This window comes from Meles meles, chromosome 5, assembly GCF_922984935.1.
Source record: "Meles meles chromosome 5, mMelMel3.1 paternal haplotype, whole genome shotgun sequence".
In the NCBI taxonomy this organism is placed as follows: Eukaryota; Metazoa; Chordata; class Mammalia; order Carnivora; family Mustelidae; genus Meles; species Meles meles.
Genome location: NC_060070.1, coordinates 121279810 through 121559056, shown reverse-complemented (window position 1 = coordinate 121559056; position 279247 = coordinate 121279810). Strand labels below are relative to the sequence as shown.

General features: G+C 52.5%; 7 protein-coding genes and 2 long non-coding RNA genes across 21 annotated transcripts; 3 read left to right on the top strand and 6 right to left on the bottom strand.

Moving 5' to 3' along the window:
• Positions 1-32464: 32464 nt before the first annotated feature.
• On the bottom strand, positions 32465-50216 carry LOC123941257. 3 transcript variants are annotated; one of them, XR_006818241.1, is made up of 4 exons: positions 49731-50216; positions 47842-47934; positions 34792-34916; positions 34260-34494 (listed from the first exon to the last, which is right to left on the bottom strand). It is a non-coding gene; the product is annotated as an uncharacterized LOC123941257 (long non-coding RNA). The 3 variants fall into 3 exon arrangements; XR_006818242.1 differs by lacking the exons at positions 34260-34494; positions 34792-34916 and adding an exon at positions 32465-32672; XR_006818243.1 differs by lacking the exons at positions 34260-34494; positions 34792-34916 and adding an exon at positions 38429-38483.
• Positions 50217-74140: 23924 nt separating this feature from the next.
• Positions 74141-80751, bottom strand: BAK1 (BCL2 antagonist/killer 1). Of its 2 annotated transcripts, none has more exons than XM_046005710.1 (6): positions 80557-80751; positions 78409-78509; positions 77330-77465; positions 76818-76961; positions 75570-75750; positions 74141-75477 (listed from the first exon to the last, which is right to left on the bottom strand). In XM_046005710.1, exons 2-6 carry the CDS (start codon positions 78476-78478, stop codon positions 75373-75375), a joined length of 636 nt encoding a protein of 211 aa, XP_045861666.1. In that variant the 5' UTR covers positions 78479-78509; positions 80557-80751; the 3' UTR covers positions 74141-75372. The 2 variants fall into 2 exon arrangements, with proteins under 2 accessions (XP_045861666.1, XP_045861667.1); XM_046005711.1 differs by lacking the exon at positions 80557-80751 and adding an exon at positions 79397-79420.
• LOC123941894 (putative gametogenetin-binding protein 1) lies at positions 78516-86771 on the top strand. Of its 2 annotated transcripts, none has more exons than XM_046005709.1 (6): positions 78516-79119; positions 82871-82989; positions 83431-83525; positions 83767-83911; positions 84782-84921; positions 86513-86771. In XM_046005709.1, the coding sequence occupies exons 1-6, from the start codon at positions 79100-79102 to the stop codon at positions 86561-86563; spliced, it is 570 nt and encodes a 189-aa protein (XP_045861665.1). In that variant the 5' UTR covers positions 78516-79099; the 3' UTR covers positions 86564-86771. The 2 variants fall into 2 exon arrangements, with proteins under 2 accessions (XP_045861665.1, XP_045861664.1); XM_046005708.1 differs by lacking the exon at positions 78516-79119 and adding an exon at positions 80943-82257.
• Positions 86772-105824: 19053 nt separating this feature from the next.
• Positions 105825-171891, top strand: ITPR3 (inositol 1,4,5-trisphosphate receptor type 3). Of its 4 annotated transcripts, none has more exons than XM_046004188.1 (58): positions 105825-106259; positions 121270-121340; positions 131927-132048; positions 134010-134096; positions 134679-134837; positions 135017-135115; positions 135427-135510; positions 137637-137783; positions 137993-138088; positions 138669-138719; positions 138895-139037; positions 140038-140137; positions 140233-140393; positions 140985-141126; positions 143386-143547; positions 144093-144265; positions 144586-144705; positions 145062-145244; positions 145958-146209; positions 146301-146445; positions 146956-147097; positions 147733-147932; positions 149086-149215; positions 149729-149786; positions 150846-151011; positions 151926-152090; positions 152179-152253; positions 152700-152825; positions 153920-154042; positions 154183-154383; positions 155271-155522; positions 155762-155887; positions 156016-156141; positions 157341-157461; positions 158028-158218; positions 158800-158948; positions 159113-159221; positions 159358-159448; positions 159576-159745; positions 161284-161458; positions 161577-161761; positions 161926-162126; positions 162278-162388; positions 162828-162923; positions 163044-163145; positions 163231-163317; positions 163854-163964; positions 164064-164256; positions 164505-164630; positions 165101-165273; positions 165992-166156; positions 166300-166492; positions 166981-167085; positions 167173-167300; positions 168162-168327; positions 168937-169097; positions 170217-170378; positions 171052-171891. In XM_046004188.1, the coding sequence occupies exons 1-58, from the start codon at positions 106171-106173 to the stop codon at positions 171118-171120; spliced, it is 8016 nt and encodes a 2671-aa protein (XP_045860144.1). In that variant the 5' UTR covers positions 105825-106170; the 3' UTR covers positions 171121-171891. The 4 variants fall into 4 exon arrangements, with proteins under 4 accessions (XP_045860144.1, XP_045860146.1, XP_045860145.1 ...); XM_046004190.1 differs by having other exon boundaries at positions 106033-106259; positions 138904-139037; positions 166981-167094; XM_046004189.1 differs by having other exon boundaries at positions 106033-106259; positions 166981-167094.
• A 997-nt stretch (positions 171892-172888) lies between these two features.
• LOC123941250 (ubiquinol-cytochrome-c reductase complex assembly factor 2) lies at positions 172889-186321 on the bottom strand. The gene is made up of 4 exons (XM_046004194.1): positions 186169-186321; positions 176742-176816; positions 175840-175909; positions 172889-173069 (listed from the first exon to the last, which is right to left on the bottom strand). Exons 1-4 carry the CDS (start codon positions 186304-186306, stop codon positions 172942-172944), a joined length of 411 nt encoding a protein of 136 aa, XP_045860150.1. The 5' UTR covers positions 186307-186321; the 3' UTR covers positions 172889-172941.
• A 677-nt stretch (positions 186322-186998) lies between these two features.
• Positions 186999-193671, top strand: LOC123941251. The gene is made up of 3 exons (XR_006818240.1): positions 186999-187118; positions 191569-191717; positions 192338-193671. It is a non-coding gene; the product is annotated as an uncharacterized LOC123941251 (long non-coding RNA).
• Positions 193672-194660: 989 nt separating this feature from the next.
• On the bottom strand, positions 194661-205643 carry IP6K3 (inositol hexakisphosphate kinase 3). The gene is made up of 5 exons (XM_046004193.1): positions 205445-205643; positions 199835-200039; positions 198467-198642; positions 197140-197315; positions 194661-195422 (listed from the first exon to the last, which is right to left on the bottom strand). The coding sequence occupies exons 1-5, from the start codon at positions 205641-205643 to the stop codon at positions 194991-194993; spliced, it is 1188 nt and encodes a 395-aa protein (XP_045860149.1). The 3' UTR covers positions 194661-194990.
• Positions 205644-232687: 27044 nt separating this feature from the next.
• On the bottom strand, positions 232688-250146 carry LEMD2 (LEM domain nuclear envelope protein 2). 4 transcript variants are annotated; one of them, XM_046005123.1, is made up of 10 exons: positions 249869-250146; positions 249292-249832; positions 247632-247672; positions 244540-244615; positions 241442-241518; positions 240500-240579; positions 238673-238818; positions 237514-237615; positions 237330-237432; positions 232688-234336 (listed from the first exon to the last, which is right to left on the bottom strand). In XM_046005123.1, the coding sequence occupies exons 1-10, from the start codon at positions 250061-250063 to the stop codon at positions 234186-234188; spliced, it is 1512 nt and encodes a 503-aa protein (XP_045861079.1). In that variant the 5' UTR covers positions 250064-250146; the 3' UTR covers positions 232688-234185. The 4 variants fall into 4 exon arrangements, with proteins under 4 accessions (XP_045861079.1, XP_045861078.1, XP_045861077.1 ...); XM_046005122.1 differs by having other exon boundaries at positions 249292-249850; positions 249887-250145; XM_046005121.1 differs by having other exon boundaries at positions 249292-250133.
• Positions 250147-255694: 5548 nt separating this feature from the next.
• On the bottom strand, positions 255695-264794 carry MLN (motilin). 3 transcript variants are annotated; one of them, XM_046005745.1, is made up of 5 exons: positions 264699-264794; positions 261988-262111; positions 259945-260061; positions 256695-256803; positions 255695-256108 (listed from the first exon to the last, which is right to left on the bottom strand). In XM_046005745.1, the coding sequence occupies exons 2-5, from the start codon at positions 262102-262104 to the stop codon at positions 256017-256019; spliced, it is 435 nt and encodes a 144-aa protein (XP_045861701.1). In that variant the 5' UTR covers positions 262105-262111; positions 264699-264794; the 3' UTR covers positions 255695-256016. The 3 variants fall into 3 exon arrangements, with proteins under 3 accessions (XP_045861701.1, XP_045861702.1, XP_045861703.1); XM_046005746.1 differs by having other exon boundaries at positions 255695-255873; XM_046005747.1 differs by having other exon boundaries at positions 255695-255870.
• Positions 264795-279247: the final 14453 nt, after the last annotated feature.

Genomic DNA, 279247 nt, shown 5'->3' with positions numbered 1-279247 from the left:
AAATATATATATTTATTTATTTTAGAGGGGAAAAAAGGAGATGAGGGGGAGGGGCAGAGGGAGAAGGAGAGAGAGAAAACCAACCAGACTCCCCCACTGAGAGCGGAGCCTGATTTGGGGCTAGATCTCACAATGCTGAGATCATGACCCGAGCCAAAATCAAGAGTTGGCTGCTTAAGTGATCGAGTCACTCAGGTGCCCCAGAAATTGCACTTTTGAATGCGATTTTTCTACTCTTGTCGTGATCATGATCTCTTATAAGCCACAGTGATCATTCTGTTTCCATGATCTAAAATTTCCTTTAGTGGTGCCTGTCCAGCTCAGCTGGAAGAACATACGACTCTTGACCTCAGGGTTGTGAGTTCAAGCCCCATGCTGGGTGTAGGAATTACTTAATAAATTACTTAAATAAATTTAAACTTCAAAAAACAAAGTTTTCTTTAATGATTTGTTGTCGAGTATTAGTCTGCTAGGGCTGGCATTTCAAAATACCACAGGCTCTGTGGCTTAAATGATAGGTATTTCTTTTCTCACAGTTCTGGAGACTTGAAGTTCAAGATCAAGATGCCGGGAGGTTTGGTTTTTCCTGAGGCCTTTCTCCTCGGCTGGCAGTCTGCCACCATTCTCACTGGTTTCCTCACATGGTCTTTCTTTGTGCGAGGGCGTCAACTTAAGAAGTTGTGGGGCGGGCTCACTTCAGTCCTTAACACTGTTTGTTCTCCAACTTAATTCCTTCTAGCATTATTCCCTCCAGTGCAATGTATTCTTTGGAAGGAGCTTGGTAAAGCTCTCCAGAATGAACAACATTTGAATCATTTGTCTGTATTTTCTCTCACACGAGAAATAGGGTATTCATAGGAAATGGAAGCACGTGCATACATGCATATATCTTTTTATGCTTTCATCTCTTACTATACTTTAGCATTCCCAATATACATGTTTCTCTAGTCCCTTTTTCTTTAAATTTAATTTTTTGAAGATTTTATTTTTTAAGCACTCTCTACATCCAACATGGGGCTCAAACTCACAACCCGAGATCAAGAGTCCCACGATCCCCTGACTGAGACAGCCAGGCACCCCTGTCTAGTCTCTTAAGTTCACCTGCTTTCTTCAGACGTTTTCCACTTGAGTCACTTTCATTTTCTTTTTTTTTTTTTTTTTAAGATTTTACTTATTTATTTATTTGACAGACAGAGATCACAAGTAGAGGCAGGCAAAGAGAGAGAGAGGAGGAAGCAAGCTCCCCGCTGAGCAGGGAGCCCAATGTGGAGCTCGATTCCAGGATCCTGAGATCATGACCTGAGCCGAAGGCAGAGGCTTAACCTACTGAGCCACCCAGGTGCCCCAGAGTCACTTTCATTTTTTAATGTGGGAAATGGTTACAGAAAATGCATAACATTAGACTGTGCATCCTTGCCCCAACTCCACCCTGTCTTCCAGATTATTGTATCGTCACACCGTCTTGATATCTATTGGTGTAGGATCTCCGACTTTGTTATTTTACTTCAAGATTGCATTTGCTATGCTTCGCCCTTTGCAATTCCAGATACATTTTAGAGTCAATTTGACATTTTCTGCAAAATAAACCTGCTGGGGTTTTACCTGCGATTACATTGAATCTATTGATCAACTTAGGAAGAACCGATATCTTTACAATATCGAAACTTCCACTGTGTTAATATTATATAATCTACATTTATTCAGTCTTTACTAGTTTCTATAATAATTTTCATTGTTGTAAAATACACACAATAAAGATGGAGGCTTTGGCAGCAAGGGGCGTTACGGCTGCTGCAGATAAGGACTCGCCTCCTGTGGCTTTTGTCAGGAAAAGTCCCTAGCCTCGAGTGAACGGAGAGAGCATTTTGCGCAGTTTGGCCATGTACAAAAGTGCACTGGATTTCACAGAGGCATGGATTTGACAAAGAGACGGGATTTCACAGGAGTATGGATTGGATTCTATTTTCTTCAGAAGAACTTCAGAATGCACTACAAGAAAATTGTACCACTGATGGAGTAAAGCTCCACATTCGAGCTCAAAGACCAAAAGTTTTATAAGGTGATCAAACATCTGATGAAAGATTTTTGAGGCTATTACTACCTATTAAATAAACGAAATTGAAAAAAATACCCATAATATAATACTTCACATTTTAACTATTTTAAAGCAATGTCATGTTATGAAGTACATCCAAGATGCTGGGGAACCGTCACCATTATCTAGTTTCAGAACTTTTTTTTAAATTGTTTTTTTAAAATTTTTAAAAATTTTTATTTAAATTCAATTAGTCAGCATCATTAGTTTCGGATGTAGAGTTCAGTAACTCATCAGTTGTGTATAACAAACAGCCAGTGCTCATTACATCATGAGCATGCCCTCCTTAATGCCCATCCCCCAGTTACCCCCCCCCACTTCCCCTCCAGCAACCCTCAGTTTGTTTCCTAGAGTTAAGAGTCTCTCATGGTTTGTCTCCCTCTCTGATTTCTTCCCATGTAGTTCCAGAACTTTTTCATCACCCCAAGCAAAAACCCTATACCGATTAAGCAGTTACTCTCCATTCTCTCGTCCACACATCTCCTGCAATCTGCTTTCTATGAATTTGCCTGGTCTAAATATTTCATATAAATGGAATCGTACAACATATAGCCTTTTGTGTCTGGCTTCTCTCACTTGGGATGTTTTCAAGGGTCATCCGTGTTTTAGAATGTATTGGTATTTCATACATTTTTATGGTGGAATAATATTTTGTCATATGAATAGGTTATATATCCATTCATCCATAGATAAACATTTGGGTGGCTTCTACCTTTTGGCTATTGCGAATAATCTTACTAGGAACTCTGGTGACCAAAGATCTGTTTCAATCCTTGTTTTCAGTTCTTTTTTCTTTTGACTGTATACCCAGAAGTGGAATTGCTGGATCCTGTGGTAATTCCATGTTTAACTTCTTGAAGAACAACTCTTCTGTTTCCACAACAACTGTACCATTTTACATTTCCATCAGCACTTTGCCCATTTTTATCTTTTTAATTTTTTTAAATTTTTATTTATTTTTTAAATTTCTTTTCAGTGTTCCAGAATTCATTGTTTATGCACCACACCCAGTGTTCCATGCAACACGTGCCCTCCTTAATATGCACCACCAGGCTCTCACCCATCCTCCCACCCCCTCCCCTCCAAAACCCTCCATTAGTTCCTCAAGTCCACCATCTCTCATGGTTCATCTCCCCCTCCAGTTTCCCCCAACTCCCTTCTCCTCTCCATCTCCCAGTGTCCACCATGTTATTCCTTATGCTCCACAAGTGAAACCATATGATACTTGACTCTCTCTGCTTGACTTATTTCACTCAGCATAATCTCTTCCAGTCCCATCATGTTGATACAAAAGTTGAGTATTCATCCTTTCTGATGGAGGCATAATACTCCATAGTATATATGGAACACATCTTCCTTATCCATTCGTCTGTTGAAGGGCATTTTGGCTCTTTCCACAGTTTGGTGACTGTGGCCATTGCTGCTATGAACATTGGGGTACAGATGGCCCTTCTTTTCACTACATCTGTATCTTTGGGGTAAATACCCAGTAGACTTTGCCCATTTTTAAGTTGGGTTGTTTGTCTTTGGTTGTTGAGTTGTAAGAGTTCTTTACATATTTTGGATAGTAGAGCCTTTACATATATATTTGGCAAATATTTTCTCCCATTCTATGATATATATATTAAAGATTTTATTTATTTATTCATGAGAGACAGAGAGAGAGAGGCAGAGGCAGGGGGAGAAGCAGGCTCCCTGTGGAGCAGGAAGCCCGATGCAGGACTTAATCCCAGGACCTTGGCATCATGACCTGAGCTGAAGGCAGATTCTTAACTGACTGAGCCACCCAGATGCCCCTGATATATATTTTTTTGGCAAGTATTTTCTCCCATTCTATGGGTTGTCCTTTCACTCTCTTGATAGTGTCCTTTGATGCACAAAAGTTTTAAATTTTGATGAGGTCCAATTTTTCTGTTTTTCGTCTTTTTTTGCTTGTGCCTTCAGTATCATATTTCAGAAACCATCGCTAAATGCAAAGTTGTAAAGACTTCTCCCTAAGTTTTTAAAGAGTTTTATAGTTTTAGGTCTTTTTTTCGTTTTGAGTTAATGTTTGTGTACTGTGTGGGCTAAGGTTCCAGATTCAGTACTTTACATATAGATTGTCTAATGTCCTTTCATTTCAGCCTGAAGAGGTCCCATTAGCATTTCTTATAGAGCAGATCTACTAGCAAAGATCTCCATCAACTTTTATCTGGGAATGTCATAATTTCTTCCATATTCTTGAAGGATTCATTTTGCTGGATGTAAAATTTGTGGGTGGCAGGTTTGGTTTTTTTCTCCCCCCCCAGCTCTTTAATTACATCATCCCACTGTCTCTGGCTCCATGGTTTCTGATTAAAAGTCAGCTATTAATAGTTATTGATTATCCCTTGCACATTACGATCTGCTTCTCTCTTGCTGCTTTCAAGATGCTTTCTTTATCTTTGGCTTTCAGCATTTGATTGTGTGCCTCAGTGTGGATCTCTTTGAGTTTATCTACTTGAAGTTTTTTGAGCTTTTTGGATGTGTAGTGTCCTGTCTTTTTTCACATTTGAAGGGTCGGCTATTAATTCTTCAAATATTCTTTCTGCCCCTTTCTCTCCTCTACTTCTTGGGACTCCCATTGGGCTTATGTTAGTATGCTTGATGGTGTCTCACACATCTCTTAGGCTCTGTTCATTTTTCTTCATATTTTTTTTTCTTTCTGCCCTCAGACTGGAGAATTTCATTTGACCTATTCTTGATTCTTTTCTCTGTCTGCTCAAATCAGCTCTTGAAACCTCTAGTGAATTTTTCATTTCAGTTGTTTTACGTTCCAGCTCTGGAATTCTTATTTGGTTCCTTTTTTATCATTTCTGTCTCTTTATTGATGTCCTCCTTTTCTCCCTCTGTGAATGGGCCATACTTTCTTGTTTCCTTGCATGCTTCATACTTTTTTGTTGAAAACTGGATGTCTTAAATATTATTTTTTTTAAAAAAAGGGGAAATGAAAGGAAAATTACTCTTCAGGTCTTTCCAGATTGGCTCTGGGTTGCAATAACTCCTTTAGTGCTTGGGTAAGTCATTTACAACTCTTTGTCTTCCCTTCCTACTTGCGCTGAGCCTGAGGACCAGCCAGTGTGTGTGGATTTTGAGGTTCCCCACTATACCTGAGAGCTTTTCAAGACCCCAGTTTCCCAAATCTCCCTGGCTTTTCCTCCCAGCTTTTTATGGTGTCTACTATTTGCTGCAACAGCTATATTTGCCCCAGGGGGCAGCAGTTTATTCATTTGTCTTTCAGTATTCTCAAAGAATGTTCTCTGCATAAGCTGTTCTGCCCCGATAGAATTTAGAAATAGGGAAACAAAGGTATGACCCTTACACCAGTCCTTCAGAAAAACTCTAATCAGGTCAAAACAGACAAACATAATTCCTTGGGGACAAAGTCCATTTGTGGTTCCCTCTGGAATGAGGTACACATACTGGGAATACAGTATGCCATCTTTGAGACTGTCAGCATGCCAGGGAGTAGGCAAGACTAAATGAAAACATCTCAAAGCTCTCTTGTCTTGTTACAGGGGCCTTTCTCCTAGTTAAGCACTCAGTTGGTTGCTGTAAGCTTTTCACTACCTTCCAGAGTTCTATAAGGTTGATTCTGATCAGGTTTTTTTAATGTTTCTGAGCAGAGCTTGCCCCATTCCCACTCCATTTTTACTTGTATCACTCTTAGTGATGTTTGGAACATTTAATTTTAGAGATCTTGTACATCTTTTGTTATATTTTTCTGGCTATTTTATGCAATTATAAATGTTTTTTTTTTTTTAATCATTTTGGGGGGTGCCTGGGTAACTTGGTTTTGGCTCACATCATGATCTCAGGATCCTGAGATCAAGCCCCCAGGTCCGGTTCTGGGCACAGGAAGGAGTCTGCTAGAGATTCTCTCCTTCTCCCTCTGACCCTCCCCCTGCTCGTGCTTTTTCTCTCTCTCTTTTTTTCTAAGATAATAAATAAATAAATCTGTAAAAAAATTTATCTCATTTTCCGAGTGTTACTTATATAAAAAGTGCAGTTTATTTTTAAATATTTAGGGATCATACTAAATTTACTTATTAATTCTAATAGTTTCTATCTGGATTCTTTTGGATTTCCTATGTCATTTGTGAATAATAACAGGGTTTTCTTCTTTCCAAATCTTTATTTTTTCTTGCCTATTATAAAGGTTAGAACCTCTAATACAATGTTACATTGATGTGGTGGTAGTGAGCATTCTAGTTTCAAATCTGATCCTACGGGGAAAACTTTCAATATTTCACTATTGACTATCATGTCTGCTGAAAATTTTTTTAGACCCTCATTTTTGGGTTCTTATAAGTGCCACTGATGTGCTGAATGAAGAAAATGACAGGGTCATGTTAACTAACCACACACTCAAAGGGTGTGAGAGCCAGAATGTCGCTATGACAGGATTATGAAAGACATACATATCCTGCAACTAGAGGGAGGATTGAGCTGAGAACCAAGCACAGGACTTGATTGCAACAATAGCAGAATTACAGAGAAGACTTAATGCACAGCCCGCTTAAGACTCCTACATCAGGGGCACCTGGGTGGCTCAGTCGGTTAAGAGTCCAACTCTCGATTTCAACTCAGGTCATGATCTTAGGTTGTGAGATCAAGCCCTGCATCAAACCTTGTCTCAGTCTCCATACTGGGTGGGGAGCATGCTTGAGATTCTTCTCTCTCTCCCTGTCCTGCCCTCCCCTCTCGATTACATGTGCTCTCTCTCTCTCAAAAAAAAAAAAGAAGGAAAGAGAAAAAAGAAAAGAAAAGGAAAGGAAACTCTTACATCAGAATCAATGCCCTGATAAGAAGAGAAAGACACTCTTGTACCTGAAATTGGGATATTGAGTCCCAGATTCCCTTGAACTTTCTAGACCTAAAGAAATGTCTCATTTCCTTTTGTGGAGGATAAAAACTTCCACTACTAGAAACTTGAAATATGTGGAGGCAGTTGCCTTGTAAGATGATAGCTGCTATCCTCAAGATTTGCCCCCAACCTCCCATGGTCTCTAGGCCAATAATTTGGATCATTTTTCATCATGGCCCAACTGGGGAAATACTGATTCCACTTTGGGAGAATAGAAATTAGCGGCACCTGAGTGGTTCAGTGGGTTAAGCTTCTGCCTTCGGCTCAGGTTATAGTCTCAGGGTCCTGGGATCGAGACCCGCATTGGACTCTCTGCTCAGCTGGGAGCCTGCTCCCCCCCGCCACATGTCTACTTGTGATCTCTCTGTCAAATAAATAAATAAAATCTTTAAAATAAAAAATAAATTATTCATGGATCTGGATAATATGTACCACGAGTGACTGGGAAAATATAACAGGAGTGACTGGGTGTTGGATGAAGGGGATCGTGATATAAGACTGGATAAGGAAGAGTATGTTACTGTAAGGACTCTCTCTTGTGACTTAGGATTTAATGTCCTGGAAAATACACCCAGAACTGATCCTAGTACATCACTGAGGAAGCTCCTTGATACTTGGAAAAACAATACCCCATAGTAAAGAGAGATGGAGATGCTGGAACTGCCTTGGAAAATTTAGAGTAGACATGCTAGAATGGATTTATCTCAAGATTAAAGATCCCATCAGTTGACTGTGTTCCCTGGAAGGCCCAGAGGACACTCCCCTCACTAAAGTAATAAGAAATGTGCGAGAGACGAACCTTGACATTGCTGGAAATAATCATTAACAGCTGTTCTTTGAAAACTAAGTTTCATCATAAAGGAGATTGATAGGGAACCAGAGTCCCTAGTGTCATTGAGGGTGATAGGATTTTGAGAGTACAGGCCCTGACTTAGTTATTAGAGGCAAGGTAGTTATAATTACCATAATAGGTAGCAAAGCCAGAATGGCATCCAGAGGGAAGAAACCCATGAAGATTTGTGGCAATGGCTTATAGGCCATGGTATTCCCAATACAAGATAGAGAGAAAGCCAGTTAGGCTATTACTCAACCTGTATAACCCAAAAAAGATCAAAAGGGGATGAACCAAAGACTGATATTTGCTATTGAAAAGAAAATCATGATCCCCTCAACTCATTGCTACCCTGGAGCCAATTCTCTGACCCACAGAAGACTGAATTATCTTGAGGAAGGACTCTGTGATGACACAGTAGCAATTCTTCTTGTCCCAAAAGGACCTGTCACAATTTACTAAGGAAACTGTACCCAGAAAAAAAGAAAAAGAACTAGGTCTTTTGAGAGGTGTGGGTTTCATAGTTTGAGGTGACACGTGTTGGATATCCAAAGTGACATCAAGGCCCCACTGTTATGTGAGGTACGGAGCCTGGGTGATACATGGAGTCTTGGCCCAAGTTTTCTCCTAGTGGCTCTGTGGACCCATCCTCTGGTACTACCTCTGATTCCTAAAAGCATGGTAAGAATGGATATATTTAGATTCTGGTACAGCCCTCGCAGTGATTCCCTGACCAATGGAGTAAGAGCCGTAATGGTAGAAAAAGACAAGTAACACTCCCTGAACTGTCTCTCCTCCTCCTGCTAAGCCAAGATAAGTTAGAAGTAGTTTTGCCTTCTACATGGAGTGGCCTAGATTAGTATCATCCTCAAATACTCAGAGAATTCGGTATATAGATGCAGTAGTTGTACATGTATTTCCATTATTTATATATTTATTTATGTATTTATTTCCAAATATAGATATCTATTTCCACTTATTTCACCCCTGTGACATCTGCGAAAACTAGACTGATCATGGTGGATGGTAGTAGACTATGTGGTGGTCCCGCATAGCCTCTGGGTCTTGTGCATGGCTTTTGCTTGGTCATTGTATTCTTTTCTTTTTTTAAGTGGTTTTTAAAGAGTTTATTTGTTTGTGTGTGTGAGAGAGAGAGCACAACCAGGAGGAGAAGCAGAGGGAGAGGGAGAAGCAGGCTCCCTGCTGAGCAGGGAGGCCGATGCAGGGCTTGATCCCAGGACCTGAACTGAAGGCAGACGCTTAACTGATGGAGCCACCAGGCATACCATAATTTTTAAAAAAATTTTTTAAAGATTATTTATTTATTTATTTGAGAGAGAGAGAGAGAGCACAAGTGGGGGTTGGGGGAAGGGGCAATGAGAAAGGGAGAAGAAGATGTGGGGCTTCATCCCAGGACTCCAGGATCACGACCTGAGCCAAAGGCAGATGCTTAACCAACTGAGCCACCCAGATGCCCCTTTATTCTTTTCTCTCTCAGGAAGGAAGGTGAGAAACAATTCACATTCACATGCAATAGATCACAGTGCATAGTCATGGTCCTTCCCAGAGCTACTCTCTTGCTCCCTCTCTTGCTCTCTTGTCCTAATATAGGCTAACATGACCTTGATCATGTGAACATTTCCTATAATATTATACTAATTCCCTATCCTGAAAACACCTTGGACCAGGAAATAAGAAGTAGGAAGTAGTCTGGATACCCCCATAAGATGCAGGTATGCGAGAGGGGAGACAATAAGCCATACACAGATTCAGGGATATCTCAAAGGTGTCCATCCAGGTACCTCTCCAAGGTAAAGGGTAACTTACTGCACCTTACATCTTCTGCTAACAAAAAGATGCACAGTGACTGTTGGTGTTTTTGGATTTTGAACACACCAACATCTATTTGCTGTACATTTTTTTCCTTTCTCTTTGGTTTTCAGCAGGTTTGCTATGATGTGCTTAAGTGTGTGTGTGTGCTTCTTGAATCTGTAGTTTGATGTTTATTAATTAATGATTGGGAAATTTTTCAGCCATGATTCTATCAAATATTGCTTCTGCCACTTTCTATTTTCCTCTTCGAGAACTCCAACTACACACGTTACACTTTTTACCATTTCTTACTTTTATTTTATGCTCTTTTTGGTATTTTTCATCTTTTTGTCTGTCTGTTTCAGTCAGGATATTTTCTACTAACCCATTTTTTCTGCTCACTAATCTCTCTGCAGCTGTGTCCATTTTCTTGTCAAATCTATTGATACAGTAAATGTTATATCATTTACTGCATTTTTGCATTCTAGAATTCCCACTTTATTTTTATAGATTCCAATTCTCCTGAAAACTCTCCATTGCAGGTGCCTGGGTGCCTCAGTCATTAAGTGTCTGCCTTTGGCTCAGGTCACAATCCCAGCATCCTGGGATGGAGCCCTGCACCAAGCCCCGCATTGAGCCCCCCACCGAGCCCTCTACCTTTCCAGCTCCTTGCTCAGTGGAAGCCTGCTTCTCCCTCTGCCACTTCTCCTGCTTGTGTTCCCTCTCTTACTGTCTCTCTCTCTCTCTGTCAAAGAAATAAATAACATCTTAAAAAAAGGAAAAAAAGAAAATTCTCCATTGTGTCGTTTTTGTTTTTTTTTTAACATAAATCAGCTATTTTAAAATCCTTATCTGAACTCCGAATATCTGGATCTCCTAAGGATCTGTTCCTACTGAGTTTTTTTCTTGGTCCCATTTCTGGGTATGCCTGGTATTTTTTGTTTTGTTTTGTTTTATTTATTTAGAGAGAGAGCGCAATCGGGGAAGGGGCCGAGGGAGAAGGAGAGAAAGAATCCCAAGCAGATTATGAGCCCGTACAGAGCCCATTGTGAGGCTCGAGCCCATGACCCCGAGATCTCATGGCCCTAGCCAAAACCAAGTAAGGCACTCAACCGACTGAGCCATCCAAGCACCCCATGCCTAGTACTTTCTTATTCAATGCTGAACATTCTGTATGAAAAATTGTAGAGACTCTGGATAAGGTTATCTTTCTCCAGAGAAGACTTATTTTATTTTTTTAAGGTATTATTTATTTATTTGATACAGAGAAAGAGAGAGAGCAAGCCCAAGCAGGGGGAGTGGATGGCGGAGGGAGAGGGAGAGGCAAGTCCCCCGCTGAGCAGGAGACCCCATGCAGGGCTCAATCCCAGGGACCCAGGATCATGACCTGAGCTGAAGGCAGAGGTTTAACTGACTGAGCCACCCAGGCGCCCCTGGAGAAGACTTATTATAGCTTCTCTAGGCAGGAAGTTAGAGGTATGACAGATTAATTTGATAAAGAATTGGGCTAATTTGTGGCTGGTGTGCTCTGTAGGCTTCTGATTTCTTGTTTTCCATTACTTCTAGGATTTAGCCCTTATTTAACTGGCAACCTGGGGTTTATAGGGAACTCTCTTCCTTAATTGCGTGCACTCCATGTTTTAACGTCCCTAACACCATGAGACAGCCAAGAGCTCTGTTTAGATTCTCCTCCTTTTGGCATATATACACTTTCCTCTCAGCTCCCCAGCCTCCCACTGGGCCGTTTGCAAAGAGGCAAACGTTTCACGAGGAAAGTTCCTTTTGTAGGACTCTCCCCACCAGGATCTCGGCCCCTCAAGCCCTGGTTGTCTCAGGAGCCCCCTTTCTGACAAACTTCTGGGCCTCTCACCCTGTGCCACTTACAGACTGGCCAATACTGTGTGAAGAGTTGAGTAAAATTTGGATTCACCTCAATGATTTTTCATTTTTCATTCTTTCTGGAAACTTGGCCCCTCAAATTCTGGCTGTCTTGGTAGCTGTCTCATGTCTTCAAATAAGTGTTTTGTTTTGCTTTTATTTGTAAGTAGCTGTCTTGTTCTTGGTGACAAACTTAGTCTGCTACTAGCCACGCCATCATAGCTGAAGCGGGGAGGGTGTGTCTCTTCTTCACTTGGCAGTCCTTTCTTGCTTCATTTTGCATATCATTTATGGCCAATTGACATCTTTTTATGTTTGTTTATTTATTGTCTGTCTTCCCTCATTACAATGTGAGCTTTAAGAGAGCAGGCAACTGATCTATCTTCTTCATTACTGTGATGCTAGGACCTAAAACTGCCTCGTACATGGGAGGAGACGAATAAATAGTTTTAAATAAACAAATGTTGCAAGAACCTGACAAAGGAGTTGTAAAAACGTTCTTTCTGTTCTCTCTCTCTCTTTTTTTTCCTGGAACTGCTTGCATGTAAGCACGGGAGCAAAGTGATTGAGAGCATTCTGCCCGTTATCAATTTATTAACTCCCAGCTCCAGTATTCTTCAGTACTCGCTCTGCAGTAATGGACTGGACTGCTTAAGCTTTTCTTCTGTACAGTGAGCATAACGTAGAGGGCCCAGGAGGACGGAGGGAAGAAGGGAGCCTTTCTTTCTAGTTCTGATGTGCTGCATTTTGCTTTTGTTGCCCCTGCTACATGGTCTATTAGCAATGTGTGTGTGTGTGTGTGTGTGTGTATGTGTGTGTTTTGGCTTAGGCAGGGACCATCCAGGAATGTTCTGCTCTAGCCACGTGCCCAGAGAATGCAGCCCTTCAGCTACCACGAAGCCCCAGTGGACGCAGTGACTGCTTTGTGGCTGTCCTCCCAGTGTAGATAAGGTACATTCCAGGCCTCATGGCCATGGCCGTGCCCTGACTCCCTCTGCACGCCCACCCACCAGCCTCAGCTTGCTTCAACCCAATTATTTCCCACTTGTGGCAAACACCACATACTCCACATGCCTCAACTGTCTCGGCATGTCTGCCCACCAGCCTCAGTTCGCTTGTGCCCTGGAGAATTGTTTCCTGCTTGCCTGATGATGGCTGACGAGCTCTGGCCTGGGCAGTCCAGCAAAGTTCTAAGCCATCTAGTGGGTTGCAACCATACCTTCTCCAATAAGGTCTGAACCATAGGCTTTAGGATACTTCTTAACCACTTTGTAGTTACTAACCTATCATTTAATAAATCTTTATATTAAGCTACCCTGTTTAAATTACTGTGTGGTTTCTGTCTTTCGACTGAACACAAAATAATAAAGAATTGGTACCAGGAATGGTCCCAGGAAGTAGACCCATATGGGTGGCATTTGGACATTGGTTTGGCCACACCCTTGGACTTGAGCACAGTGCTGATCTCTTTGTTGATCAGAAATGGGCTGCTGATAACCATAGCATGCAGCGGCATCACAATTAATTGGACGATCATCTGAGGCTGATTGTGATGAAGTGCCAACTGGTTTGGGAGCCCATGTGGGTGTGGCCTTTCACTGTTATGACATTAACAATGACCGTAAGGGGGCGCCTGTCTGGTTCAGTCGGTGGAGCATGCGACTCTTGATCTTGGAGTTGTGACTTCAAGCCCCCTGTTGGGGTAGAGATTACTTAAAAAATAAAATTGGGAGATGGAGAGGAGAAGTGAGTTGGGGGAAACTGGAGGAAGAGATGAACCATGAGAGACTGTGGACTCTGAGAAACAAACTGAGGGTTTGGGAGGGGAGGAGGGTGGGGGTTGAATGAGCCTAGTGGCGGGTATTAAGGAGGGTAGGTATTGCATGGAGCACTGAGTGTGGTGCATAAACATGAATCTTGGAACACTGAAAAAAACTAAAACTACAAAAAAAATTAAAAATAAAATCTTTAAAAAATAATGACTATAATAATAAGAACTATGGTGTGAGGCAGAGGTTTTTTTGGTTTTGGATTTGTTTTTTTTTTTTAAGTATACTTGAGCACTTATAAAGAGAAAATAATAGCTCGAGACTGTTAAGTCTCAGCTCAAGTCATGGAATGAGAACCAGAGAGCTTCCACAATAACTCTAAAAGAATTTCTTATTTCTTACAGTTCTAGGGCTGATATTGCTAAAAAATCAAAACCAAAATTTAATTGTGTAGGCTGCTAAATTATAATGACTGTTGTCAAGTTTGTCATGTAAAAGTTAGGGCACTGATCTAGAAAGAATGGAATTTTTTTTTTTTAATTTGACAGGGAGAGAGAAAGAGATCACAAGTAGGCAGAGAAGCAGGCAGAGAGGGAGAGGGGGAAGCAGGCTCCCCACCAAGCAGAGAGCCCGACTCGGGGCTCAATCCCAGGACCCTGAGATCATGACCTGAACCGAGTCAGAGGCTTAACACACTGAGCCACCCAGGCGCTCCGAGAATGGGATTCTTAACCTTGAGATTGAGACATCCCAAATGAATGGAGACAACCAAATAACACTGATCATCTTGAGCTTTCAGGTCATTCTGGGCCCCAGACTTTGCCTTCTAGTGCCTGAAGATACTAGCTTTCCTCTACTTGAAAACTTGTGACAAACGGACCTGAGACAGATGCCTTGAAAGAGGATGCTCGTTCTCTTCAGGACCCATCACAGCCATTCCTTTTTGCTACTAGGCACATAAATAGTGTAAGCCTTAGCATGCTGCAGAGGTCCGGGAATACAACACAGCCCAGGAGAAAGTAGTTCAGGTATCAGAATAACTGCAGGACTTTTCTAACATATATTGGTAGTAACCTGAGGAATGCATATGGGAATGGGTTCTTAGGTTGGTAAACCAAAGAGGGAAAGAAATAAAACATTACATCAGAAAAAAAATTTTTTAAACCCACTATATCAAATTTTTAATAAATTGTTTATGTAAGTAATCTCTTCACCCGTTGTGGGGCTCGGACTTACCACCCTGACATCAAGAGTCCTGTGGTTTTCCAACTGAGCCAGCCAGACCCTCCCAGTATGTCAAATCTCTTATAGGAATATGCTTACTAGAATTCCAGATGTAGCATGTTAGTTTGTGTAGCTACAGGTGGCTCTAACTTCTTACTCGGTTGGTTGGCTGAAACTTAAACTAATATTCCGGTGTAATGAGGTCTAATTTAATGAGGTAAAGATGCCAGAGCTTTTCTGCTATGACGTGAAGGAGGAAATCCAGATGTGCAGGGAGATTGCCATGTTGGATTGGATTTATCACATGTGACCTATGCTCTAACTATATCCTATGGGAAGGGTCAAGAAGACATCCCCTTTCGTAAGGCATTGTGAAATACGTTAGTCTATCCTTGAAAAGTTCTGTGGTTTTTCTCCCTTGTAGGCCACTTATGACTGTGGGGGATGGTGCACTTCTGATTTCAATGAGGATGATGAGACTATTCCACTGCAGCAGAGGTCAAGTGGAAGCATTTAAACATCAACCACACGCGGGCTCCTCAACCATAAAGGGCATCAGGGATGTTTGAGTGATCAGAATGCCTTGACCTGCAGAGATCTTTAGTGGGAACTAACTGATCATGGTGTCCTTAGGAAAGAAACAGATGATCAGCCTCCTAGAATTGCTAGATCCATGTAACAGGGAAAACTAGGTCTGGTAGCCAAACACCTAACCTGAGTCACCATAATGGAGAATGGTGTTAAGTTTCCAGACTTAAGTCAGTGCACAGACCCAAAGCACTTTCCAAAAGCCAGGTTCCCTTGAGAAAGGACCTTGCTCCACTGCCGCAGATAAACACTTAATCTTCCTGCAAGCATCCCGAAAGGCACCCACAACTGTTTACTAGAAGGACCGTGCACTGGGGAAAAGGAAATACCCAGACCTTTCAGGGATTACCAGACACTGGCTCTGAATCAATGCCAATTCCATGGGATTCAAAATGCCACCGTGGGCCCACCACTCAAAGTAGGGGTATATGATGGACAGGTAATAGACTCTCAACTCAAGTGTGACTCACGGTAGGCCCAGTTGATCCATGAAGCTGCCTTGTGGCTAGTTCGTGGTTTCTGAGAGTATAATTAGAATAGATATATTTGGCAACTGGCAGAATCCCCATATTGGCTCCTCCCTGTGGGATCATTATGGGGTCATTATGGTAGGCAGGGCTAAATGGAAGCTTCTGGAACCTCCACCCCCTGCCAAGATAGTAAACCAGGAGCAGCACTGCTCTCTAAGGGAAATGAAGACACTGACACTCCCGTCAAAGACTTGAAAGAAGCAGGGCTAGTGATTCCTAACCCTTCCCATTTAACTCACCAGTTTGGCCTGTGCAAAAGTCAAGTGTAATCTTAGAAAAATGACTGTGGACTACTGTCAGCTGAATCTGGTGGGACTCCGATGGCAGGTGTCCAGAGGCGAGATGGTTTCTTTTTTTTTTAATATGGTTTTTTAAAAGATTTTATTTATTTATTTGACAGAGAGAAAGAGATCACATGTAGGCAGAGAGGCAGGCAGAGAGAGGGGGAAGCAGGACTCTGCTGAGCAGAGAGTCCGATGTGGGGCTCAATCCCAGGACCCTGAGACCATGACCCGAGCCAAAGGCAGAGGCTTAACCCACTGAGCCACCCAGGTGCCCCGAGATGTAGTTTCTTTAGGGCTTTAGGGTGGTATATTTTATTGGACCTATGACTCATCTAGAAGGGGTGTGTGTGTGTGTGTGTGTGTGTGTGTGTGTGTTTTGAGATTTCATTTATTTATCTATTTATTTGTCGGAGAAAGAGAGAGAGAGAGCAAGTGCACAAGCAGGCAGAGAGGCAGGCAGAGGCGAAGAGAGAAGCAGCCTCCCCACCAAGCAAGGAGCCCTGATGCGGGACTCAGTCCAGGACCCCGGGATCATGACCTGAGCCAAAGGTAGTGGCTTAACCGACTGAGCCACCCAGGTGTCCCTGTGTTGTGTTTTTTTTTTTTTTAAAGTGGGCTCAAACTCATGACCCTGAGATCAAGAACTGAGCTGAAATCAAGAATTAGACACTTAACCAACTGAGCCATCCAAGCACCCCATGTGTGTTTTAAATTTATAAAACTATAGATCTTTAAAAGTATCTCCTTAAAATATTGATTTTTGGGGCGCCTGGGTGGCTCAGTGGGTTAGGCCTCTGCCTTTGGCTCAGGTCATGATCCCAGAGTTCCTGGGATCGAGCCCCGCATTAGGCTCTCTACTCAGCGGGGAGCCTGCTTCCCCCTCTCTCTCTGCCTGCCTCTCTGCCTACTTGTGATCTCTCTCTCTGTGTCAAATAAAAGAAAAAATACTGATTTGGGGGATGCCTGGGTGGCTCAGTCGTTAAGCGTCTGACTTCGGCTTAGATCATGATCCCAGTGCCCTGGGATCAAGCCCTACATCAGGCTCCTTCCTCCTTGGGAAGCCTGCTTTTTCCTCTCCCACTGCCCCTGCATGTGTTTCCTCTCTTGGTGTGTGTCTCTCTCTCTGTTAAATAAATAAATAGAATCTTTTAAAAAATATTGATTTTTAACTTGATTGCATTGTGGTCTAAGCCTATTGCCTTATATGATAATAACTTTTGCAATTTGCTGAGATTTACTTTGTACCCTAGTACACAATTTTTGCCATTTTTGTAAGTGTCCCATATGCACTTGACAGGAATGTGAATTCTCTAGTTGTATGCAAGATTGCTTGTCTATATAATTCTCAATTTACCCACCTAATCTAGATACTTCTGAGATCTCTGTTAAAATCACCCATTGTCATTGGGAATTATAATTTCTCCTTATAATTCTGGTTTTGCTTCTTATATTTATAGACTATATTATTTTGTGCATACAATTAAGAATTTTTAATTCTTCCTTGTAAATTATATCATCTGTGGTTATATAGAGATTCTCTTTGTTTTTTTAAAATCATCAGACATTTTATTTTATTTTATTTTTATGGAGGTATTATTGACACACAATGTTATATTAGTTTCAGCTATATAGTGGTGATTTGACAAACGTATACGTTATGCTACGCTCACTATAAGCATAGTCACCGTCTGTCACCAAACAACACTATTACAATGCCATTGACTCTATTCCCTATGCTGTAGCTTTCATTCTTGTGACTTATTCATTCCATACTGAAAGCCTGTTTCTCCATGCCTCCTCACCCACTTTGCCCAGTGCTCTGCCCTCCTTCCCTCTGGCAACCTTCAGTTTGTTCTCTGTATTTATGGGTCTGTTCCAGGTTTTGTTTGCTTGTTTATTCATTTGTTTTGTTTTGTTTTTTGTTTTTAGATTCCATGTATGAGTGAAATCATATGGTTTTTGTCTCTCTCTGACTTATTTCACTTACTCTCCTACCCTCTAGTTCCAACCATGTTGTTGCAAATGGCAAGATGTCATTCTTTTTTACGGCTGAGTAATAGTCCACTGTGTATATATACCACTTCTTTATCTATTCCTCTCTCAGTGGACACTCAGGCTACTTCTATATCTTGGCTCTTGTAAATTAAGGTGCAATAAACAAAGAGGTCTGTATGTCTTTTCAATTTAGTGTCTTTTCTTTTCTTTTTTTGAAGATTTTATTTGTCTATTTGACAGGCAGAGATCACAAGTAGGCAGAGAGGCAGGCAGAGAGAGAGGGGGAAGCAGGCTCCCCGCTGAGCAGAGAGCCCGATGCGGGGTTCGATCCCAGGACCCTGGGATCATGACCTGAGCGGAAGGCAGAGGCTTTAACCCACTGAGCCACTCAGGAGCCCCTCTTTTTTTTTTTTTAAGATTTATTTATTTATTTGAGAGAGAGGGAAAACACACAAAGGAGAGGGGCCAAGGGAAAGACAGTCTTAAGCAGATTCCAGGCTCAGCATGGAGCCCAATATGGGGCTTGAACCCATGACCCATGAGATCATGACTCCCTAGCCAAAATCAAGAGTCGGACACTTAACCAACTGAGCCACCCAGGCGCCCCTGTGCTACAGTTTAGATAATTTTGTCAGATTTATCTTCCATTGCCAAATCTTTTTCTTTTTTTTTAAAGATTTTATTTATTTTATTTGACAGACAGAGATTACAAGTAGACAGAGAGGCAGGCAGAGAGAGAGGAGGAAGCAGGCTCCCTGCTGAGCAGAGAGCCTGATGCGGGGCTCGATCCCAGGACCCTAGGATCATGACCTGAGCTGCAGGCAGAGGCTTTAACCCACTGAGCCACCCAGGCGCCCCTCTTTTTCTTTTTAAAAATATTTTATTTATTTATTTGACAGAGAGAGAGAATACAAGTAGGGGGAGTAGCAGAGGGAGGGGGAGAAACAGGCTCCCCACCAAGCAGGGAGCCTAACATGGGACTTGATCCTGGGACCCCGGGATTATGACCTGAGCAGAAGGCATGTGCTTAACAGACTGAGCCACCCAGGCGCCCCTTCCAATGCCCAATTCTAACCTCAGCTACTTCTCGTCATCTGTTTAATTCATCCACTGAGTTTATAATAATCAATCATAATCATTGATGTGTAGCATTTTTATAGCATTCTATTACTTCTCCTGCTTTTGATGTTTTGTTTTATAACGTCAACGCTTTTTAACGTACTTGTAGCTTGAGGCTTGTAATTCCATTGTCTGAAGTGATGGAAGGTCTAATCCTGCTCTTTGCTGTGTAGGTAAACTCTCATTCATGGTGGATTATTCCCTCGTGGGTTTTCCAATTTTGGGTCGTGAGCTCATGTTCATGGCCTTGAGGAGCAACCTCCACAGACTATTGTGATCTGATCAACAAACTCATATGAAGATAGGTCTCAAGTCCAAGCGAAAATAAAATCGCACTGAAAGGAATGTATAGACACTTCAGAACAGTACACCAGCAGGTCATGCTATTTGTAAAAATAAACAACACAGGGGCGCCTGGGTGGCTCAGTGGTTTAAGCTGCTGCCTTCGGCTCAGGTCATCATCTCAGGGTCCTGGGATCGAGTCCCACATCGGGCTCTCTGCTCAGCGGTGAGCCTGCTTCCCTCTCACTCTCTCTGTCTGCCTCTCTGCCTACTTATGATCTCTCTCTGTCAAATAAATAAATAAAATCTTAAAAAAAAATAAATAAACAACACAAAAACCCCACGAGACTGACAGGCTTAAACCATCAAACCCTGGCCAGAATCACGCCAGGGATTAATAGTAAACACTCTCTCTCATGTGCCAGGCACTTTACTCATATCTTCAACCTTCGTAACAACCTCAAGGGAGACGATATTCCCATTTGATGGAACAGACACTGCAACAGAGTCATTAATGTACAGCTAATGGGGGACCCCAGTTAAAACCCAGATCTGAATGTAAAGTTCATGCTTTTCACGTTCACCCCATTGTTCCTCAGAACTATTACTGGAAACACCATCGTTTGGACTGCATACATATTTTCTCCTAGTTCCAATTTTAATTCAGGCCAGTTAACCCTGTGGATCATAAAAATGTGTTGAATAATTAATGAAAAAAGGAAAAGAATCCATAAAGCTACAAAAGAATTGCATTTTTAGTAAAGAAATTTTCGTTCTTCATTTGCTTTCCTTTTTGCAATTTGGGATTTTGTTTATGTACAAAGAAGGCAATTAACAAGAAGCTTACTTAGGAGAAACCCGTGGAGCTCCCCAAAGCTAATAAAAATGTATCTGAGCGTTGTGAGTACAACAAAGCAAACCAGCGTAAATTTAATCTCTTAATAAGGAGTTTGCGGATGTAACTTCAACACAATTTTATATCAGTAAACCAGGACATGTTAAAGCCAATCGGTGGCAAAACATTTCAGTCATCAGTCCTTTGTTGCCCATAGCCAGAGAGGACACTGCCATGTGCCCCCTCAGAATATAGGTTCTGGGTGACTCCCCTTGCCTGTCCAGCTCTTCCGGGAACCATCATCCAGGACCAGCTGGGGTGTTTGGGAATTGCCAACCGTCTTACATATTATCAGCATAAATTGCACCTAGTATTTGGAGTTAGGGAGTCTGATTTTAATCAGGTTGATTCAATTCATGACTGACTTAAAATGCTGGTCTGGGTTTCTTGATTTAATCAAATTTCAACAAAAAGTTAGTGCTTGGTATTTGACAGAAATTTTATACACGATCTTCACCCCGCAGGTTTGGCTCCAGGTTACATTTTACTGTAGGGACTTAAAAAAAAAAAGTTAATACTGTTAAATAACCAATTAAAATCAATCATTAACTTTGCAAAGGTATCCAAAGAAATATGGGAAAGATGATTTTGTTAATAAATTTAGCAGAAAATAGAGGATGTGAATAATTGTGGAGTCTCACTGGGACGTGATCTCTGTCCAGCTAATTGGTCAGTTTTGCATTCTGACCATGTGTTTACTTTTGTCAGGCTCTTTGAAGAGACCACCATTCCAAAAAAATACTGACATTATAAAAGTAATTTATTTTCCTAAAAGAGCCACATCATATAATCTGGATGATTTCTCCTATGTGTTTGACTTTAACAACACTGATTAAATGATTTAATACTATGAAGCAATACAAATAAAATTTTGCTAAAATTGAATTTTATAATCATCTCCTTGTGAAAAATCACCTGGCCTTCCTATTTAGATGCTCTCAAAGATAAGCTTTCTTCCTCTTTCAGTTTCCCCAGGCTACACAAAGATTTATTTCCAATGGAAATGTTCTTGTCACATCTGTCTTCAGAAGGCCACTGCTGGGGTGCCTGGGTGGCTCAGCCGGTTGAGCGTCCGACTCTTGGTTTCAGTTCACGTCAGGATCTCAGGGTCATGAGATCGAGTTCCACATCTGGCTCCAAGACCAGCATGGAGTCTGCTTGAGACTCTCTCTCTCTCCCTCTCCCTCTGCCACTCCCCCCACTATGCACTCTTTTGCTCTATCTCCTCTCTCTAAAATAAATAATACAAAAATCGTAAAGTAGAAGAAAGCAAACCACTGCAAACTGCATATGGGTGTTCACCCCAGCTGTGTGCCGTCTTGCACAAGGCTGGACACACTTGTCTCTGCACAGGCCTGGGCAAGGGGTTTCTCTAAGCTCTGAGCCCAGGTGACTGTGGGCATACGTGCCAGTTGCACAAACTGCCTTTCCAGGGGGCCACATTCTCTACGTATCCGCTACTGTTGCCCAAGGATCCCAGCTCCGCAGATCTTGGCCAGTGCTGCATGTTTGCCAGCTTTCTACCTTTGGTCTCTCTAACTGGGATAAAGTGGTTATCTCATGGCCATGAATTTTTAATTTCGAGGTTTTTGTTATTTTTTGACAGATCCGCCTCAGGTTTATCCGTACAAACAGCACAGGAGGCCACCAGCCCCGTGCACACAGAAGCCCACAGGTCCTACTAGTCCTTCCGTCCTCACACTTGGCAAAACAGAGGCCACTGCACTGGAGCCTTTGTGGGGGCCCGGAGCTGGAGTCACAGCTGCAGCCTGGGCCTTGGTTTCAGCCTTGGTCTTGGACTTCGGGCTGCAGAGCCCCGAGATCCCTGGCAATGTGGACACGAGCAGGTTTCCCGAGCTTGGAGCGAGCGATGCAGGCAAGTCGATTGAGCTTGTAGCTGCCCCACTTTGGGGTCTTGGGGCTTAGTGAGGTCCATGATAGCCTTGGCACGTGCACACATGACCTTGGTGATGATGGCCTGCATCTTCTTCTGGCCCTTCTTGTTGTGCTTCCTGGCAAAGCCCATGTTCCTTAGGAACTGGAAGGCTGCCCTCTTAAGACACTCATGTCTTTTTTTTTTTTTTTTTAAGATGTATTTCTTTATCATTTGAGAGAGAAAAAGAGAGAGAAGGGACAGGAGGAAAGAGAGAGAGAGAATCTCAAGCAGACTCGCTGAGCGAGGAGCCCCGCATGGGGCTTGATATCACAACTCTGAGATCATAACCGAAGTGGAAATGAAGAGCAGGACACTTAACCGATTGAGTCACCCAGGTGCCCTGATACCTTTGTGACCGGGGTTTCTTGATGCCTCTTCTGTGTCACTTTTGTGACTGACTGCCGTGGTGTGGTTCTTGGACTTGGCCATGTCTGAAACGAAGCCTGCTCCCCAAAGTGCCTCCCGTTTCATTTACTGCACTTTTTATTTCTAGAAGTCCAATTTGGCTCTTTTTAAGATGTACCATATCACTTTTTCTCTTCCCTGAAGAGATAGTCAACCTATTTCTTTACAACAGTGAATTTAGTTTATCATCTGTATCATATGGTTCCATTATCTCCAGTCCTTATATGGGGCAGCCCCTCAGCCACAGGGCATCTTTATACAAACTAGAAAAAGTGGCCCTTCTTCAACCATGTGTTTTTGGTTTTTGTTTTGTTTTGTTTTAAGATTGTATCTACTTATTTGACAGAGAGAGAACACAAGCAGGGGGAGGGGCAGAGGGAGAGGGAGAAGCAGGTTCCCCGTGGAGGAGGCATCCGGACATGGGCCTCGATCCCAGGACCCTGAGATCATGATCTGAACCGAAGGCAGACGTTCAATGACTGAGCCGCCCAGGCGCCCCCAACCACGTGTTTTTTGAAAAATTATCACAAAACCTGACCAGCTCCACCTGGGAGAACATTCCAGCATGCTGGTGGCACACACGCACACACACGCTGTCACGCACTCACACAACTCGCAGCTGCTGGGGTGCGTGGCTGCTGACAGCCACCCACTCCCTCAGAGCCACCCCGGCCCCCAGGGGTCAGATGTGGTGTCTGGCAGCTGCAGAAATTGGCCTTCTAGGGCAGCAGGCTGGAGGCTGATTTCCTTGTTTCCCGAGTCTATCTCTGATGACGTGCTGGTTGTTATATTATCTGGAGGAATAATTCGGGATGAAGGTAATTTCCTCCACAGAGCCTTGGGGGCATTGCCAGCGCTGAGCTCCTCAAAGTTGAGGCTTGGGATACCCTGGGTCATCCAGGCCAACAGAACCAGGCCGTAATCCCGGCAGGCTGGTCCCTTCTGGTTTACCCTTAACCTGGCTTATTTGGGGGAAATGGGGTCTCCCGTTAGACTTCCCACTCGGGGCTATGGTGGTGACATATTCCTCCCAAGCGGCCTTCAGGAGGAGAGCGCAGCCCTCCGCTAGTGGGCAGAGGTCCTCAGGAAGAGAGCAGCTTCTCCCTGATCCCCGTGCCCTACAGAGTGATGCTGTCCCATCTTGTCGGTTATAGAGGCTCCTTTCAGCATGTTATCCACCTTTTCCAGTTTCAGCAGGAGGGTTGCCAGAGAGAGTTCTGCTATTACCAGAGTCCTGTTGTTTTCATTTGCATTCCTCTGATGAGCAGTGAATCCCAGGCTGGCTGGCAACGGTTCCAATTTCCTCTCCAGCCAAGTGCCCGCTCATCCCCTGTGCCCTCTTTTCTCCAGCTCTCCCGCCTTTCCCTTGTTGATGTGAAGGTGCTCCTAGAACACTCTGGATGTTAATTCTGTGTTAATTGCATATAACATCTTTTCCCTGCTGTGTTATCCAGCCAGTCAGTCCCTTTCCGGCGGCCTTTGCTGAACAGAGATCCTTGATTTTGAGGCGGGCAAATTCAACATACTCACCTCTGGAAGGCTTACAGCGTGTCACTGTGACCCTTCGTCATTCAGAGCCAGGTCTCCCAGCGTCTTTTGACCTGCGTGAAGCAGAGGGGCGCCGACCTCCCTCTATTGTTCACTAAGCTCATGTTTGCACAGGCTAAGTCTGCAGCGTTGACGACCTTGCCACATCGCTGCCTCATTTGTTAGTTTCCAATAAAAACCATAGGTCCCTGTCGTGCGTTGCTGTGAAGCCCCCGCCCCCTCCTCCCGGGCTCTCCAAGCTAAGTCTGAGACCTACGGGCAGAGCACAGATCGCTATCATTTTTCATCTTGAGTCAGCCCACCATTCCAGGCTGCCAAGTTATTTTTGGACCCCGATTCTGTCATCCAGTGCTCTGGCTGTCCCAGTTTTTTGGGGCCACCTGAAACTTTGGTAAATATGTCATCCATGCCTCCACCTGCGTCACCGGTGAGAAGGTGGGCCGCGAGAGGACGAAGGCCTGAACATGTGCCTGGAGTCTTCTTTCAGGCAGATATCGATCAGTTAATGATAACATTCCCCGACAGTTCTTGAGGAGCAACGAAATGCCGGAGCCTGGGCGAAGTGCTGGGGACCCCAGGTGGCCAGGGAAACAAGTCCTCTGCCCTCTCGGGGTTCACACTGCCTCCGAGGGGGCAGAAACAATTCAGTCTACAAATGGTAACTTCCACGTGTTCCGTGCTTCTGTTTTTACAAAGAACTCCCTCACGGATTGTCTCTTTGGAGCCCTCTCTGGGACAGGCAGTCAGCCGGGAAATGAGTGTACTCAGCCACACACCATCCTAAGGTTCCCTGCCGGCTTTCAGGAAATCAGCCAGGGGCTTTGCTGAAATTCCTGCACGCTGCGTCTACACGGCAGGTCAAGCACTGAAAGAGGACACAGGTCTGGCGTGAAGGTTGCCTCACCAATGCACGCCGTACCCCTTTATACCTGTTTACTTGTTCTTTGTTCACAGTTCACTGCCAGTCTCATTCGCGACACTCCCTGCAACGTCTGTGAGGCCCGTTCTCGTGAAGTGCTGGGGTGTCATTCACCAGGACCAGAAGATTCCAGAGGATCTTACAATCTGCTCTGTTTATCCAGGGAGGTATTTGCCCTCCAGCCCAGCAATTCAGGGGGGCGCTGGTAGAGCCCTCTTCTCCTGGGTCCAGTGTGCCTCCTCCACTGGCGGGAGGAGAGGCAAGGGCCGTGGGGTTCTTTGGGGGTCCTGTCCCATTAATAGAGGAGGAAATACATTTACCAGGTCGTGACTAGCACCTCCTTTTAAATAAAACAACGAGTAGACGGTATCAGAGGGCGCTGTAGGTGTTGAGGGTACCCGCTGTTTCACGAAATTCTCCTTTCAGTTACATAGTAGATGTGCGGGCGCCGGGTTCTTATGAAGATCCATCTCGTGCCGTGGGTCTTCGTGGAAAAGGTTCCAAAGCTATGGTCACAGTGATTAAATCCATCCTCTTGAGTCCGCTAGAACTGGATTCGACTCTGCGACTTTGGAGCCAGTTCCCCAACCTAAGAGGATTTCATCGATAACACAGGATTGTGGAACCTATCTCCTCGGGCTTTTATGAGGATTAAATGACATAATAAGGGGAGATCACTTGGTTCAGCACCTGCACTGTAACGTGCTCCGAAGATGGTGCGGTTTTCTCACTTTGGAGCTATGCACACATGGCCTGGTTTCCTTCTCATCCCCAGCGCTGTTAATTTCACTTCCTACTTTCTATTTTCAGCAGTTTAGAGAAGCAAGTCTGTGGCTTTCTAGCAATCCTGGATTTTATGGATATTATCTCTCACATCTCAGAGGGTTTCAAGGCTCATAAACCCGCTTCTCCCGAGGCTCGCGGCTTGATGCCTGTGTTGCCTGCGGGTTTGGGGGCGGCTCTGCACCCCCTACCTCCATCGGAGGCCAGGAGGTAATTTAAAACCAGGCTTTCTCCTTCCGTTTCCTCTGAGGAATGGAAATATTTTCCTGACTTGCCCTCCCAGCGCTGTAAGCCCGTTCCCTGGGCCGGACTTCTTTTCCGGCATCCCTGCACCCCTGCTCCTCGGTCAGGGGGCAGGGGTGAGCTCAGTACCCACCCCGGGCACCCTGGGTGCCCTCACTTTTCCTGACCCAGGGCGCTGGAGCCAGCTGCCCGCCCCCTCCATGAGCCAGGGTCCAAGAGGGATGGGCAGACTGCCAAGCCCAGCTCCCCCCAGGACCAGGCTCCGGGTTGATAGCCACAGGAAAGCCCCCACAGTCCTTCCATTCCTTTGCACCCAGGGCTGGAGGTACCAAGAGGACTAAGGAAAGCTCTCTGTGCTCAGAGGCTCAGGTCTTTAATGACACCTGTCAAAAAGCCTTGTATCAAGCAGTGGATGCAGGCGGCCCAGGCACCTGTAAGAAGTTCCCCCAGAAGGGCACCTCCTAACAGGGGACATTGCCTTTCTTAACAATAAAATTTGAATTCAAAGATGTCACAGTTTGTAGCACAACAGAATCAGGGTCAAAGACATTTGAAAGACCAAGCAGAGTTTGATTTTGAAAAAGCATTTCGGGGATTTTTCTCCTTCATTGTCTACCCAGCAGGAACCATCCTTGTTTTTCTTTTCAGATTACACACTGAGGGCCAGGTGTCAGGAGGGGAACAGGAAGCCAGCGTATCCCTTCTGGGCCTCGCGAACCCTGGGTCGTGAAGTCCACTCCACTCCTGGAGACAGGTCCCCAGGTGACCGTGGGACACTCCCCTCTGTTCACAACTCGCAATTAACCATCATTTGGAAAACACTTTGCCATTAGGACACGAGTGGACAACAAAATGGATACTTCTTAAATATTCCAAGATCATACACCCTTTTAGGCAATCTCATTTAAACTAGGCTTTAAAAAAAAACTCCATATGGTGCCTGGGTGGCTCAGTCAGTTAAGCATCTGCCTTCAGCTTGAGTCATGATTCCAGGGTCCTGGGATCGAGCCCCAAATCGGGCTCCCTGCTCAGCAGGGGAGGCTGCTCTCCCTCTGCCTCTGAATGCTGCTCCCCCTGCTTGTGCTCTCTTTCTCTCTGTGTCAAATAAGTAAAAATCTTATAAAAATAATAAAATAATTTTTTGAAAAGTTAAATAAATAAATAAATAAATAAATAATGCCAATTTGATTGGATAGAAACTACTTTTCTACAACTCTTCTTTAGCCAAAGATGTTATAAATTGTTTTTACTCTGTGCTTTATACACCATGTGGACCTAGTGTGTCAAAATTAAATTTTAAGAGACATAGATACATAGAGAGATCAGCTGAGCCAAGTCCTCATCCTGAAAACATTACTTACAAAAGATACTAGTCACTTGTGGTTAGTAAACCATCACACATGTCTGGTTCGGTATTTTAATTTCTCATTCTGATGACAATACATTAGAGGCTCTCGACTTAGAAAGCAAACTTGTCCAGTAATTCCAGCTCCAACGTCAAACCTCAGAGGCAGGTGTGGGTCTGGCCCACTTTCTCATAGAAAGTAGAACGATGCTTGTGTGTGAACATTCCCAGGAGCCTAGACAGAAGTAGAAGTGTTTGGGGCGCCTGGATGGCTCAGTCAGTTAAGTGTCCCACTCTTGATTTCAGCTCAGGTCGCGATCTCCGGGTTGTGAGATTGAGCCCCAAGCTGGGCTCCACGGTCAGTGGGGTGTCTACTTAAGACTCTCTCTCCCTCTCGAATAAAATAAATAAATCTTAAAAAAAAAGAAAGAAAGAAAGAAATGTTTGCTTCCATCAGATGGTCAGATGGTTTGAAGTACTTCTGCCTGGGGGACAGTGCAAGGGGCGGAGAGCCTTGGGCTGGGGTTGGGGTAGCACACTGCGTCGCCTAGGGCTGGTTGAGTGGGGGCGGGGTGGTGGGCAACTGGGGGGTGGGTGGCTCAAAGGAAACACCTCAGTCTGGAAATAAGGACACACATACCCTCTTTCTCCTGGTGCTAACCCTCCAGGGAGAAACTTCATCCCACCATCACCGTCTATCTACACTTTGCAACATGGCCTATTCCGGCCAAGGCCTCCACCTAAGATCTTCTGTTTAGTTCTCTTTAGTTCAAGGCTGAGATGACCTCAGCTCACACAATTCCCGAAAGCACCCCACTGTTGGTGTCCCTGTTTAAGATTTCCCTAGGCATGGGATGCCTGGGTGGCTCAGTTGGTTAAGCCACTGCCTTGGGCTCAGGTCATGATCCCAGAGACCTCCAATTGAGTCCACATGGAGCTCCTTGCTCGGTGGGGAGCCTGTTTCTCCTTCTGTCCATTCTGCCTGCCACTCCCCCTGCTTGTGCTCGCTCTCTCTCTCTCTCTCTTTGACAGATAAATAAAATCTTTGGGGGAAAAAAAAGATTTCCTAGGCAAAACGTTTGGCTAGGATGAGCTATACTGGAGAAGATCTGAATACCAGCCCAATGACAAGCCCAGCTCCTCCCGTGGGTGCCCCCGCATTCAAGAAGAAAGAAGACTACCTCTTCCTCCTGCAAGCTTGGGATGTGGGTTTAGCGATGTGAGGACAGTTGTCTCGTGGTTGTGCAGAGGTGTGGAGAGTCGCCCCACGACTGCAGGTAAGCAGCTTCTGCCCCCCCCCCCACCGCCCCGCCATCAGGCCTTCTAGAGATGCTCAGGGAAGCAGGGCCATTATGAGTTTCATGTCTTTTACCACCTGCCCACGGACCTTGGCAATGCTATTCCTCACCCCCCACCAAGCTCGTGAGGCCTCTAAAGATCCTGATACAATGTGCGCACTGCAGGATGATTCCAGAAAGGCCATGGCTTGTGGCAGGGGGTGGGGGGTGTACTACATCCAACACAGAGGGTGGATATCAGAGGACCCCGGTTTTCATCAGGCCAGTGTGACTCAGTCTCCCCCCCCAGCTTGAGACTCGCTTGCTGGCCGCACTGCCTGGGCCCCGATCTCTCCAGAACTGGCTCCCTTCATCACGGGCTTTGTTACCATCGGTTCACCTGCAAAACCCAGAGCAGGCTGGAAGGAGCCCCAGCAAGAGTGACGTCCACATCCTGGAACCCTGGAACCTATGAGTGCAAATGGATTTGGAAAAAGGGTGTTTGCCAATGTAATTAAGAATCTTGAGACCAGATCATCCTGGATTACGAGACGAGCCCTAAATCCAAAGACAAGTGTCCTAGGAGCCACAGGAGCGACACGGATGGGACAGCAGGCCTTGAGAAGACACAGGCGGAGAATGGAGTTCCATGGCCACAAACCAGGGAGCGTCAGGAGCCCCCGGAGCTGGCAGAGGCAAAGAATCATCCCCCAGGGCCCGCAGAGGGAGCCCGGTCCCACCCGTACCTTGATTTTAGACCTCTGGCCTCCAGAGCCCTGAGAATTCCTATTGTTCTAAGCCTCTGGCCCGGTGCTGGGTGCTGGGGGAGCCCCAGGGAGCTCAGACAGGGCCCTCGGCAGAGCCAATGTCCCTGCCCAGTCCTGTCCCTGCCCAGTCCTCCCCCCGCCTGCCGGGCAGCAGCACTCAGAGGCGACCGTCCCTCCTCAGACACTTTCTTCCCTGCATTCCTGGCCCCACGAATGGTCTTCCACTTCACAGGCCGCTTTCACAGTCTTTCAGGCTGAGTCCCCCACTTCTCCCTACTGCTAAATGTTGGAGGCCCCAGTGCAATCCTTGTGAGTCCCCTTGGTGAAATCATCCTGTCACACAGCTCTAAGCACCATCTGCACACTGACGCTCCCGACTTCCCTCTGTAGGAACCTGGCGCGGCAGGGGCTCAAACACTGTTTGGAGGAAGAGCAACATCTTTTCACACAGATCAACATTCTAAATGTGTTCACCATAGCAGGGCGCCCGGCTGGCTCCGTCAGTGGAGCATGTGTGCGACTCTTGATCCTGGGATCGTGAGTTCGAGACCCACGTTCAGCGCAGAAATTACTTCAACGTGTGTGTGTGTGTGTGTGTGTGTGTGTGTACCATATTCACTTTGGAAGCACTCTCGGATATACGCTCTTGTTCTTCTCATAAAAGCCCTGTGACTTTTGAGTGACTGCGTGCTGGTCCTTCAGCTATTTTATGGCAAAACCCAGGTTTCTGGATCTTTCATGTCTCTCCCACCACCCCTCTCATGAGACTGGAGCACCCCCCCCCCCCCAGAAGGTTCTGCTCCACGGACCCTGCTGTTCCAAGACCGCTCGCATTAGGAATCCCGTCTAGTGACTCCACCCTCTGATTATCAAGGCTTCTCGAGAGGCTCTCTCTCTAGAACAGGGGTTGGCAAAGTAGGACCTATGCACCAAATCGGGTCAGCTCTCTGTTTTCATAAAGCAAATCACGCTGGAAAGCAGCCACGCGCATTGGCGTACAGACTTCTGGTTGCTTCTCTGCTCCAACAGTAGAGCTGACTTGCGACCACAGAGGTCGGACAGACTCCAAGCCGAACATTTTTACTCTCCAGCCCCTTTACGGAAAGGGCTTAGTGACCCCTGCTCAGAAATTAGCCACAGGGAAGGCTTCCCCCTCCTTGCTGGGTTTGCACCATTGGTCTCCTGCATCCATTCCAGGAGAGAGGAAGGGGTGATCTTTTCCTGCTTTCCCACTGGTCACACTCCCGGCCCTGGAAACGGTTATGAAAACTACTATGTGAATGACGGTCTCTGTGGTTGCTAAACACCGTTGGGCCCTCCTCCCTCCCCGTCAATGCCTCTCCCCGAATGGGGTCTCTGATGAACAGTAAGGCTGGGATTCCTCCTAACGGCCTTCCCACATCTGTAACACTCCCAGGTTTCTGTCCTGTGTGGACTCTTCTTCAATGGGCCCTTCCCTTGGGCTTGGCTGAAGGCTTTTCCAGGCCTCTCGCACTTGTGAGACTTCTCTGGAACAGGAAGAGTCTGATGGGTGAAGACATAGGGCTGCTCCCTGAAGGCCTTCCCCGACTTGCCACAGGTAAAAGGCTTTCCCCCAGAGGCTACTCAGAGGAACCCAGTGTTGGGAGCGTTGGCATTTGTGGGGCTTCTCTACAGGGTGAACTGTGGGGCACAGTAGTGAATATAATACAGAAAAGCCCTCCACTCTTGTACACAGATGGCCCATCTGGGGTGTGAACGCTCTGGTGTGTGATGAAGTGGGGACCGCTCTCTCTGTGGCCTCTGTGGCTTTTTCTCCATTGTGGGCTGTGTGGTCAGCCTCCTGAGAAGAGGCCCCTCCACACACCTTACAGACACACCACACTTCTTCCCATCAGGAAGAAAAGGAGAAAGGGCCTCGTTGTCTTAGAAAGTTCCTCTATATCCATTACACTCACAGAGCTTTGTCGATTATGAAGGATCGAGTAGCCTGAGCTAACTTCTAGAGCTTTCTCTCCACCCTCAGCGCTCAGGACACTTCTTGCCCTGTGTCAGAAGCTGGGAGCAAGAGCTAAAGGTTTTGCCACGTTGCTCACGTTCACCGGCCTTCTGTCTGCGGCCGTGGTCGGTGCCCTGGACACACACATTCCCACACTCGCTGCAGGAGTGGCGCTCTCTGGTGTGAGCACACGGATGCACCAGAACGTGTATGTTTCTCGAGGCTTCCTCATGCTCCTTCCCTCCATCAGACTGCACCGAGAAGTGCAAACTTCTCTCCAGCAGATTTTCCGCTCAGCAGTAGGTCATGACTTCCCAGTGGACCTCTTCCCACACTCGCCATACTTGAAGGATCTTTTCTCCTAAGACTTCTTGTGATTTCTCGGGACTCAGGGGATTCGACAAAATTAGATCTCTGGGGCCCAGCCTCTGGGAGTTCTCCCCACGCCTTCCCTCCACACTTAGCATCCTTGGAAATGCCCTGCTTCCCAGCTGACTCCACTTTCCCAGCTCTGCTTTCACTGCCTGACAAAGAAAAACACCTGCATGACCATGACCAGAGGATAGCCATGGGTAGCCGCTGTGCACCAAAACCAACCTGAGAACAGAACCAGCGAAGAGAGAATGCTGGGGTGCGGCCTTCATCCTCCCAAGCCTCCGTGGGAAGGGAGGGAAGGGGGCTCGGACCGGTCCAAGAGGCCGCAGACGGAGAAGGCCGGAGAAGGCCGAGTGTGCTGGTAACATGCAGAGAGTGGGAGGGAGGAACGAAGGGCCGGGCAAAACACCTAGGGGGTGAACAGGGAAGTTAGCTGATGTGTAGAGACGAAATGAGTCCCCAGAGGGAAGGGAGTAAGTCAACACAGCAGCAGGTACAGGGGAACGGCTGCTGCGAATTTCCTTGGGGTCTTCATAGCCCGCAGACAGACCAGGCAGAGGCAGGGGCATCAGCCGCTGTCCTCTGGGTGCTGATGGCTAACCCAGGGGCGAGGAAAGGCGCACTGGGATGTTCCTATAGAAGTTTCTATACGATTTCCCCCTAGTGGCTGAGAGAACAAGAGAAAATGAGGACTCATCTGAATCAGCCTTCTGCCCTCAGTACGCCAATGTTCCGGAAGGCACACAGGCAGGAGCTGCCTCAGGAGGGACGCTAGTGGACTCCCCTCACTCACTGGGGTGAGCGAAGCCCTCCATCCGCAGCGGCGGATCTGGTAGCCGTCATGCTCCCCCCTTGTTCCAGGACAATGATCGAATGAGGCGGGGGAGAATAAAATTCTATTCATAGCACTGGAAACAGGAAAAGGGAGATAATGGACCCAAAGCAGCCACAGTCCCTCTGCCAATATGAAACAGACACGGCCGGAGATGCCAACAGGCTGGGCTGCTCTCTAAGGGGACAGCCATCTTGGGCCAGAAGTTGAACTCCCATGGTCAAGTTCTTCGAGACAAACACAGGTCACCTGGGGGCTGGAGAGGGTAGACTCAGATCCCAAGAAAGGTGCCCATTACCAGCAAGGGAAGTATCAGAACCCAACTATGGGAAGCAGGGGGACAGGCAGCTAACAAGGATTCAGAATCTAAACCAAGTCAGGTCTCGTTCCCAAAATTCTCCACCATGTCTTTTTTTTTTTTTTTTAAGATTTTATTTATTTATTTGTCAGAGAGAGAAAGAGAGAGAGCACAAGCAGGGGGAGCAGCAGACAGAGTGAGAGGTAAGCAGAAGGAGAAGCAGGCACCCCGTGGAGAGGGAACCTGTTATAGGACTCAATCTCAGGACCCTGGGATCATGACCTGAGCCAAAGGCAGACGCTTAACCGACTGAGCCACCCAGACGTCCCTCTCCATCGTGTCTTAATGAAGATTCCTCTCGGAAGGGTCAGGCAATGCCAGTCCCTGTGAGTGACGAGTATGGCCGGGGCCTCGCACATCCTCAGAGGTCACCCAATCCCCAAACACAGGATTTCTGCTGCCACCAAAAGAATAACCCCTGAGGGATTTTTCAACATGAAAGGGGCAGTTCTGAGTCTGTGTTTATACCTGAGGAGCAGGGACAGCTATGGAACAAGACAAGGGTCTTCCAGCAGGGAAGGGGATGGTTAGGGCTGCCGTGGTCAAGCAAATGCAGTGGCAATGAAGGTGCAAGGGAAAACTGGATTTCCCTCCCCTGCTCTCAATGCTTTTGGTCACCAAATATGTGTGTGTTCGGGGGTGCCCCTACACCAAACAGTTCTCCGACACCAGCTGGGTGGCCTGCAATTTTTTTTAAAAGATTTTATTTCTTTCTTTGAGAGAGAGAGCGAGCACGAGTGCACGCGCGCACAAGTAGGGGGAGGGGCAAAGGAAGAGGGAAAAGGAGAAGCGGACCCCCCACTGAGCAGGGAGCTGGATGGGATGTGGGGGCTCAGTCCCAGGTCCATGAGATCATGACCTGAGCCGAAGGCAGATGCTTGACTGACTGAGCCACCCAGGTGCCCTGCAATTTTTTTAAGATTTTATTTTTAAATTTTTTTAACTTTCTATTATCATTATTATTATTTTTTAAAGTACTCTCGACATCAACATGGGGCTTGAATTCACAATGCCAAGATCAAGAGTCACACGCTCCACTGTGTGAGCCAGCCAGGTGCCCCAAGGGAGTCCCATGATTTAACTCACCTCTGACACTGTCTACGTGGAGAGCGCATCAGATCCTACAGGTTAAGGGCACAGTTCCACTGGCCCACCGACCCTTCGGATGCCAATCGCCAAGTCCAAGTTGTCACCTGCACTTCTGACTGACCAGTTCTAAATCAGAGGTTCCCAGGAGCCCCTCCTCAGGTGCGATTAACTTGCCAGAGCCGCTCTCAGGACTCAGGAAAATGGTTTATTTTACTATTGCCAGTTTAATACAGAGGGTATTGAAAGATGTGACTACACAGCTCTACGTGAAGAGATACATAAGCAGAGCATAGCCGCTTCTGTCCCCGGTGGACTCAGCCTGTGCCAAATCCCGGCAAACGGACGTGTTCTTGTTCATCAAACCAGAAGCACTCATCAAATCTCCCTGCCCGGCAGCTCTTCCTGGGCTCACACCCAGTCCTCTTCCCTTCCCACAGGCTGGCAGGTGGAGCTGAGAATTGCAACCCTCCAATTACTGGGTCTCTCTGGTGACCAGTCCCACCCTGAGCCTAGCCGGGTACCCTGCCTGCCCTAAGTCCCCTCGTCAGCATGAACTCCTGTGTACTTGGAAGGGGACTCCTTAAGAGTAACAAGAGACAATCCTATCACCCAGGAAGTTCCAAGGGTTTTAGGAGCTCAGTGCTAGGAATCAGGGCCAAAGACCAAATATATTTATTATACCACAGGAAGGAATCAATTAGGTGGCCAGGCAAGGTCTCGTGAAGCAGCCGAAGGAAGCAAAGCTTACCAGACCAAGGGCTAGGGCTGTGGCCGCCATGGCCACCATGACAACCACTACGGGGCCTCAGGACTTCCCTCTGCAGAGGCTGGGGACTTCAGGGCCACAATCAGCAGAGGCTGGGAGAAAAGTTTCTGAGGACCAAAAAAAAAGAAAAAAAAAAGAGGCGGTCCTCTGCCTTGTACACCGACCCATTCCTGATGCCTGGGGAGGAACCAAACGCACAAGGCAGGAATATTTCCAGAAGGGGGAGTGCGCACAGCCCTGCAGTTCTGACCCTATATTTAAATATGCTCCAGAAACCAGACTCTGAGGCATCAACGGACAGTAAGTCCCCAGCATCCCTCCTGAGGAAGACAAGTGGGTTTCACTTTAGAATTTAAAAATCTTCCCACATATACCCTAATGATCTGGACTTGGGCCCCTAAGTAAGTAAACAGCTAAGTGTCATAAATAATCAATAATTAGGGAGACATGGCACGTCTCGGCAGTGAAATACTATGAGCTATAGAGAGAATAAAGTAGACCTATACAGAAAAGACCTGGAAGTGTTTCATGACGCAGTATGGTGCTGTAAGTGGAAAACCAAATTTCAGCTTGATGTTTATAAAAAACATACAAGGGCGCCTGGGTGGTTCAGTGGGTTAAAGCCTCTGCCTTCGGGTCAGGTCATGATGCCAGGGTCCTGGGATCGAGCCCCGCATCGGGCTCTCTGCTCTGCAGGGAGCCTGCTTCCTCTTCTCTCTCTGCCTGCCTCTCTGCCTAGTTGTGATTTCTCTCTGTCATAAATAAAAAATATTTTAAAAAAATAAAATAAAAAACATACAAGCTTACAAATTGGAATGAATTTATTCTAAATTCTTGAAGGAAAGGATTAAGAGAGGTATCCATTCACTTTCCACATTTTTTTTTACACAAAGAGTTTAATGAAAAACATTTTCTCTCGAATTTTTTATTATGCTAGGCTATGAACATAAAATGTATTTATTTCTTGAGTTTTTTACAAACAATAGCAAAGACCTCTTTCTCACTCATGTCATAGCCAGGCTGTGGCTGCTCACGGCTTTGCTTTGTGGCACTCAGGCTGAAAAACCAAGCCCAACCAGCAACCACTCTCTTTTCTAAGCACTTATTTATGAGAGAGAGAGACAGAGAGAGTATCAGGGGAGAGGCAGAGGGAGAGAATCTTCAAGCAGACTCCCCACTGAGCGCAGAGCTCACGCAGAGCCTGACATGGGGCTCAATCCCGTGACCCTGAGATCATGACCTGAGCCCAAGAGCCAGAAGCTTAACCAACTGAGCCATCCAGGTGCCCCACAACCACTTTTTTTTTTTAAGTTGTGGTACAATGTATAGAACATAAAATTTATGTAGTCATTCTTAAGCATAAGTAATTATGTAGTAATTTTTAAATTTTAAGTAAAATTTATTAAGTAATTTTAATGGTATTAAAATTACTCTGTTCTGCAACCTTCTCCAGAACTTTTCTCATCTGCCCAAAGGGACACTCCACAGCCATTAAACAATAACCTCCCCCCAGCCCCTGGCAATCACCCCTCTACTTTCCGTCTCTGGGAAGTTGGCTCCTCGAGGTACCTCCTCGTAAGTGGACTCAAACAGTATTTGTCCTCCGTGACTCTCTTACTGCACTAATACAATGTCCTAATACTGTACTAATACAATGTTCATCCACACTATAGCACGGGTCAAAATTTTCTTCGTTTGAGAGGCACCTGGGTGGCTCAGTCAGCTAAGCGTCTGCCTTTGGCCCAGGTCATGATCCCGGGGTCCTGGGATCAAGCCCCGAATCGCATCGGGCTCTCTTCTCAGTAGGGACTCTGCTTCTCCCTCTCCCTCTGGCCACTCTACCAGCTTGTGCTCTCTTGCATTCTCTCTCTCTCTCAAATAAATAAATAAAATCATTTTTTAATATTATCTATTTATTTATTTGACAGAGAGGGAGATCACAAGTAGGCAGAGAGGCAGGCAGAGAGAGGGGGGAAGCAGGCTCCCCGCTGAGCAGAGAGCCAGATGGGGGGCTTGATCCCAGGACCCTGAGACCATGACCTGAGCTGAAGGCAAAGGCTGAACCCACTGAGCCACCCAGCTGCCCCATAAATAAAATCTTAAAAAAAAAAAAAAAAAGAATTTCTTTCCCTGGAAAGGCTGAAAACATTCCATTGTAAGGATACCATGTTGTATTTCTCTAGTCCCCCAGGGGCGAATATCTGGGTCGCTTCCCCCTTCTGTATTATCACTTCTGCTGTTATAGGCGTGGGTGTGCAAATACCAGAGTCCCTGTTTCCAGTTCTTTTGGGAATATGCCAAGAAGCAGAATTGCTGGGTCATATGGTAATTCTATTTGAATTATTTTGAGGAACTGCCAGACCAGTTTTAATAGTGGCCGCACAAGGGTTTATGATTTCTCCACTAGCCTACCCCAGCACTTGTAGTTTCTGTTTTGCTCTAATAGTCATCGTAATGGGTGTCAAGCAGGATCTCGCTGTAGGCTGGATTGCATTTCCCTGATGATTAGTGATGCTGAGCACCTCTTCCGGGAAATGACTATTACTAAAATGGTCCTTGGCCCATTTTTTGATGGAGTTGTTTGTTTTTAATTGCAGGAGTACTTTATTTACTTACTTGAGAGAGTGTGTGGGAGCGAGAGCACAAGGGGGGAGGTGGGAGAAGAGACAGAGGGAGAGGGAGAAGCAGACTCCCTGTTGGGGACTCAGTCCCAGGACCCCGGGATCATGACCTGAGCTGAAGCCAGACGCTTAACCGACTGAGCCACCCAGGCACTCCTAATTGTAGGAGTACTTTATATATTTTGGATCTCTTTCAATTTTTACAGACTTTCCAAAAAACTTTTTGCATGGAACATGCCTACAATTCAAGAATGTCTCAGAAATACCATTTACAGTTGGATTGGGATTTTGGTGATTTTTTTTTAGCTTTTTATTTTGGAATAATGACAGATCTCACAGGATCTTAGATACCTGCGTCTGGAGTTAAAATAGCATCACCAGGCTGAACGTAAAGGCAGAGTAATTATGCAAAGCTGAGCAGGAGAGCTAGTCTCTTAGCCCACCTCTCCCCTCCTCCCAAAGGCCACTTAATTCACAAATCAGAATGGGAAAACTATAGTAAAGGGAATCTGCAAAAGGGAAGAGTGACAAGGGCCATCCCTTCATATGTATTACGAAGTTATTCTGCTTTCACTGAGAACATCCCCAGAAAAAAAAATTCTATCAAGGGTAGGCAGTGGAAATCATACTTTCTTTTTTTTTTTTAAGATTTTATTTATTTATTTGACAGAGAGAGATCTCAAGTAGGCAGAGCAGCAGGCAGAGAGAGAGAGGAGGAAGCAGGCTTCCTGCTGAGCAGAGAGCCCGATGCGGGGCTCGATCCCAGGACCCTGGGATCATCACCTGAGCTGAAGGCAGAGGCTTTAACCCACTGAGCCACCCAGGTGCCCCGAAATCATACTTTCTACCAAAAATGAATTGTGACAAATAAGAGGACAGACTTTTCAGAAAGCTCTTCCACTGTGATCAGAGGCTGCGAGTCACCTACCGACACCACTCACCTTTCCTACGAACAGAAGCACACTCGTCGTATTCAGGGGAACAAAGGGCCCAGCTAAAGAGGCCACATCTTCCAGTCTCTCCCGCAGCCAGGACTGGTTACAGGATACAGTTCTGGCCAATGAAATGAAAGCCAGGAAGTCACTAGACAGGGCTTCCAGAAGGTTTTTTCAAGTCCTCTTATTTAAAAAAGTGTCATGGGGCGTCTGGGTGGATCATTCAGTTAAGCCTCTGCCTTCAGCTCAGATCATGATCTTAGGGTCCTGGGATCGAGCCCCACACGGGGCTGTTTGGTGGGGACCCTGCTTCTCCCTCTGTGATCTCTCTCACTTTCATGACCTCTCAAATAAATAAATAATAAATTTTAAAAATACAGATAAAAAAATAAGAAGTGTGATCCTGTTAGAAATGCAGAATCTTAGGCATTTAGTCCAACCTACAGACTGGGGATCTGCATTTTTACAAGAACCCCTGTTGGTTCACATATGCGTTTCAAGGTTTGAGAAGCGGTGCTTTAAGAGGAGTTTTTAGCTTCCTCTTCCTTCCTGCCTGGAATGTGAATGCCATGGCCGGGCCTCCAGGGGCCCTCTTTTGACCACAATGTGACCTCAAAGAAGCCACATGCTAAGGAGGATAATGAAAAAAACCGGAAGGAGCCTGGGGGCACTGATGACATCATGGACCCCCCACGCTCTCCAGACTGCCTGCCCCAGACTTCTTGAACACAAGAGAACAACCTCTACCACGTGCAGCTATACCGAGAAGGAACCACTCCAGATGTACAGACTAGAAGAAAAAAATCAGAAAGCTCTCAGCAAGAAGCACAGTGAACTGTTACTGGATCATAAATTATACATCATCATCCCATTTTAAGTTAATATAGGTAGGCACATGTAAGTACATAAAAATGCCCAGGGATGGGGCGCTGGGTGGCTCAGTGGGTTAAGCGACTGCCTTTGGCTCAGGTCATGATCCTGGAGTCCTGGGATCGAGTCCCACTTCGGGCTCCCTGCTCTGCAGGTAGTCTGCTTCTCCCACTGCCCTCTCTCCTCTCATGCTCTCTCTCTCTCTCAAATAAGTAAATAAAATCTTAAAAAAAAAAAAATGCCCAGGGGCGACTGGGAGGCTCAGTCCGTTAGGCGTCTGACCCTTGATCTGAGCTCAGGTCTTGATCTCAGGGTCATGAGTTCAAGCCCCCATATGGGGCTGCATGCTGGGCATGGGGCCTACTTAAAAGAAAAAAAAAATGTCCACAGGATAGAAGCATAGACATTAAAATGCTCATAGTGTAGGTGGTGGAATTATGAGTACATTTAATTTTCTTTACACCTTCCTTTTATTGACTGAATTTTTCATATTCTGCATGAATTTCATTTTATAAGAAGAGAGGTGGTTTTTAAAAGGTAGAAAATACATGTGCCCTACATAGAAGTACACCTTAAGGTAATTTTTTTAAAAGGTATAATATTGAACAGAATAAAGAACTGCCGGGTTCAGCCCACCTGGCTCAGCTGGAAGAGCACGTAGCTCTTGATCTCGAAGGTCATGAGTTCAAGCCCCACATTGTGGGTAGAGATTATTTAAATAAATAAATAAACTTTACCTAAAAAAAGAAAAAAGGACTGGGAGTGGGCCGACGGGAAAATAGCGACTAAAGCGAAAGCAACTTCACTAGACTAATGACGACAAGGGGCCTCACATGGAGTGTAAGTTGCACACCCTTGACTCCTGAAGCCCTAAAAACTTCCAGGTCACATCACACACATTTCTGACTAAATGTCTGTTCACTGGCTTGAGTCATTCCTTGGTTTTCAGATTCCACTAAATAACTTCTGGCTACATTTCAAGATAAAATGATCTTCAAGGAGCAAAGACTAGTCACACTTGAGGCCCACGTACATGTAACCACTTCAAAGGCAGCTCAAAATACACTTGAACTGGCACAGCAAGCCTAAACCAAGGAGGGCCTTTCGGGATCCTTCCTTTAAGGGGAAACTGTTCGGACACACACACGTTTAAGGAAATGTTGTGTGTGTTTCCTTCTCTCCTTTTCCTTCTTGCGTGACTCCCCACACTCTGTATATAAGAACATTTCAAGAATTTTTTTTTAAAGATTTTATTTGTTCATTTGACAGACAGAGATCACAAGTTGGCAGAGAGGCAGGCAGAGAGAGAGGGAGAAGCAAGCTCCCCGCTGAGCAGAGAGCCCGATGTGGGGCTCGATCCCAGGACCCTGAGATCATGACCTGAGCCGAAGGCAGAGGCTTTAACCCACTGAGCCACCCAGGCGCCCCTCAAGAATTTTTTTTTTAAGATTTATTTATTTATTTGACAGAGAGAGACAGATGAGAAAGGGAACACAAGCAGGATAAGCGGGAGAGGGAGAAGCAGGCTTCCCGCTGAGCAGGGAGTCTGATGCAGGGCTCAATCCCAGAACCTTGGGATCATGACCTGAGCTGAAGGCAGATGCCTAATGACTAAGCCACCCAGGTGCCCCAGAACATTTTAAGAATTGAAACACACAGAGACACACACACACACTTTAAGCTGTCTTTTGAATACAGCTAAGTTAAAATGTGAATACAACATCCAAACTGGCAAAACTCACCCTGAACTAAAACCGTACCCAGAGACTGGCTCAGCAGATTCTAGCACATGGATGCCACCCCGTGAAATTCAATAATGCCCACACCCGGCTCTCTCGCACATACATTCATGAGGGGAAGAATTTTTATCTTTTTTGTTCATTGATGATCTCAAGCATCTAGAACAGGACCTGGCACATAGGAGGTGTGGGGAAGATTTTTTTTTTTTGAATGACTGCATATAGCAATAAACAAAGTCTTGCTTGAAGCAAAAAATTACCCGCAGACACACATTAAATCAATTTGCAAATGTCTCCAAGAGAAAAGGATATTGAATAGATTCCCACTAATCTCTGCATTCACCTGAATGTATAAAGCGAATACACAGGGGCGCCTGGGTGGCTCAGTCATTAAGCATCTGCCTTGGGCTCAGATCGTGACCTGGAATCGTGGGATCCAGACCCATATCGAGCCCCTCATCGGGGCCCTGCTTGGTGGGGAGTCTGCTTCTCCCTCTCCCCCCACTCTCATGCTCTCTCTCAAATAAATAAAGTCTTTAAAAAAATAAACTAAAATAATAAAGCGAACACACTTTTTATCAAGCAAATACTCAGATATTACAAACCCATGGATTCTCTCCACACAAGGCAATGGGAGGTATTTTACGGGGGACAAAGATGACAAGGTGGTATGGATAGATGATGGATAGCCATGTAAACTGTTGAGGTTCAGACCATGGAGATGAGATGGCAGGTACTTAGGACCCTAAGAGAGGCCGGAGAGACAAGATTAACCAGCTGCAGAACCCACCTCCCTCAGGCTCCTCCTAAAGGTGAGGATCAGAAGGCCGGGACGTGTGTGATTTGGGATTTGTATTCTTTTTTTTTTTAATTTTAATTTTTATTTATTTGACAGAGAGAGAGAGAGATCACAAGTAGGCAGAGAAGCAGGCAGAGAGAAGGAAGCAGACTCCCCACTGAGCAGAGAGCCGGATGCAGGGCTCGATCCCAGGACCCTGAGATCATGACCTGAGCCGGAGGCAGAGGCTTAACCCACTAAGCCACCCAGGCGCCCCTGGGCTTTGTCTTTGATGTAACTTGGAAAGCTGTGACATAGACAATCTTACTCAAACATCTTCAAATGTGTATTAACAGGCTACCACGTAGCTTGCTGAGGTGGGTTATTAAGATCAATGTCCTTTTTTTGAATTCTATGATATACTTTGACTTTCTGTATCCTTTTTATAGGGAATAGATGTGTGCCCAACTTGCAGAAATAGTCTAGTTCCCTTGCCAGATATATTTCTCACTGTAGATTCACATGCTGGCTAATTATAACAGCTTGGAAGTTACATAAACGCCCAACAATAGGGAATCAGTTAAGAATAAGATTCATTATAGTGCGTATGTATAAGACGACGCAGCCATTAAAAAACATGATGTAAAAGTAGATATTGCCACAGGAAAAAGTCCACAAATAGAGGGCATATAAAAAATCAGGTTATAAAACAGAAGTATCAAGTAATCCCAGCTATGTTTAAAAAACTACTCAAGAGGCAAAAAATTCAGGCACAACTTTCCTAAGCATGGGGTTATGTCTCAGGATACAATTAGAGATGACTTGTTTTACTCTGTAGTTTTGTGAATTTAGGTCTTCTTTTTAAAAAAAAATTATTTATTTGACAGAGAGAGACAGTGAGAGAGGGAACACAAGCAGGGGCAGAGGGAGAGGGAGAAGCAGGCTTCCCACTGAGCAGGGAGCCGGATGCAGGGCTTGATCCCAGGACCCTGGGATCATGACCTGAGCCAAAGGCAGACGCTTAACAACAGAGCCACCAGGCGCCCCTAGGTTTTATTTTTCTGTACTTTCCAAATTTTCTATACTGAACAAGAATTACTGTAATCAGAAAATAAGCAGCAATAATTTTTTTTTCCAATTTTCATTCAGATGACCTTAGGCAAGTTAATCAACCTGCCCGTGGCTTCTTTACCTATAAACGGTAGAGGTGAAGAAACCTTTAGGTTACTAGGATGTAAATGCTTAGAACAGGCCCTGGCAGGAGGGAACTGCTCGGTGAAGGCTAGCTATTAGCTCCGAAATTCTTGCGAGAATGGTGGTATGCGCCTGAGGTCGGCCCATCTCACCTGTGGCGACCCCACTTGTGAAGCCAGCCAGAGAAGCCAGTACGCTTCTCCATCCCTTTCCACTGTGAACAGCTAACAAAGGCAGAAAGGAAAATTTAGGGTTGAATTCACAAATTTCCAAGTCTTTAGGCAGCAGGGAAGAAATGGAAATGTGAATGAAGCAGCTGGGAATCTGACAGTTCTGGGAATCTGGAGGGGGTGCCATGGCTCCCTGCACAGGGGGGACTCTCTAGAAGTACCTCAACTCATTTATTTGTTTTATTTATTTATTTTTTTTTTATTTGTTTTATTTTTTTTAAGATTTTATTTATTTGACAGACAGAGATCACAAGTAGGCAGAGAGGCAGGCGGGGAGGGAGGAGGCAGGCTCCCTGCAGAGCAGAGAGCCCGATGCAGGACTCGATCCCAGGACCCCGGGATCATGACCTGAGCCAAAGGCAGAGGCTTTAACCCACTGAGCCACCCAGGTGCCCCACTTATTTGTTTTAAATATAAATTTATACATACATACATATAAATATATGTGTGTGTGTGTGTGTGTGTGTGTATTTTTTAATGTACTTGACAGAGATCACAGGTAGGCAGGGAGAGAGAGAGGGGGAAGCAGGCTCTCCGTGGAGCGGAGAGCCCGATGCGGGGCTCAATCCCAGAACCCCAGGATCATGACCTGATCCGAAGGCAGAGGCTTTAACCCACTGAGCCACCCAGGTGCCCCATATTTTTTTTTAAGATTTGTTTATCCTAGAGAGAGAGCTTGGGTAGGGGAGAGGAGCACAGGGAGAGGGAGACAGTCTTACGCAGATTCTGTACTGAGCACAGAGCTCAATGTGGGTCTCGATCCCACAACCCATGGACCACAACCTGAGCTGAAACCAAGAGCTGGGTTGCTTAACTAACTGTACCACCAAGGTATAAATTTTTTTAAAAGATTTTATTATTATTATTTTTTAGAGTGAGAGAAATGGAGAGCACATGAGTGGAAGGAGGGGCAGAGGGAGAGAGACAATCTCAATCAGGCTCCATGCCCAGCATGGAGTCTAACACAGGGCTCAATCCCAAAACCCTGAGATCATGACCTGAGCCGAAATCAAGAATTGGATGCCTAAGTGGCTGTGCCACCCACACACCCGTAAACATTTTATTTTTAAGTAATCTCTACACCCAGTGTGGGGCTCAGACTCACAACCCAAGATCAAGAGTTGCATGTTCTACTGCCCGGGCTAGCCAGGCACCCCAATTCAGCTTATTTTAAAAGCGGCACTAGGGGCGCCTGGGTGGCTCAGTTGTTAAGCGTCTGCCTTCGACTCAGGTCATGGTTCCAGGGTCCTGGGATGAAGCCCAGCATCGGGCTCTCTGTTCCGCCGGAAGCCTCCTTCTCCCCCTCCAGTTCCTCCTCCTTGTGCTTTCCTCTCTCGCTGTGTCTCCCTCTGTCAAATAAATAAATCAAAGCTTTAAAAATTAAAAAATAATAATAATAAAAGCAGGCACTGGCCTAACAGCTCACATCTACCCTGGAGCTGCCTGGTCCTTGCTATCAAGGAGCCTCGGAAAAAAGCAATTTAAAGTGACTGGAACGTGACAGGTGTTGACAGGCCACCCTCCTCAATGCTTCCTTCTCTTCAGGGTGTTTACAACCGCGTTTCAGGTATCTGTCAGCATCCCCTGGGGTAGGACGTTGCTAAAACACACAGCAATGGCCAGTTCCTCTCCTCACGCATCAGTGGCTGTATCACGGAGGCAGGCAGGCTGGTCTGACTGGTTCCAGTCAGAAGGACTGGGGAGAGAATTCAGAGGGTAGGAACTAATCCTGCAGCATGTGAGCTGTCTGACAATCCCAGGGACTGCACGATTTATTGTCACAATGGGGATACTTTTTACTTCTCAGAGTAGAAAGGAATGCTGTTGATAATCACACCGGGACATTGGGTCTTGACTGGAAATGCCTGAAACACAGCGGGGTATACAGCTACCTGATTAAAATCGAGGGGTTCCCTAAGGCCTCGGGTAAATTCCAGCTCGTCACCTGACAACTATCTACTTGCATGGCAGGAGGAAACCACTCTTTTCAAACCACTGCATACTAGCAAATAACCCAGAAGGCCTATTTCAAGAGCTTACTCCCCACAAAAGTTTGGGATCTTCCTCTCTGGAATCCTTGGGCTGAAAGCAGAGAGCTCTACAGCCAGGATGAGGGGCCCCGGTCCCCAGAGCTGATACAGCAGAAGACTTGCAGAAGGAAAGGCAGTAAAGATCCGTTGATTTCTCAGTCACTGGTCCCTTCCTAGATCCCTGATACCACACCAGCCTTAGGGAGGAGGAAGTAAAAGGGCTGTTCTAGACTCAGTGGGGTCAGGGGCTGTGCCACCAGTGAACCTCTGTTCCCCTTTCCTCACTGGACTCCAGAGGTTACAGGTCAGCCACTGGCTCAGAAGCTACCAGTGCAGTAATGACAGGAGGTCATGATTACGGGCCCAAGGCCACGTCCATGGCTGACGCCAGCTGGGACTGAAATTGATGTGCATTCTACCTAACAAGTGTCTTCCAAATTCTACAGCTGGAAAACAGGACTCCATTACTTTCCCATGGTCCGTTTGATAATTATCCTATTCAGCAATCTTCCTATGTTATGAATTTTTGGCTTCTCCAATTTGCCTCTCTTTTGCCTCCTCCTGCACTAATTAAGAGAATTCCAAGTCTGGCTTTGAAACCACAGAACTCCCCAACTACTGGTGAAAAAAGTCTCAGCAAGATCAGGCGGGAAAAATATTTCTCTGTTCTCCTAACAGCTGCAGAAAAGCAAGCACTATTCAATGTCTCCAAAGTGTTATTGCTAAGGTTATTATTTTTTTAAAGCTTTTATGTATTTGAGAGTGAGAGCACAAGCGAACGAGCTAGAGCAATGGGGAGGGGCAGAGAGAGAAGCAGATTCCTCACTGAGCAGGGAGCCGAAGGGGGAGTGGTGCTCGATCCCAGGACCCTGAGATCGTGATCTGAGCCAAAGGCAGACACTTAACTGATTGAGCCACTCAGGCGCCCCTTAATAAGGTGATTTTTAAGAAGTCTTTCAAGACTCCTGGACTTCAGACATTGTTAATACATCCTGGGAAAGTGATTTTTAAAGACTATAAATTTTAAAGACTTTAAAGTCTGTAATTCTGATTGCTTACTTATAATTGGTAGTCCTGGGAGGGTGTTGGGGGGGGGCAGTTGGTTGAGCATCTCAACTCTTAATTTTGGCTCAGGTCATAATCCCAGGGTCGTGAGATCAAGCCCTGCCTCCAGCTCTGTGCTCAGCTCAGAGTCAGCCTGACAGTCTCTCACCCTCTGCCCCTCCCCCAACTTGCATGCACTCCCTCTCTCTAAATAAATAAGTACAATCTTTAAAATAATGATAGGGTGCCTAGGTGGCTCAGTGGGTTAAAGCCTCTGCCTTTGGCTCAGGTCATGCCGAGCCCCTCATCGGTCTTTATGCTCAGCGGGGAGCCTACTTCCTCCCCTCTCTCTGCCTGCCACTCTGCCTACTTGTGATCTCTCTCTGTGTCAAATAAATAAAATCTTTAATAAAGTAAAATAACGATAATAATCTGTAGTCCTGGTAGCACTATTTAAATAGATACGTTAGGTTTTTTTTGGAAGATGTGATTTTTCATGCTTAAGCCAGGAGAGGATCATTATTAGAAACCTGATCTACTCATTAGAGCATGGAGATAAAAATGAATTAAAAAACACTGGCTTTATTGGATTTTGTTTTCAAACAGAATTTGACGATCAAATGTTTAACTTTATCAGCAATAAAGTGCCAACTGTTTCAATGTCTGGTGGCTGAACTTATTCTATTTGTCTTTCGCAGATCTCTGTAAGGACTGAGCCAAGCTGTCTGGGTCATAGGAAGTATACATGGATCCTGCACTGGGGCCAGGGCCCAACCCGCAGCAACCAGGAGAGAGCAGGGATGGGCTCTTGGCCCTTCGAGCAACCAGGGAAGGTCTTCACCTTCTATAGGCAATACAGCTGGTCGTGTCAAGATCACTTTCCAGTCCTCTTCCTGTTTAGCGGGATGAAAGTCCCAGTGATTTCACTAAGGGGACAGAAGTGAGGAAGGGGGGTTGGAGGTCCCATTGCCATCACCCAGACACCTTTTCTCAGTCCAATATCAGAAGAGAGGCCACTAGATTCAGACTGGTGCTTATCTGAACATGAGGGTTCTGAGAATTTGAGGGGGTCCAGAGCCAAAGTCCCATTCTCTACTCTGCCTCTATTTCAAAAAAAGAAAGAAAGAAAGAAAGAAAGAAAGAAAGAAAGAAAGAAAGAAAGAAAGAAAGAAAATGCAGATTCTAAACAGAACGCGTAAAAACTCTAAGAGCTGGGGCACCTGGCTGGCTCAGTCAGTAGAGTATGTGATTCCTGATCTCTCGGGGTCGTGAGTTTGAGCCCCATGTTAGGCACAGAGATTACTTTTTTTTTTTTTTTTAAGATTTTATTTATTTATTTGACAGAGAGAGAGAGATCACAAGTAGTCAGAGAGGCAGGGAGAGAGAGAGGGAGCAGCAGACTCCCTGCTGAGCAGAGAGTCCGATGCAGGACTCAATCCCAGACCCTGAGATCATGACCTGAACCGAAGGCAGAGGCTTTAACCCACTGAGCGACCCAGGCGCCCCCAGAGATTACTTTTAAAATAAAAATTAATTAATTAATAACATCCGGAGGGGGGGAACCCTATAAATGCTACTAAACTCTACTCACTTTAGAAATCCTAAGTTCACTGGGAACCACGGAGGGTGGGAAGAAATCCATCTGAAGTCTTCCTTTGCAGTAACTCTGAACCACAGTTCGGACCTGAGGGAAAAGGCTTGGATAGTCATTGGTAATAGTGAAACGACCCAAAAATAAATAAATAAAATAAATTAAGCCAGGAGGAGAAAACTAACTAGAATGAACCTATGTTCTTAACAAAAGAATTCACAAATGCTAGAATTCCTACGGTAATGGGTACACGTTGAAGGCAGAGCAGGACAGGGGTCCCAAAGGCCTTCCTGCACTCATCCTGCTATGGTTCTTCGCCCAGCTCAGATACACAGGGCTTCACCACTTTCCAAGTGACTTATCACTTCAGTTTTATAGACTGAAAATCCTATTCATGGGCAAGAAAAAGGATCAGCATGTTGAGGAATCAGGGAATGAGGGCAACTCTGCTAATGAAGGCCCTGATTTCATGACTCCAGGCAGGCTAACTGTCCTCCTCATTCCTGCCCCTTGGCCCCCACCCACTGGCTCTAGATATTCCATTTACTTCATTCTTTCCTCTTTTCCCATGACCAACTGTATACTTCCCAGTTTCCTACTACCTTGCTGTCCACTCTAACCTAAAAAAAAGCTTCTCAGAGAAAGGTTTTTCTGCTGCTCACCACAGAAATACAGAAAATGGGTAGAAAGCCTGGTCTGTGTTGCTGGTTTTCCAGATACCCTGCGAATCTCTTTTCTATTACCCCTTCGTAATCAAGGATGGATTTCAACTCCCGTTCGTACATACTTGCTCCAACACTGGGGGGACTCTTTCTAACTATAAAATACAGGGGCTGGCAAACTCCAGATGGGAATATTCTACCTTAATGTCCCTCCAAATTTGATCTAATTAAATCATTCTGATACAGGATTATAGTGGCAAAAGGAACCCAAGACTCATTTCCTATATTTGAGGGAAGCTGGAGAAATATGCTCTATAGGGCATAGTACACTCTGAGGCCCGGATGGGCCTGGTGGCCCATCTTTTTCATGTGTCTGGAATGAAAAGACCGTGGCAGTGGGCAGCCACTCCAGAAAGCTACCAGTCAGTCCCAGGCCTGGGATCCTGCTGTGGGGAGTGCTTATACAGAACTCTAGCTGTGAGAAAGGCAAGAATTGACAATGCTTAAAAAACTGCCCACGTTTAACGCCTCTTGATCTTGGGGTTGTGAGTTCGAGCCCCACATTGAGGCAGAGTTTATTTAGGAAAGAGAGAGAAGGAGGGAGAATTAATTATCTTGCCTCAGGGTCCAGCAGCACTTCAAGGCTCTCTGTCAAAATACTGAGGACTGGGACCTGTACAGCTCCATCCAGAGCACTTGCACGGAAAGAGGGCTTGCCCTACCAGTAAGGAGCATTTCAAACCAAGAGACATGCAAATTCCAAGCCTTTCCTCTAGCATAAAAATAAACAACATAGGGGCATTTGTGGGTGGCTCAGTCGGTTAAGCAATGGACTCTGGATTCGGCTCAGGCTGTGATCTCATGGCTCAGGGGATGAAGCCCCTCTCCACGTGGGGCTCTTGGCTCAGCGGGAGTTGGCTTAGTCTCTCCCTCTGCCCCTTCCCCCACTCGTGCGCTCTCTCTTCAAATCTATCTTTAAAATAAGTAAATAGAAAAATAATATAAGGAAGAAATAAACATTGAAATAACCCCCCAAAACAGAAGGTTGAGCTCTGTTATTAGGAAAATCTGAAGCTAGGGAAGCTCTCAGACCAGGAAGCGTTCCACAACACATGAGAAGGGAAATGCGAAGACCCCCCCCCCCCCCCAGTTAGTGAGAAGCTGCACTTAAGCCTTCCATTTGGACCGTCCAGTCGGACCGTCTGAGGGTCACAGGAGAGTTCTTACTCGGTGCCATGGCGTTTCCGTAATTCTTTTAATATCACGTTCGTGTAAAGAGCCTTCTTGGGCCAGTCCAGGCGACTGCACTCTTTGTTTCTGAAGCCCACGACCACATCTTCGAAGGTCACCGGCCCCAGCAACAGGAGGTTTTGTGCACTGTGACGCGGGGTCGTTGCAGCACCTGCTCCTCCAAGGATTAGGAGGGCTGGGAAGTTGAGGAGTGGGGGGTGGACGCGACTGAGAAGAGTCGCTCCGAGGGGTGTGGGGGGTACACCGAAGCTGGCACGGCCCTAATCACGAGGCACGAGGAGAGACACTGCTGGCGTCGACCTCCGCCGGGGAACTCGGGACACGCACACACTCCCCTCCGGCGCTGGCGGCACGGCTAGGTGAGGTAAACGGGAGAACAGAGGGCAAAACAGGGAAGTGCGGCCCTCAGCGGCTCACTCGCCATCGACCAGTGAAACCGCAGGGCTGTTCAACAGGCATGGGCCTCGGCCCCGCCCCCAGCCAACTTCCGTGTCCTCTCTAGGCTGCTCGGAGGACCTCGCGTCTCGGCGGGCCGCTCCATAAGGCGCCTGGACCGCGCGGCCCGTGGGTGCTTGGACCGGAAACAGGGCGTCCGGGGCCGTGGGTTAGGGCCTCGGCGATCCTGCTAGGCTGGCCCCGTACGCCTCGCGTTTTATGCCAATCATTAAAAAATACTCCCCCCCCCCCCGTTGTATTTCCCATTGGATAACCAAAGAAAGAGAGAGAAAAGCCAAACGCACCCCAAATATACAGAAATAACTACTGTTAACGTTTTATTTTTTTTGAAAAAATTTTTAACTTGAAGATTCCTTACAAGATTATTACAATAATCAATACAATGTGATATCACAATAAAGACAGACACACAAACGGAACTAAGTAGACTCAAAGCATAGCAATAAGCACCTAACAAAATACTCCATTACCAGATTGATACAACAGATAAATAGAAATTAAAACCGGAATTAGGTACTATCACATACCTACTAACATGACTGAAATTTTAAAATAGTAATGATAATCAAGTAAGGTGAGAATATGGAGCATCTGGAAGTCTCATTTTTACTGATGAGAGTATAAAATGGTATGACCACTTTGGTTGGTTGTGGTTTTGTTTTGTTTTGTCTTGTTTTTACTGTTAACATTTTAGAGAATTCTACTCCGACAATTTTCTACATATAATATGATATTTTTATGTTTTTGTCCTCTCCAATTTTCCCACTTGATTTTGTCATATAAGCGCACCCTCCCCCATACTGTGACACCAATTATAACACTCTGTTAACTGGATTATCATCATGTATTTATTCATCCTATATCAAATCACCCAGTCTGAGCCCAGGAAATCAGCCTTCCACTGAATAGTGCCACTGAATTGGGTTTCAGCCTGTCCTCAAGGAAGTACTATGGAACTTGTCACTGTTTTCTCTCCAAGAAGTACAGTACTTTTTTTTACACAGCTCCTCTCTATAATCACTCAAAAGAAGACATTTTTATGGCCTTGCTATCAAGAAGAGTTTAATAGAGTAACTGGTTAGTTTTGGCCTATGGACCCAGGGAGCTGGCTACTAGAAAGCTAACAAATTAAGGAGTCAATCCCATTTACAATTGCACCCAAAACCATAAGTTGCCTAGGAATAAACCTAACCAAAGAGGCAAAGGATCTGTACTCAGAAAACTATAGAGCATTCATGAAAGAAACTGAGGAAGACACAAATGGAAAAATGTTCTATGTTCATGGATTGGAAGAACAAATATTGTAAAAATGTCTGTGCCACCTAGAGCAATCTATACATTCAATGCAATTCTTATCAAAATATCATCAACTTTTTCACAGAGCTAGAACAAATAATCCTAAAATTTGTATGGAACCAGAAAAGACTCCGAATAGCCAAAGGAATGTTAAAAACAAAAACCAAACTGGTGGCATCACAATCCCAGACTTTGAGCTCTATTAAAAGCTGTGATCATCAAGACAGTGTGGTACTGGCACAAAAACAGACACATAGATCAATGGAACAGAATAGAAAGCCCAGAAACAGACCTTCAACTCTATGGCCAACTAATCTTCGACAAAGCAGGAAAGAATGTCCAATGGAAAAAAGACAGTTTCTTCAATAAATGGTGCTGGGAATGTTGGACAGCCACATGCAGAAGAATGAGACTGGACCATTTCCTTACACCATACACAAAAATAGCCTCAAAATGATGAAAGACCTCAATGTGAAACAGGAATCCATCAAATCCTAGAGGAGAACATAGGCAGCAACCTCTTCAACCTCAGCCGCAGCAACTTCTTGCTAGACACATCTCCAAAGACCAGGAAAACAAAGGAAAAAATGAACTATTGGGACTTCATCATGATAAAAAGTTTTTGCACAGCAAAGGAAACAGTCAACAAAACCAAAACAACCAACACAATGGAAGGAGATATTTGCAAATGACATATCAGATAAAAGGTTAGTATCCAAGACCTATAAAGAATTTGTCAAACTCAACACCCAAAAAAACAAATACTCCAGTCAAGAAATGGGGAGAAGACATAAACAGATATTTCTCCAAAGAAGGCATACAAACGGCCAACAGACACATGAAAAAATGCTCAATATCACTTGGCATCAGGGAAATACAAATCAAATACACAGTGAGATACCACCTCACACCAGTCAGAGTGGCTAAAATTAACAAGGGAAACGACAGATGTTGGCGAGGATGTGGAGAAAGGAGAACCCTCCTACACTGTTGGAGGGAATGTAAGCTGGTGCAGCCACTCTGGGAAACAGTATGGAGGTTCCTCAAAAAATTGAAAATAGAGCTACCCTATGACCTAGCAACTGCACTACTGGGTATTTACCCCAAAGATACAATTGTAGTGATCCAAAGGGCACCTGCACCCCAATGCTTATAGCAGCAATGTCCACAATAGCCAAACCATAGAAAGGGCCCAGATGTCCATCAACAAATGAATGGATAAAGAAGACATGGTATATATATACACACATACAATGGAATACTACTCAGCCATTAAGGAAAATGAAATCTTGCCATTGGCAATGATGTGGATGGGATAGAGAGTGTTATACTAAGTGAAATAAGCCAGTGAGAGGAAGACAATTATCATATGATCTCACTGATACATGGAATTCAAGAGACAAAACAGGATCAGAGGGGAAGAGAGGAAAAAAATAAAACAGGATGAAATCAGAGAGAGAGACAAACCATAAGAGACTCTTAAGCATAGGAAACGAACCGAGGGTTGCTGGAGGGGAGAGGTGTGGGAGCTGGGGTAACTGGGTAATGGACATTAAGAAGGGCACGTGATGTAATGAGCACTGGGTGTCATATAAGACTGATGAATCACTGACCTCTACCTCTGAAATCAATAATACATTATACATTAATTGAATTTTTAAAAATTAAAAAGAAAGAAAGATACCTAACAGCAAATCTTACCTGAGGTCTAAAGGGACTAGTAAGTGCAATTGTAACTTTTTACCCAAATCTGTTTGTTCTCGGAATTCAGCCTGCTGCCATGTTTCTATAGATAACATTCTTGCACAATATGCAAGAATGCAACAATATGAAAATGTTGCTTTAGTTGTTTTGCAGAGACTTGGGTTTCAGTAGAAACACCGGCCAGAACCACTTAGGACCTCCAACCTTCTCTTGGAGCATGTACCAGTGTCTGATGAATAAATATTTGGTATAGAAGGGCCTAAAACCCCACCCCAGACTCATACCAAGGGGGCCACTTTCTGATCATGTGTCATATGAAGAGACATGCAGAAGATCTGTGAAGATGCAGACAATGATCACTTCAACCCTTCAGTTACTTATTAACTCCCTTTATCTGAGTTTGAAATCATGTAACTCCTCTTCCCTACACCAAGATCCTTTTTCATTCACCTTTAAATACCAAGAGTTTCCGCCTTTGAGGAGAGGAATTTGAGGCTTGTCTTCCCTTCTCCTTTGCCTGTCTCTTTTTTCTTTTTTCTGGATAAGCTCTATGCCCAACCTGGGACCCGAACTCATGACCCCAAGATCAAGCGTCACAATCTCCACCAACGGAGCCAGCCAATCTCCGCTCCTTTGGCTACCTCTTGACTAAGTCCTTTTCCTCCTGCGTACTTGGTGTCTCAGTGATTGGCTCTGCTGCACATGGGTCATATGAACCTGGGTTTGGCCACAAATTTGGTGAGCCAGCCAGGAGCTCTTTGACTTTAGTTGGATGGCTCCAGCCATTAAAGGGAGTCTTGTGACAAGTCTAGGCCGCTGCCTAGGCTCTTCATCCTAGGGACCTTCCCTGGGGGTTCCACCCCATTTTGGGTCCACTGACCTTTAGGCGCTTAATTTAACTCTTGTGGAAGAACCCAAATGCTTCCATATGGACAGAGATCTCTTTGGTAAGTAACCTCAGAACCAGTGACTAAATGCTTCTTTCTCCCCCTGCCCCCCTGCCCCCTCCCCCCCCGCCACCCCGCCCCACTTGGTTCTCTCCAAACTGGGCGTTTGGCTTTGGCTCTCTTAGCCTTCTTTTTCTTGCTTAAGAAAAGGTTGACAAGGGGCGCCTGGGTGGCTCAGTGGGCTAAAGCCTCTGCTTTCGGCTCAGGTCATGATCCCACTGGGATCAAGCCCCACATCGAGCCCCACATCGGGCTCTCTGCTCAGCAGGGAGCCTGCTTCCCTTCCTCTCTCTCTGCCTGCCTCTCTGCCTACTTGTGATCTCTGTCTGTCAAATAAATAAATAAAATCTTTAAAAAAGAAAATAAAATGTTGACGAGGAAGCCATTTATTCAGTTGATAAAGTCTTTTGAGTGGAAATAGAGAATCTTGGTTCACAGAGGTGCTCTTGGCTTCATTTGGTTTATTTGTTGCTGTAGCTCGTGTTCTAATTGGAAACTAGGAAATGAAAAATTGATCACGGCATGCAGCCCTTTGGGCTATATTCTCAAAAATTGGACAATGTTTAGTTATAAACCTATGAAAAGGAAAAAAAATGATCTTCTTTTGCAACCCTGCTTGGCCACAATATTCATTATACTCTGGGAAAAAAAAAACAACAAAACAGCCAGTTCATGGATCCTTAGAGTATAATACTATCTTGCCAATTAGATTTGCTTTGTAAAAGGGAAGGTAAATGGAATGAAATACCTTATGTTCAGTCATTTTTTTGCTTTTGTATCAAAATAAGCCAGCTCAGAAAAGATGTAAAATTCTACTCCAATGAACCAGTAACACAAAAAAGCCTGTGCTGTTGATTCTCACCAGGGAGAGGAAGAGGATTTATTGATTACTTGGATTAAACTCCTTTACAGCTCTTCCACTCTATGGGGCCCCAAGACTTACTGCCTGTACTCAGTCCCAACAACCTAAGCCCCCAAAGAGCCCAAAACCAAGACCCTCAGCCTCAGGGGACCAACAGCTAGGAATGATCTCCCTTTCTTATACCCTACTCAACTTAGTCAAGGAGCCACTCGTTCTCAGGGAGGACAGTATCTGCTAAGACAAGTTCCAATCTCAGGCTTAGACTGGTGAGGGGGAGGGTTGGGGGATAATCCATAGGAATGATTTGGGTCCACTCTCTACCGTCCACCTGGAATTTGTTTCACTGGAAAAACAATATACCTACCTACAGAGATGACCCCAAGAGGATGGAAAATTCAATCCCATGTATTTTTGCCACCTACAACCCATTTGGACACATATACAAAATTTGTTAAATATTTTCCTCACTTCTAAGGAATGCCACATTATGCTAGAAAAGGCTAGGGAAGAAATTATCAGGCTGCATGCTAAAACTCCCAATAACTCCCTAAGAGCTAATGCCATGATGCCCATTCCTACTGTGAATCCCATCTGGAACATCAGTGTTAGAGACCCAGGTAAGCTTGAACACTATCAAGGTGGGATTTTAGCTGGATTAAGAAAGGGAGTCCCTCCACTGTGTAAAAGTCTTTTATTTTGGTGTAGTCCCAATAGTTTAATCTTATTTTGTTTCCCTTGCCCGAGGAAAACATATCTAGAAAAATGTTTCTGTGGCTAATGTCAAAGAAAATACAGTCTATGTTTTCTTGGTGTTTTATGGTTTGGGGTCTCACATTTAGGTCTTCAACCCGTTTTGATTTGTTTTTGTGTATAGTGTAAGAAAGTGGGGGTGCCTGGCTGGTTCAGTCAGTGGAGCATGTGACTCTTGATCTCAGGATTATGACTTCGAGCCTCACGTTGGTTGTAGAGACTAGTTAAAAATAAAATCTTTTTTAAATTTTTAATTTATTACTTTATTTTTTTAAAAGATTTTATTTAGTTATGTGACAGAGACAGACACAGCAAGAGAGGGAACACAAGCAGGGGGAGTGGGAGAGGGAGAAGTAGGCTTCCCACTGAGCAGGGGGCCCACTGTAGAACTCCATCTCAGGACCCTGGGATCTGAGCCAAAGGTGGACACTTAATGATTGAGCCACCCAGGTACCTTAAAATCTTTTTTTAAAAAAGGAAAGAAGGTATGGTATATTTATACAATGGAATTAGTCACAAAAAAATGACATCTTGCCATTTGCAACAACATAGACGGACCTAGAAGGTATGATGCTAAGTGAAATAAGTAAATTTGTCAGAGAAGGACAAATACCATATGATTTCACTCATATGTAGAATTTAAAAAACAAACAAAGATAGGCACCTGGGTGGTTCAGTTAGTTAAGCAACTGCCTTCAGCTCAGGTCATGATCCTGGAGTCCCGGGATCCAGTCCCACATCAGGCTCTAGATCCGCAGGGAGTCTGCTTCTCGCTCTGACCTTCTCCCCTCTCATGCTCTCTCTCACTGTCTGTCTCTCAAATAAATAAATAAAATCTTAAAACAAACACACACACACACACACACACACACACACACAAAGAAAAAGGAGACAAACAAACAAACAAAAAAGACTCTTAAATACAGAAAACAAATTGGCGGTTGCCAGAGGGGAGGTGGGGGGGGGGCAGACATTAGTGAAATAGATGGAGGGAATTAAGAGTGCACTTACCTTAGGACACCTGCTTGGTTCAGTTGGTGGAGGATGTGACTCTTGATCTCTGGGTCATGAGTTTAAGCCCTATGTTGGACATAGAGATCACTTAAAATTTGGAAAAAAAAAAAAAGAGTATACTTATCTTGATGAGCCCTAAAAATGTTTAGAATTATTTAATCATTATATCATACACTTGAAACTAAGATAAACTGTATATTAATTATACTTGAATAAAAAAGAAAAGCAATCCCGAAGCAAAGGAGTCTGAATATATTTTAAGAAATAAAGCAAGGGGTGCCTGGGAGGCCCATTCCTTTAAGCGTCCAGCCCTCGATCTTGGGTCCGGTCATCATCTTAGGGGCGTGAGATCATGAGGCTCCACACTGAGCAGGGAGTCTGATTGCGATCCTCTCCCTCTGTCCCTCCCCCTGCTCACTCTCACACTCAAATAAACAAATACAATTTTCAAAAAAAGGAATGTCCCAAGCTCGCCAGGTCTCTTGAAGAGAATGAGCAACAGATAGTCCACCAGACCTCGGATTGGCTGACAGTGACCTGGAATGAAGGGGCCCAGAGTTGCCTTGCAAAGCCTGTTCCCATGTCCCATAAGGAACCCCTAGGAACAGTGAAGGTGGAAAACAAACTTACAGACTTACTCATTGATACTTGGGCCACAGATTCAGGACTGAACTCCTGGCTGTCTCTACTATCAAAGCAAACCTCGGCTGTGACAGGAGTTCCTGGGGCACTGTTGACTGAAACCTTCTTACAACCTAGCCCGCCGGAAAGAACAAATTCACCTCCAACACAGCTTTTTGTCTATGCCTGAATGTCCCGCCCTATTACAGGGATGTGACTACTAACGAAATTGAATGCTGAGGCTACTTTTGCAGCCAGTCACATGAGTATAAAAGTACCACCAGACCCAGCTTGTGCCTTTCAAGCAATGCTACTACACCAAGGTGAAGTCCTATCAGGGCTGCCTAAAGAGGTTATGCAAAAGGCAAGATCAGATGTTTGGGTCAATGGGAAGCTGTGGCAAGCAAAATCGGTGATGCTCATGCATGTTAAACTTTGCGCTGGAGGGGTGCCTTGGTGGCTGAGTTGGTTAAACGTCTGTCTTTGGCTCTAGTCATGATTCCAGGGTCCTGGGATCAAGTCCTGCATCGGGCTCCTTGCTCAGTGGGGAGCCTGCTTCTCCCTCTGCCTCCCATCTGCCACTCCCCCCACTTGTGCTCTCTCTCGCTGACTTATAAATAAATAAATAAAATCTTCAAAAACAAAAACACCTTCGTGCTGGGGTAAAGATTATGAATCCCAGACAGTACTCATCAAAGGAACAAGCAAAAAGAAGCATTTCAGACCATTCTCTCTGCCTTCTTGGAATTTGGCCTCATCTGCCTCCGGTAATCCCCACACAACTCGTCTATTTTGCCTCTATAAAAATCAGGCACCTGAGACTAAAGGGCCACTAACCAGATTGGTTATCTGGTTATATCTCCAGATAACCAGGATATTATCAGGAGTATCTCCACTAGGTGCTTCTCAGTCTATATACTCTCTTAACAAGCTTGTCTGGGGCCTTTAGATGGTTCACTGTTCTGGATCTAAAGGACACTTCTCAGTTCAGATTGCTTTGAATTGTGTGTATTTGAATGGGAAGAGCCCTGAGACTCAGAGTAAGCCACAATATTGCTGGACAGTCCTTCCCCAAGGCTTTAAAAACTCCCTCACCATTTTTGGGCAAGTCCTCGCTAAAGATCCGAGAAACCTCTAATTGCACATCTCTCTCAAATGCTGCTCCTACACACTGTATGGGTCCCTGCCTCTAGTTTCCCATCCCCATTCGTGGATGGTATATTAATTGTTGATTAAAAACAACAGTCTTCACACTTCGGTACTATTTTAACTCCAGACTTTTTAGCTGAGGGAGGTTACAAAGTTTCAAGGAAAAAGGCCCAAATCTCCCAACCCATGATGAAATACCATGGTTTTGGGCTTTCCACAGGACAAAGAAATCTACTTCTTGATAGAAGGGAGACTCTAGCCCGAGTGGCAGTCCCTCCCACCAGGAGACAATTGTTCAGGTTTCCAGGAATGAGTGGGTTTTGTTGAATTTGGATACATAACTGTGTTTGGCCTGGTAGCTAAGCCCCTTTAGGAAGCACTACAAGGGAGAGAGAAGCTTCTTGACTGGACTGGAGAATGTCACAAGGCCTTTTGGATTATCAGAGAAAAGTTGTTAACTGCCTTTGCGTTAGGCCTTCTGGATATTAAGAAACCTTTTGAACTGTTTGTTCACAAATGACAAGGAATTAGCTTCGGAGTCTTAACCCAAAATCTTGTCTGCACCAAAAGATCCATCGCTTATTTCTCAAAACATTTGGACACTGTCACAAAGGGATGGCCTGCCCACCGAAGAGCCATGGCTGCCGCCTGTGATCTGGTACAAGAGGCAGAAGATTTTACTTCGGGCCAACCCATCACTACCTACACTCCCCCCCCCGCCCCCCCCCACACACACTGTGTGCTTTCCTTCCTAGAGCACAAAGGGAAATTTTGGTTAACATCTAGAAGACTGGGCAAATGTCATGTCATTTTACTAGATAACCCCAAAGTTACTTTGAAGGTTGTCTCCGTTTTAAATCCTCCTACTTTGCTACTCGTTAGCATGGAGGAACCCATTTACCATTGTATTCAAATAGCTGAAGAAGCTCATTCCAGCTGTCTGGACCTAACTAATACACCATTGTAGGATCCTGACATGGAAAAATTCACTGATGGAAGCTGCTTCACGGACCAAGGACAACAGAAAACTGGATATGCTGAGATTATCAGCCAAGGAAGTTTGGAGGTGGGAACTCTTCCACCAGAGACCTCCGCTCCAAAGGCAGAACTCATTGCCCTCACAAGGGCCCTTCATTTAGGAAAAGGAAAAAAGGATAACTATATATACTGACTCTAAGTATGTTTATTAACTCCAGGAAATAAGGAAATCAGATACACCCAAGAAGTTCTGAACTTATTAACTGCAGTAATGAAACCGAAAGGAACTGGCAGTAGTTAATTGTCCAGAACATCAGAAGCCTAATTATAGAGCTCAAAGAAACAATCTGGCTGACCAGGCCACCAAGGTGACAGGCTCTATGAAGACTCCAAGATCCTTTATGATGACTTTGGTGCCAGACATAGAGTTAACTAAATACCAACCCAAATGTTTCTTGGAAGATCTAAAAAGAGCTAAAGAATTCAGATCTGGGTACAATGCTGTTATAAAAGTCAACTGCAAATATCATGAATAAGGAATATTCCTTATTCCAGAACATCTTATGGAAGAAATAGTCATATTCACCAAAGCACCGTTATGAACAAGATGTTACCCTTTAGTGGGTTCAAACATATGTTGCAGGACCCAAACTCCAGAGAATTATTTAAAGATTGTCCAGAAATGTGACATTTGTGTTAAGAACAATCCTAGGACTAGGTCCCCACCAGTTCTAAACCAAGTTATAACCAAGTTACAAAACTTGGGAGCACCAGTCAGTAGAGCATCCAATACAATCTTGGGGTTGTGAGTTCAAGGCCCATGTTGGGTGTAAACATTACTTTAAACACATACATACATTCATGCATAGATAATAGATATAAATAAACAACTTAGAAGCACTGAACCTGGAGAGAATAAGCAGATAGTCTTCACCATGACATTGAGAGTAACATAATTTTCAATATTTGCTAGTATTTATAGACCTTTACAAGTTGGGTGTAGGCCTTCCCATGCTGTTCAGAGAAGGCCTCAGAAGTCGTCAAAATACTTTTTTTAAAAAAAATTATTTAAGTAATTTCTACACTCAACATTGGTTTTGAACTCATGACCCTGAGATTAAGAGTCATATGCTCTACCAGTTGAGCCAGCCAGGTGCCCCCTGACAAGGCACTTTAAAAAAAAATTTTTTAAGATTTTTATTTATTTATTTGACACAGAGAGAGATCACAAGTAGGCAGAGAGGCAGGCAGAGAGAGGGGAGGAAGCAGGCTCCCCACCAAGCAGAGAGCCCAACGTGGGGCTTGATCCCAAGACCCCGAGATCATGACCCAAGCTGAAGGCAGAGGCTTTAACCCACTTAGGCACCCAGGCACCCCTGTCAAGACACTTTTAAGCAAAATCATTGCCAGATTTGGATTGCCACTAACAATTCAGAGTGCCAGTGGATTGGCATCAGTGTCCAATGCCTTGGACTTTCAATGGAAACTACACATTTCCCAGAGACCTCAATCAACTGGAAAAACAAGAAAAATGAACCACACACTTTAAAAGACTTTAGCAAAGATCTGCCAAGAGACCAACTTAACTTGGGAAGAAACCTTGTCGCTTGCTCTACTTCAGTTATGAGTGGCCCCTAGAAGTGGGCCAGGTTTGTGTACTCACTCCCATACATTAACAAAGGTGCTATGTGTACCCCCAGGTTATTTTTTCCTTGTAGATATCACCATTTCCCCTGGGGATATGAATATTTGAATGGCTGGAGCATGGGAGGTCTTTTAGGACTTTTGGTCACCTTTTTTCCATATGTAATTCCAGTAAGGTTAGTCACTGGATTAGTTCTTTAAAATTGCTCTATAGGTTTAAAAGGAGAAGCCACAAGATATTCTGATTATCTTCATGGAAATCAGGAAGATGTACTCTGTCTGACATGTTTGGGAGAACATTATTGCCATGGTGGGGGATGGCATCACATGAACATATGATTGGAATCCTTTCAGTAACTTTAGGGATCATGTCAAATGAAACTGATGAAGCCGTAACAGCCCAAGAAAAAGCCTTGGGCCCTCTGGCAGCAGTAATCTTAGATAATAAAATTGCTTTAGGTTATATTTTAACAAAACAAGAAGGTGTTTATGTGCTAGCTAATTCATCATACTTCCTTGGAAGCTGAAGTTCATCTTGACAAAACAAGAAACAAGCTCCTTGGCTAAAACAAATCTCCCTTAAAGCCCCAGACTCAGATTTTGACTGGTTTTCAGGGTTATTTTCTCAGAACCCCCAAGGAAATAGATCAGTTTTACAGGGATTTCTAATTCTCCTTCTTTGCTACTTTATATAAATTATTGTATAGCATGTGATACAAGAGCTAGTAACCAAAGTACAAAATTTTGGTAATGTAGAATGTTGAGTGTCAACCTGAAGCTAAAGACTATCATTATTTTTTTAAAGATTTGATTGATTGATTGATTGATTGATTGATTTAACAGAGTGAGAACTCAGCAGGGGGACTAGGAGAGGGAGAAGCAGGCCTCCTGCCGAGTGGGGAGCTGGATGCAGGGCTCCATCCCAGGACCCTGGAATCACAACCAGAGTCAAAGGCAGATGCTTAACAGCTGAGCCACCCAGGTGCCCCCAGGAATATTATTTTTTTAAGTAGACTCCATGCGCAGCATGGGGTCCAAAGTGGGGGTTAAACTCATGGCCTTGAGATAAAGACTTGAGCTGAGATCAAGTTGGATGCTTAGCTGACTGAGCCATCCAGGTACCCCAGGAATATGTCAAATGAATGCAAAAGGTTCTACTCTTTTAACCCTGACCTCTGTCCCATTTTAGCAAGAAGTAGCTGGAATGTTGTCATCCCAATTCCCTTGAGAAGGAGGCATGATCAAAAGATAGTGGGGGATTGAAACCAGTAACCACAGGGTAATGGGACTAATAAGTTAACTATTTGGCTCTTTTAGATTTTTATTCCTTCCTCTCATTTGGTGGCCTCCAGATAGGGGGTTTTGGTTTGGCTATCTTGGTGGGGGTTTTGGTTGTTTTGGTTTTGGTTTTGGTTTTGGTTTTTTTTTTTTTTTTTGCTTAGGAAAAGGTTGGTTAGGAAGCCATTTTGTTCGGCGATTGGGGCTCTGACTTTTAGGGAGGAGGTCCTCTGGGCTTCACTTAGTTGGTTTGTTGCTTCAGTTTTCGTTTCTTTGAATAAAACCGGCCATGTTCTAACTGCAAGATGGGAAATGACAACCGACACGCAGACCTTTGGGCTGTATTCCCTAAAACTGGTCAATGCTTAGTTATGAACCTATGAAAAGGAAAAAGATGATCTTTTTTTGCAACACTGTTGGACACAATACTCTTCAGACTCTGGAGAAAAATGACCTGAAAACAGATACTTGAATTATAATACCATCTTACAACTAGATTTGTTTTCCAAAAGGGAGGTATTGGGGGATGCCCGGGGTGGCTCATGTTGTTAAGTGTCTGACTCTTGCTTTTGGCTCAGGTCATGATGTCAGGGTTGTGGGATTGAGCCCTGGTTGGGGCTTCGTGCACTGGGAGTGAAGCCTGGTTAAGAACCTCTCTGCTCAGGGCGCTGCTTTGGGCTCAGTCGTTGGGCGTCTACCTTTGACTCGGATCATGGTCTCAGGATCCTAGGATGGAGCCCCACATGGGGCTCCCTGCTCCACAGGAAGCCTACTTCTCCCTCTCCCTCTGCCACTGCTTGTGTGTCCTCTCTTGCTGTGTCTCTCTCTGTCAAATAAATGAATAAAATCTTAAAAAAAAAAAAGACTCCTCTTCTTCTGCCGCCACCCCTCCCATTCTATCTATGCATGTGTACGCATGCTCTCTCTCTTAAAAAACAAAACAAAGCTGTATATATATATATATGTATGTATATATATATGTATATATATATATACAGCTTTGTTTTGTTTTTGTGATATATTTGGAAATTGGGCCTTTAATGTCCTCTCCATAAATATTAATCAAACAAAAGCTCTAAGATTTTGTTCCCATCTTGGTTATCTATCTGTGAGTGTGTTCTTATATGTTGTAAATGTGAGATATTTTCTCTACTTCTGGATGGTATTACAAATTAATTTGTAAAAGAACTTTATTTAGTTGGTTGAAGGCAAGTGCTTGTAAGAACTGGGCATTCTAAAACTCAGAAAGTTAGTAACTAACCCAAATGTTTTTCAAGTTCATGTGATCTGGAAAAATATTTGGTATTAAGGCTAATTTAAGGTTGTTGGTTTAATTAAAGTAGACATATTTTAGAGTTATCAGCATTAAATATAGAACTTTTATTCTGTTGTGTTTACTGAAAGTCAAATGAGTTTGTGTTATCTCCATTGCAAAACTTGTCAGGAAAGAAAGAAAAAACTTAGAATAATCGTTGACTTTTTCTACTGCCTCATAAAGTTTAATGGGTAATCTAAACATAATTGTTGAGAACAAACGAACAGATGTAAATAAGATAAACTGGTTTATAGGTAAACTTTTAAAAAGCTTTAAAAATCTTTGATAACCTGAAACTTTCAGGTTTTGCTCAGTTAAATGGTAAGTAAAGTTAGATTCATTAATATCCACATAATTTTTTTTAAAGATTTTATTTATTCATTTGAGAGAGAGCATGGGGCCGGGGCGGGGGGGTAGTGGGAGAGGGAGAAGCAGACTTCCCGCTGAGCAAAGAGCCCGATGTGGGGCTTGATCCCAGGATCCTGGGATCATGACCTGAGCCAAAGGCAGATGCTTAACTGACTGAGCCACCCAGGTGTCCCAGATCATTTCTAATTTAAGACAAATTAATAAAACATAGGTTTACTGCTTTTGGCTCCCTATTACACAGAAACTAAAGATATATGGGTCTATTAGTAAACACGTTTTTGTGTCATGCTGAGAAATTTACTATGAAAAGGCACATGCTTCTAAAAATTATGAAATGGGGGCACCTGGGTGGCTCAGTGGGTTAAGCCTCTACCTTTGGCTTGGGTGGTGGTCTCAGGGTCATGGGATTGAGCCCTGCATTGGGCTATCTGCTTAGCCTGTCTCTGTCTCTGTCTCTGCCTGTTGCTCTGCTTACTTGTGATCTCTCTCTCTGTGTATGTCAAATAAATATGCAAAATCTTTAAAAAAATATGAAATGTATTCATAAATTAGTCAATCTAAAGAATGCCAGTATATCAGTTCACAACTGCTTCCTTCTTCGCTTTCACTAGAAAATAAGGTTTCTAAGAATTAAGAGTTAAGGATTTTTTTTTTTTTTTTGAGAGAGAGAGAGAGAAAGAAAAAGAGCGTGAGCAAGCGGTGGGGAGAGGCAGAAGGAGGCGGAGGGAGAGAATCTTAAGCAGACTCCACACCAGAGATTTTTCTTTATCTTTAAGCCAGAAAAACAAAGTTTCTGTTTTGTCGTCTATGTTTGGTCTTTGATCACTTAAGAAAGCTGAATCTTCTCGTATTAAAAGAGCTGTTTCGCTAACAACAATGTAACCCTCTGTATTTGCCGTTAGATTCTCTTACGGTCTCCTTGGTTAAACAGATAATTAAGTTTTGTAATGATCTGTAATGCAATTTAGGCATGTGCTTTAAAACCTTCTGACATTTTGGGGGCACCTAGGTGGCCCAGTTAGTTGGCTAAGCATCTGACTCTTGATTTCAGCTCAGGTCATGATCTCGAGTCATGAGACTGAGCCCCACATCGGGCTCCACACTCGGCACAGAGTCTGCTTGATATTCTCTCTCTCCCTCTCCCTCTGCTCCCCACCCCCACCCGAAGCATGATCTCTCTCTAAAATAAAAAAAACAAAAACAAAACTCTTCTGATCCTGAGACATTTGTCAAAATTCAAATTTTAAACAAAGTCTTGACAAATTAGGCTGTTTATTTGGTCTGTTATATTACATGGGAAGCGTTGTCAAACATGATAATAAACCTTCTTAGGTTACACTGTAGGAGGGAATGCTGTAACTATTGTAGAAATTATATAAACTTCCTAAGGTTTTGATATGTCCTGGTATAAAGTCATCACTTGTAATTCTAATTATTGAAGCGTTATGTGTCAGAAGAATAACCAGATTTCCTTGTCACCTGCATTATAATGAACTCTCATCAGATATTTAGCCATGGCCATTTGGAGTCTTTTGTAATTTACAGTTATTGTTTTAATCTGATACTCTTGCACATGTGTTTCAGCTTCAAGGAGATTCATGGAAAGGACTTTTGACGAATACAGGCTTTTGATACCTTCAAGATCATAAAAACTAAGCTGAATAAGAATTTCCAGAACTAATAGAGAAACTGCATGCAAACAGAACAAGAATTAATAACATGAGACTGAATGAATCGAGAAAAGATGATGATTTTTTTATGACTCTTATTTGAAACATTGCTGATTCTCCAATGTTTGCTCTTCTGGATTTAAGGAAATTTTTGCTCTTAAGTTATCTGTGACTTCCAGATATTGGGTGAAATATTCTTTTGTAAACAAATATGGAACATTTTTCTCCTTATCTGATTCCCCCAAAATTTGGAAACTCTTGAGTGAGTATTCTTACTTTCATGGCAATTAGTGGGGTTTTTTTTTTAGGATTTTATTTATTTATTTCATAATTTTTTATTTTTAGATTTTATTTATTATTTGGCAGAGAGAGACACAGTGAGAGAGGGAACCCAAGCAGGGGGAGTGGGAGAGGGAAAAGCAGACTCCCTGCTGAGTAGGGAGTCTGACGCAGGACTTGATCCCAGGACCCTGGGATCATGACCTGAGGTGAAGGCAGATGCTTAATGACTGAGCCACCCAGGTGCCCCTTTCCTGGCGTTTAGTTATCTGTATAAGTTCAATAAGAATTTGTTCTCCTTGTAAGAGGACACCATTGGAAACACTGTTCATAGTACTAAGGGTTTGACTGGAATGTCATATTTGAGGGAGACACACGGACAGGTTTTAGGATCTAAGATTGACTTTATGGAGCCAGTGAAGCCCCCTTGAAAATATCAGTTTGGTACCTTGCTTAGGAGGCCACTCAGGACTCAGACACTGGATTTACAATTTGCCGCAACCACTAAACTGTGTTTTTCTTTTGTTTCCATAGAAATGTTTCTATTTTATTTTATTTATTTGAGAGAGAGTGTGCGCGTGTGTGCGTGCAAGTGAGAAGGGGAGCAGAGGGACAAGCTGACTCCGTGGCAGAGTGCAGAGTCAGAGGCAGTACTTGAACCCAGGACCCCAAGACCAAGACCCAAGCAGAAACCAAGAGTCAGATGCTTAACCAACTGAGCCACCCAGGCGCCCTGGCCATGGGAATGTTTCTTCTTCATTACCTGATTACCTCTACAATATAGGCCTGAAAGCCCACCTGCAGGACTACCTCCTGAGATGAGACAGCTCTTTATTTTTATTTTTAGAAAGATTTTATTTATTCATTTGACAGAGAGAGACACAGCGAGAGAGGAAACACAAGCAGGGGGAGTGGGAGAGGGAGAAGCAGGCTTCCCGCTGAGCAGGGAGCCCAACGTGGGGCTCGACCCCAGGACCCTAGGATCATGACCTGAGCTGAAGGCAGATGCTTAACAACTGAGACACCCAGGCGCCCCAAGACAGCGCTTTAACTGAACTGACCTATTCTCATAGGGAGCCCACTTTGTACCTAAGGTCCAGGGCAGAACACTGAAACTCTGGCTACAAGGGAACAGTGTTGATCTGTGGTGTCCTCATAAGAAAAAAAATCTTGGTTGAAAGGGGGATCTTCCCATGACTTCTAACCAACCCTGGGCTTATCTAGGTCTTGACCATTAGAGAATAGGAGAGGTCTACTTACTAGGGAATTTGGTTACCCCTTTCTCTGTTCCAGGGAACTTTGCAACTTTTTATTGAGCAAAAAGGGAATCGACACTAGATAGGGATTACCCGCCTGGTTATCAGGAGAATGGATCTTGGGAGAACATTTTTAGCTGACCTACAAAACTGCTCTTGGCCACTGTTGCCCAACAAAAAAGAGTAAATTCATTAGCCAAGGTAGTGCTTGATAATCACACCGCTTTGCACTATATTCTTGCAGAACAGGGTAGAATGCCACTGCTAACACAGCCTGCTGTGTTTATATTAACACTTCTACTGCTATAAAAACTAAAATCTTGTTTAGATAAAATCAGAGAGCAAGCCACTTGGCCATAGCAGATCTCCCTAGAGGTGCCTGGAGAAAGTGATTGGTTTACTGGACTCTTTTTTTTTTTTTTCTTTTTTTCTTTTCTGGATTCCCCAAGAGATTTGGTCAATGTTACAAGGACATTTAAGATTTGGGTTATCTATATTTTTCACTTCATTAATTGGATATGTACTAATCAAATGTGCTTTCCAGTGTTGTTCTAAAATGGCCAGAGAAGGAACTAATATCTTGGTCACACAGAAGGTACGTGTGAAGCCAAGGACCAGGGGATATTTCCAAGTACAAAGTTGTTTCATCCCTCAATCCTCAAACTGCACCCTTTCTGGGAGGAAGTAGCCGGAGCAGTCATTGTCCCAATTCCTTCAAGATTGAGGAATGATCATAACTCGGGGGACTGAAAATGTGCCCTGTACAATTAATAAGATTAAGACTAACAGGAAATTAAAAGCTTGTTTTTCAGAGAACTGTCTCTCCCTGATCGGCTATTGTTTCTTTTCAGACCCCACGACAAACCCACTAACTGTTTCCATAGAGGCCTGGACTTGCATAAATGAAGGTCACTGACATGGTTTCACCCTGTGAACAGCAATGCCCTTCCCGGAGATAATGAGCCTAAGATCCCATCCAGCTTATAATGGCTTTCAGAGCATAGCCCCTCTTGTCCTACAGATGACCTCCTGACATGGGGGGGGGGGGGGCTAAATTTTGCCTTATTTCAGTGTTACATCTCCACCCACCAGTGAGCATGGGATGTATGTTACATGTATGTTTGCTTAATGCCAGCCTCCATCTTTCCTCATGAATAGTCATAAGTTTCCCCACCCTTTGCATCAATATGTATGTAATCCCACCCCTAAAATTATAAACATTTGTTCTAATCTCACTTGGGGGAAAGATTTGAAGCCAGCCTTCTGTCTCCACTTTTTGCTGCCTCTCGAATAAATCTTTTCCCTGCTGCATACTCAAGGTCTCAGTGATTGGCTTTGTGACAGGTTGGGCAGACGAACTTGAGTTCATTGACGCTATGTGCAGTTGTTTATGGAAATCAATTTTCAGTTGAAGTTGCAAATTTACAAACAGATTTTCTTAGATTTTAAGTTTAGCTTGCAGAACTTTGATGTTCTATTTAGAAATCTTGTAATTTTCATACAAAAATAAAAGTAATAACTCATTCCTTGATTAATGTTCAATTAGCCCATGGGCTTGACACATTAAATTTTCTTGAACGTTACTCTTGCCATTTACAAAGTTAGCTAATTAAATTCTCTTACATATTTAAACTACATTTACGAATTTAATATACTTGATTTTTTTCAAGCACTTCAAATTCCTCATAGGGCCGATTTACAAGTCAAACAAGAAAAAATCTTAAGCATGTAAATGACTCTCATAAACCTAATATTTCAAGCTTTTTTTTTTTTAAAGATTTTTTATTTTTTTGACAGATAGAGATTACAAGTAGGCAGAGAGGCAGGCAGAGAGAGACAGAGAGGAGGAAGCAGGCTCCCAGCCAAGCAGAAAGCCCGATGCGGGGCTTGATCCCAGGACCCTGGGATCATGACCTGAGCCGAATGCAGAGGCTTTAACCCGCTGAGCCACCCAGGCGCCCTATTTCAAGCTTTTAAATGTGTCAAATCAAGTTATCTTAAGGATTTCAATATTGTTTACAAACATAATCAAATTATCCTATACCTTTCAGCTTCAAGTTACAAGTCAAAAATCAATTACGCAATTCAATCTGAAATCACAAGACTAATCTCTTAGATTCTCTAGTATGCCAACTTCTCTTAAATATTACACATACATTAAAAAAACACACACAGACTATCTCAGTCTTCAGAAATCTTTTCCCTTAAGGGGGCACCTGGGAGGCTCAGTCTGTGGAGCATCTGATTCCTGGTTTCTGCCCAGGTCATGTTCTCTGGGATCAAGCCCCACTTGGGGCTCCTCACTCAGCAGGGAGTCTGCTTATCCCTCTCCCTCTGCTCTTCCCCCTGCTCACCCTCACTCTCTCAAATTAATAAATAAATAAAATCTCAGAAAAAGAACAAAAAGCAAAACACTTTTTCCTAGGGGCACCTTAGTCACTCGGTCAGTTAAGGGTCTGACTCTTGATTTTGGCTCAGGTCAGGATCTCTGGGTCTTCTCTGAGATAAAGCCACCCTTTCAGGTCTGTGCTGACTAGGAAGTCGGTTTAAGATTCTCTCTCTCCCCCTTACCCCACTCACACACACTCTCTCTCTCTAAAACAAAACATCTTTTCCCTAACCTTACGCAATAAATTAACATTATGGACTTCTTTTTATAGAGCATTTTCCTTCCCAAGGTGGTAAAAATGTTTTCTGTTCATAGTTTTCTTGCCACAATTCTACAATCATCTTTTTGATTTGTCCCTACAACGAAAGAAAAGTCTGATAACTATCCTTCTAAATGTAAACCTAGATTTAAACAAACTAATCAGTATATTAATTTATATTATTTATCTATGCAAAGGAACAAAACAACACTTATGATAGAGTGAATGATGTAACCGACTATTATCTTATATCATCCTGTTCTTTCTGCGTATACTTTTTTTTGCTTCATTTGTAAAATGGGCATAGCAATTTCTGTCTTAGAGAGCTGCACAGCCAAACAAGACATCTGTCATAAGCACAATAACTCAACACATGTTCATTTCTTCCTTTCTCCTTTTCTGACACCACAATCTTTCCCCAAAACTCAGATTAAAGTGGAGAAATTCTAGGGTCTCTCCTTCTAAGCGTAAGGGTCAGGCAATTCTGTGAAACAGAAGAAAAATCACATTCTCTGGAAAGGCGCCCCCTCCCTCACTCTGATCCCTCCACTGTCCACAGTGGGGTTTTGAGATAATTTACTGCTTTAAAAATAGAATACTAGGGGTGCCTGTCTGGCTCATTTGGTGGGGCATACAACTCTTGATTTCGGGGTTATGGGTTCAAACCCCATGTTGGGCATAGAGATTATTTTTTTAAATAATGTATATATTTGTATCTCGTATTTAAAGGATATGTTAAGAATTTTAAGGTCATGTGAAGACAATCTGTTCCATTATGCTATACACTACACTATATATCTCCATACACCCAGAAGGATTTCCCCACATCCTTACCAGGACAGCACTTGGCTTTGAGCCTACACACAATCCTGCTCTTACACGGCCCAGTAGCAGCGTTATTCAGGTTCCTGGAAACCTTGTTCTTTCTCAGCAGACATGGGAATCCACATCTCTAAGCCCCACCCAGGGTTTCCCTTGCGCTCTGATTCACAACATCCACAATTCTGAGATGCAGAGCATGCCAAATTCACCCCGCCTTTCCCTGGTGTGGTTCACCTGAGAATTCAGCAAGAAAACGTTCCCATGCTGGAGGAAGCCTTACCATCTGCCAGAAATGAACTGGAGAAGCTGCCCTCAGTAAGGTCAGAGATCAGGGGGTCAGATCAAAACATGAAAAGGTTGGTGAGTGAAGCTCCTGGGGAAGCCCATCATCACAGAAGTCTGAACTTTGCAGAAGGAGTTTCACCCTGGATGCAATGCAGCAGGCAACTTTGAAGAACTGTCTTCGTGCTATGGTCTTAGCCAAAGCTAGGAAAAGTTGAGGCATTAGGCACCAGGAATGATTCCCAGATTGCAGAGCAAGAAACGAGATGAAGGAACTGAGGAACTGAGAGGTATTGTGATTTGTCTGTAGATTTCAACAATTGATGCCCAAATGTTACTCTTCAGATGCCACATCCTCACAGGCATCCATTTGGTTACCAAATCCCATGTGGAGGGAGACTGTGGCTTTAGTCCCTTCAGCCATTAAGTGACTTCTCAGAAAAATCCGGTTTCGGCTCACATTAGTTCATCACCTGATCTGTGTCCTGTGACACTGCCCTTCTACTGGCTTATTCGCGTAATTTGCTGGGGATCTGCTACCAGCCCTGTGCTCAATAGGCTAGATCACTGCTTTTTGTTCCCTTATTATCTGGTGGGCTGAATCCTCTCTCCCTCCCCCACCCCCCGCATTTTTAATATGCCACTAGTCTGGTGTTCACCTTTTTTTTTTTTTTTAAGATTTTATTTTTTTATTTCACAGACAGAGATCACAAGCAGGCAGAGAGAGAAGGGGAAGCAGGCTCCCTGCTGAGCAGAGAGCCCAGAGGCGGGGCTTGATTCTAGGACCCTGAGATCATGACCTGAGCAGAAGGCAGAGGCTTTAACCCACTGAGCCACCCAGGCGCCCCCGGTGTTCACCTTTTTTTTTTTTTTAAGAGTTTATTTATTTGACAGACAGAGATCACAAGTAGGCAGAGAGGCAGGTAGAGAGAGGAGGAAGCAGGCTCCCTGCGGAGCAGAGAGCCCGATGCGGGGCTCGATCCCAGGACCCTGAGATCATGACCTGAGCCGAAGGCAGCGGCTTAATCCACTGAGCCACCCAGGCGCCCCCGGTGTTCACCTTTTTAACATGTCCAGCAATTGGTGAATCTACCCCAGAAGCTGGGTTTGCTGGTTTTCTGGTTCTTTTGGACACTTCCAGAAATCTTTGGTACCTCCATTCCATCTCTCCCTCTCTTCCTCTCTTTCTGTTTCTCTTACACACACATACCCACCCACACACGCAGGATTAGAGTGAATTAAATCCATATTTTAAAGTGTCTTTGATCAGGGGCCTTTACATCTGAGGTGTGTACAACGGAGCAGGATATGGGGGCGGGGTTTTTTATTTTAATTAACCAATGAATTCATTTTAATTTATTTTAATGCGATTCAGATGGTTAGGTCATAAAAACCTACATTCAAGTCACTGAGAGGTTTGGGCAAAGCGAGGATTTTCTTGTTCAGATGGACACCTAGTGACCTAAAATAAAACTTTTTTTCAGAGCAGGTAAAACTGCAGACACAGAAAGGTACACTGTGGGGTGGGGCGGGGAGGCGGGGAGCCTCTGGGTACAGGCAAGGCAGGTTTTATACTCCCCACGCCTTCAGGATAAGAGTTCCAACTCCTTCCTTACAGGGGCAGAGAAAGCCACAGCTCCAGCCACGGCCCACCCGCCTTTCCCCCAGCCATAGAAACACCCGCTCTTCCAAAAAAGGTCCTCAAGCTGTTCTCAAAAACCCCGCGGGAAGACAGTGGGAGGTGCATCCGGAGGCCCCGCCCACCAGACGGCACGCTGGCGTAGTCAGCCCGGCGACGGCCATCTTGGATTCGGGCAGCCCGCCCACCTCTGTGGTCTTCATATTCGTGGGGCGGTGGCGCGCCGGTTGCGCGCTGCGGGCAGAGAGGCGAATTACCCCACCTCCCGGCGTGAGCCTTTGGCTGCCCTGTGCTGGAGACCAACGGCCCCGGGCCCCACCTGGCCGGGTCTCTACTTAAAACCGCGGGCCAGTATCCTGGTGACAAGTGCCAGCTCCCGCCCTTTCTACCTGGTGACTCTGGGCAGGTACCTCAGTTTTCTTTATCTGTGAAGTTGGAGCTTAAGCCCCAGCCCCACCTCCCAACCCGCCAGGTCACCAGGCATAATACCTACCGATCGGGCGTGTATGACAAATTCTCAGCAGGAGGCCTGGCCCGCGGGGTCTGTGTCCCCTGCTGGTTGTCTGGGAGCTTTTCCTGGAGATTGCCTTGTAGCCGCCACCCCGCCAGCCACCACTGTAGGGCGGGGGTGGGGGGAGGGGAGTGGGGGCTTGCCATGACTGCAGTCTGTACCTCGACTCTTTGAAGACTCAAGTCCAAAGGGAGAGGAGATGGGCAAGATGTCCTTAGGGAGTGACAGTGAAGCCCTGCAAGTCCTTTAGGACTTGCATGTGACCATTTTGGAAGGGTGTCAGAAACACAGACCCGGGTGCTCAGGACTGGAAAGACTTGGGAACATTGGAACGCCCCCGTGCTTGTTATTTTTATCACCCCTAGCTGCTTTCCCATAGGGACTCCGATGCAGCACAGAATTCCTGGACTGAAGAGCCCTGTGTGTGAGCTAGGTGTGGGGAACATGGGGAGGAGGGGGCTGAGACACTGTGTCCCGGGCAGAGCCAGGTGTGGGAGAGGACTTTCTGGGCCCCACATGGATGGCAGGCCCCAGGGAGGGGCATTCACATCAGGCCCGAGGTGGCCTCTGGGATTCCCCAGACATACACAACTGTTCCACCAGCTCCACAGCCAGAGCCCGGCAGTTTGGGGTCCCCCCAGCCTCCTAAGGGGTGGGAAACCTGCCTGGGACACAAAGATGAGGGAGGCACCTGGAGAAGGGTCTAGGAGAGGTGGGGAGGGGCCAAGGCCTTCTAGGGAGCTGGGGCCTGGGAGAGCCACAAGCAGCCTTTTACAGGATTGTGAAAGCCTATTAGGAACTCTTATTCAGTAACAAACCCGCTGAACACCAGGCATGCGCAGGTTCCCCCAACCTAGCCTGGTGGAGAGAGAGGTAGCAGAGGATACAAAAATAACCACGTGGGAATCAGATTATACTTTATTTTCAAATATACTCAGAGGGGTGAGGGCTGGCCAGTGGGCTCCATGTGCCTCCCCTTCTTGCATTTTGGTTTAATTAAGAACTTCCCTCTCCCTACCTCCAAACCTTTAGGTTAGACAAGATAGACAAGGCCTTCCCACCCTGACCCACAGGAGGGGATTAGGCAGGTGAGGAGTGTGGAGAGTGGGGGTGGGGTAGGGGAGTAGAGTTCAAGTATTCACAGTTTCCCCATCCACACCCCCTGATTACACTATGCCCAGGCCATGAGGGAGGATCCCAACTCTGGGGTTCCTAGTGACATTAATAGCTCTTTTCTCACTCAGAAACCTCAAGGTGAACTCCTTACCCCCTTTCCCTGACAATAACAAACAAGTCCTAAAGTCTAGTCTGGGCAAGGAGGGGACTTCAGCTCTCCACTTACCCAAGACCCCTCCTTCCTTATCTGGAGTGATGGGGGCAGGGTGGGCTTCACTTGTAGTGAACAGGTTGGGTTGAAGTGGTAATAGGGGAGGAGAAGGGAGAGAACTGAGGATCTCGGGAGGCAGGCTGGGGGGTGCCAATGAAGTTCTCACAGCTCTGGTCGATACCCCCACTCCCTCCCCATCCCACACCCAGGCCCAGAATCCCTGAGAGTCCATTGCAAAGGCAGTATGGGTAGGGGGAGTGGGAGCAGGGGGAGAGCTTAGGAAGGGCCAGGACTGGGCTCCAGGCCCAGCAATCAAACTCTGACCTTCTAGAACAGCTGAGTCCTGGGGCACACAGGGTGACGTACGAACCCCCACATCCCAGGCATCCTGGCTTGGGCAGAGTGGTGGGAATGGGGGGTGGGGAGAGTCCTTCCAAGAGCATTATAAAAAGATAACCATTAAAAATTTGGAGGGAATTTACTCTCAGCCTTTTGCTTCCCCAAGTTGTCAATCTCCCCAGCATCCAGGAGACACAGCTGAGGGAGTCCCAAAGAGCTGAGGAAGAAGGCTACAGCCCCTCTCTGACAGGATGGGCCCCAGAGAGGGGGCTCATGAGCACCATGCAATGTTGGGACACCCTGGCAGCCTGACTAACCCCTGGGCAGGGGCCCTCCTAAAGTTTAAGTGCCCCACTTGCTAAAGCTTCTGTATTCTTGAGTGGGGGGGCCCTGCAGGGGAGGGGATGAGGGGAGAAGGCTTGGCTGAAGTCCAGGCAGGGGTGTCTGGACTCCCCCTGGGAGTCATGATTTGAAGAATCTTCGTACCACAAACTGGCCCAACAGAACCACAGACAGAACTATCAGCACGTTCAGGATGGGGCCATTTCCCAAGTTCAGGGCTGCCACCTGCCAGGAGAGACAGAGTGGTCACTGAGGGGTGGACAGCCAGCACAGCCTCACCAGGGCAGAGGCAGGGCTGGGAGAGCGGCCACACTTACCCAGCCGCCCCTCTGCGCAATCCACCGGGCAATGCAGCGATGCAGCATGAAGTCAGCCACGAAGCGGGTCACCTGGCCCAGGAAGCCGGTCAGGCCGCGCTGGTAGACGTGGAGGGCCAGGCGGTAGCTGAAGCTCAGGAGAGCCACCACGCGGCCCCAGTTAATGCCACTCTCGAACAGGCTGCGGGCAGAGGGGCTGTCAGTGGAGACCCCCAGGAGGCCCCCACGGCCTGCTCACCCCTCCCACCGTCTGGTGGCCACTCGCCCTGCTCCCAGCTGGAAAGCAAAACGGCCGAGCCGTGAACTAAAGTGGCAGAGGCTGCCCCGGCTGGGCCTCAATCTGGGAAAAGTCTGCATCTCTGTGAAAGGAGGAAACTCAGAGGGCCTTTGAGCGGGCTGGTGCTGCTGGGCTGTGGCGGTGAGTGCCAATGGGCGGACAGCAGGGAGGGCAGGGCAAGCAGACAGAGGCAGCAGGGAGATTACCTGTGGCAGATGCTGCTGGCCTGGCAGCCCAAGAGACAGCAGAGAGAGAAGGACAAAGAGGAGGTTAGGACAGGTCCTGGAACCAGAGTGGGGAGGGAGCAGCCTCAAAGGACGGGGCAGGACATTCAGGCTCTGAGCGCTAAGCCCTAAGTCTGTTGTCTACCTTCACCCTGGCATCAGTCCCCTCGAGGCTGACTCCTAACCCAGATTTAACAACAGATGACACTAGTAAGGACGGCGACCGTTCTGAGCCCACTTCCTCTACAGGGCCTAATGGCCAGAGGGTTTCACAAAGCCCATTAAGTGGCAAAGCTGAGATTGCACCCAGGCATGTGGTGTCTTTAACCATGGTCCACTGCCTCTCAGACACAAGACTGTAGCAAAGGGACATGAGCATTTCCGGAACATGAGCAACCTGACCGTCTTTGGCAGGAATATGATTCCGAATTGGAAGGACAGCTGTGTCTCAGCGGGACTGGGGAACTCTGGGGCCAGCCCCATCCTGGGCGCCTCTCTAGTCCTGATCTAGCCGGTCAAGTCCTCAGTACCCCAGCTCACAAGAGCTGTGAGCTTCTACCCCAAAGAGGAGACGTCTGGGGCCCAGAGAGAGAAAGACAGGGGCCTGAGCCCATGCATGAGCTAACAGCAGATACAGGAATGGCACACACATCTCTTGACGCTGAGAGAGAAGCGTGTCTCCCATTCCGAGGGCAGGACAAAGTGTGAGGGCAACAGCACAGCAGGGAGGCAGGGGGCCAGGGCTACCTCGAGGCAATCTTGATGAAATACTCATAGGCGTTCTCCACTGTTGGCTGCAGGTGCTGCAGCATGGCCTGGAACTCGGAGTCGTAACGCTGGTTGATGTCGTCCCCGATGATGGCGAGCTGCCGACCCACCTGCCCCATAGTGCTGGAGGAATGGGAGCCAGGTAGGTGAGGAGGCCCAGCGCAGGCAGGGCTGGGGCCTGGGCTCACAGACAAGGGGTTCCACCCAAGATGCCCCCGGCCTTGTGGACCCCTCCCGGGAGGTTCCTGACAGTGTTCTCAGACATGAGGGCCAAGGCCAGGGTCATGGGACAGGTATGTGCTATAAACAGTGCAAGGCCCCAGTGCGGGGGTGGAAACCCAAAATGAAAAAAAGGGTAATGATGGGAGAAGGACAAGACCACCCCCCCTCTGCACAGCCTCCCCAGCTCCCCGGGCCGGCTGGGCATTGACTCCATATGAACCTCCACTTCCCTGAAGATGTTCCTGTGGGCCCAGGGGCCTCTTGCTCACCTGCTAGGTTCTAGGGACAAGGAGACCATTTCTGGGTCAGCAGGTGCAGCCGCCCCCTCAGCCTCCTGCTCCTGCCGATGGCGGTAAAAAACATAGCTGCGGAAAACCTCCTCGGTGTCCCGGGCTACCTGCTCCTCTGAGAATCAAAGCCAGGAGTCAGGGAGGACGGGCTGGACCGGGCAGCCCCACGCTTTGTGCATGGGTCACTCTTCGAGGCATCAGCTGTCCTCACCCATGGGCAGAAGCATCCCTAACTCTAGTCCTCAGTTAAGACCCAATGCTGCCCATGTCCAGGATCACCCGCACCACAGCCTTGTGGAGCAGGGGAACCCCAGTTTACAGATGGGGAAGCTGAAGCGCAAGGTCACATGGTCAGAGCCAGGACGTAAGCCGGGCGTGTGGGATTTTCAGTGTGTTTGAGTGGGTACAGGTACCGGGCCCTGATGGCCCAGGGAATGTGGGGAAACAGAATTTGAAATTGCAGCTTTGTGCCCGGAAAAGTTGCATAGGGACATAGGGACAGACGGGGCACTGAACCCAAAGCCCCGGAAGCAGTCTGTAATGGGCTGGGAACTCCAGGCATCCCTGATGGTCCCCTCTGGAAAAGGGAAGAAAGGCAGCCATCTTACTTCCTCCCCAAAGTCGTAACAATCACTTTCGCCAGTTAGCAGGCCTGCTGGGGTGATATGTCTAGGAACTTCCTTCTTTCTCCTAGTGGAGGAATCGGATAACCACACCCCACTCTTCTGGCCTCTCCTCACCCCTTCCTGCTCCTCTTCCTTGGGATGGCACTGTGCCCACCTCACACTCTCTCCCAGGCCTCTCCTAGCCTCTACCCCCCCAAACCCAGGCCCAACCTCCTCCCCACTCCCAGGGCTCAACCTGGACTGCACTCCAGCTTCTGAGGCCACCTGTACTGGGTGGGAAGATGCCTTCTTCCTTTATCCGAGGTGAGTGAACGGGTGGGGGGAGGAGAGCCTGCCTGTTAGTCCTGCCTGGCCCTGATCCCTTCTGCTCTCACCACCCTCTCAGACAGCCCTGGTGGTTCTGGGATGGACAAAGGGCAGAGAGACCCTTACCAGAAGTAGAAGACGGGGCCGGCTCTCCACACCCCTGCCTGGGAGGACCTGGGCCTTGCCCGGATGCCATTTCTCAGGTCCCAGTGGAGGACAGGGTTGGCCTGTGGGGATGGGTGAGAGAAAGCAGCGATGGGGATGGGCAGGGGCTGGTTGATGAGAGGGTCCCACAGCCACAGAGAGAGGAGAGGGTTCCCCACTCCCCAAAGACCCCACGGTCCTAGCTCCAGCCGCCTCTCAATTTCACAACCTTGGGTCTCTGTGGCGTCTGTGGGCAGAATCAGAACTTCCTGAGCATTTCACTAGCAATCCTTCCAGAGAGATGGAGGAAGGCAGGGCAGTCTGGATTCATACCTAGGGACCTGGACCCAGGGCCCGGGGGAGGGGAGACGCCAGCAACACCCTTGTGGATCTCAGGTCATAATTCACCTCACTCCTGGGCAAATGAGGCAACTTATAGAGGCTGCGGGTTCTTTCCGCTGCTCCTGGGACCTCCTGCACCCTACCTAGCACACACTTACCACAGGATTGCCACCTTCTAGCTAATGACCCATGAAAGCTGTGCTCAAAGGTTCCACTTCCCCTTGGCTGGTCAGAGCACGCCTGTTTTCCAAGTCAGGCCTCTTGGCCACAGACATTTCCTGAGTGCCTATGCCTTACTTACTTCGATCTCCAGGGGTGTCAGACACTGAAAATGCACATGAACCCAGCAAGGTAAGCATCATCATACCCATTTTACTGGGGGGTGGGGGTGGGGAAAGTGAGGCACCAAGAAGTTAGGGCCTGAGGGCCACTTAGCTAATCAGAGAGTCCGGTTGATTATCTGAATTTCATCACTTCATACCTTAAGTACTCATTTAAGATTTATTTTCCAGTTTGTGGTTATCTGTTAACATCCCACCTGTGCTCTACCCGTTCCTGTCTTGCAGTGAGCTGAGGAAGCTGTCTCCACAGTCCCCGCCTTCATGCCCCCCTCCACCACACAGCATACCTGCTCTCCTGTCCCCAGCCCGTTTTCCTCTTTGCTCGGTCCTGGCCACAGTCCCGATCTGCTCTGTGAACCCTCGACAGAGGGAGTATTTCCTGGACGTGAGCTGTTTCACTTTCAATTTGCACCCCTTCATACCCACCCCTCCCAAAGCTGCCTCCATCAGCCTTTTGGGGAAGTACCCTCCTCCCACCCATGCGGAAGGTACAGTCCTACCAGGGACCAGGGACCAAGCACAGCCACTGCCTCCTCTCAGGGAGGACTTGAGTACCCTCCCCACCGTCCTGCCTCTGGCCTGGGGCCATTTTCGAAAGTGTCCCAGGGCAAGAAGTCTCAAGAAGGGGTGGGGAGAGCACTCCACCCCTCCACTTAACTGGGGGCAGGGAGAAGGGAGAAGGGAGAAGGTAGACCCTCCCCTCCTCCAGCCCTGCCTGCTAGCAAGAAACAGACCTTTGCTTGGCACACCCCCATCCCTGCTGCTCCTTCCGGAAAAAGATGCCCTTCCCTCTTCCGTGGTCCCCCCACCCCGCACCCCCCAGCAAACCCGGCACCCCCGGGACAGTAGGACCGGAGAATGCTGACCGCACCCCCAACTCCATCGACCACTACCCAAGGCGGTCGCAGCTGGGGAGTAGTTGGGGGCGTCAGAAAGGTCCCCAGGGCCAGAGGCCTCTGCCGCCCTGGGCCTACCCCTGCCCTCATCCAAGTGGCCTGACTTCCTGGTAAGGGGAGTTCCCTGCTCTCCACTTGCTGGGCCCAGGATGTTCCCTAGAGGGAGATGCCTGGTTGGACGGCAGACCCAGTCTAGGGCTCCTGGGGCAGCAGGAAGCACCATGGAAGTTCTCTCCCTGCCCTTGACCTTGGCTCTGACCTCCACTCCCAAACCCCCAGACTGCTAAAAGACCTGACTCTTTAGCACCCGATTCTTTGGCGCCCAGGGCCAGGGCAGGGCCAGGAATGGGAGGGGAGGTGGGGAATTGTCTGAGGGGCATCCAGAGGGAGCCCGGACTGGATCAGGTCCCCAGCAGGAGTTGGCGGAGCTGCCCAGATAAGTCTCCAGACCTCCCCTTCCGCACCCGGCTGCCTGCTGGCTCCCTGTATCCCCACCCCAGGGTCTGGGGCTGCCAAAAGCTGGGAGGATGGACAAGACCCTCCCACCTTACCTGCCCGGAACTTAGCCCGGGCCCGGATGGCTCACAAGGCCGAGGCCAGAGATCCTGAGGGCCCCGCAGATGCTCGCGGGGGGATCGGGGGCCCAGGCCCGGCTTCCAGGAACAGGGGTGAGTGCAGTCCTGGCGTTGGATACAGCCAGCGCTTGTCCCGGCGCTGCCCCGGGGACCCGCGAGGCCGCGGTGATCCTAGAGGTGCCGGCGGCTCCCGGCTCCAATCAGCTCCCTCTAGAGGAAGCTGCTGTGAAGCCGCCGGATGCGGATGCGGGATGCCTGGGGGTCGGTCTTGGCTCCTGGGCGGGAGAGACGCTCCACCCCCAACACTCTGCCGCACTCAGCTGGCCTGGCTCCCCTTCTCCTACTGCTGCTCTCTGACCTGCACCCCCTTTCATCAGTCAGTACCAATAAAAAAGCCAGGAGGGCAGAGTTTCTGAAGCGCCACAGTGTGCTTTGCACTTTGGCGACGGGGCCCTTGTCCCGCGGAATTTTCTCAGTAACCCTTGGAAGTGGGTGCTGGCCCCTACGCCTCTTTTACAGATGAACGAACTGGGGCTCAGCGGGATTAAAGAACTCCCAAGGGCACTGAGCTGGGTTTAAGATCAAGTCTCTGGATGCCATGGGGAATAACAGCACTGCATTGAGATTCAGCGTGCAATTAGGATGCACACAGGGCAGCTTGGTGGGGGTTTGACACCCTGGAGGTGATAGGCAGGCCAACAGAGATGAAAACGGGGTGTCTGTGTACCACCTGGGCCCGTGCCAGGGGATGCTGAGAAGGAAGGGAGAAGGAAGACATACACTATCTGGCTGTAGGGAATGGTTCTCAAGGGCAGAGGCAGCCCTGCAGGATCAGGGAAGGACAAGCCAGGTGGAGAGAGGTGTGTGCAGAGGCTCCAAAGAGCCCCTGCCCCATTCTCAGTCCAGGGAGCCCCCCAAAGCTTCCTCTGTCTGCCCCCCACCCCGTGCCCCCTGAAGCCTCACCAGCCATCCCAAATCTGCCTCCCATACCTCCCTCCCCTGCCTCAACCTGCCCTCTCTGTCCCCCCACTAGCCCCCCCATCATGTATTCCTCCCAGCCTCCCCATCACCGCCCCCCCCCACCTGACCTTTGCCTTCTAGAACTCCTGGAAGTTTCCAACTGGAGGTTTTAATTTGAAAACTCCTCCTGTTCTTAAGCAGTTGGTGAGGTGGCAGCTGCAGCCGCTCCCTCTGAGTCAGGGTCTCTCTCAGGATGGAGGCCCCAGGTTCAACCCCTCAGTCCCGAATTTTGGGCCGCTCCTCCATGTTCCGCTTCTTCCGTAGCCTGGTGGGGAGCAGGGACAGCCCCAAGAGCTCGGACAGGGCCCTGATGCGGAGTCGGCCATGCCCCTCCCAGGAGCAAGGCGCCACCCCCCTGATGAGGAACCGCCAGGGAGGAGCGGGGAGGAAGGAGCCAAGGCAGCCAGCCACACTGCCCTATACACTCTCCGTGGCCTTGCCACGGCATGATCCCTCGGGGCTAGGGATGGGGGACACGGGGGCCCAGACCCCCACCCCAAAGGAGGTCCTGAGGGGGGCAGCCCAGGGTGGAGAGGTGAAGCCCATCCTGTCCAGGGGAAGCCAGGAGGTGTTGGGCAACGTGTCCAAGAAGGAAAAAAGAGAAGAGAAGGAGGAGGCAGTAGGGGAGGCCTCCGGGAATACAAGGACCTCAGACAGGTGAGGGGCTGGGCTATGTGGGTGGTGGGCAGGGGCCTGGAGTGGGGGCCCTGGGGCAAGGATATGGGGCAGAGATGGGAGGACCCAAATTGAGGAGGGCCCAGGAATGTGGGTCTTCATATGAATAGAGGACTGGAATAAGGCCCGTAGCTCTGTAGGGAAGGGACAGGTGCATCAAGAGTGGAAAGGAGCCTGGAGGCCAAGGGTGGGCAGGGAGAATGGGAGGAGAGTCTGCGGGGAGGGAACCAGAGATGGGGTGGGTCTTCCCACAAGTCAGAGGTTGTGGGTGGAGGCACCCAAGGTGAGAGAGGACCAGGCTGCCATTTCTTCCCAGCTCCTTCCTGGTCCCCACTCCACCCTGCCTTCCCTCCCCACTCTCTCCCTCCTGGTTCCCACTCCCATTTGGACCTGGCACCACTCCCTGTGAGAAAGGGGGCCCACCCCTTTATGATGAAGACCTCAGAGGACCAAGTAGGGAACTGTTGGAGGCAGGAGGGAGGAACGGGCTGAGTGGAGCTTGTGGGAGGGCCTTGGGGAGTTTGGAGGTTTAGGGAGCCTTTGCCATGTCTCTGGCTCTGCCTGCCACCTCCATCTGACTATGCTTTGGAGTCAGGGGCCACTTTGCCCAAGCCTTGGTGGTGGAACAAGGACGTCCACAGAGGACCATGGGGCCACCGGAGGTCAGCCCCAAGACCTTCACCAGGGAGGAGGAGAAGGAGTGTCGGCTGGACGGTGAGTGTGGTGGCCACAGGCAGTGGGGCAGTGCCAAAAATAGGCCCTCTTCCTTAGACTCCTCAGGGGTGTGGGGCCTGGAAGGACACGGAGTGTTTTGAGGGAGTGCTGGGGGCAGGCTGCCTGGATTTGAGAACATTCCATCGCACTATGTCAAGCTGTAGGACGGGGCCATGTTGCTCAGCCATTCTATGTCTCTGTTTCGTGATCCATAGAGTGAGCATGGAACAGTATCCACGTCGGAGGGCAGTGGCAAGGAGTCCATGAGATGCTCTTTGCACAGTGCCTAGTACTGTGCCTGGCACATAGGAGGTGTTTGCTAAGAAAACAAGGGACCTCACCCTCGCTTCAGCCCACCTAGCGCCCCTGCCCCCTGGGCCTAGCCGGGCCTGGGCTGCCCCTTGTTCCCATCGGCCTGCAGGTGACACTGCCCCTTCACAGGAAACTTCAGGCTGGCCCCCTGGAAGGTGGGGGCAACTCCTTGGAACTGCCTCCTCACCTTGTACAAGCAGCTTCAGAAATCAGCCATGGCCAAGGTCTGTGGGAGCAGGCTGGGGCAGTAGGGGAGGCAAGGGTTTGGGGGGAGTGGGTGGTAAAGCCTGGGTGGGGTTCCTCCCCCATTTGGCTGGGCCCCAGAATTTGTGGCTTGGGCAGATCACTCTTAACTTTTGGGGAGCTGTACCCTCCTGTTTTTTGTTTTATCTTGGGGGTGGGGGTGGGGCTACAGGCTTGGGTCCACGTGGTCCTCCCCTGATCAGCTGCGGGGCATGCCCTTAGTTTCCTCTCAAGGAAGGCTTGCCTGATGAGAAAAGCAAGGAACAGGAAATGGAGGTAGAGGACAGCTCATTCAAGCTCTGTGTCCCAGGCATTGTCACCCTGCAGTCACCGCTGCATAAGACTTTCAGGTCAACAGACACAGTGGGTAAGTGCAGTGGGCAACCAGCCCTCAGGCCCAAGGGTTCCTTTTGGCTGCGGCTCATGGTGTGATACCAGTTCTTACCACCAGGTGGGACCAGAGGACCTAAGACGACCACTTAGGTGGGGGTTGGGGGCGGGGGGGGGGGGGTGGTGGTGGTTGGGACCCGTGGGTGGCTCTACTGGAGAAGTCTAGCTAGTCCTCCTTTCTCCTGGTTTGGGATGCCATGAGGTGGACTTGTGCTCCAGGAGCATCACCCTTTCCCAGTCCAGACTTCTAACTTGTTCAGTGGCCTGAAAAAGGACGGTAATAGCCTAACACAATCCCATAACATGATCACTGTTGACATCTAACCATAGGTCAGACCCTCTTCTGAGCATTTGTCATGAAATGCCATGTCGCAGCTCTGAGACAGGTCCTCCGTTATAATCTCTACCTCACAGTCAGGAAGCAGAGTCACAGAGAGGTTAAGTAACTTATCCAGGGTCACACAGCTAGTACGTGGCAGAACTGCAACTTGAACCTCGGCAGCTGGGGTAGTCCCTGATCCTTGCCCTTGAGTCCATGGCTGGTGACAGGTGGGGGCGGATGTCTGCCCCTCGCATGCTCTCCTCAGGAGGTGAGGAAACCCACACTCAAACATGTAGGAGGGAGCCCACTGGCCAGTAAGTTTCCGGGGGAAGTCGGGGAGGTGGGGAGGTGGTACGTGGCCAGATTCGGGTAATGGAAATGTAGGCACTGGGGCTGGGGGTGACCAGGGACTCCCCAGGGCAGGGATGAGTCCTGGAGAGCCCGAGCCGTCTCTTCTTCCTTCCCTCCCCAGCAGGTTGCTCCACCCTCCCCTGCCTGCCCCATGCCCATCTCTCTGCCTCGCAGGTTTCGTGGAGTCGGAGTTAAAGAAGCTTCTGGCAGTGCAGCGGGACTCCCGCCTCTGGAAGGTGGGCAGCCATGATGGCCAGGAACTGCTGACCCAGCCAGAGATCACCCTGGAGGAGGCGGGCATTGTGGATGGTCAGGTATGCCCCAGCCTGTCCCGGACCACCACCCCCTGCCTGAGGCCACTGGAGAAAGTGAGGCCTCCCCTCCATAGGCCCCTGGCCCTGGCTCCCACCTCCCGGTGGTGGTATTTCTGAGAGTAGGAAGCTGACCCCCCTCACACACACAATTGTTTGTTTGTCTCTCCATCTCTTACTTGACCCCATAATGTTGCTCTTTTTCTCTTTTCTCTCCCATTCTTGCTCATACTGACTCCCACAAACACTCATAGGCTACCCATCCGTGTTGCTGCACAGACCACCCGCTGCCCATCCTCCTTGACACTGGCCTTCAAGCTCAGGCCTGTTCCAGCTTCTCTGAGTGCACACAGATCTGTTGCAGGAAAATGTGTCGATGGCCTTTAAAATTAATTTACATTCATTCATCAACTCATTCTTTCATTCCGTGGACATGTGGCCCTGACAGTCTATATAGTTTCCTTTTGGAGGAAAGTAAAGGAAAGAGCGTAGGGTTCAGAGGCCAGAGGCTTTCGTTGAAGCCCTGCGCTGGCCTGGATTTGCTCTGTGGCTTTGGAGACAGGCCTTGGCTTCTTTACCTGTAAAGGGAGCCTGGTGGGAGGATCAGACAGCACTTGATCTTAGCCAAAAGGCCCAAGTGACTGAAGGATCAAACAGGAAGGAGAGGGGATGCCCACTGGCTCTCAAGGGCACTACAGTGTTAAGGATGTGACTTACTCCTTTCGGGAGTGAATACGTGTATCGCCCAGCCCTGGGGCTCTGAGGGGCAGCTCTCTCATTGTCCTGAGCCCACAGGCCTGAGTCACGGCCCCTCCGTGCTCTAGGGAACGTGGCTGTGCACCTTGTCCTGAACCACACGGTGGCCCAGCTCCGGCAGGGGCCTGCGCTTTTGTCTTTTCACATTAAGAGGATCTCTCATCACCCTTCCCGCCCTCTTCTCTTCCCTCTCCCCTCCAGAACCACCTTTGAGCCAGCCTGCCCCTCTTCCAGGGGTAGGGGGTCACACTCCTGGGGTAGCCTGAGCGGCACTGGGGGTCCCTAGGGAGTTTCTGGGTAGTGGCAGGTCGGGGCCCAGCCCTGGCCTCATGTGGGGGACAGAGCTGCCTCAGGACTATCTTCCTGCTGTGGGTGTTTCGAGGGTCCTATCCTCATCACAACCCCCCACTCTCTCCTTATCTGCCCTCAGAGACAGCAGGTTGAGGGGAAAAGAAGCCACCCCCCCAGCCTTTGGGGAATGCTGGGGACTTAGGGGAGGGGCGCTGAGGCAGCTGAAGCAACACCCTAGGCTGGGGGGAAGGGTGCAGAGCCCCCTTGGTGTGGTGTCCAGGACAGAGATGAGGGAGGGGAGGGCTTGGCTTGGGTGCCTGACTCCTGGGGCTTCCAAGGACCCCACCCCTCACGAAGTTGGAGGGAGAAGGGTCCCTCATTTAGTGGGAGGGAGGTGGCTCAGGGCTGTGGGGCCACAGGAGAGGGTCTGGAATGGCCTCGGGGTGCTTATCTCTGGGGGGTAGGTGGGAAGCTTCTAGGGGTACAGAGCCGGAAGGGGGAGACCGAAGGCGCTGAGTCCTCTTTCTTCACCCATTTCTGCCCCCAGCACTTGCTTCTGGAGGAGATGGATGAGCTGGGGAACTGGCCCCCCGAGTGAAGCTGGTGCCGCCTTGAGTCTGCCCTGCTCCTGGATCCCTGCAGCCAGAATCAGGAGTTAGCCTCCCCCTCTGTGGCAGCACATCCGAGGCGCCCCCAGGGCCAAGGGATCTTGAGATCACTGGTATCCATGTGTCTGCAGGGTGGGCCTGCCCAGCAGATCATCCCCACCCACCAGACTCAGGCCTGGGCTCTTAATAATAAAACCTACTTTGACTTTGGCCTCCTTGACTGTTTCTGGACCCCACCCCTCAGCCTCAAGCTAGAAGCAAATTCAGGTTAGCCAGGGTCTCAGTCTAGCCCCCAGGGCAGCAGCCCACATCGCAGAGCCCCAGGTTCCAGTGGAGGGGCCACAGTGCAGAGCCGGAGAACAAGATGTTTGGTGCACCTGACCCAGGGTTGGGGAAGGACTGGGGGTCAGAGTGCCAGAAAAGCCCGTGCTACCACAGGACTAGACCCTGTTAGGGGGAGCATCCCTGACTTCCCTCCCTTCTGAGTTCCCAGGCCATCTTGGCCTTGGGGGTGGTGCGGGGAGGATCCGGGAATTCTCCAGCAGGAAGTTGCTGCCCAGTTAGACCAGGGACAAAGCCAGGAAAGCGGCCTTGGGGCCGTAAGGACCTGCTGGAGGGCTGAGCTGGGGGCAGGTAAAGAGTCCCCAGCGAGGGGGGTGTTGCAGAATGGTCCCCTGCTATGGAGGTGGGGGCGGGGTCCAATCCGGCTCCCCCTGGTCACAGCCCTTCTATGCCATATTCAGTGCCAGGTACCTCACAGGGATCCAGGTCAGAGGGAGATCCAGATGTCTCGAAGACCCAAAGGCAAGGATAGGCTGGAGTCAGGGGCACATAACACCATGTCCATACTGGCTGCAGAAGGGGGCACCCTCATACCTGACTTTTTGGGGATCAAGTAGGAGGGTGGGCCGGGCCCAGTTTGGACACCAGGAGTTGTTGTTTGCCTGGAATCCTTGACTCAGGCTCTGGGCTAGGGGCTGGTGGAAGGGCCATCTGACTCTCCCCTGAGTCAGCCAGGAAGCAGCCTTGTGACACTATGACTCACCTGTGCCCTAATTATTTCCTCCCAGAGTGTTGGCTGTTGGGAAGGGTGGGGGCCTTAGAGAGTGGTCTGTGGAGGTTCCCTGGTTCCACCTGGACCCTTTGATCTCCCCCAGCACAGATGTAGCACCCCCCATGGGCCCCATGGAGGGGAGGCCTTCTCTCCCTCCCCCATCCTAATAAGCCCATGACCTTGTGCCAGGCAATGTCCGGGCATGAGTGGGGATTCCCAGGGCCCAGAGTGCTGTAGGACAGAGCTTCTGCCCTCCCCCATTGCCCTCTGGGTGGGGCCAGCCAATGGAGTGCCCAAGCAGCCCCACATTGGCTTGGGGCAGGCTGGGCCCCTGCTGGCAGCTCAGGCTCCTTGACTGGCTGTGTGAGCCAAGTGGCCCCTGGGGACCGAGCATCTCATCCTCAGCCCCCATGAGGGTTGGCTTCTGGGGAGCAAGGGGCAGGAACCTTCATTTAGTACTGGAGACTCAGAGGTGATCATTCCCCTCTCTGCTTCTCTCTTTCCCTTTCTGTCAAATAAGGGTCATGTCGCATCCTCGTTCCCCCAAACCCCCTAAACAGAAGGTAGCCTGTGGGAGCAAGAAGAGGGTGCGCACACTGGAGCAGGCATGAGGGCCTTGTCCCAGCCCCTTGGAGTCCTCGGCAGGTTTCTGTGGATGGTCCTGGCTTGATACTCATGAGTGATGAAGGCAGGGGTGACATGGCTCAAGGACCTGTTGTGGGGGAAGGCCCAGTGGATGAGTGCAGAGGCTGGGCTCAGGCTCACGGCCCACATGGAGAGAGCTGGGCATTTCCCAGAAGATTCCAGGGACCACTATAGGCACGTCTATGGGTCAGACCTGAGGACCGGCTGGCTGGCATTGAAAGTGACCCTCCTCCATGCACACACAGTGAGGGAGGGCTGCTATGCACTGCCCTGTGGGTTGGGCCCTGCACCAGTGTGCTTGGCTCAAAGGCCAGAAGGTTCTGGAACCCAGCCAGGGTGCCTCTCTCTAATTCACTCCAAAGGGCCAGTCAGGTTGGCAGTGGCCCTGAGCCATCCTGCAGGTTTGAGGGGAGCCATTACTTCCAGAACTTGCCAGATCTCAGTTCCTTTCTGGGCTTGTCATCTCTCCCATCTTCTGTTTTTCTCTGTTGTCACTGCATGTGTGTTTCTGTTTCGTGCTCCCTCACCCCCCACCGTGCGTCTCTTCCTGTGTCTCTGTCTCTTTCTCACTGTATCTCTGGAGGGATAGAGGTAAGAAAAGCAACCCCCAGATTATTCTCAGGGCATTTTTGGGACCCAGAGGTGGCTGAAAGAAAGGGGGAGGGGAGTAGCTGAGGAGGGGGTACAGATGGTCCCAGGGAAAAGTGGTCAGGGTCAAAGCTGGGCCTGCCTTCCTGGGGAGCGGGTAGGGTCTCTCTCCCTGCAGGCTCGTGGGCAGGACCTTTGAGGAAGATGCTGCCTTCTGCCAGCTCCAGAGTCTCTGGTTGTCAGTCTTGCCTATCCCCAGGAAAGGGAAGAGCAAAACCACCTGTGTTTTTTTCCAGGTGGGCAATGAAATGGAGAACAGAGAGGCAGAGAGGAGAGACTCATCAGGTTGGAGCCCCAGCTCCAACGCGGACAAGTTCATGTGACCACAGTCAGGTCCCACACTTCTGTGAATCTCAAGTTTCTGCATCTGTGAAATGGGCAGCTCATGGGGGTTCTCATGTGGGCTGAACGAAGTGCGATTTGGCATCGAACAAATACTTCTCAAGCATCTACTACATCCTGTTCCTGTTCTAGGCACTGCGGAATAGAGCAGAGAACGAGATGTGCAGAACTTTTTTTTTTTTTTTTAGCATTTTATTATATTGCTAGAAGGATAGACAATAAACAGATAATACATCAGGGAGTGACAAGTACTGTGAAGAAAGATGAAGCTGGGTAATGCGATGCTGTTTTAGACCCGAGTGATGGGGTGGGCAAGGCAGCTCTAAGGGGATGATGTATAAACAGGGATGGGAGGAAGGGAGGGCGTGAGCCATGGGGGTGTTGGGGAAAGGGCATTCCAGCAGAAGGGATATAAGTGCAAGTGCCCTGAGGCACTGGCTCCAATGAGGAACCAGAAGAAGACCCCTGAGGCTCAGAGGGAGAGGAGTGAGTGGAAAGGGGAGGAGTAGCAAGTGAGTTCAGGAGGGAAGGAAGAGGGCGTGTATTTTGCCCAGCTGGGCTTTTTTCTAGGGCTTATTTGATCAGCGCAAGGAGTGACATGATGTGGCTTACGGTTTAAAAGTCTTCCTTGGGGGGCCCCTGAGTGGCTCAGTCATTAAGCATCTGCCTTCCGCTCAGGTCATGATCCCAGGGTCCTGGGATTGAGCCCCACGTCAGGCTTTGTGCTCAGTGAGAAGCCTGCTTCTCCCTCTCCCGCTCCCCCTGCTTGTGTTCCCTCTCTTGCTGTGTCTCTCTCTGTCAAATAAATAAATAAAATCTTTAAATAAAAAAAATAAAAAAATAAATCTTCCTGGCTGCTGAGGGGGGAAGAGACTGTGGGGATCAGGGACTAAAGCAGGGAGGCAGGTGGCCTCACTGGCGGCTGTAATTATTACAAGGGGACTGGGGGTTGCTTGGGGGTTCTCTTTCATCAGGGATCGCCCGCTGTCCTGAGCTTCTGTGCGGTGGTCAGCCAGGGGCTTCCCAGGTAGAACCTCCCAGCCCCGCCCCTGAGGAGAGGGGCGGAGCCTGGACCTGGACAGGGAAAGGCGGGGCCGGGGTAGCCTGTGGGTGACTGCAGCATGAGGGTGGGAGGAGGCGGCTGCTGTCTGCCTGGCTTGTGCCCACCGAGGCGCCTAGCAAGTGCAGCCTGGCCCGACCTCCCTGCCTCCTCCACCCCCACCCCCGCCCTGCCCCGCCTCCGGGGTGTGAGTTAACAGCAGACCCCTGCTTTGAAAGCAGGTGATGATGTTCCCACAGTATTGGTTTGGAGACGCCCACCTGAGAGGGAACCAGTCATTGCAGCAGGGAGGAATCCAGAAGGCTTCAAGGAGGAGGCCCCATTTGTGATTTGGGCTTGCAGGGGAAGCGGGAGGCCATGCCTGCCAGGAGAACCCCGTGGTAATGGGACAGTGTCCAGTCGTCACCACAACCCCAGGGTACCCCCCCCCCCCAACCATCCTGGACTCCTCTCCTGGGCCTCCTGTTCAGTCCATCTGTTCATGTGTAGTCCTTTGCTCCCTGCCCTCCGTCCCTCCTCACGCGTGCTCTCTCTGTTCCTTTCCTGGGGCCCCAAATCACAGCCACAGCTTCTCTGGCTTCTCAGAGCTGCTGTCCCCCCACTGTCAGGTCTTCTGTGGTCCTCCCCTCCCCCGCCCCAGCCCCCGCTGTAATTCCTGCCCCTCCCTTACAGCTCAGCTCCAGCACCTATCCTCCTGGAGCTCCGCATCTGTCTGGCTCTGGGTGACCAGGGTCTGTGAGTGCAGCTGCTCTCCCCTACCCAGGACGGATATGGGGGACTTGGTCTCCTCGCCAGCCGTGTCAACTGAGGTAGCTGGTACATAGTAGGCTCAACACATGCTGGATTGGGGTGGGGGGTAGGTGGAAGGAGGGGCCCAGATATATTGCTGGAGAGACAGGCGGGGGCCAGATTGTGTAGGACCGCTCAGATCATCCTAAATGGCTTCACGTTTATTCCCAGGGCCCCCAGAGCCACACAGTGCTCAAAGCTAGGAGAGTGGCCTGGTCAGATGCACCGTGGAGGGTGAAGTAGAGAGGACGGGGCAGGGGGCTGATTGGCCAATTAGGAGGCTGTCACAACTGTCATAGTGAGAGGTGTGTGGGCCTAAGCTGGGACAGAGGCGGATGGGGTAGACCGGAGGACACTTGGGTAGTCGTTCTCAACTGGGGGTTAGTCTGTCTGCCAGGAGCCATTTGGCAATGGCTGGAGACATTTTTGGTGTCACAGGTTGGGGGAGGGTGCTACTAATGTCTAGTATGTAGAGACCTCTCTAGTCAGTTTCATCATGTTTAATAAAGGTTATTAGAAGGATTAAACGGGTTAATACATGTTTGGTATTTAGAAAAACGGCTGATACATGTTAAAAACTATGTAACATGAGCTACTGTTATTTTAAACATAAATCCTCTGTTCAGAGCCCTGCACTGGCTTCCGCATCACGTAAGTGTGACCCAGAGTGCTTCCAAGGGCTGACAAGGCCCCACCTTATCCAGCTGCCTCTCGTCTTTGCCCCCATCTCCTGCTGCCCACCTTGCTCTGTGTGCTCTGGCCTCACTATCCTCTTTGCTCTTCCCTGCACACTCTCCTCCCACTCCTGCCTCAGGGCCTTTGAGGCTCTGCCTCTAAGAATTTATGTGATTCCCTTCCTGACCTCCTTGAGGCCTTTGCTTAGCTGTCACCTTCTCAGGGGATGTTTCTTAGCCACTGTATATGTTGGGAGAAAAAAATAATCTCTTCCCCTTCATCCTCTGCACTGGCTCTGTCCCTGTGCTCCCGCTCTGTTTTATTTTCTTCAGAGCACTTTCATCATCTAACATAGCACCTATTTCATTTTCTTATGTGCTTACTGTCTCTCAGCTGGAACAGGAGCTTCATGAGGGTAGGCACTCTTGCCTATTTTGCTCACTGCTGTGTCCCCAGGGCCTAGAACCTTACTAGCACATTCCAAGTGTTCCTTCTATATTGCTTCAATGAATGAACGGAGTGAGTGAGCAAAAATCCCCATCAGAAGTCAGAGAGATAGGAGACGAATGGAGAGAAGGTAAAATGGTGGAGGGGAAAGGAGTGCCTGAGTGGACCTCTGAGAGGGACCCAAGGTCCTAGCATGGACCGGGACACAGAGCCTTGCTCATCTGCCCTCCCCAGGCCTTCCATCCCCATCTGCTCACTGGGATCTTCCTGCAGGCAGTGGCCTGCTCTGCCTGCCAGGCCCCGGGCAGGGCACCCTCAGCCCAGGCAGATGGCCAGGCCTGAACAAAGTGTCCTTTCCCCTCTGATAAGCTGTCTCCCTCCAGGGGCACACAGAGCAGGACATGTCCTATGGCTCAGGAAGTGCCTGAGGGCCTGGGTGGGCCTCTGGAGGGGCCACAGGCGGTCAGTAGCCACTCTGCCTGGAGGCTGAGCAGAGAAGCAAGGGCCCAGCCTCAGCCCACCACCCACTCCAGCCTGCAGTCACTCCTCATTCATTCAACAAAGCTCTACTGAGAGCCTGTCCGAATATGGCTGGGACCAAGTCCCTGCCCCTGCAGGGCATGAGGGAGATGGGGCGAAGGCTGCCATGCACTGGGACACTGGCCTGCTTCGCCTGCTTTGCCCTGGCTACTGTGCTATAAGCTCGGGCTGGAGGCCTAGAGCAGCTTCGGGGACAGTTGGGACAGGCAGTATGCTGAAGAGGTGTCTTTTGGCCTCAGGGTGGGGACTAAGGACCTTGCGTTTCTCCAGGCCTCCCTGACCCTTCAAGTCTCCACTGTCACACACCCGCCCCGCCCCCCCCCCCCCCGCAGGTGTTTCCCTGTGCTGCCAGGGAAACTGTCAACGTTTTCTGATGATTAGCTGTTGTTAATTCTGATGAAGTTGTTTCTTAGGAGCCCTAAACCCCAAGACCCCAGGCCCAGGGTCCTAGCCCCTCCAACCCCCATAGGCCTGTTTCTGGCTCAGTACACACTCTTCACTTGGCCCCTATCCTCCCTATGGTCCTGCCTCAACTTTCCCACCACATTGCAAAATCTGTGTCCTACAAGAGGGGACTTTGGTAATGGGGCACAGTGTTTTGCTTGAACACATGCACGAACAAATAGTCCTTGGGCCTATGTATCCCCCCACATACCTCTCCAAGTTGCTGACCGGCCCTGGGCCTCAGAGCCTGAGGACTCCTCAGCCTTCACGTCTCGGACGGGCAGGATGGGGCAGAGGCAGGTGCTGAGAGCCAAGCTCGGCACTCTCGGGGGGGCCCCCCGTCTTCAAATCTGTAGGATGGGTGATGGCTTAAGTTCTCTTGGTTTCCCTCAGGCCTACAACCTGTGAGGTCCCAGTTAGCACGGGGAGAGACCCGTTCCTTGATGCTACCTTCGGTAGTTTAAGAGCCTGGTCCTAATATCCTTTGGCACTCTTTCTAGGGCAGGAGTGGGACCATGTTCTTCTTGCTTTGAATCTGGGAGGGCGGTGGCTGCTTCCATCAGTAAAATACAGTGGAAGTGATGCTATGCGACTATGGAGGCTAAGTTAGAAAAGGCCACATAGCTTCCTCTTGCTTCTTGTAGGACAGTGGCTCTGGGATAAGCCAGCCCCCACGTGAGGAGTCAGACTACCTTAAAATTGCCAAGCTGGAGAGGCCACAAGGAGGTGGTCTCAGCTGAGCTCCCAGCCATGGGAGCTCTAGATGTCTTGGGCATCTAGTCCCTGAAGCCTTTCAGATGCCTCCTGCCCCAGGGGACAGTGGGCAGCATTCCTATGAGACCCCAGGTGACAGCTGCCTAGTGGGTCCTTACCTAATTCCTGACTCCTAAAACTCTGAGCAGAATAAAATGGTGGTTGTTTCACACTACGAAGTTTTGGATGACGTGTTACGCGGCAATAGTAATCCAAACATTACCCACAAACTGTTCCTGATCCTTCTCTTGATCCCCTTCCCACCTTGTCTCCCAGACTGAACCCCTCCTCCACTAGACCCAAAGCCAGGAGGTGGCTCCCTGGGTTCCCAGAATGCCATGGGGGAAGCTGGGACAGGACGCCCACCCTCCCTCTGGCCCCAGGGGTTGAATAGGAACCGCTGGGCTTACCCTGATGCCGATGACCAGCCAAACCCTTGATGGATGAGCTGCTGGGTGGCATCTCCACCCTGGTCCCTGGATGGGGACCTCTGTGCCTGTGTTGGTCCTCAGCCAGTCCCTGCCCTCAGCCCCTGGTGCTCCGTGTCTCCGAGGCTGGCCTCCTGATCCCCAGTCTGTCGACTGAACAAGGCTGGAGCTGGATGAAGATGAGAGAGCCGGTCGCCAGAGCTCAGAGCTGCAGGAAGCTGGGGCCTTGGACAGGAATCAGTGCTAGAACGGCTGACTGGTGTGAGGAGGGTGCATTGGAGATGTCTGTCATCTCACTGAATACTCAGCCCCCCATCCCCTAGGGCTGGTGGCAGATAAGGGAGGTGAGGGTTAGGGAAGTTGTTTATTCAAGGTGAAGCGCTAGGAAGTGTCAGGTTGCCTCGGAGAGTCCGGTGGTGGTCCGTGTGACCAGACTGCCCCGCAGAGAGCACAGGTCCTCAGTGTGCCCTGCTGGAGGGACGGGACCCAGAAGCCGAGCCTTGATGAGCAGACATGGGGAAGATGGAGAGTTCTGGAAAAGGCCGTGGGTCTTGGTTTTCTCACCTTGCAGATGAGGAATAGTTGCGCCGCTGCCATAGGGCCGTTTGAAGTTTCGATGCTTTGATAGAGACCTGGAAGGACTGTAGAAAGGTTCAGGAAATGCTCATTCTTCTCAACTCTGAATGGGAACAGCGTGAGCAGCTGGGTGTGTCCTGGTGGGGGTTCTGAACAGAATCTGGAGGCAGGCTTCCAGCTCCCACTCCCAGCACTCAGGCTCCGAGGGGAGGGAGCTGGAGAAGCCAAAGGACACTAATTAGTTTGGACTCCCCCTAATTTGGATTTTTACTCCTGCGGACCTGGCTTATTCCTCTTTTAAAGAACCCCACAGGGCCTGGATGGCTCAGTGGGTTAAGCCTCTGCCTTCGGCATTGGGCTCTCTGCTCAGCAGGGAGCCTGCTTCCCACTCTCTCTCTGCCTGCCTCTCTGCCTACTTGTGATCTCTCTCTGTCAAATAAACAAATAAGATCTTAAAAAAAAATAATAATAAAGAACCCCACAACCTCTGTCATTCCATCCAGGCATCTTCCAACCCCGACAACCTGGAAGTCCTCCCTGCTGTCTCACTTTTCCTCCTGCTGTGCATTTTGTCTATTGGGAGTAAGGGAGAGCTGACGAATCATGGTGGTTGGCGCTGGTTGGTCTGCCGGGATCAGGGCAGGTGCATCCTGAGTGTGGCCCACAGGCTCTGGTACCCAGAGCAAACCCATCCTGGGCGTGGAGGCCTACCTAGCTCAGGATGGAGGGAGCAAGGCCAGGCCCACGGAAGCTGAAGTCAGAGGAAAGATCTAATGGAGGCTGGAGGCACAGGCCCTGTCCCAATGGTGAGAGTCTCCTCCCAGCCACCCCTGACAGGAGTTCTAGGCAGGGTCTGTGAAGGCAAAGAAACCTCACTCTGGCAGGCATACATAACTCGTGGGTGAGCCCATTCTCCTTCCAGATACCCTGTCTGCGAAACTTCTGCAGAAGGAAGATTAAGCCGGCAGGCTCTGCGGGGTCAGGCAGGCCTGAGTTCGGATCCCAGCTCTGTCATTTATTAGCTGTGTGGCACTGAATAAGTCCATTCACCTCCCTGAGCTTTCTTTATCTGCAAAATGGGGACATGGTACTAGCTGTATGATCTTCACCAGCCTGTTAGATAGCTGAGTTCCACTCCATCTGTAGCATGGGAATGATCCATAAGCCCTTTGATTGCCTTCAAATCCCCTCTGCTGTGCGAGCCTTGGTTTTCTCTTCTGTATAATGGGGCGGGGCTGAGGCCAGACTGAGTGAGCGGATGCAGCCACAGCACCACCTAGGGGTGGGTGGCAGGTATTGGCCGTGATGGGTCATGAATAGTTTTCCCTTCCCCACTCCTGCTCCCGGTGCTTGCAGAGCTTTCCTCTTAGTTCCCCCAGAAAACCCCGGACAGTACTGAGGGCTGGCTTAGGTGCTGGGGGCCGCTCCTGGGTGTGGCTAAATTTAGAAAGAGGGCAGAGAATTACAGCAGCACCGACCAAAGAAGGAGCTGCTAAGGTCCAGCTTGGCCCAACCCGTGTTTGTCAAAGGTCTGCTGTGTGTCAGGGGCTGGGCGGGAGCTGGGTGCCCTAGCCACCAGGAGGCTGAGGCCCTCAGGGAGCTCTCTTCCTGATGCCAAGACAGACTGGCCAGCACACAGCACAGACTCAGTACTATCTGCCAAAGGGCTGAATGGAGCCCTCCTCACCAGACAGCCGTAGATGTCTGAGGCTGGGCTTGTTCACCACAGACCAGGAGCGCCCCTTCCAGAGGAAAGCCTGTCTAGCTTTGACCGCCCAGACCCGGAGGGTTTTATGCCACTGGGGCTTTAGGAAGGCAGCACCTTGCTCAACAACTTGGGGTGTTTCTGAGTACCCTGGGATTGCCTCCAGAGCTTCTGAGGTCGGGGTGGGATGGGGGGCTAGGCTTCACCAGGCCTCAGACAGGCTCCTCTCTTTGTCTTGGGCTGGAGAGGAAGAGAGCCCCAGGAGGAGCTCGGTGGGGGTGTGGGAGGAAGAGGCTGACTGCTCAGCCGGGGAGTCCCTCCTCTCCCCCTGCTGCTCTCCATCTGGCCAGAAGCCTCCCCCGCTGCCCCAGGACAAGGGCTCTAGTGTCTGTCGGCTCTTGGGCTAACAGCAGGCCTTTCTTTCCCTCTCCTCTCCAGAGTGCCTCAGCTGTGACCCTTCTCTGCCCCTTGAAAGGGCATGGCCCACCCCTTGCTGCAAGACCTCTTCCTTCTGAATGATCCAGAAACAGAGGCTGGCAAAGCTGGCAGAGGAGCAGGTCCTGTTTGGTGGACAAACCCCTATATTTCAGCCATTGCCAGCTTTGGCCCGGCAGCCCAGGCAAGGACTGGTTCACAGGACCCAGTCCTGCCAAGGTGGGCGTGGGGCCTGGCTGGAGGCCAGGACGCAGCCCAGGTGGACTTGACGTCATTGTCTTGGTCTCCTGCCAGGCAAGGCTGGCCCTGGCACCGGGGAGATTTTCCATGCTGGTCCCCTTTCCCAAGAGGATCCCTGGGATGATGTCCCCTCTCCTTCCAACCGTCCTCCCTTGTTGGCAGGTGAAGTGCAGAGGCCTGGGCAGCTTCCCCTCATGGTGCAGGGCCCTTTCGCCAAATCTGGAAAGAGGCAGAATTGCCAGAGGCCTGCCCCTGTCTTGGGGGGCTCCACTGTGCCGACCTGGTTAGAAGGATGGGGAGGCCTTGACCTGGTTAGAAGGATGGGGAGGCCTTGCAGAGTGACCGGGGACTGTACTCAGCTTCCACTGTAACCTCCATCATTCCCGACTCTGACTCAGAATGCAGGGGGTTTTGCAGCTCAGTTCAGCCTCCTGTAACACTTCCTCCTCCTGGCCAGTGTGTGTAATGGGCATTCAACCATTGATTGTTCAGCTGGGGAGGGGACTTGGGCTTGACTTGTGGAGAGACTGATAAAACCTTCTGCCTAGGGGCACCTGGGTGGCTCAGTGGGTTAAGCCGTTGCCTTCGGCTCAGGTCATGATCTCAGGGTCCTGGGATCGAGTCCCGAGTCACGCTCTCTGCTCGGCGGTGAGCCTGCTTCTCTCTCTCTCTCTCTCTCTGCCTGCCTCTCTGTCTACTTGTGGTCTCCCTCTGTCAAATTAAAAAAAAACAAAAAACCTTCTGCCTAATCAATGTTCCCTCCTTGGTCATCCCATAAAACAAAATCCACCATTAGATTGTCATTTCTTTGGATCCACAAGCACTTCTCTTTATTCAGACCCCTCAGGACTATGCAAATAAAGACAGTTATTTTGCTGACTGATCTGAGGGCTTTTCAAAGTAGTTCCTGATCCTAGACATTCTCCACTCATCCCCCCCAGGTCCACTGTCTTACTCTTCTGCGTTTGCTCTGGGCTCTGGGAAGCTTATCTCTGTGGCTTGAAGTACTTGGCTCCCTTGGCCTCTGAGCAATGAGAGGCACTAGTAAGACTGGAGGGCAGGAGGAGAGACGGGTGTGGGGGGTTGTTCCATTGGCTACTTTTCAGGCTTGGAGTGGTAACAGCTCTCTGTAGTTGATGGCTCCAGGGCTCTGTACCATCCCTTTTCAGGGCCCTTGACCCTGCCTGCACCTCTGTGGGGGGACCTACTTGTTAACCTCTCTTTAGTCCCTCGTTGGGGATGTGTTGGCAGTTTACTGCCAGGATCTCACTAATACAGTCCTGCATCTTTATTTTCCACCCAAGAACATGGAGGGCCAGAGGGCTGGGCAGCTTCTCCGCACAGCTGGCAAGTGTGCAGAGCTAGGACTCCAGAAGTCCTGCTCTAGGACTTCTGCTTTCCACTTCTGTTTGTGGAGGTGTCTGCAGAGGGGGTCCCACTTTTCCTGCCTGCACACCTCAGGGCACAGGAGGAGGGAAGATCTTGGGGTAGCCCCCCCCATTTCAGGACTCCAGAACCATGGTGCTCCTCTCTCAAGAGGTCAAAATTAGAAGGAATCACCCTTCTCTCTGTGACAAGAGGGAATCCCAGAAGATTCTTTTCTCTCCCTCTTCACCAGACGAGAAGCACGTGTTAAAGTTAGGGGCCACATTCTTACAGTCCGTTTCGTCTTTGGTCCCTTGCATGTGAAGGTGGTCAGCCATGTCTGAAATGAATAGATATGGCATCGATGACTGGGGGTGGGGTGAAGGCAAACAGAACAAGTATTGTTTCCTTTCAGGCTTCCTGAGAGGGTGAGTGTTGTGTGAGGGTGTGGATGAGAGTGTAGGAGTGAGAGTGTGAATGTGTGAGGGAGAGTGTGTCAGTGTGTGAGGGAGAATGTGTGAGAGAGTTGGTATGAGTGTGTGAGAGTGTGAAGTAGAGTATGTGAATGTGTAGGAGAGAGTTGGTATGAGTGCGTGTGTGACAGAGAGTGAGTATGTGAGACAGTGTGAGAGGGAGAGTGTGTGAGAGCGTGTAAGAGAGCATGTGTGAGGGAGCGTACACGAGTAGATGAGGGAGAGAGTTGGGATGGCTGTGTGAGGGAGAGCGTGGGTTTGTGAGGGAGAGTGTGTGACTGTGGCATGTGTGAGTATATGAGGAGAGTGTTGGTGTGAATGCGTGAGGGAGAGTGTGTCCCTGTGAGTGTGTGTGTGAGGTGGGTGTTGGTATGTGTGAGGGAGAGGACATGAGTATATGAGGGAGAGTGTTGGTGTGGGTGTGTGAGGGAGAGTGTGGGTTTGTGAGAGAGAGTGTGTGACTGCGGCATGTGTGAGTACGTGAGGAGAGTGTTGGTGTGAATGCGTGAGGGAGAGTGTGTGACTGTGAGTGCATGTGTGAGGGGAGTAGTGGTGTGTGTGAGGGAGAGTGCAAGTGTGAGTGAAGGTTTCTGGGGCAGCAGCGCTGGTGGCGGCTAAGTGGTTACTGTGGGCTGGGGTGCCCGCCCAGGGCAGCTTATGGCATGGGGAAGGAATTCTCTGGGAACCCCAGAGGGCCTGGGCTGGCACCCCACCCACGGCGGGTGACCCGGCTGGGTGGTTGCTTCACTGAGTCAGCCCTTCTGGCCCGACTCCGTCCCTCCTCTCCGGATCCTGTTGCCCTGTCAGGAGTGAAGGGCTGAGGAAGCCCTTCAGAACTACCTGTTATTTGCTTCAAACCACAGGATGACGCAGCAAGCATGGGGGTGGTATTCCTACCCCTCCCAGCTGCAGTTATGGAGGGCCAGAAAAAGGTTAGAGAGCAGTCAGAGCCAAGAGTGAAATCTGGGAGGGGGATGTGAACTCTGTTTACAAGGGGCACCTGGGTGGCTCGATCGGCTAAGTGTCTGCCTTCAGCTCAGATGGTCTGTACAGCCCAGAGAGGTCTGTACTCTGAGCAAAGTCACACAGCAGAGCTGGGAACGAGTGACCAGGAGGCAGCTGAGGTGTGGGTGGGGGCATCCTGTGAAGGAGGCCTAGGCTTCACAGCTGGTAGTCTCTCCTATGTCCATCTGCCTGCCTGTCCCCCAACTCCTTGGTGCTCCCTCTAGTCCAGGGAGAGGGTCTGGTACCACCACCCTTTCTTCCCTCACCTCTTCAGGCCCAGGTCGGACAGTAAATGGAGGTGGGACTCCTGGAAGTCTTCCTGCTGGATCTTGGAACTTGGGGGTGATGCTTTGAACATCTTCGTTTTTATTTATTTTGGGTTATAGGCTCTATATTCACATAGTCAGAATTAAAAAGTTAAGAAAAGAGATGGCAAAAGGTAATTTCCCCCTAACGAAGCCCATACCCCACACTCCACTCCACCTTCTAGAGGCCCCCGTGATCACTGGCTCCCTGTGAATCCTGAGTCAGAGCTTCCCATCCCCTCTGTTTTCCCTCTAGGAGAGGTTCCCGTGGGAGGTGGGTACAAGGACATGCCCAGCCATTGACGTTCGGGCCTGGACCAGGCACCAATTTGCCTTGGGATGGTGGTGACCTCTTTCCTGGGTCTGAACTTGGCCCCAGCTTAACAGCATTCTGCTTGAGCCACTCAGGAGGGGTGGGGCCCATTGCTTCTCCTTTTCCACTGCCTAGAGCCGTATCCCTGGAAGCTCCCTGCCCTCCACTGAGGGGACCCAGGCACCTGACACCCTGAGCTGGGGCTGCTCCAGTATCCTTTTATCTCCTGATGTAGTTCATATACTTTTGCCAACCTCTTTCTTTCTCCTTGACAGTTCAAATCTCCATGGACTTGGGACACCTGGCTGGCTCAGTTGGCAGTGCAGGCAACTCTTGATCTCGGAGTCATGAGTTCAAGTCCCACCGCTGGGTGCAGAGCTTACTTAACAACAACAAAAAAACCCTCACATGGACCTGTTAAGTACTTATTGTGTGCCTGAGCTGGCCTGGGGACACCAAGTGAAGCGGACATGCCCGCTCCAATGAAGAGCTCACAGTGGCCTGGGGGAGGCCAGAAAGGAGAGCGATCATTCCAGCTCCAGAAAGCCCATGCACCTTGGTGGCAGTTGGGTATTCTAAATCTCACATTAAAGAATCTGACAGAGGCACCTGGGTGGCTCAGCAGGTTAAGCCTCTGCCTTCAGCTCAGGTCATGATCTCAGGGTCCTGGGATCAAGCCCTGCATCAGGCTCTCTGCTCAGCGGGGAACCTGCTTCCCCCCCTTTCTCTGCCTGCCTCTCTGCCTACTTGTGATCTATCTCTCTCTGTGTGTCAAATAAGTAAATAAATAAAAAGAATCTGACAATGCCTGGTGTTGGAGAGCACGTGGTTCAGTGGGCACACTTCTAGTGGCTGGTGCGAGGGTGAGTAGAACAGCCACGTTGGAGAGTAATTCGGCAAGTCTAGGAAGATCTTCTCTGTGATCCAACAATTTCACTCACCTTCTAAGTCCTCACTCTCAAGTAGAATATTTCAAAATTTTTGACAGTATCCTCAGTAAGCATGCACTGCATGCTCACGACTGATACAACTCCCACTCTGATAGTTACCCTGAGGACGTGTGAGGCACATTATTTTCGAATCAGTTCTGAGTTTTAAAAATGCTCACCTTCACCTGTTAAATTGATTTGACCCGCCGCTAGGTCTCAAGCCTGGGAACCATGCTCCCACGTGCATGCACAGGAGACAAGAAAGCTTACTGCAACATTGTTGTTACAGCAAAAACGGAAATGGGGCTTTCGTTATTACCAGCAGAATGGATAAAGAAATTGTGACTTGGTCAGGAAGTGGACTATCACACTGTGATACACACATGGAGACACTGTCTAAATCCATCTTGGACGGAAAGCTCTGCAGAATGGTGGCATATTATGATTATGGTTCTTATACGCCCATATTATTTATGACTACATCCCTAAGTGGTGTAAGTGTAATCCCGCACAAAATGATACCCACATCAGGGTAGGGGTTATCTCTGGAGGGAGAGGGAGGGGAATGGGGCTGGTGGGGGTGTTATATAAGGAACTGCAACTCAAGCTTTAAGGTTCTGTCCTTTTTTAAAAAGATTCTATTTATTTGGGGCGTCTGAGTGGCTCAATCGTTAAAGGGTCTGCCTTCACCTCAGGTCATGATCCCAGAGTCCTGGAATCGATCCCGCACTGGACTCCCTGCTCGGCAGGAAGCCTGTTCCCCTCACCCACTCCCCCCTGCTTGTATTCCCTCTCTCACTGTCTCTCTCTGTCAAATAAATAAGTAACATCTAAAAAAAATTTCTATTTATTTATTTGTGAGAGAGAGTGAGCAAGCACAGGTGGGGGGGGCAGAGGGAGAGGGAGAGGGGGAGGGGCAGAGGGAGCGGACAAAGCAGACTCCCAGCTGAGCAATGTGGCTCTATCCCAGGACCCCGAGATTACCATCTGAGCTGAAGGCAGACACTTAGCTGATCGAGCCACGCAGGTGCCCCTTAGGGTTCAGTTCTTAAAAATATATATATTGGAACTAAATTTTGCAAAATATGAGCATTTGACAAAGCTGGAGGAAAGGTACCTGGCACTCATAATATTTTTAATGTATTATTTTATTTATTTTTTTATTCTTAAACTACTCCATATAATACTTCAGGGACTGATGTTCCAGAACATCAGGGAAGGAGACTTTCTTCTGACTGTGGGAATAGAGATGGGGGAGTGTGGAGGGAAGCCCATGAGCCCAGACACAGGGCTGGGAGTGGGTGAGGTCCTGGGTAATGAGAATGAACACGGAGTCCTTCCTAACTAGGGACACCATGCTGATGGTTTTATCCCACTTCCTTCCCATGTTGGCACCACACCTTCCCTATTTAACAGATGGAAACAGAGGCTGGGACTCGAACCCAGGCCTGTGAATCAGAGCCTGTGTTCTTGAGCACGGTTCCTCCTCAAGGAGCAAGCTTTGTGTCCGCCCAGAGTGCTGGGGTGGGGAGGGGTGGAGACAGACAGGAGCTGCGATGTCTAGACTGGATTCTGTCAATGATGAGGAGGTTCAGGAGGATTTCAAGCAGGGGAACAAGGGAGTCAACTCATTGTAGCTACAGCATCCGAACCTGTCTTTAAACAAACTCTAACTCAACTCAGAATCTAAAGGAGCTCACAGTGCCAGGTGCCTGGGTGGCTCAGTTGGTAGGGCATCTGCCTTCGGTTCAGGTCATGATCTCCGGGTCCTGGGATGGAGCCCTGCACTGGGCTCCCTGCTCAGCGGGGAGTCTGCTTCTCCCTCTCCCTCCACCCCCTCCCCACTTGTGCTCTCTCTCTCTCATTCCCTCTCAAATAAATAAATAAAATCTTAAGAAAAAGCATTTAAAAAATAAAAATAAATAAAAGAGCTTATAGTGGAGTTGATTTGGCAGAAGCAGGTGACAGGGGCCTAGAGCCCAGAGAGGGCTCCTCTGGGAACATGGCATGGATGCCACGTTCCAGAAAAATACCTAGAAGCAGTGTGTGTGGCAGGAGGCTGACAGAGGTGTCCCTCCTCAGTTGGATGAGAGTTGGGCTCTCCTCCCTCTTCCCCCCAGTCCTCCTGGTTGGTGGAGGGACAGAGGTACTGAGCACTCCCAGGCTGGATATGGAGGGAAAACCAGTGGCATGCACATCTGGGGGAGACAGGCCTGACCTCCACTTCCTGGCTGTGAGACCTTGACTAAATTATGGAACCATCTACCTGAATCTCAGGAGGGGAGATACATGGGTTCCTGGATGTAGCTGGGGCAAGGAAGGCACATGTCCCGAGTGTGGCCCCTGGAGAGGGTGCTTCTAGCACATTCCTCTCCATCCTTGCTGTGTGGGATAGGGGGAAAGGCAACTGGGCCATGGCCGCAGCTCCATCAGCGCCTGGTGCTCGCAGAGGGCCCAGATGCGGATGGTTCCCTTCTATCAGGGAGGAGGCCTGACTTTTGGGAGCAAGAGAAGCTGTTCCCATAGGGCTCCAGGGATGGATACGTCCAGCTCCAGTGCCGTGTGGGAGTACTGGGGAGAGTACTGGGCTGCCAGTCCTGGGCTGGGCTTCTGACTCCCGGTGAGGTGAATACACGGTGTGACCTTGAGGTTTGGTGTGCCTTCTCTTGGCTTTTGTCATTTCTTTTTGGCAGAGAAATCTGGATGAAGTTTTTCAGACTGCAGTTAAATGTTTGGCACATTTAAAAAAGCAATCAAATGGGTCACAATCAGTATTGAAAAACCAAACAAAATACAGAAATAGAACAGAAAATATCAGAGTGCATTGCCTGCGGGTCATAAGGGTAAGTATTGTTTTCTGCAACTATTGTAACATGTATTTATTCCTGTGGGTCCTGGTAAGAAACTGTAAAACACGGAACTCAGCTATCCCGGAGGTGGCCCCCCTCCCACTGTCTAGGGGTCTCTGTGAAAGAGCCACACACCCAGGGTCTTTTCATTCCCTTGGGTCAGCAGCTGTCTCTGGGCTCTCAACGGCCTCCACCGGTCCCTGGGTCTCTCTTCTTCCTGCTTCAATCCAATCCCCTCCTCCCTTTCTCCCAGGGACAACCCCCCCACCCCCACCCCCTTCCCAGGAAGTCCGGGTGGGGGTTTCTGAAGACAGTGAACGTGATCCAGTGGGGGTGGCCATGGGCACTCTGTCCCAGGAGTTAAGATAAAAGGACTAAAAAGAAACATCCAAGCACCCGGAGGACAGAACGGAAAGTAGGCGAGCTGGGGACGTGGGTTGGAGGGCAGGACTTCGTGAGCCACAGCTCGGCGGCGACACCGCAGCGGGTCACTCCCAGAGGGCCAGTACCGGCCTTGTCATTGTTGGCACTCGGTTCGCTATTAACTAGCGAAGGTAGCTTTCTCTTTCGCCACCTCCCCACCCCCCCTTTAAAAGAAAGATAGAAGGAGCCAAGAGTTTTGGAGCCAACTCCTGGAGAGGGAGCGGCTGAACTGATTCGGAAGTTGGATCTCTTTGTACACAGGAATGCGGAGAGAAAAAAACAAAACCCACCCCATTGCTTCATTTCCCCTCCAAGCCCCAGCGCTTTCTATTGTGCAATGAAAAGGCTTTTTCACGTTGAGAAAAATGAATCCCGATTTGCGCTGCGAAGGCATGAGCGCGCCTCTGTGCGAGACGGCTCTCAGCTGGGACGCTCTCGGGTCTTCCGCGCGCGGCTGGAGGTAGCGCCTGCTGGGGCGCCAGACCCCGCACCCCGCACCGGCTCTCACCGACCCGAGGGCAGAGGAGTAGATAGCCCAGGGAACCCCGATGGCAGAGAGCCCCCAGCTACGGCTGGGTTTCCCGGGGATGGCGGTTCCGCGAGTCTGTTTGGGAACTCGCTGGAGCTGGAACTCCAAACCCGGGAGCCCGCAGGAGTCCCAGGGCTCCTCGGAGTCGCACGGGTCAGGCGGCCCGTCCGTGCCCGGGAGGCCTGGCCCTGGACGCGCGAGGGGCGCAGGGCACAGGGAGGCGGGCAGGCGCACATGGGTGCCCGCGGGCCCGCTGCGGGGGGGTGCGGGGGGGCCGGGGTGTGGCTTCCCCGCCTCCCGGGCGGGATTTGCATGTGTGTGTGGCGGCCCCAGACTTCCTGCTCCTTCTACGCTGCAGGTACGCGCGGGCCGGGCCGGGCGGGCGGGCGGCGGGCGCGCGGAGACTGGGGCACCTCTTCACCCGGACGCCACCAGCGGCTCCCGGGCCGCCCCACGCCGCCTTCCGCCCCGGTGGCCGCTAGCCCGTCCCGGCCGCGCGGAGCGCTCTGCTCGCGGGTGGGGGCGCGCCCCTCCGGCCTCCGCGGTCATCTCCGTCCTCTGCACCGAGCCTGGCCGCACGCCCCTTGGCGTCCCCACCGCCCCGGGTCCCCGGCGGGCCGCCGTCATGAGCGAGATGTCCAGCTTTCTCCACATCGGGGACATCGTCTCCCTGTACGCCGAGGGCTCCGTCAATGGCTTCATCAGCACTTTGGGGTGAGTGAGCCGGGTTCGGGGGGGGGCGCGGTCAGGGAGGGGGCGCCATGGGTCCTGGTGCCACTTGCGTGCGTCCTGCCGCCGCCCCCCCGATAGAGAACCTGGAAGTCCCCAACTTCAAGGAGCGGGGTAACGGCTCGCCTCCTTTTTTTAGAGAAAGGAAGTTCAGTGTTTGCCCAGGTAGAAGTCGGAGACCCTGCGGGAGTTGGTAGGGGACACCCCTTCTCGAAGCCTCCACCCTCGCGCTCTCGCCCTTCTTCCGAACTGGAGGAGAGGCCGAGACTTCCTCTGCAGGTGGTCCCGGGGCGGGGCAGGTGGGTGGCTGGGGCCTGAGTTGGGGAAAGGCAGCCGGGCCTGGACGTGACGGGCTCTGGGGGTGGGGCGGAGCTGTGGGGGAAGGCAGGCTCACGCCGGAGCCCAGAATCCTCAAGTTACGGTCTGGACCCGTCACACCTTTGAAGGGTCGCACCTTTCCCTTTTAGCTCTTTGCTGCCCTGCCCCCTCTTCAGTAGGAGTGCCTCCTCTAGCCCTCCCCTAGCAGGAGTCCCAGGTCCTGGCCGGCTGCCCCTCTCCCCGCCTCTCCCTGTCAATTTCCTGCGCGGCTCATCTGGCGCCCCTGGGTCCCCGGTCCCAGGATCTAGCGAGTACTTTACAAACATTAATTAATTCTGGCCGTCACCCCCCAGGGTCTGGCTAGCAGGGAATCTATTCAAGTCCCTGGAGAGGGCTAGGCCTGAAGGAGGCCTAGGGCAGGAAAGGAATTAGGCAGAGCGAATAGGTTTATCTTCAAAGGAGCAGTTGGGTGAGTGGCTGGGGGTTGGGGTAGAGTGCTTTCTCTACCTTTCCAGCCAGGCTCCAGGGCACAGCCTGCTGCCTTTGTCCCATTTTCAGTCTGGGCACTTGGGTTAAATTATCTCATACCCACCACACCCAGCTGTCCTTTGGGATAAACCCATCCTTTTCTGTTCCCCCTACTCATCAGGACACCAGCCAGCCACAAGGTGCGTCCTTGGGTGGGGGGGGGGAGGTTTGGAGGACCAAAAGTCTGACTCTGGACCTGGCCTGGCCCTGAGCCTGAGAAGTGGGAGGCACCTGGCTCTCGGTCTCTCCCAGGGTTGTTGGGAGTTTGGTTCTAGTCCGGTTGGAAAGGGAGTCCAGCCGGCCTGTGGGGGTTGGAGGGCTGGCTCTGCCAGCAGGGGATTCTGACTGGGAATTCCTGCGTACCTGATCTCTTTATCTGAGCATTTGTGACTCTCTCATTCCCCTCCCTATTCAGATGTGGAATCCCCAGCTACAGGTCATCCCCAGCACTCCACTAGATTTGACTGATCTAGCTCATTTCCGCAGAGGACGGGGCTGGAACCACATCTGGGCCAGCATCTGTGCAGGCCTCCCACAGAGCGCTGACCAGGGGGTCCTGCGGCCAGGCAGGCACACAGTAGGCACACAATAACCCCCCTGACGATTCCGAGGGAAGCAGGAGAGAGTGGGGGGGGGGCTGTGGGGGAAATGGGGGGGAGATGGTGGAAGCCGCCCTCCCTCTTAGTGTCTGAACGGCACTGGGGGCTTTTGGGAAATGATCAGCTTCTCTGTTGCATAGTGCCTGGGTCAGGGCTGAGCACAAAGTGGGGTGTTTTTAAGTACGCTTGAGATCTGTTAGCATCCGGAGATGCACGGGAGATTCTGTCATCTCTCAATGTAGCTTCTTCCTGCCTTGGCCCTTCCTGCCCCCGGAAGCTGTTTCCTCCAGTCCATTTTGACCCTGGGGCAGGACCTGGTGACCCCTGAGAGGACTTCTTTCCGGGGTGCCTGTTCCCCGTGCAAACACCTCCGACAGCTCCCGACTTTCCATCAACGGATGCCCATCTCCCAGCTTAGCGTTCCAGCACCCTAACTTAATTTTCATTTCCCTCCCCCACCTTCCCTTTCACAGTCTCTGAAGCTCTAGGTGCGTGAGGCTACTCTCATTCCCGGAACCTACCCCACGCTCTAGGTCTCTTTACCTTTGCTCCTGTGTTGCCCCCGCCCTTCAGCCAGCCTCCACCTGGGTAAATCTGACCCACCCTCTAAGACCTAGTACTAAGTGACCTCTTTTGAGAGATCCAGCTCCTCCTCCCACAACCCAGCAGTTAACCCTTCTTCTTCTGTGCTTTGCACAGCTTTGCACAGATTTCTCTCTGGTATTGTGTTGTTTCACGGTTAGTTGCAGATTTCTCTGTAGGGCCGTCCAATGCTGGGCCATTTGCCAGGATTAACAAATTTATTACACCGTTCATCCACTCAGCGTGTCCACAGCCAGTGTACTGGGCACTGGGGACTTGGTGGCGACTGAGAGAGCAGTGTGTCCCACCTTCTTGGAACTTAGAGTCGATGAGAGAATGATTTCTAAGCACTGCTGAGTCTTTGCTACTCAAAGGGTGGTCTGCAGTCCAGCAGCATCACCATCCCCTAGAAGCTTGCTGGATAGACAGGATCTCAGACCTGTGCCCATCCCTCAGAACCTGCACGCCAATCCCTGTGGGATTTGGTGCCTTAAAGTGTGAGCTGCTTTGCTCTACGTCAGACTTTCTGCCCCATCCTTGCCAGCATCTGTCTCCCTTCCCTTCCCTTCCCTTCTCTTCCCTTCCCTTCCCTTCCCTCTCCTCTACCCTCCTCTCCTCTCCTCTCCTCCTCTCCTTTTCTCCTTTCCTTTTCCTCCCTCCCTCCCTTCCTTGATTTTATTTATGAGAGCCAGGGAGCCTTGGCACAAGCAGGGGGAGGGGCAGAGGGAGAGGGAGAAGTAGACTCCTCACCGAGCAGGGAGCCTAATGTGGGGTTCAGTCCCAGGACTCTGGAATCATGACCCGAGCTGAAGTCAGATGCTTAAGTCAGATGCTTAATGGACTGAGCCACCCAGGTGCCCCACTCACCAAAATCTTTTTGCCTCTATCCTTAACTCTGGTCCCCATTGGCCTTCACCCTGGTTCTTGGTGCCCATGTCTGTGAACCCTAGAGGCTGATTTGACTGAGTTCTCAGGCTAGCCCAATACTTGGTGTCCAAGAGGTCCCAATAAGGGCTGGATGAAATGAATGTTTTGAAGACGGGGGTGGGGGGGTGCAGCCTTGGCAGGCAGAGGGGCTGGTCAGCTGGGAGATGGAAAGGGGGATGTTGGTGGAACAGGGAGTCTGAAGCAGCCTTCAGATTCTGGCCAGACTCTACGGGGAGAAGTGGAGGAGGCCAGTTCGACCTGCCTGAATAATTCGAGCTCCTGGTGAAGATTGTACATTAACTCTGGGTTGGAAGGGTGGGAGGGTCTGGGCAGTAGATCCTGGAGCAGGTCGAGACCTCGGCGGGGAAGGGAAAGCAGGCCCACGCCTGTTCTTGGCAGGAGAGTGTGGCCAGGGCCACTGGCTCACACCTCACCCTGGGTGGAAGGCAGTAGAGGCCAGGGCTGGAGTGACTGATCGGGGCCAGGGAAAGGTGGAGGATTCTGTGTGGCTCCTGGCCACATCTGCGTGCAGTATGTGGGCTGGGCCCCTCAGAGTCTGATACCCAGTTCTTTGAAGATTTCTCTTCAAGGCCTCTCTCGCTAAACAGCCAGAGGGGTGGGCCCCAGCCCACAGAGTATTAGTTGGGGAGTGTAGGTGACCTGGGTCTTGAGGCTGAGCTCCCAACATTTGTCAAAGTGCCTCGGAGCACCATCTGGAGGCTCTCGGGGCTTCTGGGCCTGTATTCCCAAGGTTTGGGTGATCACAGAGTGCAAGGTCAGAAGGGTACCCCCCTCCTTGGGCTTCCCTGTCCACCTTCCAGCCTGATTCACTTCACCAGGAGGGTGGGCCCTGGAGACCAGACCCCAAGAAGGGAAATGTGGTAAATGCGGAGGAAGCCTTGGGTCCCCAGGGTCAGGACCCTTGAGTTAGTAGCCCCAGGGCTGCAGCTCTCTGCTGCTTTGTCACTAACTCGCTGGGTGATTTTGGCAAGGCCCTGCCTTCTCAGAGTGTGTTTCCCTCAGCCTGGATGTCCTCTAGAGGTGCTCTGTTTGCACCGAGAACCCCCTGGAATCTTTAAAAAATTTCAGCTTCTGAATCCCAGGTCTGACCAACTGTATCAGTATTTCTAGGGCTGGGGTCTGAGGGTTGGGTTTCTTAAAAACTCCCTGGTGATTTTACCTGGGGTGGGGCTTCCTGATCTAAGGGCCCTCGCTGGCTGACAGGCTGTGAGGAGGCCTCCCTGTTGGATCCACCCGTCCCTTGGTCCAGAGAGCCCATCTCTTAGCCCTCATCAGACTTCAGTAAGTCATTCAGCAAACATTAACTGAGCACCTACTTTGTGCCAGGCACCTTTCTAGTCATGGGGGAATCTGGAGTAACCAAGATAGAGTTCCAGCCCGTTCTAGTTTCTACACAGGGGAGCTGGGTGAGGAGGACTGTAAGGGTCCTTTGAGTCTGAAGTCCCTGAGACACATATAATCCCAGGGCTGTGGGGGTGTGGGGGAGGGCACTGACCCTCCGTGCAGACTGCATTCCTGGGGCAAATTTCAGACTTGTCCTTGGCTTTCTTTTCATTGTGATTTCCCTGGAGAAGCTGGAACTCACGCTGTCCTGTGCCCCAAGGCAGGGTCTTGACCTCAGCTAGGCCTAGTCACACAACTCGGTTTTAAAAAAAAACATATTTGGGGGCACCTGGGTGGCTCAGAGGGTTAAGCCTCTGCCTTCAGCTCAGGTCATGATCTCAGGGTCCTGGGATCGAGCCCCACATCAGGCTCTCTGTTCAGCAGGGAGCCTGCTTCTCCCTCTCTCAGCCCGCCTCTCTGCCTACTTGTGATTTCTGTCAAATAAATAAATAAAATCTTTAAAAATACATATTTTGGGGGGGCGCCTGGGCGGCTCTGTTGGTTGAGTGTCTGACTCTTCATCTCAGCTCAGGTCTTGATCTCAGGGTGGCGAGTTCAAGCCCCAGGACTTGAACACACACAAAAAAAACACAGACTAAAAAAAAAATACATATTTTTTTTGTTCAAAAATAATGTATGTCCCATGAAGAAAACTGGAAAAATGCAAATAAAAAATTGTTTGATACTGCTGTGACTTATATGGACATTCTTTATGTGGATGTTCTGGGGTGGTTTTTTGGGTGTTTTTCGTGTGTTTTTAGTTATATCTACACAAACATTTACAAAACGATGTCAGACGGCAAATACGGCTTTGCATCCTGTCATTTTGGGTAGATACATTAGGCTGTATTTTCCTACACCAAACAGGCTATTGTTATAGCCGCATAGCATCTCATACGGTAGGATGTATCCTCATTTATTCAAGCGACTCTGGTATTGGGCATTCAGGTTGTTTCTGAATTTCTGCATTATAAACAATCTGCCCAGAACACCCGGCTCCATACATGCCCTGACGCTTGTCCAATTATCCTCTCAGGCTAACTCCCAGAAACGGAACCCTGTTTCCGTCACAGGCTTGGACTCTGTTGGTTTCTCTGGTGGTAGAGGTGACCTGCCGAGGTGACCCTGCATCCCAGGGGGCCTGACCCCGCTTCGTATCCTCAGTTTGAGAGCGTTGTCCTAGGGGGTCTGGGGAGAAAGACCAGCCTCAGCCCTTGAAGTTGGGCGCGCTGACTATGATGGAGAGGGGGTGACTCGGGGAGAGGATCTGGGTGGGGGTTGCCTGAGGACACAGTCAGCCCCAGGCTTCCACCGTGGGACCCAGGGACCCAGGCTGCATCCCCTCCCCAGCCCTAAAGAATGTTGCTGTAGTCACCTGCTCCCACTCTGCCCTGCCCTACATTCCTGACCCTACCTCCCCTCCAGGACTTGGCCTGATGGGGCTGTGGGGTGGGTGGGGCAGTGGCTTGGGTTGGGGGTGGGGCGCTGTGCTGGATTTTGGGGTGGGGCCATACCAGCCTTCTGCCTTCTGCTTAAGGGGAGGGGTCTGGGTTTCCATTGTCCCTGAGCGGGGGCCTGAAAGGCCCTGTAGTCTCCCTGGGACCTGTGGTCCATGCTTCCTCGCCCTCTATTTGGAACTGGGGGCTCCTCCCTGGAAGCAGGGGCTGTGAGAGAGGAAGGGCGGAGGTCCGGGAGAGGGGAGGAGGGCAGAGCCCAGATCTATGGTAAGTTCATCACCCGCCTCTGAGAGTGAGCTCTGAGCCGCCGTGAGTGTGTCACGTTGGTCCTGCCGGCGGTGGCCCCTGGCATTGGCACCCACACTTACAGTTCCCTGCAGTGGACACCGCTGGTGTAGCGAGGTTTAAAGGACTTACCCAGGGTCACATAGCAGGGGCTGCAGGGCCCTTCACACCAGCAATGGTGGGCACAGAGATGAGTCTAGGCCTTGACAACACAGAGAGCCCAGGGTGTGGGTGGGGACATTTGGGGAGACAGGCAGGAGGGACTCGGCAAGGAACTAAAATGTTCCTAGTGGTGGCATGTGAACGTAGGTATTTTGGGGGCTGGCAGGTGGGCAGAGCCTGAGGAGGCAGTGAACAGAAATATCAGCCCTGGAGGCCCCCCCACCCCGCCGCCCCGCGGTGCAGGTGCTGGGCAGCTGCAGGTGCTGGGGAGACACCTGTGTGTATTTGGTTCGCAAATCCCTCCCTCCCCTCAGCCAGCCAGCTAGCACCCCTTCCTCCAGCCTGCTCACAGCCTGCAGGACTGCTGTCCTCTCCAAGCTGTGAGCTTAGAAATGGGTGACGGGGGATCTAGGTCATGGTAGGAAGAATTAAGTCTGTGTCTCATAGATGATGCGGCTGCTGCCACAATGGGTAGACGGCACTGGGTGGCTCTTGCCTTTACGTGTCACTCTGGCCCCTCGCCACATATAATCCGAGGAAAGTAGAACTGTTTAGAACACCCATATGCCTACTACTTAGACTTAGTGATTGCCCACATTTTGCCATACGTGATGCATCTATATTTTTGCTGAAGTATTTTATGGTAAATTATATAATTGCACGTTTTTACCTCTCAATACTTCATTACACAGCTGTAAGGAATAAGGATATGTTCCTGGGTAACCGCAGTACCTTTATCCCACCCTTTAATAACTTCCTAATGGCACCTGATGCCCTGTCTGCACTCAGGTGCGCCCCATTGTCCTCAGTCTTTGTTTGTTTGTTTGTTTTTAAGATTTTATTTATTTATTTGACAGCGAGAGAAAGAGAGCATAAGTAGGGGCAATGGCAGACAGAGAGAAAGGGAGAGGGAGAGGAAGACGAAGGCTCCCCACTGAGCAGGGAGTCCGATGCAGGGCTCGATCCTGGGACCCTGGAATCATGACCTGATTCAGGCAGACGCTTAACCCACCGAGCCACCCAGATTCTCCTGTCAGTCTGTCTTCAACCAATGGTTTCTTTAGTTCAGGGTCCAGTCAAGGTCCACATGTTACATTTGCTTCTTAGGCCCCCACCTCTTTCTTTCCCACGATGATACTGAGTTCCTGACAAGACAGGGCTGGTTATGCTACAGACGGTCTCACTTTCTGGATTTGTCAGGGTGGCTTTTGCTGCTGTTTCCCAGAGAGCTCTGCGGCAGTCTGGAGCTGGGTGGGCTGGGCCTCAGGGCCTGCTCTGGGGAGTCCTGAGGCCTGAGTTACTCCGTCTTGTAGGCAGGCTGAGTCCAGTTCCGGGTTATGGAGAGCAGGAGAAAGGCCTAGGCCGGGCAAAGCCTGTGGGTGAGGTGAGGGCCAGCCAGCTGGACGGCCCCTGCTTTCACATTCTTTGTCTCTTCTCAGCTTTCCAGCAGCGTCCTGAAGCCATGCACTATAGCCAGGGATCTTTATTTCTAGTGGGCCCAAAATTCATTCATTTTTGCCACCTCCGTGCCTCAGTGGAAAGATTCTCGAGGTTCTCTGAGTGTGTGGCTTACTGTCCTTTCTAGATGTAAGCTCTCTGAAGAGGAAGCCTACCTGCCTGCCCTTTGGTCCAGAGAGTCTCTCTCTCTTAGCCGTCATGAGACTTTGTGAAGTCATTCAACAAACATTTACTCATCCAGGCTTGTTCTGTATACTGGTCCCTCTGGTGGCTAGTGGTGGATCTTTGGTACAGAAAGATATGTAGAAGTTAAGTAAATGGATGGTTTTCAGGGATGCAGAAGTGAATTTCTTTTCTCTGATGAGCGGGGATCCCTGCCAATGAACCAGGGTTCCTGTCCCAACATCCCTTCCCACCCCCATCTAGTGGGTGTGACTTTGGTATTTGGCAAAAGGGACTCCAAGGCCTATATGAACCATCCGCCAATCCCAGTATTCTAACAGTGCCCACATTGGGAGTGGCCATTCTTGGGTCTGGCCTAGATTTGTGGGGTGGTAGCCAGTGTCCTGGGCTGGGAGTCAGAGACCTGGGGTCTGGAACTGGCTGTTCCTTTAACTTGTGTGATCTGAGCGCATCAGTTCCCCCTCCATGCCTCAGTTTCCAAGCTGGCTTAGGGAGGGAATGTCTATAGAGTCCTTCAGGCATTTCCCAGTCCAGGGTTCCCAGTCTGGTGCCCGCTCTGATGGTGGGTGCAGGCTTTGATTTAGGCTCTTCTGATAGTCCCTTGCCCCACTTCTAGCTCCTTTCTTCCTCTCCCTTATCTAATCTTTTCAGATGGCATCGACCCGCCCCACTGCCTTTGCTATTACTCCTACCTGGATCTCAAAGTCCAGTCAGGGCAGAATGGGGCCACGCAGGTCCCTGGACACATCTGCCTTCTTCTTTTCCCTCTCACCAAGGTCTTGGGGTGCAGACCCTATGGGCATTTCAGGGACAGCACCCTCCTCCACAACTTTGTAGAGCAGAATTGTCAACCATCTCCTCTTCAAAGGGTCCAGGGCAACCCTGCCACAGGCCTCCTGCTAGACCCCTCTCCACTAATCCTCATCCCACTGCCCACTCTGCCCATACCCTGTTGGGCCCTGCAAGTCCAGGCTCAAACTGGCTTTGTGCCTCCCAGCAGATGGAAGGCTCCTAGCAGGAAGTGTTCTCTGCGCGCTGGCCCTGGGGTGGTCTAGGACATGGCTCCTGTCCTTAGGGCACTCAGCATGGTGGGTATGAGCTTCCTGACCCCACCCAAGCACATAATGGCTTCCCTGTAAGGTTTTGTTGAATGGATGGAGACCTAGCTTGTATACGTGTCATCAACTCACCAGCTCTGTGGGCTGAGATGGGGGAGGCGGAGGCAGCCTTTAATTTTACTCAGTGAACCTCACACTGAACTGTGTGAGAATAGAATTAGGTATTGGATGTAAAAACAGCTTATAAATTAAAACACGTTCAGCACTCCGAAAAGTTGGTTTTCCTACTGCGAATGTGTATCGGCTGGTACCTGCTTTTAGATGAGGGGCGGTGTCGTGGTGGGAGCAGGCGGGGAACTCTGCAGGAGCCTAAGCACGGCCCTGAAGATGGCAGGACTTGGCAGGACTTGGGACAGGGTTTCTGGTGTGCAAACTCCTGGAGGTGGGGACGATGAGATCAGCGGGCTGGCAGAGGGTGGGAGTCGGCCCTTCCCGGGACCTGGGGAGGAGCCCGAGGCGCTCCGGAGCGGGGGGGGAGGGGGGGGGGTCCGGGTGGAGTGAAGCGACGCGGCTACTTCCCCCCGCCCGCAGAGCTCGGCTCTGGTTACAGCGCCAGGTGCTTACCCGAAGCACCTGTGACCCGCGTCCGGCTAGTTTTATAAACCCAGATGTCCTCGTGCCGGCGAGTGGGGGGTACAGCCCGGGACGTGGGTGCCAAGTGAGGGGAACAGGTCGAGTCGCGGAAGGGAGGAAAGCGCGAACGCGGCGCACGTCACCTTCCCGCCCCCGCGCGCGCCTGCAGTCGAGACAGGCCGGGGCGAGGCGGCGCGGCGCGGCGCGGCGACGGCTGCACGTGGGGTGGCGAGTTTCGTCGGGCGGCGGGGGCGGGTGCAGGGGCGGGGCCTGGCGGCGGGGCAGGGGCAGAGGTGGGGCCTGGCGGCGGGGGGCGGGGCCGGCCGGGGCCTGGTGGTTGAGAGCGCAGTGCCGACCGGGCGTAGGAGGGCTCCCGGGGGAGCCGGCGCTGGGCGACTACCGTAGCTGCCCCGACTTGGGCTGCCCCCTGAGGCGCTGCCTCCGTCGGAACTTAACCTGTCATCTTGGGCCTCCTTCTGGCCTCAGGTCTCCCTGCAGCCCATCTGATAAGCGTTTCCCTGCTTATCTATTAATGGTTTCTCGAGGCACCCCTCCCGCCCCTCCCTCCCGATAGCACCTTCCTGGGTTGCCTCAGTCCTCCTGAGTACACGCACAGGAATGGAGGGAGGCTCTCGCGGGGGCGCTTGGGGACATTTGGGACTCTGAACACCCTGCCGATGGCTTCTTTGCTTACGGGCTAGGTGGGGAGCTGCCCTAAGCACCAGGTGGGAAATAAAACGATGAGTAGGGCAAGGTGCCACCCCTCAGACGTTTCTGGGAGGATGTACGGAATGTAGCCCAGCGTTCGTGGGCGATGTTGATTCTGCTAGTCTGGGACCCAAACCTGGAGGACGGAGGGTGTGAAATGTTAGAGCCAGGAGAACCTCCGAAAGTCCGATCTACTGACCTTGTTCCCCTGATACCTTTGGGAAACACCCCTGCCTCTTTTCTCCTCCTACCTGGCTTGCTTCTTTGCTCTGGTCCCTCCTACAGACCGTTCCTGTCCCCTCTCAGCCCGCAGGTTGAGAGTGTTTTCCTTCTCAACCTTGTCTGAAGCTCTCTTGGAGGCTGTCTTCCCCTCCCGATCAATCCTTCCCTTTCCCTGTGTTGTCTGTCTCAGCTCACACTCCCAATATATGCCCTGCTTTGCACGCTGGGGCAGTGGGGGGGGGGGGGAGCTGCTGAGTGGGAGACATCAGGGCTTCAGAAGCTGTGTTAGAGTGGGAGGGGACAGATGGACCTCGCATAATGACCAGGCAGATTTGTGCCAGGGGGATTAGGAAAAGCACGCCAGGCATCTGAATTTGTGTGTGTTTTTCCTGCACGTGTGGCCCAGACGAGGAGCTCCCAGGGGAGCCGTGGTGGGGTCAGGGTGAAAATGGGTTTTTCCTCAGAGAGTTTCTGAGGAGGTGGCCTTCCCCAAGGCCTTGAGTGCTGTTGATAGGGGCTGTTGGGGATGGCCCCAGCCTGTCCTCAGGCACACTGACTTCCATGATGCCCTGGCTGTCCACCCCTGGCAGTGCAGGGTCCCAGGCCAGGGCCTGTGCTTCCTTCCTTCCCGCATCAAAATGCAACCATCCCATGTCTCCTCCCTTCAGGGCCTTGCTAAGAGACAAGCAGCTAATCTGATTCACTAATGTCTTACAGGAAATTCTATGAATTATTCAAGGCTCAGTACAGCTCCTGGCTCTTCTTTCACACTTCCTCTGATTGGCCAAGCTCTGACCTGTTCCTTCCCTGGATTTGGACAAAATCCACAGCTGGTACCACCAGTTGGCTTTCATACATATTCTTTATGTCATAAACTCTTCTGAGCGTGTGACTTGTCTTCCCAATGAGATTTGAAACTCCTTGAGGCAGGGGCCTTACCTTTTGCTTTTCATCTACTTTCCTTAGAAGCTGGTAAAGTGAATTAACTCACTCACTGTGTGTTCCATGTGTGTGTGCTGTATGCCAGGCAGTGGTCTAGGTCTGGGGATACCACAGGAAGCAAAACAGACCCATCCCTGTCCTCATGGCTCTTCCATACCAAGTCGGGGCTGGGGGTGTAACCAAAATAAAGAAGTAAAAAATACAGCAGGCCAGGTGGTGAGAGGTACTATGGGAACAGCGAGGTGGGGAGGACCCTAAGGAGTGTGAGAAGGAGCAGTTCCCAGTTTTAAAAAGGAGGGTGTTCAGGGTGGCGGGTCATTTGAGCTGAAGGAAGTGAGGGAGGGAGGGAGGGAGCCAGGAGGGTGACTGGGGGCAGACAAAAGAAGCAGCACCTAGTGTCTTCGAAGGTTTGAGGAGCCTGGAGGAGGAGGGCTGTGGGCTGGAGCAGAGTGGGCAAAGGGGCAGGGGAGGGAGATGAATTCAGAGAGGTGAGGGTTGGATCACGATCATGTCGGTTCAGGCCATCGTGAATTCTTGGCTTTTACTTGGAGATGGGTAGTTCTGGAGGGTTCTGAGCAGAGGACTGCCCTGATCTGACTCACCTTCTAAAGGAAAGGTATGTGTGCTGTGTGGGGAATGGGTCTTATGGAGACAAGGGGACATTTGGAGATCGATGGGGAGGTGGTTACCCACATCCAGGGGACAGCTGGCCAGGTGCTGGTGGCAAAGATGAGAAGGGGTGGGATTCCGCACATACGGTGAAGATAGAGCCCATAGGGTTGCCTCACAGATGGGGTGTGAGAAGCAGATGGAAGAGGAGCCAAAGATTGGCCCAAGGTTTTTGGCCCAAGCAACGAGAAGAATGAAATTGCTGTCAACTGAGATGGGGAGAGCTTCAAGAGGAGCACATTTAAGTGGTAGATCAGGAACTCAGTTTTTGAACCTGCCGAGTCTGAGATGCCCGTGGACGTCCAGGTGGAGGTGTTTAGAGCTGCGGTCTGGAGTCTGTGGGGGAGGTGGATGTGGGAGGCATTGGTCAGTGTCTAAAGCAGTCCTTTGAACCCATGAGTGTGGCTGAGATGCCTAAGGGAGTGCGAGCAGATGGAACGGGGCCGAGGGCCAAGTGCTGATCTGGTACTGGGGGCTGGGAAAAGGGAAAGAGACAAAGTGGCCGGGGCGATCCTCAAAGAGCAAGCTGCCTTTCCCCTCCCCATCATTGTGAAGTCCTGCCCAACATCCGCTCTGACGCTGCTCAGCCTGGCTTCAAAACCCAGCCCTTCTTGCTGACTGTGTGTCCCTGGCCAGACGGTTTACCTCTCTCGACTTGGGCTTCTCTGCCGGAATATGGGGCAGAGAATGGAAATAGTAAGAATGGAAATAATAACAATAATAACAAAATAGATTTAGGGGCGCCTAGGTGGCTCAGTCGTTAAGCATCTGCCTTCGGCTCAGGTCATGATCCCAGGGTCCTGCGATCCAGCCCTGCATCCGGCTCCCTGCTCAGCGGGAAGCCTGCTTCTCCCTCTGCCTGCTGCTCCCCCTGCTTGTGTTCCTTCTTTAGCTGTGTCTCTCTCTGTCGAATAAATAAAATCTTTAAAACAACAGCAACAGCAACAACAAAATAGATTTAGAAAATTAAATAGCAATATATGAAAACATTAGATGCAAAGTCCTGTTTGCTTTTGTTATTCTTATGGATCACGTTGAGCTAAGTGCTGGTGATGCCCAAGGAAAAAACAGTGGCCTGTCCTCAAGGAACCCAGAGTGTAGATATGGCAAATAGTGGCAGTAGGAAGAGACACGGCAGCAGGAGAGGCCAGGACCAAGTGCTGTGGGAACACGGGGGAAGGGAGCCCAGTGGGAGGGAGGGCACTGGCCAGGGGAGGTTTCATAGAGTAGAGAGAGGGGCTGAAGGCTGAAGAAATAAATGAGGTCTGCTAGGCTTGGGTCTTGGTGGGGAGCCAGGGTGGGTTGGGCATGAAGGGCATCACGGACTGCCACTGCAGAGGTAGTCACCTCTGTAGGGATGAAAGCTTCAGGGACCTTGGAATCAATGCGGGCTTTAGCATGGTTTGAGCAGGAAGTTGTGAGGCTAGCTGGGGAGTGGGTAGAGGTCAGATCACAAAAGACCTTGTTAGCCAACCCAAGGAGGGGAGGAGGGGGTTTTGGAATCAGCTCTGTGACTTCAGGCAAATTATCTCACCTTTAAACTCAGTTTCCTCTTCTGTAAAAAATGGTATTAATGACTAGACCCTGTGGGGAAGTTCGTGAGAATTCAGAGGGAATAGCTGTGAAGTGCTGAAATAGACTTAGCCTCTGAAAGGGTGGATGATCATCACAGTATCCTAGTGCCTGGGATGGCATTAAAGACTTAAATGCAGGGATGGACGGATGGATGGATGGGTAGATGGATAGATGAGTGGGTGGATGGATCGATGGATGGGTGGGTGGGTTAGATGGATGGATGGATTGGTGGCTGGATGGATGGTGGGTAGATGGACGAATGGATGGATGGGTAGATGGATAGATGAGTGGGTGGATGGATGATGGATGGATGGGTGGCTAGGTGGGTGGATGGTTGAATGGGTCAGTGGGTGATTGTCCTCCAGAGATTCAGGATTAATTCCAGTTGTGGCTTAAGAGGGGGGATTTGGGGCCCTAGGGTAGTTCAAAAAGGAGGGGCCTGACTGGGGTTGAGAAGGTGTTATATTTGTTGTCTGGTCTTTGAGACCAAAGGATGGTCCCCCTAGTTTGGTGTTTCATAATCTTCTCCCATCTGCCCACCTGTCTCCAGTCTTTCTGTACCTCTGCTTGTATCCTACTTATTTTTCTGTCTATCTTTTCTCTTCTGCTCTCTCCGTGTCTCCCCTCCACTCTCTCTGATTCTCTCTGACTTTGTCTCTGTTTCTCTAAGTCCTTCTTCCCTTTCCTTCCTGCATTGCCCATTGCCCTTTCAGGTCTGGGCAGCAGGGTCTCAGGGCTTTCATGAGACTTATATCCACAGTGCGTGGGAGACCAGACTGGGGGTAGAACCCCTCACAGGACAGCTCTGGCTCCCTCTGTCCAGCAGAGGGCGGGGGTTGGGGGGTGGGTTGGGTGTGTCTCTGGGCTTTTCCTAGGACTCCCCCATCTGTTTTAACAGTGGTGCCAGGAGGGGCGCCTGGGTGGCTCAGTGGGTTAAAGCCTCTGTCTTCGGCTCGGGTCGTGATCTCAGGGTCCTGGGATCGAGCCCCGCATCGGGCTCTCTGCTCTGCGGGGAGCCTGCTTCCTCCTCTCTCTCTGCCTAGTTGTGATTTCTCTCTGTCAAATAAATAAAATATTAAAAAAAAAAAAAAAAAAAAAAAAAAAAAAAAACAAAAAAAAACAGTGGTGCCAGGAAAGGGAAAGACTTGAGGGGTTGGGAGTTGGACAGTGACGGAGAGGGGTTTTTGGGGAGGCCTCCCTGGTGCCCTGAATCCCTGCCCCTAGGGAGGGACACGTGGGGAGATGGTCTTTTCTCTCCCCCTGACTGGGCTACCTTTTCTCCCAGGTTGGTGGATGACCGCTGTGTGGTGGAGCCTGCGGCGGGGGACCTGGACAACCCGCCTAAGAAATTCCGAGGTAAGACCCCCACCTCCACACCACCCTTCCTCCCAGGCTGCGGAGTCCTGGACCAGGGACAGAACCCATTCGACCCCGTCCAGCGCCCACGGGCCGGGTCAGATGAGGCGCTGCCCGGCAGTCCTCACACTGCTGTCGGTGGGAACCCCCCCATTGGCTTCCACTACCATCTTGGCACAGACGGCCTCTGCCTTCGTTTTCTGGGGGCCGCACCCCACTCCTCAGGGGCACACCCACTTTTGGCTGGGAGCCATTCGCCCCCACAACTCCCCACCAGCCACAAGGCCTTCTCTGTCTGCACGATGGGGCATTTTCAGAGGGAGCAGGGGAGGGAGAATTCCCTCAGGCTTTGGGAGGTCCTGGGGGCCGGGGGGAGAGCTCTTCCATGTGCTTCCGTAGGGGTGGTGAGGGGATTGGAACCCGTGATCTCCGTCTCACTGTGTCCCCAGGCCCAGGCCCTGGATGACTCCAGCCCTAGGGGAGTTGTTGGGGCCCTGGCCAGGCTCTGCTGAGGGGCCTTGGGCAAGGGGGGGCCCTCAGCCCCACCCTGCAGGCCCAGGGGCGCCCAGGGAATTAAATGCTCTCCCGCTGTCACCGTGCCCAGCTGGGGCAAGGTGTTATTGTTGTGATGCCCTGCGAGGCTGAGACAGACAATCAGACAGATCCGGGTGTGGTGAGCAGGGTGGGAGCAGGCAGGAACATGCCAGGCAGCTGCCGCCTTGTCTGCCCACGGGGCTGCTCCTCTGGGGAGAGATTAGCTGGGATTGTCCTTGAGGGGGGATGCTGGGAGGGAAGTGGGGTTTAAGATAATCCTGTGGCATCCACGGCCTTCGTCGGTCTGCCGGAGCCTTGGCCATCCATGGGAGGGGGAGGAGATGGAGGGGGGCCCCCCAGCCCGCAGAGGGGCCCCACACCTGTTGTTCTGCTTCTGTCTCGGGCTGTGCTTGGGGGTCTTAGGTCGGGCCTTGCCCCTGGACTTCCCTCCCTTACCACCGTGGACCCCTCAGCCCTGCCATCGGGCCCCGCTGCCTCTCTTACCTCCATTCTGGTTGTTTTGTTCACTGTTTTCTGTGTGGTGTCTGCCACAGAGTGGGGGCCTGCTACACAGCTGAGGAATAAACATGGGCATCGCCCCTCCTCAGGCTTCCCCTTGCCCCTGCCGCCTCTCTCAGGCCTGGCTGCTCTAGTTCCCATTGATGTGACCCGGCCCAGGGTCCCTCAGTCGGACCCAGCCTCCAAGGCATTGATTGGGCCCAGGCTTTAGGTGTTTCAGGGCACTTGTGCGGGCCCCCCGCTTGTTGGCCCAGGTCTGACTGCTCCCCAGGTCCTGAAGGCACAGATGGCGCCTGGACCTCTCCTGGAGCCCAAAGTAGGAGAGTTTTTGAGGCTGCTGAGGGAGGGGCCTCCCTGTGCCCAGCCAACTCAGAGAGCTTCCAGCCTCCTCCCTGCCCTCTCTGCCCCAGGTCCTGGCCTGTGGTGTCTGGGGGAGGCAGGCAGAGGCCCCTCTGAACTCCCTGGGGCCCCATTTGGACCTGAGAAGAGCCGACCTTCTGAGATAGGACGAGGTCTCTGTGCAGCCCAGGGGCTGGTGGGTACAGCCGGAGTTTTAGAATTTGGGACAAAGAGACGTGGCCTCCAACTTCTTCATTTTGAGGCAGAGGAGAAAAGAAAACGGAGCTTGGCCTCCCGCCTGGGAGTCCTGGTTCTCTCCCATAAATACCCTGGCACTGGAAGGAGGTCCCAGCAAGGGCATGGCGGCCATGGGAGACATGTTACAAGTGGGCTAGAAGTTTTCAGGGATGGCTGTGTCCTAAGGCCCCCTGAGTGCTGTTCTGCCTTCCTTGGGTGGGCCCAGCTGTTGCTGGGAACCCTGGTTTCTCCCTCTCTCCCCCTGCAGCTAGGTTGTTCTCACCTGCTGACTCTGGAGACCCCCAGGCTGAGCTGGCAAAGCCCAGGGATGCTCCCAGCCAACCTATAAGCCCCTGGTTATGCTTCTCGTTTGTGGTTTCAGCTCTAGCCATCTTCTAAGGCCATTCCAAGCCCTGACATGTTCTGGGAATTCTTTCCAGAGTGTGCAGGGCCTGGGGAGGTCCAAGCTACTGGTTCCCTAATGTGTGGGGTAACCCAGTCCAGCCCACCATCTCTAACCTCTGCTCATCATAGGAATCTTGGGGTTATGGCTGCTCTGAGTTGTGAGCTGCTGGTCAGACCCTGGGGTCTGGGCATGTTCCCTCCCATGAGTCCTTTTTCTATGTCCTCTTCCATGCGGAGCCTGGGGAAACCCAGTGAAGGGCTTGGACAGCTTTCGCCTCCCAGTCTACCTTAGGGAAGCTCAGAGCCCATACTCCCGGCTACAATGACCCCAGGAATGTACACAGGGGCCAGACTGGTGGCGGGGAGGGGCAGTGCTGGGGGAGGAGGCCAATCAGGTGCCCTCCCTGTATTTATATGGCTGGATGCCCTCACCTCCCCCAAGCCTATCTTTCTGCTCTACCTGTCCCGCCTTCCAAGCCCCGTTTATGTATTTATTATTTTTTTTTGTGATGATTCAGACATACTTCGAAGTAAAGAGAGCTCTGTCAAAATCCTTTTTGCCATGCTCATTTCAGACCTTGTCATTTTTTAAAAAAGATTTTATGTATTTCTCTTAATGAGAGATAGAGAGACCGCAGGTGCAGAGATGGGGAGGAGCAGAAGGGGAGGGAGAGGGAGAGGGAGACCATCTCCAGCTGATGCTGCGCTGAGCCCAGAGCCTGATGTGGGGCTCAGTCCCACATCCCACCACCCTGGGATCACAACCTGAGCCAAAACCAAGAGTCGAATGCTCCACTGACCAAGTCACCCAGGCGCCCCCAGACCCTGTCTTTTTTAAAGCCTCTTATGCCTGTAGCTGAAGCTCTCTGGGTCTTCTCCTTGATCCTTTTCCTCTCCCTCCCTCTCCAGAGGCAAATCCTTATCAGACATTTGTGTATATTTCAGGAGCCTGTTCTTATACTTTTGCTATTAATCCACAGGGCTACATTCACGAATGATACAGAGTACTATTGCCTGTTTTTATAATCCTGTATATTAAAATCTTTCTGCACATTTTTCATTCTGCACCGTTTGTGAGATTTCTGCACATTGACACACGTGGGTCTAGTTCATCTAGTCAACTGCTATGGAATATTCCACCAGGTGAATAAGCAGCAAGCCTTCTATCGGTTCTCCCGCTGATGGCCACTTAGGTCATCTCCAGCTTCTGGCCGTTGCCGGCCATGCTGTGGTGAGCGGTCCCATCCACGTCCTTGGGCTCCGGGCAAGAGTTTCCTGGGTGTGTTCCCAGGGAGGGGGAGTCCTGCTTCGAGGAAGCTCTTCTGAGCCTTCCTATGGGGCTGTGCGTGCTCACCCCCCACAGACTGTGGGTGCGTTCCCCCCTCCCCTCACAGCTTCTACCTGCATTCTTGCCACACTTGGGTCTATCCCACTTAAATTTCTTCCAGCCTGCTGGGTGTGAAATGGCATCTCACTGTGGTTTTAATTTGCATTCCTCTGAGGACTAGTGAGATGGAGCATCTTTTCTGTTTATTGGCCCCTTAAAATTTTGTTCTCATTCCCCCCCTACCCCGTTTTATAAAAGCAATGCAAATACAGACTCCAGGTTCAAGGTGAAAGCCGTGGTGGCCCACCTCACCCTCTCGGACCTTCTGTCTCCCCTTCCTGGGGGCAACCATGTAGAAAAACAGGCTAGGTAATTTATTCATATGATTAAAATATCAAAACATTGTACAGATAGGTGGACAGGGTCTGCTTCCACCTGCCTGGTCCCCCCACTCCCCTCTTCTATGATCATCCCTTCAGGAGACCACTTTCCTGAGTTCCTTATGCATCCCCCAGGGTTTGCAAATACAGACATATATTTGGGGTCCCTCCCCCTTGTCTTACACAACGGTAGCATTCTATATACATTCTTCTGTTTTTTGTTTTGTTTTGTTTTTACTTTATAAATCTTACTACAGATCCTACTGGAGACCTTTTCATATTTGCATATAGAGATCTTGAACTCTGTTTTTTGCTTTTGTTTTTTTCGTTTAGACACTATTTTTGTTCTGTGTCCTGGACAACTGTGTGAAAATAGTGTTTCTACGACTTAGCTGCTTTGAAACATTTAGGAAACATTTATTTATCTTTAAACTGTGGTAAAGATTGCTAACACAAAGTTTCCCATCTTTAACTATTTTTAGGTATATGGTTCGGTGGCATTAAGCACATTGTCGGGGCGCCTGGGTGGCTCAGTGGGTTAAAGCCTCTGCCTTCGGCTCAGGTCATGATCCCAGGGTCCTAGGATGGAGCCCCATGTTGGACTCTCTGTTCAGCAGGGAGCCTGCTTCCTTCCTCTCTCTCTCTCTCTGCCTGCCTCTCTGCCTAATTGTGATCTCTCTCTGTCAAATAAATAAAATCTTAAAAAAAAAAAAAAAGCCTATCGTCACCGATAGGCAGCCACCACGGAACTTTCATCTTCCTGTAACACTGAAACTCTAAACCCGTTAAATAGTTACCACCGCAGCCCCAATCCCCAACCACCATACTACTTTCCACCTCAATCAATTTGACTATTCTGAGTACCCACACAAGTGCAGTCATCCAGTATTTGTCCTTTTGTGACTGGCTTCTCTCACTTAGCATAATGGCCTCGAGGTTTACTCACATGTAGCATGTGTGGGAAATTCTGACCTCTCCCTCTTACGGCTGCAGAACATTCCATTATTTGGATCAGTTGGAATGTATTTAACCAGTCCCCTCTGATGGACACTTGAGCTCTTCCTAATCTCCATCTTTCCAGACAGTGCTGCAGCGAAGACCCTTGTCCCTTGACATTTTGAACGAATGCAGGTGTGCTCCCAGAAGGTTGGACCAGCTGCGAGGTTGCCAGCCGGAGGGAGCCGGTGGGGGCGGGGGGCGAGATCAATGTCATAGGAGAAGGCGGTCCCTTCAAGCTCTTCATTGTTTCTTCTGTTTGCTCCCAGGTCTCGCCCCGTGTTGCTTATTCCAGGAGAATTCAGCTCTCCTGGGTCACTCTTCCGCCTCCTCTGCCCCGTCCTCCCGAGGGCAGCCTGTCTCGGGGGCAGCTTGTCGCGATTCTCCGTTGTCACCTGCTATAAACCCCGGGGAGAGGGGCATGGTTCCACCTTGGTTTCCCCAGCAGGCCAGCAGCCCCTGCACTGCCCCATGCCCCTTCCCTCTGCTGCCAGACGCACATTCAGTTTTACATCGAGACCGAATGACCTTGCCTTCTCTTCTGGAACCACAATGAAGTCTTTTATGTTTTGTTCAGTAGGTAGAGTCTAAATGTTGAAAATAATTAGAAGCAGATGTTTACACGATTTTCACAGAGCTTGGACGTTACCGTGGCTGTAGAATTTTATTCCTGTGCTGTGTTCTTACCTTCAGTCCTTGGCACTGGTGTTTTTCAACCTTGTTGGAGCAGCAGAACTATTTGGGGTTCGGGGTGCCTTTATAGATGCATATCTCCCGCCCCCCCCCCCCACCTCGCCTAGCCTTGCTCCAGCCTGCTGAATTGATGCGGAACCTGGGAGTTTGTATTTTTTTTTTTAAAGATTGAATTAATTTATTTATTTTAAAGAGAAAGAACACAAGGGGTTGGGGAAGGGGATAGGGAGAGGGAGAGAGCATCTCAAGCAGACCCCCCCCCCCGCCAGCTGAGTGTGGAGCCTCACCCCAGGGGCTCGATCTCACGACCCTGAGATCATGACCTGAGCCGATTGAGCCACCCTGGTGCCCCAGGACTTTGTGTTTTTTATAGCTCCCGAGTGGCAGTGGCTTTTTGAACTGTTAGGAACTTGAGTTTCAGGGAAGGTCGCTAGACTTTGTTTATTATGTGAATATCCTCTTGTCTGCTGCCCCACAGGCTCTGGACCTCCTTAGCCATGAGTGCATGTCCCCCAACACACACCGTCCTGACTGTTGGAAACCTCCCTAGACCCAGACTTTTCTCTTGACCTTTGCTGCTGCTGCTCCTGTGTGAACCCGGCGGGTCTCTTGGTCACCCTCTATCCTTCTTCCTCCCATCCTGCCCTCCTGCCCTGGGGTTTGGGGAGAAGAAAGTTTCCAGCCCTTTCTGGGGTTCTGACAGTGCTGCCTTTAGGCTAACAGTCCCGTAAAAGCATGGAGGTGTGTCACAAATATTGGAGAGGACTCAAGTCATTTATTCATTCAACAAGCATTTCCCAACATGCACCATGGACCAGGCTCTAAAGGACGATCTGTGTGAGAGAGAAAAAAAAAAGTTTGACAAGTGCTAGGGAGTCTTTCCAAGACAAAGACAGAAGAGTCAGGAGTAGGGAGAGATCATGTCTGGCTTCCTTCCCCCTCCTGGGACACTCCGGAGCAGTGATTCATTCAGACACAGGCTTTGACCCATTTGTGGCTGTGCAAAGTCCCTTTAGGGGCTCCACCATCCTTTAAAGACCTGGACACAATAGAATCCGAATGCATCATGATAGTAGGGGTTGTTCCTGTTTCATTTATTCTTCCTTCAGCTCCTTCCTTCTTGTTAAATGTGTTCGGTGAGTTTTATTTATTTATTTTTTTAAAAAGATTTTATTTATTTATTTGATAGAGAGAGATCACAAATAGGCAGAGAGGCAGGCAGAGAGAGAGAGGAGGAAGCAGGCTCCCTGCCGAGCAGAGAGCCCAATGCGGGACTTGATCCCAGGACCCTGAGATCATGACCTGAGCCAAAGACAGAGGCTTAACCCCCTGAGCCACCCAGGTGCCCGTTCGATGAGTTTTAAATGTGGTTGTTGAAGCTTTCTTATTTCTAGAGATTCCATTTGGTTCTTTTTCAGTCCGTGATGTTACTCTTTACAGTTTCCTCTTCTCTGTGGGAATCCTCGGGCTTTCGTGGATTTAAGCAGAATAGGCATATCTGTTCTACCAATGTTGTCTCTTCCTGGAGTCTCTTTGCATCTATTTCTACTGTCTGTTTGGTGGGTTGGTTCTCTCTCATGACAGCTAGTTCTCGAGAGTTCCTGGCTGGCTTTGACTGTATGCTGGCCATTGCATTGAAGAATTTGGTACAAGTGGTTGTAGACCAGGAGGGAGGTACCTTCCTCCAGAGGGGGTTTGCATATCCTATTACCAGACTCTGGGGCTCCACCTGTCCAAGGCTGCCTGAGGCCAGGCAGATTTGCGGTTTCCTGAGCCATCCAGGGGATTCCATCAGGGCTCTAGCTCCTGGAAGGAGCTGTTCTGTTTCAGGTTCAGCCTTCACTTGGGGGTGTAGTCCTTTGGGATTCCAGCTTTTTGAGCAGAGTGTCTCCTGTTAGACTCCTACCTTCCATGGGCCTGGGGTTGGATTTCTGCACCCCACCCCCTTCCCCTGATGAAACCATCCACATAAAAAGTCTGTTTTCTGGAATCAGTGACTATTCTCAGGGTGAAAGCTTGGGTGTCTCTATAGCTTTCTAACTTCCCTTTGATCCTCTGCTTGGACCCAATAATTCTTCGCTAGTTTGTCAGCTCTTTCAGAAGTCTTAAAATTATACCCATTTGAAAAATCCGGTTGTGTTAGTTGTTTTCTGGTTGGGTTGGTCCAAAAGATATTATAACCACCGTTCTCAGCCCCATCAGAGCCTGCCCCGCTTACCAGGGACGGAAGCCCCCCATGTTGTTTCATGAAATGGTGATCCAAAAATATCTTTCCTTGGGGAGTCAGTTCAAAAAAGCTTGAGAACCTCTGCTCTAGGGTGACCTGGGGCCATCCCTCTCTTTCCTTCTGTTCTCCTTTATGGATTGGGAGTGGCGGGGTAAGGAGGAGGAGTGGAGGTGTGGGGAGACCAGAGAGTTCATGATTGCCAAGGCCTGTGGGCTCCAGGCTCACTCAGGTTCAGGGTCCTCGCCTGGTCCCCTCCCGTCCCAGCTCGTCAGACCCAAAGTGACTGGCTGCTCTCACTTCACTGTCCCCTCCACGTGGCGCCCTCTTGTCCTTCCCTCCACTTGCAGTACCTCATCCCTTTCCTCCCTTCTCGGCTATAAATTCAGGTCCCATCTCATCCGCATGAAAGAGTCATTTCTAGATTCATGAAATCATCTGGCAGGTATTTGCTGAGCCCTGGGCTAGGCGCTGGCGACAAGGTGATGAGCTCCACGTGGCCCTGCCCACCTGCAGTTGAGCCTGTCAGAACCAGAGCATGCTTTGATACTCTTAAGTGGAATTCAAAAGTAATACAACCGATGCATATCTATATTTATGTCGTATAAAATGGGGGGGCGGGGCCAGGGTCTGAGGGAGCCTGGAGCTGGTGGGGGGCAGGGAATGAGGCAAATATAATGTCCTAAGTGTGAGAAAAAGGAGACGTAAAAGGAAAGCAATTTCTAATGAAGTAATAGGCGCTTTAGAAGTTGATGTCGGGCACAACTAGAAGGCCCGAGGACGCAGTCAGAGCTTGCCTGTGAATCATGACTAGGGCAGCCACCAATGCAAGCATCTGGCATGGCCACGAGTGATGCATTCTCTGAAATAGAAAAAAAAAAAAAAAAGGAAAGAAAAGAAAAAAAACAATTCCTGGTAAATTTTGAACAACACAAAGGGCAACACAGATTCCCTCAACTTATATCTGAGTTGCATTCCTGAAAAATTCACTGATTGCTGAAACCAGGCAAAAAATCCTTTGTGTTTCTGTGTGCCGCTCTGGGCTCAGAGCACCGCCCGCAGCAGTCCACCCACAAGTGTGTGGCAGAATGTTCTCGGCAGGAGTCGTGCTGGGCGATCTTTATGGTGCCGATGTCCAGCGTCCCTGCCCTGCCCTGCCCACTAAATGCCAGCTGTTACCTCTCTCGGGACCATCTCCTCCCCCACTTCGCCAGACAATCCCTGGCTTGGGCCACTGCTCTGACTTTGGTTGGGAACTGGCAGCTTCTAACAAGGCAGTGAGATCGGTGTTGTAAGTGGGGGTCTGAGGAGCCCTGAGAGCTCCAGCCCAGCCTGAAGAAGCAGGAAGACTTCTTGGAGGGGGTGACACCGGAGGTGCTTCTCGAGGCCACGCAGATCCTCGTAAAGACCTACTCTGTCCGACAAACTGAGTGCTTGTTTCTAGAAGCAGCGCCTGCTCCTGCTGGTGGTGTCAAGGTAGGCCAGGCAGGGCAGGCCTTGGTGACTCTATCCACTTACAGAACTGCTGTTTCCCCCTCTCCCTTTAAGGAAGTTCTGTCTTCTCTGAACTTCGATTCGCTCCGTCTCTCTTCCGGATGGCACCAGGGGTCTGCGTGCTCATGGGCTAGATAGAAAATCCAGTTTTGCTTCTTCTTCTTCTTCTTAAAGATTTATTTGAGACAGAGAGAGAGGGCACAAGTGGGGAGGAGGGTCAGAGGGAGAGGGAGAAGCAGACTCCTCGCTGAGCAGAGAGTCCAATGTGGGGCTCGATCCCGGGACCCTGAGATCATGACCTGAGTTGAAGGCAGGCGCTTCACTGACTGAGCCACCCAGGAGCACCCAGTTTTGCTTTTTCTGGGGGCTGGATGACCAGCCTTGACCACAGTGGGCACCTAGCCTTCCTTTGGAGGGCAGAAGAAAAGGACCTGAAGGAGGGGCGTTCCAGCACAGCCATCCTGGCTCCTGGGCGCCATGCTGCTGGAGCCTATGCAGTCATGGAGACCCAGCCTGTAGCATGAGAGCGTCTTAGAGGCCAGCCCCTTGTCCAGGCTGTGATTCCTTCCTGTGACGGGAAACTCACTGCCTCGGAGTGTAGCCCATGCCATTGGCAACGCAGCCCAGCCACTGAGCCATCACTTGACCATGACCCATAATCCTCCATCCCCTCCTGCCACGCTTCAGAATAGGATTTTCCGACTCCTGCTTCTTTCAGATGAGTAGAAACATCGGCTCCCTCTCCGGAGTTTGGGCTTGCAAAAATCACACATGTTTTGCCTGCTTTCCAAAATAAAAATCGGAACAGTGAACCTGTTCATGGAATTTTGAGTGGCTTGGTCTTAGGTCTGCTTCCCTGGAAGCAGAGCCTATGGAGGAGGGGTCTCAGGAGGAGAGAGTGAGGGAGCCTTGCTCATTTAGGGCCGGGGAAGTCCCAGGATGTGGTTTCAGGGTGATGCTGCAGGGAGCTGGGGAATGATCAGCACCACACACAGGTCATCTCCAGAGGCCGGATGATTCTGTGTCAGCAGCTCGGAGTGAGCTGCTCGTGGCGGGGCGGGGGGGGCGGGGATGGGGTGGGTTGTAACTTCCCAGGCATCTGTGGGCAAGATGGCAGTGGGTCAGAGAAGGATGTAGGTATTAGCTGTCAGCCACCAATGTCCACCAAAGTGGGCACAGAAGGGGCATGGGGTGGGAACTCAAGGGCCTCTTGATAAATCCGCCACGGGGAGGAGGGCATGTGTCTGCCTCCCAAGTGAGATCCTGCCCTCGCACCTTCTCCACGTTCTTTGGGGTTCTTCCAACCACTACCTCTCCGCCCTAGTGGGGCAGGAGGGTGGGGAGGGATGAGGAGAGCGGAGGTGGGATTTGGGGGCCGGGTGGCAGGCCGAGCCCTGCACGAAATGATCTCCCCCCGCCCTTGCCTGCCCTCCCACAGACTGCCTCTTCAAGGTGTGTCCCATGAACCGCTACTCTGCCCAGAAGCAGTACTGGAAGGCCAAGCAGACCAAGCAGGACAAGGAGAAGATCGCCGATGTGGTGTTGCTCCAGAAGCTGCAGGTGGGCTTGTGCGCAGTGGAGCACCTGTGTGCGCGCGTCAGGGAGCCAGGCGCACGTGGTGTCGGGGATGGGCGCTGTTCATCAGAGACAAAGGGGCCTGGTGGCTGAGTCCAGAAGCCCAGCATGCAAGAGAGTGGTATGTGTGGGTGCGAATGGGGTGAGAGAGGGGAGGGGAAGTAGCGTGCCTTCCCAGTGATCCTCTCGTCTGTATGACCCTTTGTGCCAATTAGAAGGAGGTGCTCCTTCCTCCAGGCTGGTGTGGCCCTCTGCCCAGGGCACATGGGTCAGTGAGTGAAAGGTGGACTAGATTTCAGCTCCTACCCAGCCCTTCAGCTGGACAGCGTGGTGCAGTGAACAACCTGTACAGCTGTACGGGGAGTTACCATTAGTTTCTGGTGATAGTGGCTCAACGGAACCTGACTTGACAACCACTCTTAACTGCCTCCCTCATTTTATAGATTTTGGATCCTGGGGCCCTTAGAGGGGGCTGGGCTGTCCATGCTCATCCAGAGACTTTGTGTTAGGCCCCGAATGGCCCCCAGGTCTCTGACCCACCTTGGGCTCGTTGGACACACGGACAGTGCACCATGGAAGGGCTTGGTGGTTGCTCACGGGTCTCTTGGGGGCAGTGGCTCAGTGGACATCCTAGGCAGTCCTCTCTGGACAGACACTCAGGGCCCCGAGCCCAGTCCCCATGAAAAAGCGAGTAGGAGGCTTTGGCTGTGGTCAGCAGCTTTGCAACCTATTTCTGAGGTCCTCCCTCAGGCCTGGTGTGCCCCTCACTGTCATGGAGACTTGCTTCCCTGTGGCCCCTTCCCTGAGGAGGTGGGTGTGAAATGGGGAAGGATAGACCTCACCCCATGGCTGTGAACTGGTGGAAAGAGGGGGTTGAGGGGTGGGCTGCCAGAGCTCTGTCATAAATATCCCATCTTTCTTCCTGGGTTGGGGGTTGTCACCAGCATCCTTCCTGCGGCTGAACTGGGGATCTCGCCTGGGTATAGGGCATTTCCATGTGTGCGTGCATGCATGTAAACACACACACACACACACGCACACATGTACGCACACACACGGTCATGTCGTCACACACTGTAGGTTTGTGGGAAGTCACGTGGTACACGGCCAGTTTCCCTCACAGCCACTCTTGCCCCCGCCTCAGTCATGAGGCCTAGAGAGTGGGGCTGAGGAGAAGCAAGGCACAGAGGGGCCAGTGCTTTCAGGGAATGCCAGTCTGATGGAGGAGACAGAGCCCTGTCTCCAGAAACCCCCAATCTGATGGAGGAGATAGAGTCAGTCTATCCTTAGGCAGCTTCCTGGCTAAAGTGAAAGAAGTGCCTAAAAAGGGTCCGTAGTGGGAAGCCAACCAAATCCTGAGGGCCACTGGGGTTGGATCTGTCAGAGCTGGATGTGGCCCAACAGTGGGGGCTCCCTGGAGGCAGTGGCTAGGAGAACATACAGTTTTGGGAGGGAGGGTCACGGAGGAGAGGGTGGAGGAGGAGGAGAAGGAAGAGGAGGAAGGAGCACTGGGCGCATCTGTCAGGGTTTGGGCTGGGGCAGGTGTCCCGTGTTGGGGGCATCGGGACTCTGCTAAGATGGCGGCAGTGAGGTACAGCTTAGGTTGTCCGAGGGCATAGGGAGCTCCCGGACCTGTTGGTCTGTCCCCTCCAGAGGAGGTGGAGGGAGGGGGCAGGGGATCGGGGTTCGGTTCCCCTGGGCCTCCTGCTGTCTGACTTCAGGCTGCCCCTCCACACTCTGAGGATCAGTCCCTTCTCAACAGAGGGAGGGAATGGGCCAGATGGCCTCTGGGGGGTGGGGGGCACTCTGGGTACAGTGCCAGGAGCTGTGCACGTGTGTGTTTGTGTTTATGTGCGTCCGTGCACACGTGCGGGTGCGGGTGCGGATGTGGCCCCGCAGGAGCAGGCTACTGAACCTGCTGTCCACCTCTGCATGTGTCCACGCAGCATGCGGCCCAGATGGAGCAGAAGCAGAACGACACAGAGAACAAGAAGGTGCACGGGGACGTGGTGAAATATGGCAGCGTGATTCAGGTGAGACCGCATTGCCCCCTGGAGACGCTGGGCCGGTGTTGGGGGTGGCTGACGGTTGGCGTGCCCTGGGGCGACGGTGGGGGGCTGTGTCCCCAGCGGGTGGCTCCAGCACTGTCTCTGGGACTGCATACCGTGCCTCCTACCGCATGGCCTGAGGAGCTGTGCCCATGGGTGGCTTCTTGGCTCACCGGTCACCAGCGCGGATGCTGGAAGCTGAGTTCCAGTCTTGGCTCTGGGACCTCGGGGGCAAGTTCCTTAACTTCCAGTGCCTCTGTTTCCCCATCTGTAAAAATCAGGCCAGTGATTGTACTTCCCTTTTGGTCGTTGTAAGATTATATGAACGAACACACAGAGAGTGTTTAGAAATGCTGGCTTCTTTTGTGATCACCCAGGTGCCTGACGGGGGTCGTGTGTTCATGTGTGTGGCTGCATGTGTCTCAGTTTGGGTGTTTATGTCTGTGTACCTGACACCGTATGTGTGTCCAGCTGTGACCAACGTCCATTGGGTCCCAAAGCCCCCCTCCCTGCGGGGCTGGCCTCCCGGGGCCCAGCACCCTCACTTGCACCCCGCCTGCCCCGAAGCTCCTGCATATGAAGAGCAACAAGTACCTGACCGTGAACAAGCGGCTGCCGGCGCTGCTGGAGAAGAACGCCATGCGTGTGACGCTGGATGCGACAGGCAATGAGGGCTCCTGGCTCTTCATCCAGCCCTTCTGGAAGCTGCGGAGCAATGGGGACAACGTAAGGACCGGCCAGGGCTCCGAGGGCCGGGTGGGAGACACAGGCTACAGCTCCAGAGGGGCTTCTATGGGGCCTATGATGGGGGGACTGGGTGAGGTCATGCCCATTTCTTAGAGGGGCAGACTGAGATCAGAGAGACGCCCTTCCCACCTGCCCCGCCGTTCCTCCCATGCCCATAGGTAGTGGTGGGGGACAAGGTGATCCTGAACCCTGTCAACGCCGGGCAGCCTCTGCATGCCAGCAGTTACGAGCTCAGTGACAATGCGGGCTGCAAGGAGGTGAGTGGCTGGGGGGCCCCTGAGGGCGTAGACATCCCCTCCTCACCCTGCTCTCGGCCTCCAGTCCTGCCTGGCCTGCTGCCACTCCTCTGCCCCATTCTCCACCCGCCAGGCCAGCAGCCCCAGGGCAGCTGGGTTGGGACCTCAAGGTGGGGGGTGGACCCTGGATGAGAGATGGCACCTCCTCCTTGTACTCTGACCAGGAGCTGGGCTGGTCCGCCCCTCACCCCCTCACCCTGGGCCTTTCTGCGCCCCAGCCTCCACCCGCTGGGGGTCCACCTGGCGTCAGTGTTCTCTCTGCCCTTCCCCAGGTCAACTCCGTGAACTGCAACACCAGCTGGAAGATCAACCTGTTCATGCAGTTCCGAGACCACCTGGAGGAGGTGTTGAAAGGGGTAAGAACTGCCGCCCCCCATCCTTCCACCCCCACTGCCACCTGCCGGGCTCCCTTCCCCCACCTCCCCCTGCCCAGCTCTGCTCCTCCTCTGACTCTCCGCCTCTATGCGCCCCCTTCTCTGGCTCTGCACCCTCTTCAGCCTCCCTCCACCCCACAGCACCCCAAACCCCCGCTCCCACCACAAGATGGACCACCCCTTCTCTGTCTCTGGACTCAGAGCCTCCCTCTGCATCCTTTCTGGGTCCCTGCTAGCCTCCATTTTTTTCTCTTGTTAAGAGTGTGCCAGAGGACTAGGGGTCCCCATCCCCTCACCCTGGGGCCCAGATCCTTTGAGCACCCTGTCCCCTCCCCCACGCTGGCTCTGTGGAGCCAGGCTAGGTGCCCTGCCCTTTGCCCTGTGCCCTCTTAGGCAAGGGCCTGAGGCTGCTGAGTCAGAGCCTGTGTCCTGGTTCCAGACCCGCTGGCGTGGGTGCTGGGGCATAGGGGTTGGCAGGCGCCGAGGGGCTCAGCTCCTCCCCTTCCCCCTCTACCCATGCTCTGTCCAAATCACTTTTTTCTTTCTTTATTTTTTTTAAAGATTTTTATTTAAAGATTTTTTATTTGAGAGAGAGCGGAGCAAGAGAGGAGGAGGGTCAGAGGGAGAAGCAGACTCCCCCCTGAGCAGAGAGCCCCATGCAGGACTCAATCCCAGGACTCCAGGATCATGACCTGAGCCAAGGCAGTCGCCCAACCACCTGAGCCACCCAAGCGCCCCCAAAGGCCTTTCTCTCCCTCCCTTAAGCCTGCACATCATCCATATATCAACAAGCCTCAGTCTGTGTGCCACCTCTTCCCGGAAGCCTTCTCTGATTACACATTCCCACCCCCAAATCTGTGTGTGGCCTTTAGACAGTGAAGCATCACTGGGCTGAACCCCATGGTTTCGGTGAACCCGTCACGGCTTGGATGTTGGAGGTCAGGCAGCCTAGAAGTGAGATTCGAGTAAACAGAGCCCATCCCGTTTTTGGCTCTCACTCTGTACCGTGTGCATACAGAAGTCCTGAGGTTCTGCCAAAGTAATGGGTTTAATCTGTGTATCTTCACCCGCTCGCTCACTGGCGCATGCACGCGCACAGCTGAGTGCCAGGTAGAGAAGCCAGAGAATGTCATTAGGGACAGCAACAGGGGTGGCAGCCACGCCCTGAGGGCCTGCCGGTTGCAGGCCCGCTGCCAGAGGAAGCATGGTGGAAAGGTGAGGGTTCCGAAGCTGCACCACGGGTTCATGTCCCCTTTGCCACTAGCTGTGTGACCCTCGGCAGGACACTTACCTTCTATGCCTGAGTCTCTCCACCTGTAAAATGGGGATAATGATATAGATACCCAGACAGTTTGGGTGAGGAGGGGTGAGGAAGTCGTAAAGGGCTCATGCGGCGGCCGGCACGTGGGAAATGGGCAGTGTTACTTCATTGTACAAATCATGGCCATCGCAATTTCTGCAAGGAGGTCCTAATATCCCCATTTTGCATGGGAGGAAACTGAGGCTCAGAGATCTTAAGGGATTTATCCAGGGTCACACAACTTGGGAAGCAGAACCAGGGTCCAGACTTGATCTCTGTGTCCAGAGCTCTGGACATGAATAGGCCACAGTCTCTGCACTCCAGCTGTTTCAGGCCCATGGGAGCAGAAGAAATGGGCAAGAATTACCCATATTCACCTAGGGAGGTGCAGCCGTGGGTCTGGGGGCACCCCAGGAGGTGATATCCCTCCAGCCTTCACAGAGAGGGTGACTCGAGATTGGCCCTTAGAGGTCAGGTGGGGTCCCTAGAGATACAAATCAGGGAAGGAGACAGTCAACGGTGGGCTTGACAGAGGAAGCTGGGAAGCTTCTGGATAAGAGCATGCCCCGCCCTAGTCATCTGGAAGGTCTCAGTTTGGGGTCTGGGCAGAGTGCCTGGCTGAGGGTCTGGCCCCTGGTCCTGGCCACCCTCCGCAGGGCTCGGCCCACTTCCCGCCCTCTGCTTGCTGGCTCTGCAAGGAGCACAAGGGGCTGTGCCAGCCGCGCCCACATCTGAGGTGGGGTGGGGAGGGGAGGCTGGCCCCCAGGGAGGTCCTGGTCCATCCTGAGCCCATGGCCCATGGCTGCAGGGAGATGTGGTGCGGCTGTTCCACGCGGAGCAGGAGAAGTTCCTGACGTGTGACGAGTACAAGGGCAAGCTGCAGGTGTTTCTACGTACCACGCTGCGCCAGTCCGCCACCTCGGCCACCAGCTCCAATGCCCTCTGGGAGGTGGAGGTCAGAGCTTGCCTCTTACCCAGGACCCAGCCCTCCTCGCCAGCCGTGGGCCCCGCTCCTTCTCCCCCCATCACCCTGGAGGGTAGGACGTGTAGAGCCCGGGGTGGGGGTCCGGGTGCCACTAACCCAGAGCTCTCCAGGCCTCCCCGGGGTCTGAATACCGTCCCTGGCCTCTCTTCCCTGCCTCACCCCTGCGCCCCCCACCCCAGGTGGTCCACCACGACCCCTGCCGTGGAGGAGCTGGCCACTGGAACGGCCTGTACCGCTTCAAGCACCTGGCCACGGGCAACTACCTGGCTGCCGAGGTGAGCGGGGAGGGAGAGTGTGCCTGGGAGTTCAGGCTGTGTGGGCACGTGGGCGCGTGTGAGCCCGGGAGTCAGGTGCACGTCTGCACGCATGGACACACGTGTCTGTGGACCCTGGCTTAGCTGCACCCTTGCATTTAACAAATGCTATCAAATAAGTGCGTGACTGCAAATAAGTCCGTTGAATATTACTGCGCCTCTGCTCTGTGCCAGGAGCTCCTCTGGGCACTAGGGAGTCACCAGCAAGCCAGGTTCCCACCCCTCATATGACTTACGGTCCACATGTATATCTGTCCATAATATGCAGGCTTGTGTATACTGGGGCGTTTGCATGTGTTTGTGTGTGTGTGTGTTCTCATCTGTGGGTCCATGAAAAGGGCGAGAAGGGCAGGGCCTGGGGGCTTTCATTGGTGGCTTCCTCAGGAGCGACTTGGGCTTTAGCACTGGGGTGGGCACCTCCAGGAGGGTGGGGGACCGTCTGCCCCAACATAGGGCCCTATGTGGACCTTGTTTTGGGGTGGGGGTCGTGTGAGCATAGCTCCATATCCAGTAACTGCGCCCATCCTTTGTGTCCGTTCAGGAGAACCCCAGCTACAAGGGTGAGGCCTGTGATCCCAAGGCAGCAGGAATGGTGAGGACCAGAGCAGGGCTCCAGGGCCTGTGGTGGGGAGGGACCATGGGGGTTGGTCAGGAAACCCTGGGAGGTGAGCTGGAGGGGGAAGGCCTCTCGGGTGGGATCCCAGATAGTTTTGGGGGGGCCTGAGAGCAGGGAGGGGCTTCTGTCTGAGCTGGGGTCCTCATCCCAGGGTGCCCAGAGTCGTGTAGGTCGCCGGAACGCTGGAGAGAAGATCAAGTACCGCCTGGTGGCTGTGCCCCATGGCAATGACATCGCCTCCCTCTTTGAGCTGGACCCCACTACGCTGCAGAAAACTGACTCCTTTGTGCCCCGGTGAGTAGGTGCCGTGTGCCTGGGGGCTGACAGGGGTGCCCAGGCTGTGCCGTCCTGTCCCTGGGCTCCTGGCATCCCACGCTCCTTTGTCCTCCTGAGCTCTGGCCTCAGGACTTGCCTGTCCTGCCCCTCTGGGGACCAAGCTCTCAGAGCAGTAGGCATCTATCCTTTACCTAACGCATGTCGTGTGCCCGGCCCTGGTTCTGGTCACACGGGGTGCTGTCTTGTGCTAGCTGCTTCATCAAAGTGCCTTCTCTCCAGTGTTCTTCATCAGTCACCTGCCCCCCTCGCTCTCTGTACACTCAAGCACAGGCTGCATGAGTTTGTCCACGGGGTGGGAGGCGGGGGGGGGGGGGGGACTGGGATCCCCGATCTTTAAGGCCCCCAACCCTAGATGCTAGAACGTAATGTCAAGTAACTCCCCAGGTGTCAATCAGGCTTTGGCATTTACTAGGTGTCTGACCTCAGTCCCTTTGCCCTGACTGCCTGATCTGACAGTGGGTGTATCAGGTGTACCCATAACAGGGCTGACAGGAGGCATAATGGCATCCCTCACTGTAGGCCCACCAGCCCTCACCTGAAGCTCTTGGGGCCAGGTGCATTTTGAGATTCAGATTGTTTTTCATTTCAGAAAGGTAATTACATTTCGTAATCAGACAAGAATGTTTCTGCTCTGAGACGCACGCATCTTGACGTGAAGTGGGATAAATATCTAAGTAGTCTCATTTGTCTAAATGAATCTTGGTTTCAAGTTTACAAACAAGCTCCGGCTTTTGGAACGCTCTGGGTTTGGGGGTGCAGGCGAGGCACGTGCGGAGGAGCAGCACAGGACCTGGGCGCCATTTGCTGGCCACTCTTCTCTGGCTTAGGCTTCTCCTGGGAGGGGATCGGTTTCCTTTGTGCCATGGCCCTGTGGAGTCGTGTGGAGATGTGGCGCCCTTGTGGGGCGGGGCGGGCTGCTGGGATTCACTCTGAGGCCCGCCCCCGGCCCTGCCTCCAGGAACTCCTATGTCCGGCTGCGGCACCTCTGCACCAACACGTGGATCCAGAGCACTAACGTGCCCATCGACATTGAGGAGGAGCGGCCCATTCGGCTCATGGTGCGAGCCGCCCGGGGTTGCGGGGCTGGGGCTGGGGGACTGGGGCAGGGGCCTTGGCTTGTCCCTCAGTGCCCAGCTGACCTCTCTCCCTTTAGCTGGGCACCTGCCCCACCAAGGAGGACAAGGAGGCCTTTGCCATCGTGTCCGTGCCTGTGTCTGAGATCCGAGACCTGGACTTCGCCAACGATGCCAGCTCCATGCTGGCCAGTGCTGTGGAGAAACTCAATGAGGGCTTCATCAGCCAGAATGACCGCAGGTGGGCTGCACAGCTGGGTCCTCGAAGGGTCTGCATTTCATGAACCAAGAAGTCACAAAGCAGAAGCCGGGCAGTCTTGGCTGGCTGGGGTTGGGGAGACAGAGGTGGGGACCGGTTCCTACAACTTCTGGTGGCCCCTGGCCCTAGCCTCACAGCTCATGTGCTCCCAGAACTAACCCTGATGAAGGGTTCAGGCTCCGAGAGGTTAAGAGACTTGTCTATGGTCACAAAGCTATTAAGTGGCAGGATCTGGACAGAAATGCAGAGCCCTTCACCCCAGACACCTTGTGCCATGTTGTTCCTTTCCAGATCCGAGTACACTGAGATTCTTTGTCCCGGGGGCACTTTGAAATCCAGGGTGGGTGGGGTGAGGGGTGTGTTTTGAGAGCCTTTTGGGGTGAAGCTGGGGAGCAAAGTTGAAAGCCAGTGATGGGCTTTGTGCTTTGGATAGCAGGGCAGGCGAGTGGCTTGATGAGAGCATGTTTGGGGCAGGGCTAGTTGCCCGTGAGGGGTGTGTGGCCGCCTGGGTCCCGGGGGTGTTTCCCGGGGTCAGTGCCTCATACTTGTCATCCCTGGTGTCCCTTCATGAAGGTTTGTCATCCAGCTGCTGGAGGACCTGGTATTCTTCGTCAGCGACGTCCCCAACAATGGGCAGAATGTGCTGGACATCATGGTCACCAAGCCCAACCGAGAACGGCAGAAGCTGATGAGAGAACAGAACATCCTCAAACAGGTGTGTGCGTGCCCGGGTGGGGGAGGGCAGGCCTGGGCCTTGGGGGAGGGGCCGGGTGTCCAGAACAGGAACCTTTTCCCGTTCGCAGTGGAGCTTCAGTCTCTCTGCAGCTTCTCTTCACCCCTTTTTGGAAAATGAGTATTTGTTGAGCCCTGGCCACACGCCCCAGGTACTGCCCTAAGCACCCTACACCTATTGGCTTGGTTGATCCTGTACACCTGGGGGAGATACTGTTCTTATATCCCAGGTTACCTGTGAGGAGACTGACACGTGGAGGTTGGAACGACTTGACCGAGAGTCTGCAGCTAGAAAGCAGCAGGGTCAGGATCTGAACTCAGGGTGTCTGCTCTGGAACTTGTGCTTTTGTTTTTCTTTGTTTTTCTTTTTTTTTTAAAGTAAGGTCTACGCCCAGTGTGGGGCCTGAACTCACAACCTGGAGATCAAGAGTCGCGTGCTCTACAGACTGATCTAGCCAGGCGCCCCCAGAACTTGTGCTTTAAAAAAATGGGGGCACCTGGGTGGCTTAGTCGTTAAGTGTCTGCCTTTGGCTCAGGTCATGATCCGGGAGTTCTGGGATCGAGCCTCACATCAGGCTCCCCGCTCTGCAGGGAGTCTGGTGTTTCCTCTCCCTCTGCTACTCCCTGCAGCTCCCACTGTCTCTCCCTCTCTCTCTTTCAAATACATAAATAATATCCTTAAAAAGTACTATTTCTGGGGCACCTGACTGGCTGAGCCAGTCTGTGGTGTATGACTCTTGATCTCGGGGTCGTGGGTTTGAGTCCCACACTGGGTGTGGGGATAACTTAAAAAAATATTTTTTTCTAAGTTTTGATTATAAAACTTTTATTTCTCTTTTAAATTAAAGTTTTCTTTTAGATTTTTATTTATTTATTTGACAGAGAGAGAGGGAACACAAGCAGGGGGAGTGGGAGAGGGAGAAGCAGGCTTCCCATGGAGCAGGTAGCCTGATACGGGGCTCCATCCCAGAACGCCGGGATCATGACCCAAGCCAAAGGCAGACACTTAACCTACTGAGGCATGTGCCCCTGATTGTGAAACTTTTCAAATATGAGAAAGTAATGCAAGAATAGTACTGTGAATACTGTACAACCACGGCCTGAATCCACTTGTTACCATTTTGCTGGTTTGGCTTGACGTAACTGTGTGTCTGTCCTTGCATCTGTGGATTTCCAAATGGGGTGAGCCTCACCCCTACATTTTTCAGTGTTCATCTCCTGGAATAAGGGTATTGTCCTCCATAAGCACAATACTGTCAGCACACATAAGAAAATTAGTAATGATACCAATCCATATCAGATTCCTCTGCTTTATCCAAAATGTTTTTTAAAGCTTGTTTTTTGACCCAGGATTCCACGAAGGTTTTCTTATTCCATTTGGTTGTATTTCTTTGGTTTCTAGAAAAGTTTTTCACACTCACCCAATCTTTGCTTTTAAAATTTATTGATTACACTAACATTTTTTTAAAGAATTAGTGGGTTTTTTTTTTTTAAGATTTTATTTATTTGACAGAGAGGCAGCCAGAGATGGAACACAAGCAGGGGGAGTGGGAGCGGGAGAAGCAGGCTTCTCACGGAGCAAGGAGCCCGATGTGGGGCTTGATCCCAGGATCCTGGGATCATGACCTGAGCCGAAGGCAGATGCTTAACAACTGAGCCACCCAGGCGCCCTACATTAACATTTTTCAAAGATTTTACTTATTTGAGGTGGGGGAAGGGTCAGAAGGGAAAGCAGACTCCTTGCTGAGCAGGGAGCCTGCCTTGGGAATTGATCCTGGGACTCTAGGATCAGGACTTGAGCCCAAGGCAGACGCTTAACAACTAAGCCACCCTGGTGCCCTACATTATTGTTTGTTTTTTTTTTTTTTTTTTTTTTTTTTTTTAATGAGGTAGGCTTGCATCTGGTCTCTTAGGCTCTGGCCTGCCTTTTCTTTTAACCTCAGACCCATGAGCTATGGCAGCCCTGAGCTCTTCCCCCAGACTCTGAGCCAGGCCCAAGATCTGAGTTGGCATTAGTCACATGGGGACAGATGGGCTGAGGCCAGCAGTGGCATCCCAGCCAGAAGAAGGGAGTGGGGGCTGATGGTATGTGGGCTCGGGTCTCCGTCCAGCTTAGAATCAGCTTGGGGTTCCTGTTGGTGTGGCTTTGGGGCAGGGTGACTTTGGGGCCGAGGGTTCCTGGGATAATGAGGGGTGCAGACAGGTGTAGGGGGATCGCTCCTCATATTCTCTTCTCCCCCAGATCTTTGGCATTCTGAAGGCCCCTTTCCGTGAGAAGGGGGGTGAGGGCCCCCTGGTGCGACTGGAAGAGCTGTCGGACCAGAAGAACGCCCCCTACCAGCACATGTTCCGTCTCTGCTACCGGGTGCTGCGGCATTCCCAGGAGGATTACCGCAAGAACCAGGTGTGCTGCCACACCTGGCCTGAGCCTTCCCGGCTGGGGGGCCCCGCTCACCTGCTCACCAGCTTCCCCGCTCCCACTCCCCCCCCCCCCCCACTCAGCAGGTAGTTGCTGCGGGGTGCACACCCACTGTATACCAGGCACTCTTTTAGGCTCTGGGGATATATCAGGGACCCAGACAGTAGGCCCCACTTTGTGCAGTCAGGCTCCATACCCAGAAGGGCCTCGAGCTGGGTTCGATGCTCTGCTGTGGCCATCTTGAAAGTCCCGATGTTTGAAGAAGGGTTCTGCTGTTTCATTTTGCCCCAGGCCCCATAGATCATGCAGCCAGTCCCACCAGGCAATTCCCCCCTCACGGAGGCTTTGCTCTAGTCGGGAGATAGGCTGTGTGAGCTGAAGAAGTCTGTTAGGCAAACCCAGTCTGCTGCTCAGAGCGGGTTTCCTCCCCCGGACCTCCACCTCGCTAGCGGGAGTCCCCAGGCCCTGGGGCGGGGGGGTTCGCGGGAGCAGAGCCGGACCCCCTGCCACTCGGCTCATCTGTTCTCCAGGAGCACATTGCCAAGCAGTTCGGGATGATGCAATCTCAGATTGGCTACGACATCCTGGCAGAGGACACCATCACTGCCCTGCTGCACAACAATCGTAAACTGCTGGAGAAGCACATCACCAAGACCGAGGTGGAGACCTTCGTCAGCCTTGTGCGCAAGAACCGGGAACCCCGGTGAGCCCACCGGCCTGCCTCCCGCGCTGCGCCCGCCCCCTTCTTCCCGGTCCTCCCAGGGTATAGGGGCGGTGGGCACTGATAGTGATCATTCAAACAGTGAAAGACCCTTGCCTCCACTGGTAAAGTGCCACGTGTCTGAGGTCCTGGCCTGTGCAGCCCTACCCTGGGGACCCCTCCTGATTGTGGCCCAATCTCAAAACCAGATGGTTGATGCCTGTATCGAACCAGTTGTGCAGTATTTTGGAGGAGGGTGGGGTGCATCCCCACTGGGGACTGGCGTCTGAGCCCCCTCCTCACCCCCACGGTCCCCACCCCAGGTTCCTGGACTACCTCTCTGACCTGTGTGTGTCCAACCACATCGCCATCCCCGTCACCCAAGAGCTCATCTGCAAGTGCGTGCTGGACCCCAAGAACAGCGACATTCTCATCCAGACCGAGTGAGCCCTTGCGCTGTCCCCTGCCCACAGCCCCGCCTCTTCCCTGCCCTGCTCCTCAGGCCCTTTAGAGCTCGGGCCCCGGGTGTGTGCAGGCTGGAACCTCCCTCTGGCCGTCTGTGCTCTGTGCCCTCACTGTGCGAGCAAGGACGCCTCGGGGACTGAGCCAGATCCTCTGTCCTTGAGAAGCCTGTGGTCTGAGAAGTGTGTTTATTTGAGCTGGCACTCAGCCAAACTCCAGGAGGGGGTCGGTGCAGCCGGGGATGCACGCAGGGGGGGCTCTGGCCTGGCATCCTACCCGCCCCCGCCCCCTCCCCCCACCGCCCTCACTCGCTGTGACGCTCGGCCCTGGTTCGCAGGCTTCGGCCAGTGAAGGAGATGGCCCAGTCCCACGAGTACCTGAGCATCGAGTATTCAGAGGAGGAGGTGTGGCTCACGTGGACGGACAAGAATAATGAGCACCACGAGAAGAGCGTGAGGCAGCTGGCGCAGGAGGCACGGGCAGGCAATGCTCATGACGAGAACGTGCTTAGCTACTACAGGTGCCTCTGGGGCCCAGCTCCTTCCCAGTCCCCAGCGCTTCCGCTGCCCTTGGGCCTTCTCGGAAGGCTGGCAGCCAATCCCGGCTGAGGGGTGATTAGCCAGTGCCTGCCATAGTTCGAAGTCTTTCCCCTGGCCACTCACGAAAGCCTCACTGCAGCCCTATGACTACCGTCACCCTCAGAGTGGGGGAGACAGGCACAGGGAGGTGAAAGGACTTGCCCAAGGTCACACTTCCTTCATGAGGGGCCATGGTTCAAACCCAGGCCGTCTGGCGCCAGGGCCATGGCGGATTAGGCAGGGCTCTGAGCAGAAAGCTGAGGGCAGGCCAGCACCCCATGCAGAGCAGGGCTGTCTGCGGGTCTCCTTTCAGCCGTTCTCCTGTCTGGGGCTCACCCCTATCCCCGCTGCTCTGCGGAGGCCTGTCCCCCTACTGCGCTTCCCTCCCCTGCCTCTCCCAGCCTCTCGGTCAGCCAGCTTTCCTCCCATGAACACCTGTCCTGGCTGAGCCAGAAGTGGTTTCTTCCTTCACAAGGAAAGGGAGGGCTGCAAACGCTCGCTCAGAATTGTGTCTTTTCTGTGATGCTGGTGGGTGTCTGGTTTGATCTAAGTCCCTCTGCCACTCTCCCAAGGCCTCTGCCGGCCTGGGCCCAAGCGCTGGTGGCCCTCGCCGGCCCCTGCCTGCCACGGGCTCACCCTCCACCCTGCCCTGCAGGTACCAGCTGAAGCTCTTCGCACGCATGTGCCTGGACCGCCAGTACCTGGCCATCGATGAGATCTCCCAGCAGCTGGGTGTTGAGCTCATCTTCCTGTGCATGGCAGACGAGATGCTGCCCTTTGACCTGCGTGCCTCCTTCTGCCACCTGATGCTGCACGTGCATGTGGACAGGGACCCCCAGGAGCTGGTCACGCCAGTCAAGTTCGCCCGCCTCTGGACTGAGATCCCCACAGCCATCACCATCAAGGAGTGAGACGGGGAGCAGAGGGTGGGCCAGGGGAGGCCGGGCTGGGGGTATCTCAGTGATCCTCATGCCTGACTGCCTCCCCCCAACCCCCAGCTACGACTCCAACCTCAACGCCTCTCGCGACGACAAGAAGAACAAGTTTGCCAGCACCATGGACTTCGTGGAGGACTACCTCAACAATGTGGTCAGCGAGGCCGTGCCCTTTGCCAACGAGGAGAAGAACAAGCTCACCTTCGAGGTTGTGGGGCAGGGGATGCAGCGAGGGGTCGGCGCTGGGAGGCTCTAGGCCTCAGCTGCCCCCAGAGGTGCTTTGGGGGCTCCATGACCTAACTTGCCACCGTGCCCCAGCCAGTTCAGGGAGCCCACATAGACCACCGGGACTCCCCACGGGGGAACCTTCTCCCTGGCCACCTGAGGGCTTGCGGCACCCCCCCCCGCCTTCCGGCCCCCCCATTCACCCCTGCAGGCCCTCCTGGGTCACAGGCCCCTGTGAGGATCACCCCACCTTCCTGCCTTTCTGCCCGCCCCCGCCCCGACCCCAGTAGCTTTCCTTGCAGGCCTCACTTCCTCAGTAGCCCACTGGGGGCGGCTGCGGCCCTCTCAGACCAACGCACCCAGAGGTCCTGCCTTTTCCAAGGAACTTCGTCACACTGTCCCAACACTAGCTCAGCCCTACTTTCCCATCCTTGCCCCACCCCTTGCGAGGCGCCGCCCCCGCTCACCTCGGCCCCGCCTCCTCCCCCCGCAGGTGGTCAGCCTGGCGCACAACCTCATCTACTTCGGCTTCTACAGCTTCAGTGAACTGCTGCGGCTCACTCGCACGCTGCTGGGCATCATCGACTGCGTGCAGGGCCCCCCGGCCATGCTGCAGGCCTACGATGACTCAGGCGGTGAGGCCTAGTGGCCAAGGCCACACATCCCTGCCCTCACCCAGCTGGGGCCTTCCTCCTCCTCCTCCTAGCACCACAGTCCTCTCTGATCAGCCCCCTTGTGCAGCCTGCCTCCTGGCTTCTGCTGGACCAGCGGGACCCCTGTCCCGGCGCCGTGGAGACCCTGGGGCCTGGGGCAGTTGCCTTCCAACACAGCTTGGCCCAGAGGGGAGATAATGAGGGAGGAGGGAGACACAGGCCCTGCCTGAGGAGCTCCCAGTCAGACAGGGGAGTGGGCAGGAGATGTGTGACCGCAGACACAGCCTGGCCCTCAGGGACACCCCCACGGGTGGCATGAAAACCTCTAATCAAAAAGTGTGTGGTCCGACACCTGGTGCATCCTGCTCCCTGCACAGTGTCCCCTGTGTCCCCCAGGCTCTGTAGCAGCTCTCAGGATGCCCCATGGGAGAATTCTCACTGCTCTCCCCACACGTTAAAACTTTGCCCTTGGCCAGCCCCTCTTAACCCAGGTTTGGCTTAAAGCTCACCTCCCCCAGGAAGCCTTTCTGGGTTAGCCCTGCCTCTGACAGACCCAGACCCAGACCCAGGGCTCCTGCTGGACACCCTGTGACCCCTTGGTGCTTCTCGGTCCGCAGGCAAGAACGTGCGCCGGTCCATCCAGGGCGTGGGCCACATGATGTCGACCATGGTGCTGAACCGCAAGCAGTCTGTCTTTGGGGCCCCCAGCCTGTCTGCCGGCGCCGGTGCCGCTGAGCCACTGGACAGAAGCAAGTTCGAGGACAATGAGGACATTGTGGTGATGGAGACCAAGCTGAAGATCCTGGAAATCTTGCAGGTGGCTGGGCCAGGACAGTGGTGGGGAGTGTTGGGAATAGGGCAGGAGAGTGGAGGCCTGGGACAGGGAGGTTGGGGTTGGTGAACCCCTGCTCAGATCACAGTATCCAGTACTGGGGGCTCTGCAGTGATTGGCTATGTAGCCCAGTGGTTTCCAAAGCGTGGCCCTTGGATCAGCAGCAGCATGGGCCTCACTGGGGACCTCAACAATGCATGTTCTTGGGCCCCGTCCCAGACCCACACACTGATCAGAGGCACCTGAGGCAGGCCCCACCATCTGTGCTGGGACAGGCCTTCCAGGTGATTCTGGGAGCACTAAAGCCTAGCTCCGTCCCTCTGCTGTACAGATGAGGAAGGGAAGGCGGGGAGGGGATTAACTGCTCTCCTACAGAGATTTCAGAGCAGAAGTAGAGCTTCGAGAGCTCATTCCCTGGTGAGGCAGACACAGTCTTTCCTGTTCTGGGTCTTGTCTGAGACCCCCTAGCAACACTGGGAGAAGGGGCTGGTAGGACCCTGGGGGTGGTCAGAATGCCTGCTTTTGCCTTGCTTCCACCAGAAGACGGGAGGGCTAATGCAGTGACCTCCATGGGGACCCAGTCTGGTCAGGGCCTGGTCAAGGAGTTGGAGGATTCTGGTTCATTCTAGGAGCTAAGGGCTTCCGGATCTACGTCCTGGGGTGTGGCCAAAGGATAGAGGCCAGTGAGGGGTGTCTGCAAACCCTCTGTCCTCACCTACCCCACCCCACGCTGGCCTCTCCTCCTCCCTGCTAGTCTTCAGTTCCACACCCCCCTCCCCTTCAGCCCTGGGCAGAGCAGGGGAAGAGGATGAGAGCTGGCCTCTGGGTCCAGGGAGCTTCATTTTCTTTCTTGTCAGCATCCTCCCTGGGAAGGAGGGACTGAGGGATCTATGCCTCATTTGGGAAAGAGGTGTCATCCCTCATCACTGGGGTAGGAGAGGAGCAGAGGGCACTCCGGGCCTCCCCAGGGAGAGGAGTCTTGATTTTTTAGGTTGTGATGTCTTACGGTAGCTGGAACATTTATGCCGAGACCCCTGAGTGCTAGAGCTCATTCAGGGTACCCCCTCCCCCTTCCTGGGGCATGCCTGGCCTTCTGACTGCAGCCCCGTCCTCACCTCATCCCTCCCCGCTTCTCCAGTTCATCCTCAACGTCCGCCTGGACTACCGCATCTCCTACCTGCTGTCCGTCTTCAAGAAGGAGTTTGTGGAAGTGTTTCCCATGCAGGACAGTGGGGCTGACGGCACAGCTCCGGCCTTCGACTCCACCAGTGAGCCTCAACCCCGTCTTCCCCGCCTTCAGGCTAAGGCTGTGTGACTCGCCCAGGGGAACACATTAGTGGGGTGGGGGCTGGGGGACGCCTCAGGTCCAGCTCCCCAGCTCTGCCTCTGTTTCCCACCCACCCCGTTTAATTGCCATGGTGAGAGGCAGAGGCAGACATCATTCTCTCCATCTCCTAAATGGAGAAATTGAGGCCCAGAGAGAGGCAGGAACTTGCCCGAGGTCACGCCGTCAGATACTGAATGAGATCAGGACCTAGATCCCCTGGTGGCCAGCTCAGAACTCTGCTTGGCCCTGCAGGATAGTGGGACTGCTCTGGTCCCCGCCGCAGCTGGCTTCCACCCCCACCCTGGGAAGGAGCATGAAGGAGCGGCTACCACCCAACCAGTGCAGGGAACGGGGTGGTTCGGGTGCCTGCCTGCTCCCTCACCCCTGTGCTCCCCATCTTTCCTGGGCACGGACCTGCCACCTGCCCCCATCCACCTACCGTTGTTCCCCGCAGCTGCCAACATGAACCTGGACCGCATCGGGGAGCAGGCGGAGGCCATGTTCGGAGTGGGGTGAGGCCAGGGTTCAGTTGGGGGGTGGCATGTGGGGTTGGGTGGGTGATGCTGACACAAGTGTGCGAACTCCCCTCCTGGGGGGTCTCCAAGGGTGGCCCCTCCTCCTGGGTCTGCAGGACCCTTACTGGGCTCTGGGGCGGGGGTCTCCTTGGCTCTGTGCTTTTGCCCTCTCACGCCTACCTAGCCCCGGGGACATAGGGGCCACTTGGGCCCTCATGTCACCTCGGTCATTCCCCTGCCCTCACCCAGGGCAGTCGTGGCTCTGTCTACATTGGGACTTGGCCCAGGTAGCTGGAGGGGAGCAGGGGGAGGCGTGGGGGACAGCCCGCTGTACACAGGGCTGGGCTGGGGAGAGGTCGCCTGGGAGCTGGGGGCAGCACCGTCTCTGTGCTGTGCCCTTGGCATTTAGTGAAGCCCAGGGACCCCGACTCAGAAGGACATTTTTAAATTCATAAAATAAAGCACGCCAGTTACAAAGGAAACCAAGAGCTTTGAGACACAGTTATCAAAATATTGAAGAAAACAAATTTGAAGTGACAGATCTGTGGATCTTTATTAACACATTAAGTAACCAGCTGAGCCAGTTGGGGGGGTAATTAGTACCGTGATTTCGAAGGAACGGTGCCTGTGAATGGGATTCACAATTTCTGTAACCACTGTAACGTGATGGGCGAACGTCTGTGACTGTTACTGGTGACAGAATCGCCGGTACCCCTAGCTTCTCCTCACTGAAGGAAAGGCTACATTTTACTTAGAGATCGGTACAACCGACGGGAATTTTCCCCACCTCTGTTCCTGGCCCCCAGCCCATCTCCACGAACCCCTTGGTGGGGGGAGTCCTGTGGGTCGAATCCCCTGCAAAGAGTCCCGCTTCAGCTGCATGATCAAGGGGAGTCCTGCGGTATCTCAGGGAATAGGGGGCTCCCTTGGGGGTTCGGGGTGTGGCTGGGGTCACCATCCTGAGTGCGAATTCCATGGGGTGCGGCGTCTGCTGGTGGGTGGCAGGGTGGGTGGCGGGGAGCCCGGTGCCCAGCATGGTCCTCCCTGGCGCCGCAGGAAGACCAGCAGCATGCTGGAGGTGGACGACGAGGGCGGCCGCACATTCCTGCGCGTGCTCATTCACCTCACCATGCACGACTATGCGCCGCTGGTCTCAGGGGCCCTGCAGCTGCTCTTCAAGCACTTCAGCCAACGCCAGGAGGCCGTGCACACCTTCAAGCAGGTGCTGCTCCTGCCTGAGGCCCGGACGGGCCCTGGGGAGCGGGGCAGAGGCCCCAGGGGGCTTCCAGGGTGTGTGGGTGGGGGACCCTGAGGACCACCTGGCCCAGGCCCCCAGTGGGTCGGTATCCTGGCCGGGCTTTGGCCTGTGCTGGAAGCCGGGCTTTGGTCTGTGCTGGGAACTGGGGAGTTAACTGGGGTTAACCATGGGGGTGGGGGTGGAACTTGCCACTCAGGGGAACTCAAGAGGCTGGTTTGAGGGATCTTGGCAAGGCCAAGCTCCTGAAAGGTGAAGGCCAAGTGTTGGCCGCCTTTGGGACCTCTCTGCCTGATTCAAGGCTTGTCACTTTTCATGAGGCGAACAGTACTCGAGGGTTTCATAAACGATACCATGTGCGCCTTTGCTAGGTGCTTCAGATCACGCCGGGCACACAGCCTGCACTGAGGTGACTGGTTCTGTGACCATGATGTTGCATGGTATCGACAGCGCCCTTTGAAACACCTGCTATCTAACGAGCATGTGCCAGGCACAGAGCCTTGGCCTTGTCTTATTGGGTGGGGGGGAGCCTTAAGGCCTGGGAAGCTTTCCTGCCTTACCCTGACCAGAGTGAGTACGTGGGAGCTGAGGTTCTCCTGCTACGGGGACTCAGTGCTGCCAGGATTCTTTGTCCTGCCCTGACAGGCCTTAGCAGCACCAGTCAATGAGCAACTGAAGCCCGCTGATGGGGCAGCTCATGACAGGCAGTGCGGAGAGGCCTTTGGCCATCAGGGAAGGCTTCCTGGAGGTGATGGACCACAGCCTGGCCATCAGCATTGAGGAGGAGCAGAGACCTGAAACAGGGCAGGCACTGGGGGTCTCCGTGAGGCAGTGGACCGGGGGTGCCCATCTCACCTGGCATGCCCACGGTCAACCTTCAGGTGCAGCTGCTGATCTCGGCTCAGGATGTGGAGAACTACAAGGTGATCAAGTCGGAGCTGGACCGGCTGCGGACCATGGTGGAGAAGTCGGAGCTATGGGTGGACAAGAAGGGCAGCAGCAAGGGCGAGGAGGTGGACACAGGTGCTTCCAAAGACAAGAAGGAGGTGAGTAGGGTGGCAGGGAGCTGGGAGGCCAGGGCTGCCAGCAAGGGCTGGGCCTGGCTGACCCCCGCCCCCTTCCCTACATCCCCAGCGGCCCACAGACGAGGAGGGCTTTCTGCACCCACCCGGGGAGAAGAGCAGTGAGAACTACCAGATCGTCAAGGGCGTGAGTGGCCTGGGGCCCTGAGGCACCCTCCCCGCGGTGCCCCCCCCCCCCCAGCCAGAGGCTCTGGGGTCTGGCCTCCTGCCTCCCCACTCCTGGCCACTTGCCTTCAAAATACACATTTTCTGGCTTTGCCTGCACATTGAAGACAATCCTGCCCAGGTCCAGATGGAATTATTTTAAAGCTGAAGGAATTTAATGAAATTCCATTTCACAGTCATATTGTTCTATTTACTTTTATGGGCGGAATTGGGTTTTTAGCGCTTGCCTGCCTTGTTGTGGTGATCTGACTCAGTGAGCGTGGCCTCCTTCCCCCTTCCTGTCCCCAGTGTGAGCTGGGGCTTGGCTGGGCTTGGCCGGGGACTCCTACCAGCCTGAGGGAGGCGGCAGGGCAGCTGGAGGAGGAGGGAAGGGGCAGGGGCTCTGGGCTCACCCCCCACCCTCCCCAGATCCTGGAACGGCTGAACAAGATGTGCGGCGTTGGCGAGCAGATGAGGAAGAAGCAGCAGAGGCTGCTCAAGAACATGGATGCCCACAAGGTCATGCTGGATCTGCTGCAGATCCCCTATGACAAGGTGACCTCTGACTTCTGACCTCTGACTTCCCCCTAACCCTGGCTGAAGCCGAACCACGCACTAATCCCCAACGCTGACCTAACCCAGCCTCACCCTGACCCCAGCTTCTGTTGCCCTCTCTGGCCTCATCCTAATTATCTTAGCTTCATTGTAAGCTCTGACTGTTGCCTCCTCATCTTTCTGTCTTTTTTTTTTTTTTTTTTAAGATTTTATTTATTTGACAGAGACAGAGCTTGAGAGAGAGAGAGATCACAAGCAGGGGGGAGGGGTAGAGGGAGAAGCAGACTCCCTGCTGAGCAGGGAGGTCTCTGTGAGGCTCTATCCCAAGACTCTGGGATCATGACCTGAGGCAAAAGCAGAAGCTTAACCAACTGAACCACCCAGGTGCCCTGTCTCCTCATCTTGATCCATGTTAAACCTTAACTGACCCCTGCCTCTCTTTGACTCTTGGTGTCAACTCGGACCTCATACTGACCCCTGACTTTGATTTCACACTCTAGCCTCACTCTGACCTCTTCCTGGCCTGTCCCCAGGGCACATCCTGGTCACCGACTCCGAATTTAGCATCATTTCAACCTTTGATCCTCCACACCTTGCCTCAACTGACCATGATCTTGATCTTGATATGTCTCAAGCCTCACACTGGCTCTTGAGCATGACACCCAGCATTCACCTGACCCTGACCCCTCAGCCTAGCTCCCCTAAGCTGGCCTCCCTTCAAGCTCTGCCCCTCAGCCCTTCACACATTTCCTAGTTATTTTGAGAGAGAGAGAGAAAGAGAGAGCATAGCAGGGGAAGGGACAGAGGGAGAGAAGCATCCCCTCCAGCCCCCACTGAGCAGCAGGGAGCCTGATGCGGGACTCGATCTCAGGACCCCAGGATCATGACCTGAGCCAAACTCAGACACTTAACTGGCTGAGCCACCCGGGTGCCCAAGACACATTTTCTTATCTTGACCTGGAGGCCCTCTTTCACCTTGAACCTGGCCTCCCCGTAGTCCTAGTCCCAAGCCCTGCCCCCTCCTTCCGGCCATGCCCGCTGGAGCTCAGGCACTGGGCCCGGCATCACCTTCTTCCTCCCATCCCGATGCCCAGGGTGATGCCAAGATGATGGAGATCCTGCGCTACACCCATCAGTTCCTGCAGAAGTTCTGCGCGGGGAACCCGGGCAACCAAGCCCTGCTGCATAAGCACCTGCACCTCTTCCTCACGCCGGGAGTAAGGGCGTGAGGCGGGGGGGGGGGGGGGGGGGGGGGTGGGGGGGTGGGGGGGTGGGGGGGGTGGCGGTGTGGGGCTTGCAGCAGCGGGGGCGGGGCGGCCCGGATCCCTCCGCATGACGGCTCCCCGTCTGCCGGCAGCTCCTGGAGGCCGAGACCATGCAGCATATCTTCCTGAACAACTACCAGCTGTGCTCGGAGATCAGCGAGCCCGTGCTGCAGCACTTCGTGCACCTGCTGGCCACTCATGGGCGCCACGTGCAGTACCTGGACTTCCTGCACACCGTCATCAAGGCCGAGGGCAAGTACGTCAAGAAGTGCCAGGACATGATCATGACCGAGGTGAGGACGGGGCCGGGGGCGGGAGTCGGGGCCAGGGGGAGCCGGGGGCTCAGGCAGTGGGACCCAGAGTGGCGACGAGTCAGACAGAGAGTCGCGAGAGGGGCCTGGCCTGTGGAGAGAGGACAGAGGCTACAGAGGCAGAACTCAGGGCCCCTGTCCCACTATTTATCCTTGTATTTTCACGCATTTCAAAACCGTGAGGTGCCCGCTGGGGGGCCAAGGAGCACGTGTACCCCGGGGGACACAGGTGGGGTGTACTCTCGGGGTAGGGACCACATCCTGTGTGCTTCTGCACGGGCCCCAGCGTCTGGCACACTGTAGGTGCCTGGTAGGCCTGTTAGCCGAAGGCATGAAGGAGGAAGGGCCGAGTCTAAATCCGGAACAAAGGCGGTCTCTGCCCTGGAGTGGTTGGGGGGGATGGGTAGCACAGCAAAGGAGATGAGGGACCTGACAAATGGGTGCCCTACACCGGAAGTGCCTGATAGTCCGAATTATTAATTGCTGTTATTATTTATTACTGTGAATAACATAATCGCTGACACAAGAGGATGCAGCAAGTGCTCTGGGAGGCTTTAAGTTCCACCATGGGAGCACAGGGGAGGCAGGGGGTGATGCAGGCAGGCATGGGATTAGAAAGGGCTTCCTGGAGGAAGCACCTGTGAAATAGACTGAGTGTGGGATTTTTTTTTTCCCTTAGGGGAGGAGGGGTCACTTTTTGTGGGTCCAGGGTTCGGCCCAGATGGCAGGTGGCCCGAGACATCAGCCTATGGCCCCAAGGGCCAGGCAGGGGAGGGCTTTCCTGAGTGTCAGGTGAGGGCTAGGGTCAGAGTCCCAATCTCTCCCTGGTGACCGGGGGGCGTCTGATCGGGCACCCCTCCTCCCTGCAGCTGACCAACGCGGGCGACGACGTGGTGGTGTTCTACAATGACAAGGCCTCGCTGGCCCACCTGCTGGACATGATGAAAGCTGCCCGGGATGGCGTGGAAGACCACAGCCCCCTCATGTACCACATCTCCCTGGTGGACTTGCTAGCTGCCTGTGCCGAGGGCAAAAACGTCTACACGGAGATCAAGTGCACCTCCCTGCTGCCCCTGGAGGACGTGGTGTCTGTGGTGACACATGAGGACTGTATCACCGAGGTCTGGGGTTTGGGAGAGCTAGCGTGAGTGGGGGGGCGGGGGGTAAGGGCTGGTGGAGCCAGGCCGGGGCAGCGGTCAGTCTTGCATCGTGGGGCAGGAAGGGGGAGGTAAGAAAAGTGGGGGAATGGAAGGTGTGGGCAGAGGAACAGGTGGAGGTCAGGAGATTGGTGGAGCACAGAGAAGGAGAGCCTGGGCCGGTGGCCTGGCTCATGCCCCTGACCTTGCTCCTGGCTGCGCAGGTGAAAATGGCATACGTGAACTTCGTGAATCACTGCTATGTGGACACAGAGGTGGAGATGAAGGAGATCTACACCAGCAACCACATCTGGACGCTCTTTGAGAACTTTACCCTGGACATGGCTCGGGTCTGTCTGCGGGAGGGCATGGGCTTTTGGGGGCACCGTGCTGGGCACAAGTATGGTTGGGAGCCCAGTTAGCCTGCCAGGGACTGGACATGGAGGGGCCCCCAAGGCATCGCTCTCTCCTGCCCCAGGTGTGCAGTAAGCGGGAGAAGCGTCTGGCAGACCCCACGCTGGAGAAGTACGTGCTGACCGTCGTGCTAGACACCATCAACGCGTTCTTCAGCTCCCCATTCTCTGAGAACAGCACCTCCCTGCAGGTGTGCTTGTCCTGCGTGCGTAGTTCTTGTGTGGGGAAGGAGGGAAGGAGAATATATATTCCCATCTGCTTGTGGTGCATAGAGACATAGCGGAAGGACATAAATGAGTGGGTTAGTTACATACGCTTTGTAACAAATTACCCCCAAAGTTAGCAGTTTAAAACAGCAAACGTTTATTCTCCCAGAACTTCTGTGGGTCAGGAATTACTGTGGGGACAGTACCCTAGAACGGGAATTCCTAAATTGACTTGGTGTGACGGGTCCTAGGGTGGCAGGGGACAGCTGGCAGCCCTTAATTCCCAAAGACAAGACAGTCATGCGTACTACAGTGGTTAGCAGAGCCCGAGCAGTAATCCAGAGGGCCCAAGGCCCAGAGAGCCTTGGTGTCAGCTTAATTGATCAGGTGCCCCTAGGACTGAAGTCCTACTGCAGCAGAGAAGCTCTATGCTAGGGAACAGAATTTGGCCTTAAATCACTGAAAAGTCATGGCCGCTCAGTCAATTCCCAGATTCCCAGACTTCCTAGCCTAGACCCCCTTGAAGGCAAGAGAAGCAGGCTTCCTGGAGGAGGGAGCCTGAGACAATACCTAAACCGTAATACCATAAACCACTGGATGGACACAAGAGCCCCCAAAAGGGGTTACTTATAGGTAGAAGAACTGGGGGCAGAATGGGTCCTGGTCTCAGCAAGGGTGGGTTCGTTTTGACACACAGGCGTTTGGGCCCTGGGACCTCTCTGGGACTATGAGTAATTTGTATAAGCTTTTCCTACCTTTCTTCAGTCTCAGGGCAGAGGTGGGAGAATGGGTTGATGGGATCAAGGCTGGGATGAGACTTCTCAAAGCCTACCTTTCTATAGCATACTTTGGTTTTTGAATGATGGAACTATATCACGTTTTCACAATATTAATTTATTTTAAAAAAATTTTTACAGGAAGGAAAGGATTAGCAATACAGGATTATAAGCCCCAGGTCTGAACTTTGGGGAGTTCTCACAGGGCTGCCATGTATGGTTGGGCAGGTTGTGCACTGCCAAGAGGAAAGGCAGTGCCTTTTTCCAATTGGCACAAAGATACATGGTAGCTCTTGGAAGCCTTGTTCCTCTACCTTGCCCATTCTCAGGGGCCCTGGTCACTGGGCTTGGGGCTGCCCAGGGTGGAGGGTGGCCAGACTGTAGCCGTAGCCATGTTGCTTTTGCAGACACATCAGACGATTGTGGTGCAGCTGCTGCAGTCCACCACACGGCTGCTCGAGTGTCCGTGGCTGCAGCAGCAGCACAAGGCCTCCGTGGAGGCCTGCATCCGGACCCTCGCCATGGTGGGTGAGTGTGCCAGGGGCACTGGTTAGCTCCAACCACCTCCCTTCCCTTTGCCGCAGGGCCACCTGCCCTCAACACAAACACCTTATTCCTAAGCTCCGCCCATCATCTGCTCCCAGGTTGTTCCCAGTAAGTCCTTCTTGGTGTCTCACTGGCATCTTAGCAATCGAGAGAAGCTGTTTTCTTCTTTGAGCTTTGAGTCATTTCCCCAGAGGGTAATGCTGGGGGACATCCCCCAGCCAAAGTTTCTTGTGCTTGCAAATGGTTGCAGGCAGAAGGGAAGCCTGGAGGTGGTTAGGGAGCATCGGGGAAGGGGAGAGAGTAGGTAGGAGAGAGAGGGGAGGGCTCAGGGTGGAGCCAGGGTAAAATCAAAGAGGCAGAAACTCCCTCTTTTTACTCCAAAAGGGGAAGGGGGCACCCCAGTTCCAGTGGGGGACAGCGCCTACCCCAGAATCTTGGGGAGTTCACCCTGTCTCCCAGTTCAGCAGCCTGGAGCCTGACTGCTCTGGCTGGCTGAGCTCCCCCACCCCCCACCTGCCCTCGAGCACCCTGTTGTCTCTCCCCTCCAGCTAAAGGCCGGGCCATCTCACTGCCCATGGACCTGGATGCACATATCAGCTCGCTGCTCAGTAGTGGGACCAGCTGTATAGCCGCTGCCCAGCGCAATGCCTCCAACTATAAGGCGACCACACGGGCCTTCCCCCGTGTCACGCCCACTGCCAACCAGTGGGACTACAAGAACATCATCGAGAAGCTGCAGGTGGGTGTGGGGCTGCCCGGCGTCTGCCACGTCAGGGAAGCCCGCCTCCCCGTGCTGCCTGGACTCCCCGGGAGAGAGGCTCCTGCTTAGGGCAGGCCCTGGGGAGGGGACCGAAAAACCTCATTCCAGGGGAAGCCAGGAGAACCCAGGCTTCTGCTAGCAGGGTCAGTGCTCATGAAAGGGATCAGAACACCTCTCAGTCCTGAGAGCACGTTCCTGTTTATGTGACACACTCTTGGCCACTATCTACACACTTCTGAGAGTGATGCCGTGGCTCATTATCCCCACGTGGCAGGAGACCGAGGTCCAGAGAGGGAGCGGAGCTTGCCCCAGGTCACACAGCTAGAGAGGGGCTGGGAGAGAAGCCCTGGCTTGTGGCTACCCGCCAGGTGCTCTGAGCAGGCAGACGACCTGCATGATTCAGGGTGGTTCTGTGGGTGCAGGGCCCCTCAACAGGCTCGGAGAAATCCACAGGGCCATTTGGAGTTGGGGCGGGCCGAAGGGCAGTCTAGCCCCACTCATCTTTTGGGCCCGGGCAGCCCGCATCTGGCCCTGTAGTGACTTTGCTATGCCTACCCCAGGACATTATCACAGCCCTGGAGGAGCGGCTGAGGCCCCTGGTACAGGCTGAGCTGTCGGTGCTGGTGGACGTCCTGCACTGGCCCGAGCTGCTCTTCCTGGAGGGCAGTGAGGCCTACCAGCGCTGCGAGAGTGGGGGTTTCCTGTCCAAGTGAGCCGGACACCAGGCCTGGGCAGGGGGTGGTGGCCGGGGCGAGGCTGTTGGGGGCAGGGCAGGACCGGACAACCCACAGGGCAGGGAGCTGGGGCAGGGTAGGTGGCTGGAAGGAGGTGGCCATGGCTGGCCCCAGCGTTCCCTCTTCCCTCACGGGCCAGGCTGATCCAGCACACCAAGGACCTCATGGAGTCAGAGGAGAAGCTGTGTGTCAAGGTGCTGCGGACCCTGCAGCAGATGCTGCTCAAGAAGACCAAGTACGGGGACCGGGTGAGTGCCTGGGGCGAGCCGGACGCCCTGTGAGACTGGCCCGCGAGGGCCAGGGACTCGGGGCCAGTGCGGGCTGGCCCATGTTCGGTCTGATGGTGAACGATGCCACCATGGGGCCTCGCTCCTTCCCCCGCAGGGCAACCAGCTACGCAAGATGCTGCTACAGAACTACCTCCAGAACCGGAAGTCCAGCTCGCGGGGGGACCTTCCAGACCCCGTGGGCGCTGGTCAGTATCATTTCCCTGCCGCCACTGTGGCTCTCTGTGGCCCATGTGCCTAGGCCTTGGGCCCACCCTTCTGTTCGCCTGCCTCCCCTGCCCCCGGCTCCCTTCAATGTGGGTTCCCCAACTCCAGGCCTGGACCAAGACTGGTCAGCCATTGCGGCCACTCAGTGCCGGCTGGACAAGGAGGGGGCCACCAAACTGGTATGCGACCTGATCACCAGCACCAAGAATGAGAAGATCTTCCAGGAGAGCATCGGCCTGGCCATCCGCCTCCTGGACGGCGGCAACACCGAGATCCAGGTGTGGAGGGGCTGGGGGTGCTGAGGGCTCACCTCCTCTGGGGGGGTGCCTTGTGCTTGGGAGAAGGTATGGGGCGGCACGTTGCTGAGGCTGCCGGGCCAGGTGCTGGTGGCCTGCATGAGTCCGGCTACGTGTGGGCATGTCTACCTTCCCCCGTGTCATGTGGCTTCTTTCTGCCCACGCAGACTATTCTGCTCAAGCCAGGCCTGAGCCTGACTCCCCACCATGCTGCCCACACCACGTCTATCATTCCTGCCTCTTGGTCTCTGTTCAGGCTTCCTTCCCTCCTCTCCCCCATCCTCCTCAGCCTTTGGTGCCCAGTCGAAGGACTGCTTCCTCTGAAAAGTCCCCTGTGATTGCCTTATCCCCATTCTTTCATTCATGACCTGTGTTTCTGTTATTCTTTTAAGATTTATTTATTTGAGAGTGAGAGAGTCTGGGAGAGGCGGAGGGAGAAGGAAAAAGGGTCTTAAGCTGACTCTGTACTAGGTGCAGGACCAGATCCAAGGCTTGAACTCACGACCCTGAGATCATGACCTGAGCTGAAATACCGAAACCAAGAGTTGGATGATTAGCCGACTGAGCCACCCAGGCACTCCTCATGCCCTGTTTTTTTGTTTGTTTGTTTGTTTTAAGATTTGACAGATAGAGATCACAAGTAGGCTGAGAGGCAGGCAGAGAGAGAGGTGGAAGCAGGCTCCCTGCTGAGCAGACAGCCCGATGCGGAGCTCAATCCCAGGACCCTGAGATCATGACCTGAGCCAAAGGCAGAGGCTTAACCCACTGAGCCACCCAGGCACCCCCCTCATGCCCTGTTTTAATAAGTCTGCACTTAGTGTTTTCCATGTGCCTAGGCACTAAGGTTTTAGCCGTGAATGGAAAAGACAAAATCCACATATCCTCTGAATTGGTCCTATAGCCTAGTGGTATAACAGCCCATGACTGTAACCCCTACCTGGTGTGGAAAGTGTGTTGGACAGTGCTAAGGCCAGCGAGGGGCCTGGGGGTGCCAGGGCAGGGATGCGGGAAGGCCCCTGAAGAGGGGCCAGTGCAGCAAGAGCCCCGAGGTAAGCCTGCGGACAGGAGGGGCGGGCTGCACCAGGCAGAGCAGGCAACTGGTGCCAAGAGAGATGGCAGGCCTTCAGATGGCCTCATGGGTGCTGGGAGGCAGGGCTTCTCCTGTGGGTGAGATGGGGCCACTGCAGGCTGTCGGGCAGAGGAGGGATGAGATTTAGACTTCCAAGGGACACCTCTGTGGCTGTGTGGGGAGCAGACGGAGGAGTAAGAACAGATGTAGATGGTGTGAGGACACTAGTGCAGGCCGCTCGCATCACAGTGACGGCAGTTACGGACCCTTCCCCTCCGCCTCTGACAGTTCTGACCACTCCTGCCCCAGCCATAGTCCCAGGGCAAGTCCAGGGACCTGTCTGCAGCCCATTGTCCCTGAGCCATGGGAGAGAGCCCTCCAGGGACTCACCGAGGGCTTCTTAGCACCAGGCCCTGTGCTGAGGCTGTCCGCCACTCCCCTCCCCACCCAGAAATCCTTCTACAACCTGATGACAAGTGACAAGAAGTCAGAGCGCTTCTTCAAAGTGTTGCACGACCGCATGAAGCGGGCCCAGCAGGAGACTAAGTCCACAGTGGCTGTCAACATGAACGACCTGGGCAGCCAGCCACGGGAGGACCGGGAGCCAGCAGACCCCACCACCAAAGGTCAGAGGTCATGGCCATAGAGGATGGGAGTGCCGGGCCTGGGTCAGAGGGTGCAGGGTGAGGGTGAGGGTCTGGTCCCTTCCGGCAGCCCCAAGCCTCAGCAGGCCTCCCCCTGCAGGCCGCGTAGCTTCCTTCTCGATGCCAGGCTCCCCGTCCCGCTATTCGCTGGGCCCCAGCCTGCGCCGGGGCCACGAGGTGGGCGAGCGCGTACAGAGCAATGAGATGGGCACGTCGGTGCTCATCATGCAGCCCATCCTGCGCTTCCTGCAGCTGCTGTGTGAGAATCACAACCGGGACCTGCAGGTGTGTGCCGGCCCCGCCCCTGCCCCCCTGGCCAGTGCGTGGACCCCCACCCTTGCCGCCTGCCCACAGGCTGCTGCTCTGTGCCTACACAGGGCAGGGGCCCCCAGGCCTGGCCTCTGGCCCCCATGAGAGCCTTGCCATGCCCGCCCTCCTGTGCCCTGCAGAACTTCCTGCGCTCTCAGAACAACAAGACCAACTACAACCTGGTGTGCGAGACGCTCCAGTTTCTGGACATCATGTGCGGTAGCACCACCGGTGGCCTGGGGCTGCTGGGCCTTTACATTAATGAGGACAACGTGGGCCTTGTCATCCAGACCCTGGAGACCCTCACCGAGTACTGCCAGGGCCCCTGCCACGAGAACCAGGTGAGCGGTCACAGCGGTGCCCATGGCCGACAGGGAGCATGGACACGTGGGTGCAGGGAGCAGGCCGGGCAGGGGAGAGCCAGGGGCATTGGGAGCCACCAGAGGTCTGAAGGGCCCGGTCCCCATGTCCCCCGCCACTACCCCCTGCCAGACTTGCATCGTGACGCACGAGTCCAATGGCATCGACATCATCACGGCACTGATTCTCAATGACATCAGTCCCCTGTGCAAGTACCGTATGGACCTGGTACTGCAGCTCAAGGTGGGGCCCATGGCAGCCCACGGGCATGCACGTGCGAAGGGTGTGCATGTGCGCAGGCTATGTGTGTGCCGAGCATGTGTCCTGGGGCGTGGTGGGGGTTTAATACGCACACACAGATGAGTGTGTGAGCAAATGTGCTGCACATGCGCTCCAGGAGCAAGTGAATTCTGGGTTTCCCCCAGGGCCTCCTGTGTGTGTGTCTGCTCTCTGGGGGATTGTGTGTGCCCACTGTGGGCTGGGGGTGAAGGCAGTGGGGGGGTGGGGGGGGGTCTGGATTTGCAGGACGCTTCTCAGCGAGCCCTGGGGGATAGTGGGGAATGGGAAGGCCCTGGTGTATCTTCCGGGCCGGGAGAGACAGTTGTGGAGTAGAAGGGGTTGTTGGGAGGCATGGTGGGGGCCCTCAGACTGTGACCTGTCTCCCTTCCCCACCTCCCCGCAGGACAATGCGTCCAAGCTGCTCTTGGCTCTGATGGAGAGCCGGCACGACAGCGAAAACGCAGAGCGAATCCTCATCAGCCTGCGGCCCCAAGAGCTGGTGAGGCTGGGCCGGGGTCAGGTTGGGAAGGAGTGAATGGATGGGGTGTGGAGGGGATGGGGATTGGGGCATTCCCTACGCCCCCGGAAAACGGCGTTCAGACAGGCAGTGCCCCGCCAGGTGGACGTCATCAAGAAAGCCTACCTGCAGGAGGAGGAGCGGGAGAACTCAGAGGTGAGCCCACGGGAAGTGGGCCACAACATCTACATCCTGGCGCTGCAGGTACCAGCCCCGCCCCGTGGCCCCGCCCCCGGATGCCCCGCCCCCGTGACCACGCCCCGTGACTCCGCACCGCCCTCTCACGCAGCTCTCCAGGCACAATAAGCAGCTGCAGCACCTGCTGAAGCCGGTGAAGCGCATCCAGGAGGAAGAGGCCGAGGGCATCTCTTCCATGGTGGGGGCCCCGGGACGAGGCTGGGTGCGGGACGGGCTTAGATCTAGGGGCGGGGCGGGGCGGGGCGGGGCGAGAGTTTCGATGAGCTGGTATTTGGGGGCAAGGCTAGGGAGGGAGGGTGGGAAAGAGGGCAGAGCGGAGATCTGATGGCCCGTGGGAATCGGGATGAGCCTGGGGGCGGGGCCCGGAGCTCTGGGCGGGGCGCGGCCGGGGGCGTGGCCTGAACCTGAGTAAAGAGCTGGAATTGGGGGGGTGGAGGGCTGGGCTCAGGGCGGGAAGAGCCACACTGGTGGCCCCGGGCTGCGAAGCTCTGGGGCGGTTCTGGAAGGCTAGAGCAGGACAGCGGAGGACGGTTTAAGTCCTTCTTATTGTCTGGACATTGCTCTCCCACTACCCCCTTCTTAATTTGGGGTTGCATCCTAGTTGGGCTGGGCTGCGTCTGGTCTGGGTGGGGAACCCTCGAGCAGGTAGGGCTGGTGGCAGGCCTAGCAGTGGGAAATTGTGGGGCCTGACCTCAGTGGCCACTCTACTCCCAGCTCAGCCTCAACAACAAGCAGCTGTCCCAGATGCTCAAGTCCTCAGCGCCTGCCCAGGAGGAGGAGGAGGACCCCCTGGCCTACTACGAGAACCACACGTCCCAGATAGAGGTAGGGCCAGATGGCAGTAGGGGCACTGTGGGTGAGGGCCGTGACCCTGGCCCTTGGTGGCAGTGGCCTAGGTGTAACCCGGTGCCTGTCCGTGCCCAGATCGTGAGGCAGGACCGCAGCATGGAGCAGATCGTGTTCCCGGTGCCCGGCATCTGCCAATTCCTGACAGAGGAGACCAAGCATCGGCTCTTCACCACCACCGAGCAGGATGAGCAGGGCAGCAAAGTGAGCGATTTCTTCGACCAGTCCTCCTTCCTGCACAACGAAATGGAATGGCAGCGCAAGCTCCGCAGTGAGAACCAGGCGGGGTGGGATAGGGAGGCAGGGCTGGAGCTGCTTAGTGCTGCCCCCTTGAGCCCCCCCGCCCCCCAGCCTGCTGCTCCTTGCTGCACTTCGCCCCACCACTAGGAGGGCTCTGGTCATGGCTGCTCAGGTGGGACCTGGAGCTTGTGCTGGCACCTAGGGGCCCCTGTGGGGTGAGAGAACAATATGAAGGTGAGAAACCCCTCACGCCAGCCTGCCGCCCCCCTCCTCCCCCAGGCATGCCACTGATCTACTGGTTCTCCCGCCGCATGACCCTGTGGGGCAGCATTTCCTTCAACCTGGCGGTGTTTATCAACATCATCATCGCCTTCTTCTACCCCTACATGGAGGGCGCATCCACAGGTGGGGACCCAAGGGTGGCAGACTGAGGCCTCAGAGCCCACCATGCCCCCGCCCCCCGGGCTTGGGCAGAGCCTGGCCGGCACAGAGAGCCTCGGCGCCGGCCAGGCTCTGCGGGGACCAGATGCAGAGTGGGGAAAATCACCCTGCACTGCCCTTTGGGCTCTGCACCTGTGGGAGACACAGTCATGGTCCCGTGGATGGACAGCTTCCTTAACCTCTGGAGATAGTGCATGTCTCTTGCCGTCTCTCCAACGCACAAACATGAGCCAGAGGTCAGACAGGGTAGCAGCAGCTGAACAGGACCCCCTGCCTTAAGCCTGGATGGGCAGGTGTGATGGGAGGGGGGCCTAAAACCAGGTGACCAAGAATGTTAGAGGGAAGGCGGAGGAGGTGACTTCTTGGGGTGTGTTGGGGCTGGGGCTGTGCTGGGCTTCCCTGCCCAGGGCTCATCCCTGCACCCCGGCCCGCAGGCGTGCTGGGCTCCCCACTCATCTCATTGCTGTTCTGGATCCTCATCTGTTTCTCCATCGCGGCTCTGTTCACCAAGCGCTACAGCGTCCGCCCCCTCATTGTGGCACTCATCCTGCGCTCCATCTACTACCTGGGCATTGGGCCCACACTCAACATCCTGGGTGCCCTCAATGTGAGTGCTGGAGGGAGCCCCCACCCCACCCCACCCCTGCGCTCACGGGGTGGTAGGACCTCATGTTGGCTGTCTGCCTCCCCACAGCCACTGCTCTGCCCTCCCCCCCAACCCCATCCCTGTGAATGGGGCCAAGTTTGTTAAAGACCCATGGGTAGGGCTGTTCTGTGCCTCCTCCATCACCCATGATCAACTGGGGCAACTGGCACTCTGAGCCAGCCAGGAGTCACTGTGGGGCCCCAGCTCCAGGGCTGCTGTGTACATGGGGTTAGTGGGGCGCTGCGCAGAGGCACTGTTCACACAGTAGACATCAAAGATTTGTAATGTGATGACAGTTCCTGGCAGCTGGAAATAAAGCGTACCTGGAGCAAGGTGGGTTGGCAGGGGGTGGGGGGCAGGCACCTTTCCCTAACTTACCAAGTCACCGTCAGGGCCAAGGTTGGTCTGTCCAACTCCATCGTCCATTACCTGTATCTCACTTTTTTCCTGGAGCCATGGACCCCAGGGACTTCTCCCCTGACCTATCCCAGGAGCCCAGATACATTTCTGGAAGCATTTTCATTAATGCCGGGCCCGCCAGGCTGAGCAGGACCAGCTCAGATCTGCTCCACGGAAGGGCCAGCCTCAGAGCTGGGCACTGGGCGGGACCATCAGCAGGGAGTGGAGATTCGGGGTGGGTGGTGGGACACTGATCCCCCCGCCCCATCCATGTCCCCAGCTGACCAACAAGATTGTCTTTGTGGTGAGCTTCGTGGGCAACCGCGGCACCTTCATCCGGGGCTATAAGGCCATGGTCATGGACATGGAGTTCCTCTACCATGTGGGCTACATCCTGACTAGTGTCCTGGGCCTCTTTGTCCACGAGCTCTTCTACAGTATCCTGGTGAGTCTGCTGGGGGCGGGGGCTGGCAGGGGTGTGGGGGTGATCGGGGCTCCCCTCAAGCTTCTGGAGAGCTCGTGGGAAACCAGTGGGAGCAGGGCAGCCCTGGGATCCAGCGGTCCCATGGCCCTGTCCCTGCCTGGCAGCTCTTTGACCTCATCTACCGTGAGGAGACGCTGTTCAACGTCATCAAGAGCGTGACTCGCAATGGCCGCTCCATCCTGCTGACCGCCCTACTAGCCCTCATTCTCGTCTACCTCTTCTCCATCGTTGGCTTCCTCTTCCTCAAGGACGACTTCATCCTCGAGGTCGACCGGCTGCCGGGGAATCACTCTGGAGGTCTGACGGCTCCTCTCCTCGGCGGGGGTGGGGGCTGAGGAGGGGGTCCACGAATGACCTATGTCAGGCCCAGGCCCTGGGAGTGCTTCTCCACCAGGCTCCATGCCTCAGTTTCTCCTCTTGGGTTCCAGGGAGGTCTAGCTCACACCAATCTGCCTCCCTCTTGCCTGGCACAGACTGGTGGGAGAGCCTTGAGCTTTGGCTCCCTTGGGAGCCTCTTGCTTACAGACCCTGGTGTTCATGTTCAATTCGGTATTTGCTGGGACTGCCTATGTGCCAGGCTCAGGGGTGCAGACCCCCCCTTTTCTGTCCTTCGTGCACAGCCCAGTGGAGGCAAGGGCACGAAGACCCTTCCCTTGTTGCCTGGCAGAGTTGGGAGCTCACAGGATGGAAGGGTTCACGGAGGGTGTGATGCTGGGGACACAATCAGGGGAATGGTAAGGCCTGCTGTGTCCTCATCCTGGTGACCTCCTCTGCGTTCTTTCTAGCCAGCCCCCTGGGGATGCCACATGGAGCCGCCACATTCATGGGCACGTGCAGTGGGGACAAGCTGAACTGTGTCTCGGGGGTCTCAGTGCCTGAGGTCCTGGAAGGTGATGGCGGTGTGTTTCGGGAGCCTGGGGGAGGGGACACAGAGGCAGGGGGCTCGGCCTGGGTCTGAGCACACGCTCCGCTTGTAGGGAACGGAGAGCTGGAGAGCACGGAGCGGGCCTGTGACACTTTGCTGATGTGCATCGTCACTGTCATGAACCATGGGCTGCGCAATGGTGGCGGCGTGGGTGACATCCTCCGCAAGCCCTCCAAAGACGTGAGCATCCCCTGCCCTGCTCCCAGATCCACGAGGCCCAAGCCCTGGCCCAGTCAGCCCCTGTGAGGTCCTGCTGTCAGGTCATGGCCTGGCAGAGCAGCTTGGTCCTCGCCCCCACCCAGTCTTCCGTGTCTCAAGCCCCCATCAGGCGTCCACTTTCCCTGCTCTCCCACCAGTCAGCGCGCAGTCACGTGGCTGTTGAGAAGTCCCCCGCTCTGCTCCCACATCCCACCAGCTCACCATGGTTGCTCTCAGGAGAGACCTTGGCAACCAAGCTTTGCCCAGGCTAGGGAAGGCGTGAGTCAGATGTCGGGCGGATCCCCGGCTACACTGGCTTCATCTGTGAGGCAGAGCCTCACCCACAGGGGGGGTGGGCAGGGCGGGGAAGCTGAGTCGGCTCCCGGAGGAGGCCTCAGGGTTTGACTCAGGCAGCCAGGCATTACCAGTAGCCGGTCTGCCCCAGTCACGTGGGGGCGAGAAGCCGCTTCCTGGCGAAAGTTCTAGAATGTGTGAGGCCAGGCATCCCCAGGGCAGGGCAGAGGAGTTGAGAGCTGGTTCTGCCCCCATGCAAAAATCGGGGGCAGAGACAAGCCTCCACCTGCAGCCTTAGTGCCCCACGCCAAGCTCTGTCCACAGGGCTCAGGCCTAGCTGGTATCCTGTGTCCTCTCTTTCCTGACCCACAGTCCAGGCCTGCGGCTGCAGTGCTGAGGATGTGGGAGTGAGGCTGGGTCAGCGTTGCTGCCTTTAGGGCTGTAGGAGCCGGGGGCCTTCATTCCCCTCCATCCTGGCCCTGACCCCTCCCTGCCTGAGTCTGGCCTCCCTGATGAACTGGGCCCAGCCTCCCTGCCTCCCCCCTGCAGGAGTCTCTCTTCCCAGCCCGAGTGGTCTACGACCTCCTGTTCTTCTTCATCGTCATCATCATCGTGCTGAACCTCATCTTCGGAGTGATCATCGACACCTTCGCTGACCTGCGCAGCGAGAAGCAGAAGAAGGAAGAGATTCTCAAGACCACGTGCTTCATCTGTGGTGAGGCCTGGCTCCTGCCCCTCGGGGGACCGAGGCGGGGCTGGGGTGGCCTCAGTTGGGCCATTCCCCGGTTCCCGTGGTCCCCGGGGGGCTGACAGCTTGATGGCGGTTTGCTCCTCCTATTCCTGGGGAGAACAGGACCCTGCCTGAGCTTGGGGTAATAGAAGGGAGTGGGAAAGAGCCTCAGAAACCATTCCTTCGAACCTTCTCAGTGTACAGAGGAACCCGAACCTCTCTGGTCTCTGTCCAGAGCTTTTCCCACTCGTGGTTTGAGGAGCCGGTGGCACCTGTGGGACAAGATTCCTTCTCAGCTATCCCTGTTTCCTCCCCCTGGGCTCGGAATGCTGGCTGCCTCAGTCCTCGGCCTGCGGAGGGCTGCAGTTGTGGCGGCGGGGCTGGGGGTGGGGGCTCTCCGCGGCTAAGTGGCTGGAGCCTTAAATAGAAATGATCTGCATAGGCCGGGGTGGGCTGTCACACGTGTTTACCAGACCCATTAGCCTGAGACCAGATGCCCCCCACCGCACGCAGAGGCGGTATCTGCTTGACCGGAGGGCCCCCGTGGTGGTTGTGGGAGGCTGACGGTCTCATCCTCACCCTTGGCACCCTCAGGGCTGGAGAGAGACAAATTTGATAACAAGACGGTGTCCTTTGAGGAGCACATCAAGTTCGAACACAACATGTGGAACTACCTGTACTTCATCGTGCTAGTCCGTGTGAAAAACAAGACAGACTACACGGGGCCAGAGAGCTACGTGGCCCAGATGATCAAGGTGTGGCCCCGGGGACGAGCAACCATGGCCACTGGGGTGGGACAGCTGGGAACACTTGTGGGAAGGCCGGAGAGGCCTCTGAGCTCTCCTGCGAAGGCTCAGTTGTCCGGGAAAAGCCCACAGCAAACCTGTCAGCCCCAAAGGACGTGCACGGGGTTCCCCAGGCCCGTGGGTGCCCGATACTGAGGACTCAGGGGATTGCACCTGGCTGCTGCTCTGCGGATGTTCTCAAGGGGCCTTTTCCAGCTCGGTGAGAGGAATGGCAGCTTCCCAAAAGCTTTGGATGGTCTAGGCTGAGAGGGAGGCTGGGATAACTTGCAACTATCAGATCTAAGAGGAATCAGAGATAATCTGTCCAATTTCTGTAGTGAGGGAGGCAGTGACGGCAGTGAAAAATAATAATAATTAAAAAAAGGTCTTGTAGTGTTTCGGGAAAAGGAAGACCGTCCATTCCATCAGATGTAGTGCAGCTTCTAATCACCGCACAATGGATAAATTGCAGGCTAAAAGGAAAGACCTATTTAGTCAGAGAGAAATGGGGGAGTTCTACTGATTTTTAAAGTCTATAATTTGAACTGATCTTTGAGTACAGGTTTATCTGATGGTCTGAGAACTCCCAGCTTGTGACAAGGAGCCAGACACCTGGTGACCCCCTTCCACTCCTCCCCCGTCCCAGGAAATGTGGCCTTGCCTCTCAGACACGTCAGATGCCAGCTGTCCTTGGCAGACCCTCCCCTTGCTCCATGAACCATGTGTCTGACTTGAATCTTCTAGGGTGTGGAGCATGCGGGGTGGGGCAGGGTGGAAGGAAGGAGCTTCAGGGTCTGGTGCAGAGGCCCCCCTCCTCCTCTCCTGAGGTGTCAGGAAGTAAACAGATGGTACTGATAGCAGTGAGACTTGAGGCTGTGGAACGGAAGTTAGCCTGTCCCAGGGCACTGGCCTCTCTACGCCCTGCCGAGGGTCAGAGAGAACCCCAGTCAGTTCAGATTTTCCCGACAAGTCCCCGGAGAGTAATTTGTCCAGGGTGTGACAGCAGGCTCCCCCTCCCTTACTGCTTTTCTAAACGAGGCTTTCCTAGGCTGGGCCCAGCTTGCTCATCCCGCGGGGGACCTTTTTCAGAACAAGAACCTGGACTGGTTCCCCCGGATGAGGGCCATGTCCCTAGTGAGCAACGAGGGGGAAGGGGAGCAGAATGAGATCCGGATCCTTCAGGACAAGCTCAACTCCACCATGAAGCTCGTGTCCCACCTCACCGCCCAGCTCAACGAGCTCAAGGAGCAGGTGTGTACCCAGTCCCGCTCTTGGGGTCCCCAGCTTCAGAGCCTCACTGGGAGGGGGGGTCACAGCCCAGTCTGCCACGGGGGAGAGGGGGAGGGTGCTGGGGCCTTTACACCCCTTCCTTTCCTTCTTGGGTCTGGGGTGGAAGACAGGTTTTGGAGACACTCTCTCCCCCATGGAAAGCCAGACTTGAGGTTGGCAGCTCCTATCTGTGAGCCCCTGGAAGACAGGGCCAAGTGGACGATTGGTAGAGGTGTGAGAGGTCTTTCCCCCTCACTCCCCATCTCACCCCTGGCAGCTGCTAGGGAGGCTGTCTGAGGGGCTCACCGGTGATCAGGGAGGTCAGGGCATCCTTCCACTTGTCAAGATCCCCTCTTGCCCAGAGCATCCTCCTCGCCATCTGGCAGTGGCTAAATGAGGTTAGGCAGCCCCTCTTTTAGGTGGGGTGGTTCCCCAGCTGCACCACATCAGGGGTTCGTGATGCATTAATTGAGGACAAGGGTTTGGGGCTGACATCCTCAGTGCACCCTGGGGGGGCCTTGGCCTGCTGCCAGCGCTGAACAGCAGCTGGGCCCACTGGTTGGTGGGGGGGGGGGGCACTGGCCCCTCCCCGGTGCCCACGGGAGGAGGGAATGCCAGGCTCCCTGACCGGACGCGTGGGCCCGTTTAATCCTAGATGACAGAGCAGCGGAAACGCAGGCAACGCCTGGGCTTCGTGGACGTCCAGAACTGCATGAGCCGCTGAGAGCCGCTGGAAGCCCCAATGGGGGATGGTCATCACAGATAGCGGTGACTGGAATGCTGCCCCTTCCCGTGGGTCAGGGGGCCTGGCCAGTCTGCCAGCGTCTCCAGGCCAGGGGCCCACTTGGCCTCCAGGTCGCACTCTGCCGGACACCCCTGAGTCATCCCAGGCTCTGGCTGGTGCAGTGTGAGGAGCCATAGGGATGCCAGTCCTGCCTAGAGCCATTAGAGACAACTCAGAATGTTGCTGGGACTCCGCTTACCTTAATGCCTTAGAGGAAGAGAAGCCGTCTTGAAAGACAATCGCTTTGTCCCTTAAAGCAGTAACTGACATTCCTGTGTTCCTCCTTGTGGGGGTCATTAAGAGTGGGGTCCCCTTTGTTCTAAGCACTACATTTTGGCCTCCGCCCGCGCCCCGGGGAGGTGCCATAATGCTGTCGTTGCTAGTGGTTTTAGTGCTGGCATTTAACTTATTCAAAGAGAGCCATGCCTGGGCCTCAGATCTGCTGCGGACAGCGCGAAGACCTCATCGTTCAGGCCACCCCTCTGGCTCGGCCCCAGGGAGACTGCTCTGAGGACGAAGAGTCTTGTTCCTGGGACCTGCCCCTTCCTAGTAGGCCTGCTGACACCAGTCGCTGGCCCGCATGACAGGGCCTGGGTGTGTTTGAGTAGCTGGTTTTGGACTGCTTGTTTTATCTCTTGGTGTAACATTTTACAAATCCTTTGGCCTAAGAACTAATATGTTAATTGCCTTAAATAAATTAATAGAACTCTAGGCTGTGAGGAAGGGAAGCTGTTTCCTATGCTCCCCAAGGGCTGTGGGGGTTCCTGTGGCACACGGGCAGGGGACAGAATATGAGCCCTTGCCCACCAGCCTGGCCTCACCTCAGGCTCTTGGTAGATACCCGAGTGCATCCCATCTTGCAGCACTGCCGGAGAACTGTGTTGCAGGAGAACTGGGTGCATTTTATTGTCTGTACTTCAGCACACACTGAAGAGCCTAGGTACAGATGGGGTTAAGAGCTCACGTTCACTTCTTCCCCTTGAGGGGTGTCGTCAGCCCCTGCCCTACCCCTTCTCTCAGCTCTGCGCTTTACAGAAGAAAGCTCAAGTGGGGAACATGAACATTTACGGAAGAGCTAAGGTTCTGTGGAATAATAAGGTGAGCCTGTGTGGCTCAGGCCCCGGGGGTTTTTGTCCTGTGACCTCCCACACAACCCGCCCAGAGCGCTGAAGCCCATGGTGACCTGAGGCCCCGCCTGGCCAAGGCCCATCCATAGCTCTACTCTGGCCCTTAAGCCAACCAGGAACATGGGTTTTCTGCAAGGTCAGGGGCAGAGGACTCGGCTCCGTCCCTCTGAGTCAGTCAGTGGGAATGAGGGCCAAGCAGGCTCTTCTCATCTCTCCGCCACACCACCTCCTGCTGCTCTCTGCTGGCAACAGGATGCCTTCTTCGATATTTACCGCTATTTCTGGCTCTCCCCCAGGAGCTCTTAAAACAAAAGGGAGCCTGAGACTTTCGCCAGGAGCCAGCCAGACCCCTGCTGGCAGGTGGGGCTCCCGTGGCTGTGCAGGAAGCACCTTGCCCAGAGGTCCCGGCACCTTCCCTTCTCAGGCTCAGACAGAGACCCGCATTTCCTCTCTTCTGGAGACTCTCCTACCCTGACCAGCGGGCGGGGCAGATGCTTGACGGCATCCCTTCTCAGGCAGCTTTCCTTAGAGCAGCAAGGGCTTCCTTCTTGTGAGGCTGAGGAGGTTCCCAAACTGTGACGATGGGGAAATTAGGGCAGTTTTATTTATGATGACAATGTACAAGACTCCACACTTAGGTGCGCGGGCGAGATAAGGGCCGAGCCCAGGCCTTCTGCTTCTCCTCGGGATTCCTGGGGGCAAACTTCTCCTGCAGTTTCTTCCACATGCCTTTATTCATTTCCTTAAACTCTTCCAAGGTGTCTGCAAGAGGGGAAGACAAGAAATAGACTGAAGTCGGCAATATGATTATGTCAATTGGCCCCACGGGCTCTTGCCATCTGAGAGCACCTTGATTTTTACACAGTGTGGTGGTCTGTGAGAGGGAAGCATGGCCCCAACGTCTGATAAGCAAATCAGGTGGGCTCGCAGAACAAGAACTGCTTGCGTGGAGTACCTGCGTAGCAGGCCCATGCGAAGCATCCTGTGCCTTACGGTGCCCTCTGCCCACATCTACATGGGCCCCCCTGCTGCCAGGTTCCACAGGACCAGCAAAGAAATCGCCCTGCCACGTCAGCGACACATCCCGCGGGCCCAGAGGCCTTCTCTCAAAACTTGGCACGCCTTACCGTCTCCACTTCTCAGATGTGGAAATTAAGGCTGAGGGAGGCCAGGTAACTTGCTCAGGTCACACAGCTCAGAAGCGGCAAGCTGGGCAGTGTGGGCCCACCATATGCTGTGGGCCTGAGCAGGCCCGGGGCGGGGAGCAGTGGGAGATGGACCCGGGATCCCCACCGATCATCTCCTCACTGGGCAACAAATGATTCAACCCTGTTAGCCTCAGAATCCTCATCTGTAAGGTGGAGGTCAAAACACCCGCCTCCAAAGTTGTGGACTAAAGAAAGTAAGAGGAGAATCTGCTTGGTGCTTGGCCTGCACTCAGGAAAAGCTGGCCATCCTCTCAGCTATGAAGGTGGCAGGGAGCTGGTCGGTGAGAGCTAGTGGGGCCCTTGTTTAAGAACACACACACAACGCGCATACATACACACACAACCCCCAGAGACCCCAAAACCAGCTCTCTCAGTCTCGGTGCTACTGACATTTTGGGCCACCAAGTCCTTTGTTGTGGGGCTGATCGGCTCACTGTAAGACTTTTAGCAGCAACTTGGCCTCTCCCCACTAGATGTCAGTAGCAGCCCCCCTACCCGCCACGAGCCGGGACATCTAAAAATGTCTCCAGACGCGTCACACGGCGATGTGGCAGATTTGCAACCCCGCCCCCCGCCCCCCCCGCCCCCCCCCCCCACCAACCACTAGGGCTAAAGTTCTATGCTGCCTAATTTTATCTGTACTTTAAATTTAGATTTTCACATAGTATTGTTTTAATTTTATAGCCTAGATTTTCCTTGGTTAACAAAACTTCTGGAGAAGAAAAAGAAGAGCTTTTCTGAACAAAAAGGCAACTTACATTTATGGTCAGTGGGCTCTTGACTAAATGAGGACATACGCTCTACCTCAGCCATGAGCCTAACACCCCATCCTGAAATCTTTCCAGAAGTCTAGGTTGTCTTGTGGGCACAAAGTGGGAGGCTGAGGGGTCCCCACCCACTTGCGAGCCACGAGGACTCTCTTAGAGTCTACCATGACCCCAAGCCCAGGGGAACACACTTGGGCCCGAGACCTAGGCCACATTTCGGACTCACCAGGCCCTCAAACACTGTAAGGTGTGTATTCTTGCCTTGTCAGAGGAAACAATCAGGAACTTGTGCCACCCAGTTCCAACAAAAATATATGAGGCTTATTGTGAAAACAAATTATCAGCAAATTTCCCAGAGCTGAGCTGCCGACCAGAACAAGCTGGAACCATAGGCCAATGGTGGAAGTCTTCCAACTCCCCGTCCTTTGCAGCAGAGTCTGTCACCCCTTCCTCATCCCCCTGCCCCACTCGCAGAGGTGTCCAGGGGCTAAGGGCGGAGGCTGGGCCTCTAGAACTTATTTCCATTCTAATTTCAAGTTCAAACTTTGTTCAAACCCTCTGGGGCCCTCAGAGTGACACAGTGCATCAATGCTGGTAATTGCATGGGCCTAGGGACAGGGGAACACATTTATGTACGTATTTTTAAAAACTGTCGATAAAGTAATTCTGCCTGGCCAAAATATCTTTACCCCAGTTTTCCAGAGTACTGTAACAAAAATAGGATCAGAGCTGACATATGATAGCAGGTGACACCACTTCTGTTCAGAAGGTTAAGCATTCTCTGGAAGGCCAAATCCCCAAAACTTAGTCGCTGAAAGGCTGCCAGAAGAATAGGAAAGAGAAGTTTCTGGAGTACCTACCAGAAGGCAAACGTTTCAGGGCCATGCCCTTGCACAAAAGGTTAGCCTATTTTTGTAGATGGTATCCTTGGCAATAAAAATAGTAATTTTCCAGACCCTGCCTACTTCAACCCAGGCTCCCCTTGCCACTACCCCCAACTCCCCCTTTGGTGACAATAGAGATGGGGAAGTAAGGAGGGGACGGCTAGGCAAGGTATTTCCTTTCCTGTTAATTGAGGTTTGTCAACAACTCCCAAACGTACCTAGTTAAACCCGTATCTAACCCACAAACCACGTCCCCTGGGTCAGATAACTCTTCGACGGATATCCCCATACAAGTTTATTGAATGGCTTTTTGTTTTAATTAAAACCCTCATTGTTTATAAAGCCCCCTTAGGACCATAAAAATAAAATTATTTTCCTTCCATCCTGATTTCAACTACTTCCATTTGGCAAATATGTATTCCCCTGTTCCCTGCTGCCCAGGCTTGAATTTAAAAGCTCTAAAGATGGATTTTCTTTTTTAAAATAATGCCTTTGACCTTCTTCATAGTCTATGGCCAAAAAGCATGAGCCCTGAAGCTTCAGAATTTCCTCTAGGCTATTCCACAAGACTTTCCATCATGCAGCGCGGTCTTATTAGACAATTCCCCTTGGCTGCTCGAACTCAAAGAATCATTTGCAAACAGACCAGAAAGGGCAACGGGGCTGTCAATACCTGTGGACAGGATCAGCTTGTACTCTTCCACGGAGAGGCCACTGAAGCTTGTGTCTCTGGGCCGAGGGTACTGGTCACACGGGGCAGAGAGGACAGAGAAGGTGGGGGAGAGATTAGTTCTGCAGCACAACGTCAGAGACCTGATGATCCTTGAGAAGCCTTGCTCTCCCGGAACAGTTCCCCAGCATGGGCCTCCCCAAGCCAGGGGTCCGGCTAGAAGAGCAGCGCCACCTAGAGGTCAAAAACTTGGCCTCGCCTGAACCGACCCAAGAAGCCTTGGGGAAAAGTAGTCTGTGTGATTTAGGAAGTCTGGGTGTGGTTCCCCCAATTCTGCATTTCTAACCAGGTGGGGGCTGGGGGAGGGAGATGCGTGCATGGCTGCTCACAGACCCCACTCTGAGTTGCGAGGATTTAGAAGAAATCCCTTTTCCCTGTAGGTAGGCATTTGGGTGTGTGTATCTCTAGAGTTACTGAATACATTGTTCCAGCCTGGGGAAAACCACGCTGAACGGAATTTGACAGTAATCCCATCAGGGCTGAGGAAAAGCCCAGCTTTCACAGGACGTTCCCGAAGCACCCATCTTTATCAGGTGTGGGGAAATGCCAGCTCCATCAGAGAAGATGGAAAAATAACGGGTAAGGCCCAACAGTCGTCCGATACACCCTGAGCACACTCTATAAAAACACATGGCTGTTATTCAAAATTATAAATAGCTTTTATTTAGGTGACCTAAAAGCCTCTACCAGGCACCCTTGTTGGCTTGGTTGAAATTACTGGTTCCATTTAAAAGGAGCAAAGCCACACTTCTTTACAAAGCACCGTATAATCAGATTTTTCACTCACTCTCATTGGTCATTTCCAGTCCAAGGGCTGGGGATATAAAAAAGACTGGCCCACTCACCTTGTGTTTGTAATAGTTTGAATGGAGTCGTGCTAGGCTCTCATACATCTGATCACAGGTCTCAGGCTCTGCAATCTGAAAAACAAAGAGCCCCCCAAGGAAGTAAGCAAACAAGCCGTCTCCCACCCTGCGTCTGCACCTCCAGGAAGGACCCCCACTTCCACAATGCAAATGAAGCCGCCTGCCACTTAGCATCAGCTTCTCCCCTCTGTGGGAAGCCAACTTGGCCTCCAGCTCCGGTGATGAGAAAGCTATTAGAAATCACCTTTCTGTGACGGCTCGACCTCATCCACTCCCCAGCCTGCGGAAAAACTCCATCAACTGGCAAACAAATGTTTGTTGAGCATCTGTGACTGGTGGACCACCACACCAGCGGCAGCGGGAGCCACAGCAATGAAAATATAGTATCAGAAGGGTGAACTTCACGGTGGTGTGGGCTGCAAGAAACTGGGATGGGCGGGGGGAAGGGGTGATTCACAGGCTCAGCGTATGGCGAGAGTGAGACTGAGCTGGGTTCTGAAGGATGCACAGGAGTTGGGGAGCAGAAGCGAGAGCGGAGAGGCCTTCTAGATGGAGGGATGGTGTAAGCAAGAGACCCGGATGCTGTCTATGTTTCAGACCGGATCAGTCTGGCCGATGGCCTGAATATGCAGTAAGAGCTTGGGTGAAAGAGCGAGAATTTTTTGAGTTAAACCTTCAATATGAAATGTATTAAATACTCTTTTATGAAAGGCAAAAAAAAAAAAAATCGTCTGAGCTTTCATCCATGGTGAGCCATTACAATTTTACAAGGAAAGAAACATGATGAAGGCAGTGGTTTAAGATGAGATAGTTAAATTGAGGAGAATCCAGAGGGAGAGTCCAATTTGGTCCTGCTAGAAAGGAGAGGGCGCAAACACTGAGGCCTTGCAAATAGAGGGAGAAAAATCAGGACACCCTGGTGCCCTTGTTGGAAACTGCGAGAAACATGGACACACGCAGACGTGAGGTGGTTTGTCCCTGTTCATCCCTCTTTTTAGTTTTCCCTTCCTTCGGCCCTCACTATTATTTTACCTATGGTTCCTTGTGCGATTCCACCAAGAATTCTGAAAGTTCCCCTGAAAAAACAACTTTCTCTTCTATGTTTTTCCCTAGAATTCAAATGATGGATTTTTCCAACTTAAATCCTTTCTCGAAGAAGGCAAAGCATAAATAAATCAGTATTAAGTGTTTTAATAAGGTTGCTCTGTTTCTGCCTCTGTGCGCATGTCAAATGAGGTCCTCACTTCATAGCCAACAAAAAAAGACAATCCATCATATAGTTTTACTTGATCCGTCCCCGGGTTCAGGCCACTCATCACGACAAGGTCCAGGTAGCCACATCAGAAGAGAGAGGATTTGGGGCTGAGGAGGTAGCCAGGGTTCGCTGAGTAATAATCAAAGGCATTACTTGGGTGGACTGGCGCTGAGGGCTGAACAGAAGGAAGGGATGGAAAAACCTAAGGCTGGGACTGGGTCCTGAGCCCTGCAGGGCAGCATTCTTGGGGCGGGGGAGGAGGGAAGTCCAGCTGGAACTGAATTCTGCGGCACACACTTCAGAGGAAAGCATTTCAAACATTATGGTTTCAGCGGAACGTGCATAACCACGAGCTAACACGGAAGGGAGAACAGAGTGTGCGAGACACAAAAGGAAACAGAGAATAATGCCAGCACCAAGTTTTAAATATTATGTCAATTATCAAAAGAAAATCGTGCATTTCATATTTTGCCTGCGGTCTTCATTCTTGTGTGGATGGGCTCACTTTACAAATTTAAAAATAAGGTACCAAGGGGCGCCTGGGTGGCTCAGTGGGTTGAGCCTCTGCCTTTGGCTCAGGTCATGGTCTCAGGGTCCTGGGATCAAGCCCCGCATCGGGCTCTCTGCTCAGTGGGAGCCTGCTTGTGATCTGTCAAATAAATAAAATCTTAAAAAAAAAAAAAAGGAAAGAGAGAAAATCTTAAAAAAAAATCACGCACCAAGAACCTGCAGTGTGCTCGGCCCTGTGTATGAGCAGGTCTCCGTGGCTGTGGAGAGCAATGGAATCACACCTCCTGCCTTGGAATCTTGGCTCCTTCACTTATCAGACCCAGGATGCTGGGCAAATCATGCAATCTCCCCGTTCCCCACACTTTAGAAAAAACCTGCCACGTTTGCTTTATCACTCTCTCTATATATACGTATTTTCCTTCTGATCCATTTGAGAGTAAGTTGGAGCGTGACGCTCCTTCGTGCCATAATATTTCCGTAGGTTTCCTGAGAACAAGGGCATTTCTCTTACATAACCATGGTTCAGTGATCAAATTCAGGACACCTGACATTGATGCAACACTTTTATCTAGTTCATCATCCATATTCCAGTGCTGTCAATTGTTTCTGTTATAATCCTTACATTAAAAAAAAAATTTCCTTTTGGCCCAGGATAACCAAGGGCATTTATCTGTCATGTAGCTTTCTCCTTTCAGCCAGGACGGTTCCCCGGCCTTTCGTCTTTCAAGCACTGACATTTTTGAAGCATACTCGCCAACTTAACCTTTCTTTTAAAAGGAAAGATAATAATAGTCTGAGGGCGGTGCGAGGAAAAACGAGGCGATGCCTGGATTGCTCTGAAGTTGGGGCCTGGGACGCTGATCGACGTGTGTGATTCGCTTTTCCTTAGTGTTCCTGGTAGTGAATAGTCTGGCAGGCAACGCCAGTCTCCACCTCACGGACTACAAGGGGAAGAGCGGAAGTGTTTGGGACAGCCCTGGAGACAGGTAATCCTGGTGGCAGTGCAATGAGGAAAGCTGTGGACACTGCCAGGGGAGACTGGCCAGCAGGAGGGTCATGGCTGAGGACGAGCAGAGGCTACCTCAAGGAAGTGGGGCAGCTCTGCAGGCAGGGGTCGGCTGTAAAGCACAAACCCTGGGGGGGATGAGGCAGTGAGGGTGTCCTCAGCAGATCGGTGTTGCCCTCGCCGATGTGACCACCGGGGTGTGGCTAGGCATGGAAGTAATGAAGGCATGGGAGATCGCTCCACGCAAGTTCCCCTCCTGCTTCTCCTCCAACTTCTCTAATGGTGACCACGGGGCAACTCGGCAACCTCCTACTAAAGCCTTGAGAGAATGAGGTGTCCTCTTCCTTCCCGTCTCTGCAGGGCACAGAGGGAGGCGGGGGTCACCCCTGTAGAGCACTGCTCCCGGGAGGGCAAACAGCATAGGGTCTGAATGCAAAAACAATGGGATGCTCTGAGCTCCCTCAACCTCTTAAAAGTCCTTCAGTATTTACGACACAGCCTCCTAGATATTTTATATAATGCCCCATGTTCCACTAACAATTCGAGAAGGAACCAAACACCAAAAAATGAATTGGTCACCCAACCTCTTATCTGAAGCCAGAAGGTGTGTGTATGAGGCTGTAAGAGCAGCTCCAAGGAGGTGATGAGAGGCCGGAGTGCTCATTTCTGGCCAGGTGTAACTGCCTAAGGGCAGACGCCGCTCCAGCCAATTCCAGTCCCCGCAACATCCAACCCAAGCTCCCCACGGAAAAAAAGTCTTATTTACCATTTAAAAGGATTATCGGTAGAAATATCTGTCTGATTCCAGAAGCCTTGCCACACTCCTACATCCTACACTTTATTCACAGACTCCAGCACAAATGTTTCTGAATTTGGAAATATACAGTTTGCCTGATGAAATGTTCTATGCACTTTTAGAAATATTCTTATATACAAGCTTTAAATTACCTGATTTTGCATTCACACCTAATGAGATTACGGACATTTTAGGACTAATAGCAGCTCTGGGTTAGAAGAAGGCAGCCGTGGGACATTATGAAAAATACAGCTCTGCTCCCTAAATGTGAATGAAATAGATGTTCAACTGACATAGTGTCCTTTATGGCTCTATTTTTGCTCCTTTTGCATTTCCCCTGCTCAGTCGTCAGTAAATTTCTCTTTACCATATTAAACTTTTATACATACAAATCTACATCAGTGCCGCAGGCACTGATTTCGATTTTCAAAATTGAATTTTGGGTGGTGACTGCAATCGGTCCACACAGCAGCCCGGATTCTAGTCACACAAAGGGACGCATAAGCACTTTTGGGAAAGGGTGTTGCAAATTGCTTTGCTAATTAAGGTAGAGCTGGATTCGGTCCAGGAGGATCTATGAAAAAGGTTTTCATGGCTTGGTAATGAACTTCTGAAATGAGTTCATTCCGTTATGGGAGCCTGCCCCCTTCAATTCTAGTGCAAATCTATTTCTTGAGCACCTACTACTAGGCAGAGTGCTCTGCTGGGGGGCTGCAAGGGGACAATAAAGACCCAGCCTCGGCCTTGGAGAAATTGGAAATCAAGCCGAGAAGACAAGTCAGGCATGCGTTAAATATCAAACACGGTCCCAGGGGTAGCGTGTTAAATATCAAACACGGCACCAGGATACAGGACATCAGGGGTGGGAGCGGGTCACTAGGCCTGGCTGACAGGGCAGGAGTGGCAGGGGTCTTGAGTTTCAGCGCAGTGACAGTTCAGAGGGGGAGCCAGAGTCCCACAGTGCGCAGCAGCAAGGAGCTGGGGGTGGGTGGAATGGGGATCAGAGGAGTGGCTGGAGGACGTGTGAAAAAGCAGGGGGCAAGGATGTTTTAGGCAAAGCAGGGTCTTTAAGCTGAGCCAAGGAGTGCTTCAAGGGCCGGGGTGGGGGCAGCAAATCTTGGCAAGCCTTGTGCATCTTGGGGGGTGGTGTCCACGGTGCACTAGATGCTGAGGTTAAGAACCACTTGCATGGCGGCCCATTTGGGAGGCAACCGGAGGCCAGGGCACAGGCTGCCATGTGGTGAAAGGCAGAACACGGGCTGGCACCAATGCTCGGAGGACAGTGAAGACCTCACACACCTGCCTGCCACTCACTGGGGAGGCAACAGGCAGACCCACAGGGCTCCAAGTAAAGCAGGGACCCACCTAAAGTGGTCCCTAATTTATGCCTCTAGGAGGACGAGCACCTGAATCTTTAACTGAGCACAGAAAGCTGCCATCCCGTGGCCTCAACACTACCTTGGGTCGCTCTAGCTCTGCCTGGAACTGTGAGAGGAGGAAAAAGATGGCAACGTCTGCATTCCCTCTCACAGATGAGTCTCCTCACAACTCCTGTTTTGCAGTGGATTCCAGATTATAGCTAAAAATAGCACAATCTGTCCTTAGGCCATGCCTCGGACACTGGCCTTCTGGGGCCCCACAGAGCGGGGCATGGGCATGGCTGAGGTACTGTCCTTGCGACCAGCACCAGCCAGGCAATGGTGGATGGAGCTGGCTCCCTGCCACACTGAGGAAAGCCAGACTCCAGGGTTCCGCCGGGTGACCGAGACAACAGAATTACATACAACCTTTATACTCTCCCCTGAGACCTGGAACTATCACTTACATTACTGCAAACCCAAGACACAGTTCAACTTTTCTCAAACGAGGCTGATAGGATTTAAGCCCGGGTATGATGCAAGAACTCACTGGTGGGTGAGCCCCTTCCTGGGTGGCCACGTTTCCAGGCTGTTCCCCAGAGCCATGCCCCATGCTAGATTAGCGGGTGCGGGTGTGCAGTCAAGGATCTTTTAGGAAGCTGCCTGTGCGCCTAAAGAACTCATGAGAAGGACTGGCCCCTTTCCCTGTACTTAAGTCAACAATCAGAGTTGTTTTCCACCTGCCCCCACGTTGTGATTCTTTTATTGAGCGCTTGGTGCTGCAGGGGACGTATTTCCTTGAAGAAACTGTATTCAGAGCAGGCAAAACCCATAACCATTAACTTTCAAAATACTGCACAAAAGGACTGAGGGTGGAAGAGGTGTTAAGTGTGTTCCTGCTTCCCACCATCGCCTCCCTCTTGGTGGGTTCTGGGTGGACCGTGAGGCTCCCCAAAGGGCAAAGTGAAGTGGTATTAATGGAGGCGGAGGTTTTTGTACTCTGCGTTCAACTCTGAATGACTGATTTGCTTTCCAGTGAGTCCGGCCCTTCTGCACTGATATCCCACCCGAGGGTCATCTTTCTTCCAATCTGTACGAGGGGGGTCGTGGCTGGGGCAAAGCAAAGCAGGTGGGTAAAAAGCAGGAGATATTTACTTCTTTGGCAAAGCTGTCATTGGCTTGAACAGGGCATGAGGGAAAAGGGGTGGCTTCATGTTCACAGAAGGAGAGTTCTTTTCAGCAAGAAAGAACTCAGGAGAAATGGCAGCTGAGGAGAGAGGAGGCACCGAGGAGGCAACGCCGGATCAGGATTGGCACAGCTGGCTCTGTTGCTTACTTGTCTCGCCACTGACTCCCCGGGGATCCTGAGTAAGTTGTTTTAGGTTTCTGATTTAGGTTTCTGTAAAATGGGAATTAAGTGATGGCCACCTTCCTCAGCCGCACTGAGTATTAAATTAAATGAGAATATGCTTGCAAAAGCATGCCAGGCCGTGTGTTCAGTGGTACTGTTTACATGCAAGAAGCCAAGGGGCCGAGAGGACTGCCTGCCTCTCTCCTCGACAGGAACAAGGAGGCTGGGGAGCAGAGCTGCATCCACCTCTAGTCCGATCTTTCTGGCAACTGGCATAACCAAGGGGGAGCTCCCAGCTGGGCCTAACGCTTGCTGCCGGCTGCCAGCTTCATGAAGAGTCTATCAGAACTACCTTTCTTTCTCAAGCTTTATAAATGATCCGGGGTGTCAGTGGGAGTGACTCACAGTGCTGTTCTCCGTTCTGGCAAGGGGCTGCTCCCTCTACAAATTATCACCAAGATTTACTAAGCCCAGGAGCATTCTCAGGTGCCACGAGGATGAGGTACCATGACAATGGTCCTGACTAATGTGCTTGCTGCCCCCATGATATACTGGTTCGCTCTACTAGGGATGCATTCATCAGTGGCTCCAGAACCATAGACAAAGCCATGACTTGCATTTAAAACGATGACTCAAATCTGGGTGGGCCTTCGGCTGATTAGAACTATCTCCCCAGGCGATGACAAAAGATGACAATTCCAAAAGAGAAAGCTTTTCTGGGTCCTCTAACACTAAGTCAAGTAGGCAAACGTCACACTCTCTCACCTCCTCCGGTCTCTGTCTGCCTCCCTGCTGGCTGCTTTCACCACCTGAATTTCAGTCCAGTAAATTGCGTGTCTACCTGACTGGTAAGTTTCTTGACGGTAAGGACCAGGCTCTGTCCCCTTCTGGAGTTCCTAAGGTCCTCCCACACAGCAAGCTCTCAAATTCTCACCACTCAGGACACAGAACTATTCCTTCTCACTCTTCACTATTTCTCTCCACCTAGTTCTGCCACACCTGCAACTGTATTCAAATGATTTTTGTCTCATGAGTCATAACTGATCATTTATTCAATCTGTTCATCCACACATTTACTGGTTGTCCTTTATGTGCCAAGAACCATGCTAGACACTGGGGCGGGGGGAGAAAATAAATGGCAACCTCTCTATTCCCAGGAGGCTCACACTAAAAATACGTAGGGAGCAGAGCCCTAGAAAAGTCTATGGAGTTTGTAAAGTTGGAACTAGATACAATTCTTGCCTTCGAGATCTTGATATGTCGGAACAGTGAAGACCACTGTAAAAGGTGTGTCAGCGTAGTGGCCCCTCACTCCTTCCCCCAAGCCCAGAGCCAGGCACTTCATCCATGCCCTCCCCCAAGTCTGAACTTTGGTTTCAATGATATCACTGGGCATGTTCTTGCTTCTTGAGGTGGTCTGGCTTGGCTCTTTGTTGGACTAAGCTGCAAAAAAACATGTTCCTGCTTTGACAGGTAGTGGCCAAGTTTGGCAAAAGTCATTTCTTCACGTTGTGTGTTTATGTATCATATTTCCTATCTCTGACCTCTTGCCTGAGCCCCAGCCTCAAATATCTCACTGCCTCCTTGACATTTCCACTTGGAGGTAAGTCCACTTGGCATCTCAAATTTAACATGTCTAACACCGAACTCAAGACATTCTTCCCACACCTGCTCCTCATCTAGTCTTTCTCGTCCCAGTAAATGGCACCTCCTCCCACCCAATTGCTCAGGCCAAAAAAATCTAGGTGTTCTCATTGGTTTCTCTTTACCCCTTTACGTCACATCCACTATATTAGCAAGTCTCACTGAAGCAACCTTCACAGTGCACCACTCCGTCTCCTGTGCTGCCTCCCTCATCCAAACCACCATTATTCCTTGCCAGAGTAGCCTTTTCTCCAGCTGCCTTGTTCCTATCCTTGCCCACTATAATCCATTCACCACATGCAACCAGAATGATCTTTTAAAACATAAATTAGGTCACGTCAGTTTTCACAAACCTCCCCAATGGCTTCTCACTGCCCTTATGATAAAATCCAACTCCTAACCAGAGCCTGTTAATACCCTACTGAGCCTGGCTCTTGTCCTCCTCTGACCTCAATTCTTAGCAATTCCATCTCACTCACTCCCCTTCAGTCACTCTGGCTTCCTTTCTGTTCCTTAACACGCCAGTCTGCTTCCTGCCTAGGACCTTTGCCTGGAATGCCCTTCCCACCAAGTGTACAGCCAGCTCATCTTCTTCCCTTATGGCTCATCTATGTGTCACCTCCTGGGCCAGGCCTTCTGTATCAGAACCAGTATTACCCTTTTATCATGCTACTCTATTTGACATCCAACACAGGACTGATCTGGACTATCTTACCTCTGTCTACTTGCTTACTGTGTCCCAGACCAGAATGTAAACTTCAACTTCAGTTAAGCTGAAGAGGACACGACCTCTTCTAATTCACTTCTGTCTCCCCCAGCACCTAGCACAGTTCCCAGCACATGGCAGGTGATCGATGAATACGTGCTGTGTATGAATGAGCCCCACAGCCGCCCTAGCACCAACCTGGAGGAGAGCAATAACGTAGGGTCTATGACTCACACAGGGGCGGGGGCTGAGGTCCAAACCTGCTGCATGGACTTACAGGGGCCCAGAGAGCACACAAAGGCTTAGCTGGGGCCCTGCCAGGTCCTTGGGGTTCGGCTCAGTCACTGCACAACACTGCGAGGTAACAGCACCATGTCAGGAAAGCTCTAAGCCTGCAACTGACGCCATCTCAACTCTGGCTGCACCCAGAATCATCTGGTGAAAGTTACCAAATATTGAGGCCAAGGCCCCAACCCCTGAGGTTCTAATTCAATAAGGCTGTACGGTTCCGGTCACCTAGATTTTTTAAAAGCGTCTTCAGTAATTCTAAAGTGCAGCCAGAGGAGAGCACTGAATAAAAGGCTGGGTCGTCGCTCTCTGCAGTTCCGGGATAGGTGGGAGGTACAGGAGGGTCCGCGCGCACGTGCGGCCAGGGAGGGAAGGCTCGCGCATGCGTGGACCCCACTGCTCGCCCGCTCGTCGGCCCCGCCCGTGCCTCGTCCTTTCCGCCCCTCTCCCCCACCGCCGCTCCGCTGCAGGCGGAACCCATAGTCCGGTCACCTGGGTGTTCTCTCCCTCCCGAAAGGCCTGTGCTACCCGCTGTCGCAGGTAAGCGCCCAAGTCCCGGCCCCGTTTGGTCTCGTCCACTGGCCATTCCTCACAGAGCTTAAGGAAACGCCGGTAGCGGCTGGCCGCCATTTTTGGCCCCGTTTGTCCCCGCCCTTGAGGGAGGAGTCGTCGCGAAAGTGCGCCTGCGCACATAGGTCGCCAGTTTCCCGGGGTAGCGGGAAGGGAGGAGTGAGCATGCGCGAGTTCGCGGGCGCCCGCGCGCTCTCCGGAGAGGGGCGCTGCTCTCCTGTCTCTGCGAGCCGAGCTAATTCAGTGTTCCTCCTTCTGGAACCGGCTCAGCTCCCAGGGGCCAGTCAGACGCGGTGTACCCCAGGGACAGGTTTACTTCTCTTTTTTTCAATGCTTGCACAAGCTACAGACTAACACACTTCCTCCGAGACCTCTGCTAATTTGCATAAACGAATACATTTGCATGCAAATACAGGTTGTTATTCGATGAAGATGTGTATGAATTTAATCACACAGCACGCGCAAGTTGTTCGCCTCCCCTTCTCTCCTGTCGCAGCACTTGTGCTTGTCATTACCAGTAGGTACTGCTCCTTAGCTCTAGTTCCTCTGTCCCCAGCCCTTTAGTATCATTTCAGAGCTCCCCTCCCCACACCGGGCACGTGTCCCTGGGAGGCACAGATTTCCCAGCTTGAGCAAAGTCAGCTGGGTTGATTCAGCCTGGGAAACTTGTTTTACCAAGTCTTTTCTTATACATCTCCAGCTGCAGCATCATGTGGGATGTCATCATTTTTCTTTTCAAGATACCCCCACCAGTTTCCTTAAGCTGAGCTGGGCTCTGTCTTCACGATCCTGCATTGAGCCAGGACCATCCCAGGCATACAACACCCAGCTTCCCCCAAACCTCTTCGTTCTCACCCGTCTACTTTGTAAAGGTAAATCCAGGAGACTCTTGCCTTCAAGGAGTGGACTGTTGAGTAGTGGATATACAACCCGAATACAAGTTCAAAGTGACAGGGGCATTAATGGAAATGTCAGAGAATGCTGGGGAGTTTGGAGAAAGAAATACTACTTCTAGCTGTTCAGGGGAATAAGGGGAGAAAGATAGGAGATGGCTTCTGCAGGAGATGGCATTTGGGCCAGACTGTGAAGGATGGTTTGGATCTGGATAAGTGGGAATGAAAGGTTCCTGAGCCGCAAGAGCCAGGCCTGGGGGGAGGAATGGGAGAGAGAAGAGGCGGAAGGGGTTTAATCTGAGGAAAGATAAATGGGTGGTTTTTAACAAGGATCAGCTTTGAAGTGTTCTGAAGGCTGTAAGAGTAAAGACCTATTATTGAATGAGAGCTTCTCGGGATCTGGGGAGTGCAATGTCCACTTGAGGTAAATGAGTTCAGGGAGTGCCTGCCTGAGGTTAGGAGAGCTCAGGAGGAGTGGAAAATGAGGCTTTTGGGGGTACCCCCCCTTTCCTTCCCGGTGCAGCAGTACCTCCCAGCTCTGTCCTCCTCCTCAGCTGTCTGTATAGCCGCCTAGTTTTGATGGCTGCCAGGAGACCTAAAGGTCAAGGATTATATCTGTTTACTGTCAAGTTCCAGGCGCCTAGGGCTGTGCTGTGTGCCTAGAGGCCTTGTCATTCTGCTTGAGGCCTGACCACAGCTGTGGCTCTGAAGAGCACCTTGTTGGCTGACAGTGTCCCTAGGGTGCAGGGACTGAGGTCCCTCTATCATCAGTGAGAGGAAGATTATCATGAGGTGGCAGCAAATGGTCTTTATCCCACTTGAGGCACAAGTGGAATGAGAGGTTGAGAACAACTAGACATCTGGGAAACTCAAACCAGTGTCTCCTAAAGCTCTCCCCTCCCCAGCACAGCTCCTTCTAGGTGGGTTGTGGTTGTTCCTGGTTCAGACTGCCTGCCCACCTCTCTTATCTCCACTGGAGACTTGTTTGGTTTGGTGGTTCAGGAGTAAGGCCTTGGAGTTTTACACACCTGGGTTGGAATGTGGGCTTGCCCATTCATTCATTCATCCATTCATTGATTACACTATCTGTGTAATTTGTGGAGGCCCAGTGGAAGGTGAAAATAGAAAGTTCCTTGTTAAAATAGTAAGAATTTCAAGACAGGAGCTCCTGGATGGCTTGGTCAGTTAAACATCTGCCTCTGGCTCAGGTCATGATCTTGGTGTCCTGGGATTGAGCCCTGTGTAGAGCTCCATGGTCAGCAGGGAGTCTGCTTCTCCCTCTCCCTCTCCCTTTGCGCACCCCCCCACTCCTGCTCTCTTGCATGCTCTCTCTCAAATAAATAGAATCTCTTTAAAAAAAAAAAAGGGATTTCAAGACTGTAACCATGGAGCATTAAGCCAAGTATGGGGCTCTTTGGAGTGCAGAGCCCTGTGTGACTGCAGAGGTTACACACCCATGAAGCAGCCCCTGAGCTCCTTCCCAGTGGTGGACAGGACAGGCGAGGGCCCTGATCCCGTGGGGTTTACATGTAAGTGGGTGGAGACGGACAACAACTGAACCATATATAATAATGATAATAACAGTGTTTTATATATATTAAGTCATTTAGTAAATGAGTAAGATAATTTCAGATACAATAAGTGCTAGGGAGAGATTCAAAGCAGGGTGCTGGGTCCACAGCGATTGGGGCAGGGGTGGGTCTGGGTGGTCTGGAGGAGGCCTGTGTATGAGAGACCCTAGTCACAGAAGGGGCAAGAGTGGCTTCCTGGCAGAGGGAGCACAGAAGCCTTCAGAACACCCAACATATGATAGGTTATTTAATCTCTCTGATCTTCAGTTCTTCGTCTTAAAAAACAGGCATTCTAATGATAAAGTGACACCTGACTATTTGCTCTGTGTCAGACTCTGTTCTAAATGCCTCTTACAGTAGTGACTCATTTGTGCTTGGAATGGCTCTCAGAGAGAAGGACTGCTATTATCCCCATTTTACAGAGGTGATGACTCAGATACAGAGAGGATGCGGACTTGCCCAGGTCACTAGCTGGTAAGTGGCGGAACCTGGACTCGAACCTCAACTGACTGACTCCAGAGCCTACACTCTCACCCCCACCATCAGGATGCCCCTTCAGTATTATCAGGAGCTGCGTGCATGGCGTCCTTCGGGATGCATTATAGTTTACTTTTCTTTTTTTTTTTTTTTTTGACAGAGAGAGAGATCACAAGTAGGCAGAGAGGCAGCCAGAGAGAGAGGAAGGGAAGCAGGCTCCCCGCTGAGCAGAGAGCCCCATGCGGGGCTCGATCCCAGGACCCTGAGATCATGACCTGAGCCGAAGGCAGAGGCTTTAACCCACTGAGCCACCCAGGTGCCCCTAGGGATGCATTATAGTTTCCTAAGGGGCTCTAGGGTCCTCTCTAGTCTTGTGTTACCTGTGCCCTCCTGCCTTCTCATGTGTGTGGGTGTTTGGAGCCAGAGTCCAGGCCCACTGGCGTGTCAGTCACCCAGCGCCCTTCTGGACACATTAATAGGCACCGCCTGGAATATGACTTGGCAGGGCCAGTCCCCAGGGAGTTGATGACCATTTAACACCCACCTGCTGACTGTCATTCATTCTCACTGAATGCAAGCTCCCCTGGCTTCTTGAAAACCCCCACCAGGGCTGTACCTCCGGATCCATTTGGAACGGGGCGGGTATTTCAGCTCCGTGGAGTCCTCTGGTACCTCTTTATAGAAACAGGCACCTCAGGGAGGGAGCACAGCTTCAGTGTTTCAAGTTCTAACGATCCCAGTAATTGAGACACTGAATTGCACATTTAAATCATTGCATATTGAAAGTAAAAATACCGTTTTGTAATGCTGGTGTTAATAATGTAAACATTCAAAACGAATTAAATACTTAGCTGTATTGTGGGGCACGACTGCCTGATTTTTCTTCTTTCAACTTATTCAACCGAAGGAAATGATCGGCTGCCCATCCCAGCTGTGTTACCATAAAAAGTGGGCCTGGACTTGCAAGGGAGAAGTTAGGTTCATGCCCCCGCATAAAGTTGAACCGGAAGGGGCAGGCCGGTGGGAGATAGCTGCCTTTGTTTGGAGGGGAGCTGTTTTTCAAGACTCACAGGTGTTCACGGTGTTCCAGGGTAGGCTCACAGTGGCCTAAAGCTCAGCCCAGCGTACCCAAAGCCCCGCCACTTGTTGGAGACATCTGTCATCTGCCTTAGGCCCTGCCTCGCTCCTTTTGCTCTAGTGGATGTCCCTTCAGAGAGGCCTTCCCTGTCGCCCATTTCAAGGAGTGGCCCTGCCACTCTGGGTCCCTGTAGAACACTAGCCACACTCTGACAACCGGCCCTGACAGAGGCTCTCCCACTAAATGCCTCTGAAGAGAACAGGTCACGTCAGAGTCTGGACCCGGGTCTCCCCACCTGCCCCCGTGAGACACTCCTCTCTAGAGGTCTGATGGAGAAAGGTGAAGGGCACATCAGGGGCAGGTAGATGTCTGGATTTGGTTCTCAGATTAGCTCTCGAAGCTCCTGTCCCATTTTACGGCAGCCTAGTAACAGAAGGGAGAAGTTCTGAGCGATGCATAATGAAAAGGACCCAACCTGGCTGCAAGTCAGCCCGCCTGGCTGGCACTCAACTTGGTATTGTCCCAGGGCTGTCTGTCCCTCCCTCCCTCCCCTCTAGTTCTTGGCACCCAAGCCTTCATTCTAGTTCTTTCTCTCCTCTTCTGTTTTATGTTTTTGGCCACAGTGGATGCAGATTTAAATCAAAAGTCAGAAGTTTAGATCATTTTGAAGAGCTGCTGATGAGTGGTCCTGCCTTGCCATTTGTTTTATGAGCCCTCTTCCTGCCCTTTCCAGCATGGGCTACAAGGCTCCGTGCAGCTGGGAAGAGTGATGGGACCTGCCAGGGTGCTGCCCAGAGGCCCAGGGCTTCCTGATGACATTGCGTCATGGAAAAGCTGTAATAACATTCTGCTCTTCAGCCTCCTCTTCCATTACACCGGGAACACCAGAGGGAGGAGGCAGGCCTGGGTGACTGGCTTGCAGGCCAAGTCACTGACCAAGGCAGGCCTTGGTCTCCCTGCTGGGGAGGGCAGGAGCGGGTTGCCGCTCTTCAGCACCTGTCTTAGGGACCAAGTGAGAGTTCCTGGGGGGCAGATGGGGCAGCTGAGGTGGGGAGACAGGAAGAAGTCTGTCAGCACTCTGGACTCCCACGGACCGTCAGAGGACGCAGCTGAAGGGGAGGGATCTGTGTCAGAGCCCACAGCCCTGGCACCGGCAGGCCCTTGCTTCTGCTCCTCCATGTCCCCACTCACTCTTTATGTCTCTCCTTCTCCCTCCTCAAATCAGGTATCGATTTGACTTGAGGATTTTGGAGGTCATAACAGAGACTGGCTAGCTTCTCATCAGACCCATTTCCTTTTCCAGGCATATGGTTAAATGACATCTCAGCTTGCTGGCATCTGGGCAGGGCCCATGGCTGGTTCTTGCCTCTGGAATGCGTGTGTGCCTCCTGGGAGCTGTCTGAATTTCAGGCCTCGTGGTTGACTGGAAGTGCTGGAGTCACGAGACGGAAGGTCTGTGGGTGACCGTTCAGAGCTGAGGCTCTTTCTCTGCTGACCAAACCCAACTGGAATGCGAAGCTACTGTTGCTTGGGGATTGTTTGTTGTAACAGTAAGCCCACCCTGACTAACACCCCTGCGTTTCTTAGTTCAGAAGAGAGCTCCCCAGTTTGGGGGAGGGAAGGCCAGGTGGGAGGAGGCCCTTCCAGGCTTCCAGACAAGAGGGAGTGGTAGAAGCGGAAGGTTCGGAGGTCCCTGACAGTCCTCAGTGCTGGGCTTTCTCCATTTTCATCTTAATCTCTCCTGGTGCCTCTTCACATCAATCCCTGCGGCCAGTTCCAACCCCGCTGTTCCCTGAGCAAAATGCTTGATTCCTTTTGCTGTGCTTGTCCCTAATGCTTGCCTTCTTGATCACCTCTCAGTCTTGCCTCTCTTTCAAGGCACAGCTTGGACACCACCTCTGTGATCTCCCCATGTGGCACTGAGCCCTCACTGCCTCTCCTGGCCAGCACTCTGGATGGCTGAGCAAATGGCCACCCCTGATATTTTCACATGAGGGTCTTCATCTTCTCATTAAGTCATAAGGTTTTTTCAGGATAATGACCTGACCCTCACCCTTCCTTGTTTCTTGCAGGGACCTATGGCACTCAGAGAATATTCTTTGGTTGGATGAATGGAGGGAAGGAAGGACAGATTAATGTAATCACAAACACATGAGCTCCTCAGCCAGATTTTCAAGTGTCTCCACCCTCTTCACTCCGTTTCTCTCTTCTTTGCTGTACTACTCCCAGCCACCAAACCCCCGTTCTGGATGGGTTGGTCTGTCCACAGACTCCTGAGCAGGCTGGGCTTCTCCTTCCCACCGCTCAGCCAGCCCCTTCTCCATTCTTGTCACTGTTCAGGGCCCAAGTGAAGTCTCACCTCCTCCGACAGTTTCTGTGATGAGGGTCGGCTGTCAGGTGATGTGCATTTCTCTGTTGGCTATGGGCCGACTCTTCATCGTGTAGGACTGATCCTCTGTACCACACAGATGAGTCCTCTGTATCCCGGGGTACTGTCTCTGTGCGGTTTGTTATCAGACCATGTGTGGAGCCTTTGCCTCCTTGCCTAGAATCTTCACTCCCAAGAGCTGGATCTTCGCCAATGCTTGGCAAAAAGATCAGCAGGGGAGAGCTGCCTAGTTTGGTGTATACTTGCCGGGTACTGGATATTTAGGGCCCCCTCACCTCTTTTGCCATTTGAACGTGAACATTCTCTGAAGATCAAATACATCCATGCCTGCCATCTTCTTCTCGTACCTCTCTGTTCTTCCCCCTCAGCCTGGGTTTGCAGTGCTTGGGTGGACTCATTCAGCTGGGTCAGGAAAACCTTGTGCACATTTCCAGACAGCAGCAACCCCTCTGAGCCCGGGGGTCTGGGAAACACAGCCTGGAACCAGCTTTGCGCCTCGTAGCAAACTGCACTTTTGTTGGCGACATCCTCTGGGGCATGTGGGGGTTTGGTCTGGGCCTGGAGGGATTGGCAGAGTGGGGAGAAGGGCTCCTGTGAAGGGCGTTGTTGGATAAAGGAGGAGCTGAGGGAAGATGGGTCACATGGTTGGGGCCAGGAGAGTGAGTGTGGCACAGTTAGGGACACGGGCCAGCCAGCCCTAAAAGACTTCCATTCTAGCTGACACTCATCCCTGCCTCCCACTGCCCCCACCCCCATCCTCAGGCAGGTCCCACAGCGCCCAAGGCTGAGAACGGGGCCAGGAAGCAGAAGCTTTGGACTTAGTTGAAGCAGATTTTCAAGCAAGGAAGTGGCCTAGAAAAAGCAATATTTAGGACTCCATTTTGTCATTAGCAAATATTTAGTTTTCTGCTGACTTCCTTTTTGCCACCCAATGTACTTTGACTCAATTCTCCCACCATGGGTGCAGAACATGCAAATTAATCATGTCGTTACCTCAGCCAAACATAATTAGGGAAGTTAACTTGCTTCAAAATCCATATAATGTATACTACAATTAAACAAAAAAAAATTTTTTTTTTTAAAATCCAGGACTCTTTCTTTCTGTAAGTGTGGCTTTTTCGAAGGTTGATTGTAATTAGCCAGGAGACTATAAAAATTATCTGACTTTGCATTGTAGAAAGTTCAGATAGAAGGACAACTTAAGGGGTCTGGTACCTGCCTTGTAGATACATGGAAATATTTGATTAGCTCCCATTTTCCCCCGGGATCCCCAAAGGATTGCAGGAAATCGGTGAACTGTTCTAGTCACCCATAAATTGGAAATGCCATACAGTGTGATGATCAGAATAAACAAACAGAAAGGGTAATAAGGTACACCAAATAATCACTGGTGACCTCAGCAATTTTATTAACAAATTTATTTCCCTAATTGGGTAACGTATCTTCGTGCTTGACTCAAGGGCATTGTAATAGGTTTCCACACTGCAGAAGAAGGAATTAATTAGAACTGCTTGCTCTTTGTTCCGTATTTACACTTGTCCATCAGTCTTGTAAACATTGCGCCTGGATTTCTTGGCCCTTCAGGCTTCTGTCTCCCGACTCCCCACCCCACCCCCAAAATAAATAAATAGAAAGTGGATAGTGTGATTTAACAGCATGGCTCATCCTTTCGGCAGGCCCCCCCCCCGCCGAGAGACCCTCATCTCCTCAGGCAGAAATGGAGAATCCAGGGGCTCGATTTGCCAGGGCTGTGTGTGGTTTGCCCTTGCCCATTCAGACCCTGGGTAGGAAGCTGGCAAGACGGGCAGATCAGTCCCATGTGTTCCTGCCCCACCGAAATGCCTCCTAGGAAGATAAGACAGTCATTCGTGAGCTCTCTCTGCTCTTGGGGTGGGCTGCCCGTGTGAGCAGAAAAAAACATACATTCGTGACCTCACTCTTCTGGTCTTCTTCAAGTAGAGTTTTTTGCCTCACAGCTTGCGAAGACGTCAGAATGACAACAAAAAAGCATTTTTCAATGCAAATTCTCTAGAACCTTACTGTAACACTGGCTTCTCCCTCATGCCACAGCCCTCCAGTGTACTCCATGATGGTGCCATTTCACTCTGGCTGTCCAGCCTTGGATGACCGGCATTAGCAGAAGATGCCAGAGGATGTGAAATTACCTCCAGAGCTGGTTTCTGCAGCAGCCAATAATATCCCCTGCCCTGTGTGGCTCTTGAATGTGGCTAGCATTTATCACAAAAAGACATCTGACCATGCCTAGAGTATCCTGGCTACCAGTAGGTCCCTTGTGAGAACTATACTCTAGAAAAATCCGATAGGCCCAACAAGCCTCATTCTCCCTCTTGAATATCCTGCAGGATCTGGATGAGGTTCTCTAGGCCAAAAATATAGCCCGGATCTGGTCCATCATAAGAGGTGTGCTCGTCCCGGGAGCCTTTGTATGTTGTGTGGGCAAAGTCGATCATCCGGATGTCAACTTTGCTGACACCTCCGGAAGAGCTGCCGTGGGCCGTCCTTTCTGGCAGCTCCTGCCCATCATAGATGATGAGGAGAGAGCTGGAGTAGAACCGGTAGGAACTCTGGCTCCTAATGACCGAGAGGAGGGCACGGAGCTGGCACTGCATGGGCTCCAGGAGCTCTGTCCGGAGGCGGGTTCCGTCATGCAGGAACTGATGGAGGGCCTGTCGGAAGCCCTCGACGGAGAGTTTTCTTCCATAGTACTTGTCTTTGCAGAGAAAGTGCTTCTTATCAACTTGATAAACCTGATAATAAAAAAAGAGAGAAAACGTGAAGAATTGCTAACTGCTGTGGTTGCAGGGTTACAAGCTAGTGTGATATATAAACAGATTTCCGGGAGATGCAGAGCAGGAATGGCTGAAATGAATGGAGGGATGATCTTCCATCAAGCGCCAGGGGAACTTTCACATTTTAAACTGCTTTCTCTGCAAGCCCTTAATAGGAATCCAAGGTCTACATATCCTTCACCCCATGAAGGTGACCCTCCACCCGTAACGAAAAGCTCTGGATCACCTTTGCTGTGAATTTCCAGTGTCATCCTCCAAATCATGATTTAAACCCTGGCTCCTGGCCTTCTTCAATTCAAATATTAGCAAACCCAAGCTAGAACGCTTTAGCAGGAATCTGAGATCTCAGCCAATGGCCTTGGAAAGCCAACTAGATTCAATTTTCCCTAATAAAATTTGTAAAGTCCTTTCTCTGCAAATTCTAAGGAAACCATCACAGCTTTTGGGGTAGAGCAGGGTTGACTGAAGATAAAACGATAAGAAGATAGGCTGGATGAGGAAGGAATGGGGTTTTCCAGCAGCCAGTGCTGCCGAGGGGAGCCTGGAACGGGAAGGAGGTTCGCAGCAGCTCTGCGGGGCTGGTGGCTCCTACTTGGCACCAGCTCCTCTCCCCCACTCCCCTGTCATGTCTTGGCCACCAGAAGGAAGCAGATGGAGAAGATGCTGATGGGGGGACAGTGGCAGCTGCTCCCATTCATTCAGAGGCTGTACTGAGGCCAGTGGCTGGCGTGGCCATGACTTGGCTCACTTCTGTCTGGCACATCTGGGAAGGGCAGCCCATACGTGGCCAAGACATTTTCTCAGGTCTTTCCCGCCTTCAGATTACGTGGTATGTGTGTGGAAAACCAGTGCAGGAAAAAAAAAATCGGAAAGCTGTGATAGACTTGCTTTGGAGGGCGGGAGATGGGCTGTTAAATTAGCCATCATAAACACATGACAGTTGTCACTGTCTAAATAAATCAGATCGTTTTCAGAAGATTGGAGGTCCGGAGAGAGATTCCGCTTACACCCCGAATCATCACACTCCATTCTCTTGAGGACTGCATTCCAAGCCTTCCGAGGGACATCTGTGCAACAAATTTATAGACTCCACTTCCAGCTTCAAGGGGTGGCAGTTTCAATTAAGGAAAGCCTCAACGTGTGCCGTCAAATCAGTGTCTGGTTTTGCTTTGAGGAGATAGATGGTAAGAGCGAATGAGTGGGGGAAAGTTGATTTCTTCCGGTTCTGTAGCCCCTGCCATGAGCCACGTCAGAGCTGCAAAAATGGGGTAGAGTCTGGGCAATAAAAAAAATTAACTGTTCCTTTGCCTCAGCTGAGCAGGCTACGACCTTCCCACTCCTTTAACCAGGACAGCAAAAAATCCCCAGAAGACATGGAGTAGAAATTCGAAGAGCAGAGTGCCTTATGGCCCCTGAGAAGGAGAGTGTTCAGCTCTACCCTTCCAGAGACCAAGGAAGCCACGGAGTGCACAGAGAAGCTGTTTTTCTGTTCTCGCCCCAGCCCCTGCTCACCCACTGTCGCCAGAGGTCTGCTCTCCACGTGGCCAGGCCCCACGTGGCCACTGGGGAATTCCACCTACCGCAAACCCTCCTGTGTGGCTGGCTTTGTGGGCGGTGGTGTCTGCAGTGGATATGCCAGGACCCCCAGCCCCACGACGGGCCCTCTGCCGCCTACCTGCATCCCACAGATGCGCACACCCAAGCAGGCCGAGGTGCTCTGCGCGCACTTGTGCATGTGACGGGCCTTCTTCTCCTCGGACGCGTCATCCCCGTGCTGCCGGGTCCCCATCTTCAGGTCCAGGATACAGGGGTGCTTGTACTGTGACACGACATTTTCCAGCAGCAGAAACCCTGGTCAGGCTAAGTTCAGGAAGGCTCTACGGACTGGGAGGCTGCGGCCCTCATGGAGGCAGTTCACACGGCCCCGTGACTGCCCGGGACCCCCTTTTTGGGGCGCCGTTCCTTCTCCCCTGCTCCGCACGGACAAGCCCATTGCCCCTCTTAAGAATGCAAGGTATTGGCCTAGCAGGCTGCTTTAAGAAGTCCATTTATTTAGGGGGAGTTTATGACTCTGGGAGCTTCTTTTCCTTTTCCTTTCTGCTCCGAGGTTGAAATTTAAATGCAGGCGTGAAATCCCTGGTAGGCCATGCCCAATTTACATTTTACGGCAGAAAATCATAAGGCTAAAACCTCGAGTCACTGAATGGGCCAATACCTTTTGGGAGAAGTGGGTTGATGTTAGCTTTGGAGATGAGTTGCAGGAATATTAATTTCAGCGGAGTAATTATCCTGCAAAAGCTTCTTAGGGATTAGGGTTGCAGATGTGTCTTAGTAAATACTGTGGAACCAGTCACCCGTTGGCAGGAAGGAGCCCAGCATTGACAAAGGGGTATTTCAAGCCTAAATGTACTCACTGAGAACATGGAAGCCTGAGGTGGTAGGGGGGAGTGCCTCCCCTAAGAGTCTCCCTCTCGGGCACTGCCCTAAGGGGGCCCTGCACCCCCGCACCCCATCAGCTCCACAGGAAGACATCTGCGGGGAGAATTTGGAGGGCTAGAAGGGAGGCTGGGGTGTGGGGAACCCACCCAGCCCTCTGAGCCCCCTGCCACCCCTGCCCAGCACGGCTGTCATCATTCCTGTCTGCCGGCAGACACCCTCAGCCCAGCCCCTCTGCCCAGGTGGGAGCAGCGACATAGCCAGCGGCCTGGCCATGGGCACTGTATTCAGCTTAATTCCCAGTCCGACTTCCCCCATATTCTCTGATTTTCTTTTTCTTTTTTCTTTTTTTATTTTTTGGAGGGATCAGATGTCTTCTAGGTCCCAGATTTGAGGGCTTATGCCTCGATGTCTCCCTTGCACTGGTCTCTCCCTGCCCACCCCTGTCCTGGCCCCGTGTCTGTGTCTCCCCCTCCCACCCCTGCTCCCCTGTCTGCCTGTCTTTGTCCCCCCCCACCCCCCGGCCCCAGCCTCTGACAGGCAGCAGGGAGTGCTGGCAAGGATACGGTGCCGCTGGTTCTCTGGGTACTCGGTGCACAGACGGGTCAGGTGGGCCTGGTGGCACTGCAGTCCCCACGGGTTAAAGCTCCTCCTCTCGGCCTGGTTCCCTTTAGCGTCTTCCACGAGTGTGGAGACTGGGGCATTGAGATGGAACTCGGACCTCAGGAGCGACGTGGCCGGGCTGTGGGAGAGGGAAGCACACGGCAGTCAGAGCAGCCATGGCTAGCAGCTGTGGCCAGAGGGCTGGGGGAAGGTGCCCGTCCCTCCGACAGGACTCTCCTGGGCTGGGCTCTGATGGGGACGGCCCCTGGCTGCTCTCCACGCTGCCTACAGGGCCTCAGAGTGCCCCTGCTGCCCCATTCAGGCCTTGGGCACCAGATTGGGCCACACTGCAGCCCTGGCAGGGCGTCTCTCCAAACCCCAGAAGAATTCATTAGAGCCTGGCGCTTCCTCAGAGGGCTGAGGTGGTTTAAGTTCATGTGTAAGTGATCTGGATTCCTCTTGCACTCTCCAGGAGGATTCCTCTGCAACCCTGCCTGGAATCAGAAGGCTGGGGTTTTAGGCTGTGAGTGTGTCGTGTCACTATTTCCTTGAGACCTCAAAATGCCCTTAGGGCCGGGAATCCTGGATCTTTGGTCTGCCCTCTCTCCAGTCCTCTGCATCTCGGCTTCCCCATCTGTGAAATGGAGATAATACGTAACCGCTTCCTGATGCTGAGCCAAGAGACGTAATTAGATCTGCTGTGCTCCTTGGGGAAAGGAGGCACTTTCATTGTATTAGCTCCCTTTTGTTTCCTATAAATGTTTTATAAGTCCCCAGGGGTCCTTTTCATCTGAGAAAGGTCAGCTAACATTATCAGAGAGGTTCTGGAGACCTCTCTGGGAACTTGGGTGCCCTGAGCTGCCTGGTCTCTGAGATCCCACGGTGGGGGTGGGGGGTGCAGGGGGATTGTGTTGACCTCTCTCCTTGTCCCTTCCTGACTGCTGGGGAAAGGTGAATTCGGACTGCCATTAGCCATTTCTCCCTTGCGTCAACTTTTCTGGGTTTCTGTATTCCCCCTACCCCCACCCGGAGACACTGCGCGGTCTCCGTAAAACAAGTACTTAATTAAACAAGTACGTGCTGAATGCCTGCTCCGTATAGGACCCTGCGTATGTGGCAGCTTCTCAGATAAATACGTCGCGGAGTCCTCCCTCTAAAACCGCGTAAAGGAAAACCCATGCCTGCCTTTGGTAGCCTGGATGTTTCTAGAAGGAGCCTTCCTGGGAATGTGTCACTTCCTCGGCCCTGTCGGGAAGCTGTGGGCCTTGGCGCAGGTGGGAGCAGAGCTGGTCCCTGCTAGGTTAGCTGTCATCCTGCCATGAGGCCCTCACCTCTCCTCGAGCGAGTGAGCCAGCTGCCACTGGACGAGGGGGTGGGCGCCACCACTGCTGCCGGTGGTCTGCTGGAGCGTCTGCCATATTGCCACTGCCGCCGACTCCGTGGAGACCTTGAAGGGCCCCCGGTTCTCCTTCAGCGGGGTGGCCACCAGGCTGAGATGGCCTCGGCTGTCTTTTTGGAGGTGCACCGTGATGGTGCCTGCAGAGCACACGGGGGGAGGGGAAGGGGGGAAACCAGAAGGAATTTACCTGGTGGACATGTTGCAAGGGGTGACATCCTTCTGAATTGCAGTTTAAGGGTACTGATCAACCCCCCCTCCCCCTTCCCTAACTGCTCTCTCCAGGACAGCTACGGGGACTGTTCCAAAATGAGCCCCGGGCCGCGGAGCCTGCAGAAAAGAGCCTTGGGCTGGTCAGGGCGTTAGCTCTCCTTCCCTGAATCTCTCTGCCCTTTTGAGATTTGAACAAAGCCGGCCCCATACATTTTGTTCTCACCTTATGGTTCCTTGATGCACACCGGCACCTTCCCAGGCACAACAGAGCTGTTCCAGTGGGGCCCAGCCCCGGGTAATTGGAGCCGGTCTTCCACAAAGAGGGCCCCTGTGCCTCAGGGAGGCCGTGAGGGAAGTTGGGGCCCATCCCATAACTTCCCTGTGCCTCCTTCATCATCCTTTCTCTCCCTTCCCTTTCTGTCTGACCAGCTTCTTCCAGGAAGCCTGCCTCAGACAGCCTTCCTGGGTTCGGCCTTTCTGTCCCCATCCTTTAGACCTCTCCCCTACCCACCATCCTGGCTTCAACATGGATGCTCGCCATCTCCTTCAGTTAGACACACAGCCCATGAATATTACTGATGGAACATGGTTCTCTGATAGGAAACAGGAGGCTGGTGGGATTTCTCCAGCTACGGTAACTCTTGCCCATCGTGTTTGTAATCAAGGCACAGCAACCCGCTCTGGTCACTGTGAGCGTGGAGAGTGTGAGGAGACCCAGTGAACAAACGTGCTAATTGGCTTCTCTGGGACAGGGGCCAGGTCGGGTAATTAGGTCTGGCACGCATGTCAACGGCTCCGTGGTCACCCCTGTTGGATTTCTTGCTCTGGCGGCATAGTCCGGGCCTTCCCCCATGCGGCTTAGCATCCGCCCTAAATGGGTGCCCGGCCTCGCCCGAGTTCTGCTGGAGGTGGAGCTATGCTCTTGCGGGTGGCACGGGAGATAGCCCCGCAGGTAGCTTTGGAGTCCTCGGTTCCCTGTTCTTCCTGCAGCTGATCCCTGACTGTTCTGGTGGCTCCTCCTCCCTCCAGGCCACCCTGCACCTGTCTCCAATCTGCTTTGTGCCTGCCAGGCTGACCCTGTGGAGTGTACCAGTGACTTCTGCGCCCCTGATTTCCCAGGGGCTGGGCCAATGGAGGACGTCGGCAAGAGATGGGCTGGGGCTAGAGAAAGATCGAGGTGTTTATCCCACTGGTTTCCTCCCTGCCACAGCGTGGTCCTGTCCCTCTGTGGCCTCCCTCTTGCTGGGTCCGTGGCCCCATTCCCTTCAGGCCTAGGGGTGGTCACAGCCTTTCAGGGGCGCTGGTCCCTGTGTGCCTCATCGCCCCCAGTTCCCTTAACCCTGCGTGCATGGCTACAAGCCGTCCTTTTGAAAACTCTCTTCATTTAAAGCCCGTTCGGCACATCGCTCATTGCCTGCTGGGGCTCTGACCTGGGTGGGCTGCATGTGATCAGGTCCCCCTCAGGTATTTATTTTCTCCCCCCACCACTTGGTCACTTTCTCAGCGCGAGTGGTAATTTTTGCTGAACCAGCGCTCAAGGCAGCTGATTTCCTTGTTTGCGTCCCTGCCCAGGCTGGTCAGTGCAGACGCTCATTTCCAGGGCTGCTCTCTAATTCAGCAAGTCGCTCTTCAGGGCCATCTGTGCCTAGCTCAGCGGCCTCTCTGGGCTAGTCCTGTCATCTCAGATCCCGGTGCCCTAATTTCGCAGCCCGAGAGTGACATTCAGTTCTTTCCAGCTTCTTAAAAAAATTCTGCGTTGCCTCAGCTCATCTCAGGCCCCTGAATCTTGTGAATTAATAATGATATGACTAATAATATTATCCTTGAACCTGGTATTTTGTTGTTTACCTGGAACCCAGGGGTTCTGCCTGGGAGTATGGGGGGCTGATGGCAGGTCGGGGAAGGAACTGCAGTCGTGCTAATCAGTGCCGTGTTCATCTGTTACCACTGAGTGACAGCAAGCCTGCGAGGCCCTTGCCCATGGTCACGGGGACTTGGGGAGATGGAATGACTTGCCCAAGGTCACACAGTAAGGGGCAGAGTTCTGAGAAAGGCCACAGCAGACATGCTATGGAAGAGGGAACAAGTTGTAACACGGAGTCGAGGACTTTATTGGAAACTCCGGTGTTGTCGTGCTGTGTTTACTTGTGTGTGGATGAGGAACGCTCCTGCTGTGTTCTCAGCACATTGGTTCGGCCCTTCTGTTCCGTGGGAGCGAACAGAGAAACCTGTTTTGAGAGGGTCATTGGTTCAGAGGGGTGGGAGTGCCAAGAAGCCCCAGGACACGGCATTTCCCTTGCCGTTCCTCTTTCCTCAGGCAGGAGAGCTGCTCTGCTTGCTCCGGGGAGGGCCAACCTGGGAGCCGACCCTGGCCCCAGAGCCCACCCCTCCACCGTGGGGAAAGGAGAGCGCGCTAGCCTCAGTGCTTGTCCTTGGGGAGCTTGGAGCCTCGTGGCTGCTGGGGAGCCCAGGACGGTGTGCCAGCCAAGGGCACGGCCCTTTTGGGTCTTTTGTAAAGTTCGGCTCACCCTCTGGCCTTTCCCGCTGTGGGACTGTGGGATTGGGCCACGCTCACCAGAAACCACTGTCTTAGGGAGCCCCAGCCCCAGGAGGCCTCCTCGGAAGGACAAGAAATGTGACCTTCTCCTGCTTCTCTAGGCTCCAGCTCTTGTCTGATCTCATCAGATCTGACTGTCTCAGTAAATGGAGGCGAGGAGAGGTGCAAAATAACCCAAAACCAATAAAATCCAAAAATCATTTCTATTTCTCATATTGTCAGAGCTACCCAGCCAGACATCGTGTCCCTGCCTCTCCGTCTTCCTGCACGCCTCTGGTTCTGTGTCTCCACCTATCTGTCTTCCTCCCTGTCCCACATCTCTCTCCAGCTCAGCCCAGACTTTGCTCTGAAGCCCTAGACGCATAGCAGATTGCTGCCTTGCAGATAATCTCAGGTTGCCTTCTCTAAACCAAAGCAGCCGATCAGTGGAATCCAGAGTCCTTGGGGCTTGGCTCGGTTTTTAGTCAAGATTGTGTTGGCCCCAGCCTGCCTTCTGGCTTGCTTTGTGTGTCCATGGGAGCTGGGCCTGGAGGGACATGGGCCCCTTGCACTCTGCCACCTCTGCCTGGCCGGGGGTAGTGGGGGACAGCCAGAGTTTTGCCTGCAGTCACGCCAGCCAGGCAGACAAGAGTGCTTACTGCCACAATTGCCATGCCCAGAGCATCTCAGCAATTTCGGCTTGGCCAAGCAGCTTCCCCAGCCTCCAGAAATGTTCTGTCATGTATTTATTTTTAAGCTCATGAGAGCATTTATTCGCCGGCATGTATAATATGAATCTGGCTCATCAAACCAACCAGACTTAGGAGTATGTCTTTGCTCACCCAAAGCTGACAGGTACACTCGGAGGCAGAGAGATGCAGGTCCAAAATGTTGTCCTGCCCTAAGAGCCCCGCAAAAGGTCTGGGCAAGCTCCTGGCATGGGGAGGCTAGTCTTGGGAGTGACGTCCCTGCTCAGCGCTCTCTGATTTCATCACAGTGCAGGGCAGTGAAAACGGAGAGGCTGTGCTCCATGACACACAGTGGCCACTACAGAAACAGCCCCTCTCTGGGGGAAATCCCTGTGGCAGCCTTGTGGGCATTCAAGTCCCCCTGACCTGAGGTCACTCATTGAGTGACTCTGGGCAAGGCACATCCCCTCCTTATTGGGCTAGATGACCCCCTGACCTAGCCTGGGAGGCAGGCTAGAGTAGGGGTCTGGACAGTAGACTAGTGCCCAAGAGTGCTGTTCTTTCCTTCCTCCCCCAGAGAATGGGCACTGGTAGACAGGACCCAGGAAGGGCATTGGGATGGGGTCCTGGAGACCAAGCAGCCTCTTTCACTTTCCTGCTCTGCCTGTGGCCACCCCGGCCATCTGTCTCAGCTCCAGAGCCATGTCCAACAGGCGTGAAATGCTGTGGGCAGGAGGCCCCCCCACGCAGGGTCCTGCCACCCCTTTGCTACGTTGAGTTCCGTTGTGAAAGGACAGACATTCATTCCATTGGGTGCTCTGATGACATGAGCAGTGACCCACATGGAGGGGCAACCCCGGCCTGCGGCCCCAGAGACCCCAGGAGAGGCCTGCACAGGCCGCACACCAGCCACCTGCCCCTCTCTCTCCCAGCGTGTGGTGCTCACAGGCCTCATCTCAGACTCTCAGAAGGTCTTGGCAAGCCGGCACTGAAGCGGTGCTTGGGGCCCAAGGCCTTGGCCGCCAACAGTGGGTCTCAGTCTGAATGCTGGATACAGATTCTTGGGCCCTGCCCCCAGGGGTTCTGGTTCACAGGGGTAGAAGGGAGCCTGGGAATCTGCATGTGAACCCCTACACCATCCTTGGTCAGTCCCAGAGCAAACTCTAAGAAATACCCACAGAGGTAGGCCCCATTTTTCCTGGTTATTTTGATCATTGAGATGCAAGTAAGTTTTCGACTGACACATTTGGATATTATCATTCCTTTTACTGCAGATGCATATTTGAGGGCAGAAGCTTGTAGTTACACCATTTAGAAACCTTTAAAAGAGATCTTTTTTCTGAGGACTCGTCCCATTGAGGGGCTCACGGCTGGCAGTCTTGCCCTGAGCCCTGTGAGCCGCATTTACTGAAGGCTGGGTGTAGACAGAAGGCCTGCCTCGTGGATGCTGGCCAGCTGCCCAGAGGACCCCTGCCTGGAGGCCCACAGATGGCGGCCCTCCCCAGCCAGACTTCACCCCGCCCTGAACCCACCTAGTACTCAGATCTAGAATACACACGGCTCCGTGCCCCGCTTCCCCAGCTCTACCTGGAGCGCAGCCCATGGTCCCGGCTTGGCCACTACCTGAGAATGAGGAATTCTTGTTTCCTAAACATGTTAGGTCCCGGCTCCTTCACGCCCTGACCCAGGCCTGAGGCTCCACCCATCCACCTGGGTCTCCAGACGGAGGGGCAAGAGGCCTCGCCCACCCTGTCTTCCCCAGCCCCAGTCACAGGACCCAGCCATGGCACCCCTGAAGCACGGAACAGACGCCCTAGCAGAGCAGGGTGGGGCCATGGTATCATTTCACTCCATACTCAATTCCTCGAAGCCTAGTGTCTTGAGCTCGTTTGTAGGAATGCCAAATGGTATTAGACTCCAGGCCTGGAGGCTTGAAGAGTTCAGAGAAACTAGGACAGCGAGGGCCAGCCTGGCTGTGGGGAGGGGGCCTGCCTCCATGGCAACCTGGGGAGGTGGTGGGGGTGGGGGGCGGGGGCATCCAGGAGCCTGGCCTGCGACGGCAGCATGATGGCGCACAGAGCCGCAGCCGGCCACCGGGGACACTCACCTTTGTACTGTGGGGTGAAGCGCTTCATGGCCAGAGGCAGAGACTCGTAGAACCTCTGCTCCCGGGAGATGAGGGGCTTGCACACGGTGTGCTCATCGTACTTCATCACGCTCAGGTGTCCCCCGACCTGGTGCAGGAAGGGCTCTAGCCGCACGCCCACTCTGTCCTCCCCAGCATCTGTGCTGTCCTGCACAACCATGTGTCCGCGAGAGGAAGGCCTAGGCTGCTCCCGGACAGGGGGCGGGGCCGTCAGTGGGGCTCAGCTGTCTTCTTAGTGGCCTTGATCCCCGTCATAGCACAGCTTTCCCTCTGTCTGTTGGCCTGGGAGGGGGGTCCCTGGAAAGCAGAGGAGGAAAGTTGAAATGGTGTGAAGGAGACAGGGTCCTGGGAGGAGTGGAAGGACCCGCAGTTCCCAGTCACGACCCACTAGAACAAGACTGTACAGAGGCTTCCATCACTTCTAGAGTAATCCATTACAAGAAACTAGTACTGCGGTTGCTCTGGGGAGCCAGAATGAGAGATAGACTTCTCTGAATCCCGTCCTATGTTTAACATTTTTGAAAAATCAAATAACACACACAACCGTAGGCTTCCAGAGTGCCGAGATTGTGTTTAACTTCTCATATATGTGTTTCCCACCTGCCTTTGGGAACGTTGGTCGCAGGCCCAAGGAGAGAGCAGAGTCCCTGCTGTCAGGGTGCTTGGCCTCTCGCAGGGGCCCGGGGGGCACAGCAAAGCTTCGGTTTTGTACAGCACAGCTGTGCAACCCGTCTGCATCACGTCTTCACGACATAATTGCCATGTGGCTCTGAGAAGTTACCAAACCTCTTTGGGCCTCAGTTTCCCCATCTGTAAAGTGAAATAATAAGGATACTTTATGGACATAGGACAACATTGAGATAGAGCCCGTGAAAAGATTGGCTCAGGGCCCAGAGCTAAGTCCTCAATAAATGTGATTTGTCGTAATTATATCTAGCCTTATTGCCTTGGTGGTCATATTTTCCTAACAGCTCTAGGTTGGAAGGAAGGCCGTGTTTCTCACCACCACTTAGAGGGAAGTGGGGCCTGCAGTGCCTTGACTGGGCTCTGGTGCAGGCCAGGGGCAAGGCAGGAGGAAAGTGGGGACTGCTGGTCTCGGGACCTCATTCCTTACGACCGGCCGCTCCCTTTTCCTCCCTAAGGGCAGGCTTGCTGGAACGCTGGGCTGGAAATATAGCCCTGAAAGACACCCTGACTTTGTCTCAGGAGAATGCCCAAGGAGACACTGTGAGGGGAGGCTCTTCTGGCCACATTCGTCCTGTCCCGTCTGAGAGGACATTCCCACAGGGGTGCCCATCACCGCCAAGTTATTAATACTCTCTCCTCCGCTGGACTCCCGGCCAAAGATGCCACCAAGCTAGGCGGCCCTGGCCGTGATTAACGCTCTAAACGACCTTCAGTGCAAACCATGAGCATGGCCAGCCGGCTCCATGCGTGCAGTGCCTATCAGTTTATACAGGACCCCAGCTCAGAGAGACCCCCTGCTGCCCCCAGGGGTTTCTCTCTCTTTCTCTCTCCCTCTCTCTCTCTCTCACTGGCTACCGTTTTTCAGGCCACAGAGTGCCCCTCTAGGAAGGGGGAGGTGTTTTGCCTGGTGTGTGCATTTGCTCTGCTGGGTGGAGGACGAGGCTTCTGAGAGCTGCGCGTATGGCCAGAGCAGGACTGGGAGGTTAGGGTGGCCGGGCCAGGCGGCCAGGGTGGGGGGAGCCTGAGGCCTGATGGCGAGGGGCTGTGCTGATGCAGCAGGCTCGACCTAACCCCGGGTCTGCTCCCAGACAGCAAGGAGGGAGCCCCACTTGGAGCCTGTGCCACGAGCTGAGAAGTCAGTAGGAGGCATCTAGATGCAGAAGCAAATCTGAAATCGGTGCAGGGACAAGCTGATACAGGACAAGGTAGCCCAATTGCTTGGCAAACCCAGTCCTACTTGGCAGATGTGGTGAAGGCAAGAAGGAAGGTAGGAGAGAAAAACCCAGGTGGCCCAGCACCAACCAACCAGGTGCGGCCTTGCTAAGACTGCCCAGCCATGCTGACGCCTCCAGGTGGCGTCCCAGGCGGCGTCCCAGGGGACGTCCCAGGCAAGCCCTCCTGTGTACCCATCTTCCTCACGCTCCTGTCTCCCTAATGCAAACTTAGGGTGGGTCAGTAGTGATAGGGTGTCTGCTGGGAATCAGCCTGTACTTCTAAAAAAAATCTAGATTTAGGGCACCTGGCTTGCTCAGTGGATAGAGGGTGTGACCCTTGATCTTGCGGTCGTGAGTCTGAGTCCAATGTTACGCAAAGAACTTCCTTAAAAAAAAAAGTCTGTACCCGGCACGTTGGGAAACTGAGACTCTTTCTTTCAGGGCTCACCTTAGGGTACAGATGAGGTGATCTCTGAGGGTCGTCTTGCTCCTGAGCTCTGTGGTCTGTGGTTCTGACATGGGTCGGTGGGAAGGGGCAGGGGGAGGATGGAAGGCAGAGGCGTCAGTACCTGAGCTAGGCAGGTGGGCTCTGCTGCCGCGCAAGGAGGCACTCTGTGGCTTCCCCTCAGCACTGATGCTGACCCTCTGTTCCCAAGGTTGTCTCTCTCTGTCACTGGGTACAGTCTTCTGCTCTACTGGAATGAGCTAAGGAAGACCTGTATTTTTCTCAGTCCTCCCCCTTAAGTTCCAAATAAATAATTCAAGCCGACAGATCTCTCTCAACACAGACCTTCCTTTTGCCACACAGAGGAACATCTGTCATCGGTGTGGGCCTTGGCCTTTGATCAGTGCCCTATTTCCTCAGAGCACTGGGCAGGGAGTCAGGAACCCAGATCTGTCCCAAGTGTTCCCACTAGCTTGCTGAGGCCCCTGGGATGAACTTGGTAATGTTCGTCTGAGTCTTGGTTTCCCACCCACTGCCACAGCCTTGTCACGATGCTCAGATGACAGAACGCACAGCATTCCTTTGTGAAGTCCTTTTCCCAAGCATCCCCACCCCTCGAGGCTTGTCACTGCGTGGGTTATTCTCAGGACTGACTCAGCTCGGGTGCTGGGAAGGCAGGTGAGGCGCCTGCCTAAGACGGGACCTTACGCCCCCTCTGACACCCTTGCTAAGTACACTGGTCTCCCTTCAGTGCGTCAGAGGGAGACAAATGTCCTCTCTCCAGCCCACACTTCCCTTCATAGCCCCACAGCTGGACCCTCACTTAGCATCCTGCCCTGGTGTTCCATGAGAGGGAGAAGAGGGAGAGAGCGAGGGAGGGAGGGGAGAGAGCGAGATGCCCCCAGCCAGAAGAACTCAGCTAGAAGTCCCCTTCCCCAGGAGTCATGGACAAATGGCCCAGGTCCCCGCATCCTATCCTGTCACTGGCTTGTATCTTTTTTTTTTTTTTTTTTTTTTAAAGATTTTTATTTATTTATTTGACAGAGAGAGAGATCACAAGTAGGCAGAGAGGCGGGCAGAGAGAGAGGAGGAAGCAGGCTCCCCGCGGAGCAGAGAGCCCGATGCGGGGCTCGATCCCAGGACCCTGAGATCGTGACCTGAGCCGAAGGCAGCGGCTTAATCCACTGAGCCACCCAGGAGCCCCAGTGGCTTGTATCCTGAATGAAATAACTCTGGGCTCACTCCAGGACACTCAAGGGCTGAAATTTCTGATGGGCCCCACTGTCTAGCTGGTGGTTGAATGAGGCCCCATGGGGCTGTCTGTGTCTGTGCAGCTCCAGGGGGCCCGGGTGACAGCCAGCCTGCCCCCGGTCTGAAAGGAAGATTGCGGACAGCAGGGCCTGCAGTTGTGTTTGGCTTCCAGAGTGGGGACAGATGATGGTATGAGTGATGCCAGACACAGAGACAGAGGCCACCAGGCTGAGGTGGATGAGCGCCTCTGGCTTATCACTAGCAGCTGGCACCTTTTCTTCCCCGAGAATCCGTGTGTATGTAATCTTTTGCCCCAGGCTGAACCCAAGTTCATTAGAAATTACAGAAGATACGCCCCGTTCCAGCTTGCTGCTCGCATTTTAGGGAAGATGGCAGATGAGGCCACCAATCAGACTTCTACCGGCTCCAACTTAGACTAAGTTCGTCATGAACCTGGTCTTATGAAAGCCTGTCAGCTCCCTATAATCTGGAAACAAGCTGGCTCACTGTGGTCCTTGTCGGTGCTGTTCACAAACACTTGGGTTTTCCTGCAGGGATGTGGTGTGATTGCACTTCCCTTGCCCTTGGAAGGTAGGCGTGGCCCCATGACTTGCTTCCGCCGACATAATGCGGATGGGAGCGCCCAGTGCCATTGCCGGTGGGAGCCTGGAGGGCAAGCCATTGCCAGCGTCCTCTCTCCCTGGCCTGCCTTGGAAGGTGCTGGATATGTATGTAGCCTGATAGAGAGGTACATCTCTGCTCTCAGAGACCGCTGCGACTCAGGGCTTGTTTGTGAGGCGGGCGGCCTCGTGTCCACATCTGGATGCCCAGCAGGGAGCCCGGAAGTTGGAAGGGACCCCACTGGAACCAGGCACTCAAAGACTTCCTGCAGAAATGCACCCTGTATGACACGAGCCGCTCCTCTGAAGCATATCCTGGGGTCACGGGCTCTGCAGTCCCCATCTCCATTTCTGAAGAGAGTCCCTCTCTGGTGGAGAAACTGAGGGGCTGAGATGGCAAAGGCCACTGGCACACTTGGGAGCTAGAGAACATTCTGTCTCCTCTAAAGATCTCAGGGCTAGGGTCCTGTCCGAGGCCGTCTCCACTCTGTGTGCCCCTGTGGCCTGCCTCGCTGGAGCTCACATCCGGTGGACACGGTCCAGAGGGCCACTCAGCAGAGTGGGTTCACGGGGCCAAGGGTGAAGGGCTCCCACCCGCGGGCCCCTCACGGCCTTCCTAACGCTACACCGCCACAAGCGTCATCCTCAGACCAGAGCAGTAGGACCCTCAGAGCGTGATCACCTCTCACATGTACACGAACACGTCTGTGATTACCAAAATACAAATTCATTTCAAGGCGCTATTGAGCTTCTAGTAGTTTTAATCCTCATCCATTTTCTCAATCAGCGGATACTAAAAGTATAATGAGTATCACAGGGGGACTCGTAGGGAACAAATTATGCTGAAATGGAGTCCTAGCTGAAGAGTTTAGCAGAGGTACTGCTGTCTCCTAAGGTGGGTGTGGTGTCACGGGTCCTGGATGGAGTCTTGAGGCGGGGTAGGCCAACAGGGCCTGAGAAGGGGCTGTCTCCGGTGGGGGTGGAGCAACAGGAAAGTGGCCTGGGCCGGCCAGGAGACCAGAGGGAAGGCTGTAAGCAGTGGTAAGCCTGGCCTGCTTCACTCGCAGGCCTAGAGGGGGCCTGGCCACATAGACCTGGGGTGCCCAGCTTGTCTGACTCCTGCTCAGGCCAGGGAGGAGGGGGTTGCCTGAGAGGGTGAGGTGTGGAAGGAAGCCTTCAGCATCGCATCCCAGTAAATCTGATGGGGTGAGGGGGGTGCTGGGAAGTGTTCTGGGGAAGAGATAATTAAGAAGCAGCTTGTATCAAAAGAAGACTGCCATATAGGCAGGGTCGGCTGCAGATTCAAAGGCCGCATGGTTTATGGCCTGCCCTCTCGCCTCTGAAGTCCTATTGTGCATTTTGCAGGCCTGCTGGAGCCAGAGGTTTGGTACAAGTACCATTCAATGTCTTTGTGATGCCCGAGGGAGCATTTTTTTAAATCTGTTCGAGAGTTGAGGACCCAAAAACCATTTAAAACTGCTTAGGTCGTAATGGGCAGGAGGATTTTGGAATTTCTCATGTGGCAGATGTCTGTGTATCATCTGGGGCCATCCAGGCTGGGAAAGCATGAGATTATTTCCTGGGGGGGGGGGAGCCATGTTTTAAAATCCATTCTAAAAATGACTCAAGGGCCGTGGGATGGTGTGCCCTCTGTGTGTGTGGCCACTCCCCACCCCCTGGCCCAACAGGATCAATACCGAGCCCTGGCGGATGTCACAGCTCACCTTCTCAGCCGTGGCTGAGATATGGGGCTTGGCAAAGTGTCTGTTCCCCAGGGAAGGCTTGATCCCCAGAACCCCAGAGCAATGCTTCATATTCCTCTATCACACAGACTTCTTTCGGGGCTGATTTTATCCTTTGAGAGATTTCTTTTGTCTCTCTCCTTTTCTCTTAACATTTAAAATCTCCCAATGTGCCTCCAGTTTGGGAACCAAATGCGATTTTAATACAGCGATTATTAGTTTAGAAGCCCTTCAGCCACTGACAAATGTCCTTAGCGGCGGCAGCAGCAGCAACAGCAGCAATGTTCTGAGCTTGCTGTCAGGGCGGGAGACGCATGGGGCAAAGATGACTCCAGAATCCTAGCGCCACTGGAAGGGCTGCTCCGGGGGAGGCAGAGGCTGGAGACTTCTCCCTCCCTGACCCTACCTTGTCTTGACCTTATAACAGCATCCCAGGTCCTTGGGGACCTTGGGCGTGGCTAATAATGGCTCCAGCAGCATCGCCCAACTCCCTCAGGACCTCACCCCCTTGAAGCTGCATCCAGGATCTTGGATACCGCTAACCATCCAGACGTGCACATTCCCCCACCTCTGACCCCCTTCCCCGCACCTCCCCACCTTTCTCTAAGCACTGCGGTCAGCAGCCACCAGCCTTACGTAAGAGGTCTTTGAGCCAGAGACAGAAGGTTTTGGCAGTGGTTAGTTAGCATGGCAACTTTATGGCTGCAGGAAGAAACAGCCTTTTGAGGTCAAAATGCAGTCATGGATGGAGCAGACGTGTGAGCATGCAGATGAGTGCGTGCGTGCGTGTGTGTAAGCATGTGGTCGTGTCCTTCACACCACGGGCTGGAACTGGCCAACTCCGATGAGCCCGCCTGTTCAGGGAGAAGGCGAGCGGGCCTTCCCCCAGCAGAGGGCAGCAGCAGACGGGCCAGAAGCGCCCTCAGCCCAAACTCCACAGCTGGCCAGCCCTGGTCCCGACGGGGAACACATCCGGGACCTGACTTTGCCAGGCCTGCCCTCATAGAGCCCAGGACGGCGGCTTGGGGGCCGCTGCCTTTCCAAGGGGCAGTTTTTCAAGAGCTCAGAAGTTACCATTGAGGTTGATGTCCCTCTCTCTTCTCCTCTCACCACGCCCTACTTTTCCTGAGGAGTGTCTGGCTGGCGGCAAGGGGAGGCATGTTCTGAGGAGTGGGGTGCCTGGCCCTCACAGTATGAGGGACCCCAAAGCCAGGGAAAGGTCTTGCTGAAGAGGGGACAAGACGTATGAGCTGGAGGGCATATCCGAGCTGAGGGGAACATGGTCCTCCGCAACACGACTCAACCACTCCCTCCCCGTGGCAGCTGGACCCCACAGTCCCAGCCCTGCTGGATAAGGAGGAGTAATGGCTTTTGGTGAGCCCCTGCGTCCCCCATTCCTGGACTCCTCCTGGCCTCTCATCTCACTTCCCAGAACAACCCAATGCTCATAAAGTGGATTGCTTTTCCCTGTGGCTGCTGGTGAACAAGATAGCAACCATATGTAAAGGATTTATTCAGGTGCCCTGCTCAGAGCAGAAGGACACAGAGGGAGACACGGGGTGGCTTAGCCTGGCCTGCCACCCCAGAGCACACCAGCAGGGTCCCAGGGGCCACAGGCCCTTTGCGATGGATGAGCTTCTCAAATCCCTGATAAGGAGCTGGCTCTGGGGGAGCACAGCACAGGAGGGGACCAGGAGACCTGGTTCTGCCTCAGATTCCCTGTCCCTTTCTCTCTGGGCCTCAGTTTCCCTTTCTGTACTGAGAGCTGGGATAATGGCATTGGGGTTATGTAAGAGCCTCCTGAGGTACTTTGGGGGGAAACACTGTGATGTCCCAAAATTACTTCAAATACTTTCGCCTTAGAGCAGTCAGTGAAGCGTATGGCAAAGGTCAAACAACCGTGTAAATCCTGGGGTAGGATATGCAAGCGTTCGTGATATCACTCCCTCTACTTTTTCCTGTGGGCTTAACATTTTTCATAGTAAAAAAGGTTCAGATATAAACTGGTAGCTTTTAAAAAACGCGGAAGCCTCGGTCCTGCCCCACTGGATCTGATTCTCTGGGGAAGGAATCTGGCATGGAGGTTTTTAGATTCCCAGAGGTCCCAAGGACCATGCCAGGCTCAGACAGGTTCGGTTCTCAGGTTTACTGAAGGCCAAGAAGAGCCCAGAGAGAGGAGGCCCCCCAAAACTCTGCCGCTGCTCAGGGCAGGGGCCCTTGGTAGTGACCGTGGTCTACCAGCCCTGCATGGGGACGCCCCGTACCCAGGCCATGGATGGCTGGTCCCAGGAGCTGACGTCACCCCAGCCTGGTGCACCCCTCCCCCTGGCGGAAGGGTGGGGCTGCCAGGACAGGACACGCCGTTCCTGGAGCCCAAGGGTTGCTGTCCACGTCTCCTGGGACAGCTGCCCCTGTGAAGGGTTAAACAGTGCGAATCACTGGCTCCAGCCCCTGTACACAGCTTCCTCTACAGTCCCAGCTCCCCAGAACCAGCCCTGCCTCCATGCAAGAGCCGAGGTTAGAGACCCGGGGACGCCCTAGGAAGGGTTGGAATCACTCCAGGGGTAGGGGGTAGAGATGGGAGACAAGTGAACGACAGAATCTCTGTGTTCCTGAGCTGACCCAGCAGCACCCGCAGACATATAGGTGCACACGGAGGTACGGACAGCCCCAGAAAGACTGGCCCCTCCGCAGGGTGGGCCCCTTGTTGAGGGATGGGGTCATCCCATCCTGGGTGGACCCTCATTCCAGCACCATGAAGGGCTCAGCAAGGCCCTCCCTGCCCTATCCCCCCTGGGGCGGCACTCACCAGGGCCTTCTTCCTGGAAGGATGGCAGGGAGCGTGTGGAAGGGAAGGTCTAGGGGGAAGTAATCTCTTCGTTCGGTGCCTGCTGATGGCAGGCTCTTCCCGGCGTCCCAGCACTGAGAACTCACTGTCCGCTGCAGCGCTGCTGGAGAGGTCTGCCTAGACTTGGGTCTGCCCACGGGCCTGGGATAGGGAGGTCACCTGACCCTGGGGAAGGGCTGGCAGGGGCTGGCACGTCCAGCTGTCAGCTGGTGTATGGCTGCCCTGAGCAGGGCCTGAGGGCCTAGGAGGGAGGGGAATGAAGAGGCAGAGGAGGAGAGGTCTGAAGGGGAGAAGCGGTCAGCTCCGCTGCCTGGATGGATGTCAGGTCCTGCGCACCCAGGGCCCAGTGTGTCAGGCCCCTGGGGGGTTTTTGATGCCTTGAGGTAAGGGTAGGCTAGGGAGTCTTGTTCTCCCTCCCCCCACCCTATTCCTCCATAATTTTACTGTCAGTTTGCCCCAAGCTGTGGTCACCAGAGAGAAGGTCATGCAGGAAGACAGCCAGTCAACAATCAGCTTAGACAGTCAAGTAGTTTTTGAGGCCCTTATGTGTTCTGGACTTGCTCCTTGCTCCGCTGAGCTGACCTAGGAACCAGTCTGACCAGTGATGGTTGTCAGGGAATTACGGTGAGGGCAGAGGAAGGGGTGTTCATCAAGTCAAAGGGCAATCCCAGTTTATCTGGCGGGCGAACATGGAGCTTGGGGCAGGGGGCACCTTGCCCAGCCTAGGGGGAGCGGGGAAGGCATACTGGAGGAAGGAGCCATCAGAGACCTGAAGGATGAACAGGATCATGCAGGGTGGGGTGGGGAGAGAGGGTGGTGGGAAGAGCATGCTAGCTAAGGGAAGAGCATATGCAAAGGCCCAGAGGCAGCGGGGAAGAGGGTAGTCCAGGAGGTGGAACCAGAGTGCTCAGAGCATGTGAGAGGTGGGGAGTGATGACAGAAGAGCCTGAGGTAGGAGATGCGGGCCTCAAAGGTCTCTAACCTTGGCTTCTCAGGAAACACTGAAGGGCTTTATATCAGGAAGGGCCGGGCCCAGGTTGGCATTTTGAGCACATCCACTCTGCTTTGGGGAGAATGGATCAAAGATGGGCAGGCAGGTTAGGAGACTGCTGGGCGCTGTCCTCCAGGTGAGCCCAGCCTGGTGGCGGGGCTGAGGCAGTGGAGTGGAAGGGAATGGTGAGTTCCTGAGATATTGAGACAGGCTCGACAAGGTCTGGGGACATGTAAATGGGGAGAGATGAGGTGTAGGCAAAAGACAGAGGCTCATCAATGCCAGGCTTCAGGTCTCAGCAACTCTGGACCAAGTATAAGGTCTGAAGTCTGCTGCCCCAGACTTCTGGTTGTAGTTCCCTTGGGCCCTGGATGCCCGACTAGCCCGAGGCCTCAGCCTGCCCCTTCCCGGGCTTCTCCAAATGTGGGCACTCGGCCCCTGAGGCTAGAGTTCGGCTCTGGGGCTCAGCCTCCTCTCTGGCCACAGGCTCTTCCCCGGGCCCCTTGGTCTGGTGCAGCCTTCTGACTCTGGGCCACTTCCCCCAAGATCCCTGCCTCCCTCAGGGTGCCCTCACCTGTCTCCTGGTTTTAACAGGGCTCCCCCAGATTTACTGCTGCAGCACTGAGAGCCACGATGGCTTTTCCATCCCCTCACACACACACCCCCCCCCCCGTTTCCATGTGTCTGTGGAGAACTCCTTCCGCACAGACAGCTTGTCTGCCCTCACTGCTCACGCACAAAGCGCATGAGCCCTGGGCTTTGATAGGAGCCAAAGTGGGAGGTGAGACAGGACTGGAACGCAGGTCTCCTGGCCCTTGTCCCAAAGGTCCCACGGTCACTGTGTGCTCTAGGTGCTCTGGGCCCACTCTGGGGTCTGGCATATCACCAGCTGCCCGACAGATGTGTTAGCAGCAAAAAACAGTGTCATGGCAAGGCCACGGCAGCCTTGGGGGCTGTCAGCAGCTGCCCTTCCTGTGGCCAGCCTCCTTTCCGGTCCCCCCCCCCCCCCCAGTCCTCCCCACACCCAGACAGGGTAGAGCCCTGCAGGCATGACAGGGATTCCTGGGCACCCTGAGGCTGTTGGTTTAATGGGCTGAGGATTCCATGCCCCTGCTTGCTCCCCAGGGCAGGGGATCGCATTTCACTCGGACAGGCGGATGCTCAGGCTCTTCCGGGAGCCTCCTGCGTCCTTGGTCTCTCATGCTGCCCAGCTATGTGCTGGGCTCCGGTTACCAAGCCCTGGAAGAGAGGGTGTGACCTCCTTTCCCCCCAGCCCTCCCCCACCTCCTCATTCCCACCTGCTGGACTCAAAGCCCCGTTCTGGGAAACCTTGAATCAACATAGGGCTGAGCCGCAGGCCCTTAAGGGCAGAGGAGAAGGGACCTCCCATCAGAGCCATTTGGCCAGTGAGCGGCTGAACCCAGGGCCTCAGGAGGGTGGAACCGCATTCCAATACTTGCTTTCTGGTGTTCTTTTGTTGTCATAAAGAGCAAAGTTGCATACTGACTTCTGACACATCTATTTATTGAACATCATTTTTGAGCCCCTACTATGTGATCCTCTCAAGACCCCCTGCAGTAAACAAAACACACAGGGCCCTGTGGTCACAGAGCCAGTGATCTGGTGCTTTCCATTATGCAATCACATGAGCCACTTTGTTTCCCCACTGTGGCCAAGTTCTCTTCATGGTCATTTTTCCAAAGCTCAGCTTTACCTGCCAGATACCTGCAGCTAAGCCTCCTTCTACAGCCATGGCTGGGACCAGCTCTGCCCACAACTCCCAACTCACTCGCCCTCTGGGCCTGATCCTGCCTCTCCTCTAGGCAACCAGCCCTGACCCATGAGGCTTGTCTGTGGACATGCCATTCCTGGATGCCACCATTTGGAGACAGAAAATGCCTGGGGCTCATAAGCACACAGCTACCTGTTTGGGGGCCAGCCTGCTGGCTCAAGGCACAGGGTGTTTCCCCTTCAGCCCTCCCCACCCAACTGAACTTTTAGGACACCCCCCTCCTTCATTGCTGCATTCCTGGGCAATTTACCCATCACCACAACCTGTGAATTTCAAGTCTCAAACTGGACTCCTTTTCTCCATCTCCACGGCCACCAGCCTGGCCTATCACCCTGCCATCTCCCACATGGATGGCTTCAGTGGGTCCTCATGGCATCTTCCCTTCTCATCACACCCCTGCTTCTACAGTCCAGCCTCCCCAGAGCAATGCTTTGAGACAATTCAGGTCATGTCATTTACCTGCTTAATTCTCTTCAGGGGCTCCCTGTCCTTAGTATAAAGTCCAAAGCCCTCCCTAGGGCCCAGCCCTGCCCACCTTCCCAGCCCGATCTCCAGGGGCGCCTCCTCACCTTCTTTTGTCTACCACACCTTGTGGGGGGCCTTTGCACCTGCTGTCCCTTCTGCTTAGGACACCCTTCCCTCACCTCTCTGCCTGGCTAATTCCTCTTCACACTTCAAACACTAGCTCAGGTGTCACCTCCTCCAAGAAGCCCTCCCTGACCTCTTGGACATGGTCTGCTACCCAAGACCTTTCTTTAGAAGCACTGATCTCAGACAGAGTTGAGTTTGTACTTGTATGACTATTTGCTCCCTGCGTGTTTTCCTTCTGTGAGGGCAGTGACCTGGATCATTGTGCTTAACACTGGGTCCCCAGGCATGTAGCGTAGCACCAACTGCCTGGTACCTGTTTGGTGGCTGAACGAAGGAATAAATGTATGAACTCATTCTGGGTCTACAACTCCCCTTTCCAGCCTCTTGATGCCCCTGGCTTTCACAGCTGGGCGTGTGTGGGGTCATGAGCTGGTCTCCAGGGGTTCCTTTTCTCTTCCTGGCCTCAGGCATGGAGGCCCTGCCTGGTCACTGTGACCTGGGACACCCTTCCCCCTCTGCCTCCCCCTCTACTGCCCCCATGACCCAGTTTTCCTGCTCTGGAGACAACAACATGTTCCAGGACATGTCGTCACCCCCTTCTCGAGGCATAAACATCGTGGCTGTCGTGTTTGCTGCTGACCCACCTGGGCTCCTGCAGAAGCCCCTACTGCCCTGTGCTGGGCCCCTCTTGCTGCACCCCAGTTTGGCATGCCACTCTCCTCTCCCTTCCCCTCTTCTGCTCTCTGGCCGGGTGGGGCCCAGCATGTCCACCGCCCCCTTCACGGCCCTCCCCCATGTCCACTCTTTGTGAGGAGCCCCATTTTATAGGCCAGCATGTTGAGGCTCAAAGAGGGAAAGCACCTCAATCTTGCAATTCTCTCCACAATCTCCTTTCTTCCTCCTTTTGCCTTCCTGTGGGTTATTTCCTGTGCTGTCCTGGCCTTTTCTGTCTTTGGTTTTCCTTTTTTCTCTCACATTCTCTTGTCACTTTTTCTGTTTCTGCTGGTACTTCCTGTTCTACTCTGCTGTGTTCAGGCCGCGTGTGGGTGCGTGAGGGCCTCGAGGTGGTAGAGCCCATTGGGCTTAACAAGTATGTCCTCGTTAGTGGGCTTTTGGAAATGGGATCCCTGGGAAGGGCAGGGCTATGAGCTTCTGCCCAGAAACGGCACCGGGGGGCCTCACCCAGGCCCTGGGTGCCTCGAAGGGAATCCCAGAGCAAGGCGGCTGGGATGCAGGCCCTTAGCTTCTTTCATGGTTGACATGTTGGTCTCACCTGCCCGCCAGTCATCCAGAGCCTCCCCAGAGGACGGTGAGCTGGGCCCCCCACATCAGCAGCACACCATTTCCTGGAAAGCTCGGGATAGAGCACACACAGAGCGAGGCCACTGTCCAGCCCCTTGCCATCGGTGGAGGGCTCAAGGCTGGTGTCTGGCCACTCGCAGAGGATTGCATGTGTGCTGGCCCGACCCAGCGCCCAGCAAGTGGCCCCGCCTGGGAACTTCTAGCCTGGGCATTAGGATCCTGAGCCAGAGCCCGCCTGGACCTGTGCTGGACACCCAAATGGCTGATGCTCAAAGACCCCTCGGGGGGGAGGGACGCCGGCCATGGCAGCCACTTCCCCCTTACTGACCTCCTCCTGCCTCCTGGAAGCCGGGAATCTGAAGAGACAGTACACAGTTGGGCAGGCAGGACACCCTCTGTAGGTCCAATGGACTCCCTTGTCTAAGAAGCAGTGGGCTTGTCATCAGCCAGCTCAGGAGAAGCATCAGGAGCCCCCAAGACGCCAGCCAGGTGCTGGGGGGTCAGGGTGCTGGCTCAGCATCATGGGGGGCTCTGAGGTAGCCGCCACAGACCCCCGCAGGGTTATCATTCCATGAGGGCAGCTACCATTCACGTATTTTGTGCCCCCCTGTTCTTTTTTTTTTTTTTTAAGATTTTATTTATTTGACAGATAGAGATCATAAGTAGGGAGAGAGGTAGGCAGAGAGAGAGAGAGAGGAGGAAGCAGGCTCCCTGCCAAGCAGAGAGCCCGACGCGGGGCTCGATCCTAGGACCCTGGGATCATGACCTGAGCGAAAGGCAGAGGCTTTAACCCACTGAGCCACCCAGGCGCCCCTGTGCCCCCCTGTTCTTTACACACACACACACACACACACACATACATATACAACTCATTGGATTCTCACAAGAACCCTGTGAGGGAGGGGCCTCTATTACTCTCTCTCTACAGCAAAGAAACGGAGGCTCGGAGAGGCCTCTGGTCACAGAGCTATTCAGTGGCAGAGCGGGGACTTGAACTGAGGATCCCCATTCCTAATGACTATTTCATTCCCCAGACAGCCCCCAGACACATGCTGATGCAAGCACACAGCCCCACGCCCCAGGGGAAAGCCGAGGGTGATCCCTCCACTTGCCCAGTCAAGCCCACGGGCCAGCCCTGGGCATGGGAGTTGGCAGGGGTGAGGTGTTGGGCTCTTCTGGGCGCGTGTGTGGACACAGCTGGGGACCCCCACCTGGGACTGGTTCTCCCTGCAGCCTGGGCTTATTGGCCGAGTCCCCCAGCTCACGTCCGGCTGAGGCGCGGAGAGAGCGCCTTCCCCAGTCCCCAGACAGCTCCCAGGAGAAGCTGCCGATGTGTGTCACAGAGAGCCTGGTTCCAGCTGTCAGTACTGCACTGCGAGGCTCCTGTCCCCACACAGTCACGGTAACAGCAGCCACCATCAAAGGCCACCAGAGGAAGGACCCTGCTCTGCCCACAAATGCCCAGAGGACTTTGCCCCAACCACTAGACTCAGGAGCTGCCATCCTTGACAGAACAGGCTGCCACCTGCCTTCCCGGTGCACGGGCAGGGCCACTGGCAGGGCTCTGCTCCAGAACATTCCCCAGGAGATGAGCCCACCATTCCAGCTTTGTGGGTCCCACTGGTCTGAGCCGTGCTTTACAGAAAGAAATGGAATTCCAGAACATCGGAGCTGGAGGGTCCCTCAGAAGCCACCTGTTACCATCTTTTCATTTCACAGCAGGGAAGAGACTAAGAGAGGCTGCAGAGGGAGGCCTGGAGCCGTGCGGAGGCCAGTGGGAGAGTCACACTTGAACCCAGGTCCTGAGACTGCTAGTTCTCCCTCCCCCAGCAGGGAGAGGGCAGGCACAGAGCCTGGCCTGTGGGTGTGGAGTCCCCCCCCCCAATGCTGTTCCGCAGTGATGTGATGTTCGACCAGCATCTTACCCTTACCGAGCCTCCATTTCCACCTCTTTAAAGCCAGATTAATTTTCTTAGGGTGAATATAATACTGTAATGACGTAATGCCGGTGAAAACCATTTAGCACAGTGTGTGACCCCAGGCCTCCACGATACCGGCTATTTGTGCCATTATAAGTGGCCAGCGAGGCCTCACACAGATGGGACTGTCAGGGAGGGACACCACAGTGGCTTCCCTTCCCAAATTAAGATTCATGCCCTGACATGGTTATGGGGACGGTGGCCCAGAATATTTGATCCTGGGACTGTCTCCCAAATACAGAAACTGTAGGAACCACAGAGGCACGTAGCATGCTGTGGGAGCCTGAGGAGGGAGACGTCAACACACTAGCTGTGGGGGGCAGACCTCTGGCCCGCCACGGAGGTGGCGTCCGAGCTGGACCTTAAAGGGGGCTGAGAGTCCCCAGGCTGAGAAGTGAAGGAAGGGAACAGCAAGGGCGGTAGCATCCATAAAGACCTGCAGGCTAGAAGAGCAGGGAATTTCTGGAAGCCTGGAGTGCAGGTGAGGGTGAGGCAGGTTAGGGAAGACACCTTGTCTCACCCTTGACCCTGCCCACGTTCTGACCGCGAAGCCAAGTCCATAGCTTTTTGCGAGGGCAACACTTCCCAGCTCCCACAGAATGTTCTGTCATTTCACAGATGAGGAGCCAGAGGCCTGCCGGAGAATGCGGCCCCCCAGAGCTGCACAGCTGGGCAGCCAGAGCCACGAGGGGCCAGATCTCCCAGCTTTGTGGCCAGGGCTCGCTTCCAGATGCGGGTGGGGGAGCTGAGGAGGACTGACTCAGGGGACAGGGTTGCGCACGGCGATGGCCCCGTGCTCCCAGGCAAGTCCAGCCCAGGCCGGTGACTGATGCGCAGGGATGACGGCCTGGGGGGGCAGCTGATGCGGGTTATTTATGGCTGTTTCTCTGTGAGTCCTTCAGGGCCGCGGAGGTAATTGAATAAGTGAGCGTGAGCAAACTCGAGCGATCATTTAATTGTGACAGAAAATGAAGTTGGTTGCAGCCGGGGGCCGCCAGCCCATTACTGCTGGCCTGGCTTTCTGCTGAGTCGGGCAAGCAGGGCTGGAGCAGCGATCTGTCCTTGGTCTGCCCCGGCCCCATCCCCTGGCAGTGGTCCCCAGGTCCCTATGCAGGCAGGGCCCCGGGGCATTGGCGGTCAGGGAGTTTGTCTTCTGGGCAGGCCACTCCCCGTGCCCCCTTCTCTGCCCCAGGAGAAAACCCCAGAAGCTGGTGCAGACATTGAGGGGGGCTGGGAGGACCTGGGAGCTCTGGGGGAGGCTGGTGATGTGGTGGGGGAGGGAAGGGGCTCAAATCATGAGGTCTGGAACAGCAACTTCAGTGGGTACATGGGAAACCCTTGTTAGGTGCCAGGCACTATTGTAGACACGAATTCTCTCAACTTAGTTAAGCCTCCAGTCACGCTGAGATGGAAGCACCATTATTATCCCCATTTCAGGGATGAGGAGACTAAGGCCCTGGCTTGTGACTCAGGGCACTTCTCCTTGCGAAGCCCCCAGGAGGCACTGAGGTTCTGGGGGTACAGCGATGATCCAGGTGAGATGCAGTGAGGACCTGGCCAGATGGCTCCTGCAGGGTCCAGCAAGCATTCTCTCTCACCTCCTTTTCAGCCGGTCGGCCCCCCATTGCCTGCCCCCTCTAGAGAAGACCAGGTTAGAAGGCTGGCCCCCAAGTTTTGGGGCTAAAGGAGACCCTTGCAGCCCTGGGCTAGCCTAGCCACCAGACTCTGGCCCTCTGGCCTTATGTCCTCTGGCGCCTGGTCTGGCCCTTCTGAAGAAGCAGATAAAATTAGACCTGCAACGTGAGAAGCCAGTCCACCTTCCCAGGCTGGGCGGCCACAGGGGCCCTAGGGCAAGGCCGGGGAAGGCAGCCCCGGGCCCACTGGCAGCCAGAGCAGGGGTGGGCTTGGGTCTAGACCCAAACTGAAGCGGACCTTAGGCAAGTTCCCGGGCTCCTGCATGTTATCCAGCAATACTCAGGGCAGTCCGGGCCTCAGTTTCCTTCCCTGGGAAGCAAGATGTGAATGCTCCCTGCCACTTTCTCTGGGTGACCCTGTCATGAGGAGCTGGAGAGACATCAGGAGGGGCTCCTTATTCATTCATTCAATTCATTCATTCATTCATTCATTCATGGGACACTTGTTATGTACCATCTGTGAAACACTATTTGACTTAAAAAAATGATGCCCCCGGGTTATTTTTGTAAAAATTGAACTTACTTCAAAGGAAGGGGAGCGTGTTTCACCACACTTAGAAAAGAAAAAAGAAGGAAAAGGAGTCCCATATATTGGCCCAGTGCACTAACCCTGCCCCACTACCTTCCTTCCTCCCCTCTTCCCTGCTGAAGCCCACAAAGAAATAGCCGTGGGGCAGGAGTTTCTGTGCAGGGGGCCTGGCTGAGCTTGGAGAGGGTGGGAGGGCAGGAGGGGCACCACGGGAGGTCCCACGCCCCTGTGATTGTGGAAAACTCACCCTTAATAATGGGTTCCTCAAATGGGTTCTTCGCTGCGCCTCTCAGATGTCACAAGCGTACTTAGCAGCTTCCTGCAAACTCTCCGTAAATATTCGCTGGCTGAGGAGAGCTTTGAGCCCAAACCAGAAAGCAACTCCAGGTGGGGATACAGCTCCCAGTAACCACCCTGGAGAGGTGCTGGGCAGGGAGTGGGGGTGGGTGGGGGGCAGTCTGGGCCCAGAGTCTTCTTGGTTTCTGGATTCCAAGTCAGGTGCAGAACCGGGAGGGTAAGAGTGGTGATGGGGGTCGGGAGTCATGTTTGCCTGTGGAGTCTCTCAGATGTGCCTGAGTACACATGTTCCCACGTACCGGGGTGGGGGGGTGCATGTGTGGATGGTGTCTTTGGTTGGCGTGTTGGAAGTCTGTTCTGTCCACTCTCACTCCCTGAACACAGGAACAGCACCAGGAGACTCAGCTTCCTTCCCATGCAGGTGCCTTTAGAGCTGGCCCTTGGCCAAAGCTGTGTAGCAGGTAAAGTAAATCCTGGGAAATCCGCCCCTGCTGCTGCCATCTCCACTGACCTGACAGTGTCCCTCGCTGCTGCTCTCCCCGCTGGCCTCCTCACGGTGTTTCTTCACAGGGAATACTATGCATTTTCCCTTTTCTTTCCTCTGACAAACCTGCTTGTAGGTGAGGCTCTGATAGGTCTGCATTTTTAAAAAGGACAAAGTGTTAAGCTAAAGGAATGAATCTTTAATGGTGGAATTTCAGACCTCTTCCTCTTAGGAGAGGTTTTATTTGTTTTGGCTTTGGTTTGGTTTTGTCAGGGAAGCTTCCCTGTGTCCCCAGAGCCACCCTGCTGCCCCAGGCTCCCTCCTGGACACCTTTGGTCAAGTCACTTTCTCCATCACTTGCCAGAGCATTTGGGGGTGGGGGTGGGGATCAGTAGCTCCCACTGGCTCTGAAATGGGCCCCGAGCGGGGGAAAATCCACTTTCCGCTCCTGCCTTCAGCCTGTCCCTTTCCCACGTGCCCTGGCACACCCTCCCTGCCACTCTGGAAGTCAGAAGTGGGAAGAGGGAGAAGTGCCATCCTTTTTTTTTTCCTTTTAAAAGCTGTATTTATTTATTTTGGGGAAGGGTCGGAGGAAGAGGGAGACTCCCAAGCAAACTCCCTGCTGAGTGTAAGCCAGGGCTCCATCTCACAACCCCAAGATCGTGATATGAGCCAAAATCCAGAATTCAGATGCTTAACCCACTGAGCCACCCAGACGCCCCAAGCAGCACCATCTGTAGGGATCTCTGGCTGTACCTGTTGGGGCAGGGGCTGGGGACACGGCTGAGTCCCTGGCCCTCCCGGCCCATCTCCTCATCCTCAGTCTCCTGGCCCTGGGAGGCCCCTGGTGGAGCTAAGGGAGGGCTCAGTACGGACCCTGTCGGCCCTTGCTGTGGAGATCAGAAGGGAAGAAGGCCCCAGCTCTGGGGACCCTTCTGAAGGCCTGCATTAGAGTTTCAGATCCTGGGGTGCCACCACCGTGTTTTGACCTCCCCAATCGGCTCAGACCACCCCCCTCAGCTGCAGGGCCCCTCACTGGAAGTCTCAGAACTTGCCTTTCCCATCACCCCAGCCCAGCCCTGCCGGGTGTCAGGACTCTGGCCTGACCCTGCAGGACACGCCACAGCCTGGGCCAGGTCCTGCGGATCCTGTCTGCCTGGAAGCAAGGCAGCCTGAGCCAGTTGTCACTACTATCCTCAGAGAGCTGGGGGTGTGGGGTGTAGGGAAGTTGACTGGCCATACCTCCCTCTGCCCTGCTGTGTTGCTGACCCCTGCTGGCCATCTCCACACACCCCTCCCTGCACCGGTATCCCTCCACAGAGCCCTAGTGCTTGAATGCTCCCAGAGACAGGGGGCTCACCACCTCATGCAGGAGCCTGTTCCAGGCAGAGGTGCTTTGTTTCTTAGGAAAGTTCTTTGTGTTAGCCCAAGTCTGAATACTTGGTGGCAGCCATCTGTTTCCTTATAGTCACATGCCATGGGTAAATTCTCATCATCGTGCACAATCCGTGTAGCAGGCTCAGTGCAACATGTCATTTAACCCATCCAACACCTGTGTCATCCCCATTATATAGATGGGAAACCTGAGGTCCAGAGGAAGCATGTCTCCTAAGTGGGTCACAAAGCCAAGCAGTTATAGAACCTGGGTTTCAAATTCAGAGCCCATGCCCTTGCCAGCCAGGGATCTCCCCAGCTCACCCCACTTCCCACTTGGCTCCATCTTGTTGCTTTTCCACCAAGCCCTGCTCTCCCATGTAAGCTCCCACCTTCCCCCAAGAACCTGAAATAGATTCACTCCTCCTCCAGGAAGCCCTCCTGGACAGCAAAGGGGTAAGGAAGGAGACTTCCTCCCTAGGCATCTTCTCACAGTGAGAGGAGGGGAGGGAAGGAGATAGAGAGCCCGTGTCTATGATGTGGGTGAGTCTGTGGTGACAGTGTCAGGGGGTCTGTTTCTACAGCTCCTCTCCCCTCTAGGCCAGATTTGGTCAAGGACATACTTGGTGCCTGGCTGGACCTCAGGAGTCCACATTTGGGAGGCCTGCCTGGGCCTGGTCTCATATGGACCCTTGGCAGGACAGCAGGGTTGGTGGCAATGGGGGTGGCCTCTCCCTGCCTGGTACACGAGGTTCTGTTGGGGTCAGTGCTTGAGGGCGGGGCTGGGGGTGCAGAATTCCTCGCCCCTCAAAGGACAAGGAGCTGGGAGGGGGCATGGAGAAGCTTCCTCAGTTTAGCCAGCCCTTGCAGGGCGAGAAGCTGCACAGGTGTGGGGGTGGGACACAGGACACTCTGGTTACCAGGGGTCTGGATTCTCCCCCTTCCTTTGATGACCTCTGGCCATCTTCCATGGCCTCAGTGCCCTCGGTCATGCTCAGGCACTCTCCTCTCTGGCTGCCACCTTAAGCTCCTTCCATTTTCCAGTCTCACTGTTGAGACCACAAGGAACAGCCCTGCTTTCAGAAGGATTCCCATGGGTGAAAAACTCGTCAAACTTTAACCAAAAGCATCTCAAGGTAGGACAGCACTTTCAGACTTCTCTAGTTCCATCCATTCATTCCATGCTAGCATATCTGCTGAGTGCTAAGGCAGCCTCTGCTTACATACCTCCAGTGACATGAGGCTCACTACCTTTCCAGGCAGTCCAAGGCTCAAAATAGTGAGGACCTTCTTTCTCCTACAGAGCTGAGCTTTGTCTCCCTGAGGCTTCCACTCTCAAAGCCTCAGAATCCCCCTAACACTTCCCCTGATGATGTTTGGAGTGAGTGACCACTTTATTTGCTGAAGAGTTTGAAGGAAGAGGCTGCCCTAGGGGTGTCCTGGCCATAGGAAAGGAAAGACAGGGATGCCTGGGTGGCTCAGTCGGTTGAGTGTCTGCCTTCAGCTCAGATCATGATCCCTGGGTCTTGGATCGAGCCCCATGTCAGGTTCCCTGCTTCTCCCTCTCCCTCTGCCCCTCCCATCCACTCATGCTCTCTCTCAAATAAATTTAAAAAAAAATTTTTTTAAAGAGAGGTGGATGTGGGGACCTGATCCCAGGTCAATGGCGTGGAAGGAGGCCGGGTTGGAGCTGCCTGAAAGGACGCTGCCCAACAGGACAGCCTGACCATCCCGGACTTCAGACTCAGGCACCCCAGTCCCCACTACTCTCCTCAACCTGGATGCTATGCCTTTACTGATGCAGCCACAGACCCACGGTCCCCATTGCTGCCTGTGGAACTGACCATCATCCCCGGACCCCTGAGCCCACACTGGAGTTCGGTCCCCACCCCCTTCCCCCAGGCCCCCAGGTCTGTGCAGTCAGCTCTGTGGCCCTGCGTGCCATAGTTACACTTGCTTCCTCCCATGAGCCACTGTCCCTCCCCCATTCCTCTGCGCGTGGAGGCAGGGCACAAATAGATAAATAAAACGAAATCAACATGTTCGTCCCTGTTAAGTTTTATCTCATTAGATCCACCCCATCGCTCTGGTCTGTCAACTTCCCTTTAGATCCCAGCTCTGTCATCTGGCGTATTTGCCATCATCCCCCCCCAGCTGTGTGGCATCTGCAAATTTGATAAAGTACATGGAGCGTGTTTGTCTCAGAGGAAGCCCCCTTCCTTGCATTGGGTGGCTGGAGCACAGGCATGCTCAAGCGCGTGTGTACACACACACACACACACACACACACTCACGTGCACGCGCGTGCTTGCTTTCCCCTTTCTTTTCTGGCTGAGGCTTGTCAGCCCTGTCCAGTCACCTGGATCCTGGTGGGGATCCTGGGCACCTGTGTCTCACAGAGGGTTTGGCATTCGCAGCCACTTGCTGTGCACGTGTCCCTGCGGGGGATGGGATGCTTTGGGATGTCCGCATGTCCTAACCTCCATCAGCAGCTGTTTAAAGAGCCTTTGCCTCTGGCAACGCCCCACCGGCCCCTCCACCAAGCTTAAGGCGAGGCTGGTGAGCCAGCATGGACCTTGGCTCTCCCGGCCAGCTGTGCATCCCTCCCACTGCCGCTAGACACACCAGACGCAGCGTCCGGATGTGTAGCTCTTCCCCCTCTTGGCTGCGGCTGCCGATGGTGAAGTCAGCACGACTGCTTGGGGTGAGAGCTCCTTCTTGCCAGTGTACCTGCTGCGTGCTGTTTCTCTGATCCTTCTCTTTGGGGGACCCCAGACCTTCTCTTTGAGGTAATTGCATAGCAGGGATAGCCAGCTTGGAAAGATCCAGATCTTCCCTGCAGAGCCTGGCAGACATTGCCTAAATAGAATGAAAAAGATCGCAGGGCCTAGACAGACCTTCCAGAATCTTCTAGGCCATGCCCCAGCCTCCAGGCACTGCATGTTAGACTATGGAAGACTCAGGCATATTCCTCTAGCTCCCCTCCTGCGATGGGAACTGTTTGTTCTTCCTGCATCGAAGGTGGTAGAAGTTGGTTACCTGGGCCAGGGAGCTGAGCTTGGTAATAAACCAGCCCAGGTTCTTGGTAGTGGCTTCTGCCCATGTGCATTGATTTCTTGCTCACATCACTGCATTGCAGGTCAGCTGGGGATTTGGTCCAGGCCACCATGGCTTTGGGTCCCAGGCGGAGGGTGTGGGAGCACCACACCCCGGCAGAAGGAAAGAAATCACAGATCACATGCTAGCTTGTAGGCTTTTTGCGTCCACGCGCCATTTGTCACTTCCATTCAACATATCACTGGCCAAAGCAAGTCATGTGGCTGTGCCTCATTGCAAAGGGACTGAGGCAGTTCTGAGCTTTTCTAGTGCCAGGAATTCTGGCAAACGGCCTTCGTGATGTCTCTGCATACTGGCTGCTCCTGTCCCACAGACCTGTCCTGAGTTCTTGTCATACCACTCGGATGCTCATTCTGAGTCTAGTGTGGACTGTTCTTCTACTTCCCACCCAAGGAACTGTGTCATACACACTCCTGGGAGGTTTTGCCCATGCCTGGATCAGTTATCCATTACGTGTCACATACCACCCCCAAACTTTCTGTGTGACAAAATTTCATAGAACTACATACACACACACGAAGTGCCTAAATCAGGTCTGTGCGTAAGTTAGTAGTATTGGATCAAGGTCAATGTCCTGGTTTTGACAATCGGGCACAATTATGTGGGATGTTATCACTGGGGGAAGCTGGGTGAAGGGTACCCGAGAAGTCTCTGTACTCTCTTTGCATCTTCTTGTGGATCTTCAACTATTTCAAATTAAAAAGTATAATGGTAATAATATGGACTTAGTGGCTTAACACAGAACCATGCATGCATTCATGACTCTGCCATGTGGGCAGTGCTGGGTGGGAACAGCTTATCCCTGCTCCCGTGGGACACACTCACGCGTCCAGGGTGCCAGCCGGGGACGCTGGAACAGCTGGGGGCAGGCAGGCAGCTGTCCCCCACAAGCTCTGTCCAGCAGGACAGCTGGGCCACTTTACGTGGTGGCTCTGGGCCCCAGGGATGAAAGCAGAAGTGGTCAGGTCTCGGGCTGGCACTGGCCATCCCCCTAACCATCTCCCTTCCGTTAAAGCGGTCGCAGACCCCACCTGGATTCAAGAAGAGGTAGATGCCCCCTCTTGATGATGGGAGGGGCGGCGTGTTCAGTTCATTGCCATCACCAGCTGTGTCAGAGGCTTCTCAATCACCCCCCACCACTCGGGCTGCAGTCCAGCTCCCTCACCTGTGTACGGGGGCTGGAGAAGGCAATGGTGGCAGCCACGCAGAGAGTGTCACCGATGCAGGGGCAGAGCTGGACTCCCACCCCAGGGCTTAGCCCACCTTACCGCTTGAAGCCTGGGCTGGTGCCCGGGCCCACCTCGTCAGGCTGCCACCGCTGGGGAGTCTGTTTTGCAAATGCTGGTGTTTGCAATCAGAAAGTTCAGCGGCCCTTCCAGTGTGCTTAAATTAGTCCCCATGAAAACGAAATCATTTCATTTGCAGAGAAGGGCTTAATTGCAAGGGGAAGGAGGCAAAGGGAATTCTGTTGCCTGTTTTCATTGAAGAAAATTGCTGTACTTTCCCCTGTCTCCTTCCTAAACAGAAGCAGCTCAGAAATTGGGCTGTAATCACCAGCGATACCTCTGTTCCCCTCGCTTCTCAGAGCTAGTTCGGTCCTCTGCTCCCAAGCCCCTGCTCTGGACTGTCCCCATCTGCAGCCTGGTACCTGCAGGAGGCAGTCCCTCCACGGTGGCTGGCAGTCTCAGCACACTGCTGCTGCCAGGTTGAGGGGTTCGCCCTTGAGGTCCTGGGAAGCCTCAGCCCTGGATGCCCCAACTCTTGGCAGGAGAAAACATCCTGTCACTTCCTTTAGAAATCTTGGCCAATCTGCTCCAAGCTCCCACTCCAGGAGAGGAGGAGAGAGCCGCGTGGCGCCCTGGAGGAAGAGCAGACCGGGTGGAACAGCAAATACGGAGACTTGGCGGCAGCCGTGGGCCTGGGCAGGGTGAGGGCAGCAAACTGTGTGGTCAGAAAGCATGGTGGGGGCAGGCATGTGGGCACGTCAGAGGAGCCTCCCAGAGCCTTTCTGAGGTCCTGGCATAGTTTTACTGTTCTGGCAAACCCAGCACAACTCAAAAAATCGTGAGTGGCTCCCATTGCTTTCTTTGGAGAAGGGAAGAGAGCAGGGCTGAGGACACAGGCTCTGGGCTGGTGTGTCTGGATTCAAACTGCGGCTCTGCTACTTGCCTGTCCAACCCGTGCCTCAGTTTCCTCCAGCCCCCATAAAGGGGATAACAATAGCAACTACCGTGTGGAGTGCCGTGGCCCCACAGTGGGCTATGGCTCACTAGGAGCGTGTCGTGATGCTATGATGTGATGTGTTGGCTAATTTTACCATTTCTTTCTCAATGACGTCCCTTGGTACAGGGATGAAGTGATTGATCTGCCTGAGGTCCCAGCCAATAAGGGACAGAGCGGGTCCTGAGGATGCTGAGTGCCCGCCTGCCCCCCACTGTTCCAGCCCCAGGTGGCATGCTCCCCCCCCCCCCCCCACTCATCCCCTCTGTCTCTTTTCCCTGATGCAACACGAGCCCCTCTGTCCAGATTCTCTCCTTGTTTCTAGAGCTTTCTCTGGGGACAGGGTGGAGAAGCTGGCCTGACTGCCCCAGGAGGCCTGTTGGGAGCTGAGTTACTGTCTGACCACTCCCCTGCCCCTTTCCTTTGGTGGAGGGCAACAAGATAATGGATTTGAAGTCCATAGGCCTGCCTCAACGCAGGGATTTGTGTGTGTGTGTGTGTGTGAGAGAGAGAGAGAGAGAGAGAGAGAGAGAGAGACTCAAAGTCAATGGTGTATTAATTAAGGGGAACAGCTGCTACCGCAGTTCTTATGATAAGTCAGTGACAAATGGCTGTGTTTACCTTTCTTCTGAGCGGAGGCTCCGGAAGATGGCCTGGAGCTCCTGGGTGGATGTCCATGGCCGAGATTTGTGGGGTACAGCTTCTCCCTCCCTCACCACCCGCAAGCTTCTTTATCCATGCCACCAAGCCCAAGGGGCCTGTTTGTCACTGAGGAAAGACAGGTCCGCGGCCTGGGGAGGCTTGGAAGGGACTAGGTGGAGCCACGGAAACTTCTTAGCAATGGCTCCCACTAAAAAAGAGGCCCCCGGACCCCATCCTCAGGCAAATCCCTCCACCCTGCCCTGTCCCTTGTGCAGTAAGAGCTGCTTGAAAGAGAGGCTTGGCCCTTCAAAGCAGAGGAGGGCTGCAGGGCCAGATCTGAGGCTGAGCGGCAGAGGACGCACCTCCGGGCCTTTGTGCCCGGCGCTCAGTGCTCTAGAAAGCCAGGGGCCGGCTGGCGGGGGCCTTTTGTTATCTGGCTTATTTTGATCTCACTGCCGCTCTCCAAACAGCCTCACAGAAATAGAGCTGTGCATTAGCTTCCTTCTCAGCTTAAGACGAAACAGGGCAGAGGGAAAAAAAAATCTTCCCCTGAAAAACAGAAACGGGAAAGGTAGGCTCGTTTCTGTCTGGGTTGTTTCTGGAAGCTTTGACGGTCAGTTTCTCCACCGAATTTCCCACAGATGGTGCTCCCGCACCAGCCACTACCTAGAAGTGGGACGGTGTGGAGGGTGCAGCAGGGCCAACGGAGAAGGACGTCAACCCCCATGCCTGCAACTCTTCCCCACACCCCACCGTGCCCTCTGGGTAGGGACTGTCCTGGCAGAGGGCGATGGGACCCCGGAAGCTCCTGAACCCTTGCCCTGCAGACCCCCATAGGCCCTGCACCCTCCCTCCCAGACTGCCCCCGGGGCCTCCAGAGCAATGGGGGCCCAGACACTGGTCTGTGGGCAGACATTCACCTCTGCCTCCTCAGAGAACACCATCAGCAGCCAAGGAGCCCCATCCAGCCTCACTCTGCTTTTCCTTTCTCCCGCTCCCAGGGCTGAGAGGGGCTGAGCACCCCTGGGAGCGTCCAGGGCCCTGCGGGGAGGCAGAAATGGGGCCAAGGATAAAACGTTCTACTGACCCCCGCCCCTTGCACACACTCACTGGGACCGGGTGGGCATGTTTTGAGCCCACCCCGCTGGGTATGGAGGCCACGCAGAGTGGTAATGGGGAAACTGAAGCACTGGGAGGTTTGGGGGCTTGCCCGAGAGCCTGTTGGTGGAAAGGCTGGGGCCCAGAGTGGGGTGAGGCCAGCTGTGGGAGAAGGCTCAGGGCCCCTAGTCAGCCCGCCCCACCCTCCTCTTCCTGCTGACCTCTCAGCAAGCTGCCAGCCTTTACAACGTCGCTCTAGGGGGAGAACCATGGACGAGAAACACATCCATTTTTAATAAATAGTTTATTCATCCAATAGTTTCAACCCTGATATTGAAGCCTGTTGCGGGGTTACTTATTCTTCTGGCTGGAGCCTGATTACGACCGTTTCTTTGCCATGGGGCTGGCACTCAGATTTCAGCCCCGCCGATCATCCAGACATTAGAGGAAATGAGAGAGTATTGCTCAAATGAGGGAGACTGGAGCTTTATTAGAGAAACAAAAAATACCAGAAAGACCGAAAGGGGGTGGTTGATGCCTTCTGGAGGCAGTTGTTTCGGCTCGCTTGCCCCTCTCCCGCCTGCTGCGGCTGAGAACATATGGGAACGCGGCTCTGCCGGAGAGGCTCCCCGCACTTAACTAATAAGGCCCCCCGCCAGGGCGGTTCTGGAGCCGGGCTCCCGCCGCGGGCTGGCGGGCTGTGGCGGAGGGGCCGTGACGAAGGTCTGCAGCGGCGCACGCACGCTCCCCGGCGGCCAGCAGGGGGCAGCTGTGCGGCCGACGCGCCCCGCGCCCCCCGGGGTCGGTGCCAAGTCCTAGCTCCACTGCCTCCCCGTGGGGTGGCTGTGGTCGCCCTAAGACAAGGTGACCGTCGCACACCGGAGGCGCGGCACTCCCAAAGTCCCGGAATGCGCATCGTGGCCCCACACAGTGCCGTGGCTGCGGGGCTGGTCTAGAACCAACACTCCGTGAGAAGCACCGTTCAAGAGTCCCGGAGGCCCGGCCCTGGGAGGCTGCCTCCGGCGGCCAGAGATGGTGGCAGTGGGCAGCCCTACCTTCCTGTCTGCTCTCAAGCCCCTGTGCCAGCTCCAGGTCCTCTCAGGAGGCCACCCTGGCAGCTCACTCCTCCTGACCTGAGGGTTCAGTGTGCCAGGACCTGGCATTTCTAGAGAGTTCTTCTACAGTACGTGTTCTACTTTCTAGCACCTTACCCCTTCGGGATAAAACAGGCCCACTCAGCTAGAGGACAGGCTTTCTCCCCTCACCCTTGAGCTCCCAGGTAACACCCTCTGAAGGCACATGGACCCAACTGCTCCCCAACCCCTGCCGCCCCAGCCTGCCGTCCCGACCCGCCTCCCACAGGCACGATGCCCACCCTGCTGAGTGCTCGCCAGCGGTGGGAGAGCTGTAGCCCACCTAACTGCACACTTGCTCTGCAGGGTCTCACGGCTGCTCTTTCATCTTTTCCCTGCATCAGAAACAAACCCTTCTCCCTTTTTCTGCCAGCAATCAGGGCAGAGAGGATCGGACCAACACAGAGGACAAACTAGGCACTTGGCCTCTGGCTCTTCCCCACCGCTGCCCTTCAAGGAAGCCCATGCTTTCCTACAAGCTGATCTCTGAAGAGTCTTATAGACAGACCTTTGGAACCGGAGTGGGGAGGAGGGTGAAAGTCAAGGCAAGTGTGAATTCAGCACTGGCAGGTCTGGTGACCTTCTCGCGCCCCTGGAGGGGACTGGCCTGGGACAGGCCGACTGGGAACAGGCCCCCCTCCCCGCTCGGGATTTATCGCTCGGAGTCGGAGAAGGAAGAGGGCTTAGTCCATCTCCACACCAGCATATCTTCTCCAGCCACGCGGTGGGACTCTGTCTGGATCCGGGATTCGTTGGACGCCAGGAACTCCACAGCCCGGTCCCAGACCCGCTTCATGCGCCTCCTGCAACGAGAGGAGCCAGGCTCAGCAGGCCAGCAGCGCCCCTGGGAGCTCCATCTGGCACTGATCAGAGAAGCGAGTGGGCCTGTGTAAACCCTTTGTACAAACCGGGACCAAAAATCCAGGAGCCCGGGTGGAATTTGTCTGTGGGAGGAAAAGGCGTCAGGTACTAACAGAACTCCTGCAGAGGAGAGAAATTTCTTGAGCCACAGAGAAATGATTCCTCAACCTTCTCTGCTCTAAAAGCATTCAATTAAAGGGAGGTGAAGGGAGCCAGAGGTGGCCAGAGTACCCTCAGGTGTCTGAGTGGGAAGGGGCTGTGCCGGCCTTGGCCAGCTCTTGCTGGGGCCCGTTCCTGCAGCAGCCCCGGCCAGGCGGCCCCCCACCAGTGCTGGCTGCATTTTAATGCCCCATGTGGGCCAATTAAAGAGTGGCCACTGGGCTGCTGAGCCCAAACTCCACAGTACTTTGGAGCATGGGAATGAGCTCAGCATCCAACTGGGGAGGCCAAGAACCTGGAGCAACTCCTGGAACCAGAGCTACCAGGCAGGGCCCCTTCTCTATTGGCTCCCCGGGGCCTTGCAATCCCTTGGACAGCCCCCTACAAACTCTTTCCCCTCCGGGCTAGATAGGTGAAGTTTCCAAGGTGGTCAGGGAGGGTTGCTTTGACATCTTCTCTTTGAGGAGTCCCTGTGTTTTGTGAGCTCTGCACACTACCTCTCTGTGCCCCCTCACGTGGAGAGGGGCTGGGGGTATGTCCGTGTGGGAGAAGGAGAGGTTCAGCCTGGGGGTGGACAAAGGAGCCAGAGGTGGCCTGTGGGTCGGGAGTTAGAGTGAGGGTGCCAGGGCTTTCTACCTCGGGGGTCAGTCCTGCCACCAACGACCCCTCAGACGGTTCAGCAGTCCCCACTTGGCTGGTCTCACACTAGCCCTCCCTCCCAGGCTGCCCACGAACAGGTAGTGATCAACGCCCTGCTAGCCAGCTGCTCTCAGCTCCCCTGCCTTCCTCGCCAGCCAGGCTCCCCAGCCCTCCTTCGGACCCATGGGCAGGCGCTCCTCTGCAGGGCAGACCTGCGCAGGGCCGAGAGCAGCGGAGGGCTTGGCTGTGATGGCAGTGAGGGCTTGGCTACGCAAATCGGGGGCCCTGGGAGATAAATCGAGGGGCTGAGAGGCAACAGGGGGTGAGTCTCCTGGGGTTCACTGCTAGGGCTCAGTCCCCATAGACCACCATTGCACCTACGGTCTCTGCACGGAGGCTGGGCAGCTCAGGCCCAAGACGAGCCGCGGTGGTGCTCTCGCTCTTACTCCCATTGGGGTGCAGGCCCCACCGAACGGAAGGAAGCCCGAGAGCGTCAGGGCTGCACTCGGAGGAGTGCTCTTGCTAGGCGCTGACTTAATGAGCTGTGAGGCCCTCTCCCAACACCCCAGCTTCCCACTTCCTGAGGACCCTTCGCTACCCCACAGCAGTTTCCTTATTCCCTCCCAGGAAGCAAGGCCAGGAACTTGGGTTTCTTCCACTCCCCACCGCCTCCCTGTGACCCAGGGGTGTGTGACCCGCAGCAAGAGCTCAGTAAACATTTGTTGTGTAAATAAGGGGCTTCCATGTAGCCCTTTGCAAGGCAGTGTTGTTATCTCCGTTTCTGACGAGGAAACAGGCTCAGAGGGGCCATTACGCCTGGCCACCTGACGACTCTGGGCAAGCCAGGAATTTGGTGGGAGCATGAAGGTACCAAGTGACATCACCCCGGAGGATCATGTGGCTGCCTTGTGCTCGCACCAACAGCAAGCACTGGCCACTGCCGGGATCCAGCTGCCCCCGCTCAGCTCCTGCCTGCACCTTCGCGAGGAGGAGGGGGGGCCTGAAAGTTCTTAAGCATCTTCACCTTTAAAAGGGGTCTTCAGTGTTTTACTCTACCAATTCCTCTTGGGTTGCACAGAAACACCACCAGCAGTGGGCCTTGAGCAAGTTCTTAGCCTCCGAGTGAAGTTCTTGTTCCCTCCTCTGTAAGATGGGACACTCGCCGCTGCCGTCACCTCCCATGGCCGCAGCAAGGACTGAGTGAGCAGGGCGGTGTCTCTGGAGGGACTGGGGCAGTGCCGACTCCCAGTAAGCGCTCAGCCAGTGTGAGGGCTCGGCACCCTCTGAAGGGATGGCGTCCAGTCCGAGACCGCAGCAAGCTCTGAGGAGGGCCCACAGTCTGGGCTAATGTCGTGGCAGGCGCTGGGACCCCATCCATCAAAGCTACCTCCGCTGGGTTTTGTCAGGCTCCATACAGCATCTGCAGCCCAGGCATGACCATGGCCTGCTCCCCCTTCCTGTGCAGCTGTGCACCCTGGAAACTGACCCCAGCCACCACTACGGGACCCTGCTCTCCGCTACAGGCATGCACATGTACGTGTGCCCGCGTCTGTGGGAAGCGCGCCACGATATTTTAGGTAACGGGTCATGGTTCAAAATGTTTGCAAAACAATCTCCTCCTGGCTAGTTACTGATTCAAGAATATACAAGTAACTGGTTCCAGCCAGCAGGGCCTCAAGGAGCATGTCACTGGCAGCTTCTGGGAATGTCTTCTGCCCGTGAGAGTGACCCATCTCTCCCCTGCTGCTGTGACAAGGGAGATGTTGCTCCCCACTGCGGCAGGCTACCATCTTGTGACCAGGGGGAACTCTACACCAGCTCACAGCGTCCGCAGAGGCAGGGACCACAAGCATTGCAGAGAAATGGAACCAGAGACCCGACTCTTCTGTGCCCAGTGTCCACAGGACTCTGGACCTCCACTTGCAGAAACCCAGCCTGAGCCACCACGGAGAGGAGGGTACCAGCCACCCAGAGTCAGTAAAGATGCTCACAGGGGCTTGTTTCTTCGAGAAGCTTCTTTCAGAGCTGTGCTTGAGCAGTGGCCAGAGGCGGGCGCAGCCCCCTCCCCGGTGCCCCTCAGGCCTGCATTGCCCGCCCCCAATAATTGACGCTCTGGGTCTCCTCCCGTGGCACTCACCGGCTCTGCGGAGGGATGAGGGTGTCGCGCACGTGCAGGATGCCCACGTATGGGTAGCGCTCCATGTCCTGCTCCCAGTCCACGTAATGGTCCTGGACCACATCTGCAGGGCAGGACAGAGGGCAGGACTGAGGGCAAGGACCTTCTGGGAGGTGCCAGGAGTCCTCTCCCTGGGGCCACATACCTATAATCTTCTTCACCATCTCATACATGGCTTGTTCCTCTTCTTCCAGCTTCCGCCACCGGTATTTCAGGAGGATCAGGAGCCCCCATAGGAAGGCCAAACCTATGAGGGAACACAGGTCCCATGACTCCGTCACGTCCCTCTGGGCCGCTGTCTCAGGGTGGGCCGGCTGCCGTGCCGCTGGCGGTGGGGGAGCAGCACCAGGGTTCTGCCTGCCTGCGGCGTGTCAGGCCCAGGCGGCCCACAGCAGACGCGGGCCGTGGAGGTGCAGAGGGGTAGGCAGGCTATGAAGTGATCATGCTCCTCCCGCCGGCTGTCACCACAGAGGCCTCCCCAGCTGCCCAAACTGCGGCTCCTCCCAACCTCATTCCAGGCCTTTCATCTCCTCCCTTGTGAACCGGAACACGGCGTTTCATACATATATACATGCGGGGCCCTTTGTATTCGGAGACACTGCTGCGGATAATGATGTCTGCACCCGGCGGCCTGGGGGAGGGAGCCGTGTGCACGCCCAGATGGCCTGTGACTTGTAACTCTGCCAGCTCTGCAGAGCGGCAGGTCCTGTGACTCGGCCTTTGGCCTTCAGAGACACCCCAAGGTTTCTGCTCAAAGGCAGCCCCTGATGTCAGGCGACAGGACCTGCGCTCGGCTTTGTAGCTCAGCCTCCTGGGCCCTTCCTGCTTTCATCGGGTACCTAGAGCTCCCAAGGAGATGTTTATACATTGTTCAGGGAATAAAATTAGGCCAAGGTCCTGCTGTGCCTTCTCCTCCTTTGAGAGGCTTGCCCTCTGGGGCCCTGGGGGGTTGGGGGAAGATGATGCTGGGCTCCCGCCTGGGCCAAGCTTCCCCCTGCCACCCCGACCCCGGGGACACTGATTGTCCGGACCCTGATCAAGGATATTTTCCAGTTACCCTCATGCTCCTGCCACCAATCTCTAAAGATGACCTAGGGCAGAGGCTGACTTGTTCATCTCCTCTGTTTTATTACACAGACCTCAGGTTCACTAGATAGAAATGAACTCTCAGGGCCTGAGTTTCTAGAACTCATCACTCATGCCTGGGAGCGTCGCTGAGCGGGGCTCCGGGGAGGTGCTGTGTGAGCAGTCCCCACAGCAAGGATGGGCTGGGGTGGGGAAAGAAGGGCAGCGGGAGGACTTACACCAGAAGAAGATGAGCACGTTGGTGATAGCGGTGAACAGGGCGCGGCTCAGGCGGCAGCCCACACCCATGCGGGGGCGGGCGGACTCCAGGCAGACCACTTTGTCCACAGTCGTCACCAACTCCGATGGGTCTTCCCCCTTCAACCTAAAACAGGACACGGGCTGCAAAGCTGTTCCCAAGCTCCCAAGAGCTGTGGGATCGGCCCCACTTTAGAGCAGAAAGAGAAGAAAGGAGGAGCTTCGAGGCCTCTACTTGCTTATGAAATTGACTTGGTATCCTGGTTGCATGCTTTCCAGAAATTTCCCACGTTGGCTACTTAGAAAGAATAAAGCTTTAAAGACGGCAGCAGGCTTGAACCCCTACTGCTAAAGTGAAGTCCCCCTCTGTCGGGTCTTTTGACAGCCCCTCTCAGCATGTGGAAGATTAAACTGTAAATTGGATTCCCACCTCCCAGCACAGAGAAATGGAAATGTTTACTGAATCGCTGGCTTTGCACTGCATGGCAGGAACGGAGAGTCTGGGAGGGTGTGCTTTTCCTCGGTGACGGGGAGAAGGAGGCACATAGGCTGTTTAAGAGTAAAGATCGGGGTGCTGTGAGGCTCAGGGGAGGACAAGCAATGGGCTCTCCGAGGCCAGGCCCTGGCCCCCGCACCTCCAGCCTGGCCCCTGAGAGGTGGTGTTGGGACGTGTGGGGATGCCCATGCCTGCACCTTCTTCCGGCTAGGTGCCCATCCCGTGCTCCAGACCGCACAAGGGAATGCCCAGTCTCTGAAGTGGCCCAGCATCTCACGACCCACTCTGAGTACCGGTCGTCTGAGCTGGGTTTGGCCACCCTCCCAACGGCCTTCCCCCAATGTGAAAGGGCGAGTGCCATCATTCTTCTGTGCTGGCAGCTTTGGTTGAGTGCTGCGGAGGATAAAATCCATATTCTCTCCTCCACTCTTCCTAACACACAGGAAAATCGCTCAGCCACTCAGGGAAGCTTTATTTTTTTTTTTTTAAGCCAACGAATTTTAATCGTGCCCTGCATTCAGTGAGCAAGCTTTAGGTTGAGCTGCCCAAGGGGGTTCTGGTGGAGGCGGGGCCGATGGAATTAGTAGTCTGGGTGGGTTAGAGCGGAAGGGAACAAAACCCTAGAGTGTATTTGAATATCAGGAGCTGTGGCCTGAACAGAGACCCCCACAAACCCTGGGAAGCGAGAGGGAGCCGGATGGGGGTAGCATAGCTGGTGCGCCCCTCCCCCACAGGCTGAGCAGCCAGCTGGGGCTTCTCAGGAGGAAGAGGGGGTCGCCATCTCTGCTAACAGAGCTTCCCAGAGACAGAAATGAGGTCAAACTGCCCAGTCAGAATAAAATTCAGTATTTCCTTTTGCAATGTCCATGCTGAGTAAAAACCAACAGACAGAAATATTTCATCTAGGAAGGAAAACTAGCAGCGGACAAAAGGAAGTGCAGAAAAATGCCTTCTCCAGCAACCCTGTGCGCCCAGTAAATGCAAGGGGCGCAGAGTGAGTTACTTGAAATGCTTAGCTGCAACACTTGGCTCACGTCCCGACACCTGGATTTTGTGTCTTATCTTGAAACTGCTCCTTACTCTGCCTGCCATCCCCCACCCCACCCCCTCCACCCCCTCCGGCCCCGAATGCTTCTTCTTTCCATTGCCTGACAGCAGGCTTAGCCCACAAGGACTCAGCTGGGAGACCTGCCTCCAACTTCCGCCCTGAGACACATCTGTGAGGGCTCCGGCAGCTGGCCGATGAGTGAGGACCGTGGCCGCAGGCGCCCGTGGCAGTGTCGCCACCCTGTGAGGCCCCGCCCACACTCACCAGATGCCCACGTCCTTGTTACTGCTCAGTATCCAGGTCAGTGCTGCTTCAAACTTGGCGGAGGAGTTGCCGGTCACATTCTGTGGGAGGGGGCGGGAGATTAGTGCTGCGTCTGGGCAGACCAGCTGGAACATTATTCTCCTGCTGGATTAAGGAGGCCTTCTCCCGTGTCCTCCACAGGCCCCAAAGCCCCATTCTGCTAAATGCACAATAAAGTGGCAGGTGGAAATCTGGGCCGAGGAGAGCCAAGAAAGAGCTCTACTGGGAGGAGTCGATGCAGAAGCACACAAGAAAGCAATGCAGGCCTGCGGTAGCCAAGACCACAGAATCTTCTCAAGGACCAAAGCGTGAGGCCAGAGAACTGGCAGCTCATCTTGGGGAAAATGAAAAAAAGGGGAAGGGGGGGGGTGGAGGTGGGAGAGGGTAGGAGGTCGGTGGCCAGTCCCTGCCCCTCTCTGGGCCTCAGTTTCCTCATCTGGGAAATGACAAGGAGCTAGGTGACCCCTAAGGTTTCTGCTGGCTCCCAAGTTCCAGAATTCTATCAAACTGGGGCCAGGCCAACAGTCCAATAGACCCTGAGCAAACTAAACAGCGAACATAAAGGAGAGAGCGGACAGGCAGAGTGCAGCTCCGTAAAGCTGCTGGGAAGGAGAGAAAAGTGGGGAGCAAATAACAGGGTCCCTGGAAAAAGAGGCAGCAGGCCGGGCTCCGGCTCACAGCTCACTTTGGACCAGTCACCCCTGCTGCTGCCTAAACTGAAAGTAGCCTAACACTCAGAACTAAGTTTTAAGGAAAAAAAAAAAGGGGGGGGGGACAAAAAAGCCAAAAAGCAAACACAAAACGAAAAGGGAAAAAAAAAAAAAAAAAAAAAGCAGGGCTTGCAAGATCAGTACAAAAGCACCAGGACCTCTCGGGAATGGGTAAGCACCGCAGCCTACTTACTGCTAGGTACTCCTGGGCTTCCATTACAGGAATGCATTTGCTTTTTAGCTTCTCTGGATTTCCACATTCAAAATTACCTAGGAGGAAAAAACACACATTCAAACACAAAGAAGTGGTAGAAAAAAAATTACTTGGAAACGGCCTAAAAAAACTGCAGCAAGAATCAAGCCATCAGCTCTGATGGGGAGCACATGGCCCCGTGACTCCAGCTTCCATGGGCCATCTTCACTCCACGGCAAGATCAAAAGCCACTTAGCTTGGATCGATTCCAGATCATTAAAACCTGACCTGCAAAGCAGTGCGGTGATTTGCATTAAATGACTAAAAAGCTGCCCAATCCTAAGGTCTGTTTGCAATTGATCCCTGAAAGGATCAGACAGATAGCTTTGGAAGGTACCAGAATGGCACTATAAATAAACGCAACCTGGGAGAAAAGAAAGGCAGGGAAGCCGTAGGCACTGCAGGGATTCTGACCGTGACACAGGCAGGTGACCTGGTTGAGGGGTTCTGGGGACGTATGTCCAAATGCCCCACAGAGAAAAAGGGCATCTCTGTGCTGGGCAGTAGGGCCTCAGTTTGGAGCCCCAAGGTGCTGTTCCCGTCTGAGCACCCTGGGTGACCAGCTCCCACCCAGGAGGAAGCCCACCCAGGGACATCTCCTTGGAAAAATCTCTGGCCTGTAAGGGAATCCTGTTGAACCAAATTACTCTGGACTTGGGGGCCTGCCACAGCCATTGGCTCTCGACAGCCCACTATGCCCCACCCACCACATGCTGCTTCCTGTGGGTCACCAGGCTCCTGAGAGCAGGGACAGCACAGGGTGCACCTGCACAAGACCCTGAACTCATAACCTGGTACCACCTAGGGGCCATGGAGGGCCAGTCTGTGTGCTGGGGGAGGGAGTGGCTGAGGATTCTCAAAAATCTTGAGAATGAGCTACACCTTATCCCTCTAATGCCGAAGTTGATCTTGACCTTAGGGGACCCCTGAGATCAAGTTGGCTTCTCCTACCCTGCCCTGATCGCCCTGCCCTGCTTAAGCCTGCCTGGATCATGGCCATGATCTCCTGATTGGTTTCCTCCTCTCCCTTTTCCCATCCACGTCTTATCAGCAGAAGTTCAAAATGATTCTGCTTAAATGGCACTACACCCGAGCTGCTGTCGCCTTGACATTCCTGGCTCCTGGCTCCCAGCACCTCGCTCCCCTGCTTGAAGGCCTCCCTGGCATTCACTGCCTACAGGGATCAAGCACCCGTGGCCTGCCATCCACGGTTGGGCCCAGCTGACCTTTCCAAACTCCATCCCTTCTGTTTCTCCTTCCCCCATGAGGCCAGCTGCTTCCATCCCTGCCCCTGTCATTTCCTGCCTCTCTGGCTCTGCCTTGCCCCCCACATACACAGAATCAACCTTCCTTGGGCTTCAGGGCTTGGTACAGACACCACCTCCCCTGTGCCGCTTTCCTGACGGCTCTGGCTAAAAGGCAACATGCCTCCTGGAACTTCTGGCCTCTCGGTTCGCATCCAATCATGCCTCATAACAGCCAGTGGTCAGGGAGGTAGGTGGTGTGTCTCTTCTACTAGACCAGAAGCAGCCTGTTAGCTGCAAAGGCCAGCACGAGGCTCTGCCTACAGGTGATCTTTGGGGTGGTGGTGAGGGTAATAGCCTGGTAGAGCTCTCATTCCCCTGCAATGAGACCCTAGGGTTGCCCCTGCCTTGTCGGAGGACAGAGGGCTCGTCAGAGGACAGGAGGCACTAGGCCCCCTGATGGCATAAGCCAGGACCACATACAGAAGGCAGGAAGGAGAAATGTCTACCAGCATCCACGGCTTAAGACAGAGCTTCTCTACTTTAAACCCTGGAGATCCTTTGAAAATGCAGACTTCGATTCATAGGTTTGGGATGGTTCCTCAGAGTCTGCATTTCCATCCAGTAACCTCCTGGGTGATTTGACTGGTCCCCAAACCACAACTGAGTCGCGAAGGTCTACAATACCCTCTTGGGCCAGAATTTATATTCCAAGCACTTGGGCCACAGAGAAAGGCCCCTGAGGCCCGTGATGCTGTGAGCTCCCACTCCTACTGCTCCTCCGAGGAGCTCCCAGATGCCTTCTGCCCATCACTGGTCTCCTGCCGGTCAGGAGGGAGGTGGTGGCAGAGCTGGGACCAACGAGACTGGCCCCGAGGGCTGAGGGCCCAGTACAGGCCCATCTAGCCTCAATTCCCTAGCAACAACTTTAGACAAGGCCCCACAGGTCAGAGGTATCTCTGGAATATCTCGCAAGACTGAATAGCTCCGTCTGGTTCTTGTGCCAAATATATTTCACTGGGGGCATAAGCTCATAGGTCATTACCTATGGCTTTAGCAAGTGATTCTGAGAGGTGCGGGGACAGGTTATCTCTGGCCTCAGAGAACAATTTTCTAAATAAAACAGTAGGGGAGCCTTCCGGATGGATGACTTTTTAGGGAGTAGTCATAGGGGTGCTGAAAATACCCTCCCCTAGAGTACAGGACTTCCTTTTCATTTTGTTAAAAAAAAAAAAAAAAGGACCCAAGACCACTTGGTGGGGTAAGGAGACAATTTCCAAGACAATAAGGGACTTATCCAAGGCCCTCCAGCCAGATGGGGTAAATGGGACCAGAGGTGACCCCGGGGCCCTGGCAAGCTGGATGGACCTGAGTGTGACAAGCCCACCATGCCAAGCCCTGGCCCCTGCACAGGCCTCTCCTCCTGGCCTGGTCAGCCACCTGGTACAGGGAGGCCCTCCAAGTCAGAAGATCCGCACTGAGGAGACCTGAGGCCTGCCACACGCCCCCCCACCCCCAACAAGGCAACATGAACGCCCCAGATCTCAGGGTTGGGCATGCAGAGAAAGCAGAAAGGCTTGGGACCAGGAGCCCTGGGACCCTTCCAGGAGATACCAAGAACCAACTGTAGGCTGAAAGGAGATGTGCCTGAGTGGAAAAGTGGGGAAGACAAGGCGTGGCTTTGCAGGATGTCTTCAGGGAGACATCTGGCATCTCAGCCGCCTGCCAGCCAGCCCCCGCTCAGCTGCTGAGGGTACGAGTCCACCACCCTGGGGCCCCGAGAGAGGCACTCACCGGCTTGGATGGCCAGAAAATTGTAGAGCTCATGCAGCAGCTCCAGCAAGGCCGCCTTCTGCTTGGCCTGACAGAACTGGAAGAGCACAGGACAAGCAGTCAGCAGAGGGCCGGTGGCCGGGGGGCCCCGTCTATCTGGCTAGACCTCCTCGGCTGCACTGTCAAGAGCTGCGCAGCCCGGAACCCCTCAAAACCCACATTCTCCAAAGGATGGGTAAGTATCAGGTTAACCATAAAAGCTGAGGCAGAGCTAAAAGCAGCCCTGGTCACTGTCTAAGAGGCACCCCCCGGCCTCTGCCCCGTGACTCTCCTTTAAATAAAGGCCATGAGGCTGCGGGCAGATGTGGTCAGGCCTCCGAGGTGGGCCAGGCAAATGCCACACTACCACTGTCTCATCCCTCCTTGGGCCATTCCCGTCTGTTTTTGGAGAGCCAGGTGTCTTCGTTCCACCCATAAATCGTCTGCTGTGTGCATGAACTGCAGTGAAGGCCTCATCCCTAGACATCCAGATTCTAGACTGGAACTACGAAATCTCTAGGCATCTTGAAACTATGGGGGACGAAATCACCTGTATGAGGACATGGGCACAGGAATACAGGCACACCTAGCTCTCCTGCACCTGCAGCAGGACTGACCCCATTTTGCTAGGCTGCTAGCTTGAGAATATTTAAACAGGAGGCTGCTGTCCTTGAGAGTCAATGACAGGCCATAGGCTGTCATGAGTCTGCACTGACTCCTCACCACAATCCTGACCGCACCCCAATTTCTCAGATGAAGAGCTCGAGGTTTAGAGACCTGCTAGGACCCCAAGATCCCACAGCTAACAAGTACTGCAGCCAGTCACCTCTAAACCTGCCACCCTGTGCAGACCTCCTCTGGGGTGTCACTGGGCAGGGCGCCTGACCGACACCGAGGGCCAGGGCTTGGGGCCTGGCGTGACAACTGCCAGAGGAACCACAGTCCCTTCCTTCTTGGGCTCACTTACGGCCCTCACCTGCAATGTGCGGGACTTGGTTTCTCATAGTCTCAGAGGCCAAGATATGTACCCTTGTGTTGCCTAAAGACCCAAAAGCCTTTACAGGGTACAAAATGATAATACCAAGATTTACACGTATGACCATGAACATTCTGAAACAATTCCCAAGTCTGTAAGTAGAATCAGGTACCCAAACTACCTTTTAAAGACAAATGAGATGGGAAATGTTGATGATAGAAAATGTAACTGAATACACTCGGAGATTTCAATTCTATAAACATATGTACACAGACAGGTGAGAGGGGGAAGGAAACGCCCCCAAAATGTCAAAGGCGATTATCTCTTGGTGGCAGATTCATGGCTGATTTTGTCACATTTTTCAAATTTTCTACACTAAACATCTCTTACTGTCACAACCAGAAAGAAAAAAAAACCCACAAAAGGACAACAAAAGCGGTCACAACAAGCTCTATTCCAAACTCACCGACATTTAGGCAAAGCAGGGCTCACACCACCTAAAGGGAACAGAAGGACAGAAGGCACCAGACCACGAGACGGCCTGCCTGAGACAGCACACCCACTCCCAGCCTGTCCACACGTTTTCAGCAGCACAAAGGCAGAAAGAAAAACGCTAAGTGTCATCGTTGGCTGAGAAGGGAAAGAACATGTATATCTATAACTTCAGTGCCCATCTGGGTTCTGGGGGAGCCTGAGAGTCGCACAAAGAATGAAACTTTCAGCAAGAGCCTCACCAAAGCCAAGAAGCGCCTCCCAGCCTGCCTGTTCCTGTGTCCGCCCTTCACGAAGACCAAGAGCATCCTGTGAAATCTCAGCTCAGTGGCGCCTGCCGACGATGCCAGACCTTGCCCTCCGACGCTCAGAGGTTGTAAGTCCCCAGTCTGCTCACTGGGCACGTTTTTAGCAAGGCCCCGGATTGTGCCTGTCGGGGCTCACTCAACTGGGGTGAAGAACCAAGAGATAGAAACCAGAGAAATCTTAGACTTGTTGCCCATTTTTTGCTTTTGGGGTTCAGAATTCTAGTGTTCCCTCTGGCCACTACCTATTTTTCCGGGCCACTTCCTGTAATCGCCAACGGTGGTTTGCACAACACAAGGCAGCTAAAACTTAAGACGAATATGTTTTCCCAAAACAACTGAGAGGCAAAGATACTTGGTGGACAAACCCAATAAATGAATGTAACAAAACAACCCTTAATACACAGCAGAACCCAAAGAAGAGATGAAACCTATTATCTGCCCCAGGCTACCCCTTCGGTGACATGGTAAGAGAGTGAACACGTGACCCTGTCTTGTTTCTTTCCCAGCGGCTGGGCTGCTAGACGTGGAGACTGAGGCCTCCAGAGAGGCCTGGCACTGCACACTTAATAATTAGACTACTAAGTCATGCCCTCTGGCAGCAGAAGGCTCCTCCTAGTAGGATTTATGACCAGAAAATTTACTGCCTCCTATCTTCCCTGGACTATCACCTGTGCCAGCATCCCAGCTCCCGGCTAACGCTGGGGGCATGAGTCATAAATGGATGGGGCTGCTCGCCTTCCCCAAATATTATTTGTAGGGAACATTAAAGCTTCATAAAACAAATCTATAGACTGGGAGGGCTCATTCTACTTCAGATATATTTAAAACAACCTCCCCCCATCCCACGATGTTGCAAATCCGAACGGCACCCGTCAGCCACAGACGCACTACCAGAGGGCACGTGGACCTGAGAAGCCAGCCTCCTGGTGCTTAAAACCATCAGCCCCTCCTGGGGAAGCCAGGGAGCCTGAGCGGTCCTTCGGCCCCCGCCTTCTGCATCCCCCTAGATTGACTCAGGCAGAAGATCAAAGTCCCCAGCGCTGTGATTGATGGGAGAGCTTCCATAACAAGCCCAGGGTTGGATCCTGGGAGTTCAATTCTCTCTGTTTCAAGTATTCCTTCGCCTGCCACAATTGAGTCTGACACAAACACCACAGAACACGATGTGATTCTGGTACATTACAGGAAGCACTCCTGAAAATGAGCCTATTATGATCTTTTTCGGGGCCAGCTTACCTTCTGGCGGAGGCTAACATCCTTGGGAGGAATAACAAAAGCTTAGAGGAACGCAGACTCACCTTATCTGTTTTGCTCTCACAGTCCACGGGCAATAATTTCACTGAGACCAAGAAAAGAAACACAGAGGAAATTAAACGTGTGGGTGGAGGAAAAGATTGCAAAAAAGGGACCAGTCTCAAAATTCAGGGGAAGTAAAACATTACCAACATAAGGATGGGGATTGGGAAGGTGTCATCTAAGTGACAGCATTTTTAAAACGGAGACAGTAACACATAACAGTTTCCCAATCCTGGATTAGGAATGAGGATGAGGGCAGCTGGGTCCAAGTCCTAGCCGGAAATGATGAGCCACCGGGCTCTTGGGTAACTCAAACACTCTGAATCTCCGTTTCATTTGTAAAACGGGATCGATAAAGTTTCCCCTGCTTAACTCGGGAAGTTAACCTCCAACAAGTCAATATACATGATGGTTTTGTAAATTGCCAACAGTGATATGTTGAACTGGGATTAGTACCATCATGGGAGGGGCACTCCAGGTAAATCCCAGTATACATCCAAGAGCTGTGGTCTTGAAGCCTCTCAGCAGTAAGTATGACAGTAGACTGACTATTGTGGTACCTGTACAGTGCCATGACACTCCTGGGTCTGCTTAATTTCTTTAGCAGATGGATAAACTGCTCTCAGAGCCAAGAAATTATTTGGGTGTATACACGAGTCTGGGATCCCTGTGTGCCCACAGACCATTACGTATACCCAAACACCCAACTGCTGCAAGAGCTAAGACACAATTTAGCTTCTCCCTCCATCTTGGCTGTTCCTACTAGGGGTGGAGAGATGTGGCCTTGGCCTGAGGCTGAGAGCAGGATTAATCACGATGCTTTCCATAGAATATAAAAAACTGGTGAACTCTCAATGTCACTTTATACTTAGACTTTAAATTCATACACTTTACCCTTTTAAATTTATAAAGAAATGATTTCTATGTCTTCTGTTAGACTAAAGCCCAACATTACCCAAGAGGCAAATTTCCCTTTTAAGAAACATACCAATCCTCAACTATTCAGGAAGCATACTGTATCCTGCAGACCACTTATTGGCATGTCTAGTCACTGAAGTGTGGACAGAAGCGTGGCTGGGAATGTCCTTGACTCACAGAACCCTCTCTGCACACACTCCAGGAGGATAATGCAAGCAAGGATAAATGCCTCCATTTATATCGGTTTAAACTCTTCCGGTGCTGCAAAGCTGGGAACCCAACCAGATCTGATCTGTGGGCAGTGAAACCTGGGGTGCCTTCAAATGGGCACTAATGTGTGAATGAGCAAGAGATCCAAGTTAAGAAAGAACTAAAAACGAATGGGGGTGGACCTGTCTGTTGGATAGGGGTGTGGTTTCCTCTAGATGGGGGAAAACCAGAGGTTGGGGTGGAAGTGACTAGGAATGAAGACTGCTTCCAGCACGTGGTTGAAAGGGAGGTTGGCAGGGAGGGTTAAGGCAGAAAATGAGAACAGCAGAGGGTGAAGACAGAAATTACTGCGGGAACTCCAGCCCTCTTCTCCCACAGCGGGAGGAAGGAGAGTCAGGGTCTGGAGGTAAGAAGACAGCCAGAGGCATCTGACAAGGCCCGGGATTGTGCAGCCTGGCGCTGGGAGGACCGGGTGGCCGTTCTGGTGGACACTCGCGCGCCCGGGGCCCACCCCTGCGCCGGCCCGGGACGTACTGTTGTCCTCTGCCTCCTGCGGAGCCGAGGGCTTGCCCATCTTCACCCAGAGGATGCCCAGGAAGACGAGCAGCAGCCCCAGGCTGGCCCAGAACAGGAGCCGGGACAGGTAGCGCTCCAGCCGGCGCCCCGCTTCGGGCCGGGACCGCGCAGCTCCGGCCGGGCCAGTTCGCGCCGCCCGCGGGCCCGGGCGCGGATCCGCGCCTAGGAGGGCTGAGGGCGGCCGTGCTGGGGTCGGGGTCGGGGTCGAGGCCCACCAGCGACGAACTCCGTGGCCAGGCGCAGCCCTGTCGAGCGGCCGGGCGTCCTCGTCCTCCTCGGAGCTGCCCCGGACCGAGGTGCGGCGCCTGAGCGGCGCAGGGCGGGCGGGGTAGGCGAGGCCGCGACTCCCGGACCAGGGAGCCGCGGAGGCCCCAACATCGCCGTAGGCCCCGGAGGTCGCGTAGGCCGAGCCCGAGACCGACGGAGAGAGCCAGGGCTCCGCTCGCAGGGAGGTCGCGGAGGGCCGTGCTCGTAGCGGCGCCTCCTCCCGCAGCCGGGCCTCCTCCCGCAGCCGCGCCTCGTCCCGCAGCCGCGCCTCGTCCCGCAGCCGCGCCTCGTCCCGCAGCCGGGCCTCCTCCCGCAGCCGCTCCTCGCCGCGCAGCCGGGCCTCGCCCCGCAGGCGGCGCAGCTTGTTGCGGTAGACGTCCCGGGTGGTGTCGGTGATGGGTCCTGGCTGGAAGCCCAGGGCCTGCAGCTCCCGCCGCAGCTCCAGGTCCGACAGGCCGGCCATGGCCAGGACGCCGCCCCCCACCCGCCCCCGGCGCGCACCGCACCCGGAACTGCTCCCGCCGCGGCCGCGGCGGAGCGGGCGGGGCCCCGCGCCATGATGGGAAGGTCTGTCTGGGCCGCCATATTGAGAAGGTCCGCGTCTGCCTGATTACCGGCCATGATAAGGGGGTCAGAGTCGGCCTTTTAGGCCGCCATGTTGGGGAGGTCCGAGGATTTTTTTTTTTTTTTTTTTTTCTTCCTCCTTCTTCCTTTTTTCCTTCCCCTCCTTGCTCAGTCCGTCTCCTCCAGAAGACCGATCGGGGTTTCTTTCCAAATATTCCGCCCCATGCGCGGTCCCTTGCCTTTGGTAGGCATTCAGTAAAGTGTTCATGAATTGCCTAATGGTGAAATAGTGGATGAATTGCTTAATGGTGATAAATTAGCGCCAGTGGAGAATGGAGAGATGGGATCCTTTGCCTCTGTCTGTGCTTGGGGAAGGGCTTTGTTTGGCCGTGAGCTAGATGCTGGAAATGTTCTGAGACTCGGTCCGACTTTAGGTCGAGGGCGGTGGGCCTCCGTCATGTTTTCCTAGGAGTTCGCTCTGGGGTGGAGCTCCGAGGGGATGTGGGCCCTGCCCCAAGTCTCCTGCCCCAGGCGCATGCCACGGGAGGAGGCAGAAGACCCAAATGCCCTTGGGCTTGAGTGGGCAGTACAGGCTTCTGGGAGGAGCCCGTATGTGTGGGTAGTGGGATTTTTCACGAGAGATGGGTAGAGGAAGACCCCCGAGACAGTCTTGTGTCAATTGCGACTTTAGGTTGGGGACTCCCAAGTCCCACCGGCGCCACTTTCAGATGTGTGATCACATCCAGTTAACATTTATAACCCGTTGGCCAGTAAAGTTGGTAGGGCAGCTATGAGGACTAGAACAGGTAATTTGTATGAGGAGTTCAAAACAGTGCCTGGGAGGCCTCCTAAGTGTTTATACTTAATCCCTCTCTCTGCAGGGGCAGTGCAGGGGTGGGGAGGGCCGTCTTAGAACCTCCCATAGGGCACCCTATTTGATTACAGGAAGTCTCTTAGCAGAGAGGTCCCTAAGGGAAGCATGGGGGAGTGGTGGCAAATGGAAACGGAGCAATGGCTCACAGCCTCCTATTTGCCTTCCTCCCCTCTCTGTAAGCCTTCCACATCCTTCTCCAGCTTCCTGTCCCAGACGTTTGTGGCTGCCCTTGGCCTCCCAGGTACCATGCCACTGCTACCCTTCCAATGAGGTTCCCCCCTTCCCCGCCCATCGCCCAGCCCGCCCCCTTGTGTGTCCCTATTCCTTCCCTGGGTCATGGGCAAGGCCCTCCGCCAGTGTTTTGCATCTCTGCCACTTGCTGTCCCACGGGGGTAGTCCTACACCGGCCGCAGTTGCTGGGAAAATTACAGCCTCTGCTGTCGGGCTTCCATTGTTAGCCTCCCCATCTCCCCCAACTTAGCTGTTCCCATGTGGTGCAATTTTTCTCACCAAGTGTTGTTTTCCTTTTCTCTGCCTGTGTTTGCACGGACTGCCATGAATTTGATATAGTGATTGCCTAACACATACACCACATAATAGTATTTTATTTCTTTCTGAAGCACTGTTTGCATGACAAATGAGTTGGTAACATTTGTGCAGCTCCTTGCAGCTGTGCAGTTCAATATATAAGGAACGAGCCTTTCGGCATCAATACCGGCCCCGTGTATTCTAAGAGGGCTTGAATCTGACGCTTAAACAAAGTGAACATTCTGGCACTTTGCAGAGTTACGGTCTGTTTCATCACAATGGATCCCAGGACAATTTAAAAATATGTCCTGAACCGGAGCCTCCCCCAGCAGTGGTCCCCAGTGTGGGCTTTGTCAAGCCGGGCTTGGTTTTGGGGCCGCTGCTGTTGCTATACCCACCTAGGGCCCAGTGACCCCCACCTGCCAAGCCTGTTGACTTCCCTCTAGCCTGGAACCCATCATGTCCGCAGGCGTGGCTTTCTGCCCCCCTGCGGTCCATCCTCTGTCTCCTTGGGGCTTCTAGAAGTTGCTGGATGTCTCACTGTGTCCAACGGGCCTTTGGGCTCATGTGCCCCGCCCCCCAACAGGGTGTTTGCCAATCAGTGCTCCCCTGCAATGCCTGCCTCCCCACCCCTGGAAGAAGCCTCACCGTCGGATGGAGAAAAGTCAATCAGAAAAACCCTCACAAGGCAATCATCCCCCTCAGGTCTGGAGCCTTTCCATCTACCCAGCCCTGGAAAGGCCTGGTTCCAGTCTGTTCCAGTCCTGGCCCTTCCGTGGATTGATAGCTCCTCCGACGCCCTCCACCCACATCATCTGCCAGGACGCCTTCACCTGCTCGTTGCTGCACCCCCCACACTTTCTTCACTGCCCCTCGTGTCTTCCCCACCTCGGGCTCAGCCCTCGTCCTCTTCTGCCACCGCTGCCTTGTGTTGGGAGCCGCCCTGGAGGCTCATGTGAGCCTTCTCAGAGTTTGCCTCCTGGGTTTAGTATGGGAACGCATATTTTAAAGCAAAGGGCAGTATTGCAAAGTTAGTGGTTGCCCTGCATGCCCCCCTTTCTCCTCACTTTCTTGTGTGTGTGTGTGTGTGTGTGTGTGTGTGTTGTGTGTGTGTGTTTTAAGGTGAGCAGCTCAGGCTGCAGGCGGTCTTCCTGATTTATTAAAGGCAGAAGAGGAAAAGCAGGTTCCAGTGTCCAAAATCTACTTAGTAACCACAACCACACATTTAGCAGAGGTGAGGGGCCTCTAGGAGAAGGCTCTGGATTCCCAGAGGGCCGGCACACTGCCTGCCATCCTGCTGACCTCTCTCTGTCTCAGCAGAGCCTTAGAATAACAACAGCCATAAATCTTTTAGTGGGTTCCATTCGCCTTCTCCTCCTGCAAAGAGCCTTGCACACATTTATCAGGTCCTTAGAGACCCTGGGGGACCATGGCCTCATCCTTGACCCACCCCTTGCCAGCCTTGTGCATTTCTCTGGGCTTCCTTGGAACCGCATCCTGGATGGTATCACACCGTGGGATGGTGGGGTGCTGGCAGAGTATGATTGAAAAGTGGGGGACAAAGTGGGTGCCCTCTGGGCTCAGGTCTTGGCTGGAATGATCCCAGAAGCCCAGCTTCTGGCTGCCTTATCTCAGTGCCCCCCCCCCCCCCCCCCGGGGGGAAGAGGAGAGCTTCCTTTCATCCCTCCAGGTCAGTGAGGGGGGAAATAGAGTCACAGAGAAATGCCAGAACAGGTTGGCTGCTTTTCACAAATGGCTGAAAATATAACAAAACTCTCATTCTTTCGGCCACACTTTGATACCTGTGGGTAAGAGTTCCTTTAGCGGCATGGAATACGTTCCCCGATGTCAATAACGAATTGTGTATGAAGGAAAATGTAATGCTTTCAGAACATTTTCTTTTGGGCTTTGTCCATGATTAGATTATACAAAATTACAGTGTACAGATATCAGGCAATTACTCTTTGCTTTTAACTATTCAATTTCATGGCAAATCCACGTAGCTCGGTAATTATAAAATCATACCGATGTGGTTACCGAGAAAATACCTCATCATCTCCATCTTGTGAAGCAAGGCTCAGGTTGCCCTATAATTACCCGTGGTCCTGTTAAGTGTAAAGTACATTCCAGACGAAGAGGGATAATCTGTAACTCTCCGTAATTGCCAGTTTTCTGGAGAGATTCTTGCAGAATTCGCGGGATGGACCTCAGTTAAGATGTGAGGAAGATCGCAGTCCTCTCCTGACTGGTTCCTCTGGGCACTTTCCCCTTTCCCATCCCTGCTCCTGGCTGTGGAGAGCTTTAACCAAAAGCAGATCTCTCTTTCTTTCTCTTTTGTGAAAATATGGTCATTTTTGTCTCGGCTCAGCTCACACTATCCTCCCCAGTCCCTCCCTCCCCACCCCCCATTTTAATTTCTTCCAGGGCTCTGCATGTCCAGTAAGCAATCGAGTCTGCTGTCCTGGAAACTGGAGGAACTCGTTGGAGAAAAAGAATTATTTGAACCGATTGTGAGAAATTGAACAGCGGCAGGAGGAGAAGGAGAGAAGAAAGGAGCGGACACATCCGACCAGGCAGCTGGGGCACTGTGCATACAGATGGAGGTGGCGGCTGGGTCCCTGTTGCGGCTCATTACTGAGAAGCACATCAGAGGCCACTGGGTGAGGGTCAGGGAGAACCTGGCTGCCGCGCTGAGCTTTGAACACGGCTGTTCTGCAGAAGGAACCCCACCCTTGTGCCACCTAGGTGCTGTGGCTGCGGAACCAATTCGGTTTTCAGAAATGCAGATCGCCTTGGGCGCAGTCACCTAGGGCTCTCGTTTCCTTCTTGTAACCTATTTCATTGCTGCTCTCCAACCCCAGGATCTTAAGGAAAATTCCCCCCACGCGGGGCGGTTGGCGTGGGGGCGTGGGGGCTCGGAGACTGGGGCAGGGGGAGTGGTGAGCGCCCCCATCTGGTGATGGGGGAAGGTAGTCTCACATAGCGACAGATCTGAGCAGAGAGGAAAAGACACAAAAGCTGTGTTTTCTGCCTTAGAGACAGTGAGCATTTCGTTTGCTTTTTGGAGTGGATTCCGCGGAATGATGTGAATGGCACGGCGGAGCTCCGAAGGGCCAGGAGGGGTCTTGGATCCAGTTCTTTCCAACGGCATGCTTTGTAGATTTCCCTGCCTTTCTTCCTCCTTTTCCTCCCCTGCCTTGTGCAGCCCTCTCCCCATTTATTACAGGGTGTCTTGGCAGCATTTCCCATGAACCCGCAGTTGCACTTGGGCTGATCAGTACATGCATGGGAAATTGTGGGACTGGGTGGTGTAAAGGGTCTGGGTCCCCTGGAAGGTTCAGGTGTCCCTCAGGAGCAGTCAGAGCCCCCCAAAGGAGTGTCCATTCTAAGGGTTGGGGTTGTCTGGTTCCACTAACTACCAACTGTGGCTAAGCTCCCGCGATGATTGTGGTGGGTGAAAATGCCAAAGAGGCAGCATGTCTAATTGCTGGTAACCTATGGATAGCGGGAGCTGTGGTTCCTATACAGCCCCGGTTTATAAATAAATGAACATTCATTAATGCAAAATGAAATCAGAATGATACTTCCCATCCAGTTTTGTTTACAAGGCAGAAATAAGTGTGTTGACGGTGGAATTTTGCTGCGGATGCTGGAGCATAGAGTTACAAGATGATAGTAATAATAGTGATTTGCTGGTGCCTGTCCCCGATCTCAAGGCACATATTACCACCTTGCATTTGCAAAGGCTCATTGAGGTTAGAGGGCTAGCTGGAAGTTACACAGCAAGGGGTTGAGTGCAGAAGTCTCACAACTCTCTGGCCCATTAGACCTCAAGCTTGCCCATACACAGAAAGTAGACCGACAACGGTTCAGGAGACCTGAATTCCGGTCCTTGCTCTGCCGCTGGCTGGTGTGTGTGGGCAGAAAATGCCATCTTTTCTCCGCGGCACAGATCTTCCAGTTCCGTGGGCCTAATTTCCTATTTGAACGTAGAATTTATCAAAGGCACACGTTTTGCTCCTGTATGTACCACCACTTACAGCCCACTTCAAGCTTTATCCCCCCATCCCCTTTATGGAATGACCCGAGTTTAACCTTTCAAAATTAAAATATTAAATAAAAGAGTCGTTTCTGTGTATTTCCCGCTTTATTTGCTGGATGGAGGGCTTGCCTGGGAGAGAGTATTTTCCTTGGGAGCCCCGCTGTTGGGCATGCAGATTTTGGGGCCTCCTTTGGGCGGGAGGGGGGCTCCCAGTTTTCAGTTTTCGTCCACCTTCTTCTCCCCAGAGCGGGCTGTCACTTGTCTGCTGGGGAAAAGCAGGGTTTGCAGCTCAGGAACATTCGCAGGTCCACTTATGAAACTGACTTCTAAACCTGCCTGCAGAGCCAGGAAGGAGGAGGCAGCCCCCTCCCTGGGGGTGGGGGCCGGACTGGCCAGTTATCTGGCAGCTCAGCCTCTAGCTTTCTCTGTAGCCTGGGGCAAGTCCTTTAACCTCTGGTTCTTCCCACTCCATGCTTCCTCCCCGCCCCTCTCCTCTCCTCCTGGGGACAATGAGAAGTCATTAGCAGCTGTTTGTCAGGTAAGTCCTAGCTTTGCATAAGTTACTCCCGCAGACCTTGAACCCGGCAAGGCCAAGTGCAGCTCAGCACTTAGATTTGTAGAACAGATTTAAAAAAAAAAAAAAAAAAAAAAAAATGCAGGCTTCGGGGGCCAGACTGTTCCAGAGTTCCCTTCAGGGGAAGCACCCAGCGCTGGTGGTGTTTTGGGGGAGGGAATGAACGAATCTGGAGCAGGGGGAGGGGTGGGTGTGTGGTCGTGGTCTACTCTGCCAGGAGGGGATTTGGGAGAGGGGTCTGAGCCACGGGTCAGAACCTTGAGATGCCCCTGGCTGGGGATTGGGCCTCAGTGGTCCCCAGGAGCTCTCAGAGCCTGCCCTGCTCTGTAATGAGGCTCCCCTCAGGGACAGGGGCACCCTTTCCCCCAAAAAGGCTGCTTCCTGTTCTCAAGTGCAAGGCAGCAAAACAAATTGCCGTCCCCAGATTGCGCTTAGACAGACGCGCTCCTGGAATATTAACATGGGGTGGATGAGGCCAGGCCCTAGCCGCAAAGGCTCCTGCCTTCCCTTACCGTTCTGGGCGGACAGCAGCGCCTCACCCAGCAGCTCTTCCAGGGCGGCCCAGTACTTTTCCAGCTGCCTGGAGTTCATCTTCATTCCAATTTCCACAGGAGCAGTCAGCTGTGAAATAAGGCAGAGTTAACAAGAAGGAAGAGACACGGAGCGCGCCATTAACCCCCGGGTGCCTCACAGGTGGCAGGAAGAATGGCCAGTAGCCACACAGCTCTGTGGCGGCCCCACTGTTCCTGGTCCATCTTCCGGGGAAGCCTCCGGCCTTCCAGGGCCAGCCAGAGAATTCTGGCAGCAAATAACCGCCCGCCCCCCTCCCCAAACTCCAACCAGGGGGCTGGATCCTGGAAGTCACCCAAGTCTTGCTGGGAGGAGGATCAACAAATCTCCCCTGGCTGGAAAGCTGGGACAGGAGGGCAGGGGTCCGCAGGAAACCCCCTGGCTCTTCCTGTGGGAGGAAAACTCTGCGTCCCTCTTCTCCTGTATAAGGAGAGCTAGCACCAGGAGCCTTGCCGCACAGGCGTCACTCCAAACGCTTTGCGTGTATGAAGCCTCTCAACAGCCCTAGAGGTAGTGACTAGTAGTGTGCCCATTTTACAGATGAGGAACCTGAGGGCAAAGAGGTAGAGTACCTTGATCAAAGCCACATAGGTACTAAGTCGTGGAGGGAGAGGGTGTGACACCCAGGGGGTCTGACTCCAGGGTCTGCACCACCAGGTGAGACCCCAAAGGAGCTGTCTGGAGGCTCGCCACCAGGAAAAGTTGTTGTGGCCGAGCTGGGGGGGGGGTGAGGGGTGGGGGCCTGACTGACCTTGCCACCACCCCAGAGCTTCCTGGTTCAGTGGTCTTGGTTCACAGGCCAGCCGAGCTTCCCTGCCTGTCTGGAGAGCTGTGGAGGAGGAGTCCCAGGGGCTCCCTGGCAGTGGGAAATGGGCTGGGGCTGCCTGAAGGGCCACGCAGAGGGTCTCCGGCCCTGCCCATGCCATCCTCTGCCCACGCCATCCTCTTGCTGAGCTATGCTTTTCTCTATGCATCAGCGTCCTCACCTTAAAATGAGGTGGCTGGATGGAATGATCTGGAAAGAACCTCCCGACCAATATATTCTGTTCTAGGGAGATGGAACAGCCTCCCCAAGACATTCTTTAGGATGTAACACATGCCTTACACTGCCCAGGGTGCAGGGAGCGGGCAGTTCCAAGTGAGCTCGCCTTTGCCAGCTGGACCAGTCCCTCCCAGTTCCTCTCAGGGAGCCCAAGGAGCATGTGGGAAGGGAAGGCAAGCTCCCCAAACCCTGCCACCCAGTGTGATGACTGCACCGAAGTCCCTCTCTGGGCCACAACTGACCTCCCTGTTTGTGGACAGTGTGCTATGGCGACCCGAGGGGATAGAAGGATCCCTGGCTGGTGTCTGGCATGAGGCAGGAGGCCTGGAGTCCAGGTCAGTTTTGCTCTGATGACTGTGCACCCTGGCAAGGCCCTCACTCTCTTTACTATCACTCATCTCCCCTCCCAAGCCCCTGTACAGGGAAGTGTTCCCCCGCTCAGTCCCAGGACCCCCTTCATTCTCCATCCATGCCTGCCCTCTCCAGGATCTCACCTGGTCCTGGCTTGAAATTCCAGCTAATTGCTGATGCCTCCCACAGGGATGTCTCCAGCCCTAAGCGCTCCTAAGTCCAGTCATCTATACCCGCCTGCCTGGGCAATGCCTCCACCTGGGTGCCCACCAGGCATCTTAAAGTTCACAGGTCCTGTCTGACCTCCTGACCTTCCTCCTGCCATCCTACAGCTAACCATAGGCTTCACCGTCTCCATGAGTCACGAACCCATCCTTCTAGGTCCTCTGGCCCAAACACGGGGCTTGAACTCACTACCCTGAGATCAAGACCTGAGCTGAAATCAAGAGTCAGATGCTTAAGGGACTAAGCCACTCAGGTTCCCCTGGGGAGACGCTTTTCAAATGTAATCTGATCTTCTCCCTGCTCTGCTCCAAAGCCCCTAGTGGCTCCCATCTCAGCAGAGTGAAAGCAAAGTCCCAGCTGCAGAGTCTGATTTCACCTCCCACTTTCTCTTTGACTCCCTCTGCCCTAGCCACTCCAGCTTCCTCGCTGTTCTCACAATGCGCCAGGTCTACTCCTGCCTCAGGGCCTTTGCACTGATTACTTCTGCTGCTTGGAATGCTCTTCCCCCAGACATCTTAGCGGTTTAGTGCCTCACTGTCTCCAGGTCTGTGTACTAATACCATGTACTGACAAAGCCTGCTCTGACTGCCCTATTTAAATTGCAACTCATCCATCTCCCCTCTCTGCTTTATTTTCCTCCGTGGCACCTGCCACTACCGGCCACACTAGGAAGGTTGTTTGTTTATCTTGGTTGTAGTCTGCTGCTGGTCCTTTTGGTATCTCATTTCTGGCCCCCCACTGGAGTGTGAGCTCCACGAGCTCAGAGGATGTACACTATCCCCAGGGCCCAGAACCCTGCTTCGCACTTAGGGCTCAGTAAATACTTACTGGACAAATGAGTCTGTGAAATTAAAGAGCTGCGCAGGACAAACCCAAGGCTGGCTCTGGCCGTGACAGTCTGTGCATCTAAACTCAGCACTGACCCAGGGGGCTCACACTGTAGCTGTCCCCACAGTTCCTTGCTAGGAGGAGGAACCGGCACCCTTGTCATTTGTCCCCTGAGGACCACACCTGCCTCCTGACTGGTCTCCTGCCTCCAGTTGTGCTGCCCCAGATCTTCCTAAGTGAGATCAGGTCACTACCCTTCTTTGAACCCCCAGTGACCCGGACATCTCGCCTGGACCACCAGGCCCTGCCAACCTCTTGTCCTCTCCCGGTATGCCCTGGCCTTGAGGGCCTCACACCTACTATGTGTTTCCTGAGGAAGGCTTTTGCACTTTTCCTTCTGGAATGTTCTCCCTCTAGCTCTTTGAATGAGAGGCTCCTTCTCATCATTCTGGTTTCAAAGAAAATCAATGTCACCTTCTCCAAGAGGCCTTCCCTGAGCCCTCCTCTGGCCAAGGAGTGCCCCCAAGGCCCCCCCCTCCATCATTCTCTATCCTGCCTCCTTTATTTGGTGCCTGAAATGGTTTACTGTCTCCTCGTTGGTGTCTGTCTCCCTTTCTCCTAGAAGGGAGCTGGTTACCTAAATGTCTGGTTTGCTGCTGTATCCTAGCACAATCAGTGGCTAGCAGGGGAGCCATTCCCTGCCCCCACCCACTAGGTTTCTCTGTATTGTCACCTTGTCTGCTCACCTTGAGAACCTGGTTTTCTTCTTCCTCTGTGGGCTCCACAAGGTCCAGAGGCCCCACTTCCTCAGACCTCTTTTGTAAAACCAGGGACTTCTTTTGACCTTTGTTGCGCTCCTTTTCCTAAGGGCAGAGTACAAAAATTGCACAAAACCCAAAACCGGGGTCTGTCCACTGTCCAGGCGGTGCCTGCCTGTCCCTGTCCAGGGTGCTAAGTGGCCTGAGCTTCCCACGGGGACGGAAGCATTCCTTCTCCCCAGGTGCTTCTACGACAAGGAGTCCCAGCAATGCGATGGCCACAGAAGACTCTCGGAGTTGTCCACCAACAGGTCAATTTGCAGAAGAATCCCTTCCTTTCTCATTCCAACACTGCACCCAGGTTGTTACTGTTAATTAAGTTAAAATGCTGAAAATAATGGCTGCCCTTCATGCATATTAAGCGTGAAAATGGGCTTTTCTTAGCAGAGAGCCTATAAAAAAGGTGGCAAGACAGCCTAGCCTGCGAGGGCACCATGGGGTGGCCCAGAAACTGGAGTCCCTGGGAGGTGATTTATAAGAGGCGAGACAGGGAGATGAATTATGGAGGAAGGAGATTGCAGCTTCTTCATAAAAATCCTGGTGCTTGGCAATTATAAGAGCAAAACCACAGAGCGGATTAATGCAAAGTGTCCTTTGGTTGCCATTTTGCTAGTTTATGTTCTACTGAGTTTGACTGTTTCTGCCCCAAATCTTACGTGGCATCCTGCTTGCTGGGTCCCAGGGCACTGAGATCAGATGCACCTCATTCCTTTGGTTTCCCTAATGGCACCCTTGGGATTTGGCTCAGGGCCTTGCCTGAGACATGGTGATTCTAGAACAATGGGCTGTCTCTTCTGGGGAGGAAGATGGTGGTGGAGGAAGTGTGTTTAGAGAGACTGCCGCATCTCCTCCGTATTTCCATGGCTTCACCCCACCCCCACGAAGAAGGGAGGCTGCGGCCAGCCTTGCCTTGGCAGAGGACACTGGTCACTGGGTCTGGGGCAGCCTGCCCCGGACAGAGCACATGGGTCCAGAGGCCACACAACCTCCCAGAGAATGGATTCGTGTCTTTGTCCCTGGTGGAGACTTGGTCTCAGACAGGTGGGACACGAAAGTCCCATTTCTTTACCTCCTCAGGTCAGAGAGAAACAACTGTCTGTACAAGATACTCAGAACCCCTGGACATCTAAAGTAAAAGGCACGGGGAGCCAGGTCTGGCAGTTACTTTTTGGGGGGACCCGCCCCCCGAGTTCTGTTAAGCCTGCCTGGTTTACTTCTGGCTTCTCAAGAGGCAGCGCTGGCCGGCACTTCTGGGAGCAGCGACTTCTTCTTTCCCACTGTGGGCATTTGCTCCCACCGAGTGCCCTGCCTTCTCTCTAAAGACCCCCAGATCCTCGTTCACCTCTTCTCTGTAGGCTGCTGACGTGCGCCAGCCCGCGGAGACCTCTCCCTCCTCCGAGCTTCTCACTTACCATCAGCGTCACTCGCTGGGCAATTAATCACGTCCTACCTCGTGACATTTCTCTTGTTCTCTATTGTTAGAGAATTTTTCATGTGTTTGTATCTTGGCTGCTGAGCCTGCTCCTTGAAGACAGCAGCCTGCTCCTTGAAGACGGAGGCTCTTAGATCTCCTTGTGTGCTTGGCATCTCACCCAGCATGGCCGTTTATACCGCAGAGATGCTCAGCAAATATTGATTGGCTTGTTAATTGAAAATCTCCTCTTAAGGGTGGGCAGGGGCAGGAAAAGGTGTTGCATGTAGGAGCTGCATTCACCTGTGTGTGGTGCTGGGGAGGAGTGAAGGTGGCAGGGAGACAGCTGGAGCTGGGGCCTAGGTTGGGTCTGGGTCCTTTGTGCTGTCCTCAGTGGGGCTAGCTTAGCTGATTAAACATGGGTTTACCAAAGGGACACTTACTTGTGCCTTAGAGAGACTAAGGCCACCTGACTGCTGAGCAGGGCTCTGCATCACTTGGGCAACACAGGGGAGGCGGGCATGCCTTGTGGTGGGGTGGCGAGGGGGGAGATTTCCTACCCGAATCTTCTGGAGCTCGCTGTGGGTGAACATGGGAACGAAGGCTTCTGTCTGGGAGGCCAGCATGACAGCCACGTGTACCACAAGCAGAGCGGCCACAGCCTTTTGGGACACCATCCTGGAGCTGGACAGCGACGAGAAGCTCTTGTCATGGGGTTTACAGTGCACACATTCCCTACAGCGGTGACCTTGAGCAAGCCACTTAGCCTCTCCTGATGCAGGCCGGGTGTGGGGCTTTACCGGAGGAGCTCAGAGCCCCTTCTCTGTCACAGAGCCAGGCCTGGGAGAGGTGGCCTGGCCCCTGCCACATGCTGGGAGAGAAGCAGTCCACGTGTCAGCTTCCCTCTTTGTCATAGCTGCAGTCCTCCAAGGTCAGCGGGGCTCATGAAGTGGGAAGGACCCCATGTCTCAGAAGAAAGACTAGATAATCAGCAGAATTGTGCTCCCCCCTTGAGCCCTCCCTGTGCCCTGAGCTGACGAGGATGACAAAAGGGAGAGACCCAGGCCCAGATGACCCCAGGTTTCCCCGAAAGTGCCAGGTGGCACTGGGTCCGGAGAGAGAGGGGCTGGAACTCTCTGCCCAGATGGAAGCAGAGCCAGATGGAAAATTTCAGCAGGGAGCAGCATCCTAGAGCTGAAGTGGGGTCTCCACCCCTTGGGGGGCCAGCACTGGCTCTGGAACGAGACTCTTCCAGAGCTCCAGCTAGCTGCCTGTTGGTTGTCTAGAAACAACACGGAGTACGTCCGTTCCCGGCAACCCCCTCCCCTGACACCTCAGAATGCCGCAAGTGCTGGGGGTGCCTGCTTGCACGTTTGGGGCTTCTTGTGTCCCAGGAAGTGGGTATGTCTGGACTGGCGGGCCAGAAGGTGGGCCGCGGACACCTGCCAGGAAACAGGTAGGTGTGGTGACCCCAGGAGAGCAAAGGCTTGAGAAATGGGGTCAGCTGGGCAGACTCTGGGCTGGGTCCGGATGGTCCTCTGGTGGGGGTGGGGGAGGGTGCTGCCTGCTGGGTGTCAGCCTCAGCTGACTCCTTACCCTCGTGCACAGTGCCCCCTTCCAAGCCCTCTCCCACACAATCCACACACTCACCTGGGAGCAGGTGCTATCTGGGGAGGGGAGGGGACCTAGACAGGTGAGGAGACTTATTCAGAGGTGGTGGAGGTTGGAAGGCTGTCTTCCTGAGGCCTGCTGCTTGACCCTGCACCCCACTCCATGTTGCCTCTGCTCATAGAAAGTGGAGAAGGGCATCGCAGGGGGCAGCCTGCTGAATGCAATCCAGGCCCCAACATTCCTGCGCTGAGTGGGCTGATGAGTGCAGGGACCAGGCCCCAGAGCAAGGAGGAGAGACCACGGGCAGCCACCACAGCAGGCAGAGTTGGGGGGATTAGAGGGTTGCAGATAAAGCACTTCAGGGAGTCAGCTTGGGGATCCCACAGCCCTTGGGCAGCCTGGATTCTGTCGGCAGGAAAGGTCCGGCCCTGGACTGGTCTCCAAGCTTCCCTGCAGTTCCAACCCCCATTACCCCTTTTGGAGAGAATCATCCAAGAATGCGGACTTGCGTCCTGCCTCCCTGCACCCAAGACCCTTCTCCTCAGTCATCCGAAGCCACCTCTACTAAGCAGGACACTCCCTCTGCCTTCTTTTGAGCCTCCTGTCCCCGTCCTACTTTCTCTCTCCATCTGGCTAACACTCCATGAGAAAGAACATGAGAGCTCAGACAGTCAAAGCCTCCCATGCCAGCTACATGCAAATTCCTGGTAGGGTCAGAAGACCACCCACCCACTGACTGCCTTCCCCATCTCTGGGGATAGTTGAGATCTGGTCTGGAACCCCGGGAGGACCTGGAGCAGTACAGAGTCTGGGCAGGGATGGAGGGCTCCCAATCACTCTTCTTCCTATCCTCTCCCTGCAGAGGCTGGAGGGCCCTCACGCCCCTCCCAAGGTGGAGACGATGCGTCACATCGATGGCATCCCATTTCCTTCAGAGATGCTATGGAGCCCTTTTCATTCTGGTGTTCACATTTAATTCCCTCCATAAGAATCAATAAAAGCCTTAAATAAAAAAAAGGCAAAATCCAATTGCTGCTCATTTTTTTGATCCAACTGGCAGTTGGCATGTCACCTACATTCATTTGCGTTCCTGGGAGCTCGGAGTGGGAGAGCTTTTCACTGTATGATGAGATACTGACTTCCCTTCTCCATCTCCCGGGATGGGGCTCCAGTCTTCAAGCGATCAGGCTGGAGGAGGGGGCGCCTGTCTGGTCCCTGCCCTCCCATAGGAGCCCCGGCTCTGGCGAGTCTGGCCTTGTCACTCAATCTCCCTAGGGACCCGCTTCACCTTTATCTTTCCAGAGTGAAGCCTCCATGCCATGTGGGGGTCCTGTGTCCACAATGAGCTCTGGGTTCCTGGCCTGTAGTTGTAGTCAATGGTACTATGCACCCACACAGCCTCTCTTTTGCCACCCACCCACACCTCCCTCCAGCTTCCCTGCTCCGGGGAAGTCCTGCTTTTACACACATGATGAGTGGCTTTAACCCGCTGTTCTGGAAATCGGCTCCGGGGCTTGCAGTCCAAAGCCTAGCGAAGTATTGGAAGGTGGCAGGAGAGACACAGGGTAAATCTCTGGACCAGGCTGGCTCTGCTCGCACCACTGTTCTGCCCTGGGGCTCATGCTGAACTCTCCCCGCCACTCCAACCATGGCTACTCACATCAGCGCGGTCTGAGTGGGACTGGCGGAGTCTGCGTCTGCTTGTCCTCTGGTATCTGGCTGATCTGACCGGTCTTTATATCTGGTATCTGGCTGGTCTGATGGGCCCTCTGGCCTGCCCTTGGGAGCCCATTAACCTTTGGCCACACCTTGGGGGCTTTGGGTGGGGAGCCCGGATTCTTGAAGCTCATGGAAACAGCAGGCAGGGCCTGCCACAGGTGGACTTCTGGGGCATTCCTGGAAGGCCTCTGCCTCAGGCAACAGTCAGGATGTGGTGGTGGAAGCCAACTCCCACCCAGATGGCACTCTCTGGCCCACTTAGAACTCAGCTGCTGGGGACGCCTGGGTGTCTCAGTCAGTTAAACGTCTGCCTTTAGCTCAGGTCATGTGGGATCGAGTCCCGCATCGGGCTCCCTGTCCAGCGGGGAGCCTGCTTCTCCCTCTTGCTTGCCCCTCCCCTTGCCTGTGCTCACTCTTTCTGTCAAATAAATAAGTTAAATTAAAAAAAAAAAAAACCACTGAGGGGCACCTGGGTGGTTCAGTGGGTTAAGCCTCTGTCTTCGGCTCAGGTCATGATCTCAGGGTTCTGGGATAGAGCCCTGCATCGGGCTCTCTGCACAGCAGGGAGCCTTCTTCCCCATCTCTCTCTGCCTGCCTCTCTGCCTACTTGTGATCTCTGTCTGTCAAATTAAAAAAAAAAAAATTAAAAAAACAAACAAACCTGAGTGTGAGGTCCAGAGGGCCTGGGCTAGTGGAGGCCCTTTCCCCAGGGGAAGCTTGCTGGCCAGTAGCACTTTCCACAGAGGCTGCTGCACACATCCAGATGGGGATTGCTCTTGGTCCAGGAACCCTTCCCCTGTCAGACCTGTCTGCTGTGGCTTTACCTCTCAGAAAGAAACAAATGTTTGGTAGCTACAAACCCAATCCTGTGCTCAGCAAGGCTTCCTGCCAGTGGGGTCTGGGCATTCCACTCCAAGGCCAGGTCAGACACTGGATCGCTGGATCGTGGGCTCGCCAACTGCTGTTCAGCCTGTGCCCTGGGTCCTTGCAGTCCCTGAGACTTAGCCCAGAGGAATGAGAGCTTGAAATGCCGGGGCTTGGAACTGAGATGCCACTGCCTACCCTGCCCCAGGTTGCAAGAATGACTTTTAAGACATGGTCAGAGATCTTGGTGGAGGCAAGATAGCATGAGCAAGGTGAAGGAGCCCCCCGACCCCTTCCCAGGCTCCGGGAGCCTCTGTCAGCACCATGGTCTCCTGAGGGTGGGGAGGAGGGGACAGGGCTCAGGTCTGTACCTGCATCTCTAACACATGGTGGTGGGGGATGGGGGCAGGCCAACTATGGTCCATGGGCCAAATCCAGCTTGTGAGCTAAGGGTAGTTTTTACATTCTTTTTTTTTTTTTTTTAATATTTTATTTATTTGACAGAGAGAGAGGGAGAAACAGGCTCCTCGCTTGAACAGAGAGCCCGACGCGGGGCTCGATCCCAGGACCGTGAGATCATGACCTGAGCCGAAGGCAGAGGCTTAAACCACTGAGCCACCCAGGCGCCCCAGTTTTTACATTCTTTTAATAATTCAAAAAATCAGAAGAAAAAGGATTTTGGTGACATGGGAATTTTTGCGAAATTCCAATTCCTGTGCCCATACATAAGGTTTTCTTGGAACACGGCCACTCTCATTTGTTTGCTGTTGTGGCTGCTTTGGGGCTCTAACAAGAGAGTTGAATAGTTGGACAGAGACGTTAAGTCCCACAAAGCTGAAGCTATTTATTATTTGGGCCTTCTAGAAAGTTTGCTTATCCTTGGCCTTGACCGTGTCTGGAGCGTGGAAGGTGCTTGATATGTTAAAAAATAACAGCCAGACATCCTATGTATCAGCTTTTAAAAATCACACAATACTCCGAGGCTGCTGCGGGTATTGTTCCATTTTACAGGTAGGAAAACTGAGGCGAAATATTGGGCCCAAGATCAGACCTATTAAAACAGCAGGGCCGGGATTCAAAGCCTGGCTTCAGAGCCCACTGTGGTTTTTGCCACTTGATGTTTGAGGAGTGAGCACGTGGATGTTTACAGCTGGGGAAGGCCCTTGATAGCGCCCCGTAGAAATTCTACAAACCTGCCACTTTCTCCTAAGCCAGCCCCTGGCAAGGTGCCTGAGCACAACCCAGTCGGAATGGACCAACTGTGACAAATGCAGGTTGTTCTTGTGTGTTCTCGGGTTTAGAGAGGTCAGATCTGGACCCGGGGAGGACTGCATGCGGTGGGCCAGGCTGTCCGCCACGCACAAGGGAAAGTTCGAAGTCTCTCCCCATCACCCCTCTACACCAGGCCTCTGAGACCAGCACCCTGCCTCTGCTGGCCCAGTCCGGGCTCTGATCCAGAGACACTCCGTCTGAGAAATGATAGGAGCCTGGGAACTGGAGACAGGCCCGCGATGAGAGATGGGGAGAAAGGAGGTGCTGGAAACAGTAAATAATCTGGGATCAATTTTCTGGGCTGAGTAGCATTATCCTGGAGCTCTCCTGTGATTCAGGACTTCTGATCCAAGCACTTTGCAGTGTTACATACGGTATCTGCAGTTTGGTCTGGAGGAAATGCAAATCGGGGTTCCCAGGAAGCTACTTCCTATAATGCAGGGGGTAACGTGGACCAGTGTGGGGCTCTGCTGTGGCCTCTGTTCTGGAGTCACAAGCTGTAAGGAGGAAGGGGCCTCTCCTTCCTGCCCGTCTTGGCTGCGGATCGTGAGGGTCCGACCGTTAGGAAGGTTCCCACCAGGAGAATGTCTTCTCTCTCCTCTCTGTCCGGGGCCTCGGTCTCGAGGTGTATTTTCCACTGTCGAGTGTAGTGCTTCCAAAATGGAGAGACGGCGGATAACAAGCCTAATAACAACTACTTTGTCTTTACCATGTACACTATCTCTCCCTACAAATGCTCAATTAGTGGCTCTCTGTCCTACTAGAAATTGGACAAAAATAAAAGGAAGGCATAATCTGATGTTCTTCCTTCTCGGATCTGGGACCGCCTCTGATGTGCAGCGGCTAAAGCAGAGGGGAGGCAAAAAACCTGGCCCACGTCTGGGAAAGGAAGTTCACAAAACTCAGAGGAAGCGACTCAAACCACATGTGGGCCCTTGATTACCTCTTTCCCCCATGTTGGGCAAAAGTATTAGCAGTTCAGCTCTCCTCTCCTCATGACCTTGAAAATATTGTTTGCTGGGTACTGCATAACATCTTCATTAATGGCCTGGAACAGGGATGCAACCGCGTGTTAATTAAATTTGCAGAGGATACTAAATTGGGAGATGTAGCAAACATCAGGGAGGACAGATTCCTAATACAAGAAGACATTGGGAGGTTAGAACTACAAGCTGGAAAAGGCCAGGTGAGCTGCTGGACATAGGTTATCAAGGCCTCGAAGACATGAGATGTGGATGGTGAGGAGAGGCCAGCAAAGAAGGAAAGCTACAACCGGGGTGACCTGGGCGGGGGACGGGAGGCGGGAAGCATGGTGGCAAACACATCGCTCTGTTTTCCAGATGGCACCCTCAAAGAGGCAGAGGACAGTGGCTAGAGGAAGACAAGAGTCTAGATAAGTCAAAATTGCCCGGAGATTGCTAGGAGTGCCAAAGCTTAAGGTATAAAAATGAAAAATGAAAGGTTTCAAAAGGCTGGCTTGCCAAGAATGCGGGTGAGAATTAAGTGTGCATTGCTGACGTTGAACAAAGGCCAAGGAGAGGCAAAGAACACAAAGAACACAGTTTCTCAAGGGCAGAAACAATGGCGGGGGGTGGGGGCTTGGGGGTTGGAGCCGTGGCTCCACCTACAGTCGGCCCTCCTGGAGCTAGAGGGGTGTGACTGGGCTCATGAGCACAAATACTAGTTGATGGTGATGGCATTTAAAACTAGGGTAGGCAGGGACCCCCTGGGTGGCTCAGTCAGTTAGGCATCTGCCTTTGGCTCAGGTCATGATCCCTCAGGTCATGATCCCGGGGTCCTGGGATAGAGCTCTGTACTCAGTGGGGAGTCTGCTTCTCCCTCTGCCTCTGCCCCTTCCCCTGCTCACATGCTCTCTCTCTCTCAAATAAATAAATAAAATCTTAAAAAAAAAAAAACAAACTAGGGCAAGCAAAGCACTGAAAGATATATTTTAGGCAACAACAGTGTCCTGGCCCATGGGACACAGGCTTTAGTGACCTGTAGGGTATTTTTATTCTTTTCCTCCCATGGCTCAGGCTCTTTTTTCAGAAGTCACAAATGATTTGTTGAGAAATGATACATAGCAGACACCATACACAAAGAACCCCCACCCCGGTACAGAAATAGTGTGAGTGGAAAGGAAAACACAAACTTGGAGAGCGTCTGTCCAGAGTTAATTTCCAATTTGTTGAGCTTCTTGTGTGTTACACCTGATATAACATTCCTGCATCTCTGATTTCCTGTTGAGTCCATTCAATGTGTGCCAACATCCCTGGACCCAAAACAATCCAATAAAATGCTTTCCTGTTCAGCTCAGCTCTGTGGACTATTGACAGCGTACGCAGAATTTGGGGACTTTGTTGAGTTTTACAATAGCATGCCTGCCGACTTCCTGGTCAATACTTCCCCGGGTGGTTAAGATACTCCTAGAAATGTCCCAGTCACTAATGTGCTTCTGGGTTCCCTTTCTATTTATGGGGGCTTATCGCAAAAGCTGCTGCTATAAAACTTAAAAAAGAGGTCACATAACTTTTTTTCCAGGGACGATGACGGTGCTTAGAGCTGGTCTGTGGGCTGGACTTTGATGGGATTTATTTTTTCTGTTCTTTCTGTTAATTGAGCTGGTGACACCAAGTCTCCTTGTAATTGAATTTTAAATCTATGTATTTATATTTTTATAGAGATGATGGATGTGTGTGAAGGGAAAGCAGATGGCTTTGGAAGTGACGAATTAATTATAAGGGAAGCCAAAGCCTCTCCTTTCTCTTCAACTCCTTCAGGGCAGGGGGCTCCCAGCACCCTGATCGGAGGGAATGAGGCACTAGAACATGGAGGCAGAGACAGCTGACACATTTTCATAAATGATTAAGGAAGTCCGTGGTTGAGAGAAGTTTGTACTTTCATGTTTCAGAAGGAAAGGAGTCTCGGTGGAGGTTTTACGCCATGTGGATAGGAGCCAAAATCATTTCAAATGTCAGCCTAATCCAGGGTAGATTCAGGTAAAAGGAGCTAGCTGTCCAAACTTTTTCTCTTCCATGGCATCAATGAACCTCATTCATTGTCTTCCCCACATCTGCTGGGCTGGTGGGTTTTGGATTTTGGGGGCTGCCGGTGGCTGCTGATGGGAACTGTGGGCTACATGTAGCTTCTGCCGTTGACACCAGTGGCAGTCATGCAGACCTCCTTCCCACCATCCCACTCTGGAGGTGAGGGGCAGGGCAAAGAGGCAATTCTCTTTCCTCTGTAGCCCATGGCTAGGGCTGAGCTGCCAGGTGGGGGATGGGCAAGAGTGGAGGATGGTGAAGGAGGCTGAGTTCACCCAGAAATTGTTGGTGGCTCAGGTCTGGTGCTCAGGAGCCATTCACAGCTCCATGCCTTCATAGTGTCTGGCTGAGCAGAGACCTGGCCTGCCACTATAGTGAGCATGCTCTTCAGGTCCTTAACCGCTGTGGATTCCTATGGGGGGCACATCTAAGGGAGGCATATGCCATATGGGCAGGTCCGAAGATCTCAGTTGGGAAGTGGGGCGAGCCAGAGGCATCACAGGAGCCAGGATGGGGGCAAGATGAGCTTGGAGCAAGTGCTGTAGATAGTGGCAAGGCTCAGCTAGTCCTACTAGGATCTTGAACAAGAACTGCCTTGAGCAGCTCTGAAGACAAGGGTGTTAGAGCTCGTCATCCTCACCTCCTCTCTCAGCGCCCGTTCCTCTTTTTCCTTTTCTACTTCCTAGAATAATATTTCCCTTGGAAGAGCAACCAAGTTACTGGGAAACTGCAGCCAAAAAACACTGTGGGATTTTGAGAGAATGCTCCCAGGTCCCAGGCAAGACCCAATCACAGTGGTAATTCATCTAAATCATTATTCACCCAGGCTCATCTCCTGAGTGTTTGACTGTCAGAACTGAGTTCCACCCCAAAGAAAAGCTATCCTCAGAGAAGATTTGCAGTTCTTCTTTGTATAAAGGAGAGAAAAAAAGGGGGAATTTATTTAAAATAGGCACGTGTAAGCTCCCAAGGGACAGGAGGCATAAACTGCAAGAACAGCTCCAATCAAACTTGAATCCTCCCAGTTTAGGATTTTACTAAGGAGGACAGAATATGAAAGGGAACGGAGTATCCCCACTCACTTCCAAGTCACATCAAGGCAGCCAGCTTGTGACAGGAAGATTACCTGCAGGAGGGCTTTATTTGATGTGAAAAGGGTTAACGTCATTTTAGCAGATTAGAAATTCTCTGGGTCTCTTAGGAATGAAAAGCAAATTCAGAGCTTTTCCATGAAGGAGTGTGCATAAACCCTTTTTAGACACTGGAAACAAAAGGAGGGGAAATGACCAGACTGACTTGCTTTGTGTTTGACACACAGGTTCATGAAGATCTTGAGTTTTATGATTCTCCTTTTATGGATGGCCTTGCTGGGGGGTGGGGGTGGGTAAATAATGGGGGGAATGGTGGGACTATGTTAAAAGTCTCAGCGATAGGATGCCTGGGTGGCTCAGTGGTTTAAGCTGCTGCCTTCGGCTCAGGTCATGATCTCAGGGTCCTGGGATCGAGTCCCGCATTGGGCTCTCTGCTCTGCAGGGAGCCTGCTTCCCTCTCACTCTCTCTGCCTGCCTCTCTGCCTACTTGTGATCTCTCTCTATCAAATAAATAAATAAAATATTTTAAAAAAAAAGTCTCAGCGATTGAACCAATCAGTGCATAGTTAACGATCACCTACACAGGGTTCAGCTCTGTGCTAGGCACTAGGTGTGATGGGCAGTGGACACTGATGACATAAGCAAGTCTATCCCTGCAGGGTCATACGCTGTGGTTGAGAAGGAGAGATGACAACAAGGAAGCAACGCTGAGTGCCATAAGATGCACTGGAGGACTCCAGAGGAGACAACTTCCTTAAGGCCAGAGTCATCAGTGGGGCAGGTGAGCAGGGTAGTGGGAAGGCATAAGAGCCTCAGAAAACTTCTCTACCACCATGCCACCATCTCTGCCTTTCCCTTCCTTCTCTCCCCTTGTGCTGCATCCCTCTGCCCTCAGCACCTCCCCACACCCCACCTCCACCCTCCCCAGAGACTGAAGACACATTTCAGGCCAGCCGTATTATTGGATTTTAAATGATGCTATGGCTTTTTAATTCTTGGTTTAATTGCCTTTCCATGCAGGGCACTGAGAATGGTTGATTATCAGGCAACTGGGCCTGGCGGTGACATTCCTTATCCAATGTCCCTTCAAGTTGCAGTGAAAGGGACATGCTCTCAGGGCCTCAATGTGGACTTTAATAGGATCTAGCCCTCAGCGTCGTTCAACTGCCAGACTGTGGTGGTCTGGCCCAGGGCGCTGTCCGTGGTGCTGACTGCTGCCCAACTTAACCGGGCTCTCTGGCCAAACCAGGGCTCTCCTTCCTGCAGCTATAGAACTTGGAGGACTGAATTTTTTTTTTTTTAATTTTTTGGGGAGAGAGAGGGAAGCCAGCGGGTAGAGAGAGAAATGGGGGGGGGGGGCTTGGGGCAGAGGGACAGGGAGAGAGAAAATCCTAGGCAGGCTCCAAGCTCACTGTGCAGCCCAGTGTGGGGCTTGGTCTCATGACCCTGAGATCATGGCCTAAGCTGAAATCAAGAGATGGAAACTTAACTGAAAGAACCACACAGGCACTCCTGGAGGGCTGAATAATTTAAACAAATGGATATATTTCCCCTTCCCCTATGGGCGGCCGAACAACCCCTGCTGCATCTCTGGAATGATTACCCCTCATTCAGTGGTACTCAGCAACCCTGCTGGGAGCTGGGAGAACAAGAGAGTAGTGTGGGCAGCCTCCACTGTGGTGTTCCTGCTGTGGGTGGAGCCCTCTATTAGCATGCCAGAGAGAGGAGCCCGGAGAAAAAGAGCCAGCCCCGCTCTCCTTCCCTCAGCCTCTGACTTCATCAGGCTCCTATGGGGATAGGAGGTCCAATTTGTCCCCTTATCATTGATGACAAGCCCAGCTCTGTGCCAAGAGGAAGGCCCTACTTTGTCCTAAAACACAGCTGCTTAGCAAGGCCAGACTGTCACAGAGCAGTGCCACACAGACCCACACAGGCAGATGCTGCGTGGGGATGAGAGGGCTCATTAGAGGATGAAACAATCTGGGTGTGGTGCTAACCGTGCTGCTGGGCGTCAGACCTTTCCTTCACCCTCCAATTCACAAGCTGCCTTCCCTGAGGTCCTGTAGGATCCCCTCAGGCCTGGGTCCGGCTTAAAGCCGTAGTCCATCTTGTCAGTTCAGATGAAAAGAACGGACACTAGAGGTCATATCACCCCCAGGCAGGGCTGGACGAGTCAAAGGACCTATAGGAATGCAACCCCACTAGCTCACAAGTAGTTAATCAACACACCCTAAAGATATAATCGCTGTATGTCTGATGAACCAGATATACCCCGTGAAATCTCTAACATAAACAATACAGATGCATTTCAGCTTCCAAGTTTCTCGAGATGGAAAAGACCTCTAGGAAACCAGATGAAGTCAATGGAGTGAGGAGACCCCTGGCCTCCATGTTGCCCTTAAAAACCCTCACTCACAAGCTACTAGGGGAGTTTGGGACTTTTGAGCGTTAGCTTCCCATTCTCCTGAGTGGCACCACACCAATACGGAGCCCATGTTTCTTCACTGCAAGAGCTCGGTGTCAGGTTTTATTGGCTTGTTGTGCACTGGGTGGGCAAATGCTCGCTTGACTCAGTTAAAAGCTCGGGTCCCAGGAGGGGTGTCCATGCCCATGCCACCACTTGGTCCATGTTCTATCCTACTGGCTCCTCTCTGGGTTTCTATCTCTTCTCCAAATGTTCTTCGTTTCCTCTCTCATACCCCATCTTACTTCTTCTCATTGAGTAGTTTATCTGATGGGACCCAATCCACAGTTGTCAGCCACCTCTTTCTCCCCCTTTTCTCCCCCCACCCCCAGCTTAATCTACCTGGAAACATCCCGAAGTCAACTGATCCATGGTCAAGGTCAATGACCAGAGGACTGAATGTCCATAAGAAACAGGAATGTAGTCCATCTCCTTGGGGGCTCAACTCTCTCTGGGACAGAGGTCTACAGGAAGACCAGGCCCTGAGAGGGTGGATTCTAGAGAGCCAAGGAGGCCACTCTCTCTTTACCAACTTGCTGAGGCCATCTCCAATGTGTGTCTTCTCCAACTGCACCAAGCAATTCTGTGATACCAGCTGATGTCCTTCAGTTTAACTCAATTCTGACACTATCTACCTAGAGGACTCACTCTCACAGGACTGCTTTCATTTCAGATACTAATTAGAACTCTAGGCTATGACCTGTGCTTTTGACTGGCTAACTATAAATTGGGAGATTCCCCATGAGCCCCTTCTTGTGTTTGACTGATTTGCTCACAGACGTCAACGTCTATAACAGATAAGCTTACATTTACTAGTTTATTATAAAGGATACAGATAAACAGCCAAATAAGAGGTATGCAGGGTGGGTCTGGAAGGGTCCCAAGCACAGAAGCTTCTGTCTCCATGGAACTGGGGTACATTACCCTCTTGGCATGTAGACATGTTCCCAACTCAGATGCTCTCTGAACCCTGTCCTTTTGCATTTTTTTTATAGGAGTTTCATTACATTGGCACAATTGATTAAATCCTTGGCCATTGGTGACTAAACTCAATCTGCCTTGGAGGTGGAGGAAAAGGGCTGAACTTTCCAATCCTCTTAGTCAAGTGGCTGGTTCCCCTTGGCAACAAGCCCCCACCCTTAGGTGCTTTCCAAAAGTCACCTCATTAGTATAAACCCAGGGGCAATAGAAAGGGGTTTGTTATGGCAACAAGACACTCCTTTCATCATCACGGCTCTGGGCTATATCAGGAACCAAAAAACAAACATTAGCGAAAGACGCTCCTACTGCTCTACTTAGGAAATTCCAAGGGTTCTAGGAGCTCTATGCCAGGCAGTAAGAAGACCAAATATGTATTTCTTATTCTAAATTCCAACATCACTCCACCATTAGGGAGTGCTCTCCTAAATGATGCGTGGGGGTGGAGGACTTAAGGACCATTTGGTGGTGGGGAGGGCCAGAGGCAAGAGAGCTCCCCCAACTCCAACTGTCCAAGCTGGAGGGAGAGGGGGAGAGCCCAGGTGCTGGACGAAGCCATAGCAGGAGGGAACTCAGGAGCCAGCAGAGTGGGGGCGCTGCCGTCAAGCCTCACAACCTGACACTGCCTACGTCCCCCCACCATCTCCACGCTGTCATTACCAGCGTGCGGGTGTGACGAGCTCCACCCGGCAGTCCCACTTTCATCACCAGCATTTTAATTCGCTGATCTAACATTTCCCCAGAACGCAGGGTTGGTTTTTTTCCCCACTTGATTTCCTAGGGCTTGTCTCTTCATTGTTTTTCTTCTTAAAAGAACAAAGCCAAAGACAAGCACCTGTCTTTTATGCTTCTGCTGAAATTTTGCAGCTGTTGTTGGTGAAGGGGGTGGGGGGTGATAGAAGGAGGTGTGTTTGGGAGAAGGAACGGAGAGGGACCAGATTCCTACGATCATGAGGTTGAGGTGCTCTTGAAGAAGCACCCCCTAGAAGGTGCTAAGTCTGGGGGAGGGTGTGACTGGCTTTGGAGAGGCCCCTTGGGAAAAGCAGCCCTGTGCCATAAGCTACCTTGACAACACCCTGGCTCTGAGAATGTGCTGGCCCTGAAGGCTAGATTTAGGGTCACCCATCACAACAGACTAGAGCATGGCCTGGGCACCTACTGGACATGGGATTAGCTCCCTCACCCCTCCCTTCCTTCCAGCATGGAAACTAAAACAAGTAAGAGGACTGTGGGCAGCAGGGATGATGAGACATCTCTCCTCTGTGAGGGTCAGCCCTGACAGACTGTAGAGGCAGGAATGAGCTTGACCATGTTCTAGAAACTGAGAGGTCAGCATGGTGTGGACTGAACCCAGGGGGGAGCTGATGGGACGTGAAAACTGGGGATGAGTGGAATGCAAGAGCTGGATCATGCAGTGCCTGAAGGCCGCCTGTGGGTATGATCATGCTTTGGCTGTCCAGCATCCAACTTTCCACCTTTCTGGGGCAGTGAAAGGAGTCTGGCCAGAAGGGCCAGATTCTCTCTCTTGGCTGGGTTATGGCACTTGACCTGGCTTGGCCAACTGCTCTCTCCTGCCCTGGACTTTGAATCTCAAGTAGCCAAAGATAGGAAGAAAGTTAGGCTCTCTCTGGGTGGTGATGGGGAGAGGTGGGGCATAGCAGCTTTGAGTATATTCTGTCCTGGCTGTTTCTGCCAAAAGATGCTTCTCACCTGTTTTCCAACCCTCGAGTCTCCTGTTGTCAGTTCTAAGGCCTGATATCTGCTAGCAGAGCCTTCTTTTCTTATGCTAGACAGAAAAAGATAGTGTCACAAACGAATGAGCACATCCTGATTGACCCTGTTTGGGAGTCTGGATTCAAATGGGATGCTACTGAGGGGTTTTAGGCAGGGATCGTTCTCTTTTCTTTTTCTTGGGCGGGGTGGGGGAGCCCATGCCTGTATGCACGCACATACGGTGGGCAGGGGGTAAAGGGAGAGAGAGAGAATCTTAAGCAGGCTCCACGCCCAGCACAGTGCCCAACATGTCTTGACCTCACAGCCCTGATATCATGACCTGAACTGAAATCAAGAGTCAGATGCTTAACCAACCGAGCCACCCAGGGGCACCTAGTCAGGGATCTTTTTATTCATTCATTCATTCATTCATTCATTCATTTTTAAATGATTATATATTTGAGAGAGCAGGAGAGCACATGCACACGTGAGAGAGCAAAAGCCAAGAGAAGGTGCAGAAGGAGAGGGAGAAGCAGGCTCCCTGCTGAGCGGGGAACTGGACATAAGACATATGGGGCTCCATCTCAGGACCCTAGGATCATGACCTGAGCTGAAGATAGACACCTCACTGACTGAGCCACCCAGGCACTCCCCGAGGCAAAGGATCTTTTTAAAGATCTTTCTGGATGCTGTATGGAGAGTGGATTACTGGGAGGCAGGAAAAGAAGCAGGGATTCCATCCGAAGGCTACAGGCCAGGTGGGAGATGATGGCAGCAGGGAAACCAGGAATTCAAGGTCTGTACTTGCAAATGGCTTTGGTGTTGATGGATAGATGGGAAAAGGAATCAAGGATGATGCTCAGGTTTCTGATTTGGATACTGTGTGGACAGTCCTGAGGAGGACTGAGGACGGAAGAGATCCGTGTTGGGGCAGGTGGAAGCAACAGCTCTGTGCTGCACATGTTAAGTGTGAGAGCTTTGTTCAGAGAGGGTCCAACCAAGCAAACAGATCTTTTTGCCTGGAGAGGTGCAGGGGTGCTGGAGAGCTAAAACAGGACATGGAGAAACAGGTATCTGCCCCTTCTCCCCCAGACTCCTGCACCCTTCCGCACACCCCACCCTCTGGAAAGAGGTGTAAGGGAAGAGGTGATGGTGCCGGCAGCCCAGGATCTGAGGCTGGTTGGTGGGAACAAGGATTTGGGGAAGGGGCTACGCAAGGGGTCTCCCAGGCTGGGAAACTGAGGCCACAGCAGAGCTGTAGCCAATGCCCAATAAGCAGCCACTGGCAGAGACACAATGAGTCAGAAAGAGGGAAGAAATACCCAGGCTTCTCCTCTTCTCCCTCCTGTCAATCTCCGGCCATTGGCTGAATCTGACCAGAAACTCGCAGGCAAGGAGCCTCAGGAAATGGAGTTTTCTGGGGGCAGTTGATGTAATAGAAAGGAGCAGGGGGAGGGCAGGGGAAGCAGGCAGGGGTCAAACAGATGTCCACCAGAAATCGCAGTGACAGTTTAACTAGTTTTCGTCCAGAATTTATCTGTGTTCTTAAAGTGCCCTTTTTCGAAGGAATGAATCTCTGAGGAGGGGATTCAGATCTTCGTGACAGGAGGCCCAAGAATCTTTCCTAGTTTCCCTGCAGGGAGACTGAACGTGACCTAGTCCATCTTGGGTGGATCTACCCTGGAAGTCAGAACCAGCCTTACTCATCTTCTAAGAAAGCTCCCCCGCTCCCCCGCTGCTCCCAGCCTCCCTGTCCAACACCCTTCTGCCTTTTCTCAGTGACAAGGAACAGCCGACTTGTCAGAAACCGGCTTCCAGGATAAAGAGAAGGAGAACTGTGACCAGGAGAGCCGTGAAGAGGTGATGACAGCTGCTGCTTGATAGGGAAAAGGGGCCCTAATTATCGCTTGGACAAGCAGGGAAGTAACAAGTCAATCAGCCAACGTGGAGGGTCGCCTGGCGAGGCAGGGCCGGCCGCCTCCCGTTAAGAGTCCTGGATCCCTTTGCAGTGGGGACGAGCTTCTGGTTGAGAGGCGATGGTGACGGAGGGGACCTGAGCCACTCACTCACTTGGCCCGGAGGGGGACCTCTGGTTCCGAAGAGGGACAGGGTGGGGTAGGGGTAGGGCTGAAGCCCTCAAGCGGCATTCTGGTTCCAGCTGGAGAGCAGGGCTCTGACAGCCTGGGGCAAGCTGCCTCACCTCCCTCTGGGGTCCTCAGTTTTCTCCTCCCTACTAACCTGATGCCTCCTGCTTTTCCAGTCTACAGAGACTGGACTTCAGCGGCGTCCACCCCACCAGGCTCAGAGCCCCTTCTGCTGTGTGCAGATAGTCGGGTCTGGCCTAGGTTCCTCTCCAAATCCACTGTCTCTGCCCTATGTGGGCATTTTCGGGCCAATTCTTCCTTCTCAAACTCCTTCCCTCCAAGCTGGGACACAGTCCTGATTCCCATCATTCCCAAAGCCTGGCTCCATACGAGTCAGGGGTTTAAACAAGCTTTAGTTGCGGCTTAGCCAGCAGCAAAGTGAAATGGGTTAGCGGGCGCCCCAAGCGCTCCATGGGCAGCCCTCTACCCCTCTCCCCCAGGGTGGCTCTTGTCTTAGCTTAGACCTGGTGCTATGGCCCCCCCTCACACCCTGAGTGAGAATGCCTTTGTCCAGGGCCCTGTAACCCAGAGCCCAGCACCCACTCTCTGCTGGGCTCAGAGAGAAAGGCCACCCTGCCTTCAGAACCTTGTGCTTATCAGAGCCATTCCCTCTAGTCAAGAAGAGGAGTTTGGCTGCACTTTGACACAAGAAAACCTACCAAATCATTTTGCCCAGAACAAAGGAGCTCTTTCCACAACACAGATCAGCGAACTGTTGATGGCTTTGACTGAAGAAGTTTGTTCCCACTTCTGGACATGGAGGCTGCGGAAATATTGGGGTTTGGCCTGGTTAGAGCCCCTTTTCATGTGAATAATGGGGATCATAAGATCTGCCCAGCTAGGGCATTGTATTAAATGGATAATGAATGTAAAGAATCCGGTGTATACAGTAGGTACTCAATAAATGCTGAGGCATTTCC

Bases quoted from the DNA above. Each gene is read 5' to 3' on its own strand.
- BAK1 (XM_046005710.1), bottom strand. From the start codon at position 78,478: ATGGCATCCGGGCAAGGCCCAGGTCCTCCCAGGCAGGGGTGTGGAGAG. The intron at 77,466-78,408 runs GTAAGGGTCTCT...TTTGATTCTCAG, and splicing joins GGCCCCGTCTTCTACTTCTG to AGGAGCAGGTAGCCCGGGAC. The intron at 75,751-76,817 runs GTAGCCCTGGCC...CTCTGCCCGCAG, and splicing joins TTCATCAAGATTGCCTCGAG to CCTGTTCGAGAGTGGCATTA.
- LOC123941894 (XM_046005708.1), top strand. From the start codon at position 81,794: ATGGAGGCCCCAGGTTCAACCCCTCAGTCCCGAATTTTGGGCCGCTCC. The intron at 82,258-82,870 runs GTGAGGGGCTGG...CTTTGGAGTCAG, and splicing joins AATACAAGGACCTCAGACAG to GGGCCACTTTGCCCAAGCCT. The intron at 82,990-83,430 runs GTGAGTGTGGTG...GCCCCTTCACAG, and splicing joins GAAGGAGTGTCGGCTGGACG to GAAACTTCAGGCTGGCCCCC.
- ITPR3 (XM_046004189.1), top strand. From the start codon at position 106,171: ATGAGCGAGATGTCCAGCTTTCTCCACATCGGGGACATCGTCTCCCTG. The intron at 152,091-152,178 runs GTGAGTAGGGTG...CTACATCCCCAG, and splicing joins CTTCCAAAGACAAGAAGGAG to CGGCCCACAGACGAGGAGGG. The intron at 169,098-170,216 runs GTGTGGCCCCGG...GACCTTTTTCAG, and splicing joins ACGTGGCCCAGATGATCAAG to AACAAGAACCTGGACTGGTT.
- LOC123941250 (XM_046004194.1), bottom strand. From the start codon at position 186,306: ATGGCGGCCAGCCGCTACCGGCGTTTCCTTAAGCTCTGTGAGGAATGG. The intron at 176,817-186,168 runs GTGACCGGACTA...TTTGTTTTTCAG, and splicing joins GGGAGGGAGAGAACACCCAG to ATTGCAGAGCCTGAGACCTG. The intron at 173,070-175,839 runs GTATTGACAGCC...CCCCTCTTGCAG, and splicing joins CAAGCTGATCCTGTCCACAG to ACACCTTGGAAGAGTTTAAG.
- IP6K3 (XM_046004193.1), bottom strand. From the start codon at position 205,643: ATGGTTGTGCAGGACAGCACAGATGCTGGGGAGGACAGAGTGGGCGTG. The intron at 198,643-199,834 runs GTGAGGGCCTCA...CCTCTCCCACAG, and splicing joins GCTCACTCGCTCGAGGAGAG to CCCGGCCACGTCGCTCCTGA. The intron at 195,423-197,139 runs GTAGGCGGCAGA...TTTTATTATCAG, and splicing joins TGCGCATCTGTGGGATGCAG to GTTTATCAAGTTGATAAGAA.
- LEMD2 (XM_046005121.1), bottom strand. From the start codon at position 250,063: ATGGCCGGCCTGTCGGACCTGGAGCTGCGGCGGGAGCTGCAGGCCCTG. The intron at 247,673-249,291 runs GTACGTCCCGGG...TCTTGGTCTCAG, and splicing joins GCAGGAGGCAGAGGACAACA to TGAAATTATTGCCCGTGGAC. The intron at 237,616-238,672 runs GTAAGTCCTCCC...GTTCCCTCATAG, and splicing joins CGTGCTCATCTTCTTCTGGT to GTTTGGCCTTCCTATGGGGG.
- MLN (XM_046005745.1), bottom strand. From the start codon at position 262,104: ATGGTGTCCCAAAAGGCTGTGGCCGCTCTGCTTGTGGTACACGTGGCT. The intron at 260,062-261,987 runs GTAGGAAATCTC...CTCTGCCCTTAG, and splicing joins GCGAGCTCCAGAAGATTCGG to GAAAAGGAGCGCAACAAAGG. The intron at 256,804-259,944 runs GTGAGCAGACAA...CTTATTTCACAG, and splicing joins AAGAAAACCAGGTTCTCAAG to CTGACTGCTCCTGTGGAAAT.